The following is a 288,358-nucleotide window of genomic DNA, read 5'->3' on the forward strand; positions in this document are numbered from 1 at the left end:
AAACTAAGTTAGTGAAATACAGTACAAATAGAGGCAAACCATGAAGCATCAATAATGTAGCGTAAGTACTCCACGAGGCCATTAATTGCTATGAAAGTAAACTATTTCCCTGTGATCTGAGCCCAATGTAAAGAGTATATGAGGAATGTTAGCTGACGAATTGATTTCAGTAGAATCAAGGTACTAAATAACCACACAGCAAGCCCCCTGTATCATAAATAAGTCCAAGTAAAGATCTTCAGAAGATTTGTAGTGTAATCTAGCGACCATTCAATACCCTAATTGAAGGCTAATCTAAAGAACAAGCAATGCAGTGATATTTAAAATTAATACTGACTATAACCAGAGTAAGACGTAGAAGTAGCAAAGCATGCTGTAATGAAAGAGGTTGAAATTTATATATGTGCCTATGTTTATTACGATAATTTTATTTACGTGCAGATTTTATTGCAAAAATGTCTCCTAAGACACTCCTCTTATGAAATCCATTTTCCTTGTGCCCGTTCCTTTTGATCCTGGTTCATTAACCCAGACCAAGGGTCGACTTGTAAAAGGCACGTGTGCTTCGAGGCAAAGCAGTGCTTATGAGAAATGAGACACGTAGCGTGATGAACTTCGCTAGCTTTGCTAATGTTTGTTATGGACCGGTTGCGTAAACCAGTGAACTGTCGGTAATTCCATTCATGCGAAAAATAGTAGACGCGCGTTACCCTATTTTTTTTTTAACAGAGAACGATTGCTGAGTACATGAAGCGAAGAGGGAGACCTATTGTTATCCAGTCTGCCCTCAAATATAAAAAAAAAAATTTGGCAAGCACAAAGGAAAGCACAAAAAAAAAATATTCAGCTTTAAATGCGTACTTGTTAAGTAGTAGATATGCTGCGTGGCAGTAGAAAATGATCTTGGGTGCACTAAAGAATAAATGCAACGAGTGTTGCGAAACCTGTAGTTATCATAATGAGGAGATGAGCCCTTAAAAGAAAGTTTGAAAGAGTAATTTTAGGTTCACTAGTGAAAGTAAACCTTGAGATATAAAGAGTCCATTCATAAAGCAGTTGTTCACTGGACTTAATAAAAGGAGTGACCATTAATTGTAAATATTAGCTCGTAAGTGATCTTTTGTAAATAGTAGAATATAAGTCTTTCTGTACCAATGGAGGAAACCTGCAAAAATTGATTGTTTTGTAAATGAACTCTATCGGCGAAGGAACTAAGCACGAATGCTGTGTGAAGATGCACACTAAAGTGCGACGTGCATAATAAAAATAACTGTTCACTGTATATTAGTGGTAGTGTTGTACTGCAAGTGTAAAAAGAAGTCAAGGCTACGACAACAGGTGCAACGCAAAGTTCAGTGTTGTTCTAAGTGCAGCGACAGCTAAAACATTCGTCGTCACTTACCTGTGAGCCTCTTAAACTGCTAACCGCTATGACTTCCATCGTACATACTGGAGGAAAGACATTTGTACACTTGTGTGACTACATTTCCATACGTAAATTAAACAATTTTCTTGAGTTGAAGTTAAGATGAGTGAGAAGTAGATTGTTAGATTTCTGAGGCCTTAAAGCCATTAATACCGGCACTCCTGAACACTGCTAAAATGAATTATAATCCTGTCTCTTGATGGACAAAGAAAATGAATGTGCACTATAGGAAGACCCTAAACTCCAGACCAGTCCCGATCCTTAACAAATGTATCCAATAGGTTGTAAGTTATACTAATAATTTTCCACTTCTTCTGTTTCATATTGTAAATAAAAACCCGGGAAGCCACTTGAATTCCTGGCACCACAGTGGAAAGGACAGATGTACTGCATGATGAACGCCATAGACAGCTAACACAGAAAGTGAAAGCATCACGAAGTGTAGTGCTACGTTATTAAACTGTAATTGAACCACAATGAGTCAACAGATGCTCGAACATTGTCCACTCTAGTTTAGTGAAAATAAGCACTCACTGTACTCATGTATTAGTTGTTAAGCTCAAGAGAAAGTAATTTCTGAATTATATCCCCTGAAGTGCGAAATGAACGTTCACTTATTGTTATAAGCAAATATGGACCAAACTTAAATATGCACATAAATGTTAATCTTGGTATTATGGGATGAAGTGACCGATGAACAAAGAATAAAAAACTTTATTTTGAAAAATGATAAATATCTGATATATGTTTATAAATGTAATTTCAATTTAAGTACATAGTACGCCAGTAACATTATGTAAATGTCACACCAAAAATCACGAATATCTCATGAGGACATGAGGATCGAGGTAATCCTTCGGCATTCCCTCTCTCCTCATGGGAGGCAATGTGATATTCGCTATTTTTGACTTCATTAAAACAGCAAATACGAGTAGTTAATACTTTCAGCCAGAAGGCAAATACTTGTTTGTAAATAATGATTAATGTATAATGAGGCGTCGCATGGCGACGGTGGAATTTTCTAAATAATGTAATTCGTCGTCTTTGGGCGGCAATATAAACAGAAAAATACGGATAGATATACGATCCCTCACTATTTTGTTCGCTGGAGAACAAATGAAGCCTTGAGCGCTAAAAAGACTTGTACTGTTTTTCTCAAATAAGACGGACACAGATTTGTGGCAGTCTGATCTAATTTTTACTAAATGTATAAAAACGTGTTATGTCTAAGTTTGAGTGAAGTGTAAAGAACTGTTATAACTTACCGTGACGACGCGCGAGCGACTCAAAGAAGACAATGGCTATATAAAAGAGCGCTCAATGGACATGATACGGACATAAAAATCTACCGTCATTGTAGTACTAAGCTTAAGGTACGATATATGTTTTAGTTATAATAAATATTTGTTCTGCGAATACTGAATCATTTAGCAGTGCTCATTCCTATTATCTCCTCAGTATTATTTTCAGTTTAATTATGCATTTTGCTAAGATTACAGACACCAAGATCAGCAGTCCAATGTGCGTGTTACATTGATGAAAAGAAAACTGTTTTATCGTCTTCTTGCATCAGCTTTAATATTGAATTTCCCTTTTGTGTGATGTTACAGTTGTTTTTGCGCCCTTAAGAACTTTCTGGTCCCTTAGGAAATTGTTTTGTCATAACAATAACTTCACAACCGGGTATGATGGTATCTACGATCATGAAGTAATTAGAAAGACGATAATGCGATTTCTTAATCCATGGCACGCTAGTTGTGACTGCCTCAAGCCACGCGAAACTGCAAGTAAAAACTAATCACATCTCATAATGCAATATTTTATGACAACGGTCAATCCATGATTCTTACGCCAATTGTGATTGATAAAACAGTAAGCTAAATCTTAATTTCCAACTTTCCATTGAATAACAACATCACTTTTATTTTGTAACATCACAACACACAGTCTACAGACGACTGAACAGACATGGTTTATTCGCCCGGAGACCAGAAAGGTGCATTCCACTGACCCCTGGTCACAGGAAAGCCCGTAAAGCCTGGTGTCAAGAACACAGTACATGGTCATTGGAACAGTGGACCTAGGTTATGTTCACGGACGAGTCCAGGTATAGTCTGAACAGTGATTCTCGCCGGGTTTTGATCTGGTGTGAACCAGGAACCAGATACCAACCCCTTAATGTCTTTGGAAGGGACCTGTATGGAGGTCGTGGATTGATGGTGTGGTGTGGGATTATGATTCGTGCACGTACACCCCTACGCATCTTTGACAGAGGAACTGTAAGAAGTCAGGTGTATCGGGACGTCATTTTGCACCAGTATGTCCGCCTTTTCAGGGGTGCAGTGGGTCCCACCTTCCTCCTGATGGATGATAATGTACGACCCCGCCGAGCTGCCATCATGGAGGAGTACCTTGAAACAGAAGATATCAGGTGAATGGAGTGGCCTGCCTGTTCTCCAGACCTAAACCCCATCGAGCAAGTCTGGGATGTTCTCAATCGACGTATCGCTGCCCGTCTTCAAACCCCTAGGACACTTCAGGAGCTCCGACAGGCACTGGTGCAAGTATGGGAGGCTATATCCCAGCAGCTGCTCGGCCACCTGATCCAGAGCATGCCCACCCGTTGGTGCGGCCTCTGTACGCGTGCATGGTGATCATATCCCATATTGATGTCGTGGTATATGTGCAGGAAACAGTGGCGTTTTGTAGCTGATGTGTTTCGGGACAGTTTTCTCAACTTATCACCAATACGGTGGACTTACAGATCTGTGCCATGTGTGTTCCCTGTATGCATATGCCACTAGCGCCAGTTTTGTGTAGTGCCACGTTGAGTGGCACCACATTCTACAATTATCTTTAATTTACGAGCATGAGTGTACTTCCTCTCCTGTGCCAAACTCTTCATCTCAGAGTAGTTGTTTTACTCAACATCCTCGATTATTAGTGGGCTGTTTTCTAATATCTGTCTTCTCCACATTTTTTACGCAGGTGCCATGGAAGCTACTTTCTAATACCTTGACACGTGTCGCATCACCTTATTTATCCCTTCTTGTCGTCAGTGTTTTCCAAGTGTTCCTTTCCTCAACGATTTCGTGGAGAACCTTAATATTTCTTGTCTTACGTCTACCTAATTTTCAACGTCTTTCTATAGTACCATTTCTCAAACGCTTCGATTCTGTTCTTCGCCTATTTTCCAACACTCCATAATGGATGCTGTTCTCCAAACAGACAATGTTTAAAAAAACTCTTCCTGAAAATAAGAACAGTGTTTGATAATAGTTCACGTCTTTTGGCCAAGAATTCGTTCTTTGCCTGCGCTAGTCGGCTTTTCAGGTACTTGTTTCGTCCTCATGTGCTATTTTGCTTCCAAGGTAACAGAATTCGTTCATTCCGGCTACTTCGCTATCTCCAGTTTTGATGTTAAGTTTATCGGTAATCTCATTTCTGTTGCTCCTCAATAATTTTTTGATTCCATTCAACAGGTTCTATGATTCCTCCAGACTTTCAATGATCCGTTGTGTCCTATTTTATATGTATCACTAATCAATCAAAGCTGACAGTAGGGAAAGAAATCTGATGCTTTGCTATAACAATCATGGCAGGAAGTTCTCAGGCACTTAGCTGTGTGCGGAGGATGTTTGAGACACTATCGTGCCATAACCCAGAGCAGCATTTTTACAGTTGGAATGGTGGGAAATGCTGTTCATATAATTTAACGATGGAAAAATTCTTGAAGAACAGCGCGAATGCTCACATCTGTTCTTCTCTGTGTAAAAACCTACGTGCTTGCTAGCAATCATATTCGAATTAGACCAGCATACCTCATCAGCTGTAAGAAAATATATGATTTTAGGTAGGATTACTACAAACATGAATAACAGAATTTGTCTATAGAGTGGAAAATGTAGTAGTTGCGCTACATTAAGAATTATGTTCACTTAACATATCACTAATACTTTATTTACATGTCAATGGTTGTGTATCAGAATATATACAATAAAAATGTGTTATACACAAAAAAACTTGCAATAAATAAATAGGAAACGAACATTCAACACAAAACACTTACAATGAGGCTATAACCAGGAATGCAATGCAAGATTAATTTATTTATCAAGGGAGTAATCTTAAAACATTCTCATTGAAAGAGTATCTTTTGTCTTTCTTCCAACAATGAAAGTTGACGTTAATTTAGCAGTCTTGTTCACGGATCGGCTGACATCTCCTACGGCCAAAAAATCTTGACTTCGACCTTGTAGCATATGATCTTGTGTTGCACTTCATTATACATCTCCCAAACCAGGCTACCTTCCACCTGAAAATAAATCAAAACTTAGCATCGTACTTACTGCGTTGATACATGTATTTGTAATACTTCCTAACTGCCATACAAATATGCATTGAGTGAACAGCATGCAGAATCAAATGTTCTGTAAGTTAAGCTCTTAAAGTGCTGACAACAGTCACAAAAGAAGGTTTACTTTATGCTGTAGGGATTGCATCTGTCTTGTATTTTCCTTTACATACTAAATTAAAGCTACCAGCTGTTTGTATATTTGGGCTAATGTCAGGAACTACTGTACGGACTCTGATGCAGTTTTCACAAATAGGTTCACAAAGAAGATCTGTGTATACAGTTTATAACTACACTACTGGCCATTAAAAATGGCTAAACCAAGAAGAAATGCGGATGATAAACGGGTATTCACTGGACGAATATATTATACTAGAACTGACATGTGATTACATTTTCACGCAATTTGGGTGCACAGATCCTGAGAAATCAGTGCCCAGAACAACCACCTCTGACCGTAATAACGGCCTTCGTGCGCCTGGGTATTGACTCAAACAGAGCTTGGATGGCGTGTACAGGTACAGCTGCCCATGAAGCTTCAACACGATAACACAGTTCATCAAGAGTAGTGACTGGCGTATTGTGACGAGCCAGTTGCTCGGCCTCCATTGACGAGACGTTTTAAATTGGTGAGAGATCTGGAGAATGTGCTGGCCAGGGCAGCAGTCGAACATTTTCTGTATCCAGAAAGGTTCGTACAGGACCTGCAACATGCGGTCGTGCATTATCCCGCTGAAATGTAGGGTTTCGCAGGGATCGAATGAAGGGTAAAGCCATGGGTCGCAACACATCTGAAATGTAACGTCCACTGTTCAAAGTGCCGTCAATGCGAACAAGAGGTGACCGAGACGTGTAACCAATGGCACCCCATACCATCACGCCGAGTCATACGCCAGTAGGGCGATGACGAATACACGCTTCCAATGTGCGTTCACTGCGATGTCGCCAAACACGGATGCGACCGTCATGATGCTGTAAACAGAACCTGGATTCATCCGAAAAAACGACGTTTTGCCATTTGTGCACCCAGGTTCGTCGTTGAGTACACCATCGCAGGCGCTCCTGTCTGTGATGCAGCGCCAATGGTAACCGCAGCCATGGTCTCCGAGCTGATAGTCCATGCTGCTGCAAACGTCGTCGAACTATTCGTGCAGATGGTTGTTGTCTTGCAAACGACCCCATCTGTTGACTCAGGGATCGAGACGTGGCTGTACGATCCGTTACAGCCATGCGGATAAGATGCCTGTCACCCCAACTGCTAGTGATACGAGGCCGTTGGGATCCAGCACGGCGTTCCGAATTACCCTCCTGAACCCACCGATTCCATATTCTGGTAGCAGTCATTGGGTTTCGACCAACGCGAGCAGCAATGTCGAGATACGATAAACCGCAACTGCGGTAGGCTACAATCCGACCTTTATCAAAGTCGGAAACGTGATGGTACGCGTTTCTCCTCCTTACACGAGGCATCACAACAACGCTTCACCAGGCAACGCCGGTCAACTGCCGTTTGTGTATGAGAAATCGGTTGGAAACTTTCCTCATGTCAACACGTTGTAGGTGCCGCCACCGGCGCCAACCTTGTGTGAATGCTCTGAAAAGCTAATCATTTGCATATCACAGCATCTTCTTCCTGTGGGTTAAATTTCGCGTCTGTAGCACGTCATCTTCGTGGTGTAGCAATTTTAATGGCCAGTAGTGTATCTCTGTTTTTGAATACGCATGCCTATTCCAGTCTGTATGGCGCTTCACTGTATACTGTCATATCGATTAGGTACAGTAAGGTTTTCAGCTACACACATTAGTAAAATGTCTTTATCAGCATCAGTATGTAATAACAAATCTGCACCATCTGCACTTTTCACAGTTAATGTATTCATCACAACATGAACTTCCTGAGTACGAGTAGGTAATTTCAGCAGAATTTTTCTCCTAGCTTTGTAAATGGATTTACTTAAGCTGTTGGCATTTAATGGCTATTTCTTCTCTTTTCGGTTGGTACTAGAGGCTAACGCGAGGGGCGTGGGTTCTGCGTCCAAAGCTACAAGCATCACAGTACCACTGGGGGGTGGCGATTTTGCAGTGCCTCTGGCGTGTTAAAAAAAACTGCCGCGCATCACATTTTTTTTTTTTCAGAGTAACTGCTTTCCTTAAGTTTTACTTAAATGATGCGCAGCAGCAGCAGCAGAACAAAAAAGAAAGATAAATGTGCTGCAGCAACGTAATGCACAAGCGGTAGCTCGACAAAAGCAGCTATCAAGGAGCTTGTTTGATTAGGTTTTTGCATATTCCCTACATTCATCCAAAATTGGTCTCTCAGTTTTCCATCTTTTCCTCTTTGTACGCTATAACTGTACAAAAATTATTTCTATAACGAATTCGTTCTCATTTTACAGGTTCCGTCCCACTAACAGTCTTGCACTTATAGTAGTTTCTTCTTCTTCAACTTTACCATCACCCTTATTCAGTATTTCTACGGGGTCAGCACCTTTGGATCTGGCAATGTCAGTAATACGGGGTGGCCTCTGGCTGTCGCTATCTCTTCCTCCTCTGCCCACCTTTTGTCCCTCATCTGTCTGCGTCCAGTGTTATCACATGTGAAAGTAGAGAACATTTTCGAAGCGTTTTCGAATCCTGTAACAGAGGAGGGATATGGATACCAGCCCGGTATTCACCTACTCGGATGTGGGGAACCACCTAAAAACCACATCCAGCTTAGCCAGCACACCGGCCCTCGTCTGTGCGGGCTATGCGGGCGAGTGGGCTTACCTCAGTTGAAGACAGGGAAATTTGTGTAGAAGGTTGTGATTATGTTTCGTTCATTCTTATTTAATATTGTACATCTCGAATCAAATCAGTGACGCATGTATTCCTTGCACTCCACAAGATAAAAATTTATGATCTACGAAGGCGCGCTGAAAATTAATGCCCCCGAATTTTTAGTGTTAAATTTCTTGAAGCTTATTTTTTTTTAAAAAAAAAAAGACGTTAGTAAGATAATCTTTACTCTCCATTTCAAAATATTTATTTCTCAACGAGGTCACGCTAGTGACGAATCCATTTCTCCAAACTAGAGACCTGTTTGTGGATACCGTCACTGTGGAATGTTTGAGTTCGTTACAGAGCCACAACCTTACCTGTGCTAGTATCGCTTCGTCACTGTCAAAGTAAATTAAGGTTGGTAGATTAGGTCTTTGAACATCCCACACTGTCGCGTCTCGACACAGCCTCACTATACAAAGAATGAAGAAAGTGCGAACTGCGTAACGCAATCGGGACGTTAACGACAATGGGTTAGTTATAAATTGCTGTCAACCTTTATATTGGAGATGAGAGGGAGAGAATCTCCTTGGTTTGAAGCAAATAAGTTCCCTGAAAATAGGTTACAGAATTGCAATAGGCAGAAAATATTGGTTAGTTTCTATCAAGTTTATTCTCACCTATACTTATGCGAGGTGTTGGACCATAAACCCCTTAGTAAGATTCAGTGTATTTATTTGGACTTGCTACTTCAAAGCTAATTGCCAGTACATATAAGAAACAAGTACAAAGCAATCACTTGTTCTTGGTTAGCCCAGAAGTCTCTCTAAGTAATTGAGACAAAGACTGACAGCCTCTGTTCAACTCTATTCCAATGAAACTCTAAAAATCCTACTTGACCTGCAGTTCCTTAGTGTCCACCAGAGTCTATTACCGTCTTCTCGTAGTTGAAGTCTTTATCAGCTGTACTGGCTGCTATGGGCCTACTCGGACCCACTGGCGTCTCGCTGCGGAATCTCCAAACTGCCGGCACTGGCTCTGAATCTGCATCTGAATCTCTGCTTCTAGCTATTCCGCTGCCCGACCTTTTATTTCGTTTCTCATGTACTTGGGTGCACACGAGTTAATTTGTTTCACACGACCCTTTCATTTCTAAGTGATCGGATTGCACAAGAATGCCTATGGTTCCACACGACACTATCGTTTCTAATTGGTCGGCTTGCGCAAGAATGCCTTCGGTTCCACACGACACCTTCGTTTCTAGTTGCACACAAGTTAATTTGGTTGCACACGAGTCTTTTCCACACGTGACTGACACTCTCTCTTGCTGTATTATCGCCCTGGTGATTGCGTCTTCCATTGCGCAAGTTTGATTCAAGCTGCTTCCTCTGACAGGAAGTCAAACACTAAGTTGTTTGATCAACAAGCCATACTTGGCAGCCTCCGCCGCTTATCTTGTTCCTACGTCCTGGTGGACTATTTCTTAATGTCGGCTGGCTGTTTGCCTATGGAGCCTGGACTCTTATTATGGTCTCAAAAGCAAGAATAAAAATTAAAATTTTCTACGGTCACAACAACACATTCTTCCAAAATTGCTCTCTCAGAATTCCAACTTTTCCTTTACATTTTTGGAGAAGGTGAAAATCGGATGGGGCCACATCGAGAATGTACAGAGGATGATCGATAACAGTGAATACAAGGCGTGGGAATGCTGCAGATGTCACAACGCTCCTGTGTGTCCTGGCATTATAATACTGAAGGAAAGGGTGCTCCATGTGTGGACTAAGTCTTTGAATTCGAAACTCGATCACAGCACATTGTTTCTCGTGCACCGACATAGTTAGACGCTACAATTCGGAGCCCTCTAGCAGCAGGAAGGTGCAAATATATAGACACGAATACAGATTTAGAATATTAATAACGTTTGTTTCACTCAAAAGCCTTGAGAGTTATCACATAAAAAAACTGGAGGCATTGCTTTTCTGCACGTCCTCGTAGTAAGGAGCTGTTACTGTTTTTATACTGTTGATGAAGGTGAAGAGCCCATTTCTCTTCAATAAGACCTTTAGGCCGATTGGGTTAACTTTCTGACAGATGGATCATCGTTAACACTACCAAAAGGTTAACGAGAAATCACGCACATGCTACTTGTATAGCGCACAGCTTGAGAATATTAGCGTGTGGTTGCTATAGCTTTCGTAGACACGAAGAGGGGACAAAGTCAACTGTGAGCATCGGTAGGTGAGGACAATGCGTGAATGGCAGCACTTATGCAAACAGTTCTATTGCGTGCGGGACACCTTGTTTACGAATACATGCACACCTGATCAGCAATTTGACGTCACGCAGTTAGCTGCTGCAGGTGTCCGCTGAACAGTCCCGAAAATCATGTTTTGGAACTGATAAAGCTTGATGGCGTGTCTGAGATACAGTCTCGCGAAAGTGACGCAGGCTTTCTCGGTGTTAACAGACGCAAAAGGGCGACAGGTTTCGGGAGTGTTACTTAGAACACACTCTGTTTGCATTACACTGTCTTTCTATCGCCATTGTCACAAACAAAAGCACTACGTCGCCAGTCGTGTTATGCCTTCCTCTTCCACCGCCGGTACCAAAACATAAACATACTGTTGGGAATTATACAGTGCGACATCTGCCGACTGTTTTCTCAGAAATTCAAGTCTGGTTCGTAGCTCATGTTTCTGGAACAACGTCAAGGCAGAAATTCTGCGATACGTTAGTGTTGGTTGGTTGGTTGGTTGTGGGGAAGGAGACCAGACAGCGTGGTCATCGGTCTCATCGGATTAGGGAAGGATGGGGAAGGAAGTCGGCCGTGCCCTTTCAGAGGAACCATCCCGGCATTTGCCTGGAGTGATTTAGGGAAATCACGGAAAACCTAAATCAGGATGGCCGGACGCGGGATTGAACCGTCGTCCTCCCGAATGCGAGTCCAGTGTCTAACCACTGCGCCACCTCGCTCGGTACGTTAGTGTTGATCACGGTCTCTCTCCGTGGCAACTGGGGCTTCAAGTTTGACGACATTTTGGATGTCAAGTACCAAAAGCTTTCGATTAAAGTATAAAAAAAAAATTCTGACTGAAGACCACATGTGTAAAAATAACAGAAAGCGAAAAATTGTCGACAGACAGTATCACGAACAGTATAAGGGGCGTTCAAAAAGAAACGAGCCGGAGTCATAATTACAGAAACCAGTACCTGTATGTTACAAGTATTGACCCTGACTGTTGAGACACTTGTCCCACTGTGACACAAGGCGGTGAACGGCTGTCTCATAAAATTCCCGGGGCTGCGATGTTAGCCAGTTACGCACGTACAGCTGGACGTCATCGTCCACACGAGTGCACGAAAGGTTATGCTGAGGTACTTCTTTGACCAAGATGGTCCCCTTCTGATTCACTTCCTGCAGCACGGGACAACAGTGAATGGTTCAAATGGTTCAAATGGCTCTGAGCACTATGGGACTTAACTTCTAAGGTCATCAGTCCCCTAGAACTTAGAACTACTTAAACCTAACTAACCTAAGGACATCACACACATCCATGCCCGAGGCAGGATTCGAACCTGCGACCGTAGCGGTCGCGCGGTTCCAGACTGTAGCGCCTTTAACCGCTTGGCCACCCCGGCCGGCTCGCAACAACAGTGAATACCCAGCGTTACTCGCAAACGTTGACCACACTTCGCCAAGCGATCAAGTCAAAACGACCAGGCAATCTCACCTCTGGGGTCATTCTGCTCCACGACATTGGAAAGTCTCATAGGGCCAACACAGTCGCGGCACTCCGTAATAATTCAAATGGGAGGTTCTCGGCCACCCCCCCCCCCCCCCCCAATTCAGTCCGGACCTCTCTCCCTATGATTTCGCCGTTTTTGGTCCCATTAAAAAGGCTCTGAGTGGCAAACTATTCACTTCGGACGACAACGTCCAGCTGTACGTGCGGAAATGGTTAACATCGCAGCCCCGGGAATTTTATGAGACAGCCATTCACCGCCTTGTATCACAGTGAGACAAGTGTCTCAACAGCCAGGGTCAATACTTCTAACATACGGGAACTGGTTTCTGTAATTATGCCTCCGGCTCGTTTCTTTTTGAACGCCCCTTATATTTAACAATGATACATTTTATCTTCATTGATTATACAAATTCAGATACAGAAATTTCAGATTGTAAATTTACTTAATACTTTCGGCTCCGTAGCCGAGGTCCCTATGACATACTAATGCGTTGTTCGAGAGTCTGGAAGAATCTTATCGTGTCTTATTGATGGAAGGAAATTTCATCAGAAAGATGTTGCTGGTACGGAGATAAGAAGTTGCAGCATGGAGTTTCTGATCAACAGGTCGTGTGCAGTGACCAAGCTCTCCGTAGTGCAAAAAAAAAGTAATCACATATAATTCCCTCAGTGTTTCACTGATTCAAACTTTCCGACACTTCCCCTCAGATTAGCGAATTTGTTTCCTCTCTGTATCTGACCATCAAAGCGTCTGGGAGTAAGAATCTGTAGTTATCCAAACTGCAAATACGTAGACTGCTGGTTCTTTTCAAGGTCTAGGTTTCGCGTGAAAGAACATATCATCCCATCCAGCTAAGTTATTGTGATTCTGGCCGGCCGAAGTGGCCGTGCGGTTAAAGGCGCTGCAGTCTGGAACCGCAAGATCGCTACGGTCGCAGGTTCGAATCCTGCCTCGGGCATGGATGTTTGTGATGTCCTTAGATTAGTTAGGTTTAACTAGTTCTAAGTTCTAGGGGACTAATGACCTCAGCAGTTGAGTCCCATAGTGCTCAGAGCCATTTGCACCATTTTTTATTGTGATTCTGTCCTCACTGCTTTTAACATTTGTTGTCATTATTATTATTACTACTATTAGTAGTAGTAGTAATATTCTGACACATTGATTAATTCAACAGATGATTATTAGAACTGTGGTAATTTTTCTTACGTCTGTTATCAACACATTTCTTATTACACAGGCAGCGACGGAAAACTGTTTTAATGAAATTGATTTTCTTGGGTTTTGTAGAGTGTTGAACTTTAACACAATAACAAAAAATCAGTATAACTCATCAGTATTCAAAAAATGCATTTTCAGTGATTTTAATGTCATAAATTTCATTTATTAATATAGTAATATGAAGCTGAAATTTCGGTGGTAGTGGTTGCACAATTATAAATTGGTATCTGCTGCGATAAGCCCTTGGTCTCTACTGGTATTTACGATGAGTTTATGATTAATAAACGTGAAATAAAAATTACAGGTTTCGTAAAGAGTATAGTTTTCGCACTTTAGAAACGTTCTGTCCCTACTGAGACAGAGGGAGGTGATGCTAATTAGTTTTAAATCAGTTGCAAAGTGATAAAGCTACAACATATTGAATGTTTTAGACTCCTAAGCACTTCGCCGGCGTCGTAGGGTGAAGTGGTTGTCAGGGAGTGCGTTGTGAGGCCACGTCACACTCTACACGGTATCAGCGACACAGATAATACGTAAACAATTGGAAAACAGGTACCAATGCTGGTAGGTGTTAAAAGGCTTAACTCACTGTGCAGTGGGATACGTTATTTTTTGGTGAAAAATAATGGGGAGGGACAAAGCCCCGCTTACTGAAACGATACTAGATTAGACAACGCGGAGAAGATCAGAAATGTTTGTTCGGGCTGCTGTTTTTAATCCTGTATACTGACAAGCTTCGAGAAGATCATCGGTGATTGTGATAAGAAGAGCAAAATTCGTTAGTGTGTTAACGAGATGTATGAGACTACTTTTAAAGGCAATGTGAAATATTTTAGTATTGTCACAGAAAAGAGGCTTCAGAGTTTTGGTGATAGCTTGTTTGATATGGTGGAGCAAAACCATTTGAATGTCATGTGTGCCATAGTAGACTACATGGTTTGGGACGTTGTTTGGTTTGTGGGGCGCTCGACTGCGCGGTCATCAGCGCCCGTACAAAGTCCCCATTATTACGCAGTCCAATGTTTAACTCAATCCAATCTAGCAACTGTCACGAATGATGATGATGATGAAATGTTGAGGGCAAGACAAACACCCAGTCCCCGGGCAAAGAAAATCCCCAACGCGGCCGGGAATCGAACCCGGGACCCCGTGATCCAGAGGCAGCAACACTAGCCACTTTTTTGTTTTTTTTTCTTTTTTCTTTCTTTTTTAAAAATCTTATTTTGTTCGATATTGTCCGTTGCATTTGTTCCTGGCGGTCAAGTTCGCTGTTGATCCTTTCACTCAGTTTTTTGTATTACAAAGGGCAGCTAACCCTATGACCGGACACGCTGAGCTACCGTGCCGGCACCACTAGACCACGAGCTGCGGACTTCATTGTTTGTGAACCGAGAAAATGACTATGCATCAACGCCGGCAGACTTACTGCTCCGTGAGAAAACGATTTTCGTAAATGCTACAAGTATTTCATTCATTAATGTTCAGACAATGGACAGTGCAGGGGAAATGAATAATGCCGCCACAAATCTGATTCTTTAATAAATCGAACTCTCATGTGTAAAACAGCATGAAACGTCTGATTAATTTCCAAATGCGTTAATGTGTTAAAAGGTAAGGATGTAAAATTTTTGTGGCTGAAGATGCAAAGCCCTAATTATGTTAGTTTTCTTAACGTCGGATTTTATAAGAAGTGTGTCGAATAGGGATGAGACTGGCAACACTGCGAGTGATCTGTTAACTCTGAGTTGTTCTACTTGTGTAGATCAGTGTGTTCATCCCTTACAGATGCTCGGTCCGAGTTTCAGCTCCGTAGAACCGTCACGTGATTTTTGAGAGCGCTGTCAGCGAAGCTGTATTTTTGTTGTGTGTTATGGAAATGGAACAGGGGAATGTAGAGCAACTTCATGCTGCCAGGTTCTGTGTTGAACTTGGTGTCTCTGTGAAAACCTTTGAAAAGTTAAAACAGAGCTCTGGGGAAATTCCTTATCAAGAGCACAAATTTTTCGGTGGCACAAATAACTTTTGAAAGGTCGCGAACACGTTGGAGATGACCTTCAACTTCAAAAACCGACGAAAACGTCGAATGTACGCGTGGTCTTGTGAGATTGTTCCTTCAGGCCAAACTGTCTAACAAGAGTTTTAGAAAGGTGTCCTTGAAAGGCTCAGAAAAAGCGTGCATCGAGTGAAACCGGGAGACCGGACATTGCAGACAAATGCATCACGACAACACCCCATGTCGCACGGTCATTTCCATCAAGGAATTTTTGACCTCAAAAGGCATTCCTGTTGTTGCACAGCCTGATTTAAGTCCATGTGACTTTCTCCTCTTCCCAAAATTGAAAAATGTCTTAAAAGCACATCATTTTGCGTCTCTGGAGGTCATTCAAAACAAATATGACCGGCATGTTGAAGGCACTACTATTGAAACTTCTCACGCTGCTACCACGAGTGGGAACGACGACTCGCCTGTGTATAGCTTCCGAAGGCAATTACTCCGAAGGGAACAATATTGTTATCCGAAAAAAAATAAAAACTTTGGAAGATAAAAAATCAGTCCCATTATTTTTCTCACACACCTCGTAGTGTGTGTAATTTGCAGTCCGTTTGAAGAAAAGCTAGTTTTCCACGCATTTCAATTTTTATGAAGATGTAATTCCTGAACTATGTCTTGTAGAATGATATAATTTTGCAGGTACATTCAGTGGTACAGCTAGATACTGCCTGGAAAATGTGTTGCGAATAAAAATGGTAGTAAAGAAGTAACAAATTAAAACGCCTTGCCTGACGCTAAGTTTTAGTGTATGAACAGCGAAAATGTGACATGCTATAAATTTTTTTCCTGTAATTATTTTGTGGTGAGTGTCAGCGAAAAAATTTAGAAAAGGTTTTAAATTATGTTTAAAGTTTGTTGGAAGCCGTAAGTGCTCTAATTTGCTAATACAATATGAATATAGTTAGTGTGATTTGGGCACTGCGAGCTATGCTCTCTCTAGATAGACACACAGTTTCTAACGTTAATACCTGTCTTATTGTGGCGAACTTTTAACGTAACATTATGTCTCATAATGAAAAGCTCATGTTAGCATTCTAAATTAACCGAATAGTTATATGAAATAGAGAAAATCAAATTTTTGTTGCCCCTGGAACCCGTTACATGGGCAACTTTCAAATGGAACTGGGTGACCGGGTCATCGTTTCAGCCGTTTATTGATATATACCATAACAAGGTAAAAGATTTAATGATACTTATTCAGAAATGATTAAAATTTCCACAGCAGGAACACGATGCACCTGCAATTTTTTGAAACCGAAGTTTCTTTATGAACGCTTTAGCTGTTAATGTTTCTAATGCAACTAGTTCAGCGCCCGTTGCCTCGCTCTCATAGACTGTATGACATGTAAATATTTTTTGTTTTTATTTAATCGATTTTTTTATAAAAACCTTCATCCTCCGTTTCACCCCCATAGGGCTTGAATGTCTAAAAACAGTGAAATACTTATTTTTTAAATTTCTAACTGAGAAGCCAAATTTAAATTTTCATAGATTTATCTTTAAAAATGGTTTCATAATAAATTATTGTCATTAAAAAATCTCATCCCCTATTTCATCCCCTTAGGGGCTCAATTTCCAAAAAACACTGAATCTAATACCTTTCTACTTGTAACCAAGAAGTCAAATGCCAATGTTCATAGACGTAGCTTTAAAAGAATTTTAGTAGTTCTTTAACAATGATACTTTCCAAAAAAAGCTTTTACCCAGTATTTCATCCCCTGTAGGGTGAAATTTCAAAAATGCTGAAATATCTATGTCTTTATTTCTGGTGGAGAAACCAAATATTCATTTTCGTAGGTCTAGCTTCAAAATTGACTTAATAGCGACATTTTTTTTAAAAAAAAACCTTTACTCCCTATTTTATACCGTTAGGTTCGGAATTTCGAAAAGTCCCTTTCTAAATGACGCCTATATGGGTTCCACATCCACACCTTCTGTAAAGGCAGTGCCGGCCGGTGTGGCCGTGCGGTTAAAGGCGCTTCAGTCTGGAACCGCGTGACCGCTACGGTCGCAGGTTCGAATCCTGCCTCGGGCATGGATGTGTGTGATGTCCTTAGGTTTAATTAGTTCTAAGTTCTAGGCGACTGATGACCTCAGAAGTTAAGTCGCATAGTGCTCAGAGCCATTTGAACCATTTTTGTAGAGGCAGTGGAAGATCTGCTGGCAGTAGTATTGGCCGCTGCACTAGAAACTGAAGAGACCCCAGATGGAATAGAGAGTATGTACCAGAACATACTTCGTAGGTGCTATGTCGGCAATAACCTTGGTAGTCGCCACATCAAGCCGATGTTATAGGCATCAGTACTGTTCTGTAAGTACAGTATACTGGGTTCTTTTTTGTTTCGGGATAATGTAAACTCGTAGTGTTTAAGTGCTAAATGGTTCAAATGGCTCTGAGAACCATGGGACTTAACATCTGAGGTCATCAGTCCCCTAGATTTAGAACTACTTAAACCTGACTAACCTAAGGACATCACACACATCCATGCCCGAGGCAGGATTCGAACCTGCGACCGTCGCAGCAGCGCGGTTCCGGACTGAAGCGCCTAGAACCTCTCGGCCACAACGGCGGGCTTTAAGTGTTAACACTAAAAAAAAATGTGATAAGGTGCTAAAGCAGGGTCGGCCAGAAATTCTGCACGCGTGCGGTGCTCCTGCACATGTGCAACTTCCGGGTCACAGCGTGCACGCCGCAGCCGTCAGCGTTCATGTAGTGCACGTTTCTACCCACAGATGTCGCTTTATCCACTTGCTGGGATACTCTGAACCGGCGCCTTCTAGTGCTCTTTCCACAGCTTGCAAGCCAACCATGGGAGAGTATTTCGCGTATTAAACATTTAAAATACTGTCACAGTCTTCTCATTGAGACGTCTACTTTTATGTTAACAGTTTAACCCAGTGAGACAAGTAATACGGTTAACAACCGTAGGTTTTTATTAAGGAAGCTTGACTGACAGCACGTAAATACGAGTAATGTTTTTGAATTAGTATTTAAGAAAGAGAGCACTTAGCGACTTCCAACGAACCTTATTCATGATTTCAAATAACATTAAACTAATGCAAGGTTTCCTATAACTAATTCTTGGTGCCCTCAGTTACACCCACATAATTTCTTTCTCACTGACCTCTGAAGAGAATGATAACTGCAGACCTCTCGATGATCACCTGTTATTTCAATACCATTATTGCTATATCTTTCATCAGTTACGTCTGAAATCTGCTAATAACCGACAATTAGATGAATCTTATGTTTTATCGACTTCAGCTGAGCGTAGCCCTTCACACATTAAAAAAAAAAAACCTAAATGTAAGTATACATTGGAACAATCGGTTTAATGACTAACTTTCCTGATAATAATGTAACATGGAGCAGAATGAGGCAATAATGCACAGTTAGTAAACAATAATTTTTAATATGAAAGGAATAAATCCAGACACGTTTATCACTGGTCATGAGAAGTGATAATCGAGTTGGTGCGTCTCATTCATTTTCTGAAGGACATTCAATTTTGCTTGCCGTTCTTCACTGTTGAGTACACTACACTCATCTTTGTGATGTGTATTGTAGTGTCTTTCAATTGAAAACTTACACTGGCCGCCTATAATTCGGCGGCACAGCAAACATAGTGAGTATTCACCAACGGCTACAAAAAAGAATTGTAAATCCCAGGCATGTTTAAACGACTGAGAACATACATCTCCCGTCCTTTGCTTTTTCACAGTACCTGTCATTTCTCAGTACTTCTCTGTTAAGGTTACGGTTGCCAGCGGTAACGAGACTGGGTATGTTGCGCTCTTGCTTGTACCACATACACAGGGAAGTGGAGCCGCCGCCGTTCATTTAGGACACACGTCTAATAACAGATGTCACTGTCGCTCGCTGTCGCACACTTGCGCACATGTGCAGCACTTTCGCACGTCTGCACACTGTGCAGCGTTTGGCCGGCCCTGTACTGAAGGGATGTTTCGTTATATTTCCTTTCAAATTGTTACCTAATAATTGTACTGCGTCACACCTAATTCATTTCCTCAAGCAGAAGGGGATGAGTCAAACCTCTGTCGTAGAACGGAAACAGTACATTTCCGAACTTGGGTTCCTGTTCAGAATATTGTGTACTCACTCCAGTCTACAAGTTCTAGAAGCTTGTAACGGGAATTTCCGAATACCCTGTATACCCCCCCCCCCCTCCAGTACACCTCTTGCAATATGCTGATGACACCGCATTCCTCGCCCTCGCTCCTACCCTCCAATGGTCCCAACGCCTTCTCCAGAATCACCTTGACCTTTTTGCTGCATGGTGTAACCAATGGCTCCTGAAACTCAATCCTTCCAAGACCCAGGCAATCATCGTAGGTCGTACCACTCGCTCCTTCCGGCTCCTGGATTTCTCCCTTACTGTCTGTGCACATCCTGTCCGCCTCACCCCCACCCTCACCTACCTTGGCCTCACCATTGACCGTCACCTCACCTGGATACCTCATCTCCGCTCCATCCAATCCAAAGCCCACAACCGCCTCCGACTCCTCAAACTCCTCTCTGGCCGGACATGGGGGTTGCACCCCTCTACCATCCTCCACACCTACAAATCCTTCATCCGTCCCATCCTCTGTTATGCCAGTCCTGCCTGGATATCTGCCTCCCCCAAATTCTATCAGTCCCTCCAGATCCTTGAGCGTCATGCACTCCGCCTCGCCTTCCGTATCCGCCTCCCGTCCCCCACGCGGATCCCCTATGATCTCATTCCTTTCCCCCATCTGCTCCTATTCCTCGAACATATCCACATCCTCTACACCTCCCGCCGTCTTGAACCCCCTCACCCCCTGGTTGCTCCTCCTCTCCCGTCCCCGCCCCCTGCCACGTCTTCACCGTTGTGTCCCCCCTACCCTCCATCTCTACACCCTCCATCTCCTTTCCCTAGGTGGCTTCCGTCAACTCCCCCTCCCGGATGATGCCCTCTCTCCCTCCATTTATCCTTCCTATCAACTCTGATGCTCAATCCCCCTCCTTTCCTCTGTCCTTTCCCTGGGCTCCCTCTCCCCCCCCCCCCCTTCCGTCCTGTTTTTCTCCCCACTAAACCTATCCCCACCTCCCTTCTCCCCCCAGTCCTTTTGTATTCCCCTCCTCTGCCTACCCCACTCCCTGTCGTGTCTGCCCCCCACCCCTCTTATGGGTCCTCATCCTCCTTCAGCTCCTTTCCCGGCTCCCCCCTTTGCTTTTACTCTCCTTTCCCCCCCTTTTTTTCCCATCTTCTGTCCAGTTTCCCCCCACCTGCTCTCGACTGTGGTGTCACATTTGCCAACTTTTTAGTGCAGTGTTCCAGTGACTATTCAGTGTTGTTTGTCTTTCTCGTGTTGCGAACAGAAACCATGCTGTCGCTCGGTGTGAATTTTATGTCCTTTGCGAACAGAATCCAGACTGTCGCCGTGTTTTTTTTAATTGTCTATTGTTTTCCCTGTCTGCTTCGTATGTATTTTTATTAGCGTCATCATCCCTGTGTTGTTGTTTTAAGTTCCACGATTTCTTTTCGCCTTGTTACTCTCTAAGTCTCCGATTTTATCGCCTGTTTTTTATTATTTGTTCTCTTGATCTTTGTCACAAAATCTGTCGGCTGAAGAGCGGCGTACTAAGCTGCTGCCAGCCCGCCCCCTTCGGGGGCAATTGAAATTCAATAAATGAAAAAAAAAGGTACCCTGTATATATTCAACTAAACTGCTTTCGTTGTAGTGTATTCCCTTATTACGGAAATGCACATTCACTGTGCTCATAGTGAACGACCTTATACTTATCTACTTAGTCTTACTAAACAACCAGTTCTAGAACGAAGGTTACATTTCGAAAGTAGGTGCGTAATGCGTTTATCCTAAAGCGCCAAGTTATCTGTATATCTCGATAACAAGTGTCTTCAAGAGGTCGATTCTGTGTGATCCTTCTTATCACTTTGTCTCACAAAGCGATTAAAGTGCCTGAGATTTCTGTGACCACCGCCTTGCAATGGACTATTTCTCAACTTATTGATAAAACTTCCTTCAAAGATGTCAGTTCCGGGAAGTATTCGTTGATATCCGATCATCCTTGCAGGCAATCATAAGGCCTGGTTGCAGTGAGACCTCAATATTGTGATCCTTCGCGTTGGTCAGCATCATTCAAACATTGACTGATGAGTGCAGTCATGAAAACTGCACTCGGGAGCTTGGGGTGCCACATTTTTGCCCACATATGCCTTTGGTTCCAGCACTTCGTCACATTTACGCAGTTCCATAATTTGTTACTGAATCATTGCATGTACTTAAACAAATGTTTTTAATCATCAGATGTACCATTTATCTAAAAAGATGCTGGGTGTGCAGTACGCACACCAAACGACAAATGAAGATTCGGGACTGATTGTATCAACAAGTGGGGAGAAATTACTCTGACGTTCAGAGGGTCCAGTTCTCGGATCACTACTATTATTCCTTATTACGCTGACAAGAGCAGAAATATTGCTATTTTCTGATCACGAGTAACGTACAGTACAGGAAATAAGGATATATGTAAAACTGGTTCTTCACAGTTTTTAAGTGTATGCATTGATCACGAATTGCATCAAAATCACATGTTACAGATCTTTTCCAATGCTTGAGCGCAGCAATATTTGCTCTAAACTTATTTCCTGATTTTAGTGCTTAGACCACTAGAAACGTAGCTTAGCTTGATGTTGAAAGGTCTCTGTTGGATTCCTTTCATGTTAATTTCTTAAATGTGTTGTCATTTACGGCATAAATTCCTCTTCTAAATTTACTGTGGTGTTTCTGACTATCTGGGAGGAGACTGAGCAATGGAACGTGTTACTTTTACACATAAACAAGAACGATGTGTCACACTACTACACTTTAAAACACAGTTTATATGTAATTCATGTCACACAGTCTCATACGGAACCTACATCCGCTTTCTTTTATATACTGTATATGATAAGATACTGTCATCCCCCTTCCCTTCTGTGTGAGAGGATGAATGAGCAAATGTATTTCTAGTTGCATGCTGGATGGTAGCAGACAAGCCTGTCTGCTAGAGAACAGTAGGACCAACGTCGGAACAGGTAGCTACGCTTTCTAAAAGCGAAGAGGTTTCTATTCTTAGTATGGTCCTGTCCGTTCCTTGTCATGTTGGTATAGGAAGCTGCCTCTCTGGCCACTTCTGTTTGTATCTGTTAAGCACGCTCGGTAGGGGCCCAGGTCACTCTGTCGGTGGCGAGCGTCTGAAGTGGTAAGATCTACGGCTAAGCGCGTGTCTGCTAAGTCCGTAGGACAATGGATTTCTCAGGTTCAGCCTAACTGAAAATTTAATCTTTATTTCAGGTTTAGCTCTAAAATATCTAATGTTATCTTAAATTGCAACGCAGTGTATTTCTAGTGTGAAGTTCAGAATATCTTCCAGCAGTTGCTTTGTCACTACTTTGTGAGTAAAGTGAAACCACGTGTTGATCAGTAACTCTAACTAAGATCATCAATCTTAAATGGGTATGTGCGTGAGATTATAACGTCTCGTCTTGACAATATTTTTCAATATAGCAACTTTTCTTTATGTTCAATCCACGTGGGGTGTACTTTGTGAGACCAGTACCACGTGCTTATACAATTGTTTGACCCATCAGGTTAATAGTAAGACGATAGTAACCAGTTCGAGGTTTTTCTTTTGTAAATTGTTTTTCGATCTAATTTATTTTAATTATCAAAATGACTGTGGAGTTACACTCTTTGTGTAAACCAAGTTGACCACAGGAAGAATGTGGTGTAATCATCAAAGTAGCCCTCAGCTATTCTTTTCGGGAAGATTTCACAGAGAGTTAGTATGAATTTAGTATACAAGTGTGTGGTAATTACATGACGGACAGGATTGCGCTACGAAAGTAACTTCTTTAACTTCTTTGGGTGAGAATTGAATCGGTTGGTTGTGGTTAATTTCCTCTTGCATATGTTTCAACGTTCTTCGTGTGTTATTTTATGAATGTAGTGTTGTATGCAGTCTCCCAGTCTTGGCTCCATATTTGATGTGTCCTGTAAGATTACAAACTCACATTTTCACAATCCTAAATAAGGCACCAGTTCAGTTATGAATCAAGTTTAATATGCTGAAATTTCAATGATCAATGTTAAAATAAATTTCCAAATATAAATTGATTTATTTCTTTTTATTTAAATTCTCTTATATATATATATATATATATATATATATATATATATATATATATATATCACCGGTTGTCGTATGACGATTAAAAGATTATAATTAATGTTAGTCTGGTTGGGAATTTGGTAAGCTAGACCGGATACCTGGTGAAACAGTTGCGCAGTAATGCAAGGTTAACTTCCCCAGACAGCTCACAGCATTTAAACAGCTTTTATTGTCTATCAATACCGCCTTCATAACAAATTAAAGCAACAGCATTACAATGTCTTATGTAATAATTTCCTGTAGCAGTTCCATACGTAGACACAAAGTACCCATTTCACAGAAAAGTGCTGTAAGGATACTACATCCTTTATCTAAACAATTGCTTAAGAAACTGGCCACATGATAAGCAGTCTCACAATACATTTACTCTTATATGAAGTTTGATATGAGGAATGGGACACTATTTTAAAATAGTTGTATTCATAAATATATCGATTGGATCAAAAAGAGTCTCCAATATCCACAAATTAACATTACATTTGCACCGAAAGGAGCACAGTATGCACCCATAAAAAGATTTGTCCACCTTTCTAGTGATTAAAAGTATGTCTGACTGATGATTTAATATGAATTTCTGAACAAAATGCGTGTATGTAATTGGGCTATACTTACAAATTTTGTCCTTTATTAAGGTAAAAAAAGATAAAAATCGAGTTATTTGAATGACCAGCACGTAGCTATACTTTCAGAGAAGTAATTTATCTTACTTATGAATCCACTGACACGATCAAAATACGAAAAGAATGAAAAATACAAAGAGTATGATCCGAAAAGAAGAAATGAGTGAATGTTTTAATAGCATTAGAGTCTGAGACACAAAGTAGCTATTGAGGATGTTAAATGCCAGCTTGTCTGATTAGTGCTAAGTAGCACTTACCTATAAGGCTTAATAAAATTAATAATTGTCACACAAATTTGTTATGAATTGGAATGATAATCAGATTTCTACAGCGAATGGCTTCACTTTTACGGGGAAAAAACAACAGTCTTTGTGAAATGTGAACTTAATGAGGCGCGGATTAATACTATCATGCTGAGCTCAAACTTTGGCAAGCTGCACAACAGTTTTCCAATCACATTTTACAACGAGGTCGCCAAGAAAAGTTGAAACATTGATTTCTTGTGTGATTCTGCTCCGTTCGCATTTAGGGTTTATTAGTGGGTTATCAAATTGCGAGAGGAAGGGAAAAGTGAAGGGGAGACAAAAACATTTTAATAGTGGCTGAGTCGACGTTTTTAGAATTAAACAAGTAGGTCGGAAATCCTTATGTATACGAGTTTTTTCATGTCGCGTTCTTTATTTCGAAGTGAGGTGGTGGTAGTAGAGGAAAGCTAATTACGTACATACACTCATTCATTCATTTCCATATCCAGTCAGCATTTCCAGAAGGTAACAGCTCCCATGGCCTTGTTGTTTCCCTCGATCAGGCCCTGTGTTATGCAGGGTTGTTGATGTTGAAGACAAATTAGCAGGTGGGCCGGGTCTTGTGTTGTTCCGCACTCGCAGCATGTATCTCCAGCAGCTGGAAGAGGGTCCCATTTTCGTATGTTGATCTTGCAAAGAAGAACGCCCACCCTACGACGATTGAGCGATCTCCGAATAGGGTATGACAAGTCATTTCCTGGAGCTAGCTCTTCCTTTACAGAGATATCAGGTGGTAGTTTGCTCTTCCACCTGGTGATGAGGTTAGACTCTGGTGTTCCCTCTAGTGGTTGAGTCCTGGCGATGAAGCTCTTTCTCGACTTCAGTCGACGGACTGCAGCCTGATGGTCATGCAATGGATGTCGGGGATCACAAGTTTGCTTAGCCCTCTCTGCATCAGCAGCAACAGCCCTTCTAATAGTGGGGGGAGCTATTCTAACAATCGGTTAGATTTTATCGACTGGAGCTGGCTTCACACATCCCGACAAGATACGGACGGACTCATTCATTGTAATATCAACCTGTTTGGTGTGAGTTAATGCACTCCACACAGGTGAAGCATACTCTGCAGCAGACACACACAAAGCAAGAGCCTAAATTCTCAGGACGGGAGGACTTGCTCCCCAGGCGGTGGATGTATGCTTCCTCAAGATGTTATTCCGTGAACTAACTTTCAGCCTGGTGCTATGGCGATGTTTCTTGAAGGACAGAGTTCGGTCAAGGGTAACACCCAGATGTACTGGTGTTGCCATGTAACGTCCAGTTCCCGTCGAGCTTCTCTATTCTTCAAGTGAAATGCGCACACCTGAGTCTTGTTGGAATTTGGCTTTCGATGATTAGCTTTGTAGTAGGAGCCAAGCGTATCTAGCGCAGAAGTCAACTTTTCCTCTGCTTCTTCAAACGTCTTTCCTTGAGCAGCCACTGCAGTACCGTTAGTATAGATGAAAAGCCTGGAATTTTCCATTATGGGCTGGTCATTAGTGTAAACATTGAAGAGCAGAGGGGGGAGTACACTGCCTTGAGGTAAGCCATTCTTTTGTATGTGTAATCTGCTCTTCTTACCATGGAGAGAGACTGTTCTGCAAAGAGAGTACCAATAAGGGATGTTGGTAATCTTTGGTGAGTTGGTAAATTTTCCTCAGCAACATACACTGATAAGCCAAACCGTTATGACCGCTGTCCACCGCGACGTTGGGTGCCGCCTGGTGGCGTTGAGGCGGTAACGAAAGTATGTAAGAGGAGCAGACAAGGACCGGGGATCACCCTAGCGAAGACATGGGCTGCAAATGTGGAGATACATTGAGATAAGCTACTTTGACAAAAGGCAGATTATTATTACGCAGAACCTGTGAGCTAGTATCTCGAAAACGGCGAAACTGGTCGAATGTTCACATGCTACTGCCATGAGCATCTACGGAAAGAGGCAGAATGAGAGTGAAACTACTACTAAGCGCTAAATGGTTGGACGTCCACGACTCTTCACCGAATGTGGTGTTTTGAGGCTTGTCTGCTTTGTAAAGTAGGATGGTGATCTGTGGCATTTCTGGCAAAAGAGCACAATGCTGGTGCACGCAGAAGTGTTTCGGAGCACACCGTTCATCGTACATTGTTGAACGTGGAGCTCCACAGCAGACCATCCCTACGTATTCACATGTTGATCAAACTACATCGTCAATTACGATTACAGTGGGCACAGGCCGTCGGGATTCGACCGTCGATTAATGGAAACGTGTCTGCTCTTAGTGGTGAATCACATTTTTGCTATACTAGGTCGATGGTCGTCTCTATAGACGCCGTCACTGAGGTGAACGGCAACTCGAAACGTGCTGCGCGACATGGGCATAGACTGGTAGCAGCAGTATTAGACTTTGGAGACATTCTCCTGCGCTTGCAAGGCACCTGTGATGGTAATCGGAGACACCCTGACAGCTGCGAACCACCTGCATCCCTTCATGCTTGGTGTCTTTCCCGACAGCGATTTCTTTCACCAGAATAAACGTTCGTGTCTCGGAGCCAGAACCATGCTACAGTGGTTTGAGGAGCACTGTAACGAACTCACGTTGATGTTTCGGCCACCAAATTCGTCTGATGTAAATCCTGTGGACACCATCTGGGTCGCTATCGGGCAGCATCATCCCATTCGCAAATAAGTGTCCCGTTATTTACGCGAATTACATGACGAGTGCGTAGACTAGCTACACTTGGTCCACGACACAATGTTCCTGTAACATCTCCCTCTGAAGATGACCCTGCAGTGGCTCGTAAACATGTTTATGGTTGAATAAATCGTAAAAAAGCGACTGGTTGCATATTTATTACCAGATAAATATCTTGGCTCGGACCAAGTACGGGTGATTTCATCCCTTCTCGCAATGGAATTCCACCGCACTTTTAATTTTACACCCACAAACAGAATCGTAGAATAGTTTCGATACGCTTGCGATACAGAGAAACGATTCTGCCTGGCGATAGCAGTCAGCGTAGAGCGGGGCGGTGTTATCGGCGCAGGGGTGCTGGTTATTCTTCGTATTTTGTGTAGTATTGTATTGTATGTTAACCGGGGACCTAGAAACGACGGAGAGGCTCCATCCCCGCCGCAGCCGCAGTGGTCCACAACCCCACGACGACTACCGCAGTCCACTTCACCCCTCCGCCGCCCCACACCGAACCACTCTTTCAGGGTTATTGTGCGGTTCGGGCCTCAGTGGACCCCCCACCCCCAGGGAATGTCTCACACCAGACGAGTATAGCCCCTACGTTTGCGTGGTAATGGTGGTGTACGCGTACGTGTACCTGAGGCGGAATAAGGGGAACCAGCCCGCATTCGCCGAGGCAGATGGAAAACCGCCAAAAACCATCCACAAACTGGCCGGTTCACCGGACCTCGACACAAGTCCGCCAGGCGGATTCGTGCGGTGACCAGGCGCTCCTTCCCAGTCCGGAAAGACGTGCGTTAGACCGCACGGCTAACCGGATGGGTTTCTTCGTATTTTACTGTCCGTGTTAATACAAATCGATACAACAAATACCGCACATGACTAATTTTGGACCGCTCTATCGAATGGGCACTTAAACTTCCCCTTTTAAAAATAATTTTGTTTGTAACGGGAAACAAACCGACGCTTTCCGTCGACAATGGACTTCGCGTGAAAGATCTGATGAGCCGTAATTGTTTGAGCTGACCCTGGCTACACAACTGCAGATATCTGCCGAAACACCAGAGCCTGACGACTGTTAGGAAGGACACGCTGTGTGTGTGTGTGTATGTCCATGTGTGTGTGTGTGTGTGTGTGTGCGTGTGTGTGTGTGTGTGCACGCGCGCGCATGTTTTTTCTCTGGAATAAATAATATATGAAAAGAAAAATTATTCGGATAGGTAAACATAAGAAACGTCACTGTTTCTGCGGAGTTACGAACACACGCTAGTAAGTAATTTTCAAGAGCAATGATTTATAATTTTTTAAGTAGAACATAATATTTTATCATGTTGCTGAAGTATTCAAATCAGCTGTGTACAGATCACTTTGTACAAAATTTCTTTAGGGAGCTAGAAACCATCGAAGTTTTAGAGCTGCTTCGATGTGGTGTTTGAAGTCATCTAGAGTTGTCGGTTCTGTGACACAAACACGAATCTACTGGTGTCAAACCGGGCGACTGGGCGGGCAGTTCCTGAGGACCAAGGCTTCCTAAACATCCGTTTTGTTGTACAGCATCATGCGCACAAAGCACTTGGCAACCATGTGCTAAATCCACATTCGGCCTGTATGCGTGATCTTTTTGAGTAAGATTAACTGTCGATGATAGAAAATAGACATATCTCACCCGTCGGAGAACTGGTAAGCAGTGTGGGATTGCCAATTTCATGTTCAAGGATTCCACACCACACATTAATGCACCGACGATCGATACAATCTACTCACCTAGACTTTCTGTGACGCAGTAATCTGTATTGCGACGGTTCAGTGTAGCGTAACTTGTGATAGTGGAGTCACCACAGAACATAATAGACTGTAAGGCGTACAGAGTACAAGTGTTCACGGCGCACTCGCAGAAAGTAGCTCCCTGTACCCATGTAGCTCCTTTGCCAGTGACAGGTGGTAGTGTGAAACCTGAGACCGCGTAATGGAAAGTGTTGTACCTAGTAACACTTTCAAATTTTCGCGTCCACCCAGCCCTTTAATAGAAGTTAAATATATTTTCTTAGAAACTGACAAACGCAGCTATTCATTTTGCCAATTATCTATTAGAAACGAGAACCAAAATTGAATGTGTTTGTCGTGTAATATCAAGAAAAAGTTTCATTTCCATGTATTCGTGAAAACATTTTCGAAATTATGAAACAGGCGAACAAAGAAATACGCGTAATGCACAAATGTATAAGTACAGCTACCGAGAGATATGGGGCAGTGGTTAGCACACTGGACTCGCATTTGGGAGGACGACGGTTCAGACCCGCGTCCAGCCATCTTGATTCACGTTTTCCCTAAATCTCTTCAGGCAAATGCCGGTATGGTTCCTTTGAAAGGGCACGACCGATTTCCTGAGCGATATGGGGCAGTGGTTACCACACTGGACTCGCATTTGGGAGGCCGACGGTTCAGACCCGCGTCCGGCCATCTTGATTCACGTTTTCCCTAAATCTCTTCAGGCAAATGCCGGTATGGTTCCTTTGAAAGGGCGCGACCGATTTCCTTCCCCATTCTTTCCTAATCTCAGCTTATGCTCCGTCTCTAATGAACTCTTTGTCTACGGTACGTTAAACACTAAACTCCTCCTACAAGTACAGCTACTTCGCGTGTCTACACGCGATTATGCAAACGCCTCTGCGGCAACGCCTCTTTATACCTCTATTGTTTTCGCATACAGTCGTTTGGGCTTCAAGGCTGAAAGCTGTCAAAAGCTTTGCCAGGTGTCAGGGATTTCCTGAAGTTGACTCGACTGCGGGAGTGTCATGTTTTAATGCTTCATGCATGATGCGGCGCTTTTTCAAGCATCTCAGTGCTTATGAAGCCATATGTCTTGAATTATGAGTCGTGTCTAGGTGCATTCTGCGGCACATGTGGATACCGTCTGCGAAACAAGTTGCGAATAGAGTTTGTAGCAAAGAAGTAATAAATATAAACATCGTGCATGATGCAACAGTTTTTCACACATCTCAGTTATTACGTCGTATCTTATGATGTATGTATCATACAATAGTGTAGGTGCATTCAGCGGCATATGTGAATACCGTCTGCCAAATTTCTTGCGACTACAATTAGTAACAACGAAGTAATAAATGTAAACGTCATACACTATGTGCCAACGGGCTTGCCGCAGTGGTAACACCGGTTCCCGTCAGATCACCGACGTTAAGCGCTGTCGGGATGGGCTAGCACTTGGATGGGTGACCATACGGTCTGCCGAGCGCCGTTGGCAGGCGGGGTGCACTCAGCCCTTGTGAGTCAAACTGAGGAGCTACTTGATTGAGAAGTAGCCTCCGGTCTCGGAAACTGACATAAGGCCGGGAGAGCGGTATGCTGACATGCCCCTCTATATCTGCAACCAGTGACGCCTATGGTCCTAGGATGACACGGCGGCCGGTCGGTACCATTGGGCCACTAAATAGCTGCTTTTTCATGCATCTCAGTATTTATGACGTCATATTTCCCTGAAGTATGTGTGGTATCCATATATAACTTCGTAGTTACATTTAGTGGCGTATGTGGATACAGTTTGCGAAATATGTTACGAATAGAGTCAGTAGCGAAGAAGTAGCAATATTAAACGTCATGCATGATGTGACAGTTATTCAAGCATGTCATTGTTTATGACGTCATATCCCCTGAACTGTGATAGGTAGGCGGTTCTTACCGCCACAGCATTTTTGCCTGACATTAAGAGATAGGTGTACCAAGTTTGGCTGAAATCAGTCTAGTGGTTTAGGAGGAGATGACACACACACACACACACACACACACACACACACACACACATATATATATATATATATATATATATATATATATATAATGTATGGATTCCATTTTGTAGTGACAGCATTCACTTCATGTGTGCTGCAGTGTTTTATGAAGTTACAACCATTACTCTGGAAAAGTGACATTTTTACAAATGTGAAAAACTGTTCCAAGGTACAAAACAGTCTTGTACCTAGGAACAAATACTGTCTGTGAAAAACTTTTAAAGATGCAACATAATCTTGTATCAAGGAACAAATACTATTTTCTACTCAAATTTAAAAGTTTTGCAGTCGAGGACATCTTGTCAGTACTACATTTAATAATTTGTGTTACATTATTACTCTATTACGTACAAACAATCAGTAAGTGAAAGTAAGTTAAACGGAAGTATAATCAAAAACCAATTACAGGTTTAAAATGTTATGAAATAGAAGCTATTGACTAACCAGCTCAAATTTTCATTTTCAAGACAGGAAAAATTGTTAAGAAGATACAGAAATTCAGTTCATTTGCAAATACCACGTCTTCCATGATAGGAGACCCCCTCCGTTTCAAGCTGCAAGTCGGTGCACAACTGATGACACGTTATCTAACTAGTTTTGTAAGTATACAGAATTTTGTTCACCATAAAACTTTGTAGCTAAAGAGTTAATAATATCCTCAAGATAATTCTATTGTATTATACTGCACTTAAATATGTAAAACTTGTAATACTTACTAACAAAACGCTGCACCAAACACAACCTCATGTCTAAGAACGAAAGTAGTAGAAAATGCTAATCGCTTACGAGATAGCGTGTTGTGCAGAGATTCCACTCCCACATTTCCTTGTGCCATTCAACCTGCGTAGTTACTCGATACGATGTTGTTATGTTTGCTCACAATGTGCTTGTGTGTACCTTGAAAGAACTGCGATTTGCTAGTCAGTTAGCGTGTGACAGTCCAAACAGTCCAAAAAGTAGTAGAAAATGTCGGAAAACTGTTTATGGTGGTTTCTAGTGCATAATTCTTTATACAATTTAGAAATCTGTAACTAGACTAAAATTGTGACTGGATGCACTATAATCCAGGTAGTATGAGCTGAAATTACGTATATCAGCCTAACTTGGTAGATATGCTAATGTGTTGATTCGGAATCGATTCACGGAGGAAAAAAGTTCTTTTCAGTTTTGACCACTAGGTGTAACTCTGGTGCTGTAAGCATATCGTCGACGTCTCCGGTGCTTATATTGTTCACATTGTGTAAGCGGTGGTTGAGAATAAAATCAACAGTTGGGTCTCTCCCTTGTTTCACTTTATCTACCCATCTCCTATTCCTAATCCATTATATATGGAAACATTTCTGTATGTCTTTCTGGGATTCACAGCGCCAATTTGTACCTGGTGGCCAAAATTGGAACAAATGTTTTCCTGCGTAAATCGGTTCCGCATTAACGCATTAGAATATCTACCAAGTTTCGCTGCCATACGATAATTGCAGCCCACACTGGACCTTTGTGAGTAGATGCACTTTAATTGTAACAACACAGTACAACTCTCTCGCCTACTATTTGCCACACAGAGATAAAGCTGATATTATTGACTGGACATGAGGATCGTCTTGTATTGTCATATGCTCACTTCTTTCTGGTCTTCGACTATTACGACCCAGCCTTCAGAAACTATTATTGACTGGACATGAGGATCGTCTTGTATAGCAACACTTCCATATGCTCACTTCTTTCTGGTCTTCAACTATTACGACCCAGCCTTCAGAAACTACTAATTTCTTGAAGTCGTTATTTAGCAAGTAAGCTGATGGAACACTTCGACTAAGATACACTATGTGATCAAAAGTATCCGGACACCCCCAAAAACATACGTTTTTCCCAGTAGCTGCATTGTGTTGCCACCTATTGCCAGGTACTCCATATCAGCGACCTCAGTAGTCATTAGACATCGTGAGAGAGCAGAATGGGGCGTTCCGCGGAACTCACGGACTTGGTTCAAATGGCTCTGAGCACTATGGGACTTAACATCTTAGGTCATCAGTCCCCTAGAACTTAGAACTACTTAAACCTAACTAACCTAAGGACATCACACACATCCATGCACCAGGCAGGATTCGAACCTGCGATCGTAGCAGCCCCCCAGTTCCGGACTGCAGCGCCTAGAACCGCACGACCACCGCGGCCGGCAACTCACGGACTTCGAACCTGGTCAGGTGATTGGCTCTCACTTGTATATACGTCTGTACGCGAGATTTCCACACAAAATCCCTAGGTCTACTGTTTCCGATGAGATAGTGAAGTGGGAACGTGAAGGGACACACACAGTCCAAAAGCGTACAGGCCGGCCTCGTCTGTTGACTGACATAGACCGCCAACAATAGAAGAGTGTCGTAATGTGTAATAGGCAGACATCTATCCAGACCATCACACAGGAGTTTCAAACTGCATCAGGATCCACGGCAAGAACTATGAAAGGTGGGAGGTGAGAAAACTTGGATTTCATGGTCGTGCGGTCGCTCACAAGCCACACACCACGCCGGTAAATGCCAAACGACGCCTCGCTTGGCGTAAGGAGCGTAAACATGGGACGATTGAACATTGGAAAAACGTTTTGTGGAGTGACGAATCACGGTACAGAATCTGGTGATCCGATGGCGGGGTGTGGGTATGACGAATGCCCTGTGAATGTCATCTGCGAGCGTTTGTAGTGCCAACAGTAAAATTCGGAGGCGGTGGTGTGATGGTGTGGTCGTGTTTTTCATGAAGGGGGCTTGCGTCCCTTGTTGTTTTGCGTGGCACTATCACAGCACGATGGTTTAAGCACCTTTTTGCTTCCCACTGTTGAAGAGCAATTCGGGGATGGCGATTGCATCTTTCAAAACGATCGAGCACCTGTTCTAATGAACGGCCTGTGGCGGAGTGGTTACACGACAATAATGTCCCTGCAATTGACTGGCCTATACGGAGTCCTGACCTGCATCCTATAGAACACCTTTGGGATGTTTTGGAACGCCGAGTTCGTGCCAGGCCTGACATCGATACCTCTCCTCAGTGCAGCACTCAGTGAAGAATGGACCGCCTTTCCACAAGAAACTTTCCAGCACCTGAATGATACCTGCGAGAGTGGAAGCTGTCATCAAGGCTAAGGGTGGGCCAATACCATATTGAATTCCAGCGTTACCGATAGAGGGAGCCAAGAACTTGTAAGTCATTTCAGCCAGGTGTCCGGATACTTTTGATCACATAGTGTATCTCACGGCATTAGTCACGCCTGCTTCCTGGCATGTTGGCATTACTCGTGCATTAGTAACATCCCAACGTACACACTGGATGTGTGCTGCACATTTATTCCACGTCAATATCTGTGGTATATCGAATCTCGTTTGTTTGTGTATTCAGACTTACTTCGTCTGCGCCAGTGTAAGAACACACTTTACAATCTAAAAGAACATAACTTCAAAAAGGGCATCGAGAAAGATTATCGCTACGTGACACCAGCAAGTTCTATGTAGCACAGTGTCGTGCATCCATACCTATAACTTTGAAAGCTTCTGGCTCCATTACGAAGGCTGATAGAAAGTTAATTTAAATAGATTTCTACTTAGTAGGTTTAAATATATCAGCTAAATGATAGAAAAAACTATGTTCTATTAAAAAAATTACAACTCATTGCTGTAACTCTTCTGAAGAAAACTTGATAATCTAAGTTCACAGCTCCACAGAAACAGTGACGTTTCTTACGTCTACTTATCAAATAAATTTTCCTTTCACATATTATTTTGCAAGTTTCAGAGAGAAAAACGTTACCTGAAACACCTGGCACGTATAAAGCACGTTCGACAACGGATGCAGAGATATTTTGTACCAACTTCCTGTTTTATTTTGCTTATCATCGCCTCAGCTGTAAACAGTACAACTACCTTTACCAAAAAGAGTAAATAATCTTTTGAATTGTCGATCAGTGTGATTTGTTAGTGTAGCATCTGTATTATCACCAAATACTATCAGTCATTCAGTGCCCACTGTGATTGTAATCATATCGTAGTGATTAACAGTCATAATTTTTTCTATTGAGGTAAGAGGTACTCGTCCCCTGTGTAATTTGCTTGTCAGTTCTTTGTGTGTTGATACGTTTCCGACGCATCTTTAATTTATCGGCTTTATCTGTCATCGCTAATTGAGTTGGCGCCATTTGTGACGTGACCGGAAAGCATAGCCCTGATAAACACCACTTGCGCAACGTCGGTATAAAAACTTCATCAAAGAAATCAAACCTGAAACTGGGTGATGAACCAGTGGAAAATGAACACAGCTCAGAAGTTTTATATTTGCATGGGACACTGATAGAGATCAGTAAGCACTGCATTGGAAATTTGCCACTTGAGACAATGATGTATATAAGAGTCAATTGTGCTGACCTCCGTCAATCCTGTGTGGTAAGGATCCCACAGCAGAGCGACACTCTAGCAGAGGACGGACAAACGTGGTGTAGGCCCTATTATTATTACTATTATTATTATTGTTATTGCAGTGCCTAAACCAGCGAAAAGAACGAATGACATTTTAGAAACACGCAAAAATTCATTACAAATAGCCAGTAGACTAGAATCAGATTGCAAATTTTTCGGTTGCCCTGTACTGTTGTCTCTGAATTAGAAGGCCCTCTCGGAAAGGTCCGATCAGGGGAAGAGGATTTGAAAGAAGAATGTCCATTTCTACCATAAATAGTTAGCGCTCACACACATTTACATGATTGTTCTGCAATTCTCACTTAAATGTTTGGTAGAAGCTACAAAGAACACTTTCAGACTATTTCTCCACCGTTGTAGCCCAGAACAGCACGTGGGAAAAAAAATAAACACATAAATCTTTTCGTACGATCTCTGATTTCTCCCTATGTTGATGTAAGTCACAAAAATACTTTGGCAAAGTTGGTGATTAAAGGTTCATGAAAAACGACTTTGTTTTCATGATTGCCATCCCTTATTGTATCCTTGACACTCTCTCCACTATTTCCAGATAATACAAACCGAGCTGCCCTTCTCTGAACTTTTTCGAAGTCTTCTGTCAATCCCATCTGATAAGGATTCCGTACCGAGCAGCACAGCTACTACCAGTAATAATAATAACAAAATTAATACTAATAATAACAATAAGATGCAAAACTTATCCGACAAATAATTGTATTTTTAGAATTTTGTTGCTTTGTACATAATAAAGTACAGTTTAGGGCAATAACGAAATAAAGTGTAAGCCTTTGAAACTCTCCATTTTGCATTTTTGGGTAAGTGGGAGTTTTTCGTGCTTTTTCATTTTTTAGTACAAATGTACAAGATCCCTAACAGATGTATTAATTCACGAATTTATTTCCAGTCTGAAAATCAGATATTCTTACGCTGCACCCACACAACAACTTGTGCTAACTATCACAATCAAAGGATTTGTTCTAGGATGCCCTATTTCCTTTGCGGCTAACCTTTTTTGGTAATTTCTTTTCTGTTCCCAGAACGAGATTTTCACTCTGCAGCGGAGTCTTCGCTGATATGAAACATCCTGCCGCACCGAGATTCGAGCTCGGGACCTTTGCTTTTCGCGTGCAAGTAATCTACCGACTGAGCTACCCAAGCGCGGCTCACGACCTATCTTCACAGCTTTACGTTCCTGTCACAATTTAAAATAGATTCAGCATAGTTCATTTTCACATTGACGCGATAGCCCATTCCCACATAGTAAGCAACCACCTTCAAACACAAAGTGCCGTTTGTGGAAATGATGAAACTCAGGTAGTAATGTCTACCAACATGGTCGCTTGACTAGAATACAATTGAGGCGCGGAGATCCATAAGTGCCTAAAGCACACCGCCGTTGATCCCACACTTAAGTGAATGACAGCATAACCAGTGATACAGCTTTTCGTGAATTTTCATAATTATATACGATGTGGGCCTACAGCACGGGAAACCTGATTCACCATAAGATCAACAGATTTCAGAAGCTTGAATAAATGCTACTATCTCACAATCTACACTGACGTGCTTGTGATTCTCACAAGCAGCACCCACCCCTCCCCCACCTCAGATTTAGTGGCAACAGCGCCGAATCAAAAACTGACTACAACCAAGAATAAAAACAGGAAGAAGATGCACTGAACTGCGAAAACAAGCGAATGAGAAACAGTGAACGGTACAAGCTCAAGAATTACAACATCGGGCACAGACCAGGAGCCTTGGCGTCGTGATTAAGCAGTGACAGTGTTGGACTTCAAAGCGAACGGGCCTGTTCTCAAAGCTCCACCGTGTAAATTTTATTTTCACAAAAATTATGAACTGTCCATCTGGTCACTGACGTGTCTATTCGTTATATTGAAATTTATGTCTGTGTTGTGGTGTAACGTCCGTCTGCAGCAGCTAGTTGTAAGGAAGAGACTTATAATGAAAGTTGATTCTGGACAACTATCATATTAGCAGCTGAAAGGAAGTGGCTTTCGAATGGGAACCGCATGCCTTTCATGACAAAGTGACAAGTCAACTGAATTCTCCACCAGACAATACGTCAGGTGTGTCACACACGGCATTGGTGACAGTACGTGAGTCTTATGAATCTCTCATCGATGCACCTAACTTCTACGCCTGCAACACATCTGGTGAATCACACACGGCATTGGTGACAGTATGTGAGTCTTATGATATGAATCTCTTATCGATGCACCTAACTTCTACGCCTGATGAGTGAGTGTGATATGCCGCCTTGCCCAATTTAGGTTTTAGTGTAAATGTGATCACTCCCAAAGAAATCTTGAAAACAGTTGTCACACATGCTGCAATAAATGGACGCAACACTTTCACAAACACACAGTTTTCCCTGTGTTCTATCAAAACATATGTTTTAACGTTTTTGAAGTTGCGTAACGTTTTGGAAGTTTTGACTCTTGAATTGCTTTGTTCTAACATTGTTAATGCCGTTTATTTATTATTTTCATTTCTGTAAGATGTCTGTGTAGTACCTCGCCTGCTCTCATTGTTCATTACATTTATATGCGACGGTAACGTATTATTACCACATGACTCATACACTATAACCATTGTATAGTGTGACAGCTGCCAAGGCTACAGAAAGAGAACAAACATTTCATTGACCGGAAAAATAGTTCATAATGCTGCGGAAAAAAAATTGGCACTAGGGAGTTTTGAACACGGCTCGCCTGCTTGCAGTCCATTCACTGTTTATATATTGCTTTTCTTTCCACAGTTCAGTACACCTTCTTCCTGTTTTCATGCTTGATCTGTGTTCAGTTTTTGACGGTCTATCCACTAGCCCGTTTTACCACTAAATCAGAGGGGGTGCCATGGGGAGTTCCCGTTGTCAGCGCCTCAAATGGATTGTTGTTGTTGTTGTTGTGGTCTTCAGGCCTGAGACTGGTTTGATGCAGCTCTCCATGCTACTCTATCCTGTGCAAGCTTCTTCATCTCCCAGTACTCACTGCAACCTACATCCTTCTGAATCTGTTTAGTGTATTCATCTCTTAGTCTCCCTCTACGATTTTTACCCTTCACGCTGCCCTCCAATACTAAATTTGTGATCCCTTGATGCCTCAGAACATGTCCTACCAACCGATCCCTTCTTCTTGTCAAGGTGTGCCACAAACTCCTCTTCTCCCCAATCCTATTCAATACCTCCTCATTAGTTATGTGATCTACCCATCTAATCTCCAGCATTATTCTGTAGCACCACATTTCGAAAGCTTCTATTCTCTTCTTGTCCAAACTATTTATCGTCCATGTTTCACTTCCATACATGGTTACACTCCACATAAATACTTTCAGAAACGACTTCCTGAGACTTAAATCTATACTCGGTGTTAAAGAATTTCTCTTCTTCAGAAACGCTTTCCTTGCCAGTGCCAGTTTACATTTTATATCCTCTCCACTTCGACCATCATCAGTTAATTTGCTCCCCAAATAGCAAAACTCCTTTACTACTTTAAGTGTCTCATTTCCTAATCTAATTCCCTCAGCATCACCCGACTTAATTAGACTTAATTTCATTATCCTCGTTTTGCTTTTGTTGATGTTCATCTTATATCCTCCCTTCAAGACACTGTCCATTCCGTTCAACTGCTCTTCTAAGTCCTGTGCTGTCTCTGACAGAATTACAATGTCATCGGCGAACCACGAAGTTTTTATTTCTTCTCCATGGATTTTAATACCTACTCCGAATTTTTCTTTTGGTTCCTTTACTGCTTGCTCAATATACAGATTGAATAACATCGGGGAGAGGCTACAACCCTGTCTCACTCCCTTCCCGACCACTGCTTCCCTTTCATGCCCCTCGACTCTTATAACTGCCATCTGGTTTCTCTACAAATTGTAAATAGTCTTTCGCTCCCTGTAGTTTACCCCTGCCACCTTCAGAATTTGAAAGAGATTATTGCAGTCAACAATATCAAAAGCTTTCTCCAAGTCTACAAATGCTAGAAATGTAGGTTTGCCTTTTCTTAATCTAGCTTCTAAGATAAGTCGTAGGGTCAGTATTACCTCACGTGTTCCAATATTTCTACGGAATCCAAACTGATCTTCCCCGAGGTCGGCTTCTACCAGTTTTTGCATTCATCTGTAAAGAATTCGCATTAGTATTTTGCAGCCGTGACTTATTAAAACTGATAGTTCGGTAATTTTCACATCTGTCAACACCTGCTTTCTTTGGGATTGGAATTATTATATTCTTCTTGAAGTCTGAGGGTATTTCGCCTGTCTCATACATTTTGATCACCAGTTGGTAGAGTTTTGTCACGACTGGCTCTCCCAAGGCTGTCAATAGTTCTAATGGAATGTTGTCTACTCCTGGGGCCTTGTTTCGACTTAGGTCTTTCAGTGCTCTATCAAATTATTCACACAGTATCATATCTCCCATTTCATCTTCATCTACCTCCTCTTCCCTTTCTATAACATTGCCCTCAAGTACATCGCCCTTGTATAGACCTTCTATACACTCCTTCCACCTTTCTGTTTTCCCTTCTTTGCTTAGAACTGGGTTTCCATCTGAGCTCTTGATATTCATACAAGTGGCTCTCTTTTCTCCAAAGTTCTCTTTAATTTTCCTGTAGGCAGTATCTATCTTACCCCTAGTGAGATAAGCCTCTACATCCTTACATTTGTCCTCTAGCCATGCCTGCTTAGCCATTTTGCACTTCCTGTCGATCTCATTTTTGAGACGTTTGTATTACTTTTTGCCTGCTTCGTTTACTGCATTTTTATATTTTCTCCTTTCATCAATTAAATTCAGGATTTCTACTAGCCCTCGTCTTTTTACCTACTTGATCCTCTGCTGCCTTCACTACTTCATCCCTCAAAGCTACCCATTCTTCTTCTACTGTATTTCTTTCCCCCATTCTTGTCAATTGTTCCCTTATGCTCTTCCTGAAACTCTGTAGAACCTCTGGTTTAGTCAGTTTATCCAGGTCCCATCTCCTTAAATTCCCATCTTTTTGCAGTTTCTTCAGTTTTAATCTACAGTTCATAACCATAAATTGTGGCCAGAGTCCACATCTGCCCCTGGAAATGTCTTACAATTTAAAAGCTGGTTCCTAAATCTCTGTCTTACCATTATATAATCTATCTGAAACCTGTCAGTATCTCCAGGCTTCTTCCATGTATATAACCTCCTTTTATGATTCTTGAACCAAGTGTTAGCTATGATTAAGTTGTGCTCTGTGTAAAATTCTACCAGGCGGCTTCCTCTTTCATTTCTTCCCCCAAATCCATATTCACCTACTACGTTTCCTTCCCTTGCTTTTCCTACTATCGAATTCCAGTCACCAATGACTATTAAATTTTCGTCTCCTTTCACCATCTGAATAACTTCTTTTATCGCATCATACATTTCTTCAATTTCTTCGTCATCTGCGGAGCTAGTTGGCATTTAGACTTGTACTACTGTCGTAGGCGTGGGCTTCGTGTCTATGTTGGCCACAATAATGCGTTCACTATGCTGTTTGTAGTAGCTTAACCGAACTCCTATTTTTTTATTCATTATTAAACCTACTCCTGCATTACCCCTATTTGATTTTGTATCTATAACCTTGTATTCACCTGACAAAAAGTCTTGTTCCTCCTGCCACCGAACTTCACTAATTCCCACTATATCTAACTTTAACCTATCCATTTCCCTTTTTAAATTTTCTGATCTGCCTGCCCGATTAATGGATCTGACATTCCACGCTCCGATCCGTAGAACGCCAGTTTTCTTTCTCCTGATAACGCCCGAAGATCCGAATAGGGGACTATTTTACCTCCGGAATATTTTACCCAAGAGGACGCCATCATCATTACCCGGGAAAAATTACGGCTGTAGTTTCCCCTTGCTTTCAGCCGTTCGCAGTACCTGCACAGTAAGGCCGTTTTGGTTATTGTTACAAGGCCAGATCAGTCAATCATCCAGACTGTTGGCCCTGCAACTACTGAAAAGGCTGCTGCCCCTCTTCAGGAACCACACGTTTGTCTGGCCTCTCAACAGATACCCCTCCGTTGTGGTTGCATCTACGGTACGGCTATCTGTATCGCTGAGGCACACGAGCCTCCCCACCAACGGCAAGGCCTATGGTTCATGGGGGGGGGGGGGGGCTCAAATGGATTACTGTATGATAAAATCCATAATATACTATAACTCACTCACAAAATAGGTTTAGTGAGAGTACATCTTTAATATATACTGACATCTGATCTAATTTTACTCCAGTAATAGTGAGTCAATCAGCATACCTGAGGAGTGTGCTATCATCTAGCGGGATTTGTACCGAGCAAATGAGGGTAAAAGTCTGCAACAGTGTGCTACTAACTCGTGACCCTGACGTAAACTTCTTGTTGAAAGGCAAGGGCTAGCTGTGCACATGTTGAACCATGCACATTATTTATCAATGCTTGTGCATTTGGCCCATAAGGCAATTACGTCACGCACGTTGCGCATGCGCAAAAGCAGGTGCAGTTCTGTGACCCAGTGCCAACCACCACGGATGAACTTTGGATCCATGTGAATGCAGCATGGATGGGTATACTACAGGCCGCCAATCACGCCTTATAAGCGTCGATGCCATCATGCATGGATCAACTTCTCATGGCCCATGGAGATTCTGTGACTACTAGGCAACAGGACAAATGCTGAACCGAGGTGACTGAAATGCTAATTATTTCTCCAGAGCACACTAATGTACATATCCTGTGAATATCAACGTTCTGTCTCTAGTCGTTCAGGGTGTCCTGTTTTTTTCTTTTCTCAACATGAGTGTATATTTCCAGACCAGAGATGAATGGAGAATCAGTCTAGCGACGATGCTAACCACAAATCATGAAATCCACAGATATAAGTGATTTTGTGAAAGGTGAGGTTGCTATGGTCCGCCACCTGAGAAAGAGAATCTCAGAAACGGAAAAGCTGGTCGGCTTTTCGCAAGCTACTGTCGTGAGTGTCTATGGCAAGTCGTTGAAGTATACTGAAATCATGAGTAGGTGACAAGCTGTTTTATGTCTACGCTTCATCGTAGAACATTGATGTCGGAGGCTTGCCCGCTCTCTAAAGCTCTCTCTGAGGAGGATATAACGACAGAGTGCAATACTGGTGCTGTGTTTCTCAACATTTTGCTCAGTACATTATGTCAAACTAGGGGCTTCTCAGCAGCCGATCCCTGTGTGTTCCCATGTTGACCCAGTAACAATGTCAGATACAACTGTAGTGGGCGCTGGATCATCGAAACTGGAGCATGGATCTATGGAAACGTGTCGCGTGGTGAGATGAATCACATTTCTTGATACACCAGGTCAGTGACCGTATCAGGATAAGCCGTCATTGCCCGCATCTCGTGGTCGTGCGGTAGCGTTCTCGCTTCCCACGCCCGGGTTCCCGGGTTCGATTCCCGGCGGGGTCAGGGATTTTCTCTGCCTCGTGATGGCTGGGTGTTGTGTGCTGTCCTTAGGTTAGTTCGGTTTAAGTAGTTCTAAGTTCTAGGGGACTGATGACCAAAGATGTTAAGTCCCATAGTGCTCAGAGCCATAAGCCGTCATCTGGACAAACGGCTGTTCGAAAGATGCATCACGCCACGGATGCAAACTGATGAGGGCAGTATTACGTGGACTTTCATCGCACCTGTGGTACTAATAAAAAAGAAGCAGCATGACAAGCCCTGAGCTATGTGAATGTTATTGCAGACCATGTCACCCCTTCACGCTCGATGTCTTCCCTGATGGCGATGGGATCTTCCATCTGGTTAACTGTCTATGTCACAAGGCCTGATTCTTGCTACAGTGTTTTGAGGAGCATTCCAGTTAATTCACGTTGACGTCATGGCCACAAAATACGTCTGATCTAAAGCCGATGAAACACATATGCGTTACTGTAGGGAGCCAGCTGCGCTCCTCAAACCTCCGATCCGTAATTTGGGAAATTGCCTGGTCTGTGCGTAGATATTTGGTGCTACGCCGAGCGGTCTGAGGCGCTGCAGTCATGGACTGTGCGGCTAGTCTCGGCGGAGGTTAGAGTCCTCCCTCGGGCGTGGGTGTGTGTGTTTGTCCTTAGGATAATTTAGGTTGAGTAGTGTGTAAGCTTAGGGACTGATGACCTTAGCAGTTAAGTCCCATAAGATTTCACACACATTTGAACATTTTTTTGATGCTACTTGTCTCGAGAAACCGACCGAGTCCTTGTCTTATCCATGTCACGTAGAATCTCTGACGTATTGTGTTCCAAATGTGGTCCACCATGCTAAAAGTTCATAATGTTGTGGCTCATCAGTGTATACAGGGGGTCCGAAACAGTCAGAAAAAATTATGAGGGGGTTGAAGGGTAGATTGTGCTGGGAAATAATTGTTGAGAAATAACTTCGAAGCCTTGCGCCGTTTCCGAACTAATTGGCATTGATGTTAGCCAACCAAGCCGTTGCGCGCACAAATTCAAGCGGCCCGCCAGATACAGTGACAATTGTTGTCATAGCGTAGATGATAGCGTACGAGACTGCTCAGTATTTGACTCGTGCTCAGTTCTTACTGTCGTTCCATCTCTAAGTTTTGTTTAGCTCTCTTGTTCAGTTTTAGAAAAACAAACGAAGTCCTCGTTTGGCGACGCCGTTCGTGGTGCTGTAGTTGAATTTGCTCACTGGCTAACTTCAGTGTTAATTGAATAGGAAACGTAGCAGCGTTGCTACGGAATATCATTGCCATGGACGGAGCTAGCGTAGTACGTATTTCTGCCGCTAGGCGTGTATAGAGCAACTCATTGCCGGTTCAGTGCCATCTGTATTCTCGACCTGGCTTGTTCTGCTCATCTACAGTGATTGTTTTTGCTAGCACTGTTTTGTTCTTGTTTCCTTTTTCATGATGGCAAGTTTAAGTGAACAACATGGAGCTGTAAAAATGGTACTGAAACTGTTTTAAAGTTGAAAACAGCCTGCCAAGATGACGCTATGGGAAAAACTTAAGTATACGACTGGTTTGCTCGATTAAAAAATGGCGACATGTCGATTGATGACAAACCTCTTTCTGGATGTCCATCAACTGCCCGAATCTACGAAAATAATGAAAAAATTCGAGAGCTTGTGCTCACAGACTGTCGACAGACAACTGATCAACTGTTAATTGGTCATCTTGGAGCTCGTCTTAGCGAATTTTAATGGAAGATTTGGGTATGAAAAGGGTTGCTGCCGAGTTTCTTCCTCGGGTTCTGACTGACAGTCAAAAGGAACGTCGAGGTGAAATATGTCGTGCTTTGAAACAACAGACTGAAACTGGTCTAGATTTTCTGTCTAAGGTCATTACTGGAGATGAGTCAGCCGGCCGATGTGGCCGTGCGGATCTAGGAGCTTCAGTCTGGAACCGCGTGACCGCTACGGTCGCATGTTCGAATCCTGCCTCAGGCATGGATGTGTGTGATGTCCTTAGGTTAGTTACGTTTAAGTAGTTCTAGGGGACTGATGACCGTAGATGTTAAGTCCTATAGTGCTCAGAGCCATTTTATTTGGTGATGAGTCATGGTGCTATGGTTACGACCCTGAAACAAATCAACAGTCAAGACAATGGAAGATGTCATCGTCACCCCATCCAAAAAATGTCAAGTCAAACCAAACATCAAAACAATGCTGATTTGCTTTTTTGATGGCAATGGCATAGTTCATTCAGAGTTTTTGCCCCCAGGTCAGACCGTCAATCAAATCTTTTATTTGGAAGTATTAAGAAGATTGCACAGCAGTGTTTGTAAAAGAAGACCCAATTTTTGCCAGACAGGAGACTGGTTCTTCGATCCCGGCAATGCATCTGCACACACAGCCATCTCTTGTTAGTTTTTGGCTAAAAATGGCTTGATCCTGGTGCCCCACGTACTTAGCTCGCCTGACCTGGCACCGTGCGACTTTTTCTTATTTCCATACATGAAAAAGGGCATGGAAGAACACCAATTTCACAGCACTGAAGAACAAAAAAACGTGGGAGGAGCTGTCAGCTATTTCTAAAGATTACTAAGAGGGTCACTCCAAAAGAAATGCACATTATTTTTTTAAAATCCATCTTTTATTCTACATGTTTGAAAGTTTTACAGTGTGTAGATACATCCTTTAGGAACAATATTTTCATTTCTCCACATAATTTTCATCCCTCACAACTGCATTACGCCATCTTGGAACCTGCGCATGTGTACCCGCACGGTAAAATTCTGAACCAACCTATTGGAGCCACTGTTTGGCAGTGTGCACAAGGGAGTCATCATCTTCAAACCTCGTTCCACGAAGAGAGTCTTTCAGTTTCCCAAAGAGACGATAGTCACATGGAGCCAGGTCAGGCCTGTAAGGCGGGTGTTTCAGTGTAGTCCATCCAAGTTTTGTGATCGCTTCCACGGTTTTTTGACTGACATATGGCCGTGCATTGTCGTGCAACAGCAAAACATACTGATTTTGCCTATGTGGTCGAACACGACTCAGTCGAGCTTGAATTTTCTTCAGTGTTGTCACATACGCATCAGAATTTATGGTGGTTCCACTTGGCATGATGTCCACAAGCGAGAGTCATTGTTTCTTTGTGAGTCACTGTCAACATCCTGGGAACCCACCTGGCACAAACCTTTTTTAACGCCAACAGTTTCAGTATTCTGCAAACACTTCCTTCCCCTATCCCAACGTAGCGTGACAATTTGTTCACTGTGATGTGTCTGTCAGCAGTCACGAGTTCGTTAACTCTCTGCACATTGTCTGGAGTGTGTGCAGTACGAGGCCTGCCGCTGAGCGGACAATCCTCAATATTGCCATGCCCACTTTCATCACGTAACCTGCTCGCCCACCGACTAACTGTACTGCAATCGACAGCAGCATCTCCGTACAACTTTTTCAACCTCTTGTGGATGTTTTCCACTGTCTCGTTTTCACAGCACAGGAATTCTATGCCAGCACGTTGCTTCTGTCGAACGTCAAGTGTAGCAGCCATGTTGTGACGGCGCCACTCACGGAAACAGGTTGAACTAAGTTTGAAAACAAACGGGAAGGATGTATCTACACACTGTAAAACTTTCACACATGCAGAATGAAAACTGTATTTTTCCTTTGGAGTGACCCTCGTACAAAAAATGCTTCGAGCAGTGGAAGCATTGGTGGGACAAATGGAGAGTATTTTGAAGCGGATAAGGTTGTTTTGTAAACAATTTGAAAATATATAGGTTTAAAAAATAATTTCGATTTTTTTTTTTTTTTTGGGTACCACCTCGTACAGGCGCCGTCTGTGGTCAGATAAACGAGCGCATCTATAGGCTTCGTCTGCATTTATGTTCAAGCACGCGTTTCTCGCGGTGTTTCCATATTTTTGTCCAACCCCTAGTTGAAAATAAACACTTCCCGGCGTGTCTGCGGACTGCGTCGCCACTCGTTCAGAAGGAACGCTACAGAAGGGTGTAATAAGCTCGTGAAAGATCGTTTGGGTGCTCCCTTATGACGTACAATGGCACCAGAAAATATTGGCACACGTGAGTATTTATCGTTGCTGGTTACAAACACCGCACCTTCCGGTACACAGCACATGTACGTGCTACCTCACATACCACACATTACAATTCTGCCCACAGTGCCTACCATTAACAAAGAAATGCAGTGTCAAGGGCAAACCTCTGCATACAAAAAGTATTGGCACAGAGCGTGGCTTCTGGGTATATTGCTGTGTTTTCAGGTACCAGAATGCCGTCTGCTGACACAATAGACACTGCGGGTTGTTGGCGGCCCAGTCGCTAGTATTTTGCTGTATTGCGCGATAGTGGTCAGCATGGGGCCGAAGAAGAAGGAACATTCAGTGGCGTTGCGTGAGAGAGTAGTATTGCTCCATTCACAAGGGAGAAGCTACCTACAAATTGGAGCAAAGGTGTCTGTTAGCTACACCACGGTAGGAGCCATCATTCATAAATATAAAGAGACTGTAACAACAGTGAATAAGTGTCGTCCTGGAATTCCAAAAGTGTTTACAACCTGAGAGCGTCGCCGTATCATCGCACTTGCTCGGAAGGAAGCTGCTACAAATGCAGCAACTATTGCTGAGGTTGTTCAGACAACGACGTCAAGACGGTTAGTGTTGAAACTATACGAAAGGTGTTGAATGAGACTGACATGCATGGATGTTCTCCCAGGAAAAAGCCATACATATCGGACATTAACCGGCAGAAACGCCTGCAATTTGCCAAGCACTACATCAGCAAGCCGATGGAGTTTTGGAACACTGTGATATTTGGCGACGAATCGAAGTTCAATGTGTTCGGAATTGATGCAAGAAAGACAGTTTGGCGCAAGCTGAATACGCACCTCGACATCAAACACATGCATCCCACAGTCAAACAGGGTGGGGGCGGTATCATGGTCTGGAGCTTATGGCGGCGTCCGGCGTTGGAAATCTAGCTGTAATCCACGGTACAATGGATCATATGAGATACATCGACGTTTTGCGAGGTAATTTACGCGCTAGTGCACAGACATTGGGTCTTACTGGGGTGTTTCATTTCCAGCAAGACAAAGACCCAAAACATACCACCATGAAAACCCGGGAGTGGTTACTGTACAATGCCCCCAGAAGGGTTCTAACACCACCTCAGAACCCTGATTTGTACCCCACTGCGAACCTTTGGGCTCATCTTGACACACAAAGCAGAAAAAGGCGTCCGTCCGGTAAAAACGACTTAGAGAAAGTGCTCCTGGAAGAATGGTCGAAAATTACCCCTGATATCACCTCTGCTATTCCTGATCTATATAAATGACCTGGGTGACAATCTGAGCAGTTATCTTAGGTTGTTCGCAGATGATGCTGTAATTTACCGTCTAGTAAGGTCATCCCAAGACCAGTATCAGTTGCAAAGCGATTTAGAAAAGATTGCTGTATGGTGTGGCAAGTGGCAGTTGACGCTAAATAACGAAAAGTATGAGGTGATCCACATGAGTTCCAAAAGAAATCCGTTGGAATTCGATTACTCGATAAATAGTACAATTCTCAAGGCTGTCAATTCAACTAAGTACCTGGGTGTTAAAATTACGAACAACTTCAGTAGGAAAGACCACATAGATAATATCGTGGGGAAGGCGAGCGAAAGGTTGCGTTTCATTGGCAGGACACTTAGAAGATGCAACAAGTCCACTAAAGAGACAGCTTACACTACACTCGTTCGTCCTCTGTTAGAATATTGCTGCGCTGTGTGGGATCCTTACCAGGTGGGATTGACGGAGGACATCGAAAGGGTGCAAAAAAGGGCAGCTCGTTTTGTATTATCACGTAATAGGGGAGAGAAGTCCGCCCCGGTAGCTGAGTGGTCAGCGTGACAGTCTGTCAATCCTAAGGGCCCGGGTTCGATTCCCGGCTGGGACGGAGATTTTATCCGCTCAGGGACTGGGTGTTGTGTTGTCCTAATCATCATCATTTCATCCCCATCGACGCGCAGGTCGCCGAAGTGGCGTCAAATCGAAAGACCTGCACCAGGCGAACGGTCTACCCGACGGGAGGCCCTAGCCACACGACATTTCCATTATAGGGGAGAGAGTGTGGCAGATATGATACGCGAGTTGGGATGGAAGTCATTAAAGCAAAGACGCTTTTCGCCTCGGCGAGATCTATTTACGAAATTTCAGTCACCAACTTTCTCTTCCGAATGCGAAAATATTTTGTTGAGCCCAACCTACATAGGTAGGAATGATCATCAAAATAAAATAAGAGAAATCAGAGCTCGAACATAAAGGTTTAGGTGCTCGTTTTACCCGCGCGCTGTTCGGGAGTGGAATGGTAGGGAGATAGTATGATTGTGGTTGGGTGAACTCTCTGCCAAGCACTTAAATATGAATTGCAGAATAATCATGTAGATGTAGATGAATTTGATACAAAGCATTGCTAGGCATTTACTTGCTGTTATAGATGCTAAGGGGATGCACACTAGCTATTAGAAGGTGAACATCAATGAAGAAAGCGAACACACTGTCCGATTGATACGCGTGCGCCAATACTTTTTTGGATGCAGAAGAGCGATGTTTATTTTCATAAAACTGTATGTTACTTTACGGACAGGTGATTTGGACATATTTGTAACCTATGTAATATAAGGTGGCACGTGTCTGGGATCTGTTCTGAAATATATGTTTCGTTTAACCTACAACCACTAAAATGTAACTGTGGCAATACATTTTTGGTGTGATTGTAGCTGGGTATACAGCGGACTGACTGCAGCGTGCTACACTCACCGGCGGCAAGCCCCTGCCGACGAGCACCTGCGCGTGGTAATCCATTGTCGCGCCCTGGGCGATGGCGCAGCCTTCTTGTCCCACGCATGTGCCATCCACGCCCGAACAGGTGCACGAAGTCACAGTGGCCGGCAGCTGCACTGTGTTCATCACGAAGTACACGTCATTCTGCACGCTGTTTGAGGCAGACTCTGAAAAGAGAATAGATCTGCTCTATTTGACTCATTAGACGACAGACGTATCTTGGGATATGGATACCTTTGCAAGCCATACAGGTAATGATCATCTTTTGGCTGTAAGAATTTTAGAACCAGGTATACAGAAGCATCAGAGCATTAAAAATCAATGGCCCCCACTCAACAATTGCTGGTTACCTACACTACTGGCCATTAAAATTGCTACACCATGAAGAAACGCAAATGATAAACGGGTATTCATTGGACAAATATATTATACTAGAACTGACATGTGATTACATTTTCACGCAATTTGGGTGCATCGATCCTGAGAAATCAGTTCCCAAAACAACCACCTCTGGCCGTAATAACGGCCTTGATACGCCTGGGCATTGAGTCAGAGCTTAGATGGCGTGTACAGGTACAGCTGCCCATGCAGCTTCAACACGATACCACAGTTCATCAAGAGTAGTGACTGGCGTATTATGACAAGCCAGTTGCTCGGCCACCATTGACCAGACATTTTCAATTGGTGAGAGATCTGGAGAATGTTCTGGCCAGGACAGCAGTCGAACATTTTGTGTATCCAGAAATGCCCCTACAGGACCTGCAACATGCGGTCGTGCATTATCCTACTGAAATGTAGGGTTTCGCAGGGATCGAATGAAGGGTAGAGCCACGGGTCGTAACACATCTGAAATGTAACGTCCATTGTTCAAAGTGCCGTCAATGCGAACAAGAGGTGACCGAGACGTGTAACCAATGGCACCCCATACCTTCCCGCCGGGTGATACGCCAGTATGGCGATGACGAATACACGCTTCCAATGTGCGTTCACCGCGATGTCGCCAAATACGGATGCGACCATCATGATGCTGTAAACAGAACCTGGATTCATCCGAAAAAGTGACGTGCACCCAGGTTTGTCGTTGAGTACACCATTGCAGGCGCTCCTGTCTCTGATGCAGCGTCAACGGTAACCGCAGCCATGGTCTCCGAGCTGATAGTCCATGCTGCTGCAAACGTCGTCAAACTGTTCGTGCAGATGGTTGTTGTCTTGAAAACGTCCCCATCTGCTGATTCAGGGATCGAGACGAGGCTGCACGATCCGTTACAGCCATGCGGATAAGATGCCTGTCATCTCGACTGTTAGTGATACGAGGCCGTTGGGATCCAGCACGGCGTTCCCTATTACCCTCCTGAACCCACCGATTCCATATTCTGCTAACAGTCATTAGATCTCGACCAATGCGAGCAGCAATGTCGCGATACGATAAACCGCGATCGCGATAAGCTGCAATTCGACCTTTATCAAAGTCGGAAACGTGATGGTACGCATTTCTCCTCCTTACACGAGGCATCACAACAACGTTTCACCAGGCAACGTCGGTCAACTGCTGTTTGTGTATTAGAAATCGGTTGGAAACTTTCCTCATGTCAGCACGTTGTAGGTGTCGCCACCGGCGCCAACCTTGTGTGAATGCTCTGAAAAGCTAATCATTTTCATATCACAGCATTCTCTTCCTGTCGGTTAAATTTCGCGTCTATAGCAGGTCATCTTCGTGGTGTAGCAACAATTGGCCAGTCGTGTAATAGTTCTCAGTCACCACCCAACGAAACTAACGTAAAAAACTAGCAACACCCTGTATCAAAAGCTCACAATAGAAGAGAATTATCACATCCAAAAATCAATGCTCCAGGCAGAAAAGTGCTAAAAGAATATACATATCCATGCAATACAACGCTATTTTCCAGAGTAGAACTGTGTAAATGCACCCTCCGCCCCCCCCCCCCAAAAAAACAGCATATGGTTACCATCGATATCAAATTCGACTCCCTCTCCTCCTAACTGCCTCTCCACCGCTCTCTCTCTCTCTCTCTCTCTCTCTCTCTCTCTCTCTCTCACACACACACACACACACACACACACACACACACACACACACATACAAGTTAAACATCTGACATTGTCAACATGTAAGCATAGAATTGTATCGTTGACAATCGATAGTCGCCTCTCTGCCGAGCGCAGAGCAACAGTGGGGAGTCGTGGCGTAACTTTCGTGGAGCACGGTCAGAGTGTTGTGTTGATGCCGGGGTAGCAGTACGTGTCTTACAAATTATGGTGAAGTAATCGATAAAGTTTGCCACGCAAGTTTTGCCTTTAATTTCAGTGTTCATGACGCAGTATCAATGTTTATCGAAAAGGTGATGTTTCTCGGTTTCGTGTGTCGTGTCAGGAGAACAACAATCAACCGCGTCGCGACGGTTACGGAAAAATAATTTGGACTGGTATGATCCTAATTGCAAGTTCTAAGTGAAAGAAACACGTCGTTTTGAATGGCTGAATATCACGAGCGCAGGTACTTTCACGTTCGTATATCGTACCCGAAATTTTATGGAGCATCTGCGTCGCGATTCGATCACGCGCACGATCGTGTTATAAACTATTGAATTGTTCGGTACTGTTGTAAGAACTGTGCCAATCGTCGACTGATAGAACATCCGTTGAGCAATGATTATTTTGTGGTCTATGCACCGCGTTTTGCATTGGATGCCAACATTTAGACAGCAACCTTATACGTCACAACGGACGCGTACTTGGAGTACAAATATTGATCACGTCCATTGTGGAATAATGTTAATTGTAAACAGTGCAGCCCAACCCTGTGCGAGTGTTTAACAGTGAATTCTACAAGATCAACTTGGTATTGTTGATGTGAGTGGCTCCTCTCCGTGCTAGACAATAGTGTTTACAGAACACATAATACCAGGCAGTGCACAGAGCAACAGATCAACTGCCGCAGGAAGGATCAGGTACGTTGGTTTAGGCACACGGTCGTTAAGTATCCAGCCCCGTTCCTGTGTCAAGGGAGTGTTGTACAGTCTCGAGTGCTAAAGGCTAGCCTTTATTAGTTCTGCATATTAACCCACTTTCCTCCCGGGCGTGTTACAAACGACACTTTGAAGTCGCGCACCACTTTCGAAACGAACGCGAAACGAAGCAAATGAACAAACTGCTTATTGGCTCCTGTCTCGGGTTCTTCGGCCGATGTTCATCTAATGATTTTACTGACGTTTCGCCAGCACGAGTGGCTGGCATTGTCAAAGATTCACCTTCATTGCCGGTGGTGAACTGGAGCCGAGCTTTTTTTTATTCTTATTTTTTTTTTTTATACTATTCATTTCCGCTCCTAAAGGGAGGCGGATGGGCCTTATTGCTCTAATGGGGCCAGAGATGAGGGTATTTCTTTTGCTTTTTTTTACTTAGGTTGAACTTATTGCTAACTTACATACTAATTACAGTTTTTCTTAAGTAGCTTTTGTGTAGCTTTTAATAATACATAATTGTTTTGTTAACTTAGAGACTAATTACAATTTTTCAAAAAATAAATAAATAACTAGTTACTGTTTTTCGTTAGTAATTTCGTTTTTGTTTGTCTTTACATTATCTTATAAACTAGTAACATTTTACTTAATATGGAAATTTAGAATTTTGATAGTATCTTATTGAGTTACTTTGTACCAATGGCCTGAGTGAGGATGGGAATGGGTTAACAATTGTGTGATTGTGTGGACTGCTTTGATGTGGCTTTACAACGACTTAATTTATATTTTTATTTGGGCTCAAGCCACTGTACGCGATGCGTAATGGGTCTTGTTGCGTTGTTGCTAGGGCGCCAGTGGTAGCGGAGTTGTTTTGCTGTTTTGGTTACAGTCGACTTGGGCGGGTTTATGGTGGTGGGCGGTCGGGGTTCAGCGCCTGGAGGTGGGGAGGGGTGGGAGTGTCGTTGGTCTGTATGTGTAGTTGTCTTGCATGCTCGTGTTGGTGTATTGTGTCAGGGAAGGTGTGGAGGGTGTTGTTTATGATTGTTCTGGGTGGGTAGGTGTATTTGTGTTTGGGTTTGTTTCTGTGTCGGGTTCTGTGGGTGTATATTGTGTGTAGGTCCGGTTGGGAGGTGAGGGTGGTTTTCCCATAGCGGGCTCTCAGGTTGGCTAGTCTTGATTGAATAGGTGTTAGTTTTGCTTCCTCAAAGACCTCTTGTCTGGGGGTGGAGGGGGGGGGGGGAGTCGAAGGATGCTGCGTAAGATACGTCTCTCAGTGCGGTTGATTCTTTCGGCTTGGATTCTGGAGACGCAGGCGAGGGGCGCTGCCACATATTCGAATAGTGGGCGGATGAACGTTTTGTAAGTATTTATAGCAGTCTTGTCGTTACAGCCTATGAATTTGCCTTGTATTCGCCTTATGAGGGATTGGCGTTGTCGGACTGTGTTCAAGGTCTCCCTTACATGGTTGCTCAGGTTCAGGTATTTGTCTAGATGGACGCCTAGGTATTTGGCATGGGCCGACACCATCACCCAGTATTCAGTAGGTGACACCCTCACCAGCCCCCATCTACCCATCCTCTTCAGCACCACTGCCATTAATCCCCCTCCCCCAGCTCCCACTTCCCGAACGATAAAACTCTACAGCAAAGCTGACTGGTCAAAGGAGACCATCAATAATAACCTGCTAGCCCCACTAGCCATCACCGGCACTGACGACCTTAATCACATCAATGACAAAATAATAGATACCATCAACACAGCCATCGACGCAGCCATCCCCACCAAAACTATCCCCTTCTTCAAACCGCACTTACCCCCGAAATTCTCAGACAGACCCGAGAAAAAAGAAAGCTCTACCGCGAAATCAACAAAGACAGAAACCCCGACCTTAAAACAATTTGGAACAGACTGAACAACGAAATTAAGCGCCTCACCTCTGAACACCGACAAAAACAATGGGACGAAACCTGCTCCAAACTTGACTACAGACAAAGACGCAAATTTTGGAACAATTACAAGACACTCACAGGACAAAACACTGACAGGACCTTCAAACTAAACATAGACAACTCCCCCACCACTGACGCCACCCAAATAGCAGAAGCCTTCAAAACCGTCTTAGAAGATATCCGCAAATTTCCACAGGACCCCCTCTTCAACGAACCATTCCACCACACAGTCGCCACAGAACTCGATCTACTACTCGTCTCCCCTACAGCCCCTTCAGAAGAAGACACTAAACTTCAGAATGCAATCACTGAGAGAGAAGTAAAAAAGGCCATCTTCTCAGGCAGGAATTCAGCCCCTGGCGAAAACAGAATACAGCGACTACACCTCCGCAACTGCCCCCTCAACACCTCAACACCATCATCCCCCTCCTCACCCTCCTTTTCAACTTCTGCCTTTCCCACAACACCATCCCCACAGCTTAGAAGTCCGCTAAAGTCATCATGATCCCCAAACCAGGAAACCCAAATCCTACCGCCCCATATTCTTCCTTGATGTCCTCCATAAGACCTTTGAGAGAATAATTACAGACATACTCACACACTATACTGACAAACTCCAACTCATCCCTCACCTCCAGTCTGGCTTCCGCAAACTCCACTCCACCAATGATCCTCTTCTCCGACTCACTTCAGACATCACAAGACACCAGAACCTTGGACAGTGCACGCCCACTGTCTTCCTGGATATCGAGCGGGCATTCGACAAAATCTGGCATGATGGAATTTTATACAAACTGCTAAAGATAAGCTTCCCACCCCAGACAGTACGACTAATCCAAACTCTCCTACACGACAGACGCTGCCAAATCCACATCAACCAAACCACTTCATCCTCCTTTGCCCCCGAAGCAGGAGTAGCTCAGGGCGGGATTATCTCACCCCTGCTCTACTCCCTTTACAGCATCGACATCCCCACCCAGACAAGAACAACACAACAACTATACGCAGACGACACAGCCTATTGGAAATCAGGACCCTCGACAAACACTATCAACAACCAGACAGCGACCTACCTTACCAAACTACAAGACTGGATGCGACAGTGGCGCATTAAACCCAACCCCACCAACACCCAACTCATCCTTTTCAAACACCGAAACATCCACAACAAGACCAACCGAAACCCTGACCACATCTCCCTCACGCTGTGGGGCACCCAGCTCATCCCCGAGCTCGCGGCCGCAGACTATATGTACCTGGCGTGCCAACGTCCGAGGGCTTCTCCGCAGTCATTTCCGGTGCGGTTCTCCTCTTGCTACCTGCGACGGTCGTTCGCTGCAGTACTGGAACCAGGATCTGTTTACCTCAAGATTTTCCTCTTTCTTGTTTAAACTATTCGCGTATCGATAACCGACACACACACACCGATACCTGCAAAAAATATCACACCACCACCCGAGCCAGAAAAGAGGCATGATTAATACGCTCGTAACGAGAGCAGGGCGAATATGTGAGCCGCAGCACCTCAGACGAGAAATGCAACACCTGGAAAGTGTTCTGAGGAGCACTCCACAAATTATATTAGAAGTGTAACAGAGCCAGACACTCGGCGAAGTAAGGAATCAGAAAAAGAAATGTCGGGTACGGCCTTTCTGCCATACATTCCCAGAGCGACGGACAGAATCGGCCGTATATTGCGCAGACATGGCGTAAAGACGATTTTCAAACAGAAAAAAAAAGATCAAAGAGTGTTTTAGATCGGCGAAGGAGAAAAGGGACCCACTTGCAGTGTCGGGAATATACCGTATACCATGCACATGCAAAAACGTTTATGTCGGAATGACTGGACGATCAATTAACACAAGGATCAAAGAGCATAAGCGACATTGCAGATTGGGGCAGGTGGAGAAATCGGCCGTCGCAGAGTACGCACTGATTGAGACCGACCTCGTAATAAAATTCGCCGACACGGAAAATCTGGCTGCAGAGAAGCACTATCACACGCGCTTGTTCAGATAAGCTGTAGAAATAGAAAAACACGCGATCAGTTTCAACAAGAAAGAAGAAAGCCTTAAAGTAAACGGATCCTGGCTTCCTGTACTGCAGCGAACGACCGTCGCAGGTAGCAAGACGAGAACCGCACCGGAAATGACCGCGGAGAAGCCATCGGACGTTGGCGCGCCAGGTACATATACAGCGTGTTACAAAAAGGTAGGGCCAAACTTTCAGGAAACATTCCTCACACACAAAGAAAGAAAATATGTTATGTGGACATGTGTCCGGAAACGCTTACTTTCCATGTTAGAGCTCATTTTATTACTTCTCTTCAAATCACATTAATCATGGAATGGAAACACACAGCAACAGAACGTACCAGCGTGACTTCAAACACTTTGTTACAGGAAATGTTCAAAATGTCCTACGTTAGCGAGGATACATGCATCCACCCTCCGTCGCATGGAATCCCTGATGCGCTGATGCAGCCCTGGAGAATGGCGTATTGTATCACAGCCGTCCATAATACGAGCACGAAGAGTCTCTACATTTGGTACCAGGGTTGCGTAGACAAGAGCTTTCAAATGCCCCCATAAATGAAAGTCAAGAGGGTTGAGGTCAGGAGAGCGTGGAGGCCATGGAATTGGTCCGCCTCTACTAATCCATCGGTCACCGAATCTGTTGTTGAGAAGCGTACGAACACTTCGACTGAAATGTGCAGGAGCTCCATCGTGCATGAACCACATGTTGTGTCGTACTTGTAAAGGCACATGTTCTAGCATCACAGGTAGAGTATCCCGTATGAAATCATGATAACGTGCTCCATTGAGCGTAGGTGGAAGAACATGGGACCTAATCAAGGCATCACCAACAACGCCTGCCCAAACGTTCACAGAAAATCTGTGTTAATGACGTGATTGCACAATTGCGTGCGGATTCTCGTCAGCCCACACATGTTGCTTGCGAAAATTTACAATTTGATCACGTTGGAATGAAGCCTCAACCGTAAAGAGAACACTTGCACTGAAATGAGGATTGACACATTGTTGGATGAACCATTCACAGAAGTGTACCCGTGGAGGCCAATCAGCTGCTGATAGTGCCTGCACACGCTGTACATGGTACGGAAACAACTGGTTCTCCCGTAGCACTCTCCAACGTTACCTTGTATAGCAGCAACTTCTCTGACGCTGACATTAGGGTTATCGTCAACTGCACGAAGAATTGCCTCGTCCATTGCAGGTGTCCTCGTCGTTCTAGGTCTTCCCCAGTCGCGAGTCATAGGCTGGAATGTTCCGTGCTCCCTAAGACGCCGATCAATTGCTTCGAACGTCTTCCTATCAGGACACCTTCGTTCTGGAAATCTGTCTCGATACAAACGTACCGCGCCACGGCTATTGCCCCGTGATGATCCATACATCAAATGGGCATCTGCCAACTCCGCATTTGTAAACATTGCACTGACTGCAAAACCACGTTCGTGATGAACACTAACCTATTGATGCTACGCACTGATGTGCTTGATGCTAGTACTGTAGAGCAATGAGTCGCATGTCAACACAAGCACCAAAGTCAACATTACCTTCCCTCAATTGGGCCAACTGGCGGTGAATCGAGGAAGTACAGTACATACTGACGAAACTAAAATGAGCTCTAACATGGAAATTAAGCGTTACCGGACACATGTCCACATAACATCTTTTCTTTATTTGTGTGTGAGGAATATTTCCCGAAAGTTTGGCCGTACCTTTTTGTAACACCCTGTAGTCTGCGGCCGAGAGCTCGGCTTCAGTTCACCACCGGCAATGGAGGGAGGGTGAAGCTTTGACAATGTCAGCCACTCGTGCTGGCGAAACGTCAGTAAAATCATTAGATGGATGTCGGCCGAAGAACCCGAGGCAGGAGCCAATAGGCAGTTTGTCAAGAAGTGGCCACGAAAGCCTTAACAATTTTGAAGCAAATGAACATCACACATATGTAACAACACGTGAAATTAAGGCGAAACTTCGTGCTTTGCTGATTAAATTATATCAAATCATTGTGTAACTGTAAGAAATGATGACAGCAAAAGAAATAAGCGCATTAACACGTCATAAACAAGAGAAGCAAGAACTCAATATCAAAAGACCCGTAAGTAACGTGCTAAACATTGCTATATAAAGCGATTCTCTGTCTGAAATGGACAAAAACAGTAAAATTGGAAACATCTTATTGCTTTACAGATGAAAATCTGTAAAATGTGTAACAGACGTAAAACTGCCATAATACACAACTGACAGTCCCATGTGACGCATGCGAACAAATATATAACTGTATTATTCCCAAATTTAGTATCCTAGACCTAAATCTTCCAACATAGCGTGACTGAATAACATATAAAACCTGAACGTGACTGCGTTCTATACGTAATCTAATGCAAAACATTTGACACTTTTGTTCATAGAAATACCTTACAGCCAAAAATTCATAAAACCCACATAGGAGGTTAACATGTAATAAGATTTTTTCAGAAAGAAAATAAAGAATAATCCCACTCAAGATAGCACATAAAAAATGCTGAAACATGTTTAGGTAATAACAAAACTATAAAACAGCATCTTGCAGAAAGAAGAATTTGTCTCCAAATAATGATCGTGTGGCAAACAATTACATTCACTCTTATTGGCTGTTATACCCGGGTAGCATTCGGCCCTTGGAAAAATATCGTCCATAGAATTCCAAAGATATCTAAGGCAAATGAATGCGGGAACTATCGTGCAATGAGCTTAACAGCTCATGCTTCGAAGTTGCTGACAAGAGTAATTTACAGAAAAATGCAAAAGGAAGTTGAGGGTCTGTTAAATGAAGACAAATTTGACTTTAAGAACGGTAAAGGCACAAGAGAGATTGTCCTAACTTTCCGATGGATAATCGACTCAAGATTTAAGAAATATCAAGACACGTGCTTTGGAATAGTTCAGTTAGAAAAAAATTATGACGTAAAACTGTTCTCAGAAAACTAGATATAAGGTATACATGAAGACGTATAACACACCATATAGAGGGTGTCACAGAAGGAATGGTCAATGTCTACGGATACGACAGGAACAATCTTTCGCGTGAAACGTGTAGTAAACATGGGCTCTGAAAAGCATACTTTACGAGCTATAAATACTTTTTCATCTTCGATACTCCGAAATATATCTCTTCCACTGCTGGCTCTTTGCTTCCAATATTTTGAGAAGTGCTAGTATGAGCCAAAACAAGACAAAAAGACCGGTAAACATGGGGTCTAAAGTGTGTACCGTAAGAACTAAGAGCACTACTTTATCTTCGCTGCTGTGAAACATATCTTCTACTCAACAAGTGTTCATAGCTCTCAAGACATGCATTTTAGAGCCTAAGATTACTAAACTATTTTTTTGTTTTGGGCCATACTGTCTCATCCAAAAACATGGAAAGCACAGGGCTTGGAGTAGGAGATGTTTGTTTGAAAGTATGGAAGATGAATTAGTGATGGTAACTCTTAAGCTATGCGTTTTAGAGATCGTGTGTACTTGACTTTTTTGCTTCGAATGATCGTTCCCGTCATATCATTGAATATTGAAAATTCTTCACGGGACACGCTGTATACAAGAACCAAGAGGGACCAATAAAAAGGCCGGCCGAGATGGCCGAGCGGTTCTAGGCGCTATAATCTGAAACCGCGCGACCGCTACGGTCGCAGGTTCGAATCCTGCCTCGGGCATGGATGTGTGTGATGTCCTTAGGTTCGTTAGTTTAAGTAGTTCTAAGTTCTAGGGGACTGATGACCTCAGAAGTTAAGTCCCATAGTGCTCAGAGCCATTTTTTTTTTTTTTTTTTTTTTTGGCAGTAAGAAGGGAAGACTAAGACCGAAGCGCTCGGATTGAAAACAAAATAAGGAATGAATACAAGCTATCTTCCCTACTGTTCATTCTGTGTACCGAAGAAGCAATGGAGGAGAAAAAGGTTGAATCACGGGTGATTACGCTACTGGCCATTACAATTGCTACACCGCGAAGATGACCTGCTATAGACGCGAAATTTAACCGACAGGAAGAGAATGCTGTGATATGAAAATGATTAGCTTTTCAGAGCATTCACACAGCGTTGGTGCCGTTCGCGACACCTACAACGTGATGACATGAGGAAAGTTTCCAACCAAATGGTCCAAATGGCTCTGAGCACTATGGGACTCAACTGCTGTGGTCATCAGTCCCCTAGAACTTAGAACTACTTAAACCTAACTAACCTAAGGACATCACACACATCCATGCCCGAGGCAGGATTCGAACCTGCGACCGTAGCAAAAGTTTCCAACCGATTTCTCATACACAAACAGCAGTTGACCGACGTTGCCTGGTGAAACGTTGTTGTGATGCCTCGTGTAAGGAGGAGAAATGCGTACCATCACGTTTCCGACTTAAAGGTCGGATTGCAGCCTATCGCGATCGCGGTTTATCGTATCGCGACATTGCTACTCGCATTGGTCGAGATCTAATGACTGTTAGCAGAATATGGAATCGGTGGGTTCAGGAGGGTAATAGGGAACGCCGTGCTGGATCCCAACGGCCTCGTATCACTAACAGTCGAGATGACAGGCATCTTATCCGCATGGCTGTAACGGATCGTGCAGCCTCGTCTCGATCCCTGAGTCAGCAGATGGGGACGTTTTCAAGACGACAACCATCTGCACGAACAGTTCGACGACGTTTGCAGCAGCATGGACTATCAGCTCGGAGACCATGGCTGCGGTTACCGTTGACGCTGCATCAGAGACTGGAGCGCCTGCGATGGTGTACTCAACGACGAACCTGGGTGCACGTCACTTTTCGGATGAATCCAGGTTCTGTTTACAGCGTCATGATGGTCGCATCCGTGTTTGGCGACATCGCAGTAAACGCACATTGGAAGCGTGTATTCGTCATCGCCATACTGGCGTATCACGCGCCGTGATGGTATGGGGTGCCATTGGTTACACGTCTCGGTCACCTCTAGTTCGCAATGTCGGCATTTTGAACAGTGGACGTTACATTTCAGATGTGTTACGACCCGTGGCTCTGCCCTTCATTCGATCCCTGCGATACCATACATTTCAGCAGGATAATGCACGACCGCATGTTGCAGGTCCTGTAGGGGCATTTCTGGATACAGAAAATGTTCGACTGCTGTCCTGGCCAGCACATTCTCCAGATCTCTCACCAATTGAAAACGTCTGGTCAATGGTGGCCGAGCAACTGGCTTGTCACAATACGCCAATCACTACTCTTGATGAACTGTGGTATCGTGTTGAAGCTGCATGGGCACCTGTACCTGTACACGCCATCCAAGCTCTGTTTGACTCAATGCCCAGGCGTATCAAGGTCGTTATTACAGCCAGAGGTGGTTGTTCTGGGTACTGGTTCCTCAGGACCTATGCACCCAAATTGCATGAAAATGTAATCACATGTCAGTTCTAGTATAATATATTTGTCCAATGAATACCCGTTTATCATCTGCATTTCTTCTTGGTGTAGCAGTTTTTATGGCCAGTTCTGTAAAAATCAAGCTGAAAGGATATCAACCCGACAAGATCCGATAATCCTCAAGGAATCTGAGGAAGAATTACTGGACATGTTGAACGGAATGAACAGGCTAATAGAAGACAAAATTTGCACCGAAGTTACACCATAGGAAGATGAACGTCAGTAGGTACATTGCTCTGTACGGTTCTTTCACACTGAAAGCCCCAAGAATCGAACAATAATACAGATTTTTCTCCGGGAAGGATAACATCTTTGAAATATATTTTGATCTGGTCAGACGTTTGTTCACTAGATTTCGATGCTGTCACAAAGACATTTGGGGATTCAAAAAGAGAGTCTCGAGCTCTCGATCCAAACTCAGCATTAGTTTCCTTTAAAACCATGAAAGGCGGGTGGTCAGTGTGAAAAAACCGGTTTGATCATCATACCGCAAGACAAGGCACTTGTTCACCCGGTGATCCCAAAGGCTCGACGGCACAGCTACAGTCATAAGACGTACACGGCTTTCGATGATGGAACTATTTTGTGAGAAGAATTTCAGAGCTTGTTCTGTTGAATCGTTATGATGTCAATCTCCACTTGAGAAACAAGATAACCAAACGGCAGTCACTAGTTCATAATCAGTTATCTTCGCCAAGGCATAGTAATGTACCTTCTTGATACAAATCAGAATATTTAGAGGGTCACCCACAATCCCCCCCATGAACCATGGACCTTGCCGTTGGTGGGGAGGCTTGCGTGCCTCAACGATACAGATAGCCGTACTGTAGGCGCAACCACAACGGAGGGGTATCTGTTGAGAGGCCAGACAAACGTGTGGTTCCTGAAGAGGGGCAGCAGCCTTTGACTGATCTGGTCCTGTAAGATTAACCAAAACGACGTTGCTGTTGTGGTACTGCGAACGGCTGAAAGCAAGAGGAAACTACAGCCGTAATTTTTCCCGAGAGCATGCAGCTTTACTGTATGGTTAAATGGTGATGGCATCCTCTTGGGTAAAATATTCCGGAGGTAAAATAGTCCCCCATTCGGATCTCCGGGCGGGGACTACTCAAGAGGACATCGTTATCAGGAGAAAGAAAACTGGCGTTCTACGGATCGGAGCGTGGAATGTCAGATCTCTTAATCGGGCAAGTAGGTTAGAAACTTTAAAAAGGGAAATGGATAGGTTAAAGTTAGATATAGTGGGAATTAGTGAAGTTCGGTGGCAGGAGGAACAAGACTTTTGGTCAGGTGAATACAGGGTTATAAATACAAAATCAAATAGGGGTAATGCAGGAGTAAGTTTAATAATGAATAAAAAAAAAAGGAGTGCGGGTAAGCTACTACAAACAGCATAGTGAACGCATTATTGCGGCCAAGGTAGACACGAAGCCCACGCCTACTACAATAGTACAAGTTTATAAGCCAACTAGCTCTGCAGATGATGAAGAAATTGATGAAATGTATGATGAGATAAAAGAAATAATTCAGACAGTGAAGGGAGACGAAAATTTAATAGTCATGGGTGACTGGAATTCGACAGTAGGAAAAGGAAGAGAAGGAAACGTAGTAGGTGAATATGGATTGGGGCTAAGAAATGAAAGAGGAAGCCGCCTGGTAGAATTTTGCACAGAGCATAACTTAATCACAGGATATAGTAGCATGGAGAGCTGCATCAAACCAGTCTCAGGACTGAAGACCACAACAACAGCAACACCCACAATAATTTAAAATAATGCTGAATTTGTTTTATATTGTGTTCTCTGTCGTGTATATTATATGGAGAAATTTCGTACATTTTAATGTGCATGGTGTAAGAAAACCTTACGTTTAAAGCATTTATTTACAGATTATCATCATTGTAATGAGTTATTTATTATTTTCAGTTAGCAAAATACACGTATGTGAAAAGGCAAACTAAAAATGAATGTAAAACGTAAAATAACAATTTAGAACATAAAACAATGTAAGTTAAATAAATAGCTAGACTAATAATGAACGTTTAGATATTTCAATTAGGTATCTTGAAAACTCTCTGGCAGCACAATGTGTACGGCTCATTTTCCAAAAATAGTATTTTAGAAACCAGCTGAATTACACATGGATGTATGTAGCGTGAAAGCGTCTTTAACTTATGTTGCGACAAAAGTTTTCATTTTTCAAAATTCGTTAATGGTGGCGGGACATTCTGTAAAATTTCAGATTATTACAAATTCGATTGTACAATTTTTTTACAAATCAACATTTACGTGAGAAACACTTTTTATATATCACCGTTTCGAAAATATTCCCTCCAAACCTCGTAATATGTCAAATTATCTTTCGGGGTGTGTTTAACCCCCTAAAAGTGAAAAAAATGAAAAAAAATATTGCATTTTGTCCCCTCTACACACTGCAAGTAGCCTGTTTGTATGTTGGCAGCGTTGTAGACTGTGTTAATATCGTACACAGCGCTCTGCGCCCTCGGTAAGAGATTCTGTGGTTGGACGGACTAGAAGTTAGAGAGTGGATAACGTATTTACGGACATGATATTCTTAGTGGAGGGACTGTGTTGGTAAGGCATGCACTTTAAAGTGAGATGAAATGATGTGTTTATAAGAAAATACACAAGGAAATTTACGATGGTGGTTGTTTGGTTGATAATGTTTGGGCAGTGGAATTATTAACACCTACATAATTTTTGGAACTTGATGTCATATTAAAAAGGTAAAATTTTCTAAATACATTGTTTGCTTTTCAACAAAATGTTTCTTTCGCTAACCATATGCCTCCTAGTAGTTAGAGTCTATAGTATTAGAATCTTTTTATTTAGTTGGCTGTAGTTGCTACTTGCAGTGATTTCTGTAGTTAGTGTTCTGAAGAGTTTCTGCGAGGTAAGTAACTTATGAAAAGGAATGGGATTTGCACCGTAGGAATTCGTGATCGAAATGAGTTCAGGCAATTAACGGAGTTGGAGGTAGTTTCATATATTTTTTTTTAATTTCATGTTTTTTGCATTTGTATTATTATTAGGATTTCTAGCAATTCAGAGCGATTTTTTGTGTTGATTATTGGAAGTCTTGTTGTCAATGTATAGCAGTCAGACTGCGTTGGGCTTATATGTTGTGCGTAATCAATGAATAGGTTAAGTTTGAGTCATCCGAAGACCAGTATCAGTTGCAAAGCGATTTAGAAACGATTGCTGTATGGTGTGGCAGGTGGCAGTTGACGCTAAATAACGAAAACTGTGAGGTGATCCACATGAGTTCCAAAAGAAATCCGTTGGAATTCGATTACTCGATAAATAGTACAATTCTCAAGGCTGTCAATTCAACTAAGTATCTGGGTGTTAAAATTACGAACAACTTCAGTTGGAAAGACCACATAGATAATATCTTGGGGAAGGCGAGCCAAAGGTTGCGTTTCATTGGCAGGACACTTAGAACATGCAACAATTCCACTAAAGAGACAGCTTACACTACACTCGTTCGTCCTCTGTTAGAATATTGCTGTGCGGCGTGGGATCCTTACCAGATGGGATTGACGGAGGACATCGAAAGGGTGCAAAAAAGGGCAGCTCGTTTTATATTATCACGTAATAGGGGAGAGAGTGTGGCAGATATGATACGCGAGTTGGGATGGAAGTCATTAAAGCAAAGACGTTTTTCGTCGTGGCAAGATCTATTTACGAAATTTCAGTCACCAACTTTCTCTTCCGAATGCTAAAATATTTTGTTGAGCCCAACCTACATAGGTAGGAATGATCATCAAAATAAAATAAGAGAAATCAGAGCTCGAACAGAAAGGTTTAGGTGTTCGTTTTTCCCGCGCGCTGTTTGGGAGTGGAATGGTAGGGAGATAGTATGATTGTGGTTCGGTGAACCCTCTGCCAAGCACTTAAATGTGAATTGCAGAGTAATCATGTAGATGTAGATGTAGATGTCTTTGTCAGAGAAAATTCTGTAGATCAGTTTTAGTAAAAATAATTAGAGAGGCAGTTTCAAGACCGGCCAAGTTTCAACAAGATCGTTTATTGACACTTGGGAATGTTCCCTCGTCAGTCATTTCTCTGCATTATCCTTTCTTCCAGGAGTCGTAGCTCCGTAGGATACACAGGAGACGTTCTCTGAAATTTGAAGAGGGATTCTGTCAGAAGTGAAGCTTTAAGGACGGATTGTGCGTCGTGCCTGGACAGTTCAGCTGGTAAGAACATAACCCACGAAGCGGAAGGTTCCGATTGGAGTCCCAGTCCAGCGTACCTTTTTATTCGGCCTGGAAATTTCAGTGCATTTTTACTTACAGGACCAAAAGTTTTGGCCAAGACTGTCGTGATAGGCCTTCAAAATTTCGCCGAAGATAGTATTAGCAACGTCACTACCAATCCACACTCCTCCCACCGCCGGCCGCGGTGGCCGTGCGGTTCTAGGCGCTCCAGTCCGGAGCCGCGCTGCTGCTACTGTCGCAGGTTCGAATCCTGCCTCGGGCATGGGTGTGTGTGATGTCCTTAGGTTAGTTAGGTTTAAGTAGTTCTAAGTTCTAGGGGACTAATGACCATGGCAGTTGAGTCCCATAGTGCTCAGAGCCATTTGAACCATTTGAACTCCCACCATCTTTCGACAAGATAACTCCAGTTCCTCGGCTGTGATGTCTGTCACTAGGATAGCAATATTCAACCAGGTGATATTCATATCAAATCTCCAGCCGGAACATATCGTCATCTTGACACAATAGTTTGGCTGTCTACCTGGCCGCCATCTTCAGTTGAGTGAACCATCGCACTAAATCGCCGGAACTGAAATCAGGCTCGCAGTGGCGGCTCGTTTATACACTGCCTGTAGGCTCAACGCGCGTGCGCGAACGTAACTGCCCTCTAGCGCACCGGTGCTGAAAACTCGTGGAAACGATAAATAGATAGCAGACGCTGTTGACACCTTTTGATAATCGAAACAAAAACCGTTGCTTTTTAAATGTCAAACAAAACTGGGTTTCAATTCTTATTTAAAGGATACCGCTTTTCTCTGTTTATAATATTGTCGGACAGCCGAATTTCAGTAGTTTCTTTCACTACACATTCCCAACAACGCGACGCAGGGTGAAAGACTGGAGGTAATGAATGCTCAAAAAGTAGTAAGACTCCTTCACACAGTGGTTGCTCCTTTCCTCTCCCATCCCCGCCCACTGCCACGTCATCACTGTTGTGTCCCCCCCTATCCTTCATCTCCTTTCCCAAGGTGGCTTCCATCAACTCCCCCTCCCGGATGATGCCCTCTCTCCCTCCATTTATCCCTCCTATCAACTCTGATCCTCAGTCCCCCTCCTTTCATCTGTCCTTTTCCCGGGCTCCCTCTCCCCATCCTCTTTTTTCCCCACCTCCCCTCTCTCTGCCCCCCTTTTCTACCCCGAGTCCTTTTGGATTTCCCTCCTCTGCCATTTCCCATTCCCTCTCGCGTCTGCCCTGCCCCTCTCCCCCCCTTATGAGTCCTCTCCGTCCTTTGGTTCCCCCCCCCTTTTCGTTTTTTCCTCTCCTCCCTCCTTGTTTTCCCCCTCCTCCAGGTCCCCCCCCCCCCCCATCTGCCCTTGGCTAGGGAGTGTCATCTTTGTGTCGACATTTTCGTGCAGTGTTTTACAATGAGTGTTTTCCAGTGTGTGTTCCATGTTGTGTGTCTTTTGGGAAGTGTTGCGAACGGCCATCATACTGTCGCTGGGTGTGATTTTTTATCTCTTGCAAACAGAAACCAGACTGCCGCCATGTTTTTTTAATTGTGCGTCTACTATGTTACGTGGCTGATTCCTGTGTATTTTATTAACATTGCCAACCCCTTTGCTTTCTGTTTTAACTTTCCACAATTTTCCGCCATTTTACACTTTAAGTCACCGTTTTATCGCCTGTTTTTTTTCTTCTTCCGTTTTTAAAAAAGTCTGTAGGCTGTAGAGCAGTGTATTAAGCTGCTGCCAGCCCGCCCCCTTCGGGGGGAATTGAAATTCAATAAAGGAAAAAAAAATTCACACAGTGAGGGTAAATTATGTTCTAGTACAATTTCAAAAGAACATCTTCATTTTTTTGTCGAAAATTATGAAAAAGGTATAATATGAAACAAAAATATCGATATTGACATTTTGGTATCGATATTTTCGGGAATAAATATGCCCGATAATTATCGATATTCAGTGGAAATATATCGATGTATCGGTGTTTTACCATCAGCCCTAATTCGGTTGTGTCACCGATCCGATTTTGGACAACTTTTGAACGTGAGAGGAGGCGTACTCGCCAAGGTTCAAGTTGGTTATGGCTGACCACCCCGTGGAGGATCACCATATTGTGCACGATGCACATCGTAACTATTTTTGCCCGTGCCGTCCGAGAACAAGTAATGGAGTCACTGCAATATTCTGTGTCTTCCCGCACCGTTGGTCAGAGGCTGAACTAAGGAATTATAGTCACCTACGTAGGTTGCCGTAACACCGAAGGACAAACGACTGCGTTTCGAATGGAGCGTCCTCATGTGTTATTGTCCACAAATGGCACGTGCCTTCGTTATGATCTAATGTCCTGGCCATCAAGATCCCCAGATATGACTCGATAGGTCAAGTGTGGGACCAGCTTGGACGTCAGGTCCATCCAAGAGCCAGTATCCAGTATGTCAAGGACCAGTTACAGCAGTTGTGGGCCAGCTAGTCCTGCTAGAGGATATAACGGCTGTAAAACACACTTCGGCACACTTCTCAAGCGAATCGGTATCTACATCCAGGAGGTACAACGCCATGTTGGTATGTGGACTCATGTTGCCAAGCTCTTGGGTCATTTTACTCGATTTTGTAATCACTGAAATAACACCATAAATTCCATTTCCTCCTCCCCTTCTGGGTCTTCGCTTTTTCGTCAGGCAAAGTATTATTACAATTTTTTACCATTCGAAGAGTTATTTCTGTACACTAGCTGAGAAATTCTTTTTCGCCCACTGTAGTGTCCACGTTTTTGTTGAGATTAAATTAATAATATAAAGCGAAGACATACGACTCACTGGCGTAGAACGTGGAGGTGACGTTGATCGTTGCACCAGCCACCAGAGGACACGGCGGTTTTTCACAACCTGCGAAGTCAACACCCAAGAGGTCGTACGTGGAACCTGCGAACAAAAGAGAAGCAGTCACTCGTCGGCATAGAGGGCGGGAGCTTTCGTTACAGTACCCCCAACTGTGCTGAGACTCTGTAACTACTTTCCATATTCTTTTTTATAACTTAGAAAAAATACAATTCATTCAATTCTGTGTAAGGCAAGATACACTAACATCAATAACAATACAGCATGAGAGAAATGTAATTTAAAAAAATTCTGGATGTCCATATTGATCTTAATTAAAATTGGAAATCACACATTATAGATTTTCTCCAACGCAGCATTTCCGTTTTACCTGTTTTTGGTGATAACATCCTTAGAAAATTAGTTTATTTTACGTACTATCTATCCCTGATGGCATGTGGAATAATTTTCTGTAGCAGTTCCACACATAGAAACAGTATTTATTGCCCAGAAATCTACTACACTACACGACAATTGCTAAGGAACAACTGACACTTGCTAAGGAAAAACTATCAATTTTTACAGAACGACCGGTCATTGCTACGGAACACCCGACCAGTTGTAGTGACAAGAAATGGAGAGGGCGGGACGTGTTGACTGTAGCGATGCCTGTTATAAATACTCTTTTAATTAAGAACCATGTTATCAGACTTATAGGGGAGAGGTGATCGATAACATCGGGAATAATTAATAGCATTGACAAAGTTTTAATTAAAATTATCGATGTATAAACTCTCATCGAATGTCGAAGGCAGCAAAGTAGCGCTCCAGAGAAATCAAAGACGGTTTAACGCGACTACTTTTGTTTCTAAATCCTACTATATAAACCATGCACGGGTATTGTTAGTTCTCTTGTCTTGTTTCCTGCGCTCTGAATAAGTCTACGTACACTATGTGATGAAAAGAATCCGGACACCTGACTGAAAATGACTCACAAGTTCGTGGGGCCCTCTGTCGATAATGCTGGAATTCAATTTGGTGTTGGCCCACCCTTAGCCTTGATGACAGCTTCCACTCTCGCAGACGTACACTATATGATCAAAAGTACCCGGACACCCCCAAAACATACTTTTTTCATATTGGGTGCATTGTGCTGCCACCTACTGCCAGGTACTACATATCAGCGACCTCAGTAGTCATTAGACATCGTGAAAGAGCATAAGGGGACGCTCCGCGGAACTCATGGACTTCGAACGTGGTCAGGTGATTGGGAGTCACTTGTGTCATATATCTGTACGCGAGATTTCCACACTCCAAAAATCCCTAGGCCCAATGTTCCCGATCTGATAGTGAAGTGGAAACGTGAAGAGACACGCACAGCACAAAAGCGTGCAGGCCGACCTCGTCTGACAGAGATGGCCGACAGTTGAAGGAGGTTGTAATGTGTAATAGGCAGACATCTCTCTAGACCATCACACAGGCATTCTAAACTGCATCAGGATCCACTGCGAGTACTAAGACAGAGGGGGGGGGGGGGGGGGGGTGAGAAAACTTAGATTTCATGGTCGAGCGACTGTTCATAAACTACACATCACACCGGTAAATGCCAAACGATACCTCGCTGGGTGTAAGGAACGTAAACATTGGACGATTAAACAGTGGAAAAACGTTGTGTGGAGTGACGAATCACGGTATACAATGTGGCGATCCGATGCCAGGGTGTGGGTATGGCGAATGCCCGGTGTACGTCATATGCCAACGTGTGAAGTGCCAACAGTAAAATCGGAGGCGGTGATGTTATGGTGTGGTCGTGATTTTCATGGTGTTTTGTTGTTTTGCGTGCCACTATCGCAGCACAGGCCTACATTGATTTTTTAAACACCTTCTTCCTTTTTGAAGAGCAATTCGCGGATGGCGATTGCATGTTATAACGCGATCGAGCACCTGTTCATAATGCACGGCCTGTGGCGGAGTGGTTACACGAGAATAACATCTCTGTAGTGGACTGGCCTGCACAGAGTCCTGACCTGAATCCTATAGAATACCTTTGGGATCTTCTGGAACGCCGACTTCATGCCAGGCCTCACCAACCGACATCGATATCTCTGTTCAGCGCAGCACTCCGTGAAGAATGGGCTGCCATTCCCCAAGGAATCTTGCAGCAACTAAATGAACATATGGCTGCGAGAGTAGAAGCTGTCATCAAGGCAAAGGGTGGGCCAACACCGTATTGAATTCCAGCATTAGCGATGGAGGGCGCCACGAACTTGTAAGTCATTTTCAGCCAGGTGTCCGGATACTTTTGATAACCCAGTCTTCCTGGTTGTTGTTTTTGAACTGCGTCTCCAAGACGCCTCAGTTGTTGCTAGTAAAACTCGGCGAAGTAATCTGTAGCACCACACCGTAGTTGTACCAGATGCAAGACAATATCTTTTGTGCATACGCACAGGTTTTTGTACGGTCAGTTACTGCTTTGTGTGGGCTCAACCATTCCTTTCTTTTCCTTGTATTAGCATAAAGATACGATTTCTCGTCACTAGTAACGTTACAAGATAGGAACGGTGGGTGTTGTTCACGAACCAGTCGATGACGAGCAAGCAGAAATGCACATATGACACCCACTGGTTTTTTTTTTATTTTGGCTTACAGCATGTGGTAACCATACACCCTATATTTGAACCTTCCCTATTGCATGCTAATGTCGCACGATGGTGGAATGATCACATTTGTCATTTCTGGAGTACACTGGCGTGGAACAGTGTGTATTAAAGTGGAGAGTCACTAACGTAAAAACGAGAAAACAATTTTCTTACCGTATACTGTCCAGTGCCCCATACACCGCGCAAATGTTTCTGGCTGCTTCCGCTGCTGTCACGCCACTTTTGAACTCAAACAAAAGACTATGTCTGAAATGTTCCGATTTATCCGCTTGGCACTCCATTTTCTAGCGTCCACACCTCCACTCAAAGGACAATATATAAACTCAAATAGCAATAGTGAACTACAACTAAAAACTGACAATTGATAAATAAACTCACAGCAACGTGCAAAACAAAAACGCTACGAATTTATGCACCATGCCAATAGTTATGGGGTCCTGGGGTGTAATACCTTGTCCCACATACTTTACCGGTGTTGTTCTAATCAGCTTGATATCTCGTACTCTTTAGATGCATTTCTGAGCAGATAATATGTATATGATTGGGTTACGTTTACGACATTTTTGTTGTAGATTAAGTTTAAAAAAATACAGTTATGTAAATGGCCAGCGTACAGCTATGCTTTCAGAGAAAACGTGTCCCATTTGTCACCCTAATGACAAATCTCACATCACGACGAGTTGTCGCGAATATGACCCATGCGACATATAAGGAACTAAACTAAATGGGGCACACTAATTCACTCTGACGTCCGATGAGGGACACTGAAATGGAATTACTTTCTCGTGTCATTAAAAACAGCCGAAAACATTGTGTAACATAATGTTTATGGTGGCGTTCAAAATTTAAACTGATGAGCAAAGGTAGTTAACATTATAATGTATCTAGTTTTAGTTTGTAAGTACTGCAAATAGGAAAACTACCATATTATCACTTTTAGATCTGGCATCTGATACAGCAGTTTCACTAATCTAGCTGGAAATTCAATAACACAGTGACAAGTATCGTAACCTCCACATACTGCCAAATTATTATTAACGTTATTTTTATAATTAATTTTTATTTCGGACGTTTACTTTTTGATTCGATAAGGGCTAATTGAGCGCATTCAATCATTTCATGGAAGAGCTGAGAGGTTTCATTAGAGTATAAACATGTGAACGGTGAGTAGTCACGGGTTTTGTAAGAAATGTTACGGAACTAGAAACTAGATAACCAAGTGTTGCGTAAGTCCGTTTGTTGCGCTTGAGATGTACGTGCTCATAATACACAAAAATATGGGTAAAACCGTGGAAATTGCATACAACACGGATCTGCGTAGAATGCTAGATATAATCTAGTAAGAATTATAATATACAAACCGAGAAGTGCGAGTAGGAGTCGAGCTCTGAGGGTTACGTACAAACTTAATTTCGCGTATAGACAACAATAATAATTTCGTGAGGCTGGTGCGTATTTCTATTGGACGCCGCTTCGGCGAGTTGCAGGTCTCTAACCTACCCCAATTATCCAACCGCGGAAAGGAGAGTCACAGTTTACGTGGACTTCGAGCCACGTTTTGTTTCTGTCGACTCCTCACATCGTTGAAGGGTGAAGGCTAGGTTAACACCGACACTGAAAAATCCGTTGTCCGACCGTGATTCGATCGCGTGACCTCTCCATTGCCCGGCACGTAATTTACCGCTAGTCCTCCAGCCTCCACATGTACGGGGTGACAGTTATTGAACTATATGAAATAAAATCGTCATAACTTCCGAACGGTTTACGTTAGAACGTTCAAACTGCACGGTTGGCAGTGGGGCATGATAGGAATTGTATGGTTTGGTTTAGCGACGAAGCCACATTTCATTTGGATGGATTCGTCAATGAGCAACACTGGCGCACTTGGGGGATTGAGAATCTACATTTCGCGATCAAGAAGTCTTTTCACCCTCAACGGGTGACTGTGTGGCGTGCAATGTCCAGTCAGGGAATAATCGGTGCGATATTCCTTGATGGCACGGTGACTACCGAACGATACGTTGGGGTTTTGGAAGACGATTTCATCCCCATTATCCAAAGTGACCCTGATTTCGAAAAGATGTGGTTCATGCGAGGCGGAGAGTGTTTGTCCAGAAGAACCACTTTGGGGACCGCATCCTGGCTCTGGGGTACCAATACGCCACTGGAATGGGCCTCGATTGGCCGCCATATTCTCCGGATCTGAAACAGGCGTATACTTTTTGTGGGGCTGTATTAAAGACTTATCTCAGAAAATAGATAATAGAAAATAGATTATAGAAAATATCTTAGAAAATAGATTAAGTAAAGGCAAACCTACGTTTCTAGCATTTGTAGACTTAGAGAAAGCTTCTGACAATGTTGACTGGAATACTCTCTTTCAAATTCTGAAGGTGGTAGGGGTAAAATACAGGGAGCGAAAGGCTATTTACAATTTGTACAGAAACCAGATGGCAGTTATAAAGAGTCGAGGGGCATGAAAGGGAAGCACCGGTTGGGAAGGGAGTGAGACAGGGTTGAAACCTCTCCCCGATGTTATTCAATCTGTATATTGAGCAAATCAAAAGAAAAATTCGGAGTAGGTATTAAAATCCATGGAGAAGAAAGAAATAAAAACTTCGAGGTTCGCCGATGACATTGTAATTCTGTCAGAGACAGCAAAGGACTTGGAAGAGCAGTTGAACGGAATGGATAGTGTCTTGAAAGGAGGATATAAGATGAACATCAACAAAAGCAAAATGAGGATAATGGAATGTAGTCGAATTAAGTCGATGATGCTGAGGGAATTAGATTAGGAAATGATACGCTTAAAGTAGTAAAGGAATTTTGCTATTTGGGGATCAAAATAACTGATGATGGTCGAAGTAGAGAGGATATAAAATGTAGACTGGCAATGGCAAGGAAAGCGTTTCTGAAGACGAGAAATTTGTTAACATCGAGTATAGATTTAAGTGTCAGAAAGTCGTTTCTGAAATTATTTGTATGGAAGTGATACGTGGATGATAAATAGTTTGGACAAGAAGAGAATAGAAGCTTTCGAAGCGTGGTGCTACAGAAGAATGCGGAATATTAGAGGGGTAGATCACATAACTAATGAGGAGGTATTGAATAGAATTGGGGAGAAGAAGAGTTTGTGGCACAACTTGACTAGAAGAAGGGATCGGTTGGTACAACATGTTCTGAGGCATCGAGGGATCACCAATTTAGTATCGGAGGGCAGCGTGGAGGGTAAAAATCGTAGAGGGAGACCAAGAGATGAATACACTAAGCAGTTTCAGAAGAATGTGGGTTGCAGTAGGTGCTAGGAGATGAAGAATCTTGCACAGGATACAGTAGCATGGAGAGCTGTATCAAACCAGTCTCTGAACTGAAGAGCACAACAACATATTACTGACAATGTGTACAGCAATAATCCCAAGCTGAATACGGCCATTCAGGAGGTCATTGACAGCATCGATGTTCCGACACTTCGGCGGGTCATGTAGAATTTCACTATTCGTCTGCGCCACATCATCACCAATGATGGCATGCGTATCCAACATGTCATAACCTAAATCCGAATATCCGTAATGACGTTTACATGTTGTGTGCACGCCGTAGTTTGTAACTAATTTACGTTTGTTTCATATAGTTCAATAATTGTCTCACTTTATGTAGGTAGTTCATCTGCAGGTATTGATGACTGAGTTTGTATCAAAATATGTGACGTATATTCCTTTATCTTTTGATTGCATTCAGTTAGAAGCTTTACTTGTCACTGGGGCATGGAATCTCATTGACTGAGTAGAATTGTCCTCGGTGATGAGTCCCGCTTCGGAGTGAACCCAGATGACAGAGAAGACGTGTCTGGAGACGCCCTGAACAGCTGTGTGATACTAGCGTGACTGATGCCCTCCTTACAGCCGGACAATTAGGAATGATGGTGTGGTGTCTCAATTCATTTCATAGCAAGACCTATTTTATTGCCATCCTCGGCACCCTTGCACAACACCGGTATGTAGAAGATATTCTATGCCCCGATTTGTTGCCCTTCATGGCAAGTCGTCCTAGACTTACATTTCAGCAAAATAATGCCCTTCCGCACACGGTGAGAGTTTCTACTGATTGTCTTTGCGCTTGCCAAACCCTACTTTGGCCAACAAGGTCGCCGGACCTCTCCCCAAAAGAGAAAGTTTGGAGCATTATGAGCAGGGCCTCGAACCAATTCGTGATTTGGACAATCTGACGCACCAATTGGAAAGAATTTGGCACGATATCCCCTAGTTTGAAGTTCTCTAACGCTATAGATACAGCAATAAGGAATAGCGCAGTAGGCAGTACAGTTGAAGAGGAATGGACATCTCTAAAATGAGCCATCACAGAAGTTGGGAAGGAAAACATAGGTACAAAGAAGGTAGTGGCGAAGAAACCATAGGTAACAGAAGAAATACTTCAGTTGATTGATGAAAGGAGGAAGTACAAACATGTTCCGGGAAAATCAGGAATACAGAAGTACAAGTCGCTGAGGAATGAAATAAATAGTAAGTGCAGGGAAGCTAAGAAGAAGTGGCTGCAGGAAAAATGTGAAGACATCGAAAAAGATATGATTGTCGGAAGGACAGACTTAGCATACAGGAAAGTCAAAACAACCTTTGGTGACATTAAAAGCAACGGTGGTAACATTAAGAGTGCAACGAGAATTCCACTGTTAAATGCAGAGGAGAGAGCAGATAGGTGGAAAGAATACATTGAAAGCCTCTATTAGGGTGAAGATTTGTCTGAGGTGATAGAAGAAGAAACAGGAGTCGATTTAGAAGAGATAGGGGATCCAGTATTAGAATCGGAATTTAAAAGAGCTTTGGAGGACTTACGGTCAAATAAGGCAGAAGGGATAGATAACATTCCATCAGAATTTCTAAAATCATTGGGGGAAGTGGCAACAAAACGACTATTCACGTTAGTGTGTAGAATCTATGAGTCTGGCGACATAGCATCTGACTTTCGGAAAAGCATCATCCACACAATTCCGAAGACAGCAAGAGCTGACAAGTGCGAGAATTATTGCACAATCAGCTTAACAGCTCATGCATCAAAGCTGCTTACAAGAATAATATACAGAAGAATGGAAAAGAAAATTGAGAATGCGCTAGGTGACGATCAGTTTGGCTTTAGGAAAAGTAAAGGGACGAGAGAGGCAATTCTGACGTTACGGCTAATAATGGAAGCAAGGCTAAAGAAAAATCAAGACACTTTCATCGGATTTGTCGACCTGGAAAAAGCGTTCGACAATATAAAGTGGTGCAAGCTGTTCGAGATTCTGAAAAAAGTAGGGGTAAGCTATAGGGAGAGACGGGTCATATACAATATGTACAACAACCAAGAGGGAATAATAAGAGTGGACGATGAAGAAAGAAGTGCTCGTATTAAGAAGGGTGTAAGACAAGGCTGTAGCCTTTCGCCCCTACTCTTCAATCTGTACATCGAGGAAGCAATGATGGAAATAAAAGAAAGGTTCAGGAGTGGAATTAAAATACAAGGTGAAAGGATATCAATGATACGATTCGCTGATGACATTGCTATCCTGAGTGAAAGTGGAGAAGAATTAAATGATATGCTGAACGGAATGAACAGTCTAATGAGTACACAATATGTACAACAACCAAGAAGGAATAATAAGAGTGGACGATCAAGAACGAAGTGCTCGTATTAAGAAGGGTGTAAGACAAGGCTGTAGCCTTTCGCCCCTACTCTTCAATCTGTACATCGAGGAAGCAATGATGGAAATAAAAGAAAGGTTCAGGAGTGGAATTAAAATACAAGGTGAAAGGATATCAATGATACGATTCGCTGATGACATTGCTATCCTGAGTGAAAGTGGAGAAGAATTAAATGATATGCTGAACGGAATGAACAGTCTAATGAGTACACAGTATGGTTTGAGAGTAAATCGGAGAAAGACGAAGGTAATGAGAAGTAGTAGAAATGAGAACAGCGAGAAACTTAACATCAGGATTGATGGTCACGAAGTCAATGAAGTTAAGGAATTCTGCTACCTAGGCAGTAAAATAACCAATGACGGACGGAGCAAGGAGGACATCAAAAGCAGACTCGCTATGGCAAAAAAGGCATTTCTGGCCAAGAGAAGTCTACTAATATCAAATACCGGCCTTAATTTGAGGAAGAAATTTCTGAGGTTGTACGTCTGGAGAACAGCATTGTATTCTAGTGAAACATGGACTGTGGGAAAACCGGAACAGAAGAGAATCGAAGCATTTGAGATGTGGTGCTATAGACGAATGTTGAAAATAAGGTGGACTGATAAGGTAAGGAATGAGGAGGTTCTACGCAGAATCGGAGAGGAAAGGAATATGTGGAAAACACTGATAAGGAGAAGGGACAGGATGATAGGACATCTGCTAAGACATGAGGGAATGACTTCCATGGTAGTAGAGGGAGCTGGTGAGGGCAAAAACTGTAGAGGAAGACAGAGACTGGAATACGTCAAGAAAATAACTGAGGACGTAGGCTGCAAGTGCTACTCTGAGATGAAGAGGTTAGCAGAGGAAAGGAATTCGTGGCGGGCCGCATCAAACCAGTCAGTAGACAAAAAAAAAAAAAAAAAAAAAAAAAAAAAAAAAAAAAAAAAAAAAAAAAAAACTACGAGGACACCCAACAATTCTATCATTAGATTAAATTAGATTAGATTAAATTTACTTTCATTCCAATTGATCCGTAGTGAGGAGGTCCTCCAGGATGTGGAACATCAATCAATGCCAAGCTGAATAACTGCTTGCGTAAGGGCCAGAGGTGAACTAACGTGTTATTTGTGAAGCTTTCTCTTGAAAAAGTCATTCAGTTTTTATGACATTGTAGTCATTTGTTTGTCGGCACATGTACATCACACCTACGGATTTTCGCTCTGTTCGGATAATTCCTTCGTGGTGTGTTCGTTCGACTTAAAAATTAAAAAAAAATGCGACGGAATGGAGATTAGTGGATCTTAAGACCAACAGAAAACAACAAAATCAGCAAAGTAAATCAGCTTTGTGCATAATACTTTGCAGCGCCTTTCCAGTCTGCACCTCTGAATGTTGGCCGCTGTAAATTCGTGCAGGCGCTGGTAGAGAAAAGGCAAAAATTGAGGTTTATCCCCGCCGCCAAAGAGAATACTAGCGCCACTCACCCGTCAAGGAAGTTACTACAATCGAGCGGTCAGTGTCATTGATAGGCACGTAGTTTGGGCAGGAGGGAGCCGTTCAACACATAGATGCTGTGAAGATGTTCGACTTCATGAAAAAATGCGAAAAATGCACTAGACTTATACCAAGTGCCACAGGTCAGTATTGATTAATTACGTCTCAGCTAGAATGGACCACTCTCGTATTCCCACAAATACATGTCAGCTAACAGGATTCGGACTATCGGAAACACCGGTGAAATGACTACAGAACTAACACTGACAGTAAGATTTAGAAGATTTCATATGTGACAAACGAAGCTTATTTTACTCTCTGTAAGTCCATCTTCATAAAAACTAAACTAAACTCCTCCCGCACAGGCCATGAAGGCCCAAAGGTACCGACTGGCCGCTGTGTAATCCTGGATGCGAGTATGGAGGGTCATGTGGTCAGCACACCGCTCTCCCGGCCGTAGATCAGTTTCCGAAACCGGAGCCGCTACTTCCCACTCAAGTAGCTCCTCAGTTAGTCTCACAAGGGCTGAGTGTACCCCGCTTGCCAACAGCGCTCGGCAGAACCGATGGTCACCCATCCAAGTGCTAGCCACGCCCGACAGCGCTTAATTTCGGTGATCTGACGGGCACCAGTGTTACCACTGCGGCAAGGCCGTTGGCAGTCCATCTTTATACAGATATTTTATTTTTATTATTTTATTCTTCATGTCAGTGTGGGACCATGTGGCATGCTCAAATGACATAATTGGGAGCACACTGTCCACAGAAGGATTGAGGTACAAATACCAGTGCGACACACCGTTTTAATCTGTCGTATACGATCATCGATGCAAAAATTCTGATTGAAGAAAAAAATTCTCATGTGTATTTTAGTTTTGTTGCGATTTTGACAAACTCTATTACTACGGTATAATAAAATGACTTTCGTCGTTATTGGTACTGCTACGCGAGTGCCTCTAGCCTAGCTTTGCAATACGTATTTCGTTTGACTGTTTACTTAACACATCCCTTCCAAACGCGCGAACTATGCGTTAAAACTGCGCCACATCGTTGCGTCTGTAGTTTTACACTTACTGAGCCCATTTCTTGTGTGATAATACTATTAGTAGACTATACAGTGACTGCCACTGCCTGAATACAATGCATAACGATACAAAAATTATGATTCAATGAATCTTAAGTCAACATCCAGTACGTACGATGTTTTTACCAGAATTTCTACTTAAAGCTTGTCTGAAATGTTTTCCGTAGTTTATGTAGCTCTATTTAATGCTAGAAGTGTGAGTGAAAAAAAAATCATCCAATAAAAATCATTTTCATTAAGTAGTGTATGTATGTTCCACAAAGAAATTATTTATGTACCTAAAAGCTATATAAAGTATTTTCGATTCTAGAATTGGTCGTAACAACGTCTTGTTTATGAGAAGATGAATGCAATGTTAGGATTTAATGTCCCGTTGAGGACGGGATCATTAGAGACGCAGAGAAGCTCGAATTGTAGCAAGATGTGGAAGGAAATCATACGTGAGGTTGAAAGTTGGCTGTTACGTTGCAACTTTTAATATTTAATTTGTTATTTTTACAATTCAGTTATTTCTTGTTCTAGTTACCGCAGGATTAGTGCAAAGATGCAGTTCTATACCTAGTATCGATTCCAAACAACTTAAAATGTGAGGTATTCAGAAAGTGTTCTTTGAGTTCCGGCTATGTCGGCTAAACAACTCACAGCCCGCCTCGCTGAGAATGCGGGGAAGTGAGTTTGAAGAGGGCACTCTATTGCTTTCACTTGTTGGAGGTCGTGAGTTAGAGGCGGATGCCACTGGTTGCCTTTCTGATGTACTGCACACTGGACTCGCATTTGGGAGGACGCCGGTTCAATCCCGCATCCGGCCATCCTGATTTAGGTTTTCCGTGATTTCCCTAAATCGCTTCAGGCAAATGCCGGGATGGTTCCTTTGAAATGGCACGGCCGACTTCCTTCCCTGTCCTTTCCTAATCCGATGAGACCGATGACCTCGCTGTTTGGTCTCTTCCCCCAAACAACCCAACCCCTCTGCCGTACTGTGAGGTTATGATGCGTGGCTTGTCTGTCTGTGTTCAAACTGAGCGCACTTGCAATAGGACCTTGTTAATCATGCACAGCGAACGCGAGCTTCATGTGCTTCATGCGCCACCTCGCTCGGCAAGAGTAGTAATCACTACGATTATTGCTCAAGATGGTCATAAAGATTCGATCCATTTCCAAAAAATAATGGATACATTTACATAATAAGCATGTATGTTCACTGTCAATACTTATGTTCATCGCACTTTAACATTGCCTCCGACCGTTTTGAGATATTACTCGCTTCGCTCGCTTCGTTGAAGAGCAGACCTGAGTACATTTTCAAGCATACCTTGTGAAATAGACGATGCTGCATTCTAGATTGGAGCATTTAGATTCTGGCAATCCCTGACCTTAGCTTTGTACGCCCTTGACTTCATGTCCAACAAAAAAATAGCAAGGGTGTCAAATCAAGTGACCGCGATAGCCACAGTGTTGCAGGATCTCTGCTACCCACCCGTCGGCGAATCTTCAATTTAGGTGTTCTTTTACTATGAGGGCAAAAAGAGGGGGTGCGCCGCCCTGACGGAACACAACAGTGTCAGCTGTGTCTTCTTGCTGAAGCTGCGATTCCAGTAATTTCTCTTTGACATTCAATGGTAATGTGAGGTGGTTCGTTTCCCCATATGTGGCAGTTCTGTTTCTCAACTTCTCCACAGATGTGGAATTTGGCTTCATCAGTAAACAAAATGCGATGCATAAGGTGTTCGTTGCGTGCAGCTCCTATCACATCGTAACGTGCAGCGTGCCGAGTTGCGGAATCTTTGTGGTCTAATTTGAGAGCCAGCTGATGGTCATTGATTTTGGCACATCTAACTTGTTGTTTAAACGACGAGTTGACTCACTCAGACCCCTTTCGATTGCTTCTCTGAGTCGCTGAACAGCATCTTGTGATATAGAACGGCTCCAAGCACGAGATTCATCGGCAACTTTTCAAGTTCTTTGGAACTTATTGACAATTAACACGATGTTTGTTCTTGTTCGCGCTGGTTTTTCAAATTTACTTTTGTGAAATAAATAAATAAGTGAATAAGGCCACGTTACCACACAAATGGATTATGTTGCTGTTGTTGTTGTTGTTGTGTCCGCAGCTCGTGGTCGTGCGGTAGCGTTCTCGCTTCTCGCGCCCGGGTTCCCGGTTTCGATTCCCGGCGGGGTCAGGGATTTTCTCTGCCTCGTGATGACTGGGTGTTGTGTGATGTCCTTAGGTTCGTTAGGTTTAAGTAGTTCTAAGTTCTAGGGGACTGATGACCATTGATGTTAAGTCCTATAGTGCTCAGAGCCGTTGTTGTTGTTGTTGTGGTCTTCAGTCCTGAGACTGGTTTGATGCAGCTCTCCATGCTACTCTATCCTGTGCAAGCTTCTTCATCTCCCAGTATCTACTGCAACCTACATCCTTCTGTATCTGTTTAGTGTATTCATCTCCTGGTCTCCCTCTACGATTTTTATCCTCCACGCTGTCCGCCAATACTAAATTGGTGATCCCTTGATGCCTCAGAACATGTCCTACCAACCGATCCCTTCTTCTAGTCAAGTTGTGCCACAAACTTCTCCTCAATCCTATTCAATACCTCCTCATTAGTTATATGATCGACCCATCTTATCTTCAGCATTCTTCTGTAGCACCATATTTCGAAAGCTTCTATTCTCTTCTTGTCCAGACTAGTTATCGTCCATGTTTCACTTCCATACATGGCTACACTCCATACAAATACTTTCAGAAACGACTTCCTGACTCTTAAATCTATACTCGATGTAAAAAATTTCTCTTCTTCAGAAACGCTTTCCTTGCCATTGCCAGTCTACATTTTATATCCTCTCTACTTCGACAATCATCAGTTATTTTGCTCCCCAAATAGCAAAACTCCTTTACTATTTTAAGTGTCTCATTTCCTAATCTAATTCCCTCAGCATCACCCGACTTAATTCGACTACATTCCATTATCCTCATTTTGCTTTTGTTGATGTTCATCTTATATCCTCCTTTCAAGACACTATCCATTCCGTTCAACTGCTCTTCTAAGTCCTTTGCTGACCGAATTACAATGTCATCGGCAAACCTCAAAGTTTTTATTTCTTCTCCATGGATTTTAATACCTACTCCGAATTTTTCTCTTGTTTCCTTCACTGCTTGCTCGATATACAGATTGAATAACATCGGGGAGAGGCTACAACCCTGTCTTACTCCCTTCCCAACCACTGCTTCCCTTTCATGTCCCTCGACTCTTGTACCTGCCATCTGGTTTCTGTGCAAATTGCAAATAGCCTTTCGCTCCCTGTATTTTACCCCTGCCACCTTCAGAATTTGAAAGACATTATTCCAGTCAACATTGTCAAAAGCTTTCTCTAAGTCTACAAATGCTAGAAACGTAGGTTTGCCTTTCCTTAATCTAGCTTCTAAGATAAGTCGTAGGGTCAGTATTGCCTCACGTGTTCCAATATTTCTACGGAATCCAAACCGATCTTCCCCGAGATCGGGTTCTACCAGTTTTATGTTGATATATTATGTACCAGGGCTGGAACTTAAACAGTGGCAACTATTTATTCACATCCGATATAAAAGAGTTACATGTTTGCACCTGTTACTGTCCAAAGTAGTCACCAGCGTTGTGTAGAACCCGTTGCCAGCGATGTGGAAGGAGTAGTATACCGTTAGCACAGCCTGTTCTGTTGATGGTGCGAATGGAGCGGTCTAAAGTTATGGTGATTCTCGTGTACGACTGTGATGGTGTTATCCTAACGCATTACGTTGCTCCACGGGAGACCGTCAATGCCCAGTATTACTGTTCGTTTTTGGAGCATCACCTGTGACCAGCTTTGCGAAAGAAGCGGCGACACTTTCCGCGCAACCCACCCATCATTTTTCACGACAATGCGCAGGCGCTTACAGCGCAAGCTGTGCCTGCTCTGTTTGGTTGATGGGACTGGGAAGTACTGTACCATCCACCGTACTCCACGGACTTAAGTGCTTGTGACTTTGATTTGACTCCGAAGATGAAGGAACCACTTCGTGGCATTCGCTTCAGAATCAATTATTCAAAAACAGTCTTAATCGCATTTATTATTATTATACCGCCAACTGGTTTCAACCCGACGAAGGGGTCATCTTCTGGGCGTTTACACTGTGAAATTATAGATATCCGTCAGAAAAATTCCATTATACAACAGCTAAAATTACGTAAATTTAAAATATGTTACCCATTGGTCAACTGTTGGTGGTGTCGCTCCTGTCTACATAACGGCAGGAAACTATGCGAGACTAACCCTTCCTATGGTCTTAAATAGCGTGCTGAGATCACGTGAATATACGGTCCTTCTATTATTTACTGTCACTTAAATTTATGTTAAACCAAGGTGACTAGTAATTACGTATTATAAACTGTATTAAATGCCGTCTATTCACGTGAATTCAGAACACTATTTAAGCCCATACGAAGGGTTAGTCTCGCATAGTTTCCTGCCGTTATGTAGACAGGAGTGACACCACCAGCAGTCGACCAATGGGTAACATATTTTAAATTTACGTAATTTTAGCTGTTGTATAATGGAATCTTCCTGACGGATATCCATAATTTCACAGTGTAAACGCCCAGAAGATGACCCCTGCGTCGGATTGAAACCGGAACGTAGAACTACTTAAACCTAACTAACCTAAGTACATCACACACATCCATGCCCGAGGCAGGATTCGAACCTGCGACCGTAGTGGTCGCGCGGTTCCAGATTGAAGCGCCTAGAACCGCTCGGCCACCTCGGCGAGCGAGTGTAATATTGTTTTGAGTAAAACAAGAAGTAAGTTAGCGCAGAGGTTAAGAAAATGGGATTGGGCTGGGAAGGAATGGCCTTCCGTTTTCATTCGGTGACGCCAGAAGAATGTAGGGATGGCTGTTTTGATGCGGCCACTGTAGATCCCTTCCTCTTTCAGTTAATCTCCTGGCAGTGTCCTACAACTTCGATGCCGGTGATGCGATAAGCTCTAATTCTTCTTTTTCTTTTCAGTCGTCTTTATCTCGGTGAGGTTTATCAGTGAGATTTGATAGTGCTGCAACAGGTGTATTATACTAAACGTAAAAATGATAAACCCTGTCATTTCCTTTACGTGAGGGAAAAACGGATGAGTAAATAATTCACAATTGTAGATGCAAACTAAAATAAATGCACAGGAATACCTTTGACTGCAACTTAAGCAGTTAATCTAAGCAACGAAGCAAAATTAGGGGAAAAAATTCGTGTAGTCGCTAATTTTTGTACAGCGCTAGTGGAGAGTGTCATGAACAAGGTACTGAAAATCTTTCCTTGTGAGGAGTGAGGATGGGGTTTGGGTTGCGGTCATATAAACGTCACTTATGTATATCTTTCTTGACTATCTCAAAAACTGCGGTTCCGACGGAAAATGTTCTCCAGTACAAAAGTAAACTATATTAAATTTCCTACAAAATGATGCTATTCCTTTCTCTCTAGGACTAATAGTTTCCGCGTTAAGGGGATGAAAAAATTATTGAAAATATTGGTTTAATGGTATGAAATTCATGTATATGGCTGACTAATGTGGGTGAAGAACAAATGTGATTACTTTGTGCCCATATGAGCTCAGTAGATCGCTATTAAGGGGTATATTGTGTTCTGGGAGCGTAACGGAGTGAAAAGGTGGGGGTGGAGGTTAGAAGCGTGAGAGAAGGTAGGTCGCCGGGTTGTGGTCATGCGCTTCCTTCCTCCATAATGCTCGGTTTAGACCAGCAAGTTATTGCAGCAATTTATTGCGGAAGTAGCTTGCTGCACGTTTTCCGCTTCCGGTGTGAACACCACGCAAGAAGTGTCTGCAAGTAAATTGCAGCTTTTAGGATTTATTTCTATTTCCTGCAGGTAGGAAGCGCAAGTTATATTAAGTGTGCCGTCTGCATAACACTCATGTTTAACATTTTACTTAATGTGGTGACTTAATTTTATACAGCCATCTCACCTATTATATGAAAACAAATTTCGGAAATGGAGTAGAAATGGGAATGGATGAAGCAGGATACAGAACATTTTATTGAAGCCGTGGAGAGCTACCCCGAAATATGGGACGTGCATAACCGGGACTTTAAGGATGGAGTGAAGAAGATGAGCGTATTAAATGAAATCTCGTCGATATTCGACACATCTGTGAAAGAAGTACACGGAAAAAGTAGCATAACTTGAAGACACAACCCCTTTGCCACCTGCATCCACTCCTAGTTTTAGGAGTCTGGAAAAAGACGATGTGTAATTATTACATGTTCTAGTTACTTAGCTTCTCACTTTCCATTTTATGAGCATCAGAAGAAAAAAACATTTTTATAAGCATATCATTCGGTAAAATGCTGTTTATTTCAATAAAAAATTAATTTCATTGTTGTATTTTCACATACCTTCAAATAATTTTCCGTTTTCAAGACGTCAAAAATGGCTGACGGGAATATGAAACAAGTACATTAGGGACTTGTATGAGTCTCCTATGTTTCACATAAATAATTGAAAAGGCCTATTTTATTCGTAGCTCACCTGTAGCTGTAAATTGTAAGAGTGACTAGCAAACGTTCCTTTGCTGAAATAGCAGTACGGAAGTTTGTGTCTCGTTTTGATATGACGGGCACTATTAACGTCAACAAACACTCCAGATGATTTGAGAATATTCTGCAGAAGTTTTCAAAAGTATCCATGCTCCCGATACTAAGTTCTTGCAAAAGGTTATTATAGGCATCATTCTCCGATCTTCTCATTATCCACTCTCTAACCCAAATACTTCTGTTTTTCTTTTTCACGTTTTTCATTACAATTACAAGAGCTGCAGCATATCCCACCCGCCTACTTGTCATTTTATACTTCGGCTGACACTCGTGGTGGTACTGAAAAAACATGTAAACAGTATAAGCAAGTTGTTGACGCAAGTTTCTTGCCAAAGAACTTGCGGAAAAGGATCAAGCTTAATTCTTGCGCTGCTGTGTAAACAAAGCTGCAAGCGACTCGCAGTAACATGCAGCAATAACTTCTGCAAGCGACTTGCTAGTGTAAACCCAGTTAAGTCTGCAACGTGAAGAGCGTGCAGGCAATACCAAATCCTCTCTACTGCACTTCTCCACAATGTTAGAGGGAAATTGATTCTTAGTCACTCTGTACGTCAGCCGTAGCGCTCCTTTCGTGTAAGGCAACTTCCCAATCACGAGTGCTGCTCGCTTTTCAGTTGCCGCGCAGTGTACCCGAGTGGTCGTGGGCGCCTTGCTACGGTTCGCGCGGCTCCTCCCGTCAGAGGTTCGAATCCTCCATCGGGCTTGGACATGTGTGTTGTCCTTAGCGTAAGTTAGTTTAAGTTAGATTAAGTAGTTTGTAAGCCTAGGGACCGATGACCTCAGCAGTTTGGTCCCATAGGAACTTAACAAAAATTTGAAAAAAAAAATCGCTTTTCAGTTTGCAAACAGGCAATAGCTTCGCAGCATTTTCTGTCCAGCTCTCCTATGTGAGTAGACAAAATAACTTCATTGAGCACGTGTCCGTATATTGCAGTTATTTTCAGTTTATTAAGTGAATACTTATTTGCGGCTGTGACTGAGCTATCATATAAAAAAGCTCAACCGTTGGAGCTATCAACTGTCTACCACACTGAAAAGCCTGTAGCAAGTGTAACATGCTATCAATATGTATTTGACAGTGTCGATTTCATTGTCTCCACTATCAATGGCTGCGTTACTTTTCGCAGCTTAGGGGTATTAAGTATCTCCCAACGCCTGAAGAGGCCCAGTGGCTTAAATTGGCTCCCGCTGTAACAGAAATCACCTATATGTTATGGAACTTCAGATATTTTAACGCAAATCAAGCAGTGCATTACGACAGATTACTGTTCTAGATTTAAACATGATCAGTCTTATTTGATGAGACGTATTGACACCACATTGCGAGATAAGTGGTAAGTGGCTCCACTCAGAGCAGCTCACTCTACAAGTATCAGTAATTTCTGATTGGAAGAGATTTATGCAGTCTTCCGCTAACATAATTAATGGCGAGAAAAGTGCTGTAGTTTCTGGTCATTCAGTAACTCATCACCAAGGGACTACAGCACAGTTACATGGTTTTACAATTTGCAATCAACGACAGGCAGCAGCATGATGCAACATTTACCAATTCAACCCCATTCCCATCAACATTACATAGCCGAACGACAACGTCGCACTTGCAAATTAAGCACTTCTCAGTCATTGTTTATAGGAGCGCACTTCACATAATAACTTTATTAAAACCTACCGAGCGAAGTGGTGCAGCGGTTAGCACACTGGAGTCTCATTCGGAAGGACGACGGTTCAAACCCGTTCCGGCCATCCTGATTAAAATTTTCCGTGATTTCCCTAAATCGCTTCAGGCGAATTCCGGGATGGTTGCTTTGAAAGAAGACGGCCGATTTTTTCCACATATTTTCCTAATCTAAGTCTGCGCTCCATCTCTAATGACCTCGATGTCTACCGAGCTCTGTGAAATTATTTTGAGCACTTACACGAGACAAGAGATTCTTGGGCTATATACACTGTGACATTCCCCAAATCGAAGCCATCAGTGGTCAGGTTAAATGAGATCTGATCCTCGACTGAAAAAGAAACTGGTACAGGCATGCGTATTCAAACACAGAGATAAGTAAACAGGCAGAATATGGCGCTGCGATCGGCAATGCCTGTGTAAGACAGTAAGCATCTGGCGCAGTTGTTAGATCGGTTACTGCTGCTACAATGGCAAGTTATCAAGATTTAAGTGAGTTTGATTGCGGTGTTCTAGATGGCGCACGGGCGATGGGACACAGCATCTCCGAGGTAGCGATGAAGTGGGGATTTTCCTGTACGACCATTTCACGAGTGTACCGTGAATATAAGGAATCCGGTAAAACGTCAAATCTCCGGCATCGCCGCGGCAGGAAAAAGATCCTGCAAGAGCGGGGCCAACGATGACTGAAGACAATCGTTCAACGTCAGATAAGTGCAACCCTTCCACAAATTGCTGCCGATGTCAATGCTGGGCCATCAAAAAGTGTCAGCGTGCGAACCATTCTACGAAACGTCATCGATATGGGCTTTCGGAGCCGAAGGGCCACTCGTGTACCCCTGATAACTGCGCGACACAAAGATTTACGCCTCGCCTGGGCCCGTCAACACCGACATTGGACTCTTGATGACTGGAAACATGTTGCCTGGTCTGACGAGTCTCGTCTCAAATTGTATCGAGCGGATAGACATACACGGGTATGGAGACGACTTCATGAATTCCAGCAGGGGACTTTTCAAGCTTGTGAAGGGTCTGTAATTGTGTGGGGCGTGTTTAGTTGGAGTGATATGGGACACCTGATATGTCTAGATACAACTCTGAGAATTGACACGTACGTAACCATCCTGTGTGATCACCTGCACCCATTCATGTCCATTGTGAATTCCGACGGACTTGGGTAGTTCCAGCAGAACAATGCGACTCCCCCTTCATCCAGAATTGCTACAGAGTGGCTTCAGGAACACTCTTCTGAGTTTTAACACTTCCGCTGGCCAGCAAACTCCCCAGATATGAACGCTATTGAGCGTATCTGGGATGCCTTGCAATGTGCCGTTCAGAAGAGATCTACATCTACATCTACATGTACATACATACTCCGCAATCCACCATACGGTGCGTGGCGGAGGATACCTCGTACCACAACTAGCATCTTCTCTCCCTGTTCCACTCGCAAACAGAACGAGGGAAAACCCCCTCGCACTCTTAAGGATTTGTGGACAGTCCTGCTGGATTCATAGTATCAGTTCCGTCCAGCACTACTTCAAACATTAGTCGAGTCCATGCCACGCCGTGCTGCCTCGCTTCTGCGCGCTCGCGGGGGCCCTACACGATATTAGGCAGCTGTACCAGTTTCTTTGGCTCTTCAGTGTAGTCCGTCTGTAAACCGAAAGGCGAGCAGCGTTTGTGGTGGACTAATTCGCCTTTCTCGAAAGAAGAGTGTAAGTACGTTAAAGGACGACTAAGAAACAATTTCCACTGTAGCAGTGTATAATAGTCTGCCGACATATATGTAGAATCTGTTCATATCCTTTTCTTGTGGCAGTGTTGTCAGTAACTCACACCTGCAACCGTTGTAGTGTAACACACTTAGTGTAAGGTAAACATCCCGTGGGAGTGTCTGCGCACAGCATCGCCAGTGATTCTTAACGTGAAGTACCCTGCTTGCTCTTCGGTTCGCAAACTTACAAAGGACGGAAGTGCATGAGCACAATCTGGCGAGGAGCCTTCCCTTACGCATCTAACCTCCACCCGCCCTCCAGAGCGCACATCCACGGAACACAGTCTATCCCTTAATACGGTTCTACTGCACGGAGACGTGGTACATGCATCTAATATTTGCTCTTAACACACTTCATTTGACAATAAACGTTAATTTTACACCATTAAAACACTAAACTGCGTGTTACGGTGCTCGCTGATTTCCAAGTCCGTATCGATCTTAGTGCTGAGTTTTCACACAGATGGCGCTTTGCCGTTAGGCGCTTGTTTCCGTGTGTGATCGCTGGCCGGGGCTTACCTGGAGGCGTGTGAGGAGGTAAGAGGTGGCTGCCTTGGCGTGGTGTTGTTTGCTGGGGTTGTTTTCGTCTGTACGCCGAGTGGGGCCCGATGGGAAGACCGGACCGCGATTTTACGGTTAATAGAATGTCAGATCCCTTAATCGGGCAGGTAGGTTAGAAAATTTAAAAAGGGAAATGGATAGGTTGAAGTTAGATATAGTGGGAATTAGTGAAGTTCGGTGGCAGGAGGAACAAGACTTCTGGTCAGGTGACTACAGGGTTATAAACACAAAATCAAATAGGGGTAATGCAGGAGTAGGTTTAATAATGAATAGGAAAATAGGAATGCGGGTAAGCTACTACAAACAGCATAGTGAACGCATTATTGTGGCCAAGATAGATACGAAGCCCACGCCTACTACAGTAGTACAAGTTTATATGCCAACTAGCTCTGCACATGACGAAGAAATTGAAGAAATGTATGATGAAATAAAAGAAATTATTCAGATTGTGAAGGGAGACGAAAATTTAATAGTCATGGGTGACTGGAATTCGAGTGTAGGAAAAGGGAGAGAAGGAAACATAGTAGGTGAATATGGATTGGGGGACAGAAATGAAAGAGGAAGCCGCCTTGTCGAATTTTGCACAGAGCACAACATAATCATAACTAACACTTGGTTTAAGAATCATGAAAGAAGGTTGTATACATGGGAGAACCCTGGAGATACTAAAAGGTATCAGATAGATTATATAATGGTAAGACAGAGATTTAGGAACCAGGTTTTAAATTGTAAGACATTTCCAGGGGCAGATGTGGACTCTGACCACAATCTATTGGTTATGACCTGTAGATTAAAACTGAAGAAACTGCAAAAAGGTGGGAATTTAAGGAGATGGGACCTGGATAAACTAAAAGAACCAGAGGTTGTACAGAGATTCAGGGAGAGCATAAGGGAGCAATAGACAGGAATGGGGGAAATAAATACAGTAAAAGAAGAATGGGTAGCTTTGAGGGATGAAGTAGTGAAGGCAGCAGAGGATCAAGTAGGTAAAAAGACGAGGGCTAGTAGAAATCCTTGGGTAACAGAAGAAATATTGAATTTAATTGATGAAAGGAGAAAATATAAAAATGCAGTAAGTGAAACAGGCAAAAAGGAATACAAACGCCTCAAAAATGAGATCGACAGGAAGTGCAAAATGGCTAAGCAGGGATGGCTAGAGGACAAATGTAAGGATGTAGAGGCCTATCTCACTAGGGGTAAGATAGATACCGCCTACAGGAAAATTAAAGAGACCTTTGGAGAAGAGAACGACTTGTATGAATATCAAGAGCTCAGATGGAAACCCAGTTCTAAGCAAAGAAGGGAAAGCAGAAAGGTGGAAGGAGTATATAGAGGGTCTATACAAGGGCGATGTACTTGAGGACAATATTATGGAAATGGAAGAGGATGTAGATGAAGATGAAATGGGAGATATGATACTGCGTGAGACCTGAGTCGAAACAAGGCCCCTGGAGTAGACAATATTCCATTGGAACTACTGACGGCCGTGGGAGAGCCAGTCCTGACAAAACTCTACCATCTGGTGAGCAAGATGTATGAAACAGGCGAAATACCCTCAGACTTCAAGAAGAATATAATAATTCCAATCCCAAAGAAAGCAGGTGTTGACAGATGTGAAAATTACCGAACTATCAGCTTAATAAGTCACAGCTGCAAAATACTAACACGAATTCTTTACAGACGAATGGAAAAACTAGTAGAAGCCAACCTCGGGGAAGATCAGTTTGGATTCCGTAGAAACACTGGAACACGTGAGGCAATACTGACCTTACGACTTATCTTAGAAGAAAGATTAAGGAAAGGCAAACCTACATTTCTAGCATTTGTAGACTTAGAGAAAGCTTTTGACAATGTTGACTGGAATACTCTCTTTCAAATTCTAAAGGTGGCAGGGGTAAAATACAGGGAGCGAAAGGCTATTTACAATTTGTACAGAAACCAGACGGCAGTTATAAGAGTCGAGGGACATGAAAGGGAAGCAGTGTTTGGGAAGGGAGTAAGACAGGGTTGTAGCCTCTCCCCGATGTTGTTCAATCTCTATATTGAGCAAGCAGTAAAGGAAACAAAAGAAAAATTCGGAGTAGGTATTAAAATTCATGGAGAAGAAATAAAAACTTTGAGGTTCGCCGATGACATTGTAATTTTGTCAGAGACAGCAAAGGACTTGGAAGAGCAGTTGAATGGAATGGACAGTGTCTTGAAAGGAGGATATAAGATGAACATCAACAAAAGCAAAACAAGGATAATGGAATGTAGTCTAATTAAGTCGGGTGATGCTGAGGGAATTAGATTAGGAAATGAGGCACTTAAAGTAGTAAAGGAGTTTTGCTATTTGGGGAGCAAAATAACTGATGATGGTCGAAGTAGAGAGGATATAAAATGTAGGATGGCAATGGCAAGGAAAGCGTTTCTGAAGAAGAGAAATTTGTTAACATCCAGTATTGATTTAAGTGTCAGGAAGTCATTTCTGAAAGTATTCGTATGGAGTGTAGCCATGTATGGAAGTGAAACATGGACGATAAATAGTTTGGACAAGAAGAGAATAGAAGCTTTCGAAATGTGGTGCTACAGAAGAATGCTGAAGATTAGATGGGTAGATCACATAACTAATGAGGAAGTATTGAATAGGATTGGGGAGAAGAGAAGTTTGTGGCACAACTTGTCCAGAAGAAGGGATCGGTTGGTAGGACATGTTCTGAGGCATCAAGGGATCACCAATTTAGTATTGGAGGGCAGCGTGGAGGGTAAAAATCGTAGATGGAGACCAAGAGATGAATACACTAAGCAGATTCAGAAGGATGTAGTTTGCAGTAGGTACTGGGAGATGAAAAAGCTTGCACAGGATAGAGTAGCATGGAGAGCTGCATCAAACCAGTCTCAGGACTGAAGACCACAACAACAACAACAGTGGGGACAGCGGCGTGGTGTGCCGTCTAACTTGATTCGCAAGGGAGCAAAATCTCGCCTGTTGTAGCTTGTCGAGCCTGAGTTTGAAATCTATGTGCGGCGGGATGTCATTTTGTCCTCCTGTCTCTCCGTCGCTGGGATTGCTATCATCGTTTACCGTCCCATGGATGTATATCGATGGGCTACGCTGCTCTCCGTACTCTACTAGACGCTGGTGATGGAAGTGCGTCGTTCAGCGGCACGTTAGTCTGGGTGCTTTATGTTTGATCTTCAAGTGCGCAGTCTTCGAGTGGCACTCCTTAGAGTTTGCCTTGCGCAGTTATATTGGAGTTTATTTTGTCTTGTGGTGCTTCCGCTTTCCGTTAACGAAGGTTAAGCTTGATTCGGCAATCCGTAGGCGGGTCGGAGCCACCTTCGCGACTAAACGGAAGCCTTTGGACTGAGAGGTCTTGTGTTTGGCATATTGTTCATAAATTGTTGTTTTGGCTGAGGTTTCTTATGGATTTCCCGGCATTTGGTCTGTTGTCCGGCCCGGGCTAGGTCTCGTTATTTTAAAAGTCGGTCCTTGTTTTGGGCTAGTACGATTTTGGTTTACTGCGTGGTGGTTCTGGTAGTACGCGGGGTCGCTGTGGTTGTGTTGCATTCTGTATGGGGCTGTGTGCACGGAGCCGTGGAGTACCTTGTGTGTGAACTGCTTCACTGTGGAGTACTGATCGGGCCATTCTTGGTCCTCTGCTGTATGAAATGATTTTATTATTATTTTAAAGCAACATTATCACTTAAATGAGTTAATTCTTGTTGCGTTAATTGCAACTTGGGTACTGAGAAATTTAGTAGTGTAATTACGCAAGATTTAATAGTGGTACATGTCCCTTTACCTTTCGTAATCTGTTCATTACTGAAAGACCTTAAGCTCATACTCATGTGATGTGATTTTCTTAAATTATTGTATTTTTATGTCATGTTATTGTTTTTTTTTAATTTGCTGATCACTGGTGTACTGTTTCAAGTATTAAAAAGTTTCAAGTACTTCGGCGGAACTCGCGGAACCGCAGCTGAGAGAGTAGTTGCCTGCCTTACGTGTCCGTTGTTGGCGCGGCCTGGTGTCCGTTGTTTGTTTTGGTATAGCTGAGTTAAGTATCGTGTTGCCTCCTCCCTTGCGGCCCCGCCGTGTTCTTCTCATAAACATTTCCTTTAAGGCTCTTTAGTTAATTTTATGCTAGTATTATTTTAATTTCTTACATTGGTAAAATTGTGCGGCCTTCATTATGCACACTGTTTGTCATAATGTCTCATATATCATGATGTGCGTGTGTAACGGTTCAATAAATGGATGGTTGTTATTTCTATTTTGGCGCCCTTCATGCCTCCTTTCTTGTCCCTACTGGTACGCTACCAACAGTGTTGGTAACCCCACATCATTGCGGTTAATCCATCCACTGCACCGCGTGTGGTAGCGCAGTGGTTAAGACAATGGACTCGCATTCGGAAGAACGACGGTTCAAACCCGTGTCCGGCCATCCTGATTCAGGTTTTCCGTGATTTCCCGAAATCGTTTCAGGTAAATGCCGGGATGGTACCTGTGAAAGGTCACGGCCGACTTCCTTCACCATTCTTCGCTGTTCCGATGGGACCTCGCTGTTTGACCCCCTCCCCCGAATCAACCAATCAACCAGCCAACCATCCGCTGCAACGCGGAAACTATCAGTGCCACGGAAAAAAATGAATAGTAAATTTAATGTAGTGTAATTTCGTACTGCGAACCGTTTTCGCTAGGAGGTGTGGTTTTTGAGATAGTCAAGAAAAACCTAAAAAGTGACCTTTACACGTCACCTCCAACCCCCCTCCCGCCCCAACCCCCACGATCACACCCTATTGGCCAGAATTTCTAGTATGCTGTTCATAGCACTCCCCTCTACCACTGTACAAAAATATGCGACTACACGAATTTTTTCCTCCAGTAGATTGGGCTAAGTTACGGTGTGAACGTGATGGATCTTTAAAAAAAGTCTGGATGCGGTTCTGGAGCTATATTCAGCAGAATCTGGCTTCAGATTCGTGTCTGGCTCGTCTGGTTTTTATTTTCCATGCTTTTCATAAGCAATTACCGAATAATATTTTTCACAGAAGTTCACGGCAAATTTCTTATCGCAGTTCTTATCTAATTTTGTTCTCTAAAGTTTATGTAGCCAGTTTTGATGAAAGTACAGTAAGTGGAACTAGTCATCTAATATGGATCATACTCATTAAGGAACGTATGATGGTTACCCCCAAAAAAATTTCCTGTATCATGAAACTGTGCGGCACAGCTTGTGACAAATATTTTCCTTTCTATAAGTGCTTCGTTTTAAAGGCGGCGATAAAGTCCACGGGACGTAAAACTTTGAACTTTCTTCCTTGGAAAAGTTAAATTATGACTATTGTTTTCCTGTAGGGAAATGAAAGTGAATTCAAAATATTAATACTCTCTGATATTTCAAGAGCTCCTCGTATTTCATTGTTACCATTAGCCCAAAGCTTGGACTTACGAGATGACAGACGCTTTATTGATGAAAATAGCAGAGTCCCTTTTTTTAGCAGTATTTTATTCGAGGAGCTATGTGGAGAAGATGTCTTTAAGCTTTTCGCAAGCCGACTTCTACATCCCATAGAATACCTATTGAGATGTGATGTTGTGAGGTCATCTCCATATTGAAACTAGCGATATGGCTCTTCAGAAACATCTGTCGCTTAAATATTGCTTTGCAGGGACAAACTCCTGCCACAACCAAGGTTTAAAAATCGGTCATCAGTAGATTCTTTGATGCTAAGTGTACTTGAAGCCAGCAGTTGTACAGTACGCCGTTAAAGTGGTCAAATGGATTTCAAGGGTCAACTTTAAGGAATGCTGGATTCCCACGTGGGCAGTGGATGACAATTATCTTTGAACACATCGATTCGTTTACAGGATAGTAACTGATTGTTGTTCCCTGAAGAACGAATGTGATCTCGTTAGTACATTGACTCTCAGGGGACCGGATATCGTGTCATCTCGTGCTTTGTGGCATCACGCAGATGCCTACGGTGGGGGTGGGGAGGGGGTGCGGGGGGGGGGGGGGGGGACAACTTGGGTCAGCATACCGCTCTCCCGGGCGTTGTCGGCTTTGCAGAGCTTGGAGCCGCTACCTCTCAATCAAGTAGTTCCTCATTTGGCATCACGAGTCTGAGTGCACTTCGTTCCAGTCTACTCATCGAAGAAAAAGCAGTGGCAGCTGCGTCTGAGAATCAGACACACTCATCACTCGTATACAGAGGCGGATTTTCAAATAATGCTCATTATAATATCAGTGAATCTGCTAACGTTTCACTTACATGCGAGCTCACCGGATAAAAAAGTAGTCGCCCCTGGAGAAATCATTACAAACATCATTTAATATCGTGTAATTCCACCACTGGACGTAATGCCCGCTTGGATTCGGTTAGCAAGTGAGTCACACAAGGTCCAGCAATTACGTCGTATGCAGGATAAGCCACCCGCTGAAGATGTGATCACGCAGTTCAGCCAAAATGTAGGGATGCTGACGACACAGTTTTATCCACTGTTCCAACATGCCCCATAGATTTCCTATGAGGGACAGGTGATTTTGCAGGCCAGTCGAGAAGTAGTACGACTGGGGAGTGTCCAGAAAACCAGTCACATAGTCTTCTAGCCCAATGAATTTTACTATTGTCGTCATTACGTTTCTGTGCGAGCAATGGTCTCTTGCCAGGTGGCCAAGTCTAAATGTTCATCGTATGCAGTTTCCGTCGCAATGTTCTTTCGCTAACAGGTTGGTATCGACCTTCATCCACTGACTGCAGGAATCTCTGTCGCGTTTGAAAGCGATTTTTATTTGCAAGCCGTGAAACGCGTCTCCAGCCCCTCTCAGTTTTTTCCGACCACATTTAAGACGTCGTATTTCGCGGCCACTTGTGTTGCACTATTACTTGTACGCACGTTGAATATTCCGCCGCGAAACACAAAAAATGCAGCAATGTCACACACTGTAAGGCCATAGGAACGGCCTAATGCGATTGCTCCTTTCTGCTACTCCGCCACGTTCTTACATTTATCCATACTTACATATAACGTCCGCTTGCAAAATAAACGTGTCATTGATAGCCTCAATGCCTATGTAGAGGCAGTGCGCGCGCAGTTGAGCGCGTGACTCGATTACTGCGCCATCTACAGAGTGGTCCATTAATCGTGACCGGGCCAAATACCTCACGAAATTAAAAACTGCGTTTTTTTAAACAGGGACCCCCATTTTTATTACATATTCGTGTAGTACGTAAAGAAATATCAATGTTTTAGTTGGACCACTTTTTCGCTTTGTGATAGATGGCGCTGTAATAGTCACAAACATATGGCTCACAATTTTAGACGAACAGTTGGTAACAGGTAAGTTTTTTAAATTAAAATACAGAACGTAGGTACGTTCTAACATTTTGTTTCGGTTGTTCCAATGTGATACATATACCTTTGTGAACCTATCATTTCTGAGAACGCATGCTGTTACAGCGTGATTACCTGTAAATACCGCATTAATGCAATAAATGCTCAAAATGTTGTCCGTCAACCTCAATGCATTTGGCCTTCCGTAATTTTCGCACATGCATTGGCAATGCGCTGACGCATGTTGTCAGGCGCTGTCGGTGGATCACGATAGCAAATATCCTTCAACTTTCCCCGCAGAAAGAAATCCGGGGACGTCAGATCCGGTGAACGTGCGGGCCATGGTATGGTGCTTCGACGACCAATCCCCCTGTCATGAAAAATGCTTTTCAAAAGCGCTTCAACCGCACGCGAGCTATGTGCCGGACATCCATCATGTTGGAAGTACAACGCCATTCTGTCATGCAGTGAAACATCTTGTAGTAACATCAGCAGAACATTATGTAGGAAATCAGCATACATTGCACCATTTAGATTTCATCGATAAAATGGGGGCCAATTATCCTTCCTCCCATAATGCCGCACCATACATGAACCCGCCAAGATCGCTGATGTTCCACTTGTCGCAGCCATCATGGATTTTCCGTTGTCCAACAGTGCATATTATGCCGGTTTACGTTACCGTTGTTGGTGAATGACGCTTCGTCGCTAAATAGAACGCGTGCAAAAAATCTGTCATCGTCCCGTAATTTCTCTTGTGCCCAGTGGCAGAACTGTACACGACGTTCAAAGTCGTCGCCATGCAATTCCTGGTGCATAGAAATGTGGTACGGGTGCAATCGCTGTTGATGTAGCATTCTCAACACCGACGTTTTTGAGGTTCCCGATTCTCGCGCAATTTGTCTGCTACTGATGTGCGGATTAGCCGCGACATCAGGTAAAACACCTGCTTGGGCATCATCATTTGTTGCAGGTCGTGGTTGACCGCATGTGGCTGAACACTTCCTGTTTCCTTAAATAACGTAACTATCCGGCGAACGTCCGGACACTTGGATGATGTCGTCCAGGATACCGAGCAGCATACATAGCACCCGCCCGATGGGCATTTTGATCACAATAGCCATACATCAACACGATGTCGACCTTTTCCGCAATTGGTAAACGCTCCATTTAAACACGGGTAATGTATCACGAAGCAAATACCAACCGCACTGGCGGAATGTTTCGTGATACCACGCACTTATACGTTTGTGACTATTACAACGCCATCTATCACAAAGCGAAAAAAATGGTCCAACTAAAACATTTATATTTCTTTACGTACTAAACGAATATGTAATAAAAATGGGGGTTCCTATTTTCAAAAACGCAGTTGATATCCGTTTGACCTATGGCAGCGCCGTCTAGCTGGCCAACCATAGCGCCATCTGGTTTCCCCCTTCAAGCTAAACGAGTTTCGTTCTTTGTAGTTTTTTCGTTTGATGCTTATTTCGTGAGATATTTGGCCTGGTCACTATCAATGGACCACCCTGTATAAAGGCTTAACGAATCATCTGTGCGTGCACGCTGGGGTTACTAATTTTTGTTTTGGTGAATCTGTTAACAAGTACACAGTGCAATGCTAGTTACAGTGACAAGTCTACACGTTAACGTGATTTAACATTGTGGTGAATTGATGTATATTTAAAAAATGAAATATACGACTAACTTCGAACATTATACAGCATGTGAAGACAACTACTGTCACGGCATCGTTTGACTTCCGAATGTTATGCAATTATTCTCCAGAAAATTTCAAACAGCTGTTCATTAATTGCGACAGAAAGGTGTTATTCACAGAACTTGCCATGGATATGACGGTTATTTTGTGTTATTCGAAATTAATTCGCTGAATTCAGCTGTACTAGGCGTAGACCTAATACCTAGCAGTGATTCATGAAAATTTGCTCTGGACCGGGATCCGTAACCGGATTTTTCGCTTATCGCTAGTGGTCGCCTATCCGTGCACGATCCCCGGACAGATGCACATTTCCGTATGTCACACCGTGTGCAGTCTTTTATCGTAGTCCACACAACAGAGCCGATATCAAGAAATTCGCACTCAGCGAATTGATTTAGAGTTTTTTGTACAACTGTGGATCGTCAACAGTGTCTTCTTCCAGACATACATGTAAATATTTTGTACTACCTTAACGCCCACTGCTTCGCTCGCGTACGGTCTATGGTCTATACAGTTTTTTTGTTTTTATTTAATGGGATTCATATTTTGTTTACAAATTGCAACAGCTAAATTTTTCACCCCAAATAAGCTCATAGAAGCATGGTCTTTCCAGCAAAAAGCAATTCTGGAGCTGGAGTTGAAGGCTTTTGTTAATCACGCCTTTTGCGTTCTTATGTAGGTATTTCCACTTCATCCCCTAACACAAATTTCTTTATATGTAACCGAGAAGTGAAATACTAATTTTCAAAGATTTACCTTTAACAATTTTTTAATCTAATGAAATATTTTTAGAAAAATTTTAATCAGCTATTTTACCCCTTCGGTGGTTGAATTTCTAAAAGTGCTGGAACACGTATTTTTTTATTTCTGGCTGAGAGTCTAAATGCCAATTTTGGCAGTGCTAGCTCCAAGTTGCCTTAATAGCGACGAATTTTCAAAAAGCCGTTTATTTCCTGTTTCACCCCCTTATGAGTTGTAACGTCCCCTTTGAAAAAAATTATAAATGACAGTGCTGGAAAACCTCTTACGTTATTTGATTTTCAAACAGCTGAGCAAAACTGAACGTACTCAAGACATTTCACACTTTACTTATTCTGACCATCACTAAACTGACACAAAATATTTTTAGCGCAACGCAATCTGACTTTCAATAATCCCCACAAAAGAATGGCCCTGACTAACAATAACCTATACCTTTCATGAATCTCTTACGTCACAAAAAACTTCGTTACTCGAACTACTGCAATACAGCGAGCACCAATACTGTCATATAAATAAAAGATTCCAACTACGGAAGGCACTAATTACTGATAGGCATAGCTAGCAAATGAAAGAGTTTGATAGAGAACAAACAATGTATTTACCTTACTAATGTTCAAAAGTCATAATATATATCAGTTCATGACATCCAGTCTTACAAATTTCCCTTTTCTGACGGACACACGTCCAGATAGTCCGCTCTCAAAATTCTGCCATCTCTCTCCCCACATCCACCACTGCTGGCGGCTCACCTCCAACTGCACAACGCTACGCCCTGTTCGTATCCAACTGCCCAACACAACAATAGCAAATATTCCAACAATTCCATCCAGCCACAGACTGCACCGAGCACAGTCAGTGATTTTTCATACAGAGCGCTATGTGGCGCTACCAACATAAAAACCTAAACAGCCTACTTACAGAGTGTAATTTCGACCAATCGCTTCTTGAGCGATGCCTACAGTATAATATCGACACCCTCTCCATATGTCAAGCTTCACCTATTTTACCCCCTTAGGGGTGGAATTTCGAAAATATCCTCTGCAAATATTAAATTTCTTTCGTTAGTGGTTTGGACTGGACGAGGGTCAGTCAGTAACTGAGTCAGTCAGTCAGGATATTCTTTTTTATATATAGAGATTAAAATAGGTCACCATCGGCTTCTATGTTCTTAGTCGATGGAATGTCGATTACAACGTCAACTGCCGGCCGCGGTGGCCGAGCGGTTGTAGGCGCTTCAGTCCGGAACCGCGCGACTGCTACAGTCGCAGGTTCGAATCCTGCCTCGGGCATGGATGTGTGTGATGTGCTTAGGTTAGTTAGGTTTAAGCAGTTCTAGGGGACTGTTGACTTCAAATGTTAAGTCCCATAGTGCTCAGAGCCATTTGAAGCATTTTTGAACAACGTCAACTTAATAAGTTTCCTTTAATTTACGTCTGTGGTCACAAACTTTTTTTTAACAGATTACCGGTTTCGGTGTTTAATGACCATCATCAAATCTGCAGCAAAAATGGGAAAAACATAAATACACTCGCAAACTGTATACAGCTTAAGAACAATACATAGACTATAATGAAAAGTAGTACTGACAAAATTTACATTTGTACGCTTTAAATATGAAGAGGCATACCTGTTCCATAAAAACCAAGTCCTAATGTACTGCAGCCATAGTGGCATCGTCAAATGCGGAATCAGCACCAGCATCGTCAAATACATATAAATAACATCATACGCACGAGTCATATTGTCAGTAGTACTACTGTTTAAAACAAGCTGCCATCAGATGTCGCTAATGTCGGCATACACTAGTTTTCAATAATTAATTCAAACAGCGAAAATAAAGGGGGATACAATAGTTGAAGTCTGTAATAAGCTTATAACGTATAAAATGCATTACAGTAATGAAAAGCAATAAAACGAAGAACACGACAAAAGTAATATTGTTGAAAAGAGGAAGAGTTAAAAAACAGTGGTTGACATGTGCTCTAGTGCCAATATTCTAGATAATGACATAAATATTAAACACCGTTGATAGTGCACCGGGTAATATTAAACAAATCGCTAAGGGAGCCACAAATGAAAGAAAACATAGTGCTGCACATAATCAGCGCCCTCTGTTTGTATGTCTTCCGTGTGTAACTGGTCTGTAAGGTGCTTAAGTTTTCCCACTTTGAGAAGGGAGTTTATGTTGAGAGTTGCTATGTTGAAGATTTTTCTGGTTTTAATCTTGTTGGATTTGCATGGTGTTGCAGACTCCCCAGAATCCATAGGTCTGCTTGCGTCGTTGCCCGACGGTGGATTGGCCACCTGGGGTAATTTCGTTATTGAAAGACATTCCCATCATGCGTTAAGATTGTAACTGTTGAAATTCTTCAAAGTTGGGGAGATTACTTGCGTAACCTACCAGGAATACGACTAACGTTGTTAGCGTTAGAAGGTTTTCTCGAAACAGCCGCCTCTAACATGAGGAACAGACGCTGCCCACAAGCGGCCCAATCTGGGTACAGACGCTTGCAGTTATAGATTTTTGGTTTCTCCGCTCTCTCAGCCGTTGGGAGTTAAAAATTCCTCATCCGCCTATGAGACCGTTGACAGGTTTTTACCCGCAACCCTAGGCAGGGGCCCTCACAGGGTGCTACCATCCGGAGCCAGATGGACCCAGGTTTTTTTACGAGGTTGTTACTCCTCCCCCTCCTCCTCCCTCATCACTTGTAAGATGAGGATCCGGGTCACTGTTTTTTTTGTAAGAAGCGTCGAAGTCTCCAAAATCACAAAATGAGATAATACCACCATCTTAAAGATAACGAAGAGACAATCTAACACATACCTATAAAGATATACTTTAAATTAAAAATAAAGTACTTAAAGTCATAAACAAATTATAAATAATGTACTTAAAGTGATAAACAAAACATAACTAAAGGTCCCACTTGATTTTAGTGCGGCGGGACTCTAGTTAAAACTAGGTACATTGGTAGTACCGTTAAAGGTGTTTCTGGATTGGAGGCTTTCAATAGCAGAGATGGTATGGCTTTTCGTACATTTCAAGTTTGCGAGGTCTTTAATCGGGACATCGGAACATCTTATTTTACTAGTAACATGGCTTTTGTTTTGAGGATTCGGAATCATCGGAAAATAAATGAACAAGAAGGTGTTTGTCTTTGGGTGAAAGGATCCGGAACTTGTTATGAAATAAAACTTGTTGGTTTTTGTTTCGCAGCTTCTGAAACGTCAACTTGGGCTGTCAAAGATTTAGGCTAGGGGAAATTCAGCTAAAGGAATTGCGCACACCGAATAGGTTATGTTGTTGTTGTTGTGGTCTTCAGTCCTGAGACTGGTTGGATGCAGCTCTCCATGCTACTCTATCCTGTGCAAGCTTCTTCATCTCCCAGTACCTACTGCAGCCTACATCCTTCTGAATCTGCTTAGTGTATTCATCTCTTGGTCTCCCTCTACGATTTTTACCCTCCACGCTGCCCACCAATACTAAATTGGTGATCCCTTCATGCCTCAGAACATATCCTACCAACTGATCCCTTCTTCTAGTCAAGTTGTGCCACAAACTTCTCTTCTCCCCAATCCTATTCAATACCTCCTCATTAGTTATATGATCTACCCATCTAACCTTCAGCATTCTTCTGTAGCACCACATTTCGAAAACTTCTATTCTCTTCTTTTCCAAACTAGTTATCGTCCATGTTTCACTTCCATACATGGCTACACTCCATACAAATACTTTCAGAAACGACTTCCTGACTCTTAAATCTATACTTGATGTTAACAAATTTCTATTTTTCAGAAACGCTTTCCTTGCCATTGCCAGTCTACATTTTATATCCTCTCTAATTCGACCATCATCAGTTATTTTGCTCCCCAAATAACAAAACTCCTTTACTATTTTAAGTGTCTCATTTCCTTATCTGATTCCCTCAGCATCACCCGACTTAATTCGCTACATTCCATTTTCCTCGTTTTGCTTTTGTTGATGTTCATCTTATATCCTCCTTTCAAGACACTGTCCATTCCGTTCAGCTGCTCTTTCAAGTCCTTTACTGTCTCTGACAGAATTACAATGTCATCGGTGAACCTCAAAGTTTTTATTTCTTCTCCATGGATTTTAATATGTAGTCCGAATTTTTCTTTTGTTTCCTTTACTGCTTGCTCAATATACAGATTGAGTAACATCGTGGAGAGGCTACAACCCTGCCTCACTCCCTTACCAACCACTGCTTCCCTTTCATGTCCCTCAACTCTTATAACTGCCATCTAGTTTCTGTACAAATTGTAAATAGCCTTTCGCTCACTGTATTTTACGCCTGCCATCTTCAGAATTTGAAAGAGAGTATTCCAGCCAACATTGTCAAAGCTTTCTCTAAGTCTATAGGTTATATGGTTCGCAAAATTTTAACATCGGCGGATGTGGGTAAAGACGGGATGGATGCGTAAATGGTTCTTGCGTAGGCCTCTCGTTTCTCTTACCCGCGCAGAGTTCCACCTAATTCCGCACGCTCCGATTTGGCAGTGTTAACAGTGCGTGCCAGGCTACTCACCACAGTCGAGGTAAGCCACGGCTGAGACGGCGGCGCTCAGCAGGCAGGCGACGAACGCGAAGAGAAACACTTTGGCGGCAGCAGGCGCCATGGCGGGCGACGAACACAGACCTCGTCTATGCACGCAGCCCCGCTGCCGCCGCCTTAAATACCGACGCCGCAGATATCACGCCGGAGACACAGAGTCTGCGTCACGGCGCCTGCGTGCCGAGTCGCCCGCTTCCCCAGTGGAGCAGGTGTTTTCTGTCGCATCAGTTGCGTGCAGCACTCCACTGTCTCAATGCCGTCGCCCACAGCACGAGACGCAATAACAGCCAACCGTGTGCGGTGATCACCGGCGGCGCGACACAACAGTTGTCTCCGTCACGCTCCGATATACCGTATTTACTTGCGATATCTTCGGTAATCTGTAGGTAGACGTAGAGACAGACTTCCTGTATTTCTCGATGACATACGATATCAATCCCTACTGACGGCTGATACCGTGGTGCTAAGTTTGGTGACGCTGAGGGAATTAGATAAGGAAATGAGACACTTAAAGTAGTAAAGGAGTTTTGCTATTTGGGGAGCAAAATAACTGATGATGGTCGAAGTACGGAGGATATAAAATGTAGACTGTCAATGGCAAGGAAAGTGTTTCTGAAGAAGAGGAATTTAACATCGAGTATAGATTTAAGTGTCAGGAAGTCGTTTCTGAAAGTATTTGTATGGAGTGTAGCCATGTATGGAAGTGAAACATAGACGATAAATAGTTTGGACAAGAAGAGATTAGAAGCTTTCGAAATGTGGTGCTACAGAAGAATGCTGAAGATTAGATGGGCAGATCACGTAACTAATGAGGAGGTATTGAACAGAATTTGGGAGAAGAGGAGTTTGCGGCACAACTTGATAAGAAGAAGGGACCGTTTGGTAGGACATGTTCTGAGGCATCAAGGGATCACAAATTTAGCATTGGAGGGCAGCGTGGAGGGTAAAAATCGTAGAGGGAGACCAAGAGATGAATACACTAAGCAGATTCAGAAGGATGTAAGTTGCAGTAAGTACTGGGACATGAAGAAGCTTGCATAGGATAGAGTAGTATGGAGAGCTGCATCAAACCAGTCTCAGGACTGAAGACAACAACAACAAGTCCCTATGGGACCAAACTGCTGAGGTCATCGCGGTCCCTAGGCTTAAACACTACTTAAGGGGGGTAGGACGTCAAACGAGCTGACTTCGAGAAGGAGAGGCACGACAGGACCTTTTAGATTTGCACTGTCTATACTTTTACAGATAAATTCATAAAACTTTGTCAGCATGACCAGGAAAGATTCAGGATTCACACTCATAGCAGTGGAAGTTCAACAACACGAAAAAATAATATTTTTTAAATGTGAAATTTCATAATTTTTTTCACTTAATGTTGGCTGCATTTGTTGCTATTGGTACACTTTTCTTCGTAAGTAAGAGATTCGTCGATGAATTTTGCACAGCTTACAAACCATACTTACAGGTGTATGAAACTCTAGAATTTATTTAATCTATGGAAAAATGAATTGGCTGTTACGTTTTAACTTTGTGTTTAGAAAAACTCGAATTTTATAGTTAATTATCTCAATTTTTACCACAGTTTCTAACAGATTTGGGAAATTCTAGACTTTCATACAACTGTAAGTATGGTTTGTATGCTGTGCAAAATTCATCGAAGAATCTCTCTTACTTATGAAGAAAAGTGTACCTACAGCAACAAATGCAGCCAATACCAAGTGAAAAAATGTTGAAATTTCACATGTAAAAAAAATTTGTTTTGTTATGTTTTTGAACTTCCTCTGCTATGAGTGTGAATCCTGAATCCTTCCTGGTCATGCTAACAAAGTTTTATGAATTTATTTGTAAAAGTGTAGACAGTGTAAATTAAAATGTCCTGTGGTGCCTCTCCTGCTCCAAGTCGGCCCGTTTCACATCCTACCCCCCTAAATCTAATTTAAACTAACTTACTCTAAGGACAATAAACACACCTGTGCCCGAGGGTGGACTCGAACTTCCGAATGGGGGAGCCGCGCGAACCGTGGCAAAGAGCCTAGACCAGGTGGATACCCCGCTTGGCTACGGCTGATACGGTCTACCTCTCCAAGTAAGTGGTTTTTCACTATATAATCCAATATTGCTATTTTGCCTAAAACTCACATAGCGAGACCGTGGCTGTGTACAATTAATGTAGGTTGATTCTTACAAAGAAGAAGATAGCAACCAGCCACTATTAATACTGCTATTTATTTAGGTAAAAGCGCCGTAACCGGTTTCTAACTGACATCAGACGGCTGTTCACTTGATTTGCAAGATACACACACACACACACACACACATACACACGAAGAATGCAGATTTACTTTTTTTGTTTTTTTTTTTGTAAATCTGCGATCTTTGTGTCAGCTTAACGGGTGGCAAATAATTTTTGGTGTGTGTGTGTGTGTGTGTGTGTGTGTGTGTGTGTGTGTGTGTGTGTGTGTGTGTGTGTGGTGCTTTGCAAAATATGGTGACGTGCAAATTACATAAGTACTGCATATGTTTTGGAATATTTGAAAAACACAATGCTGCAACTTCTCCTCAAAATCGCGCGGGATTTTCGATGGCACCAACACATCAAGAATATTTCGCCACAGTGGAGGAATAAAAAAATGTAAAGTGCATGTTGCAAATCATGTGAACAGCTGTCTGATGATGAACTTGTCAGTTCGAAACCGGTTACGGTTCTTTTACCTAAATAAATAGCAGTATTAATAGTGGCTGGTTGCTGTCTTCTTCTTTGTAAAAAGCAACCTACATTAATCCAATATTTCTTGCTTATTTGTTGGTTTATCATTCCTAGCTATGGCCTGCACTCTCCTACTGACGTCGGACCAGACATCTTACACTTAACATGTTGTACATGAACAATTAACATAACCGCCTCTCCGCTCTCACCCCTTCCACCCATTCTGTAACTAATCCGAACACTCGTGTGTAAAACAGTTTGAAACGTCTGATTACTTTAGAGTTCGCGTGTTAAATATTTGCCAATAAGCGTTTAAAATTCTATGGTTCAAGATGCAAAACACTAGCTATGTTGGTTTTATTAGTTTCGGAGTTTTCATCCATAGACTAATGAAGAAGTCAAAACGAAAACTTAATGTTTATGACATCACATCTCCTGAACTGTGTGGCATACAATGACATAATTCTTCAGGTACACTGAGTGGTATATGTGGATGCAGAATGCAAACAGTTTTGTTAACGCAGTTAGTAGTAAAGAATTAATATATTAAAATGCCGGGCCATATGCTGAAGATTTACTACACAAAGAGCGAAAGTGTATTATTTTATGGGACTGGAACTATTCTCTGCGTTCCCCCACAAGTACAGCTCTTACGTCGCTTTGGTAATCGGTCTCCCGACTATAAAATACGATTGTAAAGTTACCTTCTCTACTAACAATAGTTTGAAGAAAAATTTTGTACATACATTAAAAACTGAACAAGATTCTTTCACGAAATCACGCGTCTCTGAAAATGTCTGTATACAATACCCTAGCTATTATGTAGGGCAAACTGGTAGAGCTATTAAGGGGACCACACCGTGGTTCAGGTCGAAAAAAATCGATTTTCGGTTTTCATCATATTTCTGTAGATTAAGGTTTTATTTAAGTACTCTGAAAAGGATTTTACTGAAAATTTTTTTTTCGAGCGTTTAAAGAGCATTTTCCTATCACGTGTGCCACGCCCACTTTTCTGTCACCCACTGTCAACTCTAAGCCATATGGAGATGCCATTATTAGCAAAATAGAATGTGTAGGCCACGTTCAAAAACATTTGGGAACAAGGCTGAGAAAACTAGCTGTTGATATGAGAGGAAAAAAATTAGGAGATGGAAAATTGTTGACCGGACATGGTCGGTTAACTAAAACTGAAATAGAAAACTTGCAGGTATACTATGGGCAGGCAATTAGGAGAAATAAAGAAAATCTGGAGGCAATGAAGAGAGATTTTTGGGCCATATTCTTCCATAAGTTCTCTACTGATGATTAGCCATGTCATGGATTGTGTCCATCAGGAGAAAAATGGTTCAAATGGCTCTGAGCACTATGGGACTTAACTGCTGTGGTCATCAGTACCCTAAAACTTAGAACTACTTAAACTCAACTAACCTAAGGACATCACACACATCCAAGCCCGAGGCAGGATTCGAACCTGCGACCGTAGCGGTCATGCGGTTCCAGGCTGTAGCGCCTAGAACCGCTCTGCCACTACGGTTGGCCATCAGGAGAAAATTCGTGGTGCAAATACAATAGCGGTCAGGCAACTGGAGTATCTTATTCTCACCAGCATTCTCTTCCTGCTGGTGTCATTACAGCAATTAAACCTATTTTCAGAGACTTGGCTCATCCCGACCTTCTAAGGAAATGTCTGCATGGGCAGACACAGAACCCAAATGAATGTTTCAACAGCATAATTTGGAACCGCCTTCCTAAAAATGCATTTGTAGGCATGCATACAATGAAACTAGGAAATCATGATGCTGTTATTAAATTCAATTGTGGTAATATTGGAAAGTGTTGGGTACTGAAAAAGCTGAGAATTAATCCTGGTGGACTGCAACATTGCGATAAAATGAGGATAGCCGATGCAGACAGGTCTGCATCTAATATGGCCAAGAAAGCAAGACAAGCATCCAGGAAGGTGAAAAGGAAGCTGGGAGACCTGCTAGAGGACAAAGAAGGACCATCATTTGTAGCAGGACAGTTTTAATTAACTGTTAGTAACAAATTTCAAAAGCTTTTTCTTTAAAGTCAGTTTCCCGCAAACTAAAATTTTCAGTACATATGCCCCATTATATCAGAAACTATCATAGATAAATGAATGAAATTTTCAGAATCTCTGCATAACATAAAACGCCACATCTGGTACTACATTCATTAATATTCCCCCGTTAGGAAGCTCACAAAAAAAATATTTTCTGCAGAAAAAAACTTAATATTTTTTGTTGATAAATTTAGAAAAGTATTTCTCCAAAACTGTAAAATGGATAAAGTAGATTTTAGTACAGTTGACTATTAGCATCATGTAACATACAGTAAAAATGTTAAGGTCCTGCATCAAATAGGTTTTTTCAGAAATGGGTTACATACTTGCCTAAATTAACATGGGTTAGATAGGCAGGGTGTGGTCCCCTTAAAGCGAGATATAAGGAGCACCTGTTGGATAAGAAAGGGGGAAATGGTCATAATTCTTCTTTTGCTGAACAGTTTCTTATTTCAGACCATTCTCCGAGGGAATTAGCAGAAACCGTAATCCTACATAAGGAAATAAAAGGCTAACCACTTTCACGATGGCTTTAAACCGCTGCTCACAGTCACATAATACTTGTTTGTCGATCTCCGCTAACTGTGGCGAATGTGCCGTTTTCCTCAAAATGCTTCCTCTCTACTGTTGAGCTACTGACATTTCCTATCACTGGGTTTCATATCTCGTGGCCTTTTCAGCACGTTTTCCGCATAAGTCTCCGTACAGTTAAGCAGAAGGTTCTCATTTTTTATGTTGTGATGTTACCTTTATCCAATTTAGTCTTTCCTCCACCTTGTTGTAACAGAAGTAACTGAGAGCTGGTTTGTCAGGATGGGGCAGGATAAGGTTACAATTGTGGATGGTGCCGTAATCAGTTACCCTCTGTTGCACAACAAATACGTGAACTTTATTTAAAGAAATTAAAATTTAAAACAATGTCATGGAAAAAAAAACGCAACTGACTGTATGACGGCTGAAGGCCTTATTACAGAAAAAAAATTCTACAATTTTATGGCCGAAGGCCATAAAATTCTACAATTTTATGGCCGAAGGCCACCAACAATAACCTCCAACAACAAACGGCTGAAGGCCTGAATTAGAAGTCAGAAGAACAATTCCAAATAGCGCATATTAAGATAAATACTTCGTTTTAAAGCAAACTGTAACACGGCTGAAGGCCTTATTATAAAAGAAATGAAATTATTACTCGGCTGAGGGCCACACACAACTTCAAATCACAAACGGCTGAAGGCCTGAATTAGAAGTCAGGAAAACAATTCCAAATAGCACATATTAAGATAAATACCTTGCTTTTAAAACAAGTTTGCTTAAAAAAACTTATTGTAACACGCCTGAAGCCCTTATTATGAAAGAAGTGAAATTATTGCTAGCCTGAAGGTCACACACAACTTCAAATCCCAAACGGCTGAAGGCCTGAATTAGAAGAACAATTCCAAATAGTACATATTAAGATAAACACTTCGTTTTAAAACAAACTGTAACACAGCTGAAGGCCTTATTATAAAAGAAGTGAAATTATCACTCAGCTGAAGGCCACAAACAATTTCAAATAACAAAAAGCTGAAGGTCTGAATTAGAAGTCAGGAAAACCATTACAAATAGCACGTAGTAAGGTAAATACTTTGTTATAAAACAAACTGTAACACGGCTGAAGGCCTTATTATAAAAGAAGTTAAATTATTACTCGGCTGAAGGCCACAACAACAACAATAATTAGAAAATTACAAATATCCTTAAAACAAACATCACAATCTAAGGAATCAGGACAACTGGTTTTCAGCAAGTGTACCAAGAGTAGGTCTGGGAAGGTAACTCAAACATAAGGTAAGGTGAGACAGGCAGCCAAGAGTTGTACTCACGTAACAGGATGGCAACTGAAACTAGGGGTAACCTAAGTGCTGACCCACCGACTAACCAATCCACCTAACGTCCGATCACTGGTACAATGATGGAATATTAGGGCGAAGAGACAGGCAGCACTACGTCCTCAGAGAACACTAGAAGCAAGGTAGACTTCCCCAAAAACATGCACAGTACAATACAAGAGGCTGTCGAACTACACGCCGTGTCAGGCAGCATCAACACAATGTAGAAAGGTACACTGCCGGTAAAGTACGCTAACCCCCAGGGCAGGTAACTGGGGCGTTAGCGACCACAAGGTAGAAAATACCGCTGGTTGCACTTTACTAATAAGAATAATACTAAATTCAATGAACAAACAGAGACAGACGGCTTGAATATTTCACCGCCTCGAAGCACTTCAGTCGTTGCTGCCTGGCTCAGCGGCCCTGGGGGCAACAACCCGCCGACCAAAGGCGAGACCTGAAAATAGTCGAGGTTGCATTAGCAGTTAACTTTTCACTCAAACATCCAGGGTTCGGTGTGCAACGAAGTCGTCTCTCTCGCAGCTACCCCTCCTCGATCCGGCAGTGGCAGCACGCCGCCAGCGGCCCCGGTTTGCGCTCGCGCTGCACGGACCTGCTCGCTGCTGCGCCCCAACCGAACTGATGTCCGTTCGCAACTCTCACCAAGTCCAGTACACAGACAGCATTAAAATAACTGCTCATTCAAAACCTCAAGATACACATGGATCCGGGAAAACAATTCCACCAATAACTCACAATGTGAGCATGAGGTTGATCTGCTATTTTGTTATTCTGCCCTACAGATTAATCTGAGATGTACCCTTTACCATGTGGCTCCTGCAAGATGCAATTTCCACCTCCATACTACTACAGAAGTCAGACAGACGCTCCTAACGTTCTAAAGAGAAATGCCTGAAAAACTTTCGGCAATAAATATCTTCTGGAGTCATCCGCTGTAAGGAAATGACACAAAAATTCACAAAATTTCTTAGTAACTAGTGGGTACTGGAGTAGTGCTAGTTAGTGTAAGAAAACATGAAACTAACGAAAGTTATTATTTATTTTTCAAAAATTCTGAGAAATCAAAATGTCACTTTTAGTTATGATTTGAACAAGTTATATCCTGGTTCTTTTCGGAATGTGAAGTTACCTCTCAAGGATAGAATTCGCTAATGAAATTTCTATACAAAGTGTAAGATTGTTGTTGACTTGGCAGAATGGATGAAAGGCGCGCCTACTCAACTTGAATAATTATCCTTCAGAATGTTGCTAGGTACGGTGGAGGCTGTCGCTAGTGAAATGCAGTGAAGTGTACTGTTGTGGAGGAAATATGGGGATCGCAATAGCTGTAGCGCACAGTACTGTAAGCTGCGATGACTGCTGTCTGCGCCGCTCGCTGCTGACAAATAAGATAACTCTCGTTCTATCTGGATTGACCTTCGCCAATCAAACTCTCCCTATGCCTTGATGAAATCAAGGATTCCTATTCGCCCCTAGTCTAACTACTGGCGTGGCACACCCGTCAGATAACCAGTCCACCACGATGCCACTCAAAAATTCGCTCGCAGGCGTTTAACTATAACTCTGTCCGTTCGCACAATAAGTGTGTTGGCCAACACAGTGAACAACGCTTAATCGCAATGACTCAATATAGAGTCGCCCTTTGATTCGCTCTCGACAGAGGTGCTCTCCCAGTGAAGTACTGATAGAGACTTGTTCCTCGCTCCAAGAGCGACAATGGAACGGCGCCTCTCCATGCCAGAAGTGAAGGGGTATATCTTTCGGTCTCTTCCATCACTCCTTCAGCTCAAGGCGTCAGAAATATCGTCTGCCAATCAGCATTGCTCTTCTAAACCGAGAGAATGCCGTTTCGTTTAAGGCGACCAATCCGGAAACCTGTAGTATCGGCGTTTGGCGTTTGCTGTCTCCCTTTGAAAATCTCTGAAACTCTGTGCTATGTGTAAAGAATGCTTAGGCTGGCCGCTCCCACACAATGTAGCGGAATTTGCTTTTAAGCCGAACACGGGGTCGTTCCTCCTTTGCCTCGGGTGAACGCTGTCCGCTCCATGGGCGGCCACCGACCAACATAGATGGGTTGGGACTGGCTGCCTGGCATGCGGTTGCCTCTCTCGAACTAAAAGCTCCTGTGACGGTCGTGTCTGCAATGTATGTGTATTCGCCAGCCACGGTGCGCACTTGCGATTTATTAGTTATTTGCATATCGTTTACATGAATTCATACAACACTCACTTTATCTTACAGAGTTTGGGTTCGAATGAAGCGTCTTGATGTATGGAGTATGACTGTGAGGGCGGAATATGTAAGCAATGAAGGTCAGGAGACCACGACGTCTTACAGCAATACTAAAACCAATCACTGTGAAACACGGACGAATTATAAGTCGGCACAAACACAGTGGTCGGGCGAGTACTGGCTGTCTGGACCTCACTCCTGCTCCGTCCCAACTCACCTCTCGACACGCGACGACCCGGAAATACTAGAGACCGCTCCAAAGACGGTACCACAGTACGCGCTATCGATAAACGCTGCTGCTGCCATTCACGGACAGACAAGGCGAGCAAACGTAATGGTGCTAGTGAACACACTAAGAAAACGAGACGCCACTATCGCTATTACAAGATGCCAAGCTATGAACGGCATCAACGCGAGCCACACACGGCTCAGTAAGTTGTTGTAGTAGAATTGTTATCTTTTGCATACTAATTTTACATGCAGTATCACATAACTGTTTTACATATTTATATTCAGTGTATACTTTTAAAATTGTTGCATTTGTTACTGACCTTTTATAAGAAGATTGTCATTTTGCTTTAATGTAAAATTCCGTTACTTAACATCAGTCAGATGCAGAGCTTACGCGCATGTGCGAGGGTCTCCCAGAGAGTAATGTACCGATTTTTTTTTCTCAGCCGAAAACAATGCTACGAAAGCAAAACGTTACTTGTGTATTATATGAAGTCTCCTGAGTGAGCGCGCCAAGTTTCCGTCACTTTCGATTGATACAGTAGCTGCAGGACAGTTTTAAAATGGCGTCTGTAGGTGATGTACGTCACTGCAGAGAAAAAAACGGCTGGGAATATTCACAAACGCTTGCCAAAAGTCTATGAAGCATCTGCTGTCGACAGAAGTAGAGTTAATCGCTGGTTACGGAGGGTGAGGTCATCAGATGGCGGTTCGGCGGAGCTCCGCGATTTGCAACAGTGAGGGAGACCATCCACGGCTGTCACACCTGACATGTTGCAGCGAGATGATGATGTCATTCGCGAGGACAGGGGCATTAAAAGATGCCATTCCTGAGAGACATTTTGAGGATGATGAGCAGGTGATTCACACAGTGAAGCACTAGCTCCGCCACCAGGACAAGGATTCGTACCGACAGGGCATTCATGCCCTTATTTCGCGCTGGAGGAAGGCCATAGAATGGGATGGAAATTACGTGGAAAAATAGGGTATGTAGATAAAACACCATTCTTACGTGTGTGTAATTCTCTTATCTTCAGTAAAAAAATGTTGAAGAAAAAAATGCGGTGCATTACTTTCTGGGCAACTCTCGTATTATAGCGGCCACAGCATTCCAATTTTTCCTCAGCGCTCTACCTCCCGTAGTATTAAGCGGTAGTTTCTCTTTTTAATGACGTTGTTTCGCTTTATATTTGCTCTTCCTTCCCCATGCATTTGTAACAGTGGTCCTTTATAAATAGAACAGTGGTTTCTGCACGTTGAATTTACGAACAGTATTATCCAGTTAGCAAATATATTAGACATTTTATACGCAATGTATACCTGTAAATTTATTGCATTATTAGCAGCCGTGTAGAAGAAATTTTCATTCTTACTTTAATGTAAAATGCTGTTACTTAACACAAGGAAGGCGTAGTTCTTACACGCACGTATTGAACACCCTCTGGATCCCAATTTTTCCTTATCACTTGAGCCTGTACCTCTGAAGAGTTGGCCTTTGTCTCTGGCACGGTGAATACCTATGTTATGCAAATATTTTATTCTTTGGCCCCTTGTTATAATTTTTTATAGACAAGAGCCTTTGCAGTGAGCGAATCCATTTGTGCATTTATTCCAACATATGCTGCGTGTTTGACAAAGGAAGTTAGTTTTTAAGTCGGAAAGTCCATCCTAGAAACGAGTGGTGTGAGGTTAGGAGGCACCCTGCAAAACAGTGAGAAATACAGATGTGTAAGTCTTCACGTGGAACAAGCTGGTCAGATTATTGAAAATTTAGAACAATTTACGGGTTAAGAGTAATAACTTAGCACAGGGCACCTGTTGAGTGCTACCTTTCAGTGAATCCAAAACGTAGAGCCAACAGTTTGGCTACAGGGTAAACTTGACAGCAGATTTGGGACCTCAGGAAGAAATGTTCAGGACTCAGTCATTCCATAGGTTAACTTTGTAAACTCAGAAACTGTTGATACTTACGACCATCCCATTGGGTTGAGTCTGTCAGTAAGTCATACTGAAGCGGAAGCGAGAGTTAGTCTGGAGAAAGAACGGAAGGAAATTTTTCTCTGGCCACTGAATAGAACTAACTTTGCCTCCTGCAAGCATTGCTCCCTAAACAACGCGAACTTCTGTGCCAACAACCCATGACAGCAGATCGTGACTTCTCAACATCGTGTAGAATTTGGTAAAATGAAGCGAGCTTAGGCAAACGAGTGATGTTAGAACTGAGCGATAGTTTAGAATCTTGTTAATTCATGGAGAATTTGAGGGCACGTTCAGTTTATTCCTTGGTGTAGCCCTGTTATATCCTGGTCTTTTCCCAGACTTTTTTATCATTCATGTTCAGTAATCATTTAATTTGTGAACTTATCATTTCTGATTCTCATTCAGATCATATGATTAAATTCATGCTAATGTCTTTTAACAGCGATTTGTAATAAATTGATTTAATTTAGAATAGTGTTTCATTTGGTAATTGGGTGACCTCATTGATACTAATTAATTATATTACAAGATGACCAACCCAATTATCATGTTGCATAACAGCCAGCCTTTTAAATTAATTTGCCCATTGTGTATAGTTCACTTAACCCACATGAGCCTATGGAAGTTTAGAGTAATTAAATCAATACAATCGGCCTTTGCTAAACGCATGGTGCATTTAAAAATATCCATTACGAACCCTTGCATATGTGGAAAACATAATACGTAGAGGTGCATGATCTAATATACAATGAACAAACATTCTACTTTAGCGCTAAGAGAAAGAATATATGAGATATGACCCTTTATCACTATGCCACATGCGACATGTAGGTTTTTAGCCGATAGCTTCGACATTTAGATTATTAACTCATCTATAAAATGATAAATTGTTATGTCCTTGATTGGAGGCCCTCTAGAGTGTAGGTGCTGTTGTCTCAAGTACTATAATTATGTTTCGAATAGCAGATAAAAAGCACGCTTTTTACATTGAAGTGTCGTGTCCCGTATCGGGGTTAATCTTAACGCTTAAGTTAAAAGTACATACTGAACGTGTTGAATCATATGTATTTAGGTGCTGTGGTTTTCACGATGGATGATTTACTTTTGAAAAGTGCCGTTCGCACTGTCTTCTGGACTAAATGACGTGAAAGTAACAAAATAACATCGCTGTCTTCTATTTATTTATACCTATGATTCGACAGAATCTCTGTAAATCCTGCTGTTTTCAAGAGTGGTACCGAGCGAGGTGGCGCAGTGGTTAGCAGACTGGACTCGCATTCGGGAGGACGACGGTTCAATCCCGTCTCCGGCCATCCTGATTTAGGTTTTCCGTGATTTCCCTAAATCGTTTCAGGCAAATGCCGGGATGGTTCCTTTGAAAGGGCACGGCCGATTTCCTTCCCAATCCTTCCCTAACCCGAGCTTGCGCTCCGTCTCTAATGACCTCGTTGTCGACGGGACGTTAAACACTAACCACCACCACCACTTCAAGAGTGGCACAATCCCTGCGAGTAGCTGCACTTGGTAATCAATATAATGTTTCTGTATACATCCGCCGTCTGTTGATGAGTTTGTAGCGGTTCGAAAGCCGCCATGGGAAAACAAAAAGCTAAAAAATGGTAGTTAATGACCACTTGCACTTTCCATGCCAATCTGTTATTCAACTATTGTAGTAGTAGTCACCGTCCCCAGTGGGTAAGATAAGTAGATATTCTTACTTCACTTAAAGACAATGCGTGAGAGTGTATAAATGATTTATTGTTATTATTCACTATGGCTCCAACTGGACCACACATAGTACGACAATGGGCGTTTTCGGAGGTTTATTTTTTGTCTTCTTTTTGCCCATATTACTTTTATTCACTTAGAATTGGATCATTTCCCCGCGTCAGATCAAGTTCTTTCGATCTCCTGGGGTTTTTCTGGCGGTCAAACTGTCCAGTTGTCAATTTTCTGTTTAAAATGTTTTGCGCCTGGTATATTAAATTGAATTTTACCTGTTTCCTTTATGACTTCTTTTACTACACCTATCCATTTTATCCTTTCTATTTAAACTTTACTGCGCTCTTCGTTAATGATTTACATCATAATAAATACCTTAAACACAGTATCTGTCTTACTTACGGTAACTACAGTACAATTAATACTGAAAAATAGTAAAAAATAGAAACAGAGGAAGAGTGAGGAAAAGGGGAGAAGTAGTTAAAACCTAAGACCTTAGGTAACAAAACTGAGACTATATATTATTGTGTGCATGATCTCAGCGAGAAGCTATGGGTGAGTTACAATTAATTTAAGAGAAAATGAAACAATTTTATCTCCTTACACGTTCTAGGACTAATTACTCCTCTGTGGAATAACATAAACTCATTTAACATGTGGAGGACTGAAAGTAATGCATAACTCGAGGATCTGGTGTCTCGTGAATATTGTTGCTGTGGGAGTGTTGTATTTTGGATACATATTCGTTGTTACGTTTCTTTACCAAGGTATCGACAAAGCTAACAAAGTTTGTGTTAATCGCGCCCTTGGTCCGTAGGCAACGAGAAAAGTTCTTTGTGCAGTAGAAAGCGGTAATGTTGCCGTACAATGGCGTGTCAGCTAATGTACCCTACAAAGCACTTGAAGGCGAGGTCAGGTGTTAACTGTTTGTTGTAGAATATCACAATAATCGAAGATGGACAAAACTAACCCATGTACAATTGTTCTTCCTGTTTATCAAGGAAGAACAGCTTTTTATCCTTTTATAAAACTTGAAGTAGGGTATACAATTTCCAGTTCACATATAGTGTAAATTCACTTCAATTAAGTTCTCGTCCAGTATCACCTCAATATCTCAAACCGAGAAATTTAAAGGGATTTTAGTAGCAGTTATAACGACATGAGGAAGAGGTTCAATGAGATGTGAACTGAAATTTATGATTTACGGCACCGGAAATTAATCCTGATTTCTCCTCATGGTGGAGAGCCATGCTGATGGATCACTTACTTATGCGGTCTTACACAAGTCCGTTATGGATGGCAAATCTAATGTTCGTCTGTTTTTTCAGTGCTAACCAAAATGTCTTTGCACCCTGGATCACTGCAGCTTAAAATATAACACTTTGCAGGAAGGGATGTGGACCACATAAAATCTTGGCTCTCTTTGGCTGGGACGCTAACCAAGTATGAGCGATTTCCCGCAACAGGCGAGTCTCATAACAGTTAACAGTTCAGTCATATGACCAGAGACAAAACTTACGCTATTAACCCATAGATGGTGTTGTATTCCCTTATCGTCTTTGAGTAAATTACAAATTGGTCACACGAAAGGCATTCGAGAAAGGGCCAACAGTTATTGCGTATGTACGCCGAACACAAAATAGCACCAGAGAGGCAATTTCGAGGTGTGAAACTATTATGTGGTAGTTTATACCCAAACTGTCATCCTATTTTTATAATGTAATATGTAGATCCCAAGTGTCAGTACAGTCAGTTCTTTAAGGCTGCAGCCTTGGGGGCTTTCTCCAACTGGCACACGACAGGGAAGTTAGCTTAGAAGAACCCCAGTGTTGTCAAGTTCTTCGCTACTGAAAGCTGTCACCGCGCAGGTATATAACAGGGAAATGGCAGTCTCCTGTGTTCGTAGAGCAGGAGTGTAGGAGAGGCCAGACTGCATTCCATAACACTTGTGATGTGCGAGATGCTAAAAGAAATGGTTTTTAGGTAGATAAGAACTGAAGGCCAGCTTCAGGCCGTGGGACCAGCTATTGTACGTTGCCGAGCCATTCAGAAATGTTCGTTAAAATTCTAGTAAGGGGTTCTGTGACTGGCTCCCAGTGATTACTGGGGTAGAAGGGACATGCCTACCTCCAAGGTCATGGATGTAAGTCTGTTATGTGGTGGGAAATATTTTCTGCCTTGTTTTCCATGCCATACCATTATTGCTCAACCATGGCAAAATCCGAGTGAGCAGGAAATTGTTACACTTGTTTGTTAAATTGTTGTTGGTCAGAACTCGAGCCGGCCGAAGTGGCCGCGCGGTTCTGGCGTTGCAGTCTGGAACCGCGAGACCGCTACGGTCGCAGGTTCGAATCCTGCCGCGGGCATGGATGTATGTGATGTCCTTAGGTTAGTGAGGTTTAACTAGTTCTAAGTTCTAGGGGACTAATGACCTCAGCAGTTGAGTCCCATAGTGCTCAGAGCCATTTGAACCATTCAGAACTCGCAAAGCGTGCTGCAATTGGCTGCCGAGATTCTGACGCTGACAGAACCAGCGAAGTTCGGTGGAGTTATATCAGCTGCACTTGATTCAAGGTCGCTGTCGAAAATGCAGTTCACCTAAGGCAGCTACTGAAGATATTTGCAGATCGAGATGTCCTGACTTATAGCGAAGTAAAAAGGACAGGCTGGAATCAAAATTCCTAGACCCTACTGCAGCCATCTTCCACACTTGCACTGTTCAAGAGTGGTAAGTACTTGCTGTTGAAACGTCGCCTTGGAAAAATTATGAAATGACTGTGCTGATAAACCTCTTACGTTGTTTGATTTTCAAACAGCTGAGCAAAACTGAACGTACTCAGACATTTCTCTCTTTACTTATTCTGATCATCACTAAACTGACACACAATATTTATTTTTAACGCAACGCAGTCTGACTTTCAATAATCCCTACAAAAGAATGGCCGTGACTAACAATAACCTATATCTTTCATGAATCACTTACCTCACAAAAATCTTCGTTACTCTAACTACTGCAGTACAGCGAGGGCCAATACTGCCAGCTAAATGAAAGATTCTAACTACTGAAGGCACTAAATACTGAAAGGCATAGTTAGCAAATGAAAGATTTTTATAGAGAACAAACTACTGCACTACAGCGAGGGCCAATACTGCCAGCTAAATGAAAGATTCTAAGTACTGAAGGCACTAAATACTGAAAGGCATAGTTAGCAAATGAAAGATTTTTATAGAGAACAAACAATGTTCCAATCTTATATATATCAGTTCATGACATCCAGTCTTACAAATTTCCCTTTTCTGACGGACACACGTCCAGATCGTCCGCTCTCAAAACTCTACCATCTCTTTCCCCACATCCACCACTACTGGCGGCTCACCTCCAACTGCACAACGCTACGCGCTGTTCACATCCAACTGCCCAACACTACAATAGCGAATATTCCGACAATGAGTCCAACCAGCCACAGACTGCATAGCACAGTGATTTTCATACAGAGCGTTACGTGGCGTTTGTTGTTGTTGTTGTTGTGGTCTTCAGTCCTGAGACTGGTTTGATGCAGCTCTCCATGCTCCTCTATCCTGTGCAAGCTTTTTCATCTCCCAGTACCCACCGCAACCCACATCCCTCTGAATCTGCTTAGTGTATTCATCTCTTGGTCTCCCTCTACGATTTTTACCCTCCACGCTGCCCTCCAATACTAAATTGGTGATCCCTTGATGCCTCAGAACATGTCCTACCAACCGATCCCTTCTTCTGGTCAAGTTGTGCCACAAACTTCTCTTCTCCCCAATCCTATTCAATACTTCCTCATTAGTTATGTGATCTACCCATCTAATCTTCAGCATTCTTCTGTAGCACCACATTTCGAAAGCGTCATCTGCAGAGCTAGTTGGCATATAAACTTGTACTACTGTAGTAGGTGTGGGCTTCGTATCTATCTTGGCCACAATAATGCGTTCACTATGCTGTTTGTAGTAGCTTACCCGCATTCCTATTTTCCTATTCATTATTAAACCTACTCCTGCATTACCCCTATTTGATTTTGTGTTTATAACCCTGTAGTCACCTGACCAGAAGTCTTGTTCCTCCTGCCACCGAACTTCACTAATTCCCACTATATCTAACTTCAACCTATCCATTTCCCTTTTTAAATTTTCTAACCTACCTGCCCGATTAAGGGATCTGACATTCCACGCTCCGATCCGTAGAGCGCCAGTTTTCTTTCTCCTGATAATGACATCCTCTTGAGTAGTCCCCGCCCGGAGATCCGAATGGGGGACTATTTTACCTCCGGAATATTTTACCCAAGAGGACGCCATCATCATGTAATCATACAGTAAAGCTGCATGCCCTCGGGAAAAATTACGGCTGTAGTTTCCCCTTGCTTTCAGCCGTTCGCAGTACCAGCACAGCAAGGCCGTTTTGGTTATTGTTACAAGGCCAGATCGGTCAATCATCCAGACTGTTGCCCTTGCAACTACTGAAAAGGCTGCTGCCCCTCTTCAGGAACCACACGTTTGTCTGGCCTCTCAACAGATACCCCTCCGTTGTGGTTGCACCTACGGTACGGCTATCTGTATCGCTGAGGCACGCAAGCCTCCCCACCAACGGCAAGGTCCATGGTTCATGGGGGGGTACGTGGCGTTACCAACATAAAAACCAAAACAGCCTAGTTACACTGATAATGCAGCAGCCACTTAGAGGGAGATATTAAGCTGGTTAATTTGGAAGAGGATTTCATTGTGCTTATTTAACACGCAGAGCCAACTAGTTGCACCCGTCATGCACTCTGGTGAAAATATTGATGTTCGTGCTTGCTTTTCTGGGGATCTTCCTTTAAATCACTAACTACTTTCGAAGTCATTAATGATATGTAGTTTCATTTGGTGCTTTCATGTGTCCATCCACCTGCGTTAAGGCTATAGTTCCTATTTTCAGCCGGCCGCTGCGACCGAGCGGTTCAAGGCGGTTCAGTCCGGAACCGCGCGACTGCTAAGGTCGCAGGTTCAAATCCTGCCTCGGGCATGGATGTGTGTGATGTCCTTAGGCTAGTTCGGTCTAAGTAGTTCTAAGTTGTAGGGAACGGATGACCTCAGATGTTAAGTCCCATTGTGCTCAGAGCCATTTGAACCATTTTCGTATTTTCAGTATCTTGTTCGGTTATTAAATGTTTTCATACTTGATTCAGTTGATAAATCATTTTGTTCGATATCTTGTGGCAATAAACGAAACTGTTGTCGTGACCACTAGTTTCATTTTGTAGTTTGACGAATCCTTTATTAATATATTCGTGTGAGGTGTGGTACCCACATTTTCATGCTTAATTGAGCCACCGATGGCAATTTTCAGTTAATACGACATTATCCTTTGCATGACACTGTTTCTCTTAGATTTTCACGGTATTACAGAGGGCTTTCCTTCCCTGTAACTTATCGGGGATTGGATCTGTGGTATCTCACGGATATGCTTAAATGCGTCCGGCCGAGGTGGCCGAGCGGTTCTAGGTGCTACAGTCTGGAACCGCGTGACCGCTACGGTCGCAGGTTCGAATCCTGCCTCGGGCATGGTTGTGTGTGTTGTCCTTAGGTTAGTTAGGTTTAAGTAATTCTAAGTTCTAGGGGACTGATGACCTCAGAAGTTAAGTCCCATAGTGCTCAGAGCCATTTGAACCATTTTGCTAAACTGCTTAAGTGATACCTCACAAAACCGTGGTTTGATGAATCCATCAGTCATAATTTTGCTTCTGTAGGAAGGCCTCTGCCGTGTACCTCCGAATCCAAGACAAGGTTTTTCCCCTGAAATTTCGTGCACATCAACTCTCTGTCGCGTCTACAGCTTTAACCTTGAATTATGCATGGGCTTTGAGCATTGTTGTAGGATAGCAGGAAGTGCCTGTTGCGGCTAATTCTTTTTTATGAGTTGGTGTTTGAATTTGGAGAGCCCACTTATAAACTCTGTAGTAAAGAGTGTAATGGATTGTCGTGTGGAACACCTTGGTTCTGCATCGATTTTTTCAGCAGAATGCAGCCGTTGCAATGACGAAGATTACAAAATCATGGTTGTTCGGCATGCAGAACCAACAAACAATTATGCGGCTTCGAGAAAGTATGGAATCACAGAAGCCAATGTTCAGTGGAGACGAAAGAACGAAGAACGTCTGAAAAATGCGGAGTGGACTAGGAAAGTTTTCAGTAGCCCACAAACTGGACGTTTCGAAAAGACTGAAAGGAAGTAGTGGCATTTGTGCACTAGAAACGTAAAGAAGGAATGGCAGTTTCCCGCGACGTCTACGAAATATAGCAAGTGTATTGGCACAGGAACACGGTGTCCATTTTGGTGTTCAAGGATGATGCGCAATGGACTTGTGGTGCTGCGACGTCGAACATCCGTTGCTCAGCGTCTTCCAGCATCATATGTGGGGAAGTTGGTTGAGTATCAAGAACATGGTACAGAACTGAGAAAGGAATATGCTTACCACTTAGGGAAAATCGGAAACACTGGCTCCTGTTTACTTCGACATGTCATCCAAGACAATATTGGAAGAGAAAGATGCCAAAAGTGTATTGATTCGCACCACCGGTAATGACAAATCGTGAATCAGCGTGACGTTGTGTATGCTTCCCGATGGAACAAAGACGCGACCCGATGTCGTCCTCAATCGTAAAACTATGCTAGAGGAAAAGCTCCCGTTTCGTGTCATATTTCGTTGCAACGGAGAAGGATGGATGACCAGTGAGTTGGTTATAGGATGGCTCAGTACAGTCTGCAGAAGGAGGCCGGGTGCTCTTTTAAAAAATCGAAGTATGTTGATCCCTGATACTTTCAGAGGCACCTGACAGCAGCAGTGAAGGTAGAAATCCTGAAATTAAATTCTATTCTTCTTGTAATTCCAGAAGGCATAACCTCACAACTACAACTCTTAGATTTGGTGGCGAATAAGCCACTTAAGACCGTCTGAAGCAGCTGTACAGCAACTGGTTACTCCAAGATGGTCAAGCGCTGACCCCTACCGGGAAGCTGATGAAGCATTCAGTATCTCTTATTGCGGGATGGATCCACACTGCCTTGCACACGCATATCAAGTGCATCAGTTGTGAACGACTTGAAGAGATGCTGTAAGCAAATTCATTAGATGGGAATGAAGTCATTCTACTATGGGAATAAATGCAAGATAGCCATTACAGTGACAGTAAAACTACAGATTCTATGGACCATTCCAGCGAACAGGACTAAGTGGCATCTGTATCTGAGGAAGATCTTTGTTTGATTTTACACTACTGACCATTAAAATTGCTACACCAAGAGGAATACACGCTTCCAATGTGCGTTCACCGCGATGACGCCAAATACGGATGCGTCCATCATGATGCTGTAAACAGAACCTGAATTCATCCGAAAAAATGACGTTTTGTCATTCGTGCACCCAGGTTCGTCGTTGAGTACACCATCGCAGGCGCTCCTGTGTGTCATGCAGCGTCAAGGGTAACCGTAGCCATGGTCTCTGAGCTGATAGTCCATGCTGCTGCAAACGTCGTCGAACTGTTCGTGCAGATGGTTGTTGTCCTGCAAACGTCCCCATCTGTTGACCCAGGGATCCGTTACAGCCATGTGGATAAGATGCCTGTCATCTCGACTGGTGATACGAGGCCGTTGGGATCCACCACAACGTTCCGTATTACCCTTCTGAACCCACCGATTCCATATTCTGCTAACAGTCACTGGATCTCGACAAACGCGAGCAGCAATGTCGTGATACGATAAACCGCAATCGCGATAGGCTACAATTCGACCTTTATCAAACTCAGAAACGTGATGGTACGCATTTCTCCTCCTTACACGAGGCATCACAACAACGTTTCACCAGGCAACGCCGGTCAACTGCTGTTTGCGTATGAGAAATCGGTTGGAAACTTTCCTCATGTCAGCACGTTGTAGGTGCCGCCACCGGCGCCAACCTTCTGGGGAATGGTCTGAAAAGCTAATAATTTGCATATCACAGCATCTTCTTCCTGTCGATTAAATTTCGCGTCTGTAGCACGTCATCCTCGTGGTGTAGCAAATTAAATGGCCAGTAGTGTATTTTCTGTGCACAGGTACTTTTATTGACTCCTTTAGTTACCTGTAGTAAGGTAATCATTTGTAAGTTTTCAAAATAGAACTATCATGTCTTACATTTTTTCTGTAATCACTTGTTGAACAGTTGGGACGAGGGGGCCGTCTTGCGTTTGTGAGTCGTCTTGGATTCGGAGACGTACAGTACTTTGAATTTTACAAGCATTTTTGATGAATTTTTAGTTTAAATGATGCACATGCACAAAGGCGTCCATCGGCCCTCCCTAATATTCTCTGTTCGGTGGCAAAAGAAATGGTGTCTAAATTCTTCTAATGTTTTGTTTTAAGTTAGTCAGTCTCATGCGTCTTCTATGACGGGGTCGGTATCAGTATTAGTAGAGGAGATAGGCTGAAGACTTGATATCTGCCCTTGTTTACACGTGACTGAAATATTATCAGTCCAAAGCCAAACAGTTAAATTAGAATGTACGTGATATGCTTCACCTTTGCTCTTATGCTTTGATTGACGTAATTCCTTGCGAATTTGATTACAGGAACACTTCGTTGGGTGTGGTCTACTTGTGGTATAAATTCTCTAAGACAAATTTTCTACTGAGAGAGTGTCGCAGATATGCTCACCAAATTACAACACGAGAAATGCTAAGAAAAGAGAGCCTTAGAAAAGTCCGAAAGCCGACGTTCCAAAACGAATGTGAAATGTACCTTTTCTACAGTATACAGCTCGTACAGTGATCACGACCCTAAAAATAGAAAAATTCAGGTTCATACAGAAAAAAGCACAAACAGTCTTTCTTCCTGTATTCCATCTATGTATGGAACAGGAAGAGAAGAAAATGACAGTGTTCCATTATGCACCCTCCACCACTCACTGTACAGTGGATAGCAGACAACAGAGGTACATGTAGAGCCCATATAAGATTTTATTAGAAATATAGTGTGATAGTGTGGGTTTTATTTTGTCAAGTTGCGCAATGGACTGATCCTACAAGTACCTTTTGGCTCATGCAAGAAATAATTTCCACCTCACACTACTACAGAAGTCAGACAGACGCTCCTAATGTACCAACAAGAACCGCTTGAAAAACATTCAGCAACAAATTCTTCTGGAGTCGTCCACTGTAAGGAAAAGACACAAAAATATTCTATATTCTTACATAACTAGTGGATTACTTGGGTACTGGAGTATTGCTAGTTAGTGTAAGAAAAACATTAAATGAATGAAAAATATTATTTACTGCAAAAAAATTCTGAGAAATCAAGTGAAACTTTTTCTAATAAATTAATAAATTACTGGGCTCTTTTCGGAACAGTAGATTGCCTCTTAAGGATAGGAATGCTGTTAATTTACAAAGTATGGAAAGGTTCATTTCTCCCTTTTCTTTATGTCATTTACTCGGCAGAATAGCTAAGAGCCGCGCCTACACAACTTGAATAACTTTTCTAGGTACGGTCAAGGCTGTCACGTGAGAAATGTATTGGAGTGTATTGTTATGGAGGACAAATGGTGCTCGCACACGCTGTAGCAGACAGTACCGTGAGCTGCGACGACTGCTGCCTGTGTCGCTCGCTGCTGACAAATAACACAGCTATCTCTTTCTATCTGGATTGACCTTTGCCAATCAAACTCTCCCTACGCCTTGGTGAAGTCAAGGACTCCTATCCACCCCTAGGCTAACTATTGGCGTGGGACATCGGTCAGATAACCAGTCCACTGCGATGCCACTCAATATTCGCTCGCAGACGTTTAACTAGTACTCTGTCCATGTTCACACCGCACAATAAGTGTGGCGGCCAACACAGTGAACAATGCTTAATTGTGAGTGACTCAATATAGAGTATCACTCCGATTTGCTAATGACAGAGGTGCTCTCCCAGAGAAGTACTGGGGAGAGACTTTGTTCCTCGCTCCTTGCGTTCACGTACGAGCGCACTCGCTCTCGTTACGTGTCCCCGCTCCCAGAGCGACGACGGAACGGCCCCTTTTTCTGGTAAAGTTGCAAGGGTATATTATTCGCTGTCTTCCCTCACTCATCTGGCTCTTTGTGTCAGAAATATTCCACCAATCGCCGTTGCTCTTTTAAACGGGAGAATGATGTTTCGATTAAGTCGACCAATGTGGAAAGATGTAGCATCTCCGTTAGGCGTATGCTGTTCTCCTGGGAGAACTCCATAACTACGCAGTCGGTCCGTGAAAAAATGCGTCTTCTGGGCGCTCCCACACAATGTAGCGGAATTTGCTTTTAAGTCGAACACAGGGGTTGTTTTCCTTTCGCCCTGGCAAAAGTTGTCCTCTCTCTGGGCGGTCGTTCCGGCCGAAGTAGGTGTGCACCGGCCCACCCCTCTGAAGGGATGGGTCTCCCAGCGGACCGGCCGCCTCCCTAGAACGAAAATTCCTGTGGCTGTGGCCATTATGTTGTGTACGCCAGCCTCGACTTTTTCAACCTCGGTGCGCACTTGCGATTTACTTATTAGATTTGCATATCATACAAAATTGACTCTACCTTATCGAGTTTGGGTTCGAATGAAGCGTCTTGATGTGCAGGATACGATTGTGAGGACAGAATATGTAAGAAATAGAATAGATAAACGGGAGTGTGGAGGAGATCCCAAAGAAGTATATGTGGAGAAGATGCAAGTTTAGAAACGATAAAAGTTATTCAGCTGTTATTATGCACGAAAAATATAGCAATTATTATGTTAGTGAACTGAATTATTTGATTTAAACGTTTTCATGGTTATTAGGGGGATGTTTAATAAGTAATGCAACACTTTTTTGCAGCCAATTTCGGTTGAAAAAATGGGGAATCTGTTGTTGGACATCGTGGAATATTCCCACTTGAGACCCCATAGTTTCATGACATTCCGATTGGTGGCATCGCTATATGTAACCTTCAGAATGGTGTCAGTAACGGATGTCATTTCATGCAGAGTGCTGTCGTTGAGTTTCTTCTGGCAGAAAATCAGAGAATCACAATTATTCATAGGCGCTTGCAGAATGGCTATGGAGACTGGCATTTGTCAACATTGCAACAAGATCTCACAAACTTGTCCGATCTCCAACATGCCGGCCGTCCACACACAGCTGTGACTCCTATAATGTTGGAATGTACAGATACATCCAAGGTGATCGACGGATCACAATCGAACACCTCACTGCTCAACTGGACGTCTGTGTTGGTAGTGCTGAAGACTCATCCACCAGACACAGTACTCAAAGGTGATTGCCTGCTGGGTTTCTTGCCGCCTGGCAGAAGGCCATAAAGAGCAACGAAGGACCATCAGCGCGATATTGCTTGCGAGTTACAAGGCTGATCTTGACAATTTTTTGTCGTACATCGTCGCAGGCCATGAAACATGGGTTCATCACTTAGAACTGTAAACAAAACGGCAATCCATGAAGTGGCGACACACCACCTCTCATCCAAAGAAAAAGTTGAAAGACACACTATCAGCCGGTAAAGTCATGGCGAAGATCTTCTGTGACTCTGACGAGATTAGTCCTCCCTCATGGTGCAACGATCAACTTTGAAGTGTACCGTGCTATCTTCAGGAAATTGAAGAAATTACTTCAGCGTGTTCGTCGCCACAAAAACACAAACAAACTTCTCCTTCTCCATGATGTAGTGAGGCTTAACACAAGTCTGCGCACCCGATAGGAGCTCTAAGAACAGGACTGGTCTTCCTCATACTCCCTACAACTCGGATCTCGCACCTTCTGACTTCCATCTGTTTAGCCCAATGACGGATGCACTCCTCGGGAAGGAGTGGTTGCGTAATGGGAAGGTTATTGATGCAGAAAGACGATAGCTCTGACGTCGACCAGTAGAGTGGTATCATGTGACCCTCTCAGTAAGGTGGCGTAAGGCAGTCGTATTGAACGAAGGTTATGTAGTAAAATAGGGACTGGTAGCCAAAAGACTGGGGAATAATATATTGTGTTGGAATCCTGTATGAAACTGATTTCAGGAAAGAAAGTATGTTTCGCTATTTACTGAACGCCCCTTGTATGTACACTACCGACCATTAAAATTGCTATACCAAGAAGAAATGCAGATGATAAACAGGTATTCCTTGGACAAATATACTAGAACTGACCTGTGATTACATTTTCACGCAATTTGGGTGCACAGATCCTGAGAAATCAGTGCTCAGAACAACCACCTCTGGCCGTAATAAAGGCCTTGATACGCCTGGGCATTGAGTCAAACAGAGCTTGGATGGCGTGTACAGGTACAGCTGCTCATCCAGCTTCAACACGATACCAAAGCTCATTAAGAGTAGTGACTGGCGCATTGTGACGAGCCAGTTGCTCAGCCACCATTGACCATACGTTTTCAATTGGTGAGAGATCTGGAGAATGTGCTGGCCAGGGCAGTAGTCGAACATTTTCTGTATCCAGAAAGGCTCGTACAGGACCTGCAACATGAGGTCGTGCATTTTCCTGCTGAAATGTAGGGTTTCGCAGGGATCGAATGAAGGATAGAGCCACGGGTCATAACACATCTGAAGTGTAAAGTCCACTTTTCAAACTGCCGTCAATGCAAACAAGAGGTAACCGAGACGTGTAACCAATGGCACCCCATACCATCACGCCAGGTGGTACGCCAGTATGGCGATGACGCTTACACGCTTCCAATGTGCGTTCACCGCGATGTCGCCAAACACGGATGTGGCCATCATGATGCTGTAAACAGAACCTGGATTCATCCGAAATATGACGTTTTGCCATTCGTGCACCCAGGTTCGTCGTTGAGTACACCATCGCAGGTGCTCCTGTCTGTTGTTGCAGCGTCAAGGGTAACTGCAGCCATGGTCTCCGAGCTGATAGTCCATGCTGCTGCAAACGTCGTCGAACTGTTCGTGCAGATGGTTGTTGTCCTCCAAACGTCCCCATCTGTTGACCCAGGGATCCGTTACAGCCATGCGGATAAGATGCCTGTCATCTCGACTGGTGATACGAGGCCGTTGGGATCCACCACAACGTTCCGTATTACCCTCCTGAACCCACCGATTCCATATTCTGCTAACAGTCACTGGATCTCGACCAACGTGAGCAGCAATGTCGCGATACGATAAACTGCAATCGCGATAGGCTACAATCCGATCTTTATCAAAGTCGAAAACGTGATGGTAGGCGTTTCTCCTCCTTACACGAGGCATCACAACAATTTCACCACGCAACGCCGGTCAACTGCTGTTTGTGTATGAGAAATCGGTTGGGAACTTTCCTCATGTCAGCACGTTGTAGGTGTCGCCACCGGCGCCAACCTTCTGTGAATGCTCTGAAAAGCTAATAAATTGCATATCACAGCATCTGCTTCCTGTCGGTTAAATTTCGCGTCTGTAGCACGTTATCTTCGTGGTGTAGCAATTTTAATGGCCAGTAGTGTATATATATCGAGGGGTAGTTGATGGCTAAGTACGACTCATTCGGTCTTGGCATTCCCATCTCTTACAGCAGCAGTGTTAGTGCATAATTATACATTGTGCTTGGTGTTGCTACATTAAAATAAACAGCCCGAGAGTCACTGCAGATCATATTCCTAATGTCATGCAGACACACGGTCTGCAGGAAGTATTACGTGTGGCAGCGTAGCAAGAGTAGATCTGTGGTATTGTTTTGCTTAAGATAGTGGGCGCATTGAAATGGAGATGCGCTGTTTGTGATCATTCTACTATCAGTGAAAGTTCGTCGCAAGATGGTATACGTGCTGCAACAGATTTTGCATGCAATAAATGTGGAATTCAATCCATACAAAGAACAAAAGTATTGTCGCATAGTGCCCAGACATCAATGAGTGCTATTTAAGTATACCGATGCTGTGTGTGGTTCTCCATCCTACCATTAACAAATGTCCCATTAAAACTTCGAATGCGTGCAGACTCGGTAGACACGGAAGCACATTTCCAAAATCAATATGGGCTGTTTATGGTGTGGAATAATGCAGTTTTAGTGGAACATTTGTTAATTATGGAAGGGAGTACCCTACCCTGCATCACTGTACTTAAATAGCCCAGTAAGTTCTTTGAGACCTATGTTACATGCTTTTGATTCCAGTGCACTGCAGGATTATTTGTTCTTTTTTCCTTCGTAAACAAATTACGTATCGAAATTAGAAGGGTGTCTATACAAACGCATATAACATGACAGACTCCATGTTTAATGGAACATTTGTTAATTGTGAAAGAAGCACCACACTGACATCACTGTACTTAAATAGGACTGACAGACATTTCGAGGTTAAGTTACATGCATTACATTCCATTGCACTGCTTGATTACTGCATATTTTTTACTTTCTAAGCAAATTACATTTCTACATCAAATGGTTCAAATGGCTCTGAGCACTATGGGACTTAACAGCTATGGTCATCAGTCCCCTAGAACTTAGAACTACTTAAACCTAACTAACCTAAGGACAGCACACAACACCCAGCCATCACGAGGCAGAGAAAATCCCTGACCCCGCCGGGAATCGAACCCGGGAACCCGGGCGTGGGAAGCGAGAACGCTACCGCACGACCACGAGATGCGGGCATTTCTACATCAGGAGGGGCTCTATATGCACCCACCTGTCACGAAAAACTGTAGTTTTAATAGTACATTTTTTAATGGTGGGAGGGAGTACCACATACAGCATCACTTTTCTTAAGTGATTTTCTGGCAAAAGGGGAGTTGAGAGGTGAGCTCTATACCACTTCTTCTAAGTGCTGTGGGCAAACGTATTACAGCCTATCACATACTTGTTTCGTGACTGCAGTGAGAAAATTAGAGGCTAATACAAAAGGATTTAGTTGAAAGACAATCAGCAGCAGAAGTTTTGTCTTTTGTTTTCCATGGTGGCGATGGAGCTGATGTAGATAAATGTAACTATTCTACGGTCGCAGGTTCGAATCCTGCCTCGGGCTTGTATGTGTGTGATGTCCTTAGGTTAGTTAGGTTTAACTAGTTCTAAGTTGTAGGGGACTGATGACCTCAGAAGTTAAGTCCCATAGTGCTCAGAGCCATTTGTAACTATTGAACCCAATGTAGCTGAAGAAATCTACTACTATTCTTTTGCATCATTGAATACAAATCACTACAAGCAGAACAACACATCAGGACGCAAGCATCCGCATGGTTGTTGAATTTGTCCCTGAACGTTAGTGTGCTATTTTTTCTCATTGTGATAGATCTCTACATAGCCAGTGACGGGTGGGGGACTAAAAAACCCTCTAACTTCTGGAGCAGTGCTGTCGGACCGTGATGGGATTTTGTAAGAATTAGTAGGGGTCTGTGACTTAGCGAGGGACACCTCTTAATCGTCAAAATCGGGTGGAATATTTTTTTTTTGTCATTAGTCTTCTGTCTTGTTTGATGTGGCCCGCCATTCTTCTCCTGTGAAAGCATCTTCATCGCAGGGTACCACTTACAGTCTATGTCCTCAATTGTTTGCTGCCTGTATTCCAATCTCTGTCTTCCTCTATAGATGTTGCCCTCTACAGTTCCCTCTAGTACCATGGAAGTCATTCTCCGATGTCTCAACAGATGCCCTATCATCCAGCCCCTTCTCCTTGTCAGTGTTTTCCACATATCCCTTTCCTCTCTGATTCTGAGGAGAATCTCCTCATTCCTTACCTCTTCAGTACACCTAATTGTCAACATTCGTCTGTAGCACCACATCTCACTTCGATTCTCTTCTGTTCCGGTTTTCCCACAGTTCATGTCTCATTACCACACAATCTTGTTCTCCAAACGTACATTCTCAGAAATTTCTTCCTCAAATTAAGGTCTATGTTTGATTCTGGTAGACTTCTCTTGGCCAGGAATGCCATTTTTTCCGGTGCAGGTCTGCTTTTGATGTTCTACTTGCTCCATCCGTCACTGATTATTTTGCTGCCTAGGCAGCAGAATTCCTAAATTTCATCTACTTCGTGACCATCAATCCTGATGTTAAGTTTCTCGCTGTTATCATTTATGCTACTTCTCATTACTTTCGTCTTTCTTCGATTTACTCTCAGTCCATATTCTATACTCATTAAACTGTTCATTCCATTCAGTACATCACGTAATTCTTCTAATCATGTAATCACACGTCACTTCTAGTATAATATATTTGTCTAATGAATACCCGTTTATCATCTGCATTTTTTCTTGGTATATATATATATATATATATATATATATATATATATATATATATATATCTACAAGGTGAGTCACCTAACATTACCGCTGGATATATTTCGTAAACCACATCAAATACTGACGAATCGATTCCACAGACCGAACGTGAGGAGAGGGGCTAGTGTAATTGGTTAATACAAACCATAAAAAAATGCACGGAAGTATTTTTTTTAACACAAACCTACGTTTTTTTAAATGGAACCCCGTTAGTTTTGTTAGCACATCTGGACATATAAACAAATATGTAATCAGTGCCGTTTGTTGCATTGTAAAACGTTAATTACATCCGGAGATATTGTAACCTAAAGTTGACGCTTGAGTACCTCTCCTCCGCTGTTCGTTCGTGTGTATCGGAGAGCACCGAATTACGTAGGGATCCAAAGGGAACGGTGATGGACCTTAGGTACAGAAGAAACTGGAACAGCACATTACGTCCACATGCTAATACCTTTTTATTGGTATTTTTCACTGACGCACATGTACATTACCATGAGGGGTGAGGTACACGTACACACGTGGTTTCCGTTTTCAATTACGGAGTGGAATAGAGTGTGTCCCGACATGTCAGGCCAATAGATGTTCAATGTGGTGGCCATCATTTGCTGCACACAATTGCAATCTCTGGCGTAATGAATGTCGTACACGCCGCAGTACATCTGGTGTAATGTCACCGCAGGCTGCCACAATACGTTGTTTCATATCCTCTGGGGTTGTAGGCACATCACGGTACACATTCTCCTTTAACGTACCCCACAGAAAGAAGTACAGAGGTGTAAGATCAGGAGAACGGGCTGGCCAGTTTATGCGTCCTCTACGTGCTATGAAACGCCCGTCGAACATCCTGTCAAGGGTCAGCCTAGTGTTAATTGCGGAATGTGCAGGTGCACCATCATGCTGATACCACATACGTCGACGCGTTTCCAGTGGGACATTTTCGAACAACGTTGGCAGATCATTCTGTAGAAATGCGATGTATGTTGCAGCTGTCTGGGCCCCTGCAATGAAGTGAGGACCAATGAGGTGGTCGCCAATGATTCCGCACCATACATTTACAGTCCACGGTCGCTGTCGCTCTACCTGTCTGAGCCAGCGAGGATTGTCCACGGACCAGTAATGCATGTTCCGTAGATTCACTGTCCCGTGGTTTGTGAAATCCGCTTCATCGGTATACAGATAGAACTGCAACGCATTCTCTGTTAATGCCCTTTGATAGAACTGCACTCGATGCTTAAAGTCATCACCATTGCTGATGTATCGACACTTGAAACGGGTGAAAGCGGTGACGATGCAGTATGCGCATGACACTACTTTGACTCAGTCCACCGGCTCTCGCAATGTCCCGTGTACTCATGTGTGGGTTCATGGCAACAGCAGCTAACACACCAACTGCAAACCGCTTTTCCTGTGACGAGCCTGTTACGGACCCGTTTGCGTGCTACGACCATACCTGTTGCATACAGGTGGCTGTAGATGTTTTGCAATGTGCGGCGCGTTGGATGCTCTCTGTCCGGGTACCGTTCTGCATACACCCTGCAGGCTTCAGCTGCATTTCGTCGACACTCGCCATAGATGAGTATCATCGCCGCCTTTTCAGAGTTCGAATACACCATGGTCACAGTTCCTACAACACTACACTATCACAGACGACTGGTAACACGGTGTACTACAGTTGGTCTGCGTGCGGAGACGAATGCAGAATAACAATAGCAGCAAGCGCTACATGCGGACACTGCGACAGCTAGACCAAACCACAACAGTGCACTACAGCCACACTCGTAAACACGGTCGTCATCGTAAACATGTCCCTGCAGATGCTGCTCGCCGACCGTGGCCCGCGTTTGTTACAACACGTAACTGAACGTCCGAGGTTTCAAGCGTCAACTTTAGGTTACAATATCTCCGGATGTAAATAACATTTTACAATGCAACAAACGGCACTGATTACGTATTTGTTTAGTTAGCTGCATAGCTCCCCCCCCCCCCCCCCTATATTTGAATGAGCCTCACCTTTATAACTCACTATACATTCTTGATATCCACTAATCCACTATAAGTTTGAGGGCATTGTCAGCTGCTGTCCTGACATGAACATGTAGCGAATCGTTTGTGGTTAAATAATATGCACTGGTGAACAATAACATCAATTTGATGGCTCAACACTGCATAGTCGCTCTTTACCTACAATGTGCCCACATCTGTTCGTGTTATGTGACCGATCTGCGAAGCAAAAGCATAATGTAGATGCTGCTATGTTGATGTAGGTTGGCTTACTCCATTCGAGTATGTGATGGAAAAAGAACTCTGGGACGGACGATATACTTCTCCTGGAAACATAGGGGCGGATTAGGGTATGCATGGAAGTACATAGGCAGTTTTTTACTTGAGGTGCATGTGAGATTGGGATGGAAGGATAATCGATAATACGGGTACAATGTACCCTCCGTCATACACTGCACAGCCGCTTGCAGTGTATTTGTTTTAGATATGGGATGTTCATAGGTGGTAGAGTTGTCTGCAAGCAGGCGGGAAGACCTGTGGTGGAGTTGTTAGTTAACCTGAATGTAACTAAATCTATTGCACATTAATAGAACTAGGAATCCTGTACACTGTCACTGGATGATTTTAGCTACAGTACAGTAAAATGCCTAGCAGTAAGCATCTGGAGCGAGCTGAAGAAGAATGCATATGCGAGCTGAAGAAGAATGCATATGTCAGGGTCAGATTCATTTGCTGGAATCTTAAAGAAAGCAATCCAAACACTGTGACTGACAGGTCGGTGAACTAAAGCAGAAGAATATGTCAGGTTTAAATTCATTTACATGGATTTCTAAGGGAGTATAATCCAACCACTAAGTAGTGACAGAGTAGGAGTGAGTGGCCGCATTTCCTGTTGTCGTGCCACCAGAGGATCGTGGCACAACTATTCACATCGACATGTAAGAGGCACTAAAATAACTGCTATTGCTAGGAGAAATGTCGACATTGATTGGGTCTGGCTTGTACTTGTTAGTTAATTGGCTCTCAGTGTACAATAGTTGGATATGTGAGGAGTCCTGGATTTGCTTCTAATTAAATAAATACCACTTCATATGTACGTACTACCCACGTGGATATACTCCGCTCTAGTGGGAATATGGTAGTATGGTAGATCCACTATCGAACAGTGTTTGGGGGTAAAAATGTGCAATGCTGTCATTAAGTCCCAGATCTCCCCCTTCTCTTTCAATAGCTCTGAATTATGCCTGGAAGTGTGAGGCTGTCATACCAATGTAAATGATTCAGTGAATAGCGTGCGTGCTGGGAGCTCTGTGTGGTACTGTTAGAATTGTATGATGGAGGTACATCATAATTGAAATATTGGTGGTGTATTATTTGCAGTGATGTCAACGAAGACTCTGATACCATTATGATGTCGCATGTCTAAAGTAGTGATACATGAAATATGATCAAGGGGATTAGGACATACGGGTATATATTTATATACTATTATTTGATATCGATGAAATGCAGATGTATCAGTTTTTTTTGTGCAGTCTTCATATAGCAAAAGCGCAGCAGTAAGTCTTCCTTGGCTATTAAAAAACTGTGTCTGGCTTAGCCATCACAGAGGAGATTATTCTCATACAATGACATACAGACATTCATTTTTACTCACCGTAGTCCACACCATGTAGTGGTTGTGGAATACACATTTATATGTAGGTTCCAGACTGTAGCAGGGTTGCGACACTGGTAAGCTATTTGGCTACATTATGAGACTTCGTAGGTGATGAGGCATTTGACTACCTTAAAAGAGAAAGTTGGGAGGCATCCGGTGACAGACGTAATACACTCCCAGCACTGCATAAAGAGTCAGAAATAAGTTTACTATTCTAGACCTGTGATGCAGCAAAATGCTTCAAATGGCTCCAAGCACTATGGGACTTAACATCTGAGGTCATCAGTCCGCTAGACTTAGAACTACTTAATCCTAACGAACCTAAGGACATAACACACATCCATGCCCGAGGCATGTTTCCAACCTGCGATCGTTGCAGCAGCGCGGTTCCGGACCGAAGCGCCTAGAACCGCTCGGCCACAGCGGCCGGCGGTCAGTGTTTATTAGGGTTATTTGCTTGTTTCATTGCCCTCATCTCGCCCCTTTCCTTTGCACCTACGATAGTCAAACACCCTGTAAATGTAACTCGGGATGGTCAACAATTATCGACATATACAATATATTCATCCAGGGAGTTCAAAAGTCGATATTTCAGGATGGATAATGAAGTTTTGAAACATCGTAACACCGATGTTAAAGACAAAATATCGACCATCGATTTTGACAAAAAGTTAGTCTAATTGTTACCATAGTGAATAGCTTTTTAGTTGTTTAGAACGATTTGCGAGGGAGGGGAAGCAAAGTTTTGGATCGAGCTAAGGCAGGAAGAGTGGATTTGTTGTAGATAAGCGTCGAGCAATGCCTTTCAGTAAGGAAGCCAAAATGTCTACAAGTACGGTTTTTCAAATGTTCTTGTTGTGTCAGTTCTTGCATGCTTTTACTCCATCCGTTCGTTACTTTGAAAGATAATTATTACGAATAAAATACACTTTAAATGTCTTCCATTTTTACGCGGTATGTGTCAACATTTAGATTGGTTGGTTGATTCGGGGGAGGCGACCGAACGGCGGAGTCATCGGTCCCGTAAGTGGGGAAGGAAATTAGTCGTACCCTTTCACAGGAACCGTCCCGGCACTTACCTGGAACGATGTAGGGAAATCATTAAAAACCTAAATCAGGATGGCCGGACGCGGGTTTGAACCGTCGTCTTTTCGAATGCCAGTGTAGTGTGCTAACCACTGCGCCACCTCGCTCGGTTAACATTTTGTATGCTTAGGAAATAACACGGTAGCGTAAGAACATCCTATTCGCGACGATCGTTGACGGTTGTAGTCCATACTTTCAATTTTTTAATTTTTAACACTTACGCTGTTAAGAAACCCACTACAAATGTGGAAGAGTATTCCTTGTTGCTTTAAATGCGTAGAGAGCAGTAATAAGCAATTTATATGTGGTCATTACTGGAGCAACCAAAATATATGAGATACAGTCGAATGAAAACCGAACACCCGCCACAACGGGACCACGGAATGGCTCCATTCGAAAGTAATCGTCACACGGACGCCCCCACACTGCCAATTGGACTGAGGCTACGCTTCAGCGGTTTGGTAGGGAAACACTGTAAAATCCTCCGTATTGTCTGGATCTTCCACCGCGTGGTTTTCACATCTTTGTCGACCTGAAGAAAGACATGAGTGGACTTCTGTTTCAGTCGGACAAGGAAGTGCAAGAGTGCTTGCGATTGTGGGTCAATCAGGGGCCTACCGCTTTCTACAAAACAGGAATTGATCGAAACTTCCTGGCAGATTAAAACTGTATGCCGGACCGAGACGAGGTACTGGCGGAATTAAAGCCGTGAGGGCGGGGCGTGAGTCATGCACGGGTAGCTCAGTTGGTAGAGCACTTGCCCGCGAAGGGCAAAGGTCCCGAGCTCGAGTCTCGGTCCGGCACACAGTTTTAAACTGCCAGGAAGTTTCATACCGGCGCACACTCCGCTGTAGAGTGAAAATTTCATTCTAGGAATTGATCATCTTGTCTCCCAGTGGAATAAGTGTCTTAAAGCGTGTGGTGATTACTTTTCAATGGAATCATTCCATTGTCCCTTTGTGGCGGATGTTTTCATTTGATTGTCCATTCAGATGTATTTTACTTTTTGCGCCACTGTAGATATGTTAACGTCGATGGTTAAATCGATATCAGAGTTAATGATTTGCCATCGTCGCACCCAAACTACAAGTATTGCTTGAATGTTCACCACAATTTAAAAAAAAAAAATCGTTTTCAACTGAAACTTTTTCTGTATTCATGACATTTCAACAATAGGTATTTGATCACGGTCACCGACCATCACATATTAAAGAATAGCTGAGACAGATCTTAGGGTGTTGCACTACGTCATTTCTAAATGAATCGAGATCAGTCGACTTCGTAATTCCGTTGTACAATGTGGGATTCAAGGCATCAAAAGGCACCGTATCAAGGTAGTAAGCTGAAAAGGGTAAAGTAAATATAATTAATGTCGGAATTGTAGTTCATCATTTCTCTTCAAAATTTATACCTAAATTTCATGTGTGGGAGTCAAGGCATCCATAAACTGGCTGTTCTTCTTAGAACAAGAACTAAAACTATAAAAATAGGCCTACCCGTCATAACACATGTGATGCTTAAGTGAAATATTTCTTGCCGTAATGAAACATGACGAAATAAAAGTTAACTGAGAAGTCGCGATAACGCAAAAAGTGGATTACGAAATAGTCACGTATCAGCAGTGTGACTGTTCTTACCGTAATACGCAATACGTTATATCTGTTTTAAGAGTTGCGCTTTGTTGCAGTATTCCGGCACTACATCAGAATGGCTGTAAGTCATTACGTTGTCTCCTAGAAGTGGGTGTACTGCCCGTGGTCCACATCTTCCAAATACGATATTTCAACGTTGAAATTCGCCGTCGAAATACCGTGTTTGGAAGACGTGGACCACTGACAGTACACGCTAGGATATGACAACGAATTGCTGGGAAAGTCTAAACAGTTATAAGTCAATACGTAATTGCAGGCTTCTGAGCACATATCAGATGTCACGTTACACGCGGCTTCTGAAAATCGTCTCAAGAAAGAAAAACGTTGATGTTGATTAATGATCCAGCTGTTAACCAGACACATATGGAAGAGGGATTTGTGGCTTCACATAGCCTGTACGTTTTGCAGACGATGCTTCTACATGTTTCTATTCCCTTTTTCATTACGGCATTTGGCTAATTATAGACTGCTTAGAACCTAAGACAAAGGTGCAATCTTTTTCTTTATATTCCCAGAACGTCTTCAAGCGTTGGCTTAAGGCTTCCTTCTGTTGTCCACAGCTCGTGGTCTCACGGTCACGTTCTCGCTTCCCGAGCACGGGTTCGATTCCCGGCGGGGTCAGAGATTTTCACCTGCCTCGAGATGACTGGGTGTTTGTGTTGTCCTCATCATTTCATCATCATTCATGAAAGTGGCGAAATTTGACTGAGAAAATGTTAGGAATTTGTACGGGCGCTGATAACTGCGCAGTTGAGCGCCCCACAAACCAAACATCATCATTATCATCAACTGCCTCTGTTCATTTGACATCACCCTCCTAGGTTGTGAATTTCGTTGTTGGACAGGAAATTTTGCTGTATTGATCAGCAGCCTGGAACTTTCCCTGTTGTATATGGTGTTTTCTGCGATGTTAAGTTCTCTCAAGTCCTTTCTTGTCTCTTCCAGCCATCCGGTGGTGTTTTTTAATTTGGAAATGAAGTTAAAAACTTTCTTTTTTAGCTTCTTGTCAATCATTCTGTAGATATGACCGTAAAATTTTTAATCTCCTCTTGCTTATTGTGTCTATGATTGTTTCTATGTAGATCATCATTTCTCTTCTTCGCCTAGTTGTTATCTTTGTTCTTTAGTGGTCCTAAAATATTTCTGAGTATTTTCCTTTCTTTCTTTTCCAGTTCTTCTTGTTCATCTCTTTTTTTCAGTGTTAGGCGTTCGGAACCGTAAAGCGCATCCGGATTAATCACTGATCTTTTATTATACAGGTTTTGGGTGAGTTTGTATGCTAATTCCATTTTCTTCGATCTTTCCTTGTTCAAAATATTCAAATGTGTGTGAATTCCTAAGGGACCAAACTGCTTAGGTCATCGGTCCCTAGACTTACACACTACTTAAACTAACGTATGCTAAGAACAACACACACACACGTATGGCCGAGGGAGGACTCGAATCTCCGCCGGGAGGGGCCGTGCAGTCCGTGACGTGACGCCTTAAACCGCGCGGCCACTCAGCGCTGCGATCTTTCCTTACTTGTGGTGCTATCTAACCCATTGGACTGTATCCATTCTCCTAGATACATGAACTTATCAACTCTTTCGATGTTTCCGTGTTGCGTTTGTGTATACTTTCCTCTCTGTTGTGCTTATGTTCAATGTATTCCGTTTTCTCATACGATGTAAGTAATCCGGTTTTCGCTGCAGCTCTGTGAAGTGTTTCTATTATTATCTTTGCATCAGTTTCGTCCTCAGAAATTGCTGCAATATCGTCAGCAAAAGCGAGACATTTCACCTCAAATCTTCCTCTCCCTTGTCGTAGATGGATTCCTTCGATGTTTTTCTCTTGTAGTTCTCTGTCCCACTCTCTCATAACCTTGTCTAAGACCAGATTGAAGAGAATCGATGAGAGCCCATCATTCTGGCAAACACCTGTGTTGGTTCTGAAGGGTTCAGAAACTTCTCCCAGAAATTTAGATTTGAAGTTGTGTCTGTGAGTGTCTGTTCGATAAATTTTCTGGTGGTTTTGTCGATACCTGCTTCTTCCAGTGGTAGGATTACTGTCTGTCTGTCTACAGATTCGTATGCTTTTTTGAAGTCAATGAATGTAACCACATGTATAAAAGTCATCTGTATATTCTTCAGTATAGCAACACTGGCTGAATCAGTGGTTGCTACTCAAGGGTTGTAGAGCAGATGTTATTGAAATTGCGTGGAAAGCTACTAATATTGAAATTGACTGAAAATCTTTATGAAAATTTATAAATTCCATAGAAGGAGGTGATTCACGTTCACTGCTCTGCTCTAAAATTCTGATAGCGATTTACGAACTACAGTTTTAACTGGTTCCTCCCTTTTTTATATCATGACATATTTACAGGTTGATTCAAAAAAACGTTTACAAAATGACGTGGCACGCCGGACATGCAACAACGATCAGTAATCACATAGGAACAGGAGGTAGCGAAGGCCATCCAGGGTTACTACAAAACTGGCCATTAAAATTGATGCATCGCGAAGATGACGTGCTACAAATGCGAAGTTTAACCGACAGGAAGAAGATGCTGTGATATTCAAATGATTAGCTTTTTAGAGCATTCACACAAGGCTGGCGCCAGTGGCGACACCTACAACGTGCTGACATGAGGAAAGTTTCCAACCGATTTCTCATACACAAACAGCAGTTGACCGGCGTTGCCTGGTGAAACGTTGTTGTGATGCCTCGTGTAAGGAGCAGACGTACCATCACGTTTCCGACTTTGATAAAGGTCGGACTGTAGGCTATCGCGATTGCGGTTTATCGTATCGCGACATTGTTCCTCGCGTTGGTCGAGATCCAATGACAGTCATCCGCATGGCTGTAACGGATCGTGCAGCCACGTCTCGATTCCTGTGAACAGATGGGGACGTTTGCAAGACAATAATCACCTGCACGAACAATTCGACGACGTTTGCAGCAGCATGGACTATCAGCTCGGAGAACATGGCTGCGGTTACCCTTGACACTGCATCACAGACAGGAGCGCCTGCGATGGTGTACTCAACGACGAACCTGGGTGCACAAATGGCAAAACGTCATTTTTTCAGATGAATCCAGGTTCTGTTTACAGCATCATGATGGTCGCATCGCGTTTGGCGACATCGCGCTGAACACACATTGGAAGCGTGTATTCGTGATCGCCATACTGGCGTATCACCCGGCGTGATGGTATGGGGTGCCATTGGTTAAACGTCTCGGTCACCTCTTGTTCGCATCATTGACGGCACTTTGAACAGTGGACTTTACATTTCAGATGTGTTACGACCCGTGGCTCTACCCTTCATTCGTTCCCTGCGAAACCCTACATTTCAGCAGGATAATGCACGACCGCATGTTGCAGGTCCTGTACGGGCCTTTCTGGATACAGAAAATGTTGGACTGCTATGCCAGCCAGTACATTTTCCAGATCTGTCACCAACTGAAAACGTATGGTTAATTGTGGCCGAGCAACTGGCTCATCACAATACGCCAGTCACTACTCTTGATGAACTGTGGTATCGTGTCGAAGCTGCATAGGCAGCTGTACCTGTACATGCCATCCAAGCTCTGTTTGACTCAATGCCCAGGCGTATCAAGGCCATTATTACGGCCAGAGGTGGTTCTTCTGGGTACTGACTTCTCAGGATCTATGCATCCAAATTTCGTGAAAATGTAATCACATGTCAGTTCTAGTATAATATAATATATTTGTCCAATGAATACCTGTTTATCATCTGCATTTCTTCTTGGTATAGCAATTTTAATGGCCAGTAGTGTAAGTAGCGTTGCAGTCACTTAGTCACCTGCTACAAACGGACGCCCGCTACAAGAAAAGCTCAAAGCTTTGTACAGATGCATCGAGACACGCCTGACATCGACGCGGAATTGAAAGGCGCACCCTCTCAAAGATACCTGGTGTATCTCCAAGACATCCTGCTGCCGCAACAATCCTGGCCACTATCTCCTCTGGCGATGTAACAGATCTTTCATACACAAGGCCTTTCAGATACCTCATAGGAATAAATCGATTGGGAACAGATCGGGTTATCGAGGTGGCCATTCGACTGAGCCACCACGTCCAATCCAGCGGCCAGAAAAGGTTGCCTGCACGTATACCCTTACTAGTTTGCTGCCATGCGTGGAGGTTCCATCGTGCTGAAATCGAATGCGGCGACGAATAGTCATGAGAACATCATTCAGCATGTCCGGCAGAATCTCTATGAGGAATACGAGATACGTGGTCCGGGAGAAAGTACGGCCCAATTAAACAGTCTCGGACGATGCCAGCTCACATGTGAGTGTAGCGCCCTCTCGTGGCGTTTGAGACTCGTGGTTCCTATGTGATTACTGATATTTGTTGTATGCCTGATGTGCCATGTCAGTTTGTATGTATTTTTTCGAATCACCCTGTATCGTGGATACAAGTATGCGGATTGCATATGGAATATTGCAGCTATCGTGGTAAAAACAACAATTTCTATTGTCAGCATGATTTTTGGATCTTTTATTGTGTTGCACCACAGCTTCACAAGGCACTGTTCCTGCATCAATCAGTAAAATTATGTCATATAGGTAAAAGCGCCCATAAGTCCGACAACTAGGCACTATGGAGCAACAAGACATATCCAGTGTGCAAGGATATTTATCTAGGACGTTGACGAAGTGGAAAACACCAGCCAACGTTGCGACATCTCACAACTCTGGTGGAGGCTCCGAAAGAGCTGGCGAAACAGGAAAACTGGAGCAAATGAAGTCATGATTGCCCAATAACAACACATGGCCCCTCCAGCTTGCTATGGTTTCTGGATTGGGAGTATTGCTGTTGGAGGAATACTAGCCAAATGGCTCCTATGTATAACGCCCAAATTAGACCCCCTTTCTCATAATCTCAGATTGCGCTCATTGGCATCAAGGGGTGCACAGTACACTTAGCGTTGAACCTAGTTAGGCTAAAATCCTTGGTGAGGTTGTAAACCTTGACTAGTAGCATCTGGTAACTGACAGTGCCCTATGCTGCTCGTAAGTCGACAAATATCATTCCTTTCAATTTTTGAACTTCAAACACATCTTTTGTAATCGTTACTATCAGAATTGTATTCCTGTAAAGTTCACGGTGATTATTTTCAATAAATTTGGCCTTATAGAATCTACACTCCTGGAAATTGAAATAAGAACACCGTGAATTCATTGTCCCAGGAAGGGGAAACTTTATTGACACATTCCTGGGGTCAGATACATCACATGATCACACTGACAGAACCACAGGCACATAGACACAGGCAACAGAGCATGCACAATGTCGGCACTAGTACAGTGTATATCCACCTTTCGCAGCAATGCAGGCTGCTATTCTCCCATGGAGACGATCGTAGAGATGCTGGATGTAGTCCTGTGGAACGGCTTGCCATGCCATTTCCACCTGGCGCCTCAGTTGGACCAGCGTTCGTGCTGGACGTGCAGACCGCGTGAGACGACGCTTCATCCAGTCCCAAACATGCTCAATGGGGGACAGATCCGGAGATCTTGCTGGCCAGGGTAGTTGACTTACACCTTCTAGAGCACGTTGGGTGGCACGGGATACACGCGGACGTGCATTGTCCTGTTGGAACAGCAGGTTCCCTTCCCGGTCTAGGAATGGTAGAACGATGGATTCGATGACGGTTTGGATGTACCGTGCACTATTCAGTGTCCCCTCGACGATCACCAGTGGTGTACGGCCAGTGTAGGAGATCGCTCCCCGCACCATGATGCCGGGTGTTGGCCCTGTGTGCCTCGGTCGTATGCAGTCCTGATTGTGGCGCTCACCTGCACTGCGCCAAATACGCATACGACCATCATTGGCACCAAGGCAGAAGCGGCTCTCATCGCTGAAGACGACACGTCTCCATTCGTCCCTCCATTCACGCCTGTCGCGACACCACAGGAGGCGGGCTGCACGATGTTGGGGCGTGAGCGGAAGACGGCCTAACGGTGTGCGGGACCGTAGCCCAGCTTCATGGAGACGGTTGCGAATGGTCCTCGCCGATACCCCAGGAGCAACAGTGGTCCCTAATTTGCTGGGAAGTGGCGGTGCGGTCCCCTACGGCACTGCGTAGGATCCTACGGTCTTGGCGTGCATCCGTGCGTCGCTGCGGTCCGGTGCCAGGTCGACGGGCACGTGCACCTTCCGCCGACCACTGGCGACAACATCGATGTACTGTGGAGACCTCACGCCCCATGTGTTGAGCAATTCGGCGGTACGTCCACCCGGCCTCCCGCATGCCCACTATACGCCCTCGCTCAAAGTCCGTCAACTGCACATACGGTTCACGTCCACGCTGTCGTGGCATGCTACCAGTGTTAAAGACTGCGATGGAGCTCCGTATGCCACGGCAAACTGGCTGAGACTGACGGCGGCGGTGCACAAATGCTGCGCAGCTAGCGCCATTCGACGGCCAACACCGCGGTTCCTGGTGTGTCCGCTGTGCCGTGCGTGTGATCATTGCTTGTACAGCCCTCTCGCAGTGTCCGGAGCAAGTATGGTGGGTCTGACACACCGGTGTCAATGTGTTCTTTTTTCCATTTCCAGGAGTGTATATATTTCCCTTATTAAAGGTAGCCACGCGTAATATTATTAGAAGGCACAATATCAGTGTACAGCACGACGGCGCTGCCGATGACATTGTCAGAAGAAGCTGGTATGAGAAGTCTAAATGCGTTACTCAGCCGGCCGTTGTGGCCGAGCGGTTCTAGGCGCGTCAGTCCGGAACCGCGCTGCTGCTACGGTCGCAGGTTCGAATCCTGCATCGGGCATGGATGTGTGTGATGTCCTTAGGTTAGTTAGGTTTAAATAATTTTAAGTCTATTATATCCATACCTAAATATCAACCCCCTCGCTACTCCATTGATACTCCAACCTCATAACGCCAGAACCCCCCCCCCCCCCTCTCCACCCTTTCTAGGCGACTCCACTTTTAGTGCAGTGCCGTGCGTGACCAGTTTCAAATTCCGTTTCATCACTGTGTAATCATTTTAGTGATTTTAAAAGCTATATCCATTATAATTATCCGGGCTGTTATGCCGTGGTCGGTTGATGAATTCTGTGTTAATTCCCAACGTTTCGTATCCGACTGTGGGAGACATCTTCAAGGGGGTCCGCAGCTCGATGGAAGGTCCAACACACCCACTGGCTCGCTACTGACTGCCGCTAAATTCCGTGTCCGCGCGCTCCCACGCCGCGGCGTGACGTCACGTGTTTTGAAAACGTCAGTGGAATTGGCCGCTGTCCGTCGCCGTCGATCGCCGTTGCCATCACCCAGTAGTGGACGGGTGGTACACATCTTCTTTAAGACGTTAGCGGACAGAGCTAGAAATATTTGTGAACCTGAGTTGCTCGACCCCCTTGAAGATGTCTCCCGCAGTCGGAGATGAAACGTTGGGAATTGACACAAAATCCATCAACCGACCACGGCATAACAGCCCGGATAATTGTAATGGACATGATATTTTCGGCCTTGAAAGTCTACATTTTAAAAGCTATGTTAATATTTTTTAAAACTACGAGGGCAGTTCAATAAGTAATGCAACACATTTTTTTCTGAAACAGGGGTTGTTTTATTCAGCATTGAAATACACCAGGTTATTCCCCAATCTTTTAGCTACACAACACTTTTTTCAACGTAATCTCCATTCAATGCTACGGCCTTATGCCACCTTGAAATGAGGGCCTGTATGCCTGCACGGTACCATTCCACTGGTTGATGTCGGAGCCAACGTCGTACTGCATCAATAACTTCTTCATCATCCGCGTAGTGCCTCCCACGGATTGCGTCCTTCATTGGGCCAAACATATGGAAATCCGATGGTGCGAGATCGGGGCTGTAGGGTGCATGAGGAAGAACAGTCCACTGAAGTTTTGTGAGCTCCTCTCGGGTGCGAAGACTTGTGTGAGGTCTTGAGTTGTCATGAAGAAGGAGAAGTTCGTTCAGATTTTTGTGCCTACGAACACGCTGAAGTCGTTTCTTCAATTTCTGAAGAGTAGCACAATACACTTCAGAGTTCATCGTTTGACCATGGGGAAGGACATCGAACAGAATAACCTCTTCAGCGTCCCAGAAGACTGTAACCATGACTTTACCGGCTGAGGGTATGGCTTTAAACTTTTTCTTGGTAGGGGAGTGGGTGTGGCGCCACTCCATTGATTTCCGTTTTGTTTCAGGTTCGAAGTGATGAACCCATGTTTCATCGCCTGCAACAATCTTTGACAAGAAATTGTCACCCTCAGCCACATGACGAGCAAGCAATTCCGCACAGATGGTTCTCCTTTGCTCTTTATGGTGTTCGGTTAGACAACGAGGGACCCAGCGGGAGCAAACCTTTGAATATCCCAACTGGTGAACAATTGTGACAGCACTACCAACAGAGATGTCAAGTTGAGCACTGAGTTGTTTGATGGTGATCCGTCGATCATCTCGAACGAGTGTGTTCGCACGCTCCGCCATTGCAGGAGTCACAGCTGTGCACGGCCGGCCCGCACGCGGGAGATCAGACAGTCTTGCTTGACCTTGCGGCGATGATGACACACGCTTTGCCCAACGACTCACCGTGCTTTTGTCCACTGCCAGATCACCGTAGACATTCTGCAAGCGCCTATGAATATCTGAGATGCCCTGGTTTTCCGCCAAAAGAAACTCGATCACTGCCCGTTGTTTGCAACGCACATCCGTTACAGACGCCATTTTAACAGCTCCGTACAGCGCTGCCACCTGTCAGAAGTCAATGAAACTATACGAGACGAAGTGGGAATGTTTGAAAATATTCCACAAGAAATTTCTGGTTTTTTCAACGAAAATTGGCCTAGAAAAAAAATGTGTTGCATTACTTATTGAACTGCCCTCGTACATTCATCATCATAAAAAGAGCACCACCCAAAAGGACCGGACTGATCCACTGCAAACTGGGTGGGTATATCAGCCACGCCAATGATTAATTTTCCAGCGTCGGCTTCGCACTCTAGAAGCACGAGTGGGGCTGTGACATGCTACCCATCGGTTGACATAAGAGGACACAAATTGGCAGTACTGGCCAGTATGACAGCAGGTAGCATCACTGTAGCATTCACCTAAACGTGCGCTATGTCTAGGCTACATATGTCACCAATTTCCCCAGCTAAACAAGTTCGAGAGGGGCAGCAAAGTGAGGTGTGGGGGCTGGATGGTCCAGTTGTCATATGGTGTGCCGTGCCATTCGTATCGACACCACCATTGCCTGTTGTTGGCGACAATGGATATAGGAAGGCATGCATACACACTTAGGATGTAGACATCTGACATACAGCACAAGGATGGAGCACTTATGGATTTCCTCCACGTGGTAACGGATTCAGCGGCAACGATAGGGGCCATTCAGAGGGCCTGACCAGTGGGTGGTTCCATCCCTTTTACCCGAAGGGGAAGCCCCCTGGCCTGCCGATCTTCCTCCTTAGAAAGTTCTCATAACAGTCTCTGTTGTGTCGGCTACTGTGGGAGTCAGCACTGACGCAGACAAGGAGGGAGAGAAGTTGCGATGGCAAGCGGCAGGAATCAAACTTGATCTGTACACAACACTTTCACATTAAGAGCTTTATTTCTAAAAGGGAAAGAAACATAACTTCTCGTTACAAGGTGGCTTGATGTACTTCCTTCGCCTCCTACACGCAATTACTTTTATACACCATTACTACTGACAGAACGCAAGCTACGAGGGGCGTTCAGAAAGTAAGCTCCAATCGGTCGCGAAATGGAAACAACTATGAAAATCTGATAAAGCTTTGCACAGATGTGTTGGGTAGTGTCTCTAGTATAACCCCAGTTAGCATCACGTCGCTCTTCTCATTTCTGAGCTCGCAGTGAGTGCGTAAAGATGTCTAGAAAATAGTGTCTGCCGCCAAGTACGAGGGCCTGGTGAGAAATTTCTCCTGAAGCTATGCAGCTAACATTACATAACTGTCGTGCTGTTTCGTCTTCACAACAATTCTCAGCCGCATTCTGCAGGGGCAATGAAGATGCTCCTGCATCGTTTTCAAATGGAAATGTTAGATTACCCACAATACAGTCCGCAATTGTCTCCCCCTGAGTTTCATCTCTGCTCACATGAACCGCTGTCTTTGAAGACAACATTTTGACACAGACAACGAGGTGTAGGCCAGCGTGGAGAATTGGCGGAAAGCACTGGCGGCTGCCTTCTATGATGAGGCTATTGAAAAGTTGGTACAACGCTATGACAAAAGTCTAAGTCAGAACGGCGACTACGTAGAGAAGTAGCTGAAAGGTGTAGCTAATTGTTACAATTAAAACATTTCTGATGTTCACTGTGGTTTCAATTTGGCAATCAATCGGAGCTTACTTTCTGAACAGGCCTCGTAACTATCGTCTTCCCATAAGTCAGTACTGATGCCCGCATCTCGTGGTCGTGCGGTAGCGTTCTCGCTTCCCACGCCCGGGTTCCCGGGTTCGATTCCCGGCGGGGTCAGGGATTTTCTCTGCCTCGTGATGGCTGGGTGTTGTGTGATGTCCTTAGGATAGTTAGGTTTAAGTAGTTCTAAGTTCTAGGGGACTGATGACCTTAGATGTTAAGTCCCATAGTGCTCAGAGCCATTTGAACCATTCAGTACTGATGCTCTCGAAGTCTGCGAGCGAACTGGGCCGACCAGCGATGGGCGACTGGTTTAATCAGCGTTGACAGGGGGCGATGAACTCTGTCTTCCCGGATGCGTGGTGCTGCCCGCTCTTTCTATTGGCGCGCGGGCCGACGCCTTCTTGATGCCGTTTCGCGGCGATGTTCAGGTCAGCGTCCAGTCGATACTGTAGGACTGCAAAGTCGCTTTATTATACCGTGTAGAGCCGCAGTGGTCTCTCACTGTAGGTGCAGTGAAAGCTGTTGATAATCAAGCACACTCTTATACGCGATGCCATCAAATTTTCTGTCAGGAAAGACAAAGAAGGAAGAAACAAATTTCGTTAAGGACTGTGCTTAAGACGGTTGCAGGAACCCCTAGCTACTGCAGTAGCATAGTAAACAGAATAAAGGAGGGAGGATGTATTACACAAGGCTTCAGAACTCTGGAAAGATATCAAAGAAGGAGACGAAAATTTTATATTTAGATGATATTCTTGAATGGTTTGTCGACTGAATAAGTGACTGACACAAAATTTGCACATGACACGTTCTTTATTTGTCAGTGTCTTAGTAATGTAGTCTACTAAACTACATTTATATCCCTTCTGGCAATGTGTGGTCAGACTTGTGTTGCTTTGCGTACTTACGTGATATTTCTATTTTACATTCTCTAGTGTGAAACTATGGACTCTGAATGTCTATATTTGACGAATTATTGGTCATAAAGACATAATCGTTAATCTGATCGTTTTCAGACTCGCTTGCTACACCAAGAAGAAATGCAGATGATAAACGGGTATTCATAGGACAAATATATTATACTAGAACTGACATGTGATTACAATTTCGCGCAATAAGGGTGCATAGATCCTGAGGAATCAGTACTCAGAACAACCACCTCTGGCCTTAGTAACGGCCTTCATACGCCTGGGCATAGAGTCAAACAGAGCTTGGATGGCGTGTACAAGTACAGCTGCCCATGCAGCTTCAACACGATACCACAGTTCATCAAGAGCCAGTTGCTCGGCCACCATTGACCAGACGTTTTCAATTGGTAAGAGATCTGGAGAATGTGCTGGCCAGGGCAGCAGTCGAACATTTTCTGTATCCAGAAAAGGCCGTACACGACCTGGAACATGCGGTCGTATATTATCCTGCTGAAATGTTGGGTTTCGCAGGGATCGAATGAAGGATAGAGCCATGGGTCGTAACACATCTGAAATGTAACTTCCACTGTTAAAAGTGCCGTCAATGCGAACAAGAGGTGACCGAAACGTGTAACCAATGGCAGCCCATACCATCACGCCGGGTGATAAGCCAGTATTGAGATGACGAATACACGCTTCCAATGCGCGTTCACCGCGATGTTGCCCAACACGGATGCGACCATCATGATGCTGTAAACATAACCTGGATTCATCCGAAAATATGACGTTTTTTCATTCGTGCACCCAGGTTCGTCGTTGAGTACACCATCGCAGGCCCTCCTGTCTGTGATGCAGCGTCAAGGGTAACCGCAGCCATGATATCCGAGCTGATAATCCATGCTGCTGCAAAAGTCGTCGAACTGTTCGTGCAGATGGTTGTTCTCTTGCAAACGTCCCCACCTGTTGACTCAGGGATCGAGACGTGGCTGCACGATCCGTTACAGCCAAGCGGATAAGATGCCTGTCATCTCGACTACTAGTGATATGAGGCCGTTGGGGTCCAGAACGGCGTTCCGTATTACCCTCCTGAACCCACTGATTCCATATTCTGCTAATAGTCATTAGATCTCGACCAACGCGAGCAGCAATGTGGCGATAGGCTACAATCAGACCTTTATAAAGTCGGAAACGTGATGGTACGCATTTTTCCTCCTTACACGAGGCATCACAACAACGTTTCACCAGGCAACGCCGGTCAACTGCTGGTTGTGTATGAGAAATCGGTTGGAAACTTTCCTCATGTCAGCACATTGTAGGTGTCGCCACCGGCGTCAGCCTTGTGTGAATGCTCTGAAAAGCTAATCATTTGCATATCACAGCATCTTCTTCCTCTCGGTTAAATTTCGCGTCTGTAGCACGTTATCTTCGTGGTGTAGCAATTTTAATGGACAGTAGTGTACTATTTGGATGTAAACTAAGTTTGTACACCGGGCCACTTTCAAATGTTCCACTTATCTGAATGCACACAGCAGAGACAATGAGCTCGGACCTATGTGCTCTACAGGAGCTGCGTGGTGACCCTGTCGTTCTTTGCACACCGTGTACCTCCGCCACATGCTTTTACACATACAGTTCAAAATACTTGGTGCTCGTCCATGGAGCACCATAGCCAGCCCTTCATGCATACAACACACAGTTTTGTCGCAGCCGTTACTGTAGTCGGACGAAAAGATGGCCAATGTACTGTGACGATCAGGAAAACGTTCTCGGTACACGCTTTGTTCAGCTCTGCCATTACGTACTATACCGTCCTGTATACCACTACGCTTTCAGCTACCTGGTATCGACTACTTGTGAAGATGATTCATCAAGGCATCCTCCCCCCCCCCCCGCCCCCCCTCCCTCTGCGCCCCCAGCTCCCTTCCAAAACGGCGCTTAGGTCAATGTAAATAGGAGGCTTCTTAGGATTTTTGAAAGGGTAGCGAATAAAACTTAAATGTTTTGTACAAAAACTTTCATTAATTTTTTCCATATATGTTCTCTATGTGTAAATGAATGTTCAACTGAGCGTGCATTCGACAACTGTGAGGGCACCAATCGGTTTCGTCGTATTTCGTTGTTTTATATTATAACTTTCATGTTATGGCTGTATGCCGTTTTGAGTCAATGACGCATTGTAGAATGAGAAAATTATTTGAAATTGTTTTCGGTGAAATTTCCGTACTGGGTCTTAATTCATAATCAATTGCAAGCGCCACTTTTCGAAAAGTGATCCGTTATGCTTAGTCTGCCGCGAAATTATTGCCTAACAACGACACCTTCACCAACGTTAACAACTTTTGTTTCCCGGGTGAGAGTCATACAAAGAATTGTAACCGTGGCAAACCTGCCTTCGTGCGACGCTCATGGTGTTCGGAATATCTGTGTTTCGAACGAATGCTTCTACGATCGGTATCGTTCAAGGTAATGCACCAAATCTTCCTGAAGGTCATATGAATAAGTTATAGGAATTAATATACGAATTGATATGAGAATGAAATATCAGTGTACGAGAATTTAACTTAGTACGCAGACATATATTGTATAACAAATGTGTGACACCTATTGTGTAATCTAATTATATTTACAATTACTGTAAGCCCTAATTAGATAAGAAACATTCATGTACTAGCCTTCTAAGGACATAATAAATGATAACTATAAAAATTAAATTAAATAGAAACAGTAGTCGGGTTTCGAACACGGAGCGCAAAATTAAGATGGCGCGGCGCTAACGGCGGAGCCAACATTCCGTCTAACGACATTGCTCGGTAAAAAACACAATTAAAATACATCGAAAATCGTCGAAAAATTTGACCGTCGTTTTTTCAGAAAAGGTCGAGTATCTACTGATAAGCTGCAGCTCATGTTAGCTTATGTGAGACCTGAGTTTCTCCTGACGTATACTACTTTCAAATAACTTCCGGGAATGCAGCCAGATAACACTCCCAGCGACCGCCGATATTTCGGCGGGAGAACACCCCGCCATTTTCAAAGCAAACTGCAACGGACAGGCGGCGTACATGCAATTTTAAAACCTCGGTTCTCGGACTGATGCAGGAAAGATAACACACACACACTGAACACTAGTGCACCAAAGATGACCGAACTCAGAGCTATCGATAGTGAGACTATGAATTCGCAGGTGAGGTAGCATTGACTCTGTCCCTCTGTTTTTTGACAAGGGAGAGAGCCGGATTCCAAACAGAGTTTAAGCAGAAACATCCATCCCTGTTAACGAGGTTGCTCGCTAATTTAATATCAACTGCCTCCTTAATAACACAGTCGTGCATGCCAATATCTCGGTGTTATTATATAACGTGGGGTGACCAGTATCCAAGCAATGTTCGAAAATAGCAGATCTACTTGGCTGCTGTAATCGTGTGTGCCGTTTATGCTCAATACATCGGTCCTCCACGGTCCTGATAGTTTGACCAATATATGCCATGCCGCAGCTACAAGGAATACGATATACACCCGCCTTACGCAGACCAAGATCATCCTTAACAGAACTCAAGAGCGCTCAAATTTTTAGATGGAGGTCGGAAAACACATTTCACATCGTATTTCCGCAAAATGCGACCGATCTTGTTGGAAGTGTTTTCTACGTAAGGCAAAAAGGCAGTAGACTTAGGTGTCGACTCAGAATTATCATCAATCACCCGATGTACAGTTGGTCGATAGCGCAACGCACGTTCAATCTATTACTATAACCATTTTGACGAAATGTACAAGATGAGACAGCTCAGCTGGCAAAGTCTCGGCGTCAGAAACGACATGACCCTGTGTACTAAGGTACGAAGTACCCCTTCACGCTGAGCCGGCTGGTGACCACTATTAGCCTGTAAGTACAAGTCCGTGTGAGTACATTTCCTGTAGACTGCATGTCCCAACGATCCATCATCCTCCTAACCAACACGTCAAGAAAGGGAAGGCAACCACCCTCTTCCACCTCCATCGTAAAACGAATGTTCGGGTGGATCGAGTTCAGATGTTCTAGAAAGGCATTCAAATTCTTCCTACCATGAGGCCAAACAACAAAGGTATCGTCAACATAGATAAAGCAACAGGCGGGTTTCAAAGGCGCCGACTCCAATGCGCGTTCCTCGAAGTCTTCCTTAAACAAATTTGCGATCACAGGAGACAACGGACTACCCATCGCAACTCCATCTGTCTGTTCGTAACACTGGTCACTGAATAAAAAGTAAGTGGATGTCAACACATGCTGAAAGAGATTAGTTAATTCAGCACCAAACCTATACGCAATCAATCGCAACGAATCAGACAGAGGAACACAAGTGAAGAGAGACCACATTGAAACTCACTAAAATATCAGAGTCTTTCAACCACAGTCCCTCCAAACGACGTAAAAAATCAGGTGAGTTCCTGATATGATGTTCACACCGACCTACTTATGGGCTCAACAGAGAAGCAAGATGTTACTCACTATAGGACGGAAAGGATCCCCCTCCTTGTGAACCTTCGGAAGGCCATTTAACCTCAGGGGAACAGCACTATAGCTGATCAAACTCTTGATAGTGTCCTGCGACAAACCGCTTTTCTTCAGGAGGCTGTTGGTCTTTCTCTCAACACTTTTTGTGGGGTCATCATCGATTCTGCGATACGCTGAATCAGATAGTGAACGTTGCATCTTTTGTACATAATCCTGTTTATTTAAAACAACGGTGGCATTGCCCTTGTCCGCAGGTAAAATAACAATATCAGGATCAACTTTGAGAGAGCGTAAAGCAGCCCTCTCTGCTGCTGTTACATTACTCTTAGGTGGACGAGCCCTAGTCAACACACGGCATACCTCCCTCCTAACCTCCTCTGCAGCGTTAGGAAGTAGTTTGCAAACTGCCTGTTCAATTGAACCAATAAATTCAACTACCGGCAAACTCTTGGGAGTGGGTGCAAAATTTAAACCCTTCCCATGCACGGATAAGGTTGCGTCGTCAAAAGATTTCTCTATGAGATTTATAACAGAACATCGAGATATAACATCAGACTCCGCGCGCGATGGAAACCTTCATACTTTGCCAAATGCCAGATAGTAACGGAATTGTATTCCCAGTCAGCTTGAGTCCACAAGGCACCATCCAACCAATCCCAAGTGAAATCAGACAATTCCCATGCAACCATTAAATGAAAAAGATACAATTCTTTGGAAACAGAATCAAAAGGTCGACGAGTAAAACGAATCCTTTCACGAACAAGAGCCAAGCCAGCACCTTGCTTGATGCTATTGGCGGCAAGAGAATTAATATGGTGCACAACCTTGACAAATGTTGGGACATGATTTTCATCACGATATCTCAATAAAAACGACAAAGCACATTGCAGTCTAACTCGACAGCTACGAAGTTTATCCAACTTACGTAAACACCGATACATTTCCTCCCCGTAGAGGTAAACAATGTGAGACCTGAGTTTCTCCTGGCGTATACAACTTTCAAATAACTCCCGGGAATTCAGCCAGGTAACATTTCCAGCGACCGCCGACATTTCGGCGGGAGAACACCCCGCCATTTTCAAGGCAAACTGCAACGGACAGGCGACGTACATGCAATTTTAAAACCTCGGTTCTCGGACTGAAGCAGGAAAGATGACACACACACTGAACACTAGTGCCACCAAAGTCAGAGCTATCGACAGTGAGACTACGAATTCGCAGGTGAGGTAGCATTGACTCTGTCCCTCTGTTTTTTGACAAGGGAGAGAGCCGGATTCCAAACAGAGTTTAAACGAAAACCTCCGCCGAAATATCGGCGGCCGCTGAAAGTGTTACCTGGCTGTATTCCCAGAAGTTATTTGCTTGTTATCTTATTTTATCCCCTCTTCCACTGAGAGAAGTTTCTGGGAAATAGATTTATGGCACTTGCCGTGTTCTCCTCGTCAATAATGTGATAGTACTCGGTTTTATTCTATTGAGCGGCCAGTTCTATGCCGTCGCGAGGAGCGCGAACTGTAGCGTTGAGGTCGGAAGACACAGCTTTCAGGTGCAGTGCGCAGCACCCGCTGTTGTTGCTGTTCTGAGAACGACGCAGAACTGTGTGCTGGCATTTACGTCTACATGCAGTATACAGCATCCTGGGTTGGGGGGGGGGGGGGGGGGGGGAGGGCAGGCTGTTGTGTGGCGAGCACCGCTGCGCTGTGCCGAAATGCGTGGCGCGAGTCACACAACGTTGCGACATACATGGAACGGTTTTCCTGTTCCACATATCTGTAAGGGCGATTGCAACATTTACGAGCAAATGACTGAGTAATCGTAAGATTAAGATATTTACGCAGATGCTAAAGGCTTCGAAAAGGAGGCAGATTAGTGTTTAACGTACTATTGAATCAGAGGTCATTAGAGATGAACCACAAGCTCGGGCTCGACATAATGGAGAAGCATTTACTGGTTTTTTCAAACCGCCCACCCAACATAATTCATCCTCCTCAGTCAGCCTATAATACACTGAAGAGCCAAAGAAACTGGTAGACCTACCAAATACCGTGTAGGGCCCCCGCAAGCACGAAGAAGTGCTGCAACACGATGTGGCATGGACCAACACCGACTCAAAGGAAGGCCTCGGCGCTTGTTGGTGACGTCACGTCAGCTAGGCACGGCGGACGCCAGGTCTGTTGCAGGCATACTCATAATGGTGGTGTCTCCGTCTCTTAACACAGGAGAAAGTGAAACTATTGGCGGTAGTTGACCAACACACATTGGTCTGAGAGATTTCTGCAAGCAATCAATTAATTGTACAATTCATTACACTTCTTAACAAATAGTGTACTCCTGAACTTAAATTTCCACCTGTTTTAAGGATTGACATACAAAAACAACTTCATGGTCCAGCACCAACAGAATTCGTGCTTCTTTACCTTATTTGTAAATCTGAGGAAGTTACGTTTGTACTGGGTTGCTTTTACAAGAAACTGTGAACATATTACTGCTCTTCTTTAGGTATCTTGGTTGACTATGGGGTGAGGAGCACTGAATGCTAATGAAATATCTTGCGATTGTACACGTTGGGGGAGGGGGTGGGGGCAGAAGAAGAGGCAAAAGAGAGATACTTGTTTTATGAAATAAATTTTTTTTGTCTTATTAAGTTTCTCCTTTGAGTTGCAAGAGGGTAATATTTATCTTTTCTAATGTGCTCGTTTAAAAAAGTTTAAGCTCAGCAGTATTTTCGATGTATGAAGATATTTTGTTTCCTGTTTAGAATTCCTTTCGTTGTAAACGACTGTAATCTAATGACTGGCAACAGTTGGACATTTACACATGTAAATTAGTTCACATTTCCAGTGACGATGTCAAACGAAAATAAATAAATAAATGAAAGAAACGAGTTAATTGTAAGGGGGTAGGGGTTTGTTGTTGTTGTTGTGGTCTTCAGTCCTGAGACTGGATTGATGCAGCTCTCCATGCTACTCTATCCTGTGCAAGCTTTTTCATCTCCCAGTACCTACTGCAACCTACATCCTTCTGAATCTGCTTAGTGTATTCATCTCTTGGTCTCCCTCTACGATTTTTACCCTCCACGCTGCCCTCCAATACTAAATTGGTGATCCCTTGATGCCTCAGAACATGTCCTACCAACCGATCCCTTCTTCTGATCAAGTTGTGCCACAAACTTCTCTTCTCCCCAATCCTATTCAATACTTCCTCATTAGTTATGTGATCTACCCATCTAATCTTCAGCATTCTTCTGTAGCACCACATTTCGAAAGCTTCTATTCTCTTCTTGTCCAAACTATTTATCGTCCATGTTTCACTTCCATACATGGCTACACTCCATACAAATACTTTCAGAAATGACTTCCTGACACTTAAATCAATACTGGATGTTAACAAATTTCTCTTCTTCAGAAACGCTTTCCTTGCCATTGCCAGCCTACATTTTATATCCTCTCTACTTCGACCATCATCAGTTATTTTGCTCCCCAAATAGCAAAACTCCTTTACTACTTTAAGTGCCTCATTTCCTAATCTAATTCCCTCAGCATCACCCGACTTAATTAGACTACATTCCATTATCCTTGTTTTGCTTTTGTTGATGTTCATCTTATATCCTCCTTTCAAGACACTGTCCATTCCATTCAACTGCTCTTCCAAGTCCTTAACTGTCTCTGACAGAATTACAATGTCATCGGCGAACCTCAAAGTTTTTATTTCTTCTCCATGAATTTTAATACCTACTCCGAATTTTTCTTTTGTTTCCTTTACTGCTTGCTCAATATACAGATTGAACAACATCGGGGAGAGGCTACAACCCTGTCTTACTCCCTTCCCAACCACTGCTTCCCTTTCATGTCCCTCGACTCTTATAACTGCCATCTGGTTTCTGTACAAATTGTAAATAGCCTTTCGCTCCCTGTATTTTACCCCTGCCACCTTTAGAATTTGAAAGAGAGTATTCCAGTCAACATTGTCAAAAGCTTTCTCTAAGTCTACAAATGCTAGAAACGTAGGTTTGCCATTCGTTAATCTTTCTTCTAAGATAAGTCGTAAGGTCAGTATTGCCTCACGTGTTCCAGTGTTTCTACGGAATCCAAACTGATCTTCCCCGAGGTTGGCTTCTACTAGTTTTTCCATTCGTCTGTAAAGAATTCGTGTTAGTATTTTGCAGCTGTGACTTATTAAGCTGATAGTTCGGTAATTTTCACATCTGTCAACACCTGCTTTCTTTGGGATTGGAATTATTATATTCTTCTTGAAGTCTGAGGGTATTTCACCTGTTTCATACATCTTGCTCACCAGATGGTAGAGTTTTGTCAGGACTGGCTCTCCCACGGCCGTCAGTAGTTCCAATGGAATATTGTCTACTCCGGGGGCCTTGTTTCGACTCAGGTCTTTCAGTGCTCTGTCAAACTCTTCACGCAGTATCGTATCTCCCATTTCATCTTCATCTACATCCTCTTCCATTTCCATCATATTGTCCTCAAGTACATCGCCCTTGTATAGACCCTCTATATACTCCTTCCACCTTTCTGCTTTCCCTTCTTTGCTTAGAACTGGGTTTCCATCTGAGCTCTTGATATTCATACAAGTCGTTCTCTTATCTCCAAAGGTCTCTTTAATTTTCCTGTAGGCGGTATCTATCTTACCCCTAGTGAGATAGGCCTCTACATCCTTACATTTGTCCTCTAGCCATCCCTGCTTAGCCATTTTGCACTTCCTGTCGATCTCATTTTTGAGACGTTTGTATTCCTTTTTGCCTGTTTCACTTACTGCATTTTTATATTTTCTCCTTTCATCAATTAAATTCAATATTTCTTCTGTTACCCAAGGATTTCTACTAGCCCTCGTCTTTTTACCTACTTGATACTCTGCTGCCTTCACTACTTCATCCCTCAAAGCTACCCATTCTTCTTCTACTGTATTTATTTCCCCCATTCCTGTCAATTGCTCCCTTATGCTCTCCCTGAATCTCTGTACAACCTCTGGTTCTTTTAGTTTATCCAGGTCCCATCTCCTTAAATTCCCACCTTTTTGCAGTTTCTTCAGTTTTAATCTACAGGTCATAACCAATAGATTGTGGTCAGAGTCCACATCTGCCCCTGGAAATGTCTTACAATTTAAAACCTGGTTCCTAAATCTCTGTCTTACCATTATATAATCTATCTGATACCTTTTAGTATCTCCAGGGTTCTTCCATGTATACAACCTTCTTTCATGATTCTTAAACCAAGTGTTAGTTATGATTATGTTGTGCTCTGTGCAAAATTCGACCAGGCGGCTTCCTCTTTCATTTCTGTCCCCCAATCCATATTCACCTACTATGTTTCCTTCTCTCCCTTTTCCTACACTCGAATTCCAGTCACCCATGACTATTAAATTTTCGTCTCCCTTCACAATCTGAATAATTTCTTTTATTTCATCATACATTTCTTCAATTTCTTCGTCATCTGCAGAGCTAGTTGGCATATAAACTTGTACTACTGTAGTAGGTGTGGGCTTCGTATCTATCTTGGCCACAATAATGCGTTCACTATGCTGTTTGTAGTAGCTTACCCGCATTCCTATTTTCCTATTCATTATTAAACCTACTCCTGCATTACCCCTATTTGATTTTGTGTTTATAACCCTGTAGTCACCTGACCAGAAGTCTTGTTCCTCCTGCCACCGAACTTCACTAATTCCCACTATATCTAACTTCAACTTATCCATTTCCCTTTTTAAATTTTCTAACCTACCTGCCCGATTAAGGGATCTGACATTCCACGCTCTGATCCGTAGAACGCCAGTTTTCTTTCTCCTGATAACGACGTCCTCTTGAGTAGTCCCCGCCCGGAGATCCGAATGGGGGACTATTTTACCTCCGGAATATTTTACCCAAGAGGACGCCATCATCATGTAATCATACAGTAAAGCTGCATGCCCTCGGGAAAAATTACGGCTGTAGTTTCCCCTTGCTTTCAGCCGTTCGCAGTACCAGCACAGCAAGGCCGTTTTGGTTATTGTTACAAGGCCAGATCAGTCAATCATCCAGACTGTTGCCCTTGCAACTACTGAAAAGGCTGCTGCCCCTCTTCAGGAACCACACGTTTGTCTGGCCTCTCAACAGATACCCCTCCGTTGTGGTTGCACCTACGGTACGGCTATCTGTATCGCTGAGGCACGCAAGCCTCCCCACCAACGGCAAGGTCCATGGTTCATGGGGGGGGGGGGGGGGGGGGGGTAGGGGTAAGTTTCGATAACAAAATGGATCAAGTAAATATAGTTACTGGAATGTAAAATTTCCGAAGTTTGCAACGGGGAAAGCATCTTCTCATACGGATCTACGTTTGTTTCGACAGGATACAGTAATACAGAACTATGATCTTCATTTGTAGCTTTACGATAGTAAGGAAATCTTTCATCTAAATAAAACTGTAGAATCCAAAACAATACCAAACATTTTGTCCAAAAATAAGAGATTTATAGTGATACGCACGTCCAGGCGTTTCTGCCTGCAACAGACCTGGCGTTCGCCGTGCCTAGCTGACGTGACGTCACCAACAAGCGCCGAGGCCTTCCTTTGAGTCGGTGTTGCATGGACTCGCCTAATGTCTGAAGTAGCGCTAGCGGGAATGACACCATGAATTCTGCAAGGTTGTCCATAAATCCGAAGAGTATAGGGGGTGGGGCCCTCTTCTGAACATCACGTTGCAAGGCATACCAGATATTCTCAATAATATTTATGTCTGGGGAGTTTGGTCGTCAGTGGAAGTGTTTAAACTCAGAAGAGCGCTGCTGTAGCCACTCTGTAGCGATTCTGGACATGTGGGGTGTCGCATTGTCCTGTTGGAATTGCCCAAGTCCGTCTAAATGCAAAGTGGACATGGATGGATGCAGGTGATGAGACAGGATGCTTACGTACGTGTCACCTGTCACAGTCGTATCTAGACGTATCAGGGGTCCCATATCACTCCAACTGCAGACGGCCCACACCATTACAGCGCCTCTACTATTCAGAAAGATTTCGGGCTTTGTGCAATGAAGTTTACGACGACCGGCTGCAAGCCCGAAATCTTTTTGAACAGTTGATTCGCCGGGAAAATTTCAAATTTTACATTGCCTCTACTAGCTTGAACAGCCCCTACTGACATGCAGGGTCCATGGATTCACGAGGTTGTCTCCATACCCGTGTACGTCCATCCACTCGATATAATTTGAAATGAGACTCGTCCGACCAGGCAACATGTTTCCAGTCATCAACAGTCCAGTGTCGGTGCTGACGAGCTCAGGCGAGGCGTAAAGCTTTGTATCGTGCAGTCATCAAGGGTACACGAGTTGGCCTTCGGCTCCGAAAGCCCGTATCGATGATGTTTCGTTGAATGGTTCGCACGCTGATACTTGTCTATGGCCCAGCATTGAAATTTGCAGCAGTTTGCGGAAGGGTTGCACTTCTGTCACGTTGAACGATTCTCTTCAGTCGTCGTTGGCCCCGTTTTTGCAGGAGCTGCAGCGATGTCGGAGATCTGATGTTTTACCAGATTCCTGATATTCACGGTACACTCGTGAAATGGTCGAACGGGAAAAATCCCCACTTCATCGCTATCTCGGACAAGCTGTGTCCCATCGCTCGCGCACCGACCATAACACCACGTTCATACTCACGTAAATCTTGATAACCTATCATTTTACGAGTAGCAGCAGTAACCGATCTAACAACTGAGACAAACGTTTGCTGTCTGATGCAGGCGTTGCCGACCGCAGCGCCATATTCTGCCTGTTTACATGCCTCTGTATTTGCATACACATGTCGATACCAGTTTCTTTGACGCTTCAGTGTATAAGAGACTTTTACGATTTTTTTTTTTTTTTAAACTAATGAGGCAGTAAACCTAAACTATTTTTCACATTATTTATTTATTATTGGACAGAGTTTTATGATTTTTTCAAAGAAATTCAATTCTCATTAAGACCTCCTGTCCGAGGAGTTAAAGTAGCTCTGTCCAAAATGAGGTGTGTCGATGGCAGAACCCCGCAGTCTCCAAATCTGACCTGAAATCAAAAAGAAACAATTTTGTTATCTATAGCCTGTTGTTCACGGAGTAATAGCACGCGTTTTCTGAAATTTGACAAAATAATAGGACAGACGTTTGCAACAAAGATACATTTGTGTTTTGATAACGTTTCGTGCAAGAACTAAGGAATAAATCAAAAAATACAATGTTTCTCAAGCTGACGGAACGGATTGCGGGTACACTAATGAAGATATGTTTCTGATAATTGGCTGAATTACTCTTCAGGCATTGCCGCAAGGAGTAAGACACTAATTTTTTATTCTAGTAATTTATTCAATGGTTACTGCACAAAACCTTACCAAAACGCAGGTGCATCTTTGTTGCAAGCGTCCATCATTTTATTATTTTGTCAAACTTTAAAAACCTGTGTTATTATTTCATGCGCAGTAACCTAAGATTTAGAAAAAATATTTGTCTTTTGAGTTCAAATAAGATCGGCATATAGCAGGACTTCCATCATACACAAACCTCATTTTGGACAGACTGACTTGAAGTGATCGGATGAAGGCTTAATGAGGACTGAATTTCTTTTAAAAAATCTGAAAATATGTCCAAGAATCAATACATAAGTTCTCCCGAAAAAAACCCGTATATGTCACTTATATTATAGGCAGACTGAGGAGAGAGGATTCTTATGTGATTTAGAGAATCTGTACTGTTTGGTTTTTGTCTTCATTTTTCATGCACTTAACAATAAATTAAACAATTTATCAGTCCGATGTGTTATTCAGATTTGGCCTTGTGTAATAAGCCGACACGTACTTGATCGTGAACCATCAGACACTGATCACGTGCGCAAAGTATGTAGATGACGCATTTATCTGCGTTTTTTGGAGCAAGATAAGTAAATTAATCAAAACTGTCCTGACAGCTTCACAACCCGAGTACAATATTCTGGACTTCCCCTGCCCCGCTCTTCAGGCAGCACTTAACCTTTTGCAGCACATTTTGCCTCATCGACATTATGTCTCAGATTTCAACAGTTACGGTAAATGTCATCACAGAACGAGTCTAGTAATTGCAGTGCACGGCTGCAGAGAGATTCTGTTGTGCAAATTATTATTGACTAATCCTGTTAATTCACTTCACGGTTTTTTCCTGTAAGATGTATTACTAAGGGACGTTAGCCATGGGCATCTCCATTTGGCAGAGGTATAACGCATGGTTACATAGTTGATTCCCAGTAAGTTAAGAAAAAGGTAAAAGAACACATCTTTTACAGGGGGATTCGAAATTCTCCTCTCAAAGATTTGAATCTATTGTCGTAACCATTACGCTACTCCAAATAACTGGCGCTTTGAATTTTCTTCGTAAGAAGCTCGTGATTCACAAGTTATCAGTACTACCTGGAAATTAGCCTCTCTGCTGAATTTATATTTTTCAGTCGCTTCATGAGTGACCTTGTGACTGCCAAGGAAACGACTTGACGCCTGCTGACCCGACAACTGTTCATTTAGAGAAACTAAAGGTGTACTGATCACTCGTAAAGACATACGAGTAAAAAGCTGTTATGACAGGTTCCTCGGATCATTTTACTCATAATGGCTAGGTTCATCTGTTGGCGTTCTACTCCGACGTTGCAACTGGCGCTTTGGCTTGAAATCACGTATGTCTTTTCGCTAGGTGTTCAGTCGTTTCCTTATATTTCTCCGCTTACCTGCGAATAATGAGCACTGTAAATCATAAACCTAAAATCTATGTAAATTTTCCAGAATGAGATTTTCCACTCTGCCACTTCCTGGCAGATTAAAACTGTGTGCTTGACCGAGACTCGAACTGTGGACCTTCGCCTTTCGCGGGCAAATCTTCTACCAACTGAGCTACGCAAGCACGACTCACGACTCCTCCGCACAGCTTCAATTCTGTCAGTGCCTCGTCTCTTACCTTCCAAACGTCACAGAAGCTCTTCTGTGAAGATACTGTTAGAATTGAAGATGTGAGGACGTGTCGTGAGTCGTGCTTGGGTAGCTCAGATGATAGAACACTTCCACGCGAAAGACAGAAGTCCCGAGTTCGAGTCTCAGTCCTGCACACTGTTTTAAACTGCTACGAAGTTTCTATGTAAATTAAATGTATTTTAAAAACTTCATCTGTGAGAACGATAACGTGGTGTAGAATCTATAAACTAATATGAATTTGACTTTTTCCGGATGTTAATCTATAGACCTACAATCTTTAGCCAACCTTTTTCCACTTCTTCACTCGCACATTTATTAAAACACAAAATAACGGCAGCACAATAAGAAAACCATTGACAAAGAGTGGAACTGAACATGCAATTATCTATTAATGACATACGTAAATAATTTTTGACACTAGTAGGAAAAATTCTCTGCCAAAAACCAACATTTCATGAGACTATTCATTCGCTCAAGAACGTGGTATACGCCACACCGAGTCGAACTTTTTTTCGATTTGTGGCTTTCTAACCTATGCAAGGAGTTCCAAAAGATCGGGATCAAAATTAAGCAGATCGCAGAGATAGGTTCAAAAAAAATGGTTCAAATGGCTCTAAGCACTATGGGACTTAACATCTGAGGTCACCAGTCCCCTAGAATCAGAACTACCTAAACCTAACTAACCTAAGGACATCATACACATCCATGCCCGAGGCAGGATTCGAACCCGCAACCGTAGCAGCAGCGCGATTCCGGACTGAAGCGCCTAGAACCGCTCGGTCACAGTGGCCGTCTCGCAGAGATAGCTTAACTTTGAAATAAGCGACATGAATAGTTAGTAATCAATGGACTAGAACGTAAGTGTAAAAAAAAAAAGATTTTTTAAATTTTTGCCTTACATAAATTTTGTACTTTACTAAAGAAGAAAAAGTTTACTTGGAGGAAACTGTACCGAAGAAAGCCCAAAATTAAAGGAATTTAAAAGTGTCTGCACACATGACGACACCTTCATGTCACTTATTCATTTCTGTTAAAAACAGAATTTTGTTCTCACTTGTTTCTTTTCAGGACTTTTTAGTGTCTGACGTCATAGTGACCTAAGACTATTAGAAAAGCAATTACACAATTTGAGTCAAAACCCAAATGAAAGTTCTAACAACTATATATGGGAACGGATACCAAAAACTGTTCTGGTAGAGCCGGCCGCAGTGACCGACCGGTTCTAGGCGCTACAGTCTGGAACCGCGCGACCGCTACGGTTGTAGGTTCGCTTCCTGCCTTGGGCCTTTATGTGTGATGTCCTTAGGTTAGTTAGGTTTAAGTAGTTCTAAGTTCTAGGGGACTGATGACCTTAGATGTTAAGTCCCATAGTGCTCAGAGCCATTTGAACCATTTTTGTTCTGGTAGAGCCAAATACATTGAAAACATGTGTGCAGGATGCCATGCTATGTTTCAGTGAGGTAAAAAGTGTGTGACCAAAATCTGCGGTTCATACATCAAGTTGTTCCCAAAATATCTCTCAAAAGATGGTAAGCATTACATGGGCTCATAACTCTTATTGTTTGAGCTACACTATTTAGAAATTCGGCAAATTTTTCAAGTTTTCCCCCTGTGTTCACGAGCCAGTCGCCTTAACAACTTGCATCTTTTAGCAAACACCTGAAGCTTATTACAGCTGATTAAAATCTCGGACGTCCATCCGCGTCAAGTTGTTTGGAATCGACGTGCTTTCGGACACGGTGTTCCCCGGCAAATGTCGAGTGGTGTCTGTCGCACCACTTGATGACAATGGCCGTCGAGCACTCGGCCACAAGCTCGTGCATACGTAACCAACTGACGTGGGTCGAAGCCAGAGATATATCGCCGTAGCACCTTAATTTCACTTACAGTACTGTTTAAGGTGAGGGCTGCCAGTCTCAACGCATGCAATACATGGGCGCATAACATTTTGACACACACAAATGTCGATGTTTTTGTTGTACAATGAGAAGGCAGTTAGAGCTCTACTAAGCAATTCCTCTTCAATTTCTCATGAAGTTTCATGTTACCCAGCAAGGAAATAATCCATATGAGTGAGCTTTCTGGCCATGGGACAGCGTCACCTTATCTGTTGTTCAGCTGCTAACGGACAGTAGTATCGAAGTAGGCTGGTGTTCCGTAGCTATGAAACCATATAAGTTGGTGAACAAGAAGAAGTACAGTACTCCAACAACTGCGGCGAAATGGGGTGGCACCAGACAAGGTCCTTCTAGTTGACCCTATACAGTTCCAGACCACAAGTAAATAGAGAATCGGTGGCGCTGATCTACAGGGTGATTGTAATTAAACTTCCGCTACTTGAGCCGGTGTCGACGGAAAAATATTTACCGTCTGGGTAAGCAGCTTCATAGGAATGATGTTCAGACTGTGCGTTTCGGGAATTGCGTTGTTAGTACTGTTAATGTCACGACTTGCCGTACTGGCACGGCGACGTAAGAGCAACTCAGACCCAAGGACACGGAGAGTGATGGCATATGTTACCGTGCTCTGCTTCGCCAACATTTGATCCTGCGCTACAGGAGAGAGATGCTTTTGACTCAGCGGTTTTGATGCACGTTGGAGCTCCACCTCACATTGTTCGTGATCTCACTCGGTTACCGAATCACTGGCCGATCGTTCCAAACTGCGTGGCCACCAAGGTCACCAGTTATGAATGCTTGTGATTTCTGGCTGTAGGATTACCAGAACGACAGGGTTTGTCAACCGGACCAGCAAACGTTGGAGGCTGGAAATCACTAACATCTCACCTGAGATGTTTCGGCCGACAGTACAACATTCTTTAGTGTGAATCCAGGTTGTCGATGTAGATAGTCATCATACTGAGCAGCGTTTGTAACCTGGAACGTAGACATGGTAGGCAATAGACAAATGTTACGCTTCAATGTGGAGATTAAATGTGTTTCTTTCTATGGTTTATTTGTTATTCCCGTTCCGCGTGTTTCATTGCCCTACGATCACTAGTTTTTCAGGGGAGCTCTGTCAAGTAGCGAACGTTTAATTGTAACCACACTGCATAATATGCTCCTCGTACACGCCGTGAAGACCCAAGCGAGGTTCACCAGCCGCCGTGTCATCCTCTGTCTTGCGAATGCGGTATGGAGGGTCATGTGTTTAGCACACCGCTCTCCCGGCCGTTTTGCAGTTTTTCCAGACTGTTGAGCCGCTATTGCTCTGTCAGGTAGCTCCTCAGTTGGCGTCATGAGGCTGAGCGTACCCTGTACCAGTCCTCTCATGAGGGTAAAATCTTTGGAAGTATCGGGAATCGAACCTGGGAGTAGCAATAAGTGCTTCACCCCAGGGTGGGCGTCACCCCAGCGGCGACGACACCCCAAATCCAAGATGGCGGCCATGACGCAAGTACGCGACGTCACGTGACGTCAGCTGATGACGCGGGTACCGTTATCCAAGATGGTGGCCATTACGTCAGCTGATGACGTGAGTACCGCTATCCAAAATGGTCACTGTGATGTCAGCTGATGATGCGAGTACCGTTTTCCAAAATGGCGGCTTTTGGCGGATTTTTTTTTTTCCTCCTCACTCACTTGACCAGAATTGGTGGCACACATTCAGTCCTTGCTGAACTGTCGTTGTGGAACCACTGTCATGCATTTGATCATCAAGGTGAATGTGAAGGATATAGCAGCTTTCAATAGCTGCATTACATGCACACATTCGAAGGACTGCAGCCACAGTTCACTACATGAGGTATGGAAGAGTATGATAAAGGACGAGTGTAGGAGAAATAAGAATAAGAACTCAGTTCAGCAAATTGCTACAGTGCTGAGGGGTGGAGCCAAGATGCATGTCATAACCAGTACTTGCTCAGGCGCATGTGCAAACTGCCGAGATACTGAACATGAAGCATTCTCTCTCCCAAAACGGAAGGGGCGGGCAGTTGACGTCTATTCGCATTGGTGTAACCATATTCGTATATGTGAAATATACCATTGAAGAGTAGCTGCTCATTCTCCATCCTTGTGGTCATGCAGAATGTGTTATATCGATGAGTTATTGGTGTTTGACTGGGACGAGTTTAACAGCCAAGTTGCTTGTAAGCATACAGCTGAGGACTACCCCCGTAGCATCCTACATGTAGGATTGAAGCGAGCATTAATGTTTGAACATATGAAGAGGAAGAATACGGTCCTGCAAATAAATGCCTTGCTTTGAGATGCATTAAAGATGCATTACACAACACATGCAAACATCTGCCTCTGCTGGAACTATCTATCATTTCTAAAACCTACATATAAGCTAACGTGTCATGGCGGCTGCAGTGTAACACGTGTTAAGTTCGGCTCGCGAAATTTAGTTGAATTCGAAGGTGTTCTCGCAGGTGGTGTTGTCTAGTACAAGTGGAAATCGTGAAAACAACAGTGTTCTGTGCAGTAGTGCTATTTTTTTTTCTGTGCTCCGCCAATATCTTCGAGAAAATGGTAAACAGAAGAGTGAACAGCAGCGCGTCCAGCAGCGGGGAAGCAGCAAGTGCGGCGGGCCCGCTCTTGGCGGAAGGTGCGGCCGCGGCTCCCGGTATAGCGGAGCTGGTCCGCTCTGAGGTAAACGCTGCGCTTCGCGATAAAAACAATCTCGATCTGAGAGGAGGAGGAGATTAGTGTTTTAACGTCCCGTCGACAACGAGGTCATTAGAGACGGAGCGCAAGCTCGGGTGAGGGAAGGATGGGGAAGGAAATCGGCCGTGCCCTTTCAAAGGAACCATCCCGGCATTTGCCTGAAGCGATTTAGGAAAATCACGGAAAACCTAAATCAGGATGGCCGGAGACGGGATTGAACCGTCGTCCTCCCGAATGCGAGTCCAGTGTGCTAACCACTGCGCCACCTCGCTCGGTTCTCGATCTGATAGCAGGCACTATATCAGATACTGTAACGGCAGCAGTATTGGCCAAAATGCGTGAAACTGTTGAGGCCAATACTGCCGAAATTACAGCACTAAAAAAGTCTGTGTCTGAATACGAGAAAAAGGCACGAGAGTTGGAAGTCAAACTATCTGCCGCAACTGACGAACTAGAACAGTACCAAAGGCGAAATAGTCTACGACTGTTTGAAGTAGTAGAAAATAAGGAAGAAGACACGGACAACCTGCTTATACAGGTTGCGAGTGAAAAATTAGGCGTTGAAGTGACCAAGGCAGACATTGACAGGAGCCATCGGGTGGGACGAAAATTACCAGGTGCCACCAAACCTCGTCCAATAATAATTAAATTTGTCTCGTACCGAAAAAGGGCAGAGATCTTTACCCAGAAGAAGAAGTTAGCAAGGACAGGGCTTACAATAAGGGAAGATCTGACACACGAACGGCTAAAGATTTTAAACAGTGCCATATCCCATTTCGGTCTTCAGAATGTGTGGACTCAGGATGGCAGAGTAATCATTAAGACAGCAGCTGGAAAGAAGACAGTCACAAACATGACAGAACTGAATAGTATTAAGTGAAGCTACTTGAGCCAAAAGTGCAAACTTATCACCATTTGCAATTGTAACAGCCCCAATACTCAGATATAGTCTTGTAATTTTATTAATTTTTTAATTATACCCATATTTGTACCTTCAACTAATTGTTTTTGTAACTGTATTAACTTTTCACTATTTTTTTGTGTCTGTAGCTCTAACCATTACTTAATTTTAGTTACTGCTAATTCTTTTTTCATTTTCTCAGTTTATTCTCTTCCATTCTGAAATAGTTCTATTGCAATTATTAGTCTCTCCTTTAGTTCATTAATCACCCATCTCTTCAGTTTAAATTGTTCATAACAAAAATCACTATCAGTATCACTTTAGCAAATTTCAATCTAATTGTAGCTTCCTACGATAATCACTACCAGTATCACTTTAGTAAATTTCAATTTAATTCTAGCTTCCTACGATAATCTATTAATTACTAAGCTTACTTCTCTCTGCTGGCAGCATCGGCCTCTTAAATCACTCCCTTCTCCCTTATTTCCACCCTAAGCTGTTTCAAATACGCTAATTACATTTCTCCTCGTACGACAGAGGATACACAGTGACACACAGCCGTCACTATTTTGGTCATATTCTCCTTGCACAGAATACCACTAATCCATTTTCTATACTCCCGCAACCTCAGGAAATCTCTAGCAGGCGCCTTTCTTTCGGCACTCGCGGTGTCACAAACAGGGCGTGCAAAATCTCGGACACCCCTGTGTTATGTCACTTGGCGGAAGCAGCGGCCAGTGCCCCTCGCGGCAGGTAGTGCCTAACGAAGGGACAAACCAGTCTGCCACCCTACTCCAGGCTGCTCGGCGGAACGCGTCAGAGCTTTTAGCAGCTCACTGCAACATCCAGTCTTTACCTGCGCATTACGAAGAACTTAGCCTCCTCTTCAACCAACTAAACTACCACGTAATCCTGTTATCCGAAACGTGGTTGAAACCATACATATCCTCTGCATCTTTTCATCTCCCAGGGTACACATTTCTTAGGGCAGACGGATCAAAAAAGCGAGGTGGCGGGGTCGGCGCGTATATACGAACAGATCTCAAAGCGAAAGTCTTATGTACGTCAAATCCTGCTGAAGAAAAAGAGGCTGAATTCATGTTCATTGAAATAAATATACAAAGTCGGAAATTCTTGACTGGCGTCGTGTACAAGCCGCCAAAAATAAGCTCAATGAGTTCCTTCCAGTCGGAATTACATTCACTTCAGTGTCAATACGAACATGTCATCGTAATGGGTGACTTGAACATAGACCTGCTAAGAGACACTCCCTCCGCAATAAACCTAAGAAGACTGTTTAGTTGCAATAGCATGACCATTCTTCCATTACAACCTACACACCATACGGCGCACAGTCATACTCTTATAGACGTAATCGCAACGAAACAGACTGACAAATTAAGAGATGTTGGTCAAACATCGGCCCCTGGCCTCTCAGCACATGATGTAATATTCCTGGCCTACTCTGTGCAGCCCCCAAGGATCAAATCGCGTTACATAACTTGTAGGAACATGAAACGTATTGACCTTGACGCTCTAACAACCGATTGCTCAGAAATCTCATGGCATCAAATAATCAGAAAACCCACAATCGACGGCAAAATTAATGAACTTGGTGATAAACTCACTGCCCTCTATGACAAACATGCACCTGTCCGCACAATCCGTGTAAGAAAATCTCCTGCTCCATGGCTGACAGCTGAATTACGTCAAATGATGACTAATAGGGATGCTGCCCACAGGCGTTTCAAGGCAGATCCGAAACCCGAGCGTTTCGAAGAATATAGAAAGCTATGGAACAGAGTGAAACAATGCATTCGCAATGCTAAAATCAGGCACGCTCGCTCCCTTGTATGCAGCGATCTGACGCCCACGACTCTATGGAAGAATCTCCGTAGCTTGGGGGTCGGAAAGGCAAAATCGGAAACTACTTTTCATGTGTCAGCTAACGAATTAAATGAATTTTTCTCTGCACCTCTGAATACCAGCACAGCTGATAATTACCGTTCACAAGAATCCCCAAACAGGATAACTAACAACGATACCTTCCATCTAAAACATGTAACAACAAATACGGCAGGAAAAGCAATAATGAGAATCTCTTCTGATGCAATAGGCAACGACAGTATCGGTATAACCATGATTAAGAATGTTGTCGATATCTTAGTACCTGTCTTAACTGACATATTTAATTTTTTCCTCTTGAACGGAATATATCCCACTGCATGGAAAAGAAGCCTAATTCGACCCATCCCTAAGATCGAAAACCCGCAACTGCCTAGTGATTACCGACCAATTAGCATACTGCCTGCTGTTTCCAAAGCACTTGAATATATTGTTCATGACCAAATCACTGAACACTTGCATGAATTCAGCCTATATGACAAATTTCAATCCGGTTTCCGTAAACATCACAGCACAAACACTGCTCTAATTAAAGTAACTGATGGCCTGAAATATGCCATCGACAATCGAAAGGCAACAATATTGACGCTAGTGGACTTCAGCAAAGCTTTTGACACTGTTAACTTTGACATATTGCTCAGAAAAATGCAACAGCTTAATTTCTCTGATAGTGCAATGAGATGGTTTGAAAGCTACTTAAAAGACAGACAGCAATGTGTTGTCTGCGTAAATGAAAAATCTTCCTGGAAACATGTTTCCTCGGGAGTGCCACAAGGATCAGTCTTAGGACCACTTTTGTTTTCTTTATATGTCAACGATATTTCGTCGGTTCTGTCCTCCTGTAAATATCATTTCTATGCCGACGACCTCCAGCTCTATCTAAGCGTCAGACCTGAAGATGTAAACACTGCAATCGCTCAGATGAATGATGATCTGTCTTCAGTAGTGAGATGGGCGAAAAACCTGGGGCTTAAACTAAATGCAAAAAAGACGCAAGTAATCTTAATAGCCCATCAGAAATTAATAAGTTCAGATTTCCGCGAACGGCTACCTCCTATTCTGCTCGACGGTACTCTCCAATACCATATTAGAAAACAGTGAAGAACTTGGGTGTAACTTTGGATAAGCATCTCAACTGGGCGGAGAATACAGTCGCAGTGTGCCGAAAGACGTCTGCTTGTCTCTATGCTCTCAAAAAGTTTCGGAACATATTTCCACAGGACTTGAAACGCCAGCTCGTGCAAGCACTCGTTCTACCGTACCTCCACTATTGTGATGTGATTCAACAAGGCATGAGTAGTGAAAACAAAAGACGGCTAGAGCTAACCATGAATGCCTGTGTGCGTTACACCTGCAACATTCGCCGATATGATCATGTTAGTGCTTCATACTCCGAGCTAGGGTGGCTGCGGCCGGACAAATTGCGTGACTACCACACTCGATGTCTACTCCACCGACTCCTCATCGCGCAAGCACCCCAGTACCTTGCTTCAGAGATTAAAAACCTGTCATGTCATCATAATCGAAACACGAGGTCACTCTTATTTGGTATCCTAACTGTGCCCACTCACAAAACAAAAACTTTTGGAAACTCCTTCTCAGTTGCCTCTGTCCGCCTCTGGAACAAACTGCCCCTTACCTTGCGCAAAATTCGATCTCCTGCTGCTTTTAAGAAGAAGTTGAAGCATTTCCTACTATCATCCTCACAAAGTTCTCCACAAAATTAATGTACAAGGACAATCCCCTCATCTGTCAAATAGCAAAGCTAGCGTCTCCTATCTTGCTCCTGAGATGCCTTCCTCTTCATCTTTCTCTATTAGCCACTCAGTCTTCTTTTCCTTTATATTTCCTTAATTATGTTTCATCATGTCTCTATTCTTCTCCTCCCTTCACCATGAGTCTCCCTCATACTCCCTGCTGCTGGCACTCCTATCTAAAATCTGTCTCTTCAATAATGTCTAATTATAACAGTACTTGTGACCTAAGAATATAAACTCTATATGTATGTATTTTTCCAGGTGTACCTTTCAAATTGTTTATTTCACTTTTTGTACTAGATGTAGTTTAACATGCCTACTAAAACATATGAGTGTAAAATAAGTAGAATGCCTGGTTAGATGTAAGAGAGGGCCTGATGGCCCTAATCTTGCCAGGTTAAATAAATCAATAAATAAAATAAATAAATAAATATAAGCTCCCAATCCATAAGAGACAACTGCCTCTGATCCAGCTGACCAAAGAACTGACCTAGTTCACGAGTTCGCCACTAGAGAGCACTGTGACAGGTCACGTGATCATACAGTTCAACCAATAGGATCACAGTATCATGATGACGCAGACGTGGTGTATATAAGGAGGCCCAGCAGCTGCTCAAAATCTATCTTTGTCACTCAGATAGGATAATGAAGCACCAGCAGAACAGGAGAAGGAAGCAGCAGAATAGTAAGTATCTATCGTGCTATATTATTATTATTATTAATATTTGTTTAACAGTGACATATAATGCTGATATTTATTCTTTACTCTCTATCCGCCAGATGTATCCATAGAGCCCCCCTCCAACTTGGTGGTGGCGGCAGGTTCCACCCCACAGGGATGTACACCTGTGCCATCAGCGGATCCTCTAACACAGCTTATCAGCGTGTTGGCTCATGATAATGAGACTCTATTGTCTGTGCCGCTCGGTACTGTTGAGGTGCAACGTCGTACTGGGCCCCACTGTATGCACTGTCCATTGGACCAGTATCAGTGCAGGAACAGATGGCCAACAGCACTGGTGTGGATGTTGTGGATGAGAAGATACCGACCTCCAGTTCACTGCCACCTTTACTATTCGCCTCATGCTATAACGGTTAGTGGTTCAAAAGTCTTCATCTGGGAATTGAAGTTTCACAAGATGGTAGATTGTCATCTGTGTTAGTGCTCAAAAATGTGCTGAAAAATTTTGACGTGCTGTTTTCAGACTATGAGTGGAATGAACTCTGCCATGCAAAACTATACATTAAGAAGCATATGACTACAGAATATGTTCTGTCCCAGTCCTACCAGGACATCCACTGTGGAGGCCTAACAGTGAGTATATTATCAATGTATGATGATGCTACACAACGAGTTAAAAGTGCTGAGGGTCAGACTATCTACATGCATACATGCAGCACTCGACTGTTGATAACTTTTTCAATCTAGACCCTGCTATAACTATTACAATGGATAGACTAAATAGATGGTTCCCATATGTTCAAGCTGTATACATTGATATCATTAACTGGCTTCACACATGCAGCATTCACATAGAAGATAGAGATCATTGTTTTAGTACCTGTATAAATGTAATGCCAAAATCTTGTGCTATTCGCCGAAGAGGTGTGGAAAATGTTGAAATAAAGCTTACTGATGGAATACCAGCCTATTGCAATGCACCGATAACTTTGCGAGATATACGTGCAGAATTTGAGGGATATAAGAAGCAGCTATTTTCCAAATACTGTACTGCTGCTGCACCAATTAAAAAAGAAGCAATTGATTTTTGATAATGCTGTGTATAACTGTAGATTGTGAATAAAGAAATATGTTTATCATCTAAAATTTGTGTTATTTCTCTAGACAAAATGACCCTGCCTATAATGTCACATGTGATTACGCACATTTTCTTTTTCTTTCATATAAAAGCCTATTGCATGTCAGGACCTAACACATTAGGTATCATGGCAGGGTGGGTGAAGCACCCTCCCCCCAAGGACTTTGTTGTGGGTGACTGGTCCTGCGACGATGAAGATACGGAGAAGACTAAGAAGAATGGAGTGCTCCTCCCAGACAGCATATGAGCTATAATTGTAGGTCCACTGAACTGTGGCAAAACAAGTCTTCTCATCGCTCTACTAACAGACATTGATGGAGTTCGCTTCGAGCATGTATACATATTCTCCAAAGTGGGTGGCGTGGCCCAGACGATCTAACGCCATCTCTTAAAAGTCTGGTGTTTAGATATGTCTTTGGTGAGAATCTTGGCCGGCTCTCTGTGGCGTGAATGACCCCTTCTCTCGTAACTTGGTATCCACTGAGATAAACTTCTTCCAATTAGGATGACACCTGTTGGGAATGTATTTTCTGTACATTCGGGCTGCTTTCCGAACAATACATCCTGCTGCAGCGTACGTTAAACGCATGTCTGCCAACTTTCGAGACGAGTAACGTTCCATCTTTGACTATGCGTCATGCACTGTACACTATAATACACTTCATCATGGATACATCACAAGCTGTCTGATGCAGTGGACAACTGATGTCTGGGATAGTGGTGTGTGTGAGGCATAGGTTAATGCGCCGGTGGGACGAATGCGGTCATCACATGACAAACGTGCTATGAGCTACGTCGCGTACAATATGTCTCTTTGATGATAGAGGATGTACACTGTTTAATACCTGCTACCTGTTCCAGTACACAAAAGGCACATGGGATATTTCCGAGAGTGTGGTAGAACTGCATGCACTGTTGCAAATACATTGAGGCTGGCTGTCGGCGCTTTGAACAATTACTGTGAGCTACAATGTTGTTAGGCGGTGTACTCTGTGTATGTCCAAAGCAGAAGTAAATATCCATTTTTTACGATTGGTTCCCTATCTCAGTATAACCGGTTGTGGATCTGCTATTACCTGTTTCAATTTGACCCAAAAGCATTGACGAGAAGGAGGAGGAAACAACGAGATCATTAGAGACAGAACACAAGCTCGGATTAGGGAACAATGGAGAAGGAAAGTGGCCATGCCCTTGCGAAGGAACCATCCCTGCAGTTGCCTTAAGCGCTGTAGGGAGATCAGGATGGCCAGACGCGACAAAAGGTTTGAGGCACCTTGTATAGACATACAGACCAATTCCGATGTCAAGTTACAAACTGTCAGAGATGACGGAGGAGGGTTACTGTAGCAATTTGAGGTAAGCGACGCCGGTCCGGATACTGAGTCCAAAGTTGTAATCGAAAATCGTTCTGAGACCTCTGACAATGGAATACATCTACTGGCACTGTTTGTGGTTAAGACTGCACATTAGGCAACTTTCAGAGGTGGAAGTATGGATAAAAGCAAGAACGAAACATCTAGTAAACATCAAATCTTCTATCTGCGAAACACTTCTCTTCTACCGGCAGCTCGCTGGTTTCCATGTTTTTTGAGGATGTAAATGAATCAAAACAAGAAAAAAGTCCAGTGAATATGGGCTCTAAAATACATACCTTAAGAGCTGTGAACATCTGTTCATCTTCGATGAGGTGAAATACATCTTTTATTGCAAGTTCTTGGGTTTATATATTTTTGGAACAGGTAGTATGGACTAAAACAAAAAACAAATGTCCATAAATATGGGCTGAAAAATGTATACCTTTAGAGCTATGGGCACTCGTCCAATGGAAGCAATGTGTTACACAGTACCGAAGATGAACAAGTGCTCATTGCTCCTATGGTATGTATTTTAGAGTAAAATACCACATGTTATTGATGAAGGAATAAACAACTGCGCAAATAATAGTGTTTTCAGTGAGCTACAATTTAGCAAATCACCATTAAATATAGATAAAACAGAAAACGTTTTAAAAAGAACTACAAATAGCACCAACGCTAGCCGCAGCACGGCTCAACCTCCCCCTCTCAAGGACAAACCCAGGGATAAACTCAACTAGCGGCCTAATCAAACTTAATTTGATTAATGTGGACCCGGTATTGCTTACTGGTATGGTTGTCCTTAGCCAGAAAATTAGCTGGGCCTAAAATCCGCATAATCGTACACTGACCCAGAAAATGAGGAGTAAACTTACCAAGGTTGTCAACACGCACCTCCCTCCCAGGAAAATTACAGACATACACCTGATCTCCCGGCTTACCCCTGAACGCTCGTCGATAGCGATCAGCTTGTCTGATGTTGGCACTGAGCATATTGCGCCTCACACGATTCTAGTTTTCTCTGACGACCTGACGGGTGATCTCCGCAGGAATTAGATGTTGAATCCCCCATAAGTTCGAAAGGGGAGAATTAAAAGGATAATCAAACATCAAGGAAACCGGAGAAGCCTTCAAAGCCTGAAGGTATTGAAGGCAAAGTTAAGCCAATGCAGACTGGAATCCCAGTTACTGGGAGACATCTGATGAAAGATAATCAGTGCGGATTTAAGGTTACGATTGACCCTTTCCACAAATGACCCCAGCGGATAATACGGAGTGGTAGTTACATCCTTAACAACGCTTTGAAACCAGAAGGCCTTGAAGGGAGCCGAAAGAAAGGACAGCGCATTATCACTAACGATTTGCTTAGGAGGTCCAAAAACACTAAATACGTTAGTTAAATGCGCAATGGTGGTGACAGCAGTCACATTTCGACTCGGAAGAAGCCAGGTAAACCTCGAAAACGCGTCGATAATAATTAATACACATCGATGGCCTCTTTTGGTGCGAGGTAAGGGCCCCACATAATCGATATAGAGTTTGTCCATGGGACAAGATTCACGCTCAGAACTAAGGAACCCCTGTTGAAGAGCGTTATTCGGTTTGGCCACGCGACACAACTGACACCGAGAAACCATTTCTCTAACATCTCGGTCAATAGACGGCCAAGTCAGATGCTCCTTAATCTTCGGCAAGGTCTTACAGGTTCCTAAATGCCCGCCAATCAACGAGTTATGAAAATAATGGAAAACGGGGCGTACTAGGGTGAATGGTAGAAGATCTTAATCTCCTTGGTACGTCCCAACCTTTTACACAAAACGTCCTTCGTGATTATGTATTCATCCAAACGCTCCCCCGCCGAAAGCCGTTTCTTAATGGGTCCCCAAGTGGGGTCCTGATCCTGATGGTCGACAGTGTCACTAAACAAATGAGGAATATCGCCTAACACGACACAACTAAGATTGCCTTCCGAAGCTTCTTTCGCGCCCTCACTATATGGTTGTTCAGTCAACATACGGATGAGGACGTCAGCGAGCACATTCTCAGTGCCTCTAATGTGCTTAACTTGAAACGCCGAAATGCGTACCGCCCACCTGGCAATACGGCCAGATATACGCTGCCTGGCTAGTACCCAACTTAAGGCTTGATTGTCAGTCCCTAGCTGAAATTATGTTTGAGATAAAACCGATACTTATCCAGCGCGAACAAGACGGACAATGCCTCACATCCGTAAACAGAATATTGAAGCTCGGCGCTGGTGAACCGACGAATCGCGTATGCTAATGGCTGCCTTTGACCCTGGAACTCCTGGAGGAGGACTGCCGAAATTCCAGCATTATATGAGTTGTTTTGGACAATAAATTTCTTACTAAAATCAGGCACTCCGAGAACCGCAGGATTGGCTATAGCCGTCTTAATATGATCAAACACGGCCTCTTGAACAGGTCCCCACTCAAAACGCCCACCTTTCTTTTCCGCGCAATTCATTTAAAGGAGGCGCCAAATGAGCAAAATTAGGGACAAAACGCCTAAAATAATTCGCCATCCCTATGAACTTGGCAATTCCTCGCTTATCAGTGGGCGGCAGAAGGGCTCTCAAGGCCTTAGTCCGCTCCTGATCAATGCGAATACTCTCGCCTGATACTAGGTGACCTAAGGAAGATACCTGCTGCCTGGATAATGTCACCTTATTGGGTTTAACAGTCAAACCGGCTCCCTGCAACCTAGCAAAAACTTACTGGATGTGTTCCAAATGCGCTTGAAACGAACGACTATAAATTACCAAACCGTCCAGGTAGTTGTAAACACAAATTTCAAGTCTCCAAGAATATTATCCAGCAAACGGGTAAGAACGGTTGCGCCAGTAACCAAACCAAAGGGGGCTCTATTAAACTCAGATTCCAATCAGTACAAAATGCTGTAAAGTGTTTATATTCTTTGGCTAAGGGAATCTGATAATAGGCTTGATTCAGGTCGAGCACAGTAAACCACTTAGCCCTGGCAAACCAAGTAAAAGAGATATGACGTTCAGATAAGGAACCGATTCGAGGACAACCTTCTTATTCAGGCGACGGTAGTCAACAACAGGCCGAAAGTCCCGCCTCTGATCCTTAGGGACGAGGAATATAGGGGAGGCATAAGTGGATGTAGAAGGCCTAATAACTCCCTGCTCAAGCAATTTGGAGATCTTTCCCCTTAGTATCTTCATCTTAGGCGGTGAGTGACGATTTGGGGACTGCCTGACGGGAATTTGGTCAGGCAGAAGAATATGGTAGTCAAGAACATTAATAACCCCCAGTCTATAACAGAGAACCTCTGGGAACCTCTCCAACAAACCGCTAGTTCAGAGGCGTGCTGGGAAGAGAGAGGGGTGAGATCAAACTCACAAGCGTTAGCATCAACAGCCAGCATTCCCACATCTCGATGCACCTTACGCTTAATACACTCACAGAACCCAAATTTCTGACCAGAAGCGAACTTCTGTACCCCAAATAATCCAAGACAAGACCAGTTTCACCGCCGGTCGGTGTGGCCGAGCGGTTCTAGGCGCTTTAGTCTGGAACCGCGCGACCCCTATGGTCGCAGATTCGAATCCTGCCTCGGGCGTAGAGGTGTGTGATGTCCTTAGGTTAGTTAATGTAGTTCTAAGTTCTAGGGGACTGACGGCCTCAGATGTTAAGTCCCATAGTGCTCAGAGCCATTTGAATCAGTTTTACCGATAAAATCACATCCCAAAATCAAATCGACCGGCAGCTCCTTAACCAAGGCCAAAGACAAGGGCCACGAGAAATCCCCAAACGAGACACTCCCCTGGACCCAACCATGCAGAGGCAACACCTGCCCATTGGCAATCCGACATCTCTGCACCATTCCAAGCTCAACAATTAAAAGAAGCTACCAGAATCCAAAAGGGCACAAATAGGTTCGCCACCTACTCGAGAACAAATGTAAGGTAGTGGGGGTGATGACCGAGCAGCGACACGGGCACATTAGGGTTTAAAGGCTCAATCCCGGGCTCGCTGTCCAGCTGGGCGTCGTTTATTGACTCTCGGTGTCAACGGCTGAACGCAAGTACGGACTAAATGCCCTCTTCGACTGCACCTGAAACAACGCTGCGATTCCCCTTTGTCAGACCCAGCTGATGCTGGTAATCCAGAGTTCCCCTCGGTGACGGCCACGGGATGAACTTTAACTTCAAGGTGTCTATCGTCCGACAGCGGCAACGCGGATATCGCTACAACGGCGGCACAAACTTCTTCCCATGTGGGGGGACGACCACGAAAAACAAAATGTGACTTATCCGCCGCTCGCATTACCCCCAGGACAACTGAAACTAACTCCCGTTCTGGCAAGTCGACTAACAAGGCCAACCAGGCTGTCTTAACTCTTTCCACGTATTGATGCAACTCCTCCCTATCTTTCTGCATCTGCCAAATATAGCGACACTCGAGCTCTTTACGAACTCCCGTGGTCAATCTTTCGCTGATCACAAGCTCCCTCAACTGCTGCAATGAAAACCCTTCTGCCATGGCCCTGGATACCAGGGTCGTCAACTCGCCTCTAACTAAAGGATATAGTAGAGATAAAATTACCTGATGCGAAACACCAAACGCGTCAGCGTGTTGCTCAAAGCGAACCAACGACCAAAAATGGTTCAAATGGCTCTGAGCGCTATGGGACTTAACATCTTAGATCATCAGTCCCCTAGAACTTAGAACTACTTAAACCTAACTAACCTAAGGACATCACACACATCCATGCCCGAGGCAGGATTCGAACCTGCGACCGTAGCAGTCCCGCGGTTCCGGACTGCAGCGCCTAGAACCGCACGGCCACCGCGGCCGGCGAACCAACAACCGCAACAACCTTTTAATTTGCTCTAGTCGGTCTATAGCTAATTCTGTGGCGTCACGAAACAGATGTACCGGGGGATTAGGCAATTTAGCAAACGCCCCGACTAACCCCTCGGAGGACATAAGGGCATTATTCTCGGGCTCGCTAGCGCACCGGCCGGATGATTACAAATCCTGCTCTCCCGTCCTCTTCCCATCAAGCTCTAAACATGTGACCTTAAACTGCAGTTTATTAACCAAGGACCCCAATTCAGCGACTGATTCCTTATCACGATCCTCTAACTTTAATGCCCTTAAATCAGATATCCGATTGGTTAAATGTATCAACTGTGCCCGCACCCTGTCTAATTGACTGCCATTAGGATGAGTGCCCTCTAAAAAGCCGATGTTGTCCTCAAGACTCCTAACTGCTCTAAACGAAAACTCAATGGCGGCCTTTGTCTCACCCACAACATCCGGTGTGACGTCAACCGGCTGAAGAACGGTAGCACGCAAGCGGGTTGCTAAGTCTAGAACACTACCCTCAATAGGCTGGCGCCTTATCGCCAGCTCGTAAGTGAGGTGGTCCTTCCTCAATAGGCCGATCCCGGGGCACTGCCTGACCGCCATTACAGAGTTGATCACCTAAAACAGAACACAATACCATAGGCAGAAATCGTACAACACTAACAGACTTTAACAAATCAAACCAACAGTAACTGAAATGGCGATATTACAATCGTAACCATGCTCTGCTACCAGTTGAGACATGATAGTCAAGGGAAGGCAGGATTTGGTTACGATTGTGGACAGGGCCGTAATGAGTTACTATTGGTTGCCTTTTACAGTTATACACAGTTTATTTTAAACTAGTAATTCCAGACTCAACAATAAATGAAATACCACACGTTATTAACGAAGGAATAAACAACTGTGCAAATAATAGTGTTTTCAGTGAGCTGCAATTTAGCAAATCACCATTAAATACAGATAGAACAGATAATGTTTTATAAACAAGCCACTGTGATCTGGGCAGAAGACCTTACACGCCATGAATGATAATAAATTAAGAATTATTTAAAACTCGCTGCAACTTACAAATTACAGGTATTGAAATGTTAAAGGCAAGTCGCCACAAACACAGCAGAAGGCATCAGACGCCAGCAATGGCAGTAACTAAGATTTTAAAGGCTTACTGCGTAAATACAAATTCCAAATTAGAATTTTAAGACAAATGGCCACAATCACGGCTGAAAGCCTTACACGCCAGGGATGGCAATAATATAAAAAAATTAGCAAATACAATAGCAAAGTTTAATTAAAAAAACAAGCAACTGATCGCCAAACGGGTGAAATAAGATGATGGTAAACTTTGTAACACAAGGGGCCAAAGACAGTGCTCCAGGAATCGACCTCTGAGAAGAACCGGCAACAAACACATTCGCGAGCGACGAGATAGGCAGCCAAGAATTGCATTCACTTCACAAGAGGGTAACTCAGACTAGTGGCAGTCTAACGAATGACTAATGATAATCTTGCTGAAGCTATCTGACGTCCGATAAACCAAATGCAACGATGGAACAATACGTCAAAGCCGGAACCGGCGGTCTTCAAAAATGGCTCTGTGCATTATATGACTTGACATCTGAGGTCATCAGTCCCATAGAACTTAGAACTACTTAAACCTAACTAACCTAACGACACCACACACATCCATGCCCGAGGCAGGATTCGAACTTGAGACCGTAGCGGCGCCCGGTTCCAGACTGAAGCGCCTAGAATCGGCGGTCTGCACTACGTCCAGAATACTGTGATTAGAGCCCCCGGAACGAGAAAGGAACCATTACCAGCAGAGTAGAGGAACCACCAACCGGCCTACAATCAAGGAAACTGTCAAAACTACACGCCTTACCGGACAGCAGCGGCAAGGCGAGGAAATGTACACTGCCGTTACATACGATAACCCCCAGGGCAGGTAACTGGGGGGTTAGCGGCCACCAGGCAAGAAAAATTACCGCTGGTTCAACTTAACAAATTGTAACAAGTTGCAGTAAATAGTAATAAGAAGTCGAGGAAAGCTAATCAGATCCACCTTCTCCAAGCACTCCACTCGCTGTTCTTTGCCTCGGCAACACTACGAGCAACAACACGAACCCAAGTCACTGGAGAATCGCGAGATATCACAGTGGTGGACGTTTCTCTACTTGCGCTGAAATGCACTCATCTTAAGGATTGCTAGATTCGGTTTACGACGAGGTCGAGCACCCTCGTGTCCACAGCCCTTCCATCCGGCAGTCCATGCGTGCCGCCAGCAGTACTGACGTGTTCCCGCATTGCGCGGACCTGGCTCCTCCTGAGTCCCCAACCGAACTGACCCACTCACACAACCCGGAAAAACAACGACGTCGCCCCAAAGATAGGGCAACAATTACTACATATAGATAACCGCCGCTGCTGCCACTAGCGGACAGGCAACGCTTGCGAAACCCAGTGGCGCCAGTCAACACGAGAAGAAGACAAACAACCGCAACCATGCCAACGATACCGTTTGGCCTTGAGCAGAGGGCGGAAACCTACAAACAGCAACAATGCGAGCTGCAGCACGGCTCAATTCTATTGTCAGAGGTATCAGAACGATTTTCGCTTATAACTTTCGACTCGGTCGTTTCCGGACCATGGTCCCTTGCTTCGAATTGATATATTTAACAGTACGGAACAGCGCGACTGCTACGGTCGCAAGTTCGAATCCTGCCTGGGGCATAGATGTGTGTGATGTCCTTAGGTTTAAGTTGTTCTGAGTTCTAGGGGACTGATGACCTCAGATGTTAAGTCCCATAGGGCTCAGAGCTATTTGAACCATTTTGGTATATTTAACCTTCTCCATCATCCCTGAAAGCCAACGGCCTTACTTCAGCGGTGACACCGGTTACCGTCAGATAATCGAAGTTAAGCGCTGTCGGGCTGGACTAGAACTTGGATGGGTGACTGTAAGATCTCCCGAGCTCTGTTGTTAGTCGGAGTGCACTAAGCCCTTGTGAGGCAAACTGAGGAGCTACTTGATTGAGACGTAGCGGCTCCGGTCTGGTAAACTGACATTCGGCCGGGAGTGTGGTGTGCTGATCCCATAACCCTCCATATCCGCATCCAGGACGCCTGTGGGCTGAGCATGACACGGCGGCCCGTCGGTACTGTTGGGCCTTCATAGCCTGTTCGGGTGGAGTTTAATTTAGTTTTAGCATCCTTAAAAGTTTGCAATATCATAATGGAATCGCCCTGTATATTCAGGGCTACTGTCTCATATGATTACATAATTTGCGTTGCAGTCTATTGCACTATCTGATAGAGAGTAGGCAACATTAGCGATTCTGTCATGGTGATCGACTGACGGCGAACGGAAGCGACTGTTGGGCTTGTAGCTCGTGCCGTTATCTAAGTGATGCTGGAGTGGGAGCACGCACTCGTTCCATGCTGTTGTGAAACGCAAGTGAGTGCCGCTTGTCGTACTTTCACCCGCAGCGAAGATTACACTAGAGCACGCAACTGCGTAGCGCATAAGCAGCGAAAGTTCCAGACAACTCCAGCGAACTGTGAAAAGCGTCTGCAACATTTGCCGGAACGGAAACGTCCGTCACTGGCTGGTTAAACAATTTTATATTCACGAATGAGGAACGGCAACTGCCAATGTTCAACGGTGTAAAATATTCGCTGTTTGTGGAGGTATGTTCAGTCTCTGCAACTAAATAAAAGGACGTATTTTTTTAGCTGTATGCATTTCGCTTCTTTTATTTATGATGCAACTTCATTGGCCTGAAATACACGTTTGTTTTTACATATATATACAATCCCCCCCATGAACAATGGACCTTGCCGTTGGTGGGGAGGCTTGCGTGCCTCAACGATACAGATAGCCGTACTGTAGGTGCAACCACAACGGAGGGGCATCTGCTGAGATGCCAGACAAACGTGTGGTTCCTGAAGAGGGGCAGCAGCCTTTTCAGTAGTTGCAGGGGCAACAGTCTGGATGATTGACTGATCTGGCCTTGTAACATTAACCAAAACGCTCTTGCTGTTGTGGTACTGCGAACGGCTGAAAGCAAGGGGAAACTACAGCCGTAATTTTTCCCGAGGGCATGCAGCTTTACTGTATGATTAAATGATGATGGCGTCCCCTTGGGTAAAATATTCCGGAGGTAAAATAGTCCCCCATTCGGATCTCCGAGCGGGGACTACTCAGGAGAACTTAGTTATCAGAAGAAAGAAAACTGGCGTTCTATGGATCCCCCTCAATCGGGCAGGTAGGTTAGAAAATTTAAAAAGGGAAATGGATAGGTTCAAGTTAGATATAGTGGGAATTAGTGAAGTTCGGTGGCAGGAGGAACAAGACTTTTGATCAGGTGAATACAGAGTTATAAATACAAAATCAAATAGGGGTAATGAAGGAGTATGTTTAATAATGATTAAAAAAGTAGGAGCACGGGTAAGTTACTACAAACAGCGTACTGAACGCATTATTGTGGCCTAAATAGACACGAAGCTCACGCCTACTACAGTAGTACAAGTTTATATGCCAACTAGCCCTGCAGATGATGAAGATATTGATGATATGTATGATGAGATAAAAGAAATTATTCTGGTAGTGGAGGGGGACGAAAATTGAATAGTCATGGGTGACTGGAACTCGACAGTAGGAAAAAGAAGAGAAGGAAACGTAGTAGGTGAATATGGATTGGGGCTAAGAAATGAAAGAGGAAGCCGCCTGGTAGAATTTTGCACAGAGCAGAACTTAATCATAGCTAACACTTGGTTCAAGAATCATGAAAGAAGTTTGTATAGGTGGAAAAACCTGGCGATACTAGAAGGTTTGACTCTGAGCACTATGCGACTTAACTTCTGAGGTCATCAGTCGCCTAGAACTTAGAACTAATTAAACCTAACTAACCTAAGGACATCACACACATCCATGCCCGAGGCAGGATTCGAACCTGCGACCGTAGCGGTCGCTCGGTTCCAGACTGTAGCGCCTAGAACCGCACGGGCACTCCGGCCGGCGAGAAGGTTTCAGATAGATTATGTAATGGTAAGACAGAGATTTAGGAACCAGGTTTTAAATTGTAAGACATTTCCAGGGGCAGATGTGTACTCTGACCACAATCTATTGGTTATGAACTGTAGATTAAAACTGAAGAAACTGCAAAAAGGTAGGAATTTAAGGAGATGGGACCTGGATAAACTGAAAGAACCAGAGGTTGTACAGAGTTTCAGAGAGAGCATAAGGGAACAATTGACAGGAATGGGGGAAAGAAATACAGTGGAAGAAGAATGGGTAGCTTAGAGGAATGAAATAGTGAAGGCAGCAGAGGATGAAGTAGGTAAAAAATCGAGGGCTAGTAGAAATCCTTGGGTAACAGATGAGATACTGAATTTAATTGATGAAAGGAGAAAATATAAAAACGCAATAAGTGAAGCAGGCAAAAAGGAATACAAACGTCTCAAAAATGAGATCGACAGGAAGTGCAAAATGGCGAACCAGGGATGGCTAGAGGACAAATGTAAGGATATAGAGGCTTATCTCACGAATGGTAAGATAGATACCGCCTACAAGAAAATTAAAGAGACCTTTGGAGAAAAGAGAACCACTTGCATGAACATCAAGAGCTCAGATGGAAACCCAGTTCTAAGCAAAGAAGGGAAAGCAGAAAGGTGGAAGGTGTATATAGAGGGTCTATACAGGGGTGATGTTCTTAAGGACAATATTATGGAAATGGAAGAGGATGTAGATGAAGATGAAATGGGAGATATGATACTGCGTGAAGAGTTTGACAGAGCACTGAAAGACCTGAGTCGAAACAAGGCCCCGGGAGTGGACAACTTTCCATTAGAACTACTGATAGTCTTGGGACAGCCATTCCTGACAAAACTCTACCATCTGGTGAGTCAGATGGGTGAGACAGGAGAAATACTTCAAGAAGAATATAAGAATTCCAATCCCAAAGAAAGCAGGTGCTGACAGATGTGAAAATTACCGAAATATCGGTTTAAAAAGCCACGGCTGCAAAATACTTACACGAATTCTTTACAGACGAATGGAAAAACTAGTAGAAGAAGATCTCGGGAAAGATCAGTTTGGATTCCGTAGAAATAGTGGAACACGTGAGGCAATACTGACCTTACGACTTATCTTAGAAGAAAGATTAAGGAATGGCAAACCTTCGTTTCTAGCATTTGTAGACTTAGAGAAAGCTTTTGACATTGTTGACTGGAATACTCTCTTTCAAATTCTAAAGGTGGTGGGGTTAAAATACAGAGAGCGAAAGGCTATTTACAATTTGTACAGAAACCAGATGGCAGTTATAAGAGTCGAGGGGCATGAAAGGGAAGCAGTGGTTGGGAAGGGAGTGAGACAGGGTTGTAGCCTCTCCCCGATGTTATTCAATCTGTGTATTGAGCAAGCAGTAAAGGAAACAAAAGAAAAAAATTCGGAGTAGGTATTAAAATACACGGAGAAGAAATAAAAACTTTGAGGTTCGCCGATGACATTGTAATTCTATCAGAGACAGCAAAGGACTTGGAAGAGCAGTTGAACGGAATGGACAGTGTCTTGAAAGGAGGATATAAGATGAACATCAACAAAAGCAAAACGAGGATAATGGAATGTAGTCGAATTAAGTCGGGTGATGCTGAGGGAATTACATTAGGAAATGACACACTTAAAGTAGTAAACGAGTTTTGCTATTTGGGGAGCAAAATAACTGATGATGGTCAAAGTAGAGAAGATATAAAATGTAGACTGGCAATGGTAAGGAAAGCGTTTCTGAAGAAGAGATATTTGTTAACATCGAGTATAGATTTAAGTGTCAGGAAGTCGTTTCTGAAAATATTTGTATCGAGTGTAGCCATGTATGGAAGTGAAACATGGACGATAAATAGTTTAGACAAGAAGAGAATAGAAGCTTTCGAAATGTGGTGCTACAGAAGAATGCTGAAGATTAGATGGGTAGATCACATAACTAATGATGGAGTATTGAATAGAATTGGGGAGAGGAGGAGTATGTGGCACAACTTGACAAGAAGAAGGGACCGGTTGGTAGGACATGTTCTGAGGCATCAAGGGATCACAAATTTAGCATTGGAGGGCAGCGTGGAGGGTAAAAATCGTAGAGGGAGACCATGAGATGAATACACTAAGCAGATTCAGAAGGATGTAGGTTGCAGTAGGTACTGAGAGATGAAGAAGCTTGCACAGGATAGGGTAGCATGGAGAGCTGCATCAAACCAGTCTCAGGACTGAAGGCCACAACAACAACATCTAGTACTTACATATTATGTTACATTTTCTCATGTTTTTTCTTGTTTTCGATATTAGAAACAACTTTTGCAGCACGAGTTTCGTGAGGTTCAATTATCATTTGGTATTACGATTTCCAGTGTTGCTAGTCCATGTGTGTGGTCCCGGAGATGTGTTTACTCCGTCTCCATACCCCAGATGGTCGATTTCCTCACGAAACTTGTCGTGCAGAAGTTATTTCTAACCTGAAAAACAGAAGAAAAACATAAGAAAATTTAACATAAAGACATACTTTTAACTACTGTATAATATATATATGGAAACCAACGAGCTTGCAGTAGAAGAGAAGTGTTTCACAGAACGGAAGATCCCATGTTTACTAGATATTTCAATAAATGGTTACGGATATATAAAAAATACTTATTCAATTCGTAAATTTTGATTCACTAAATCTCTCCCCATAGGGTGGGGTTTGAGAGAAAGGAATTAGAGTTTTACAAATGTTGATCCAAATATTAATTTTTTCCGCAGATTCGTGGTCATGAGACCACACAACTTTTAATTATCAATCATATCACCTGACTAGCTAACTAATTAACCAAACATCCTACTTACTAACGAGTGAATTCATTAACCATTTCCCACGCAAAAATGAAATCATGGGTTTTCTTGCATTACAGCGCCAACTGCCAAGAATCAAAACAAATATTTGAGGCAAAATGTACGTTGTTTTTTATGTATAATCTGATTCTGCAATAAAAAATGGGGGTTCTCATTTGAAATTTTAAAGTTGCCTCCCGCCCCACCCCCAGGGGGCTGGGGTTGCGGGCTAATTTTAGCACCAGCGGATGTCCCCCTCGAAAATAATCAACTTTGGATTCTACACATTTTTTCGTGTGAAGCTTATTTTTCGAGTTATTCTGGTTTGTCAACTTAAAATTTACACCCTGTATATTAGCCACTGAAGATCTTTCAAAAAGAAAAGAATCGAACCACGTATGACAAGAAACAAACTGCCTTTCATTTAGTTGCAAAGACGGAACATATCTCCATGAATTTTGAAGCAACTAAAGAATGACGTAAAACGGAAAAAATGACGATTCGCTGTTTCATTTGCACTGTAGGTCCCTCAGTCAAATAGTTGTAAATAGCAAGTTTGTTTGTGTGGCCATCCTCCGCAGCAAGCACAGAAACGTTTTGTAAATACAAACCGCTTTTTCTTGCTGCACTGTAATTTATTTCTCCCAGGCGCGTTTCGCCTTTTTCTACTCTAAGACACCTTCAGTGATATCTAGAACGATACACTTTTGTTTTAGTATGTTTTATTTTCAGATTATAAAGCAGTTCGCATCGCGCTTTTATGTAAATAAGTAATTACTTACAGTTCGTGTTTTTGGTTGGCATCTGCGTTTCCTCTTATCTGGTCAGGGCAGGAAACGGAGATGCCAACCAAAAACTGTAGGCAATGACTTATTTACATAAAAAACGCTACGTGAACTGTTTTATAATCTACAAATAACACGTACCAAAACAAAAATGTATCGTTCTAATTCCAATGAAGATGCCGTAGAGTAAAAAAAGGCGAAAAGCGTCTGGGAGAAATAAAGCACACTACAACAAGAAAAGGCGGTTCATATTTACAAACAAATAGTTATAAATAGACCTATTCATTTTGCACTTCGCCTGTGTTTATTGCCAAACAAATATTTATTTAATACGTTTGTTTGCATGGCCATCTTCCGCAGCAGTTATTAAAATCAGTTACTATTGGTTATCCATCTTGAGCTTATTGTAATTTAATTAAAGAGAATTACCCAGACACGATTCTCTTTTATTTATAAAGCATTTTCCGTCGTTATTCTGCAAACTGGATACACAAGTTTGTACATTTTGGTTGTTTTAGGTTAAAAACAGCGTAAGGTTGGTGTGCAAGTTTACTTACTGTGTTTCTTTAAAAAAAAAAGGAAAATAAAAAAATTTGCAATCAAACTCTCCAACATCTCTTCTCACATCTCTACAGTTTCATTAAATTACATTGAAACGCGCACACACACCACACAAAAAGGTAGCTTCACAGGTTGCCAGCACTCACAACGTGAACCGAAACAAACGAACAGACACTGTTACTGTGCAGACTGAGATACACAATTTTCAGGCTACAGAAGTGAAGAATAAATAATGCAGCGCAAGAAATATTGCAGAATGGCAAAAACTGGCAAGTGCATAGGTGAATCGAAGTCTTTCGACGTCAGCCGCTGCTAGCAAGGAGGCAAGAGGCAGACTATGAAAAGAAACACCGTAACTAACTTGCACATCAACAATATAAACTCTGTTTTTAACGTAAAACAACCAAAAATGTACAAACGTATGTATCCAATTTGCAGAATAACAGTGGAAGATGCTTTATAAATAAAAGCGAAACGCGTCTGGTGAAATTTTCTGTAATTAAATTGCAGCAAGGTCATCACGGACAACTAATAATAACTGACACATTTATTTATCCACTACTGGGCGATTTCTCGTTTAAATTATTATACAGCAACGGCTATTAGTATGGGCCGGCGGGGAGTGTGGGGCACTTGGTAATTCTCGGATTTGTCGTCAGACATCGGACGGATGCAGAGCTTGGAACAAAGAGCAGACATCACTCTGCCATTTGCTTAGAGCTTGAGCGATGTAGCTATTGAATTGGCGTCACAAACAAATTGTATTTCAGAATGAGATTTTCACTCTGCAGCGGAGTGTGCGCTGATATGAAACTTCCTGGCAGATTAAAACTGTGTGCCCGACCGAGACTCGAAATCGAAACCTTTGCCAGGAAGTTTCATATCAGCGCACACTCCGCTGCAGAGTGAAAATCTCATTCTGGAAACATCCCCCAGGCTATGGCTAAGCCATGTCTCCGCAATATCCTTTCTTTCAGGAGGGCTAGTTCTGAGCCGGCCGAAGTGGCCGTGCGGTTCTAGGCGCTGCAGTCTAGAACCGCGAGACCGCTACGGTCGCAGGTTCGAATCCTGCCTCGGGCATGGATGTGTGTGATGTCCTTAGGTTAGTTAGGTTTACCTAGTTCTAAGTTCTAGGGGACTAATGACCTCAGAAGTTGAGTCCCATAGTGCTCACAGCCATTTGAACCATTTTTTTGCTAGTTCTGCAAGGTTCGCAAGAGAGCTTCTGTAAAGTTTGAAAGGTAGGAGACGAGATACTGGCAGAAGTAAAGCTATGAGTACCGGGCGTGAGTCGTGCTTCGGTAGCTCAGTTGGTAGAGCACTTGCCCGCGAAAGGCAAAGGTCCCGAGTTCGAGTCTCGGTCAGGCACACAGTTTTAATCTGCCAGGAAGTTTCAAATTGCATTTGTTTTTGTGTCTCGAAGATGGCGAATGGTGTTATTTTCAGCATTGGTTTGTGCCGTTAAAAGATAAGGTTCAAATGGCTCTGAGCACTATGGGACTCAACTGCTGAGGTCATTACTCCCCTAGAACTTAGAACTAGTTAAACCTAACTAACCTAAGGACATCGCAAACATCCATGCCCGAGGCAGGATTCGAACCTGCGACCATAGCGGTCCTGCGGTTCCAGACTGCAGCGCCTTTAACCGCACGGCCACTTCGGCCGGCAAAAGATAAGGTTTAGTATTATCACAGAAGTACTCAACTGGCCATTAAAACTTCTACACCACAAAGATGACGTGCTACAGACGCGTATTTTAACCGACAAGAAGAAGATGCTGTGATATGCAAGTGATTAACTTTTCAGAGCATTCACACAAGGTTGGCGCTGGTGGCGACACCTACAATGTGCTAACATGAGGAAAGTTTCCAACCGATTTCTCATACACAAACGGCAGTTGACTGGCGTTGCCTGGTGAAGCGTTGTTGTGATGCCTCGTGTAAGGAGGAGAAATGCGTACCATCACGTTTTCGACTTTGATAAAGGTCGGATTGTAGCCTATCGCGATTGCGGGTTATCGTAATGCGACAATGCTGCTCGCGTTGGTCGAGATCCAATGACTGTTAGCAGAATATGGAATCGGTGGGTTCAGAAGCGTAATACGGAACGCCGTGCTGGATCCCAACGGCCTCTTATCACTAGCAGTCGAGATGACAGGCATCTTATCCGCGTAGCTGTAACGGATCGTGCAGTCACGTCTCGATCCCTGAGTCAACAGATCGGGACGTTTGCAAGACAACAACCATCTGCACGAACAGTTCGACGACGTTTGCAGCAGCATGGACTATCAGCTCGGAGAACATGGCTGCGGTTACTCATGACGCTGCATTACAGACAGGAACGCCTGCGATGGTGTACTCAACGACGAACCTGGGTGCACGAATGGCAAAACGTCATTTTTTTCGAATGAATCCAGGTTCTGTTTACAGCATCATGATGGTCGCACCCGTGTTTGGCGACATCGCGGTGAACGCACATTGGAAGCGTGTATTCGTCATCGCCATACAGGCGTATCACCCGGCGTGATGGTATGGGGTGCCATTGGATACACGTCTCGGTCACCTCTTGTTCGCATTGACGGTACTTTGAACAGTGGACGCTACATTTCAGATGTGTTACCTCCCGTGGCTCTGCCCTTCATTCGATCCCTGCGAAAGCCTACATTTCAGCAGGATAATGCACGACCGCATGTTGCAGGTCCTGTACGGGCCTTTCTGGATACAGATAATTTTCGACTGCTGCCCTGGCCAGCACTTTCTCCAGATCTCTCACCAATTGACAACGTCTGGTCAATGGTGGTCGAGCAACTGGCTCGTCACAATATGCCATTCACTACTCTTGATGAACTGCGGTATCGTGTTGAAGCTGCATGGTCTGCTGCACCTGTACACGCCATCCAAGCTCCGTTTGACTCAATGTCCAGGCGTATGAAGGCCGTTATTACGGCCAGAGGTGGTTGTTCTGGGTATTGATTTCTCAGAATCTATGCACCTACATTGCGTGAAAATGTAACCACATGTCAGTTCTAGTATAATATATTTGTCCAATGAATACCCGTTTATCATCTGCATTTCTTCTTGGTGTAGCGATTTTAATGGCCAGTAGTGTAAATAGAAGCGAAACGCGTCTGGAGTAATTTGCTCTAATTAAACTGCAGCAAGCTCATGACGGACAACCAATAGTAACTGACACATTTATTTATCCACTACTGGGCGATTTCTCATTTAAATTATTATACAGCAACGGCGATTAGTATGGGCCGGCGGGAAGTGTGGGGCACTTGGTGTTTCTCGGATTTGTCGTCAGATACGGAGCCATGTAGTGCTTGGAACAAAGCGCAGACATGACTTCGTCATTTGCTTAGAGCTTGAGTGATGTAGCTATTGAATTTGCGTCAGAAACAAATTGTATTTGTTTTTGTGTCTCGAAGATGGCGAACGGTGTAATTTTCAGCATTGGTTTGTGCCATTAAAAGATAAGGTGTAGTATTATCATACAAGTATTAATATTTATGTAATCCAGTGTAGTTTATATGGTAGTAATCAGATCCGGCTCACTCGAGCCGGTTTCTGTTTCTGCCATGTTTTAGCGTGCACTGTCAGTCGGGTATGAGCCATCTAAGTAAATTTCTTTTGTTCCTAGGGGACGATGCCAAAGTTCAAGAAGAATACTGCCAGTGAGGGTCGAGGGGCTTGAGAGTGCGGTGAAGGCAAACGGTTTCAAGTGTTTTGTAAGACGAAATTATCGAAATGCTGCCGATTGTTATTATCTTTCTAGAACTACACTACAAAGAAGATTAAAATCAGCTGTACGGAATCTGCACACTTCTACGCCGCATCTCAGGTGGACTCTTCAGACCAACATTGTTTGTGGGGAAGTTTCGAAGAAAAGGTATGCGGCCTGGGCTAATGAGGTTCGTGCGGACATTGACGATTCCTTGTATTGCAATGAAAACACATTTTTTCAGTGCCAACTTTGGAAATTATGAAATGTTGTATAGCCAAGTTGCATCGCGAAAGAACCAAACTACTATTTGCTATAGTAAAATTTACTTTTCTGTTGTTGTTACTTTAATTTTTTTTATATTGGACTTTTGATGTATAGGGTGTTTATTTGAACTGAAGACATTAAAACATCTCGAAAACTACACATCGGATCAAAAAATGTTATAATTCCAATTTTTTGTCTTGGAGGGGGACACCCAACGATACCCCACTCGACCCGCTACCTCAGACCACACGTAGTGTTGAATGGCGAGATGGGAGGAGGGGGTGGAACAAAAAAATGGCTCCAAACACTATGGAACTTAACATCTGAGGTCATAAGTCCCCTAGAACTTAGAACTACTTAAACCTAACTAACCTAAGGACATCACACACATCCATGCCCGAGGCAGGATACGAAGCTGCGACCGTAGCAGCAGTACGGTTCCGGACTGAAGCGCCTAGAACCGCTCTGTCACAGCGGCCGGCTAGAATGGGGAGGGGGGACAAGTTTGAAATTATCAACAGGAACCCCCGTTTTTTATTGCAGTTTACAATTCTACGGCAAAATCCATATACGTGTTGTCTGAAGCATTTTCTTCGTTTCGCCACAGATGGCGCTGTAATCGGAGGAATAGAGATGGGTACACAATCATAGTTTACGACATGCAGGTCAATGGCCTTTGATTGTCCAATGCCACGTGGGACCCCATATCCATGCTGCGAGGGTAGTACAGGCTAGTATTTCATAACTTGTAATTGGAAACCCCGTTCGCAACGTTGCATTCCTGCGACATATCGAACACGGCACTACTGGATATGCCTCCGTGGCCGTGTAGCGAACTATGACGCATCATAACAGACAGTACACTGCGGCCGGAGTTCACATATCGCGCAAACGTAAATAGATATCGGCTCTAAGCATTACAATACTTCCACAGTGTTTGTTGCCTGCACACCTACCTGTCATTTGGAGAACAGACGTGCAAATGGACGATGAACGTTGCAGCCACAGAAGGAAAAATTGAAATGATCCTGATTTACGTAGAATGTAAGAGAAATGTTAAGGCTGCTGTTGCCTTGTATGCCGAGCGTTTTATGAAGAAGCTCGCTCTCGTTCGTTCATTTACAAGGTTGTGAACATTGCATGGAGGCTTAATTAAATAAAATGCAAATATTTTTAGTTAAGCCGTATGTCCGATTACGCTGTGTCGTAAACGGTTGGCCCTGACTAGTATTATTACGCAATCTGACTGCATGGAACAACAACAAAGAATGAAATGAAATTTTCCGTTAACACAATTAATTAATTAAGTCCCCAGCAACTATAAAACCTACGAACCCAACAAAGCACAAGTGTAGCTGTTCTGTGTGTGGAAGTGTGATTCAACGTACACATCTGGCACGGTTCTTCTTCACTAAGACAAGAAATTTTAAATATCATTTATACTGAAGTAATTAAAAAATAGAAATACTATAAATGCGTAAGGAAAGCAGAATTACACTCTAATACAATAACACAAGCCAGATGCTTTGTTGACTGAACCTGTAATGCTGCATTATTTAAGACATTGAGATAATAAAAAGAAAAGGAAAAATTATTTTCTTTTACCTTCATATATTGACGAAAATCACTCTAATCATTACAATATATCTCCACACCGACTCGCTACTACCACATCTCAACAAGAACTTTTCAGTATCACATCTCAGCAAGCACTTTTCACTAGCACATCTCAACAAGCACTAACTACTACAAGTTCTCCCCAAGCACTGCCAGTGGAGGCGGCTGAATAATACTCTTTGGCGCAATCTCTGGCGCAGTGGCTCAGTGTAGCCACCTTTCAACATCCTTAAGTCTGAGGACAGCGACAAAAGAAAACGAAGCAAGCGCGTTTCAAAAGAAGCTAATGAAATAGCCTGAAGAGCAAAGAAATTGATATAAGCATGCGTGTTCAAATACGGAGCATGTAAGCAGGCAGAAGACGTCACTGCGGTCGGCAACACTATATAAGACAACAAGTGTCTGGCGCAGTTGTTAGCTCATTTACTGCTGCTGCAATGGCAGATTTAAGTGAGTTTGAACGTTGTGTTATAGTCGGCGCTCGAGCGAAGGGACACAGCTTCTCCGAGGTAACGGTGAAGTGGGGATTTTCCCGTACGACCATTTCACGAGTACATCGTGAATATCAGGAATCCGGTAAAACAGGGAATGAAGATACTTGCGACCGCTGTTGTTGAATACTGTGTCCCAGCGTGGCTCAATAGCACACACGTGAGAAAGATTGACGTGGAGCTAAATGCAGCAATGAGGACAATAACAGGCTGCATCAAATCTACTCCTCAATACTGGTTACCACCTGTAAGCAACATTGCGCCGCCACACCTCCGAAGTCAGAACGCCCTCCTCAAGGAATACCAAAAATTACTTAAGATCCCCGAGCTTACAATGCCTTCTGACGTTCCTGCACTCCGAATGAACCGACTAAAATCCAGGCAGCCATCTGTCCTACTGGCAGAATCGCTACAGGCAGCTACTTTCAGTATCAACAAAAAGTTTACAGAAATGTGGAACACTCTTTCCCATGAGGAACATCAGACCCTCCAACGGCCTGACACAAGACTAGCCGGTATGGAACTAACGCGACGTGCCTGGAAAACAAATTAATCGAATCCGCACATGCGACAGCATCTGCGCTGAAAATCTCTACCGATGGGAAAGGGCTTCATCTTCTCAGTGTGGCTGTGGAAATGAACACCAGACGATCCATCACATTGTAACAAGCTTTAGCAGAAGCGCCTGTGATGGGAACTTCGAAGATTTCTTTGAAGTGACAGAGGCAGCCCTTGAATGGATCGACAAATTAGATATTAATTTATAGACTTATTTTTTAAATTATGAAATTAATATATTTTTTGTAAAATTTTGTAAAACTACGTAATCCACAATTGCTAGTCGCTGTTCATATGTAATGCCATACGCTGAATAAATAAATAAATCCGGTAAAACATCAAATCTCCGACACTGCTACGGCCTGAAGAAGATCCTGCAAGAACGGGACCAACGACGACTGAAGAGAATCGTTCAACGTGAAAGAAGTGCAACCCTTCCGCAAATCACTGTAGACTTCAATGCTGTGCCATCAAGAAGTGTCATCGTGAGAACTATTCAACGAAACATCACCGATATAGGCTTTCGGAGCCGAAGGCTCACTCATGTACTGTTGATGACTGCACGACAGAGGCTTTACGCCTCGCCTGGGCACGTTAACACCGACATTGGACTGTTGATGACTGGAAACGCCTTGCCTGTTCGGACGAGTCTCGTTTCAAATTGTATCGCGAATGGACGTGTACGAGTATGGAGATAAACTCATGAGTCCATGGACCCTGGATGTCAGCAAGGGACTGTTCAAGCGGGTGGAGGTTCTGTAATGGTGTGGGGCGTGTGCAGTTGGAGTGATTTGCGACACCTGATACGTCTAGATAGCACTCTGCCAAGTGACACGTACATAAGCACCCTGCCTGATCGCCTGCATCCGTGCCGGCCGCGGTGGTCTAGCGGTTCTAGGCGCTCAGTCCGGAACCGCGCGACTGCTACGGTCGCAGGTTCGAATCCTGCCTCGGGCATGGATGTGTGTGATGTCCTTAGGTTAGTTAGGTTTAAGGAGTTCTAAGTTCTAGGGGACTGATGACCACAGATGTTAAGTCCCATAGAGCTCAGAGCCATTTGAACCATTTTAGAGCCTGCATCCGTTCATGTCCATTGTGTATTCCGACGGACTTTAGCAACTCCAGCGGGAAATTGCAACACTCCACACGTGCAGAATTGCTACAGAGTGGCGCCAGGAACACTCTTCTGAGTTTGAACACTTCCACGGCCACCAATTTCCCCAGACGTGAACATTATTGAGCATATCAGGGATGCCTTGCAACGCGCTGTTCAGTAGAGGTCTTCACCCCCTCGTACTCTTACGGATTTATGGATAGCCCTGCAGTATCCATGATGTCCATTCCCTCCAGCATTACTTTCTAACATTCTGCGTGGTGTCTGTTTGTTCTATATCGTGTCTCCCTACCACTTTCGCGCAACGACGCTCTGAGCGTGTTTTTTTAGGGAATTGACTAGTTTGAAAAAAAAAAAATGGATCTGAGCACTATGGGACTTAACTTCTCAGGTCATCAGTCCCCTAGAACTTAGAACTACTTAAACCTAACTAACCTAAGGACATCACACACATCCATGCCTGAGGCAGGATTCGAACCTGCGACCGTAGCGGTCACGCGGTTCCAGACTGTAGCGCCTAGAACCGCTCGGTCACTACGGCCGGCTGACTAGTTTGAACCTGGGACCTGTTGCTGGTAGGAGACTCCAGGCCACACATGACATGTAGAATTCAGAAGAGTTCAGTGAGACTAGCGATGATATAACCAAATACTTAATGATTTCAGCGTCAGCTCCACTGCACTCCCTGTAAAAGAATCTTAATACTAACTAAATTTAGTGGAAGGGGTTCAAGGCTTTCCTATTTTTAGTTAGCTGGGAAAATAATGTCGAAAAAGCAGTTAAGTTTACGATTGGAAATTTTATTCTACTCACAAAACATTGTTTATAAATTGCACTATTGATAAAAGGAAATGTTTTAATACAGGATGGTAAAAACCAACTGCGTTCAACAAAAATGTGAACGAATATTCCCTGAATGGGTTTCCAAGTTCTACAGTGGATCGAAGGATGACCTATGCCATATCACATCTATAATCTAGGTTTAACTTAAGTTTCACAAAAGAGAAAACTATCAAAATGGTCTACAGTGGCCCTCAATTATCTTTAATTACTTATCTAACTTACAGTGGCTGATGTGGCTTCTCAATAACTATATAACAGAAAAATCATCGCGTTTCAGATTTTTACTTCAAGTGGCGAATGTGAACACCATGAGCTTTAATTGACGATCGACACTAGTATTACGCAAAAAGGGGGTGTAACAGATGAGACTTCTGCAGTTCTGAGTGTAGCTTTATGCGCTGTTATTCGGCATCGCGTACGTTCATTACCTTGTCGGTGTTCGTCAGGGGGCGGTGTGCAGCACAGCTCCGCTCACCTCGCCGTCTCGGAAGCAACTCTCTCCTAACTTCTCCTTACTACAATTTACCGAAGTTGGTTTAAAAAAACTATCTGGCTGTGTTTTCATCTGACCAATCAGGGTCTCAATGTTAACCTTTTAAGCTCCGCCTACAAAAATTCGGTCTATCCAATGAGGAACGTTATACTTTTCGTGGTGGGGCAATGTTTTTAAAGTTTGCAACGTAACAGAGACGCGAAAAAGTCTCACGCTAAAACTTGCGGTTGGGGTGGCCCTTTTTGTGTTATCGTAAAATCTATGCTGTTCTTCTGGAGGGCTCTAGCTTTTAACATGGGCTGGAGGGGGGTCCTGACGTAACAGAGACGCGAAAAAGCCTCACGTTAAAACTTGCGGCTGGGGGGTGGTCCTTTTAGTGTTATCGTAAGATCTATGCTGTTCTTCTTGAGGGCTCTAGCTTTTAACATGGGCTGGGGAGTGCTCCTGACGTAACAGAGACACGAAAAAGTCTCACGCTAAAACTTGCAGCTGGGGTGGTCCTAGTGGTTAGCTGGCGACGTGGGTGTCCGGTCCATCCCTTATCGTAGGGCCTTCTAGCTTAACACGGTTCTGCTCTCGGCTTCTGTTCTCGTTTCTCCCCTCGGAACTGCGTCTGTCTCATGGTGGGAAGGTATGACATGCATTTAGGCACTCTTATGTTAGTCTGTGGTATTCCATTTGCTCACTCGTTTACTCGTATTACTTTGGTTAATTTAATGTCACGATTTATTCGGAGCTATGTGACATACTACTGGATTTGCTTATCATGTCAGGGTTTTCATGGAAGGTGTTGGATTTGCCTGACACCTTACAATTTCAGATATTAGTCGAGTCCATGCGACGTCGTGTTGCGGCACTTCTGCTTGCTCGGGGGAGCTCTACACAATATTAGGCAGGTGTACCAATTTCTTTGGCTCTTCACTGTAACTGTACTAGCGGCACTGCACCACAACCTACGGATAAGTTACCGGTCACTACACCACGATTCCGCTATGTCCATATCACAATACTGCATTGTCACGAATATCATCCATACCAAGTGTCACTGCATCAAGAACTTCATGCCGCCGATTTCCATAACCGAGAAGTGCTATGTGAATGGGCACGTTGACAAATACAAACGATCCCCACGTCCTTTGCCGAGGTACTGTTTTCCGATGAGTCTAAATTCACAAACTATGGTAGCGTTAACAGGCATTCTATGCATTACTGGAATGTAGACAATTCCCACTGATTACAGCAAGTTGACCGTCAACATTCTTCATCGGTTAACCTATGGTGTGGCATCTTCGGAAACAAACTCATTGGTCCGTATTTTGTCGACGACATGTTGAATGGACGTGTCTGGAATAGGAACTACCGATACTGCTGCAGGATGTTGCCCCAGACATTCGACAACATATGTGGTTTCAGCATGATGATGGCCCAGCGTATTACGCAAGTTGAAGCACAGGATGGATTGACAGACGTGGTCCAACTAATTGGCCCGCTAGGTTGTCTGATTTCTTTCTGTGGTTATATTTAAAAGATAAAGTGTACCAGTAAATGCCAACGGGCCGTGAACACATGGTCAGACGCATCAAAAACGCCTTTCCTGGCATTCCCGCACATATGATTCTGTCCCGTGTACGCTCATTTGAAGAGTGGATCACTAGGTGTATCGAACCCGGCAGTGCTACGTTTGAACATTTACTCTAATTGGAAAAGTAGAGTGGCGTCCGCCTCGATCCACGACCACAGTGGCGTGTCGAATAGTCTCCTGTTCGAGATGTCGGAGGAATACAACGTTGCGGATGGGATTTCCAATTAAAAATACTGGGCTCTCCTTCTCTCGCAGCATAGAAGAGTGATCCCACGTGCCACTGGATATTCAAGAGCCACTGAGTAGCAAGTCGTAAATTACAATTGTGTACTCATTTCTACTCCGCCGATTACAAAAAATGGTTCAAATGGCTCAGAGCACTATGGGACTCAACATCTGTGGTCATCAGTCCCCTAGAACTTAGAACTACTTAAACCTAACTAACCTAAGGATATCACACACATCCATGCCCGAGGCAGGATTCGAACCTGCGACCGTAGCAGTCGCGCGGTTCCGGACTGAGCGCCTAGAACCGCTCGGCCACCACGGCCGGCCCGCCGATTACACTTCCATCTGTGGCGAAACGAAGAAAATGCTTTAGACAAAACGGATGTGGATTTTGCCGTGGAATAGTAATCTGCAATAAAACGAGGGTTTCCATTGAAGATTTCAAGGTTGTCCCCCGCCACCCACACATGGGACTGGGTAGGTGGTCCATTGTGGTATCATTGGATTTCCCCCTCAGAAACAACAAATTGGAATTATAGCTCGTTTTATTCCGATGTGTTGTTTTCGATGTCTTCAGTTAAAATGGACTACCTATACATGGGGTTCGTTAGTGTATAATATACTGTGATCGATAATATAAGAATTCTTAAGTTTTTGTTTACTGATGGGGCCAAATAGGTTTACACTGTTGGCCGTGTCTTTATATGTATGGCTTACCCGCTTATGATTAGAATACTACTACGGAATCTGAATTTTCAATAACAACAAAGACCAAGGAGAGGAGGGCAAGTGAGATGAACAGGGGAGAAGAAGGAAATGGACATAGAGAGGGGCAAGGAGGAGATGGTGAGGGATCTGGGAGAGGAGATGAACAAAGAGAGTGGGGAGGAGGGATGGACAGAGAGAGAGAGTGGAGGAGGAGATGGACAAAGAGAGAAGGGAAAGCAGATGGAGAGAAAGGACATAGAGAAGGGGATTAGAACATACATCCAATTGCCATACATACGTAGCATTGCCAAGTTCGCTAGTGTACAACATAATCTGCTGCATAATACAAGAAATCTTAAGCTTTTGGATACCGATGGGGTCGAATACGTTGATACTGTTGGCTGTGCCTATACAGACTCTAAAAAATAAAAAGCGGACAATTCCTGTTACTGAAAGAGTCGTTAGATCACGCAGCAGAGAGCTAAGCGATTGAAAAACCACTACATCTACATCTACATCTACATCTATACTCCGCGAGCCACCTTACGGTGTGTGGCGGAGGGTACTTATTGTACCACTATCTGATCCCCCCTTCCCTGTTCCATTCACGAATTGTGCGTGGGAAGAACGACTGCTTGTAAGTCTCCGTATTTGCTCTAATTTCTCGGATCTTTTCGTTGTGATCATTACGCGAGATATATGTGGGCGGTAGTAATATGTTGCCCATCTCTTCCCGGAATGTGCTCTCTCGTAATTTCGATAATAAACCTCTCCGTATTGCGTAACGCCTTTCTTGAAGTGTCCGCCACTGGAGCTTGTTCAGCATCTCCGTAACGCTCTCGCGCTGACTAAATGTCCCCATGACGAATCGCGCTGCTTTTCGCTGGATCATGTCTATCTCTTCTATTAATCCAACCTGGTAAGGGTCCCATACTGATGAGCAATACTCAAGAATCGGACGAACAAGCGTTTTGTAAGCTACTTCTTTCGTCGATGAGTCACATTTTCTTAGAATTCTTCCTATGAATCTCAACCTGGCGCCTGCTTTTCCCACTATTTGTTTTATGTGATCATTCCACTTCAGATCGCTCCGGATAGTAACTCCTAAGTATTTTACGGTCGTTACCGCTTCCAATGATTTACCACCTATGGCATAATCGTACTGGAATGGATTTCTGCCCCTATGTATGCGCATTATATTACATTTATCTACGTTTAGGGAAAGCTGCCAGCTGTCGCACCATGCATTAATCCTCTGCAGGTCCTCCTGGAGTACGTACGAGTCTTCTGATGTTGCTACTTTCTTGTAGACAACCGTGTCATCTGCAAATAGCCTCACGGAGCTACCGATGTTGTCAACTAAGTCATTTATGTATATTGTAAACAATAAAGGTCCTATCACGCTTCCCTGCGGTACTCCCGAAATTACCTCTACATCTGCAGATTTTGAACCGTTAAGAATGACATGTTGTGTTCTTTCTTCTAGGAAATCCTGAATCCAATCACAAACCTGGTCCGATATTCCGTAAGCTCGTATTTTTTTCACTAAACGTAAATGCGGAACCGTATCAAATGCCTTCCTGAAGTCCAGGAATACGGCATCAATCTGCTCGCCAGTGTCTACGGCACTGTGAATTTCTTGGGCAAATAGGGCGAGCTGAGTTTCACATGATCTCTGTTTGCGGAATCCATGTTGGTTATGATGAAGGAGATTTGTATTATCTAAGAACGTCATAATACGAGAACACAAAACATGTTCCATTATTCTACAACAGATTGACGTAAGCGAAATAGGCCTATAATTATTCGAATCTGATTTATGACCCTTCTTGAAAATGGGAACGACCTGCGCTTTCTTCCAGTCGCTAGGTACTTTACGTTCTTCCAGCGATCTACGATAAATTGCTGATAGAAAGGGGGCAAGTTCTTTAGCATAATCACTGTAGAATCTTAAGGGTATCTCGTCTGGTCCGGATGCTTTTCCGCTACTAAGTGATAGCAGTTGTTTTTCAATTCCGATATCGTTTATTTCAATATTTTCCATTTTGGCGTCCGTGCGACGGCTGAAGTCAGGGACCGTGTTACGATTTTCCGCAGTGAAACAGTTTCGGAACACTGAATTCAGTATTTCTGCCTTTCTTCGGTCGTCCTCTGTTTCGGTTCCATCGTGGTCAACGAGTGACTGAATAGGGGATTTAGATCCGCTTACCGATTTTACATATGACCAAAACTTTTTAGGGTTCTTGTTTAGATTGTTTGCCAATGTTTTATGTTCGAATTCGTTGAATGCTTCTCTCATTGCTCTCTTTACGCTCTTTTTCGCTTCGTTCAGCTTTTCCTTATCAGCTATGATTCGACTACTCTTAAACCTATGATGAAGCTTTCTTTGTTTCCGTAGTACCTTTCGTACATGATGGTTATACCACGGTGGATCTTTCCCCTCGCTTTGGACCTTAGTCGGTACGAACTTATCTAAGGCGTACTGGACGATGTTTCTGAATTTTTTCCATTTTTGTTCCACATCCTCTTCCTCAGAAATGAACGTTTGATGGTGGTCACTCAGATATTCTGCGATTTGTGCCCTATCACTCTTGTTAAGCAAATATATTTTCCTTCCTTTCTTGGCATTTCTTATTACACTTGTAGTCATTGATGCAACCACTGACTTATGATCACTGATACCCTCTTCTACATTCACGGAGTCGAAAAGTTCCGGTCTATTTGTTGCTATGAGGTCTAAAACGTTAGCTTCACGAGTTGGTTCTCTAACTATCTGCTCGAAGTAATTCTCGGACAAGGCAGTCAGGATAATGTCACAAGAGTCTCTGTCCCTGGCTCCAGTTCTGATTGTGTGACTATCCCATTCTATACCTGGTAGATTGAAGTCTCCCCCTATTACAATAGTATGATCACGAAACTTCTTCACGACGTTCTGCAGGTTCTCTCTGAGGCGCTCAACTACTACGGTTGCTGATGCAGGTGGTCTATAGAAGCATCCGACTATCATATCTGACCCACCTTTGATACTTAACTTAACCCAGATTATTTCACATTCGCATTCGCTAATAACTTCACTGGATATTATTGAATTCTTTACTGCTATAAATACTCCTCCACCATTGGCGTTTATCCTATCCTTGCGGTATATATTCCATTCTGTGTCTAGGATTTCGTTACTGTTCACTTCCGGTTTTAACCAACTTTCCGTTCCTAATACTAAGATACACTATGATGGTACAAACTGACATTGCGTGATAACAACGGACTTATTCTCCGCGTTGCAAACACGCCCATCTTCTTGTGAAAACAAAGGTAGCTGCTATTTGGCGTATCAAATAGCTACTGCTCCAACAGAATTACGATATAACGGCATAGAAGTATCGTTTCTATGGAGTAAGGGGCTTATCAGAGTTGTTTGTATGAGTAGGCTGACTAACTCGCAAAGAATGCGGCGAAGAACACAAATATGATGCATTCCAGCTGAAGATCTAATTGGTGTAGTCAGAGATGTGCCCAGAAGCAAAAGGAACAAGGAGTGGGAGACTGGAGATATGCACAGGGCACCTGGTACCGACGTGTACTAAAGGCACAATAAACTAACTAAACGCCTCCCGAACAGGCCATGAAGGTCCAACGGTACCGACCGGCCGCCGTGTCATCCTCAGGCGTCAATGGATGCGGATAAGGAATGGCATGTGGTCAGCAAACCGCTCTCCCGGCCGTACGTCAGTTTCCCAGTCCGGACCAAAGGCACAATGGTACTCTGGAATGTGGGATATGAAACACCACTCCACTGGCGTGGTGGACAAGAGGCGTTTCCTAATGACTGAAAGCCAACTGCGGCTACTACCGACAATGCCTCCGCAGACTAATACTCGTCATACCATCACCAGAACGCGATTTCCGGAAAGATCCCGGACGTCCAGCACATATATTTTGGTTACCTTAGACACAGGAAGGAATCAGACTGGCTATTTTTGGAGTTGGTTAAAATGAAACGAGAACTTCCTTGGAATGTACTGATGCTCTTACAGTTGTGAATATATACATTTATAGATTCCTCGTGCAACTCTTGTTAAAAGTCAAATTGATGCGTTTGGTGGAAAAGCCGTCTTTTAAGTTTGTACTGTCTGTACCGGTGAATCCAGAGACAATTAAAAATAAACCTACCGCTACAGCAGAGAGCAGGATTACATTGAAATATATTGCAAACGGAAAGTGAACAGAAATTTGAACTAAAATATAATAATGTACTTAGCTATTATTATCCTAAAACTTTATGACAAACTCGAAACTGCTGGTTAGAAAATATTGAATATTACTTACTACATTGCTACAGCATTTTGCTTTGTTGACAATACAATACCTGATACGTTTAGCATCGCGGTTGTTCCTCTGCATAACACTAAATCTTTCTCCATATCCTTCCCATTTCAAGCATACGACTGAAGAACAAACTACACAATAACTTATTTCTTATCCAAGCGCACTCTGCGTCCAAGAGGAGATTTAGTATTTACCGGTAATAGGTGTGGCTACCTTCTCGGCATGTCCCAGTCATCTTCCTTCTCTGCAACAACGAACCAGATTCTCTATCATATTGTCAACGCTGTCCATGCTTTCCTCGCCGTTATCTGTTTCTCCATTCTTCTTTCCATTTCGTCTGCTAACCTTACCATATCAATTCTCTCTCTCGCCCTGGGGAGTCAACTTCGTCTAGCAAATTTGATCCTTCTCCACTGATGCCATTTATTCGTTCTGTTAGTACGTCATTACTCACAGCCAACAGGGATGTAATGGGGAAATTATTTAACACAATGTTAATAAGACTAACGTTGCTAAATACCAAAAATTTGTTACTACACAGTGTATACCAGTTCCGTTAGGACAGCTCGTGTGAAAATCCAAAGTGTTATGGTATCTCATGGCGAGTTGTGGCGTTACGATCATCCAAGTTTGAACAACAGCCGTGTATAAGGTCAAAGTGCAGCAGGCGCCCTGACGCAAATGCAACAGAAAGTATCTGACACTTGCCGGAACATGACGGTGGAGCATTGAGGCAACACTAGTTTCTTGAGACCTCCGTCGTTTGTTGGCGAATTCGACTCGAACACTGACAGACAGTTTCCTGGTCGCTCCTATACGACAATAACATAGCCCTCAAAGCGGAGATCGTAGGCGAGTTTCTGGCCAGCAGACAGATCATCAGAGTTGGCCCCAGCCGACTTCTGGTTGTTTCCCAAACTGGAGCTGGCAAAGAGAAGACACATTTATGACGCAGTTGAAGACATCCAAAAAAATTGTACTGCAGTACTAAGCACAACTCCAGAAAAGGCATATAGTGACTGTTCCAAACCACTTTTCAAACGATTTTAGCTGTGTTTTGGTTCAGGGGGGAGACTATTTTCAGTAAATACCGAGAGTTTGTGAACATAATCCATGACAAAGAACACACACATGTGTGTGTCCATTGTCATGGATTATGTTCATAAATTGATGTGATTATTATTATTATTATTATTATTATTATTATTATTATCATCATCGTTATTACCGCTATTATTATTGTTATTGTTATGGTTACTATCATTATTACGATTGTTATTATTACTATCATTTTTATGATTACTATTATTATTTACTGACCATGTGCTATGCATAGAGCAATCTCAACTCATTAACGATGTCCAATCAAATGTAACAGAGTGCCCGAAGGCCCTAACCTTGCCAGCTCCATAGGTAAATAAATAACGGCGCTCCTATGCACTTTTCTATTATTCCATTTCATCACTGAATACTCACACGCAGCGTAACAACAAACGACACATTCACACTGTAGTTTTCACAATGATACCGATCTCATATTTCCGTTTATGTAAATAAGTTCATAAATGTTGGTTCTACTCACTAGTGCGGCTGCATCAAAGTCCGCCTCTATTATTTTCTGTACATTCACTCTTTTTAGTCCTCTCTGACTGCTGCATAAATTTATACTTGCTAGCAGCGACACTTGCAATGCATTGTCTTCATCTGCTACCAGCTGCTTCGTTGTCGGATATCAATAATTTTTCTCGTGCTCCTCTTGATAGCTGTCTCTGTTCCACAACGCGTGTTGTCAGCTGGTTACAACTCCTCCACTCAAGACGTTTTCTTGTAATAAGTGCCTAGCTCTATAGAAACAGTTCCTGTAACTAATTATTGTAAAGTGACAGATTCTTCAAATGAGAACACATTAACTAGACTAGTGTGCAAAACTTAAGGACGAAAGTAACTTTCACTTTATGTGTCTCTGGCAAGTAACATAGCTCACTAAAACTTGGATAATATATAGGAAGAACGGCAACAGTGTAAGACTAAAGGTAATACGAATGAGACTAACAGAAATCACATTTTTATTGTAAGAGAGTAAGACGACTGAACAACCATTTTGCATTTGGCAGGTGATCTGTCAGTTAGCATGAACATTAGTGTGTAGAATCCAAATCTATTTTTCAACTTGTTCTAACAAGTAAGATTTTTGAGATTTTAAGATTTTGTTTTTTACTGTCGGGCCTTCAATCATTTGAAAGAAAAGTTTCCTAAACTGAGTGAAGTAAAGCTGAAATAAGGTGTAGTTGTTGCACAAATAAGAAAGTTAATGAAAATACCAAACTCACAGATATCGAATTATCTGGTGGTCTCCTTTCAAAGTGATTGTGAAGGACATTTTGGGCAACAGAAGAGACGATAACTATGTTTGCAATATGAATGATGCGTTCGACAGCTAAATCAACATAAGGGGTCGAATGTCGCTTAAAATGAACTTTTTACATTCCTAACTTGATTTACTTCCGGAAAATTTGGGAACCCTAAGCGATGAGTAGAGTGAACGCTTTCACCAAGACATCCATACGAATGCCGTTATCAAGAGCATTGGCACCCATCGATGACAGTGACAACTGCTGGCGTTCCGTTAGGAACAGTGACGAAACGTGAAACAAAAGAAGAGCGCCGTTGTCGCATTTTTTCGAATACCAAAGAAACTTAAAGATCAAAATATGTCGTGAACTAATTTAGACCTTCTATGGGCGTCATGTCCATATACACACATTAAAAAATATTGAGTTCCGAATTCTGAATGAGTATTCCTTGTCTGTTTTAATTCAGTCAGTGTTCGCCAGTACTGTTTCGATTCTGCTGTGTGTGTCTAGGAAATGTGACGTGATAGGGTAAACTGATTTTACCGATGAATTCAGCACCCCAAAATTAGGTGAATCCACCCATTTTCAAACAAATTGCATAAAAACGTTAAAATTTGTTCTCTAATGCAATTACACAAAAGACAACCGCGATTTATAACGGTCCCCTGGAGATATACAAGATATGCAAGTCCACCTGCTTAGCTGAGTTGTAACATGCTTGCCTCGTATGCAGCGTGACCGGGTCCGAATCCCGGCCGGGTTGGAGATTTTTCCCGCTTGTGGACAGGGCGTTGTGTTGTGCTCATCATCATTTCATCTTCATCACCGGCACGGAAGTCGCCTAATGTGGCGTCGACTGAAATCAGCGTTGCCAACACAGAAAAATTTATTCCGCTAAACTGAACTTAAAATTCCGCGAAAATCCGCTAAATGCTTATTATTATTAACCCTCTTAAAAACGAAATTTCAATGCACTGATACCTTACAAAGAAGTTTTTGGTCATCGTCATGGCATATTATTATTATTATTGCTATTACTAAAAGAAAGTTTACTAATTTCAGATTCCACTCACCACATTAATATAGTTCAAGCCACAGTATTTCATTTTCCTCCTCATCCTTCAGTAGATTGTCTGCTGAAGTACTGGGACCGAGTGATGGGTACCACTGGGGCATAGGCTGCCATGGTGCCGATTTCTTGGAGATCATTCTACGGTGGCTCGTAATCGTGACAGCACTTACCAGCACGATTAAGATCAGCTCTTATTGTAATTATGGCGTCCACCATAGTAGTAGTTAATCTGTTCCGGAGAGACGTTTCCATCAAATTTAGTTGGCTAAAGGCCCTTTCCACCTCTGCATTGGACCATGGTAAAACCAAAAGCATAATAGCCAGATCTGAGAGTTCATGGAAAGGATTTAAGCCGCTGGCACCTCTGTATGACCTAATTTCATTCCAAAACGCCGCAGTATTGTTGATTTGTTTCCATTTGGACAGTAGTGAGCTTGGACCACTGAAAATCAACTTTTGTTACTGTACTGTCTGACAAGCCCATTTCCTTAGCAAGCGATACCATTGGTTCTTTTATCACTCTCAAACATTCTCTTGGGACAATTAAGGATACTTTTTGCAACACTTTTACATTTTAGGGCAAGCGGCGTTGCAGCTCTAAAGCAAGACAAACAAAAAAATGTTCACATCTTTTCCTTATGGCATTCTCACAACCTCAGATGAAATTTTGTTGGAAGTATCGATATCCTGCAGTAAGACTTCGACTTCATGACCTAAGTATATTCTTGGCGACTTATATTTGCGAACATTTGCTGTTAAAAGATCGCCTCTATACCTTGGTACAACAATTCTCCTTACGAGCCCACTGATTAGTAAAACAACATCTTTTAGGAGCCGTGATTGGTGTTTAGAATTTGACTGAAATTCCTTATTTACCAGCTGATGCTTCTAAGTAAGGTTAAAGAAAAGTAAGATAAGTTTTGTTTACGTCATCACTGTACATATTATGGAGGACTTGGGCAATATAGCACTTCTCATGAAGCACTGCTATCTCAAAGTGGGTTTTTAGTTCAAGCCACTGAGACAAAGCACGAGAAACAGCCTGTAAAATAGACATCCAACGTGTGTTGCACTTCTGAAATATTTTCAATGGGTTAGCTCCGTCATTTATTGCACTGAGAAGCTTTATATAAGCAATTTGACGAGATGAAGACTTGGAAAACCAAGTTTGCGTCTCTGACAACAAAAATCCCAAATTCCGGAGCAAAATTTCAGCCGCGGCAGAAGATACCGCCAGCTGCACGGAATTGCAGACACAAGGAATTAAGACAAGGACAAGGTTAGGAACTTCCCTTTTCAAATTCTGATACACACCATTATTGATGTCAACCATAACTGCTGCATTGTCAGTACCCAAACCGCGGATTAAATGAATGTCCAAACCATACTCGTTAAGCAAAGATTTCAAACCGTTGGTTACTACCACTGCGTTGCCTTCCTCTAACTCTACCATTCCCAAGAATGTTTAAACAATGCGACCTTGGGTCTCAGAAAAGTATATCAAACACGCAGCTAACAATTTACTGGCACTAATGTCTGTAGATTCATCCAAAAGTACACTGCAATATCCGCCTCCTATGTCCTTTCTCAGAAATGTGGGTAAAGAATGTTTTTAATCACACCAATACACTTGTATGAGATCGACAGGAAGTGCAAAATGGCTAAGCAGGGATGGCTAGAGGACAAATGTAAGGATGTAGAGGCCTATCTCACTAGGGGTAAGATAGATACCGCCTACAGGAAAATTAAAGAGACCTTTGGAGATAAGAGAACGGCTTGTATGAATATCAAGAGCTCAGATGGAAACCCAGTTCTAAGCAAAGAAGGGAAAGCAGAAAGGTGGAAGGAGTATATAGAGGGTCTATACAAGGGCGATGTACTTGAGGACAATATTATGGAAATGGAAGATGATGTAGATGAAGATGAAATGGGAGATATGATACTGCGTGAAGAGTTTGACAGAGCACTGAAAGACCTGAGTCGAAACAAGGCCCCCGGAGTAGACAATATTCCATTGGAACTACTGGCGGCTGTGGGAGAGCCAGTCCTGACAAAACTCTACCATCTGGTGAGCAAGATGTATGAAACAGGCGAAATACCCTCAGACTTCAAGAAGAATATAATAATTCCAATCCCAAAGAAAGCAGGTGTTGACAGATGTGAAAATTACCGAACTATCAGCTTAATAAGTCACAGCTGCAAAATACTAACACGAATTCTTTACAGACGAATGGAAAAACTAGTAGAAGCCAACCTCGGGGAAGATCAGTTTGGATTCCGTAGAAACACTGGAACACGTGAGGCAATACTGACCTTACGACTTATCTTAGAAGAAAGATTAAGGAAAGGCAAACCTACGTTTCTAGCATTTGTAGACTTAGAGAAAGCTTTTGACAATGTTGACTGGAATACTCTCTTTCAAATTCTAAAGGTAGCATGGGTAAAATACAGGGAGCGAAAGGCTATTTACAATTTGTACAGAAACCAGATGGCAGTTATAAGAGTCGAGGGACATGAAAGGGAAGCAGTGGTTGGGAAGGGAGTAAGACAGGGTTGTAGCCTCTCCCCGATGTTGTTCAATCTGTATATTGAGCAAGCAGTAAAGGAAACAAAAGAAAAATTCGGAGTAGGTATTAAAATTCATGGAGAAGAAATAAAAACTTTGAGGTTCGCCGATGACATTGTAATTTTGTCAGAGACAGCAAAGGACTTGGAAGAGCAGTTGAATGGAATGGACAGTGTCTTGAAAGGAGGATAGAAGATGAACATCAACAAAAACAAAACAAGGATAATGGAATGTAGTCTAATTAAGTCGGGTGATGCTGAGGGAATTAGATTAGGGAATGAGACGCTTGAAGTAGTAAAGGAGTTTTGCTATTTGGGGAGCAAAATAACTGATGATGGTCGAAGTAGAGAGGATATAAAATGTAGGCTGGCAATGGCAAGGAAAGCGTTTCTGAAGAAGAGAAATTTGTTAACATCCAGTATAGATTTAAGTGTCAGGATGTCATTTCTGAAAGTATTCGTATGGAGTGTAGCCATGTATGGAAGTGAAACATGGACGATAAATAGTTTGGACAAGAAGAGAATAGAAGCTTTCGAAATGTGGTGCTACAGAAGAATGCTGAAGATTAGATGGGTAGATCACATAACTAATGAGGAAGTATTGAATAGGATTGGGGAGAAGAGAAGTTTGTGGCACAACTTGACCAGAAGAAGGGATCGGTTGGTAGGACATGTTTTGAGGCATCAAGGGATCACAAATTTAGTATTGGAGGGCAGCGTGGAGGGTAGAAATCGTAGAGGGAGACCAAGAGGTGAATACACCAAGCAGATTCAGAAGGATGTAGGTTGCAGTAGGTACTGGGAGATGAAAAAGCTTGCACAGGATAGAGTAGCATGGAGAGCTGCATCAAACCAGTCTCAGGACTGAAGACCACAACAACAACAACACTTGTTCTATGAAAACGCGTCTGAGAGACATGGTCTGCACCTATAAAACACCTTTTTGAAAGGCTGCAGGGGTGATCCACAGATCTTATTGCTAGGGTCACCAGACGTCCGGATTAATCCGGATATGTCCTCCTTTTTAGCTCTTTGTTCGGGGTCCGGGCGGATTTTTACAGTGTCCAACTTTTCACAAAGTTGAGCGTAATACAGTTAAATTTACAATTCGTCCCGTTGTATTGCTCTTTTCTTAAATACCTTAACTATTGGCACAGCCTTCGTGATAAACAAGCACGAAGGCGGTGTTAGTAGGTGGCACCAGGATCGTCGATTTTATCGTTGATCGACCTATAAGCGAATGCAAATATCGATTATTTAAAATTTTCGTTTCGTATCTTCGCTCTGTATTGGCTTGGCTTCCTGCAGTGCACGTGTGATTTTTGAGTGTAATTTTTAACTGAGTGAGTTACGTAAAACATTAATTTGAAGCGGAATGTAAGATACGTGGAGCTGGAACGTACGTCTCAGTGGCCAATATAGGTAAGAAATATCTCGACAGATTAACTGTCACGGTTTTATTTCATTGTTTCATAGTCATTCAATTTATTTGTATTCGGAAGGTTAAAGTGCAGTTTACATGTCGTCAGCTGTTGCTTGAATTGTAGATGTTGGTAGCGGTGTGTCGAATGAAGGGAGGTGAATGGTCTTATGTTTTTCGCTTTGTAAACAATACCGTGTTGTTGACATAACAAAACAATTGTCGCCACACTGTCACCACAATCAACGTTTTTAATTTAAAATAAAAAAAAAATATTGCTCTGGGAATCACCACCTGACCACCAGTAACAATTAACTACTAGTTTTACCGGTAATGCCCGCAGTCACGTGACTTGTCCAAAGCTGACGGGTGGTATCCTCATGTGCAGTTGACCCGTTTCATGTGTCCTCTTTTTTCTTCCTTTGTCCTCCTTTTTGAAGCTGTTTGTCCTTTTTAAACAACTGCATCTGGTCACCCTACTTATTGCGGAATGGTTAACCACAAATAAACATAATGCAGCTTCTGCAACAGAAACTTCTTTGGACTGCCTAACTACATGTGCATCTAGTTTCAACTGCCCCTGTGGAGAAAAAAGTGCCGCAGCTCTTACATGCTGTTGACAGTGTGTAAAATCCGTCAAATTTAGCGGAAATTCCGCTAACTTGGCAACCCTGACTGAAATAAAACTTAACACTCGGCGGCCGAACTTTCTCAGTTGGGGTCTCCCGGCCAACAACGCTACCCGCTCATTTCATTTTACCATCCAGCAGTTGCTGGTGGAGGACGAACGTCCTACTACAAGAACCACTTACCGATCTTGTGGTCAACATGGAAGCACGTTGCAGAGCATACACTGCCGTCAGTTGTGATCGCACACCGTATTAAGAACCACGTCGCGCCTTTTGTAATGTTCAGGGGACCAGCATGAATCGCTGTGACCTCAGTGTGATTATTGGCTTTGAATATAACTTCATTTCGCCGGCCGCGGTGGTCTCGCGGTTCTAGGCGCTCAGTCCGGAGCCGTGCGACCGCTACGGTCGCAGGTTCGAATCCTGCCTCGGGCATGGATGTGTGTGATGTCCTTAGGTTAGTTAGGTTTAAGTAGTTCTAAGTTCTAGGGGACTGATGACCAAAGATGTTAAGTCCCATAGTGCTCAGAGCCATTTGACCCATTTTTGAAAACATCATTTCTGTTCGTCTCATAGCGCATTTCTTTCAGTTGCCTTTTGTACCATACTGCAGCACTTCTCTCTGTGAAGTCCAAGTTTCATCGAGCTATGTTACTTGCCAGTGACGTATCATGCGACGTAGTTTTCGTCCATAAGTTTTGCACTCCAGTGTATGACTGTACACATTCTATCAGTCTTCGTTTGTAGAAAGGTTCAGAAGCAGGGTCAGAATTCAGAAAGAAAGGATGTTAATGATAAGATTCGCTGACGACATTACTTCCTCTGAGAAAATCTGGAAGAATTGCAGGATCTGTTGAAGGAATGAATACTGAGTAGACTGAACACAGAACACGGACTGAGGATAAACAAAGAGAGATATAAGAAATGAGGTGCAGCAGAACTGAGATTACAGACGAACTTAAAATTGATGACTGCGTAGTAAATGAAATGAAGGAACTTCGAAGCTATTCTGCCATCTTTGGAGTTTGCTAGTATCGAACATAACGTTAATTTGAAAAAGAAATTTCTGAGAATTTATGACTGGAGTACAGGTGAACGTATGTGAACCACGTATCTGTGGGAATACAGGAAAAGAATAGAGTAGAAGAGTTTGAGATGTGGTATTACGGAAGTATGCTGAAAATTGAAGGGACCGATGAGATACGAACGGACGAAGAGAAAAAACAAAACTTGTAGGGAAGACAGAGACTGGAGTAAATACAAAAAATAAGAGCTTCTCTGAGATGAAAAGAATTTCATAGGAACGCAACAATACAGCCGATAACTTTTACAAAATAAAATTTTTTGCAGGAGATAATTTCTCCTAAGGTTAATATTATAATTTAAGTTCGTACAGGTAACCAGTGTTTTCTTGCACATTTCGATTCTGACCGTGATACCACCTGATATAGTTTAACAGTTACTCACACGCACATGCATTCGTAGCGATGGCCAACACTGGACTGACTTCAGCAACCCATTGTTGGGTATAATAGTCGAGAATGGCTACAAGATATACAACATTGAAATAAAACGAATAAAAGTGAAATTATCAGTGTGCACATAGCGTGCAAAACCTACGAAATGTAGCATTCCCTTGATAGCCCTTATCTCAATGGATTCCCTCGGCTTGGGTGATAACATAGATATATCTTGGTGATTAAAAAGATATAGCATGCTTTTAGACGGAAGGAAGGCTACTGATCAACGTCCAGTTAATGTAGAGTTGGCTAGGAAGAGATGCGGAAGGAATACGAGTCTACTCTATTAAAAATATTCCACCATATATGAGCTATACTACCGAGATCCATTCATATTACTGCATTGGAGCTACTCACTGTAGCTGAGTGGTTAGCGAGACAGAATGTTAATTCTAAGGACCCGGGTTCGAGCCCCGGTTGGGGCAGAGATTTTCTCCGCTCAGGGAGTGGATGTTATGTTGTCCTAATCATCATCATTTCATCCCCATCGACGCGCAAGTCACCGAAGTGCCGTCAAATCGAAAGACTTGCAGCCAGCGAACGGTCTACCCGAAGGAAAGCCCTAGTCACACGACATTTCCATTGGAGCTACTCGTATTTAATGCTTGTTTTAGCAGCTCGGTGTGAAAGTGCCGGTGTACAACTTTACAGGCCTGGCGTTCGATCTTCCGTCGTTCCTGGAATTTTCCTGTGCGGTTTATCGTTTCTCTCACCTCTGTCAACTGTTGATTAATGTGAAAAATCTCTCAGATCGTTGGAAAGATGGTAGCTTTCCAGTGATATGTCACGGAGCTGGAATTAGGGAGGTGACATTGCCGACTGGGACTATTTAGTAGGGAATTACCAGATCCAGCGAGAGAAACATCCAAAGCTGTGTCTAACATTTTGTTCTGGAGGATACGTCGGAGAAAAAAATGAAAGCTCATGTATGTATGAGTGAGAGTATGAAGTCACTAACTTGCACGATGTGAGCAGCGTACCTACCGTACAATACAAGGATCTTTTTTTAAAAAAAACTTTTCATTCACTACCCCTAAATGTAGATTTCGATGCTCGAGTTCCTACCCGTTCTTTCGTCAGTGTCGTTTCAATACAATATCTGGCCGTATCGTAGCACGGTAAAGGGAGTTTCAGTTGGAAATATTTGGAGAGTGGGGGGATTTACAGCTCCGGCATTCGCCTTCCAACTAAGGGAAACATCACGCGAATCTTGAGCAGAACCTGTGGAAAAGCAAAACAGAAATTATGAAAGCTTGGTGTACATGTCTTCCCCCGTCAGTCCAAAAAGTTTTTAGATTCAGGCGCTCTACATGACTGTCTGCACTTGACTACATCGCACGGAACATTTATATAACTACGTGAAATTGTCAGAGAAGTTCTTCGGATTGTTGTTCAACTCGTGCGTCACGTTGGCTCGAATGTCGGTTATGTCGCCAAGCGTTGACCCTTCATGTGAATTTCCACATTTTGAGGTTCATATTGATAACACAAGTCTCGTCCCCCGTGATGATGTTTTCAGAAAAGGAGTGTCTGCGTTTTGCAGTTAGATTATGCCGCAGCCAGTGAGAACGTGACGTTGTTATTGCTCGGGATTCAAGGTGTGCGGGACAAACCTCGTACACATTTTTCTCTTCGTCAAAACAACCGAGCAAGGTGGTGCCCATTTAAATTTCGCAAGAAATATACCGTCGTTTGACGTACAGATTCTCTTCATGGAAGTCAAAGAAATTGTCATCCGTGGCGTAGAGAAGCAAATGAAAGAACTGGAAACACTTAGGGCTAAATCTGTTGAATAGAGAGGATGAGAAACGAATTCTAACTCCAGTTTATGAACTACCGCCATTGTTAACGCTGATGTGTTAATTATCCTTGTGAAAGACCACTCTCTGCGTGCCAACCTCGGTCCTTTTCCAGCCAATGCAAGTTTCAAACGATCCAGCTATGAACCATAATACGGCCCACTTATGGTACTACCTTTTTCCAAGTAATCTGTGAGGATTATTGCTTGGGAATTTAAGAAACAGAGGCAGTGGCCATCACCTTATCAGGTGGCAAAATGGTCTTTGCCTTCTTCAGTGCACTTCCACCAGCCTCTGTCCATTGTTTTGACTGCCGTTTTGACTCTGGTGTGTAATGATAGAGCCAGTTGTCGTCAACAGTCACAAATCGACGCACAAGGTCTTCCAGATTAAATATCGCCAGACATTGTGTTGGAACGTTGTGCCGGATGCGCTTTTGGTGATGGTCAGAGCGTGCTTCATCTTTTGGGCTTGTCTGACAACGATTAAACGGATCAATCCAAAAGTAAATGGTCTTCAATGCTGATGAAAAGTCCACATGAACTTCATACATTTTTTTTTTAATTTTTGCAGCAGTTCAATCGTTTAAATGAAAATGTTTAACAACAGCACAAAAATCGGTTTTCTTCATTTTCAGTCAGGGTCGACACACTGACCAATTCGGACAGCTGTCAACAATGAACTGTATGCTGTACATTGTTGAAAAATCTTTATATGATCCTTGGAATAATCAAGCTTACCAATCAAGAAGCACAACAAAAATGTTCCGTTCCTTCAAGGAAATTTACCAGATATATCAAACCACCCTTGTATTGACGTCATGTTAGTGACTTCACAGAGAATTCTATAAGCACTACTTATTTCTAACCGACAATACTGTATGTCAAAGAAACGCCACATCGTGATGGATGAACTAGCTGCTACATTGTGTGATGTCATAGTAATATTCTGTTGCCTCAAACTAAAGGTACTGTATGCCTGCAGCACAGCACCACAAAATACGCCTCGACAAAGGCGAGCAGTGTCTACAACAACCCCACAAAAAATCATGTTGCCTGCAGGGTAGACCTCCTGCCGCACTCCGACGTGAGGTTGTGTAACTGCGAAAACTGATGCTTGGAGCATTACGGTCCACAGTGTCTATTGTATATTCGACACCTCAACCCTGTAAAGTCGCATTGCCAATTGGCAATGTTGACAGTATTGTTGATGTTCTGAAGTTTGTTTCTAAATATTGATTGATAGTTTTACAAACTAATATTATTGTCAATAAGTATTGAATTTGTCTAGGATGCTTAAATGTATCCGTCCAGACGGAGATTTGAAGTGTCGTACTCCTGCTTTCGAGTCCAGCACATTATCACAGTGCGACCTCACTGATTCCATCTCTCGTGAATGTGCTGAAATTACGCACGGGAATCCGGTGCCTACTCGCCCCGGCGTGGCTATATCGGCACAAGAAGGAACAGATAAACTGGTCATACTCGTTAAGGGCAGTGTTTCATTCGTATTGATATTTTTATGTACAATTAAAATTGTGCAGCAGCCACAAGCTGCACATAACTTTTTTCTTTTTTTTTTTAAATGTTTCACTCGACCCTCGACCAATGCGAGCATCTTCAGAAATTGCTTAGCCGAGGGCCACACGTTACAAATATAACACCTGTGCCCTTACTGGCAAATGCCTGCGCTCGCCTGGAAGACGATCTTTAATCTGTGACTCAAAATATCTCTCACTGTGTTCTAGTGTCTGCTCATGTTATCTGATTTGATTCAACACTCAGAATCCATCTATAAACGCGCAAAGAAATTGGAATGTCCCATACCACTTACAGTCACCGATAACGCGGGAAATTTCATGCTGTCTGAAAGTGTCTCATCATTTCCATCCCGCTGTCTGAAAGTGCCTCATCATTTCCATCCTGCGATGCGCCGATAATCTGTCATACGTTGTAACCTCCCTGCACGAAAATGTTAATGAAAAATGGACCAAGTGTAACCTCTCCACACGAAAAATGTTAAATAATAATGTGCCAAGCGTAGCCTCGCCACAAAAAATAATAATTAAATGAATTTTTCTAATATTGTGACCTCTGAACAAAATTGTCTCCCATTTATTGTCTGTGTGCAGAAATGCATTCACACTTAATATTCCCACAAAATTCTTTTCTCATTTAATGTCAAGTTCGAAACAGAAAAATTCCTAAACACCAAAATAATAAAAAAAGTTTTATAACCTGACGAATTTATAAGGACAGCGCCGCTGACCTTCGCCCTGTATTCTGAATAAAAAAAGCAAAAATTCTTACCTCAATAAAACTGCAATTATATCTGCTCTTAATTAGTCATTTTTCGACACAGCTTCGTGCAATGCTGGCCTATATATATATATATATATATATATATATATATATATATATATATATATATATATATTTCATTCTTGGATGCAGTGATAATGCATTGGAAATTCTTTAAATTAAAATGAATGCTTTCCTTTAAAAGAGTTGCTTTATATTATAAAATTATTATTGGGGCATTTTTGAACAAATTAAATTACAATTAACATACATTATTAAATATGCGCAAGGCTGCTTCTTTACCTTCTACAACAATACTCATCCTCCAGAGTCCTGACCAGAGTCGCGAGCAGAGCACCGCCGACGCATGCCGACTCCCGCCGACTCACTCAGACTACTACCGACGACTACCGACTCGCTACTACTACTGTCCACTCGCTACTGTCGACTCGCGCAGTCAAGCGCAGACTAGTACAAGCAACAACTAACGACAAACTACTGTCTGGTCAGAGATTCTGTCATGCCTCGCCCATCGCCGGCAAAGCATACGTCTTACATAACCCTCCACTGGGGGGGCAAAAATTTGGCAGCGATGGTGAGTCAATTGGACTTGCCATGAGCAACAAATTTTTCTTAATTAACTAAGTTTACGATCACAGAATATTTACATATATATAGATGCAGAACATGAAATTAAATATAGTGCACATGCACTGAGTACAGAACATATCAGGCAATGACAAAATATATATACAATGAGTACAAAACATATTAACAAATGGTAAAAATGACAAAAGTGCACACGCACTGAAGTTCAGAACATATCAGTAAATCACAAAAATGTATATGCAATGAATACAAATCATGTTAACAAAATGACAAAAGTGCACACGCACTGTAGTAGTCTTTATAATTTTACAAGAATTTAAACGCATTGTATTAGTGTTTACCATTTTACAAGAACTAGGAAAGGAATGGGAAGGATTGCGTCATGGTTGTAGCACTTTAGTTTGCACGCAGCTGCACTGAAAGTCCATATCTTTCTACAGAAGCACAACACCAAGTGAGACAATCTGAAGTTCTTTTCCTTGAAGTATTAATCAGTGTAGGCAAGACACTGAAATGTCGTAATAATATTCCATGCTATCATTTTAGTAGTACACTAGGTACACCAAACAGTGGGACCATAATAACATCTCCATCGCTCAAGGTGGTGGACAGCATGTCGTGTCAACACCATGTTCTTGTAAAGTACACCAACGTAGAATTAGTGCAAAAACCAAATATAGTGCTCCATGATCATGAGGATAGACAGGACAAACGGATATTGCAGTAATTTCTGGTAATTAGGTCAGAAGGTGAAGGACATTAAGTCACATACTAGTCATCATTGAGAATTACACTTGTCTAACAACTGATTTGAGTAATTGGTGGCACTCATCGGCCAGTTACTGAACATTTCTGTACCATGTATGTAGTATTACAGAATAATGTTCATAAATTATCTGAATATAGTAATTATTGGCACTCATTGGCCAGATACAAAGCATTGTTTTATACATTATTCAGAAGTCATCATTCAAAATGAGTTAATTATTGGCATAGCATTTATACATAATTAATCTAATTATAGTAATCATTGGCATCATAGGTCATCTTACTACAGTAATCAGCGGCATTCATTGGCCAGTTACAAAGCATTTTTTTTGTATTATTCAGAAGTGATCATTCAAAATGAGTTAATTACTGGCATAGCATTTATACATAATTAATCTAATTATAGTAATCATTGGCATCATAGGTCATCTTATTACAGTAATCAGTGGCATTTATTGGCCACCTACAAAGCATTTTTTTTTTGTGCTAGCAATGCATTGCGTTGGGATTCATAATTAATTACTGGGGGATAACAATATTTGCTTTTGAGTTATTGCTGCAAATGAAGATGTGTGACGTCATTCGTCATGAGTCAGCTGTAGCAAGGTTATGAAACAAGTAGAGTATATGTGATCACATTCATAAATGACATAGGTTTAATGAACAACTGCTTATAGCACATTAATTTCATGAATAATTTCTCCTGCAAAATATACAAAATGGATTATTAAACTGAAAGAAGAAACACATATTATGCTGAAAAGTAGTGACCTTCGAATTAACAGATAGTGAAATGTGTATAAAAAATATATATGTTATCTAGCTGTCCTTTCCAAAACCTTCAGTCATCATACCATGCGATATAACACATACTGTCAAAACGAACTGCAATAAATACTTAAATAACAACATAGCATCTCTTAACTAATAGTAAATATATAAACTTCATCATTATCCTCATCTGTAAAGAAAAACTTCGTTATTCATATCACCATAACTCCATTATTATCATCACCTGTAAAGAAAAACTTCATTATTCATAGTAGCATATCTTCATCATTATTCGTCACCATTCATTATCATCTGCAAAAAAGTCACTTCATTATTCATTATACAACTATTCCTTATTTCTAGCATATTTCATCACTAAAACTAAGATGTGTAGTTCTGTCTGACAGCCTGCATCAATCGCCTCGTATTCTGAAAGAAAAAGTTAGTTAAGACTGCTATTCTACGATGTGTATAGTATATTCTTGTTAATGCTTGTTAATTCTGATCCATTTACTCTTCGTCACGAAGTATTGCATCTTCTTTCGTTCATTCCGAAGGTGAAATTCCCATCTCTGTTTAATTTATTTCATTTACACGTTATTTCTTTCTGAAAATGATGAACAAAGATTAATGTCTTGCATTTAATTCATATACCCATTAAATAAAATTGGTTTATAGTAACATAATTGAGCATACAGCACAGCATGACAGAAAACGTAATATGTCAAAAACATCGACAGTGTTCAGAAGCAAAAATGTACAGAGTGTAACACAATGTAGCAGCACGATGTTGAGATATCATATGGAAAAAATGTTAAAGTCAACTGGTGTTTGTTATATCTTAAATATTTCATAGTGCATACAAACAAAACAAAATAATGGAAAATATACACGGTCTGATGTGTAACGACAAGAAGAGCGACCTGCTAACCTTACCTTGTCGGGCACTTGCCAAGAAAAAATACGACAATCATCAGTAAGTAGTCACATAAACATAATTGCATAAGTGGTCATAAAATGTGTAAGTTCATCTGGAAAAATATGCACGGTCTGATGTGTAACGACAAGAAGAGCGACCTGCTAACCTTACCTTGCCGGGCACTTGCCAAGAAAAAATACGATAATCATCAGTAAGTGTTCACATAAATATAATTGCATAAGTGGTCAAAAAAAATTAGGAAATGGGATTACAGTGTGATAAATCATAAAGTATCTTCATTCAATAAAATGTTTAATGTTGGATATGTGGTGGTTCCCTTTGGTTTTTCTGGTTCTCAAAGTTTCGACGTGTACTACATTGGGGTGAGGAATGCTGCGAATTCGATATGGACCTGCGTATAGAAGCTCAAATTTACTGCACCTACCTTTTCCTCTATTGGATAAATAGTGTGTACGTACTAATATCTTCTGTCCAATGTGAAAGTCACGGCGTGTACAAACCTGTTTTTGTTGTCTTCTCCGGCGCTCTGCGGCACGTTTGATGTTGTTCAGCGCAATGTCAATTATTTCGTGGTGTCGTAATCGACGAGATGTAGGAAAGGTTACTAATTCTTTAATTTTGTTAGGTGGTTCAACATTTTTCAGTATAACAGTCGGAGATAGAATAGTAGATTCATTTGGTATGGAATTAATTACATCTTGGAATGAGAGTGTGGGTGTGTCCCAATCAATATGTTTTTTATGGCAGTATATTCTACACAGTTTACCAATTTCTTTCATTAATCGTTCACAAGGGTTCGAAGAAGCATGGTACCGGGATATATAGATCGGAGAAATGTTTCTAGCTCGTAACATACGTGTCCATATAGCAGATCGAAACTGTGGTCCATTGTCGGAAATTACTTTCAACACATGCCCTACATGAAATAGAAAATGTTTTACAAATGCTTTCGAAACAGTTTTAGCAGTAGCTTCGCGTAATGGAGTGAAGGGAACAAATTTTGAAGTGAGTTTGACAGCGACAAAGATGTAGCAAAAACCTCTATTAGTTCTGGGAATCGGACCAAAAATGTCTACAGCGGCCCATATGTCTCAATTTAACAGGTACAATGGGATGTAATGGAGGAATATGTGAAGTCGTGTCTGATTTAGCTTTCTGGCAGATTTTACATGACGCTAAAACTCGTCGAATACGTTTCTCCATGTTGGTAAAATAACAGTTGTGTCTCAGTATAAGAAAACATTTTCTGGCTCCGTAATGTGCGTAACTTAAATGAGTATACCAGATTAATTTGTTAACAAGTTCGTCAGGAATGCATAATAACCAATTGTTGCTGTCAGGATGAGAGCGGCGAAACAGAATGTCATTGCGTACAGTGTAATTGTTTCTAATGGTAACATTATTCCTATCTTGCCAAAGGTGTTTGATTTCTTTCCATACGTTGTCTTTACTCTGCTCTTGTGCTATGTCTTGTAATGACGACGAAATGAAATTTTCAAATGCAACTTGTTGAATGTACATGACGCTGAAATTTGCTTTGCAGAAGTTGGTTGCGATGTCTTGCTGATTGTTGTTAAGAGAACGGGATAGTGCGTCTGCTACAATATTTTGCGTGCCGGGAATGTGAACAATTGTAAAATTAAATTCCTGTAAATAAAGTTTCCATCTACTTAATCCGTCGTGTGTAAATTTAGCCGAAAGTAAAAATTGTATCGCTCTATGATCTCTATGATCTGTGTAAACGGTAGTGTGTCTTCCATAAAGAAAATGCCTAAATCTGGTAAAAGCCCATACAACACATAATGCTTCAAGTTCTGTAACAGAATAATTTCGTTCAACAGGTGACAGAATGCGACTTGCAAAAGCGATGTTTTTAATTACTGTACAACCATCTTCTTCAATTTCCTGAAAAATATGTACGCCTAAAGCGGTGTTAGAACTGTCGGTGGCAATGGAAAAATTTCTGGTAAGATCTGGGTGCGATAAAAGTGGTGCATTCAACAAAGCATGTTTCAAATAACATTCTCGTGAACAAGATTCTGCGTGTCAAAAGTACTGCTTGCGTTACTGGAATATGCACCCTGTATTATATCTAGTCAAATTCCATCTGACGTGTTATTATTTTCAGGAGGATGCTGTGGCATTTCGACTATTTGAACTGTTCTGTTATTTCTTCCTGACGTATTACGTTCTAGATGATACCTACTGTCTGGCTCATTCATGATAATATGTTGTTGCCGATGTTCTTGCTGCTGATAAGATAGACTGTTATTAAATGTACGCTGAAAATTGTGCTCATTATTTTTACGTCTGTCGTGACAATCACTTCTATGCGGTGCATTGCGATAGGAATTGAAATACTGTGTTTTCTTTACGTACTGATTTCCTTGTTGCTGTGTGTTACTATTTGTTGGAGCTGAGACTATACGTGCACGTGGCGAAACATTAAAGCTTGGTTGACCTTGTAGACTGCATTGTTGGTTAGGTATGCTAACCGGCTGGTTTTGATGCTGTTGTGGAGAAAGACCTGTATTGTTACTAAAATGCGTTTGCTGTTGCTGATAATTTTACACATACTGATGATTACAATTTTATCTGTTATTAAAATTACGGCGATAGTTGTCATTTCGGGAGTGTCTAAAGGGAACTGTCACTTTCAGTAAAATTTGTCTTATCGGGTTTTCTTTACACATTCTTAAACCTAGATAGAGCGATAGTTGAAGAGCCGTTTTGATAGATGTAAAGGATAGTAGAAGAGAAGGCAGCAGTGCAGAAAACTAAAGATGAAACAGCACTACTAGGGCTCGGGGCCCTGTGCACACTACGGCACATATTCATTAAAGCGTAATGAATCCCCTGAGGTCAATTACGCGCTACAAATAAATTTTAGCTTTTGCGTTACGGGCAATGGCGGTAAAAATTCAGAAGCAAATTGCTATATCCATGCTAATTCTAATTTCTGCATTACAGGCAATGCTGATGAAAGTACAAAAATAAATTGTCGTATACGGTTCAAAGCGTGTACCTCTGCTCTGTCATTATCAAATACCTTAGATTTTCTTACCGATAAAAATTTCTTGTAATCGTTATCGTCTCTGAATGTGTGAACAGGTTCACGATTGCATAAGAATCTATTTGTCTGTGTCTTTTCGGATTTTAAGTCGCGTACTCTCTGTAAATTACCTAAGTTATACTGGCTGTGTGAGTGTGACAAATGTTCGGAATGTGCCGTATGTTGTGACGTGTTAGTGACTGAAACATTTTTCATTTCTGTCACTTTAATACGTTCGTCAATTTGGCTGATCTGTTGTTCAAATTTCTTATCGACTTCCGTATCCAGAGTGTGTGAAAGTTCTGGTTACTTTAAATTAAACTCGTCGTGTATCTGTGTTGCGTTTTCTGAGCATTGTTCAGTGACTGCATTACTTTCATCTCTAAGTGAGTCCGTTGTCGCTGCATCTGTATTATTTAATTCTTGTGCAACAGGTCTAATTTCTTCACTACTGTTACTAGCACAAGCCTCAATTTCCTCACGTAATTGTTCTTTAGTATCATGACGTTGCGCGGCAACGGCTGTAATCTGCTCACTTAAGTTGTTTGTTCTGTTCATTAAGGTTGTCGTGTTTTTCGTTCGACTGTTTGAAACTTCCATTAATTAGTTCATTAAGTTGTTTGAAATAGTCGTTTTGTTCTTCCTTGATTTGTAGTAATCATGCCATAACTTGATCCAAGCCAATATTACCTACTGTATTCTCTGTGCTGTTTGATGGCGTACCTGCAATTATCACGTTTTGAGTAACCATTTGGTCATTCTGTGATTCTCGAAAAGGTTTTCCAATCGGAAGTGCACTGTTAGTCACTACCTCGGAATCAAATAAATCTGTCGTATTTTGAGTACACTGTTCATTTTCGTTAGAAAAATTCATCTGTTCACTATGCAAATTTTGCAAACCGGGTGTGTTAAACTGGGCAGCGTTCATTGTAACAGAACGTGCCGCGTCATCCATTGTCGTTAAATTAACAGAGGACACAATTGAATTTGTTTGCTCATCATTAGGATCAAAATTATTACTAGTGGTCGGTATGCACTGATTGTCTGTAAATGGAGGATTGTCATCATTACACTGAGTGTCGCAAATATTATCGGTCAAATTATTCGAATCGGCTATTTCACTCATTACACATCGCGATGTACTGTTAACAGTCTTTCGCGGCATTTTCACTAATCAAAATTATTCACAAATGAAACAAAGACAATGCAAAATGCAACAAACACAAATACAACAAAGAGCAACAAATTGCAGATGATCTGTGAAAGAACGAGCGACAAATTAGTAAATGCGTTGCGCCAGATGCAAACTACGTTTAAGTAAATAAGAGCAGATATATGACTACTTCTCAGAAGATTCACAAAGAAATACGATCCTGGCCGGATGTCGCCAAGTGTAATCTCCCCGCACGAAAATGTTAATGAAAAATGGACCAAGTGTAACCTCTCCACACGAAAAATGTTAAATAATAATGTGCCAAGCGTAGCCTCGCCACAAAAAATAATAATTAAATGAATTTTTCTAATATTGTGACCTCTGAACAAAATTGTCTCCCATTTATTGTCTGTGTGCAGAAATGCATTCACACTTAATATTCCCACAAAATTCTTTTCTCATTTAATGTCAAGTTCGAAACAGAAAAATTCCTAAACACCAAAATAATAAAAAAAGTTTTATAACCTGACGAATTTATAAGGACAGCGCCGCTGACCTTCGGCCCTGTATTCTGAATAAAAAAAGCAAAAATTCTTACCTCAATAAAACTGCAATTATATCTGCTCTTAATTAGTCATTTTTCGACACAGCTTCGTGCAATGCTGGCCTATATATATATATATATATATATATATATATATATATATATATATATATATATATATTTCATTCTTGGATGCAGTGATAATGCATTGGAAATTCTTTAAATTAAAATGAATGCTTTCCTTTAAAAGAGTTGCTTTATATTATAAAATTATTATTGGGGCATTTTTGAACAAATTAAATTACAATTAACATACATTATTAAATTTGCGCAAGGCTGCTTCTTTACCTCCTACAACAATACTCATCCTCCAGAGTCCTGACCAGAGTCGCGAGCAGCGCACCGTCGACGCATGCCGACTCCCGCCGACTCACTCAGACTACTACCGACGACTACCGACTCGCTACTACTACTGTCCACTCGCTACTGTCGACTCGCGCAGTCAAGCGCAGACTAGTACAAGCAACAACTAACGACAAACTACTGTCTGGTCAGAGATTCTGTCATGCCTCGCCCATCGCCGGCAAAGCATACGTCTTAACGTATTAAGGTATATGCATGACTCTGAGTCACAGCGTATAAGCCGACCAAGTGAAGGGCGAGCTTGGCTGTGAGAGTACACGTGTGCCATATTGTGCTTGAGAGCGATACAGATGGGCTCATTCATGGATCAAGCAAAATAACAACTACAACTTGTAAGAGGAACGTGAGCTACGTTTCGCTCCAGAGAAGAGAAATAAATGAATGAGAAACGAAGACGCCTAGGCGGGTAGCTACATGTAGATATATATGCATATTCCGTAAATCATTGCGAAGTGCGTAGCAGAGGGTACTTTTCTTTGTACCACATCTCACGGATCCTTATCGTTCCATTCGCCGAAAGTATTAGCAGAGGAGGGAATTAATGTAGCTGTGAATGCTGAAATTAGTCTATTTTTGTCGGCGGGGTCACAACGGAGCTGTGTGTAGCGAGGCTGGTTCTTGAAACTTCGTAAGCAAGCTTCCGCAGGATAATATGTGCATCTCTTCTAGCATCTGAAAATTCTTGTTTTTCGGTATTTCCGGTACGCTCTCCTGTGAGTCAAAGAAACCAGAGACCACTCGTGCTGAGCTCCTTTGCATAAGTCATCCCTGCTAGCCCTACTTCGCACGGGACCCACACAGTGGGACAATACGCGAGGGTGAGTCGCAAGAGTAGAAACGCAATTTGTCACCTGCTTTGTTTAGAACTGAACCTACGCGACCGTCCCATTTCACGTCCCCAGAAGATGTATACCGGTATTTGTATGATCTGACTCAAAGGCAGATGGCTTCAGAAGTACGCTGCTGTCACACGCACACTGTACGCTTGGTCTGACTGTACAGGGAAGTCTCTGTTCTTTTGAATGAATACGGAATGCTGGGAAACGACTGTGTGAATCGGCCGAAAGTGCTGGCGCAATGGCTATTGTCCATTTGGAGGGCGGCTACAATTAAACTTTCGCTAATGAGGCCGATGTAGAAGCAACAATATTCACTGTATGGGTACCGGACTTAATAGGAATGAAGTTCAGACTCTCTGCAGCAGGATTTGCGACGTTAGTAGTGTCACGACAAGATCGAGGAAGTGTGATAGGACCGTTACTGTTTATAATATACGGGGTGAGTCACTAACTATTGCCACCTAGAATAACTCCGAAAGTATGATAGTACCTGAAAAGTTTGTGGGACAAATTTTGCATGGGACAACGGGGGCCATAATATGAAGTTGGTTTTTTGTTGCTAGGTGGGGTCGCGTCAGAGGTATAAAGGCCAACTTTGTTTTTTTAAATGGGATGCTATAGTTTGGTACTTATTTTTTGATAGTGGCTATCGAGACGAATCCAATGATGTGTAACAGAAAGTCTTTGATGGTCAACGAAGGTCAAAAAGGTGGCATGAGCGTCCATTTATAGAAGGTGTTTGAAGTGATGACCATTGGTATCAATGCAGTGCTGCAGTATTCTTATCATAGATTGAGTGGTATTCCTTATCACTTCGGCACTTGTCGAAGCACATGAAAATCCATGTTGGCCGCTGCAAGTTGCACACCAAAAACCGTGTTTGGTGACTGTATGGAGTGGGATTCTGAAGGACAGAATTATAGGCCCCTATTTCGTCGATGTGAATCTTAATGGTAGGAAGTCACCACATTCCTGCAAGAAACATTAGGTCTGTTATTGGAAGAAATACCATTAGGAACAAGGAACAGAATGTGGTATCAACACGATGGCTGTCCGGGACATTTTTCGCTATGACTAGAAATGCGTTGCAGAGACAATTCCCAAATTGTTGGACGCGAAGGAGATGTGTCGTGGCCGGCTCGTTCGCCAGACTTGATGCCTCTGGATTTTTTTATTGTGGGGATTCATAAAAGACATTGTTTATAAAGACCTTCCAGCTACACCTGAAGGTACGCGAAAGAGAATCGTCAGAGCATATGCTTCGATAAGTGCCAATGTGATAAGGAATACCACTCAATCCATGATAGGATTGCAGCACATAATTGATACCAATGGTCATCACTTCGAACACCTTCTGTAAAGGGCGTTCACGCCACCTTTGTGACCTTCGTTGACCTTCAAAGACCTTGCTGTTAAACGTCATTGGATTCGTTTCGATAGCCGCTATTAGAATCCCACTTAAGAAAAAAAAAAAAAACAAAGTTGACCTTCATATCTCAGAAGCGACCCCACCTAGCTACAAAAAACCAACGTCATATTGTAGACCCCGTTGTCCCAAGCAACTTTTGTCCCACAAACTTTTCAGCCTCCGTCATACTTTTGGAGTTATTCTTGGTGGCAACAGTTAGTGACTCACCCTGTAGTTAAATGGTCTAGTAGAAACCGTCGGAAGCTCCTTAAGACTGTTCGAAGATGATGCGGTTGTATATAGGAAAATATCAACGCCAGAAAATAGAAGTGATCTGCAGATTGACCTGTAGAAGACTGAACCTAAGCAAATTTAGCACACTGCGCATACGTAGAGGAAGAAATTTACTACTTAGCAACAGCACTATTGACGACAAATTGCTGGAAACAATATCTACTGTAAAACATCTAGGAGTAACTAGCCAGAGCAACTTTCAGTGGATTGACCACATAAAACAAATAGTATGAAAAGCAGATGCCAGACTACGATTCAAAGGCAGAATCTTAAGGAAATGTACTCATTCACGAAGGAAATGACTTACAAGGTGGTTGCTCGATAGATTCTTCAGTACTGTCCTTCAATCTGGAATCATTATTAATTAGGTCTGATAGAAGAGAGAGAGAGAAGATGCAATGAAGAGCGGCACCTTCTGCCACGGGATCGTTTACCTCACGCGATAGCGTTACGGAGGTACTCGACAAAGTCGTTTAGCAGACGTTAAAAGAGAGGCGTTGTACGTCACGGAGAGCTTTACTATTGAAATTTCGAGAGAGCACGTGCAGGGAAGATCGGACAACATATTACGTCCTCCTACATATACCTCGCGAAATCACCATGACGAGAAAATTCGAGATATCAGAGATAATTCGGAGGCTTACAGACAATCATTCTTCCCACGCGGCAATCGCGAGTGAAACAGGGAAGAGGGGATCAGTTAGTGGTACCAGCCAGAAGTTCCCTCCGCCATACACGGTTAGGTGGCTTGCGGAGTATGATGTGACTTGCCGTTAGGCACCGGTTTTAGTACGATGACGCGGGGTTGAAACACAAGCATCAGTGTACTTTGCAGTTGGAGACAGTAAACAAGACTCTGGACAAGATAAGAAAAAATAAAAAAAATGGTTCAAATGGCTCTGCGCACTATGGGACTTAACATCTGAGGCCATCAGTCCCATAGAACTTAGAACTATTTAAACCTAACTAACCGAAGGACAACACACACATCCATGCCCGAGGCAGAATTCGAATCTGCGACCGTAGCGGTCGCCCGGTTCCAGACTGAAGCGCCTACAACCGCTCGGCCACACTGGCCGGCTCTAGAAAAGCTGACAGGACTTTATTCCTATAGCTGTTTTATCAAAACAGCAGCACTAGTGCTGTAGCGAGTATCGACGCACTAAAGGAACATGGAGAAGACGTCTCTCCGCACCGGGGTTGAGGAACTTGACTGTGAATTTGGAATTCACTGGCGATTTGGGAACAGCTCTTTGAAGACGCTTACTGCCAATGGCACAAGAAATTGTACTATTGCCATGGCTGAGAATGCAGGACGCAATCTGCGATCTTCAGGCAGTGCACGAGCTGTGTCACGACATCTGTACATTCCACGGTCCACCGATGTTTCTGGCTGCAGTATAGGCTGTCGTGGATGCAGGTGGTCGTCAAACTGAACAACGTTTGTAACCTGGAAAGTAAATATACACTGAAGCGGCAAAGAAACTGGTAAAGGCATGCTTATTCAAATACAGAGATATGTAAACAGGTAGATTATGGCGCTGTGGTAGGCGACGTGTATATAAGAAAACAAGTGTCTGACGCAGTTGTTAGATCGATTACTGCTGCTGCAGTGGCAGGTTATCAAGATTTAAGGGAGTTTGAAGGTGGTCCTATAGTCGGCGCACGAGAGATGTGACACAGCGTGTCCGAAGTAGCAACGAAGTGGGGATTTTCCCATAAGACTATTTCACGAGCGTACCGTGAATATCAGGAACCCGGTAAAACATCAAATCTCCGACATCGCTGTGACCGGAAAAAGATCCTGCAGGATAGGAAACAACAACGACTGAAGAGATTCGTTCAACTGACAGAAATGCAACCCTTCCGCAAATTGCTGAAGATTTCACTGCCGGGCCATCAACAAGTGTCAGCATGCGAACCATTCAGCGAAACACCAGCGACGTCGGCTTTCGGAGCCGAAGGCCCACTCGTGTACACGACACATTCCTCGTCTGGGCCCGTCAATGCCGACGTGTTGCATGGCCGGACGAGTCTCGTTTCAAATTCTATAGAGCGGATGGACGTGTACGGGTATGGAGAGAACCTCACGAATCCACGGACACTGTATGTCAGCAGGGAACTGTTCAAGCTGCTGGAGGCTCTGTAATGGTGTGAGGCGTGTGATGTTGTAGTGATATGGGACGCCTGATACGTCTAGATACGACTCTGACAGGTGACATGTACGTAAGCACCCTGTCTGATCACCTGCATCCATTCATGCCAACTGTACATTCCCACGGACTTGGGCAATTCCAGCAGGACAATGCGACACCTCACCCGTCCAGAATTGCTACAGAGTGGCTCCAGGAATACTCTTCTGAGTTTAAACACTTCCGCTTGCCACCAAACTCCCCAGATTATTGAGCATATTTGGCATGCCTTGCAACGTGCTGTTCAGAAGAGATCTCCACCCCCTCGTACTCTTACTGATTTATAGGCAGCCCTGCAGGAGTCATGGTGACAGTTCCCTCCAGCACTACTTCAGACGTTAGTCGAGTCCACGCCACGTCGTGTTGCGCGGCACTTCTACGCGCTCGGGGGGACCGTACACAATATTCGGCAGATGTACCAGTTTCTTTGGCTCTTCAGTGAAGTGCGCAATTCATAAATGTTACCCTCTCATTTGGAAATTAAAATGTATTTCTTTCAGTCGTTTACTCGTTATTCGTTCTGGATGTCCTTACAAATGTTTCCGCCAAGTTTTATTGTACTACTATCACTCGTTTTTCAAAATGGTTCAAATGGCTCTGAGCACTATGGGACTTAACATCTGAGGTCATCAGTCCCCTAGAACTTAGAACTATTTAAACCTAACTAACCTAAGGACATCACACACATCCATGCCCGAGGCAGGATTCGAACCTGGGACCGTAGCGGTCGCGCGGTTCCAGACTGAAGCGCCTAGAACCGCTCGGCCACACCGGCCGGCACTCGTTTTTCGTGGGTAAATTATAACCACGCTGTACATCTACACCTATAAGTACGATTATAGTCCATAAGGCGTTTTAAAGCGCATAGTGGGGAGTACACCATACCCAGATTTTCCTTCGAATTCCAGTCGTATTCTGAGCGAGTGAAATATGGCTGTCTGTACCGTATGTTACACTTGTGCACTTACCGTAATCTCTCTTATTCTCAGGATCCTCACACCAGATGTACGATGACGACAATACAACACAGCCTTTATCGAATATATGCTTTCTAAATTTACAATAACGTACATGTTTCAACCACACTCAGAAACGGAGAAACCTTAAGCTCTTTCTAAAGATATTGCATAAGAGAACATAATTTGTAAGTCACAGGAATTGAAGATACACACCTCTATGCATACGCGTTAGAATCACGTTATTGCATGTATAATACAAGGTGTGTTCAAAAGAAAAGTTGCGAAACAACACTTTTAGTATAGTTGAAGTCTTTATTCAAAAGTAATCACCAAAGGCCTGAGCACAACTCTCCCATTGTTTCAGGAGGCGGAGAATTCCTTGTTCCCAGCATTCCTTGTGACAGCAGCCATTACTCTACTGTGTCTGTCCTCCGAGTTGAAGCGCTTCCCACTGAGAGGTTTCTTTAGTGGACCAAACAGATGGAAATCGCAGGGCGACATGTCCAGGCTGTAGGGAGGATGCTCAAGCTGGTTCCACTTGAACTTCGCCACTACACTTTGTGTGACCTTCGAGACGTGCGGATGTGCGTTATCGTGGAGCTGGACAGCCCAGGCTGTTTCCTCTTGACGGAGCTGCGTAGACTACGATGTATCTGACAGTACTCGTCACTGTTAATGGGTTTTCCGTGTTCGAGGACTTCGATTAGTAATGAACCTCAGACAACGGAAAAAAACGGGAGCGTCATCTTGCCTGTTGGAGGCACAGCTTTGAATTTTTTAGGGGCGGGGGGTGACGACGCATTTATTCTATTCCTTGTATGTCTCTCTGCGTTATCCCAATACGGTGTACACAAATCTCTACCAGTTTGGTTGGTGACGACGTTTTGTACTTTTCATTCAAACACTCCTCGTATAAGAAAACGGAGATTAGCTATATAAACAAAAGGAGTCATCACTGCTGTAGTAGAAGCGCTAGCGTTATATGATCGTCTTAATAGTTAGTGGATATTTTAAGATAATTTATAGGCAAATGATGTCTCGAATTTCTGCAATGAAATTATGAAAATTTATGCTCCTTGTATTGACTGGCAGCAGATTAGTTGTAAGGAAATTGAAAGTAATCCAGATAAGTATCTGAGAAGCCACTGGATCTTTCAGAATTAGCAGAGGCATAAATCACTAGATTTACCGTCTGACTCACCCTGATACGAGACCTTCTACCTGGGATCGGTATCAAGGTGGAAAGATTCCAAAATTTTATCAAGATGAGAGAAGGGTGGTATGTGGTGTGATGTTTTCTTCCATGTGTGTGTGTGTGTCAATGCTTACCACAGTCCTTTGGCAGATTACAAAAAGGGTGCCAATCATACTATACGGGGTTTCCTTGAAATTAGACGAATGTAGTGCACAGAGAGACTTACGGTTATGTTATTGTCATTTGAATGTAAAACAAGTTACACACTTCAGCATAAATAGAAGCCCACAGGCTTTTCTGTGCATTGCGGAGTGTAAAAATAGCAATGACTATGTAGAGGATTAAACTGCATCTCTTTTCCTCCAGCTTGACGCACTTCCTTAAATGAGCGCATTAAAATCAGTTAGTGTGGTGATAGTATGAAGAGGATGCCTGTTACTGTTCACTGGCTATCCTTCCATGTTTCTCAGTTGCCCCACCACAACAATCTTAATAACATCAACTCCTGGTGTACTCTCTTGTACATCAAAATCTGTCATGTCACAGGCCGCGAAATAATCCATCACTACCCATAACTGTTCCATTTGAGTTACTAAGTACTACATTATCCTGGATTAAACCTCAACTGCAAAATTTACTTCACATCCTCATCTATTAACCATCCAACAAAAGTTCCACAATAGACTACATGTTATCATCATCTTCTCCACATACGGGAGCCTCGACTGATGTGTCATCTCCTACATCAACGTCGTTTGGATCTGTTCAACTACAAGATTTTACCACTCCTTACAAGTCTTAAGACGCCAGACACTTTGCCTTGCCCTCCGTATCTATCTTTCCTCTTGCTTATCATCTCATTAAATTCTCCCTCCTCAAATTCCTAGAAGATCTTTGCAAATTTTAACAGCCAGTAAACCTGACACCTAAATCACGTTCTTTCCCCAATCCTCCTTAATCTCGTGTAGCTGCAATGCCTGTATTACCATGTCACCCTCCCCTCCCCAATGTGGCCACCTCCACATTCGATCTCAAAGGAACTTCAACATCATCCCATTTCCTGACCCATAACTATTGTTGGAAGTAGCCATTTTACCATTTCTCAAAGCTCCTCCTTATATCAAGGGTCCAATATCTTTCCCAGGCACCTGACCACCATACTTGCATCCTCGCTCTTGCCTTTTGCAGCCGCCACTTATCGATCAAACTCGTCTCAGTCCAACATCATGACCCAGCCCCTCCCTCCTTACAGATGTAGAAATCCATTTACGTTGTCTGTTATACGTCCGTTTCCTGTACTCACTGCACTTGCTGGGAAATGGCTTTAAATAACTTGCCAGAAGCAGTATCGTCATCTACAGCTAGCATCAGCCAAAGCACAGCATTTTTATGCTAATGTCATCAAATGATTTTTCTTCTTAAGGACCAGTAGCGTAATACGTATCTGATAACAACATGATTATTAGAGTACATGCACCAAATAGCTGCTTATAATAAGCAATCTTTATTTACTGCAAACTATTTTGGCTTATCCGCCATTTTCCAGTATCTGCAATTACAATTTTGGCGAGAAAAGGTACGGATGCCAATGTCATTCATGTTAAAGTAGCTGTCTCCTACTCACTTCTAGATTGATGTGACGTCCATATTGCATCGTTAGTGGACTGTTTTGTAGCTGTCACTGCTTTAATTAGATCATAAATGATATCAAGATGTTGAAAATAAAATGTTAATTACGACGTGACAGCAGTTTGCCAGTTCCACTTGTATGTGGGAATAAAGGAATTGCTTTCTCCAACACCCACATTTGGTGACACCCGACGAACTAGGTTAACATCCGCGTCGGCTTCAGCGTTTAACGAAGTCCCGCGACGTTCACGTTTGTAACTTCCGCGCCAGCCGCGTCGCGCTCGTTTCAGCACGATAATGACCGATTCGCCAGTCTCAATTCAACCCGAAGCCAGCAGTGCAATTAACAGGATGACGATAAAACCTCCACCATTCTGGTTACATAATCCTCTATTGTGGTTTGCCCAATTAGAGAGCCAGTTCGTCCTCGCACAAATATCGGCGGACGAAACTAACAAGGGAACCTCCCCATCGCACCCCCCTCAGATTTAGTTATAAGTTGGCACAGTGGATAGGCCTGGAAAGACTCAACACAGATCAATTGAGAAAACAGGAAGAAGTTCTGCGGAACTATGAAAAAAACAAGCAAAATATACAAACTGAATAGTCCATGCGTAAGATAGGCAACATCAAGGATAACGTAAGCCCAGAAGCGCTGTGGTCCCGTGGTTAGCGTGAGCAGATGCGGAACGAGAGGTCCTTGGTTCAAATCTTCCCTCAAGTGAAAAGTTTAATTTTTTTTATTTTCGGACAATTATTATCTGTCCGTCCGTCCGTCCGATGCGAGGTAACTGCGCCGTAGTATGGGGACGCTACACCTAAACAAACATCGAAACACAAGACGTCAGTCGACTACAGCGCACGGAAGAGAGAGTATTCCTGGTAACGAGGCTCCCTGGCTGGCAATTGACTGTTCGCTACTTTGGACGAGAGTGCATTAAGTACGTGAGATGTATTCCGTGGACAATATGAATCCAGAAAATATAGCTCGCGACTTCAATAACAATCGCACGGTTTTGCGGTGCGATCGCAAAACACAGACACTAAACATATTACAGTGAACAGAGACGTCAATGAACGAACGGCCAGATCATAACTTTGCAAAAATAAAAAGTAAACTTTTCACTCGAGGGAAGAATTGAACCAAGGACCTCTCGTGCCGCAGCTGCTCACGCTAACCAACAGGACCACGGCGCTCCTGAGGTCATACAATCCTTGATGTTGCCTATCTTGCGCATGGACTACTCAGTTTGTATATTTTGCTTATTTTTTTCATAGTTCCACACAACTTCTTCCTGTTTTCTCGATTGATCTGCGTTCAGTTTGTCAAGTCCTATCTACTGCACCAACTTACAACTAAATCTGAGGGGGGTGCGATGGGGAGGTTCCCTTGTAAGTACAGCTATGTGGTTGCAGCACTTACAGAAGATCTAGCAGCAGAAGTACAAGATATCCTAGCCGCACCACCGGATACCGATCGTTATGCATCCATTAAAAACGCATTAATAACGCGTTTGTCACAATCAGAGGCAAAACGACTAGAGAAGCTACTGCGCACTGAAGAACTCGGAGATCGCACTCCATCACAACGCTTAAGACGTTTGCGCACACTGGCAAGTAACACTGTAACTGATGATGTGCTACGAAATATATGGTTGTCTCGGTTGCCGCCAGATACTCAAAAAATTCTCACGGTATGTGCAGGCGATTTAAACGCACTGGCACAAACGGCCGACAGGTTAATTGAAATGTATCCCACATCAAGTGTCTCAACATTAACGCCACAACAAGAAAATTCGCCCACGGTGACGCTAGTCTCCCTACAATCACAACTGGCAGAGTTGACCGCACAGGTAGCTGCATTACAAACAACGCACAAACGCCAACGGCCACGCCGCCGACGGTCACGAAGTCGCAGTCGATCAACATCACTGCAGAACTTATGCTGGTACCACAAGACATTTGGTAATGATGCACGAAAGTGTACGCTACCTTGCAAGTGGAAACACGAAGCGGACACCGTAGCAGCGATAACTTCCAGTGCAAACACTCGCCGACTTTTTGTGACAGACCGCGAAACAAAACTACAGTTTCTCGTCAATACAGGCGCAGAAGTGTCCGTATATCCAGCAAACCGCCTATCACGCCGGTGGGTGTTGTGTGATGTCCTTAGGTTAGTTAGGTTTGAGTAGTTCTAAGTTCTAGGGGACTGATGACCATAGATGTTAAGTCCCATAGTGCTCAGAGCCATTTGAAGTATCACGCCGGAGCTGCGACGACTGTTATCTACACGCCGCCAATGACTCCAAAATTAGAACATACGGTCGAGTAACATTATTCCTTAACTTGGGGCTACGCCGTGTGTTTGAATGGCAATTTAGTGGCAGATATATCACAGCCTATTATCGGAGCAGATTTTTTGTCCTTCTACGACTTACTGCCAGATCTGCGACGCCAGCGACTGATAGATTTGACTACTAGTCTGCATACAACAGGAAAAGTCCGTCGTATCACACCAATAGAGGTACGCACAGTCACAGGCGACACACCGTATACACGTTTACTGAAAGGATACCCCGAGATCACACAGCAATCGCCTTCTCTCCCACCAGTAAAGCATGCAACCGTCCACCACATTTTGACCACGCCAGGGCCGCCAACTCACGCTCGGCCTAGACGTTTAACAGCCGAAAAGCTAAATGTGGTAAAGCAGGAATTTCGCAGCATGCTGTCACAAGGTAACTGCAAAGTTTCTAGTAGCAGTTGGGCATCCCCAGTTCACATCATGCCTAAAAAGAAGAACGGATGGCGCACCTGCGGTGACTATCGCCAACTCAATGCAAGGACCATTCCAGACCGGTACCCAGTTCCACATGTAGAAGACTTTTCTGCAAATGTTCACGGAAAGACTATATTTTCTACCATTGATCTAGTTCGAGCTTACTGTCAGATCCCTATAGCTGCAGAAGACATTCCTAAAACAGCGGTGACAACACCATTCGGTCTATTTGAATTCACCCGAATGCCATTCGGACTATGTAATGCCGCTCAGACCTTCCAACGTTTTATGGATGAGGTTACAAGAGATTTAGATTTTTGTTACGTGTATATAGATGATTTATTGGTGATGTCTGCATCGGAAGAGGAGCACTTACAGCATTTGGCACAAGTGTTTGACCGCCTACGCACGCACGGATTAGTAATTAATCCTGCCAAGTGTGTTTTTGGTGAGAAAGAGGTCCACTTTCTAGGATATTTGGTGAATGCACAGGATATTCGACCGCCACACAGTAAAGTAGAGGCCATAAACAAATACCCCCGCCCTGTTACAGTCAGAGAATTACGACGATTCATTGGAGTAGTGAATTTCTACCAACGCTTCATTCGCAATCAGGCACTGATAACTGCACCATTGAATGAACTACTTAAAGGCGCACCTAAACCTAACCACATTGTGTATTGGACTATCGAGGCGGACACCGCGTTTCATGCTATAAAAAAAGCTATAGCAGAGGCCGCACAATTAGCACACCCGGTCGCGCATGCTCCACTCGTTCTCATGGTTGATGCTTCGTCCACTGCCATTGGTGCCGTACTTCAGCAACAAATTGATCAGTTATGGCAGCCCATTGCATTTTATAGTCATAAGTTGTCACCATCTCAGCAACGTTGGGCAACATATGACCGTGAGCTGTACGCAGCTTATGCGGCAGTAAAAAAATTCAGACACGCATTAGAAGGGCGACAGTTCACGATTTACACAGATCATAAACCGCTTACCTATGCCTTTAAGGTAAAGCCAGAGAAAGCATCGCCCAGGCAGCTGCGACACTTAGATTATATCAGCCAGTTCACGACCAGCATTGTGTATGTGGAAAGGAAGCTAAATGTTCCAGCTGATGCACTTTCTCGCATAGAAGCAGTGTCTACAGTAGCAGATGACATCGCACAGGTGGAAGCAGTGACAAATGCCATTGATTACGACGCCCTCGCGCATGCGCAACAATGTGATAGTGAGTTGCGTGATCTATTGCAACAAGAGAAAGGATTGAAGCTACAGCTCGTGACATTTCCTGAAGCAAGCATTGAGTTGTATTGTGACGTAGCAAGAGGAAAGATACGCCCATTTGTGCCACAGCAATTCAGAACACAGGCAATTGCATCAATGCACAATCTGTCACACCCAGGAGTAAGAGCCACACTCAGATTGGTCAAAGAAAAATTTGTGTGGCCATGTATGCACACAGACTGTAAAACATTTGTGAAGCAATGCTTGGCGTGCCAGAGGAATAAAGTCACACAGCACGTCAGGGCACCATTAGGCACATTTCTTCCACCAAATCAGCGTTTTGACCATGTGCATGTTGACATCATCGGCCCACTCTCGACATCGGAAGGCTACAGTTATTGCCTCACGGTGATTGACAGATTTACTAGGTGGCCTGAGGCATTTCCAATGAAGGACATCACTGCAGAAACTATAGCTCAAACATTTTTTCGTGGTTGGATTGCCCGCTTTGGAGATCCACTGAGAATTACAACTGATCAAGGACGACAATTTGAAGCCTACGTTTTCAAAGCACTGGCTACGTTATTAGGTATGAAACGCATACGCACCACGGCATACTACCCCGCATCGAATGGCATGGTTGAGCGTCTTCATCGACAGTTAAAGGCAGCACTGAGATGTCACGCAACACCGAATTGGGCAGAGACACTACCTATCGTACTTTTGGGTCTACGAACGCCATTCAAAAGTGATCTGAAAGCAACAGTAGCAGAACTGGTGTATGGATAAACGTTACGCCTACCTGGAGAATTTCTGCACAGCATGGCAGATGATACAATCACAGCCTCAGAATTCGCCACAAAATTAAGAGAGGATATACGCCAATTGAGACCAACAATGCCCAGAAACCAGCTTGGAAGACACTCGTTCGTTTTTGCGGAGCTAGACAAGTGCACGCATGTATTCTTACGCAATGATACTGCGCGTAAACCACTGCAGCCACCATATGACGGACCATATCTGGTAGTCAGTAGGGATACCAATACTTTCCGCATAATGATTAACGGTACACCCACCACAGTTGCAGTGAATCGTATCAAGCCTGCATTTCTGGACGCAACAGACACCACAACTACCACTGAACACAAACCAGAGAAGACAGGAGAAGCTACAAGATGTGTTCCTATACCCCATGAACACCACAACACTCAGCGAACACCAGTCACTGCAACACCAAGACCGACGTCGAGGACTACTACACCACTCCCTGACACAACCACTGACACACGTGACGCACCGCCCGGTTTCAAGAAAGAAGTAGTTACAAGAGCTGGACGGCGTGTGAAATTCAACCTGCGGTATCGTTAGCATTAAAGGGGGGAGTCATGTAGTGACCTATTTCTGACAATCGATCCCTACAAGTGTACAGTGCTTTATAAACATTCCGTGAAGTGTTAATTTATGTGCAGTGATATAGTTATTCTTTGACTTAGCTTTTGTTAGTTATTCCGTGCTGTTCATGTCTACACAATTCATTCATGTGTGTAGTGTTAAGTTATTGCTAAATGTATGTGGGAATAAAGGAATTGCTTTCTCCAACACCCACACACTCTTACAAGGCTATATGTTTACAAAGATTGTGCAGATGAACAGCGATATTATTTTATTAATTAAAATTCGTTACGATTGTCTTTGGTTGTTGCATACGTTACTTCCGATTTATCCATTTCCGTCTTCCAAAAGATCAGTCCAGTTTTTAAGGTAGTACTTGTGTTTAAATTCTGTACGTTCGTTTAACATATTTTGTGGATATTTTCTCTAGTACATATAAATTTCTAATTTCTCAAGAATGTTTATTGCAATACCTTTTGGTATTCTGTGCAGAATCTGTAGCACATTTTGGATCGTATCAGCAGTGTGATTTTTGAGTTCTCAAGTGTAAAAAGAAGCTCGTCCGATTACATTCACTCTCTCTCTAAAGTGTTCTTTATATCTTTATGTCACACGAGAAAATACCCACAAAATATATTAAACTAATTTACAGAATTTAGACACAAGTACTACCTTAAGAACTTTATTGAGCTTTTAGTACACGAAAATAGATAAATCGGAAGTAACATACATAGAGTAAATATCTCTGGAGTGAGCATTGCGTTCTGCGCATGTTGTCAACATTAAACCAGGATTGTCACGTGATCTAGGGACTTCGCTGTGCGTGTGTGCTTTCCTCAGAGTTTGAAGTTTATAATGTCAAGAGTTTTTGTTGTGTTTTCACCGTTTGTTGACAGTGTAATAGCGATGGTGAATTACTGTTGTTGCTACGGATGCAAAGAAAAATATGTGAAAGGAGGGATAGTAACTTTTCACGGGTACTACGTTTAAAAATTTCGAGACATTATAATTAAGGCTTGATTCTGTAGACCTATATTTCTACGATTTTATGACTATATAATAGATATTACGGCTCGTACAAAAGCTTACAAACAATCGCTTCCTCTGGTAAATTTGCTAGTGGAACAGGAAAGGGAATAGTTAGTTGTTTCAGCAAATACTATCCTCCATGCATTTATCAGTGACTTGTCGATTATGTATATAGATTTGAAAGACGGGAGACAGATAAATTCAATAGAGTGGGAGTCTGTAATTGTCTTCGTATAATATGTGTGTCCAAACCATTTTGTTTACTATTAAGTTACAGTAGGAGACCATGTTAAGTGTGTCTAGGACATGGAGAATGATTATGTGTGATTTATATTTTAGTTTCCCGAAGGATGAATAACGAGAAAAGATGTGCCTCCAGATAATAAGGAGGAGTAATTTTGTCCCCAAAAAATATTCCAAAGTATGTTCAAAACACTTTGAAGAGGAATGTTTAGACAGAAAAATTTGGACGTGTGTGGCTGAAGGTAGATGCTATACCAACTATTTTTAATTTTCCACAACACCTATTACCAATTTCTGCATTCAGCTTAAATACATTCTCTGCACAAATCAAATAAAAAAAACCACAATAGTATAGCTAATCAAAGTACACATTCATCTTCTTTGGTGTATTTTGCCTTCAATTTATTTTCTTCACCATTTGATTAAGAAGCGCAAAATATTAGTAAACATGTCCCCAAACTCTTTCATTTGTGTCACTTTCCGCTTACCTTAATGGTGATATGGGTTGACTGTTACATGACCAACTGTATTTGCTTTACAGTACATTTATTCTCCGATCGCCTTTTTTCCCTCTTCTTACTCAGTCTACTATTTACTTAATAAACTGGGAAAAGTACGTAAAATGCGTTAAATAAACACTTCAAAGTGTCACCAGTAAGAAAAATTGTGCTTTAGGTCGCAAAAACGAGAAAATAAATACGCAGAAATAGCAGAAAAAGAGGACGAATTAGCAGGGATATAATCGCTAATGTGTGGCAAATTCAGTGTTTTTCGGACACTTGCAAAAGTACTAGCGTACTGTCAAGTCGTTTTGCAAGACTATCACTGCAAAAATGTACATCAGGCTCTGTAATACTATAAAGTGCCGTATCATACCGAAAACTACCAAAAATCAAGTGCATCTGAACTGTGACACCTATTGCAAAGAAGCAGAATGCAATATCACTTGCCCTTAAAAGTTACGTAGCTGGTTTATTCCCGGTATCAAATGGATACTGTTAAAATGTCTGCGCAACATATATAAATAATCCACGACACGTACGAAAAGAATCCGTCTGTACTAGGGATGTTGTGACATTCAAAACATACAGGGCGTTATACGGACAAACACACGTCGTTCAGAGAACACGTGACCAGGTCGGCAATGTATGTTGACAACACAAAATTTGTTCTGTGCATGTGAATACTCACTCCAGAGATATTTACTCTATGATAACATATGCAATAACCAAAGATAATCGTAACGAATTTTAGTTAATAAAATAATGTCGCTGTTCATCCGCACAGTCTTTGTAAACATATAACGTCGTAAGAGTGGAACTGTCAAACTGCTGTCACGTCGTAATTAAAATTTTATTTTCAACATCTTGACATCATTTACGATCTTATTAAAGCAGTGACAGTTACAAAACAATCCACTAACAACGTAATATGGATGTCACATAAATCTAGACGTAAGTAGAAGACAGCTACATTAATAGGAATTACATTGGCATCCATACCTGTTCTCGCCAAAATTGTGATTGCAGGTACCTGAAAATGGCGATTAAGCCGAAACATTCTGTCGTAAATAAAGATTACTTATCATAAGCAGCGATTTGGTGCATAAACTCTAAAAGTCATCAAATGAAATTACACTCTAAGACAAAACAAACGACGCACCACGAAGGAATTATCAGAATGGGATGGAAGTCGGTAGATGTGATGTACATGTACAGGCAAATAAATGCTTACAATTTCAGAACAATTGGATGATTTACTCAATAGAAAGAGCTTCACAAATTAAACAAGTCAATAGAACGTTGATCCACCTTTGACCCTTCTACAAGCAGTTATTCGGCTTGACAGTGATTGACAGAGTTCTTGGATGTCATTCTGAGGGATATCGTGCCATATTTAGTCCAATTGGCGCCTTACGTAGTTAAAATCCCATGCTGTTATAGGGCGCTCCCCATAATGCTCCAAACCTCAGAGTTTGGCAGGCATGAAGAAAATCAGTTGAAACTCTTGTCATGTGTGCACGGGTATTATTTTGTTGAAATGTAAGCCCAGGACGTGTGTCGTGAAGGGTAAGAAAACGGGGAGTAGAATACCGTCAGTGTACCGCTATGCTATAAGAGTGATGCGGATGAGAAGCAGGGGGTCCTACTATGAAATCAAATGGCACCCCAGACCATCACCCTTGATTGTCGAGCCATATGGAGGGCGGTAGTCAGTTTGGTATCTCACCGTTTCCATGCACGTCTTCGCTGCTCATAGAAGTTCAATTCTAGGCGAGACTCATCACTGGAGATAACTGTATTCCAGTCAATGAGATTCCAAGCCGAATGTCCTCAACACTACTGTAATCGGGCATGTTGGTGTACAGAGGCCAATGGTAGCCGGCGGAAGGGGCGCCGTTTGCTCAGCCCCATTTCAAAATGGTTCAAATGGCTCTGAGCACTATGGGACTTAACATCTTCGGTCATCCGTCCCCTAGACTTAGAACTACTTAAACCTAACTAACCTAAGGACATCACACACATCCATGCCCGAGGCAGGATTCGAACATGCGACCGTAGCAGCAGCGCGGTTCCAGACTGAAGCGCCTAGAACCGCTCGGGCACAATGGCCGGCAGCACCGGCTTTGTGAGCCACCTATTAATGGTCCTTGGTAACTGAAGTATCAGTTGCACATTGGATCAATGATAATGATGAATCCAAGGCTCTGTGTGTCTCTCTGACGATTGCTCCGACCTCATGTTTGTGTCTGTCCAAATCGACCGCTTGCTTCTTGACTGTATGATTGACCGTGGTTCATCCATTCTTGCCAAAATCGTCGAATGGTGCCATCGCTTCTGTTCTTTGAGCCCAACTACACGTCCTCTCTCAAATGCTGACCTCTACGTATATTGTTCATGCGCCTGTCTGCGAGGCATATATACTGTCCAAATGAATACATGGAATGAAATTCGCAAACTTTACGCTCTGGTATCGACATGTCCCCTATTTACTGTCCTTGCCAGCTGAACACTGGAATTGCGCTGCAGCATCACACATTGTAAGACGTGGTCTCCTGACCTTCATTGCGTACATATTTCGCCCTCACAATCATATTCCGCACATCAAGACGCTTCAATCGAACCCAAACTCGATAGGATAAAGTCAACGTTGTATGAATTCATGTAAACGATATGCAGATAACAAGTAAATCGCAAGTGCGTACCGAGATTGAAATACTTGAGGCTGGCGTACACACACACATTCAAGACACGACGGTCACAAAAGCTTTTAGTTTAGGAGAGGCAAACTGCACGCCAGGAGGCCGGTCCCTTCAGAGGACGAGTCAACCTATCCACATCGGCCGGCGACCGCCCGTAGAGCAGACAGCGTTTGCCTGAGTGAAAGCGAGAACGACCCCGTGTTCGGCTTAAAAGCAAATTCCGCTACATTGTGTGGGAGCGCCCAGCCTACACATTCTTTACAAACATAGCATGCAGTTTCAGAGGTTTTCACAGGGAGACAGCAAACGCCAAACGCTGATGCTACAGATTTCCGGATTAGTCGCCTTAAACGAAACGTCGTTCTCCCGTTTAAGAAGAGCAATGCTGATTGGCAGACGATATTCCTGACTCCTTGAGCTGAAGGAGTAATGGAAGAGACCAAAAGATATACCCCTTCACGTCTGGTATGGAGAGGTGCCATTCCATTGTCGCTCTTGGAGCAAGAACACGTAACGAGAGCGTGTGCGCTCATACATGTACTCAAAGAGCGAGGAACAAGTCTCTCCTCAGTACTTCACTGGGAGAGCACCTCTGTCGAGAGTGAATCGGAGTGCGACTCTGTATTGAGTCCTTGCGATTAAGCGTTGTTCACTGTGCTGGCTGCCAAACTTATTGTGCGGTGTGAAAGGCCAGAGTTATAGTTAAACGCCTGCGAGCGAATTTTTGAGTGGCATTGCGGTGGACTGGTTATCTGACCGGTGTGCCACGCCAGTAGTTAGACTAGGGGCGAATAGGAATCCTTGACTTCATCAAGGCGTAGGGAGAGTTTGACTGGCGAAGGTCAATCCAGATAGAACGAGAGTTATCTTATTTGTCAGCAGTGAGCGCCGCAGACAGCAGTCATCACAGCTTACGGTATTGTGCACTACAGCTCTTGCAAGCCCCATATTTCCTCCACAACAGTACACTTCACTGCATTTCACACGCGACAGCCTCGACCGTACCTAGCAACATTCTAATGGATAATTATTCAAGTTGATTTGGCGTGGCTCTAAGCCATTCTGCCAAGTCAATAACAATCTTAAACTTTGTATAGAAATTTCATTAGCGAATCCTATCCTTAAGAGGTAACTTCACATTCCGAAAAGAACCCAGAAATAACTTGTTCAGTTCATAACTAAAAGTGCCATTGTGATTTCTCAGAATTTTTACAGAAAAAAAAATAATTTTCGTTAGTTTCATGTTTTTCTCACACTAACTAGCACTACTCCAGTACCCAAGTATCCCACTAGTTACGTAAGAAGTTTTGTGAATTTTTGTGTCATTTCCGTACAGCAGACGACTCCAGAAGATGTTTATTGCAGAAAGTTTCTCAGGCACTTCTCTTTAGAACGTCAGGAGCGTCTGTCTGACTTCTGTAGTAGTGTGGGGGTGGAAATTGCATCTTGCAGGAGCCACAGGGTAAAGGGTACATCTCAGATTAATCCGTTGCGCAGAATGACAGAATAGCACCCACACGTCGCTCACAACATTAGTCCATCATCCCACAAAGTTTACAGTTACGGTTTATCAGTCGATACTTGTATTAATACAAATGTGTGTCCCAGTTTGCATAAGTCCTTCGTGGCGCCGCATTTCCTTTCTTTGGCAGTGTATTGTTATTGTATTTTAATAGCATTATATCATTAGTTTGAACCATGTAAAATTCTGTGTTTAGCTATCATCAGACAGCTGTATGGCTATTACCAGTCGCCCCTTCCAAGTGGTGGGAATGAAATTGATATTTAAGAAAAAAGGAGCCTACGTGTACGGGGTGGCCAGGACGTCCCTTTTATCTGAAGTAAATGCATTTAAGATCGTGAGATATTTAAGGGGAGGTTTACTATCTTTGGTCCGCAAATAGCATGTTCTTTGAGAATTTTTTTTTCAGGATGTGTTATAGATATCAATTTCAAATTTGGTCAAAATGTTTATTGATATTTCCTCTGCAAACTCTAATTTTTTCGACCGCAAATGTCGAAGAGCAAAGGGGGAAGTGACGTCGGAACGAAACAAAATTTCGATGTAGACCTCCACGCGCGGTATGTCACAGGTCATCCGGCTCGTCTGAAATCAAAACTGAGTTGACGTTAGCGAAGTATATAAGATTCTTTAGGAGTTGCGCCTCGCCTAAGTTATTTGGACCATAGGAAACAAAATGGCAACCATTTAAAAAAATAGGGTTTTTTCATCGATTTTTCGACTTCGTCGGCCAAGTAAAAATATTTATGGTTGATGGATCGGAGTAAAAGTGGTATAACTCCTATACAATTTAGCTAGCTTCGTCGGCACAAAGAATCATGCCAATCGGTTCAGTAGATTTGAAGTTACCATACCGCGCGATAAAAAAAAGTCATTTCGAGAAAAACGCGTTTGATGTTTTGACTACATATAAATGCAATATTATGAAACTTACGTTAAATCTGCTATTCCGGGTCCATAAACTAGTCCGTCCTCTTCTTCATAGAGGGCGCTCTGCTCGATCTGGACCATCCTGCGCTGCTCCAGAGCCGCTTGTACGGCCGGTGATAAGCCGTTTTCGGCCGTTTGAATCCGGTGGTCATCCGAATGCTTGGCGAAATGCGTCGTATAGAGTCCCAGGGTGACGTCCATCTTTGTCATGGTCTTCAGAATTGCTGAACACCCTTCGTTGAAGCTGCTCACTGCCAGGAAAGTATACTCCACAGTGTTCGCACCAGAATGCATTCAAAATTTCATTTGAATTTTGTGTGTTTCCTCCCAAGAACCGGTACAATAACTCGTCCTCCGAAAGAGCCTCGTAGATCGGATGAATCTCTTTTTTGAACTTCGTTGGGGAGCGGCTGGTCGTGTTGATATTCGTCCAGATGTCCGGTAGCCTCTGCAGTGCGCGCCATTTGCACCGTTTCCCCAGGGTTTTTTGGTGTTGTGGGTGGTCATCCGTCGAATATGTTGCCCAAATTTCCTTCTTCATCCGTTCCATCGAATTGAAATGCCCTCGGATTGCCAAGCCGTAGTCCGTCGTAAGCTCCTTGATCACTTTATCAGTTTTAGTGATGGGCTAGCACATAGAATAATTTTTCGCGAAATTCCCGCAAACTTTTCCTTTCCGTATTCAGAAAAACCGTTTCAGAGGTGGATTCTAAACACTTTTATGGATCCAAAAACGCAATTTTAAAAAAAATCGATTTTTTGAACCAAAAGATAGTAAACCTCCCCTTAAGATTTGGACCTCCTATCCTAACCATTGATATAGCAGCAGTGCTCCTCACGTGAATTGCTACGTGATTGGCACGTAACTGTCTCATTACTGCGACGTTCTTTGCCCGCCTTTCTGTGTTTGGTGCACAACAGTAGTAGATACAACAGTGGTAGATACCTGCGACTTCACTTTGGGGGAACGATAATGACAAGTGTGTGGGTCCATGAACGGCGGAACAACAACGAAGCCGGCAGGGGTGGCCGAGCGATTCTAGGCGCTACAGTCTGGAACAGCGCGACCGCTACGGTCGCAGGTTCGAATCTTGCCTCGGGCATGGATGTGCGTGATGTCCTTAGGTTAGTTAGGTTTAAGTAGTTCTAAGTTCTAGGGGACTGATGACCTCAGCAGTTAAGTTCCATAGTGCTCAGAGCCATTTGAACCATTCTGAACAACAACGAAAATATGAAACGGATGGTGGATAGGTTTCGTGAACGTTTCGATAAGGAGCCACCAAAAAATGTTGAAATTTGTGTGAAATGTTATGGGACTTAACTGCTAAGGTCATCAGTCCCTAGGCTTACACACTATTTAACCTAAATTATCCTAAGGACAAACACACACACCCATGCCCGAGGTAGGACTCGAACCTCCGCCGGGACCAGCCGAAGGAGCCACCAATGCGCAGACTTTGATCACGTGAGAGAAGAAAGCTTTTCGCCTGAGAAGTGTTTTGGAGGGCCCCTGTTCATGTGCTGAAGGGATGCAAGTCGACCAGAAAGCTAGCTGCAGAACTTGGAATTAAAAGGAGCGCAATGCAACTTCACATGATAATGTTCTTGCAAGCATTCCGGCCAATGGCCACCAATGAAGTAACGGACGATGACTTATACCGCCGAAGGCATAGATAATAGTGGGGTGCATAAGGACGTATTGGACTAATAACTGTAAAGGTTAATAAAATTACGATGAAATAATTGCAAGTGTAAAGGGAGTTTCTAGCTACCCTCTACATCTTTCTGTAATAAGAACTACTTTTTCCTGGTGATCTGCGCTGGATATCTACCAAATGCAGTGTGATTGTAATTAATGTTCAAAAGCGCTGTAAAAAAAGCACGACTGCTCAGAATGACGTCAAATTTGAATGAAAATTATCGAAAAAGGGGGAAACGTTATGGAAACAAAAAGATTAACGCAAATTCGCCGCTAGGCAGGGCTGTATCGGCAGAATATGCTAAATTAGAGATGTGGTCTACACATGTGCTTCTCAGTTTGCTTCTGAATCGCTCGGCATGACTGTCTCAATGCAGGACCACCCGCTGCCGGTGAAGCAGCTTTACAGGAACGTAACTGGGCGACAGTAGCTCTACAGAAGTCCAGGACAATCAAGCGTATAAAAAATGGGGTTGGTCTGACATCTGCCAAGAATCTGGAGAAAATGATTACGAAATTCGAAAAGACAGGTTCTTTTGAAGTGCACTGTGGCTGAGAGCGGAAGACAATTAAACCGCAGTCAGCAGAAGATGCGACCACAACACTGGAGGAGGGGTCGAGCGGCGGTGTGCAGACATGCAGTGCCCGGGGAATTGCTTGAATTCTGAGGATAAAATTCTACGAAACATTCTGCGTTGTTATCCATACAAAATTATCCATGTTCAAGAGTTGCTTCATGCTAACCTGCCAGTAAGGCAAAGTTTGCTCTAGAATATCTTGCTCTCATGGAAGTGGACGATTTATTTATTTTATTTAATGGTATGGCTAGGGCCCCCCGTCGGGCAGGCCGTTCGCCGGGTGCGGCTCTTTCAATTTGACGCCACTTCGGCGACCTGCAGTCGATGGGGATGAAAGGATGATGATGAGGACAGCGCAACACCCAGTCCCTGGTCGGAGAAAATTCCCCAACCCAGCCGGGAATCGAACCCGGGCCCAGAGGATTGACAATTTATCGCGCTGACCATTCAGCTACCGGGGGCGGACGAAGTGGACGGTGCATGGTTATGGAACGTTCGTGGGCATATGAAGCTCGAACATGACAACACGCATAACTGCAGAATATGGACATCGGCAAGTCCGCTTGCACATCAACCATTACGGCTTCACTCTACAAAGGTAATTGCGTGATGCAGGTTGGCGGCATTGTTTGGTTCAAATGGCTCTGAGCACTATGGGACTTAACATCTGAGGTCATCAGTCCCCTAGAACTTAGAACTACTTAAACCTAACTAACCTAAGGACATCACACACATCCATGTCCGAGGCAGGATTCCAGCCTGCAACCGTAGCGGTCGCGCGGTTCCACACTGAACCGCCTATAACCGCTCGCCCGCAGCGGCCGGCACGGCATCGTTTACCGTAGAGCCACAGTTTTCAGAGAAGATGGGCCCTGCGGGTCCTGTTACCTTTGTAGAGACATTTTTAAAAAAACAAGATGATAATTTTTGTTAGAGAAACATTTTGACTGACAGAAATTTGAATGTTGCCAATTATGTGGACTGTGTTATTACTAGAATGAAACTTTCCTGGCAGATTAAAACTGTGTGCCGGAGCGAGACTCGAACTCGGGACCTTTGCCTTTGCGAGCAAGTGCTCTACCATCTGAGCTCCCCAAGAACGACTCAGGCCCTCTCCTCACAGGTTTACTTCCGCCAGTATCTCGTCTCCTACTTTCCAAACTTCACAGAAGCTATTCTGCGAACCTAGCAGAACTAGCACTCCTGGAAGAAAGGATATTGCGGAGACATGGCTTAGCCACAGCCTGGGGGATGTTTCCAGAACAGTGTTATTACTGTTCCACTCGTGAAACCACACTACAATAAACGGCTGTAGCTATGCCTATGGTGCGCATCATAAAGGGAAAAAGGGAAGTACAATTTCTTTAACACTACCCATTAAAGTAACAAACGAGATTTATGTTTTTACACCACGATTGATGACGCAGTGGCAGCCTCCAGGGAACTTTATATTATTTGTCGTATTTATACTCCAGACCATTAACGTGACTTATTCTCTGGCGGGTTGTAGTGAATCAGTGTATAAATAAAGTGAACACTATTTGTATTAATTCGTAACGATAGTTTCCCTTAACAAATGCACTTAGCACTCGAGCAAACATGCTACACTGTCGTTAAGAAGAAGAAGAAGAAGAAAAACAGTAGAACTCTGATCTAAATAAAAATTCTGAATCTGTTTTTTAGTATTTTTCTCCGAAGAGAGCCTCAATAGGAATTAGAGGTGCACATTCACTTATACCGTTATCTGTGCCACTGTATTAGAGTTGAAACAAACTTACTGTGACAAAAGACATATAAAGAATTTAAAAAATCAGGTGAGCGTAAACAATAAAATTCTTATCCTTTCTATTCCCTATTTATTTGTTACACTACATCTGTACCATCACTGTAAACACCATGAGACTGTTTTGCGCACCAACGCAATTCCTAGCGTTCAACAGCATGCCTTTGTGGATAGGATTATTTTTACGCGAGATGGCACTTTTTCAGTGAAGCAGCTGCTGCAGAGGCATTTTGGAAATACTAGAATTATCAGTCGTAGTTCTGTACAGCCTGGTCGTCACCTGATGTTAACCATGTGACTTTTGGCTGTGGGGTTATCTGAGAGATACTGTTTTCACTGCTCCGATTACAAGTGCAGCTGAACTGAAGATACGAATTGCACAACAGTTTCTAAACGTGACCTCCGAGACAGTCCGATCTGTTGTGGAACTGCTGTTACTCAAATTCAACTTGTTGCAGAGAACGGCTAACAACATGTTGCACACGTCTTGCGCCAATCTCATGACAGCTGAAAACAGATTTCATTGTTGCTTTTTATGCAATTTTTGGCCTCAGGACAATTAAAGACCGATTTTTCCCGTCCGATGTGGTACGAACTCGCCGTCGTGGATGAGCTTACAACTGTTGACTGCCGAATTTGTGCGGCCACGCATGTTACACAGCACGGGTGCTTTAAATGTGGAACACGCTGCTGCCGTGGCATTGCTGTTCATCTGTCATTGGTAGCCGAACCCATTTACGTTATGATGCTTTCAGTGCCATCTAGTGGGAAAATTTTCCTTTTTTCTGTTTGTTTTTTTCCATAATGTTTCGGTCTTCATCGATAGTATTCAGTTGAAATTTGACGTAATTTTGTGCAGCAGTTTTTTTTTTTTTTTTTGTTACAGCGTTTTGAAAGTGGAACTTTGGTGATATTCACACTATATATTATCTCATCATTTACCAACATCCAGCAAACTGTAATGAGTTATTAATAATGCTGCCATTCCCTACAATAAACATGACATTAACACCAACCATTAGTCAGTTATTTGAGCACAAACACGATGCTATCAGCCACATTTATCAGGGATGACGTAATTATGACCAGAATGAAAACAAAATGTAGGTGAATGGGAAAGGTTGCCAGTCTATTTGTAGGTGGGTGAAGGAACTTCTTTACTCGATTCTAGGAGGTAAGAAAAGATGAAAACGACGACCTAATAGTAGGTGGAAATATGTTAACTACGGACATCAAAAAAAGTTTTGCATCACCCCAGTTCCCAGAACTCCTGAAGATAGACGTTGAATGTGGATATTGTATCACAGACGAAGTCCCTTTGACAGTTCAGAGATGTCACTATGCCCGCCCAAAGATGTGAACAACGATGCATGAGCAGCGTCTTTTAACACGGAGGGGGTCCGACAGCCGATCAGTTCCAGTCTTTCCACCAGGAAGGAGGTGCACAGCTCGTGTTGTCTGTCGTTCAACCATGCCTAGACGGTCAATACCGCGGTTCGAGCACGTCCGCATTGTTACTTTGTGCCAGGAAGGGCTTTCAACAAGGAAAGTGTCCAGGATTCTCGGAGTGAACCAAAGCGATGTTGTTCGGACATGGAGGAGGTACAGAGAGACAGGAACTGTCTATGAGATGCCTCGCTCAGGCCGCCCAAGGGCTACTACTGCAGTGGATGACTGCTGCCTACAGATTATGGCTCGGAGGAAGCCTGACAGCAACGCCACCATGTTGAATAATGCTTTTCGTGCAGCCTCAGGACGTCGTGTTACGACTCAAACTGTGCACAATAGGCTTCACTTCACTTCACTTCCAACGTCCATCTTTGCTGCAACCACGACACCATGCAGCGCGGCGCAGATGGGCCCAACAACATGCGGAATGGACCGCTCAGATTGACATCACGTTCTCTTCACCGATGAATGTCGCATTGCCTTCATCCAGACAATGTTCGAAGACGTGATTGGACGCAAACCGGTGAAGCTGAACGCCTTAGACACACTGTGCAGCAAGGTGGAGGTTCCTTGCTTTGGACGCACTGTCCAGCGAGTGCAGCAAGGTTCCTTGCTTTTTTGGGGTGACATTATGTGGGGCCGATGTACGCCGCTGGTGGTCGTGGAAGGCGCCGTAACGGCTGTACGATACGTGAATGCCATCCTCCGACCGATAGTGCAACCATATCGGCAGGATATTGGTGAGGCATTCGTCTTCATGGACGACAATTCACGCCCTCGTGCCCTTTCAAAGGAATCATCTCGGCATTTGCCTGAAGCGATTTAGGGAAATCACGGAAAACCTAAATCAGGATGGCCGAACGCGGCATTCAACCGTCGTCCTCGCGAATGCGAGCCCAGTTTGTTAACATCTGCTCCATCTCGCTCAGTCAGAACCAGATGTAAAATGTAAATGTCGTGTGACTAGGGCCTCCCATTCGGTACACCGTTCGCCGGGTGCAAGTCTTTCGATTAGACGCCACTTCGGCGACTTGCGCGTCGATGACGATGGCCGAAAACTATGTAAAAAAGACTTCATATTCGCGACCGAGGGCTGCAAATGTTTTAATTTTACCTTGTAACGGTCGCTGACAACGCAGCCATGTTTAAAGCTTTAAGATACAGAAATAACTACAAAAATTACATACATAAAATTTTACGTGTATAATCCTGTCATAATTAATTTAAGTAAAAGACAGAAAATGACAGGCTTGCTGAAATTGCCATTGTGTGCAGACTGCACCCTGTGGGCATTTGTACGCACTCGCTACAGCAGAGACAGCTGAATTTGGTTGCTATAGCAATGGTTTGCCAGTATCGATAGTTGCACTGCATCGAGAACCACCACAGATACCATGGCAGAGGAGGGAATGCTCAGGACGAGCGGATGTCTGGTGGTTTGCAAGTCGATCATCGCGCTTCAGTTTTGCTTGACGGTAGTAGCGAAGACTGACTGCCACAATACGACCTACAGTAAGCGATCACTTTCATGGATTGTACATTACTGGCAAATTTCCTGGTTATAACCTAGGATTACACTGTCTTCAAAATCTCTATGTATTACTTAGTATTAACGAAATATTCCTATAATAAAATACACTCCTGGAAATTGAAATAAGAACACCGTGAATTCATTGTCCCAGGAAGGGGAAACTTTATTGACACATTCCTGGGGTCAGATACATCACATGATCACACTGACAGAACCACAGGCACATAGACACAGGCAACAGAGCATGCACAATGTCGGCACTAGTACAGTGTATATCCACCTTTCGCAGCAATGCAGGCTGCTATTCTCCCATGGAGACGATCGTAGAGATGCTGGATGTAGTCCTGTGGAACGGCTTGCCATGCCATTTCCACCTGGCGCCTCAGTTGGACCAGCGTTCGTGCTGGACGTGCAGACCGCGTGAGACGACGCTTCATCCAGTCCCAAACATGCTCAATGGGGGACAGATCCGGAGATCTTGCTGGCCAGGGTAGTTGACTTACACCTTCTAGAGCACGTTGGGTGGCACGGGATACGTGCGGACGTGCATTGTCCTGTTGGAACAGCAAGTTCTCTTGCCGGTCTAGGAATGGTAGAACGATGGTTTCGATGACGGTTTGGGTGTACCGTGCACTATTCAGTGTCCCCTCGACGATCACCAGTGGTGTACGGCCAGTGTAGGAGATCGCTCCCCACACCATGATGCCGGGTGTTGGCCCTCTGTGCATCGGTCGTATGCAGTCCTGATTGTGGCGCTTACCTGCACGGCGCCAAACACGCATACGACCATCATTGGCACCAAGGCAGAAGCGACTCTCATCGCTGAAGACGACACGTCTCCATTCGTCCCTCCATTCACGCCTGTCGCGACACCACTGGAGGCGGGCTGCACGATGTTGGGGCGTGAGCGGAAGACGGCCTAACGGTGAGCGGGACCGTAGCCCAGCTTCATGGAGACGGTTGCGAATGGTCCTCGCCGATACCCCAGGAGCAACAGTGTCCCTAATTTGCTGGGAAGTGGCGGTGCGGTCCCCTACGGCACTGCGTAGGATCCTACGGTCTTGGCGTGCATCCGTGCGTCGCTGCGGTCCGGTCCCAGGTCGACGTGCACGTGCACCTTCCGCCGACCACTGGCGACAACATCGATGTACTGTGGAGACCTCACGCCCCACGTGTTGAGCAATTCGGCGGTACGTCCACCCGGCCTCCGGCATGCCCACTATACGCCCTCGCTCAAAGTCCGTCAACTGTACATACGGTTCACGTCCACGCTGTCGCGGCATGCTACCAGTGTTAAAGACTGCGATGGAGCTCCGTATGCCACGGCAAACTGGATGACACTGACGGCGGCGGTGCACAAATGCTGCGCAGCTAGCGCCATTCGACGGCCAACACCGCGGTTCCTGGTGTGTCCGCTGTGCCGTGCGTGTGATCATTGCTTGTACAGCCCTCTCGCAGTGTCCGGAGCAAGTATGGTGGGTCTGACACACCGGTGTCAATGTGTTCTTTTTTCCATTTCCAGGAGTGCAGTACAGTTGGTCTTATAAATAAATTTGTGTAAAACGACGTGAAAGTAAAGTTCCCTAAAAATATAAAATAAAAATTGTCACTACAGTAACTGGCGACAGAACTCTATTCGTTCAACAGCGATAGTGGGTTATTTTTAAAATTTGCATAAATTTTCATCTCTTGAACGCTATTTAGTAGTAGCCCCTCAGATGAGTTATGGAGGGTTCTGAAGCTATTGTCTGTGGAACCTCCTGAATGGTTACTCTGCGTCAAATGCTGGACGCATAGTGATTTGCTGCGAGAGGTACGTACTGTGTGTTCTTTAAGCCGCAAGGCAAAATTACTTCCTGTCTGGCCGATATACTGCTTGTCATAGTCTTGGCATGACTATTATTACAGTCGAATGCAGTTGAGTATGGACTATTCCTATGCGTATGGTAATAATTTTAGTGAAATATAATAGGTAGAGGAGCTGCTACGTCCACGGCTTTTTTGTGGCCACATTCTTGTGAAGTAGAAATATTACAGCACTCTTCCAAGTTTATTAGTCATCTTGATCCATAGATTCAGTAACCAATTTTGCAACTTTCTATGTACCTCTAAGTATTAAATACACCTCCCTAAGCTGGCAAGTAAACCTCGCCTATTAGTCATTACAGATGTCAAAAAAATGGTTCAAATGGCTCTGAGCCCTATGGGACTCAACATCTGAGGTCATCAGTCCCCTAGAACTTAGAACTACTTAAACCTAACTAACCTAAGGACATCACACACATCCATACCCGAGGCAGAATTCGAACCTGCGACCGTAATGACATTTGTGCTAGCGTAGTTACCAGGCAGCGGTTGGCGCGGCTTGAAGAGTACAGAGTCACTAGTCACTAGTTACTGCTCGCCATCCATGTGGAACACGTGTTCGTCTCACCGCGGACTTGTAGACTGAGCCACACACAACTGATTTCATCAAAGTGTACGGGCCTGAAGATGCCGTTGACGCAACGTCGAAACTAGTAGCGTAGTAAATATAAAATCTTAAGTACAGCCGGAGGAATTTCATTTTTAATAAAAATCCACAATTATAAGACGAGATTTTTCAAGATGAAGAAGAATTACCATTGTGCAATATAAAAGTGATTCTTCGCAAAAGCAACCCTGCGATGTCGGTTTTTATCATCAAGTGAAGCATTTGATCAAAAAATTCTAAAACTGCTCTTATTTGACAGAGACAGAAAAAGAAACAACATCCCCAGAAGACTACACCAAAATGCATTCCTCTTTTCATCACTAGATACCCGCGCCAATATTTGGCGAAATGGTGCGTTACGCGTGCGTTGCTACCAAACTGTGCAATGAGAAAAAACCTTTCATGAATTTAAACCATATTTGTTCTTCTATGGCAGCTCTAACACAATCATGTAGGTGTGAGAATACAACGTTTATAACTGTGCAAGATGCCGACGTATTCACTGCTTGTCTTACGATGAATATCACCCCAACACGCGTAAGTCATCAACTGCAAAGTAATAAAAGTATCTAATTTTGTATACGAAGTTCTCTTGTATGCCCTACAATCCCTATGTGGAAATTTCCTTTGCCTTTCCTTTTCACGATTTTTATGAAAAACTTTGCGTTCAGCTTTTCGGCAGGTCTTGTCATGAGGGAAGCCTCGTCAGAGAGGTCCACCTTGTGAGCCTCTTGGGAAGTGATTCCAGTGGTGGTTTCTCGTGGCCTTCCACTGATGTTGATGAAATGATAATGAGAACAACACAACATCCAGTCCCAGAACGGAGAAAATCTCCGCTCCCGCCGGGAATCGAACCCGGGACCCTTGGCGTGACAGACCGCCGCGCTGACCACTCACCTATCGGGGGGACATTTTTATGAGAATTTAACAAATACAATATATTAAGCATTACTTGGTTTTATTTTCGGTGTAACGTAAAAACTCAAAATAAAACAAAAGTTCTCAACAGAAGGACCTTCGGATTACCGTTCTGTACTCAACCCGCTGCGCCAGCTGCTCCTGGACTATACGCTAACACAAACGGCTCATGCCTCGCCAGACCCACGCCAAAAATGCTATTTTTTGTAAACACTTGGCCGCCTGTAGCTCCCGCTTCCGCCGTTTCACCTCCTGCCCAAGCACTGTATACGCCATAAATTTTGACGAAATCAATGACGACGAGTAGGGGTGGTCCCATTGAGAGTGACGTACTACAACCTGTGCCTTGATATGTCATCGCTGAAGATTTTGCCATCACGTGCGGCTCTCCCGGAATACGACTACTCCGATGAACTACAGGGGACCACATAAATGCAAAGTAGAATTTGTATGACCGTAACAGTCCACTCTATAACACTCTTCAGAGTGAATGACTTCGCCATAATGTGATAGGACAATCTACGTATCGACTACTACAGCAGGCACCACACAGTGGTAGTTTTATCACATCATGGTGTGGTCACATGACCAGAAGAGTTTTATTGAAACTAAACCAGGACGGTCAGATAGAGCTTCAGCCTGGCTCTTCTCTGATCTGACTCCAGTTTTGGTAGTTGGAACGTAAATTAGTGGACGATAGTGAGGAAGCAGGAGAGATTACATACAAAACAATCACACAACCCACAATAAGATGGTGCTAATGTGTGTGAATCCATATCAGGTCAGGCTAACGGGGGACATCGAACATACACAGAAGGAGAACTTTTAACATTGCAGCGCGTCAGCAATCTTCGGTAATTTAATGATTATAAAGAATCCGCCTCGATTGCAAATAGAAACCGGATGTTGATCTAGGTTTCGGCGCGGATAACCACGCCTTCTTCGGAACACACTAAAACTACAAACTGTCTAAAGAGACATGGTCCAACATTAATACAGAACGCCCAAAAGTGCAAAAGACTCGCATAAAATGTAAAGTAAACGGTACATGTGTACCATGTCGATAGCTGTACTTACTTTTTCCGTCAGTGTATATGTAGATACAGAGAGCACATCTGTACAACAGTGCATGTTCACTCACACGTTTCTGACGTTTGAGCTAAGTACAGCTATTGACATGGTACAGACGTACCGTTTATTTTAAATTTTATGCGAGTCTTTTGCACTTTTGGGCGTTCTGTATTAATGTTGGACCATGCCTCCTTAGGTAGTTTGTAGTTTTAGTGTGTTCCGAAGAAGGGGTAGTTATCTGCGCCAAAACCTAAGTCAACATCCTGTTTCTATTTGCAATCGAGGTGGATTCCTTATAATCATTATACACAGAAGGGTAGCGGAAGTGGTCACAGGCTTCCGTGGCTGAGGAAGGAGTGCATCAAAGAAATGTGGAAAAATGTTGTCTGGTGGACATTCAAACTCGTAGACAACTTCAGAAACAGTCTTTAGGGAAGAAACTACGAGTATCCTCCAGCTCACTACGTATCTATCCCATAGATATCACGTAAGAAAAATCTGATGAAATTCTCATACAGAGGCACACAAGCAGACGTTTTTCACACTCTATCCCTTTGTGGAAAGGGCGTAAGACTTAATGTATACTGTAACATAAAAGTAACCTCTGCTACGCACCTCACAGTGCTACATAGCACGCACTGACGAAAAAAACAAAACAAAAACTCGTAACACCAAGAAGGAGCTGTGCGACATAAATTTGGAAAGATGGAAAAAAGGTCGCAACGCCAAGAAGAAGTTGTGTGACATAAACGAAAGTTAGTAGGTGTCTTTCTACATCGGAACGATAATATCTGTTCAAATTTCGCGCCAGTCGCATAAGAGTGGCGGTAGTAGCGGCACTATGAGATGCAAATCATATTTGCTTTAAGTATACGTTGAAACAGTCGTGAGTGTTAGTTAAATTTGAGATTAGATATGGTGAGTTAGTATTATTCAAGAATAACTTTAAGGCGGCAAGGACGCCGTTATCAACACCTCACTGAATTTGAAAGAGGTTGTGTAATAGGGATACGAGACACTGGTTAGTACTTCTGTGATATTGCAGAAGAATGAAGCTCTAATGTAGTTACTGTTAACCATTGCTGACAGCGGTGCTCACGAGAGTGTACCATCACAAGAAGACTGCGCTGCACATGGTCACATGGTACCACTGAGAGGGAGGATCACCGTGGTTGGCGTATGGCTCTGGCGCACCAGATGGTCACATGATACCACTGAGAGAGAGGATCACCGTGGTTGGCGTATGGCTCTGGCACTCCAGATGGTCACATGGTACCACCGAGAGGGAGGATCACCGTGGTTGGCATATGGCTCAGGTGCCCCAGGTAGGCACATGGTACCACCAAGAGGGAGGATCACCGTGGTTGCTGTATGGCTCCAGCGCCCTGGATGGGCACATGGTACCACGGAGAGGGAGGATCACTGTAGTTGGTGTATGGCTCCGGCGCCCTGGATGGGCACATGGTACCACTGAGAGGGAGGTTCACCGTGGTTGGCATATGGCTCTGGCGCTCCAGATGGTCACATGGTACCACAGAGAGGGAGGATCAATGTGGTTGGCGTATGGCTCTGGCACTCCAGATGTTCACATGGTATCACAGAGAGGGAGGATCACCATGGTTGGCGTATGGCTCTGGCGCTCCAGATGGTCACATGGTACCACCGAGAGGGAGGATCACCATGGTTGGCATATGGCTCTGGTGCTCCGGATGGTCACATGGTACCACCGAGAGGGAGGATCACCGTGGTTGGCATATGGCTCAGGTGCCCCAGATGGGCACATGGTACCACCAAGATGGAGGATCACCGTGGTTGCTGTATGGCTCCGGCGCCCTGGATGGGCACATGGTACCACCGAGAGGGAAGATCACTGTGGTTGGTTTATGGATCTGGCGCTCCGGATGGTCACATGGTACCACCGAGAGGGAGGATCACTGTGGTTGGCGTATGGTTCTGGCGCTCCAGATGGTCACATGGTACCACTGAGAGGGAGGATCATCGTGGTTGGCGTATGGCTCTCTCATTCCAAATGGTCACATGGTACCACTGAGAGGGAGGATCACCATGATTGGCGTATGGTTTGGGTGCTCCAGGTGGTCACATGGTACCACTGAGAGGGAGGATCATCGTGGTTGGCGTATGGCTCTGGCGCTCCAGAAGGTCACATGGTACCACCGAGAGGGAGGATCACTGTGGTTGGCGTATGGCTCTGGCGCTCCAGATGGTCACATGGTACCACTGAGAGGGAGGATCACTGTGGTAGGCGTATGGCTCTGGCGCTCCAGATGGTCACATGGTACCACTGAGAGGGAGGATCATCGTGGTTGGCGTATGGCTCTCTCATTCCAAATGGTCACATGGTACCACTGAGAGGGAGGATCACCGTGATTGGCGTATGGTTTGGGTGTTCCAGGTGGTCACATGGTACCACCGAGAGGGAGGATCACCGTGGTTGGTGTATGACTCTGGCGCTCCAGAAGGTCACATGGTACCACCGAGAGGGAGGATCACCGTGGTTGGCGTATGGCTCTGGCGCTTCAGATGGTCACATGGTACCACCGAGAGGGAGGATCACCGTGGATGGGGTGCGACGGCGCATCGTACTGCATCTGTAACAGGAATCTGAACAGCAGTTGGCACCACAGTGACACAATGAACTGTTAGAAATTCGCACTTAAAGGACAGCTCCCAACCAGACAGCATGTAGCGTGTATACCACTGACCTTAAATCACCGCCATTTACGAAATCAGTTGTGTCAAGCGAGAGCTCATTGGAAGGCTGGATGGAGGTCTGTTGTGTTTTCTGATGAGAGCTGGTTCTGCCTCGGTGTCAGTGATGGCCATGTGTTGGTTAGAAGGAGAACAGGTGAGCGCCTACAACCAACCTGTCTGTGTGATAGACACACTGCAGCTATACCTGGAGTTTTGTTCTGGAATGCAGTTTCATATAACAGTAGGACAACTCTCGTGGTTATCCCATGCACCATGACTGCAAGTTTGTACGTTGTACGTCAGTCTGGTGAGTTGACCTGTTGAGCTGCCGTCAAGAACAGCATTCCATGCACCAGTTCTCAGCTGGATAATGTTAGGCCACATACCGCTGTTGTCGACATGTTGCCTTGGCCTGCTCGATCACCACATCTGTCTCTAATCCAGCACATATGGGACATCATCGAATGACAGCCCTAACTTAATTCGTAACTAGCATTGACCATCTCTGTATTGGCCGACCAAGTGTCTTGTGCATGGAATTCCGTAGCACAAACTGGCATCTGGAGTCTGCACAACACAATGCATGCATATTTGCATGTTTGCATTCAACATTGTGGCGGTTATACCGGTTATTAATGTAACAGCACTTCACATTTGCAATGACGTATGTCGCGCTTACATTAATCTGCGGTCTTGCAATGTTAATCGCTTAAATATGTTACCTAAACAAAAGTATTCCCGAAATTCCATTCCTAAATCATGCTGTATTTTTTCCGTCAGTGTGTATGTACATACAGAGAGCATATTTGTACGACAGTGCATGTTCACTCGCGGGTCTTCTTCAGAATGTCTGTATTTATTTAGACAGTACATTGAGTTATACAGTGTTCTAGAGAATGACTAAGGCTCTTGTGTAGGCTTCCACTGAGTCAGACGAAAGGTCCACGAGTCAGAAGAAAGATCCACTTTCCGAATACGACAGCTCCGAATAGGCAGCTCCGTGAAGGTTAACAAAGCTCTTCCGATTCATATCTTATCAAAACTTGTAGTGAAAACTTCTCCACAGCTGTATCCCGGTTAGGCCCTGGGCAAACAATGTGTGTTCGTGTGATGAGTATCTTCCACAGATGCCGTTATCAGCGACATCACTCGCACTATCGCATTCATAAGCACCTTGTCCATATGTCCAGCTAATCAACCTTCGTGCCGAAAAGTCATAAAGATATTAGCACCTGAAGCGGAATACGAGAGCCGTTCGAAAAGTAAGTTCCGACCGCTCGCTAAATGGAAACCATTGCGAAAATCCGATGAAAGTTTTGCACACATGTGTTGGGCAATGTCTCTAGTACGCCCGTCCATCGCAGAAGGTTGCTCTTTTCATACTGAGCGCACAGTGAACACGCAAAGATGCCTAGAAAATAGTGGCTCCTGCCAAGTATGAAGGCCTGGTGAGAGATTACGTGTGATGTGCAGCCCACAAAACTGTCGTGCGTTTCGTCCTTCATGACAATTCTCTGCCGCACTCTGCAGGGGAAATTAAGATACTCCTGCAGCGTCTTCGATAGGAAACGACACAGCCTGTAATTGGCTCGTCCTGTGTTTCATCTTGATGTGTTGGCAGATGTGCCAACACCTTGTAGATAGAGGAGGCCGAAATGCACGCTATCTAACGCAGACGGGCGTGAATTCTGGAACAGGAATAGCAGTGAATGCTAATAAGAAAAGTATGCAGCTCCTCGAATACTTAACTTTATTCCATCCTTGTGGTACATCGCTCTTGATAATACAAATAAGACTATCTTCAGATACAGTTAATGGCGCCTTGCTAGGTCGTAGCCATGGACTTAGCTGAAGGCTATTCTAACTGTCTCTCGGCAAATGAGAGAAAGGCTTCGTCAGTGTAGTCGCTAGGAAAGTCGTCGTACAACTGGGGCGAGTGCTAATCCATATCTCGAGACCTGCCTTGTGGTGGCGCTCGGTCTGCGATCACACAGTGGCGACACGCGGGTCCGACATGTACTAAATGGACCGCGGCCGATTTAAGCTACCACCTAGCAAGTGTGGTGTCTGGCGGTGACACCACACATCTCTGTTCACATGAAGACAACATTTTGGCACAGACAACGAATTGTAGACGAGCGTGGAGAATTGATGGAAAGTACAGGCAGCTAGCTGCCTTCTATGACGATGGTATTGGAAAGTTGGTACATCGCTACGACAAATATCTAAGTCGGAGCAGCGACTATGTAGAGAAGTATGTGTAAGGCGTAGCTTACAATTACAAATAAAACATATTTGATTTTCACAATGGTTTCCATTTCACGACCTATCGGAAATTACTTTCCGAATAGGCCTCGTTATTTCGTAATGTCGCTGACGCATGGCACCAATCAGTCTTACGGAAAGGCAGGGAAAGAGTAATTTGCGTTTGTTCACTTCAGCCATAAGCATTCTGACATTCCACTCCTTTTCGCATTCGTCAGACATCAACAAAAACACCCTGTGACTGCGTTAGCGTCACTAGAATAAATTACTGGGGTTAGGAGTGGATCCTTATTCGATGACAGGGCACCTCGGTGTTTAGGTGTACAAAATTTGTTTAATTTCTGTATTGTTGTCAAAGAAGCACACTGGTTTACATAGATTGTGACATGACAATTTCACAACAGTTATCAAGATAACGTATTATGTCATGATTAGCAGAAATAACACTGAACACGAAATATCATATTTAGACAGACAGAAGGTTCTCTACAAGATTTTTCTTACTTCTAGACAATGAAGCACTGTCTGAGTTGATCAATATTATGACAAATTATCCGATTCTGGTTCTAAGTCCGGTACTATTTAGGATGACAATCGAATGAGCAAAAGATTACTCAAGCTTGCTCATGTTCACAGTGGACGCAAGCCGGTGATCCAACAATTTTACGCCTCTGCCAGTGGCATTTATCTTTAGCTGCGACGTGCTGTCGACTGCATGGCTGCTCTCGCCCTCTGAAAAGCCTATAAAAAGCTAAACAGAATCTTTACTGCTTTTATGAGCTGAAACTGTCCTATGTTTCTCGTTAGGCGAGAAAACATGCACTCATCCCTAGTCTGGAAAATATTGCGATATACACGAGCATAGAGGGAGCAGAATGTATGCTTCAACGCCCTCTCAGTTCTCGCAAGAACAATTAACTACGTCGGTGTTTCGTTTCTCTGCTATCGGAGCTCAACGACTCTTCAATTTCTAGCTGAATGTCAGGCAAAGTGAACGCAGTGTTCACACAAAAATTCCTCTTTTGGCGTCATACAGAGCGTGATGCGCCCTTCACTACACATGACACTGGCTCAGAGGAGAATCCTCGAAGTTTTCGGTATTGTTTCTTTCGTAGCAAACTAACCCCCACCTGTGTCGTTTCGTGCTTCACGAAACGGCTTTTTCAGACCAATGGCGGCGTTCCTTTGATGATGTGGAAACTACCCCGTCAACCGCAAAGGGTCTACCATTAAACTGCGTCGAAATATCGCCAATTTTACTCCTTCTGAGTTTATTGAGCCAATTGGACATTTTGTGCCCGCTCATGACGCCTAAAAGTTAGATGCATACATCACCAGAGCACCACGGTCCTTCCACGTGATCAACTGCGTCTCTGGCCCGTTTGTATCCATCTGGAAATTCCCCAACGCAGTTTTCTAAAGAATTTCTCCATCGCAGGTAGTACTGGGCCGCTACCTGCTCCCCTCACTGTATCCCCTGGCGCGTTCGTTATCTCTCTCGTCACATGTCACCAACTTCTGTTAGAAGCTTTTCGTTGTATGCGGGCCGTGATGACGCAACTCGTATATACCACAAACTAACACGTTTCTTCCAGCAGCTTATTTCAACCTTTAACTCATTGACATGCAGGATTTGGGTTCGTTTTGTTAATACTGTCGAATTGAGTGTCATCCCTTTTGGCATTACCTCCCGTACGTTTCGATAGGCAAATCTGAACACTACCACTGAAGTATGTCAGGTGACATACTCATCTGCCGAGCGGTTCTAGGCGCTACAGTCTGGAACCGCGCGACCGCTACGGGCGCAGGTTCGAATCCTGCCTCGGGCATGGATGTGTTTGATGTCCTTAGGTTAGTTAGGTTTAAGTAGTTCTAAGTTCTAGGGGACTGATGACCTCAGAAGTTAAGTCCCATAGTGCTCAGAGCCATTTGGACCATTTGACATACTCATCTACTTGTTATGGTGTATAAAATCTCATGTAAGGTGCGAAATTAACATTCATTCAGGCTGCCACCTTACAGCATTTCCCGGCAAGTGTAGTATGTTGTGTGGTTATAGTTGCCACGGAAGTACAGAGAAGAAAAGAAAGCTGTTTAGTTTACTGAAATATTAAGTACCTAGCTTGAGCTCGACTAGCAATAAAATCTGTGGGTCAGTTACTCATACGATTGTTTTCCATGTTCGTTTAGGCAAATGCTGTGCTGGTCCTTGATTTCCGCCTTAGAAAAGATACACAGACACTAGAAATACGATCGAAAACAGAACGAAGTCCACACATTCACAGACATCTGACTCTAACGTCTTCCCTGTCTTAGCAATTGGAAGAGCATCCGGCCGAAAACCTGAGTAAAATTTTGCCAAATTTTGAGAACAGCGGACTCCATATTAAACGGAATTACCGCTAAGGAGAATAAGAAAGAGAAGAGCTACACGTTGGCTTAACACTACAAATGCGAAACGTAAGTGATTCAATTTTAAGGGGTGATTAAAGGCTTTTATTGATGCATAAATGTATTTTTTTTTGTTAATTTTCTCAGAGGAACACTTTAAGCAAAAAATAATTTCAATGGTTAGTTCGAGTAAACCGTCGGCGCAGAGATATTTTACTAATTAGGCTACACATAGCTTTCTCTAGGAATCTGAAGCTTCGTTTCTGAAACCGCCGTCTGTGATCACTGTAGTTAATTTTATTTGACTTGGAAAGGACGAAATGTCAGATTCTAAAAATTAGTAGAGCCGCTTTCTGCCTTGCCTGCTGTCGAGGTCCTAAATTATTTTGAAATATGAAGTACAATACAGACAAAAACTGCCATGTGTAAAGAATAACTGGGCCTGTCTCTTCTCTCGAGAGCGTTCTGTCTTCCTCAGGATGTTGGAAACACAGATTGTCAAAAAATGTGTGCAGTGGGGATAAGAAATGAAGCCGTCTGGTAGAATTTTGCACAGAGCATAACTTAATCATAGCTAACACTTGGTTCAAGAATCATGAAAGAAGGTTGTATACATGGAAGAGGCCTGGAGATACTCGAAGGTTTCAGATAGATTATATAATGATAAGACAGAGATTTAAGAACCAGGTTTTAAATTGTAAGACATTTCCAGGAGCAGATGTGGACTCTGACCACAATTCATTGGTTATGAGCTGTAGATTAAAACTTATGAAACTGAAAAAATGTGGGAATTTAAGGAGATGGGATCTGGATAAACTGACAGAACCAGAGGTTGTAGATAGTTTCGGGGAGAGCATTAGGGAAGGATTGACAGGAATAGGGGAAAGAAATACAGTAGAAGAAGAATGGGTAGCTTTGAGGGATGAAATAGTGAAGGCAGCAGAGGATCAAGTAGGTAAAACGACGAGGGCTAGTAGAAATCCTTCGGTAACAGAAGAAATATTGAATTTAACTGATGAAAGGAGAAAATATAAAAATGCAGTAAATGAAGCAGGCAAAAAGGAATACAAACGTCTCAAAAATGAGATCGACAAGAAGTGCAAAATGGCTAAACAGGGATGAATAGAGGAGAAATGTAAGGATGTAGAGGCGTATTTCACTAGGGGTAAGATAGATATTGCCTACAGGAAAATTAAAGAGACTTCTTGGAGAAAAGAGAACCACTTGTATGAATATCAAGAGCTCAGATGGAAACCCAGTTCTAAGCAAAGAAGGGAAAGCAGAAAGGTGGAAGGAGTATATAGAGAGTCTGTAAGAGGATGATGTACTCGAGGACAATATTATGGAAATGCAAGAGGATGTAGTTGAAGATGAAATGGGAGATATGATACTACGTGAGGAGTTTGACAGAGCACTGAAAGACCTGAGTCGAAACAAGGGCCCGGGAGTGGAGAACATTCCATTAGAACTACTGATAGCCTTGGGAGAGCCAGCCCTGACAAAAATCTACCATCTGGTGAGCAAGATGAATGAGACAGGTGAATTACCCTCAGACTTCAAGAAGAATATAATAATTCCAATCCCAAAGAAAGCAGGTGTTGACAGATATGAAAATTACCGAACTATCAGTTTAATAAGCCACGGCTGCAAAATACTAACGCGAATTCTTTACAGACGCATGGAAAAACTGGTAGATGCCGACCTCGGGGAAGATCAGTTTGGATTCCGTAGAAATACTGGAACACGTGAGGCAATACTGACCCTACGACTTATCTTAGAAAATAGATTAAGGAATGGCAAACCTACGTTTCTATCATTTGTAGACTTAGAGAAAGCTTTTGACAATGTTGACTGGAATACGCTATCAAATTCTGAAGGTGTCAGGGGTAAAATGCAGGGAGTGGAAGGCTATTTACAATTTGTGCAGGAACCAGATGACAGTTATAAGAGTCGAGGGACATGCAAGGGAAGCAGTGGTTGGGAAGGGAGTGAGACAGGGTTGTAGCCTATCCCCGATGTTAATCAATCTGTATATTGAGCAAGCAGTAAAGGAAATAAAAGAAAAATTCGGAGTAGGAATAAAATCCATGGAGAAGAAATAAAAACTTTGCGGTTCGCCGATAACATTGTAATTCTGTCAGAGACAGCAAAGGACCTGGAAGAGCAGCTGAACGGAATGGACAGTGTCTTGAAAGGAGGATATAAGATGAACATCAACAAAAGCAAAACGAGGATAATGGAATGTAGTCGAATTAAGTCGGGTGATGCTGAGGGAATTAGATTAGGAAATGACACACTTAAAGTAGTAAACGAGTTTTGCTATTTGGGGAGCAAAGTAACTGATGATGGTCAAAGTAGAGAAGATATAAAATGTAGACTGGCAATGGCAAGGAAAGCGTTTCTGAAGAAGAGAAATTTGTTAACATCGAGTATAGATTTAAGCGTAAGGAAGTCGTTTCTGAAAGTATTTGTATGAAGTGTAGCCATGTATGGAAGTGAAACGTGGACGATAAATAGTTTAGACAAGAAGAGGATAGAAGCTTTAGAAATGTGGTGCTACAGAAGAATGCTGAAGATTAGATGGGTAGATCACATAACTAATGAGGAGGTATTGAACAGAATTGGAAAGAAGAGAAATTTGTGGCACAACTTGACTAGAAGAAGGGATCGGTTGGTAGCGCATATTCTGAGGCATCAAGGGATCACCAATTTAGTATTGGAGGGCAGCGTGCAGGGTAAAAATCGTAGAGGGAGACCAAGAGATGAATACACTAAACAGATTCAGAAGAATGTAGGTTGTAGTAGGTACTGGGAGATGAAGAAGCTTGCACAGGATAGAGTAGCATGGAGAGCTGCATCAAACCAGTGTCTGGACTGAAGACAACAACAACAACATACCGTCGACTGGCTGCGGCATTGAGAGACCGTTGCCAGATTTAGATGTTTTGCGTTGCCTGTACAATGGGTTTGACATGAAGTACGGTTATCACTCTTTGAAATGGAGATGAAAACACCCATAAAAATTCTTGAGACGCACTTCGTCTAATACAACTAACTAAATCTAGTTGCATTTGACGAACCACATCCCAAGAATACAGAAGCAACTAAGGAACGACGGGAAGCATAAAAAGTGACTGATACAGGCGTTGACTGAATCTGGTTACGGAGCAAGAATAACAGTAATCACAACAAGAGACTTAACCTGCTTCATATGCAAATACCAGAAGGGGACTATATAAACTACTTAGGACAAACACTCCTCAGTAGTCCTGTCTTTCTTTGGCTTACTCCATGTTCTATGCTCAGCAGACTGTTAATCCTATTCAAGCAATCCTGTAATTTTTCCATACCTTTACAGGTGAGAGAAATGTCAGCAGTGAATGTTATCAATGAGATACTACATCACTGAGTTCAACACCACTTTTGAACCTTTCATTTAATTCTTTCATAGCCTCTGCCATATATAGAGGAGAAAGGCTGATTCCTTATCTTATGCCCCTATTTTATCCAAGCCCTTTCCTCTTGGTATTTGTAGCTGTCTCCCTGTTCTTGTACATATTGTATTCTAGCCATCTTGCTGACTTTCCCTGTTTAACGTTTCCTACAATCGGTTCTTTCTCTAACTACTAAACATCTAGCGATAAAAATAGTTTCCGACAATCCGCGTTTTCTCATTATTTGTTTCCTTCCCCAGCGGTATTGCAATATAAATGGTTTAACTACGAATGTCCATTTCAGATATGCCCGTGTATAGGATGAGAGAAAATTAAAAGCTAAGACCATTTTGATATGCGAAAGTGGACGTAGAGTTTGTTTACACATAGGTATTGAAGAATTATAGGACTACTTGAAAAGGATGAACAGTCTGCTGAACATAGAACATGGAAAAGCCAAAGAAAGACAGGAGTACTGAGGACAGTTTGTCCTAACTGGTTTATATAGTCCTCTTCTGGCATTTGCATATGAAGCAGGTTAAATCCCTTGGTGTGACGTTATTCTTGCTCTGTAATCATAGATTCATTACTAGGACTTTTCAAAGCATGCTCTATTAAGTACACAATAGGGAAATAAACTGGCTCACAAAAAAGTGAAGCACATATAAGACATGATGGGATGTCTTCAGTGTTACTTCCTACTGGTACACATCACTGGCGCACACAGCCACAGTCAGAAAAGACCAGACTAAGTCGATTAGGGGCAAAATTAATGCAATCGCATATTTTTGTACAATAGTAAGCAGGAGCACCAGAAACAGTATACTAATAAGTCCTTACCAGTGGGGTGTGAGCGGGCGGGTGGGGAGGGCCGAGGGCAGGGTGATTAAAGCTAATTTTTTGAAATTTCACTCAAATATCTCGAAAACTACGGCTTCTTGAGAAAATGTTTTCCAGCACAAAATCGAAATACATTAAGTTTCTTACAAAAAAGGCGTAATTAACTAACAGCTTCCGCGCTGCAGTCGTTGGAAAAACCATAGATTAAAAAACAGTGTTTTAAGTGTGAAGAATTAATGTTTATTGTTGTATCAAGTGGGGTAATAACAAATATTAAATGTATGTAACACATCTAAGTGCAGTAAAACCGTATTAAGGGATAAATTGTGTCCTTGAGGTGTGACGAGTTGGAATGGGGTGCGTGAATGTGGAGGCTAGTCACCTGAGGGAAGGCAGATCACGCACGTCGCTCCTTCGTAGGTATGCAAACTGAAGAACAGGTCGGTGTGTCCCTACTCTCTCTACTCCACGTCGTCATTAGAAATACAGGGTTTCCCACCAAGCCATACCGACCCTCCCGCATCCTGCCTCGTGAATCACTGGCGACGCAGTGTTTGTTAAATTCTCCCGGCCTCTGTAAACAGTCTGCAAGCGCCTATGAATACCTGCTGTTCTGTGGTTTTCCGCCAAAAGAAACAATGACAGCTTTCTGCTTGGAGCGCACATCCACTACGGACGCCATTTTGAAGGCTAAAGATAGCTGCGGCACATATGGGAACACCATGAAACTATGGGGCTGAAGCGAGAATATTCCACGACGTCCCACAAAAATTCTGCATTTTATTAACCGAAACTGACAGAGAAAAAAAAGTGTTGTATTATATGATGAACGCCACTCGTAGAAAGATGAAGTCCCGATCATTAAAATTTTATAAAAATACTCGGATAAAAACTATTGTATCACTGTGTAAGCAACTGACGCACATATCTGCGAACAGGTGTCGTAACTGCGACATCAAACGTTAATAGTCCTACACAAAAACAGATAATTTCGTTTTTACAATCAAGTGACAAAGTCATGGGATAGCGATCAGCACATATACAGATGGCGGTAGTATCGCGTACACAAGGTATAAGAAGGCAGTGCATTGGCGGAGCTGTGATTTGTTCTCAAGTGAGCCATGTGAGAACGTTCCCGACGTGATTACGGCCCCACGACTGGAATTAACAGACTCTGAACGCGGAATGAAAGTTGAAGCTAGACGCATGGAACATTCTGTTTCGGAAGTCGTTAGGAGATTCAATATTCTGCGAACCACAGCGTCAAGAGTATGCTGAGAATACCAAGTATTAAGCTTTACCTCTCACTACGGACAACATAGTGACCGACTGCCTTCAGTTAATGACCGACAGCAGTAGCATGTGCGTAGCGTTGTCAGAGCTAACAGACAAGCAACACTGCCTGAAATAACCGCAGAAATCAATGTGAGACTTACGACGAACGTATCCATTAGGACAGTGCGCGAGCCCCTATGCTAACAGCACGATATCGCCTGCAGCGGCTCACCTAGTCTCGAGACCGTATCGTTTGGGCACTAGACGACTGAAAAACTGTGGCCTGGTCAGAAGAGTTCCGATTTCAGTTGATAAGAGGTGATCGTAGCGTTAGAGAGTGGTACAGACACCATGAAACCATGGACCCATGTTGTTAACAAGGCAGTGTGCAAGTTGGTGTTTTATGGTGTGGGCTGTGTTTACATGGAGTGGACTGGATCTTCTGGACCAAGTGAACCGATCATTGACTGGAAAGGGTTGCGTTTGGCTACGTGGAGACCATTTGCAACCATTCATGGACTCATGTCTTTCTGGATGATACTGCGCCATGTCACCAGGCCATAATTGTTTGCCACTGGTTTGAAGAACATTCTGGACTGTTCGAGTGAATGGTTTGCACATTCTGATCGCCCGACGTGAATACCATCGACCTTTTGTGGGACATAATTTAGAGGTCAGTTCATGCACAAAATTCTGCACCGGCAACACTTACCCAATTATGGACAGCTGTAGACGCAGCATGGCTCAATATTTCTGCATGGGACTACCAACGACTTGCTGAGACCATTCTACGTCTAGTTTCTGCACTGCACCAGGCAAAAGGAGGTCCGACATGATATTAGCAGCTATTCCATGACTTTTGTCACCTCAGTGTATTACCATAGAGTAAATATCTCTGGAGTGAACATTGCGTTCTGCGCATGTTGTCAACATTAAACCAGGATTGTCACGTGATCTAGGGACTTCGCTGTGCGTGTGTGCTTTCTGCAGCGTTTGAAGTTTATAATACCAAGAGTTTTTGTTGTGTTTCACCGTTTGTTGATAGTGTAATAGCGATGGTGAATTACTGTTGTTCCTACGGATGCAAAGAAAAATATGTGAAAGGAGGGATAGTACCTTTTCATGGGTACATTCCATATAGCTCTAATTATAGTTTTCATTTTAGTAAGAGACACTGTATACGTTTAAAAATTTCGAGACGCATTATAATTAAGACTTGATTCTGTAGACCTATTTTTCTACGATTTTATGACTATACAATAGATATTACGGCTCTTACAAAAGCTTACAAACAATCGCTTCCTCTCGTAAATTTGCTAGTGGAACAGGAAACGGAAAGGTTAGTTGTTTCAGTAAATACTTTCCTCCATGCATTTATCAGTGACTTGTCAATTATGTATATAGATTACTCAGTCTACTATTTATTTAATGAACTGGGAGCAAGTACTTAAAATGCGTCAAATAAATACCTCAAAGTGCCACCAGTAAGAAAAATTGTGCTTTACGTCGCAAAAACAAGAAAATAAATACGCAGAAATACAAGAAAAAAGGACGAATTAGCAGGGATATAATCGCTAATGTGTGGCAACTTCGTGCGAAAGTACTAACGTACTGTCAAGTCGTTTTGCAGGACTATCACTGCAAAAATGTACTTCAGGCTCTGTAATACTATAAAGTGCGGTATCATACCAAAAACTACCAAAAATCGAGTGCATCTGAACTATGACACCTATCGCAAAGAAGCTGAATGTAATATCACTTGCCCTTAAAAGTTACGTAGCTGGTTTATTCCCGGTATCAAATGGATACTGTTAAAATGTCTGCGCAACATATATAAATAATCCACGACACGTACGAAAAGAATCCGTCTGTACTAGGGATGTAGTGACATTCTAAATATACAGGGCGCTATACGAACAAACACACGACGTCCCGAGATCACGTGACCAGGCCGGCAATGTATGTTGACAACACAAAATCTGTTCTACGCATGTGAGTGCTCACTCCAGAGATATTTACTCTATGTGTATTACATTACATTTATCGTTTTCCATGGATCCCTTGGAGACGAGTCTCTGGGATGTGAAAGAGTCAAAGTTTTCTTTTTTTTTATCAGATACATGGATATTGTACAATTCTAATACACTTCCAATGCCTACAGAGTTAAGAGCTATAAGTAGTAGAGCAAGGAGGGTGTCACCCCACACTCCATTGTTGCCAAATTTATACAAGATGGCAGTGATGACGTCATCCTAGATGACGGCATGTAGACTTGGCCAAAGTGCATGACGTCATCCAAGATGGAGGATTTTGGCGGGAAAATAGGCCAATTGTGCTATGTCCACTAACCTATCCTCCAGAAAAGTGGTGGGAATTTTGAATTTTGGTGACAAAATTGACTAACTGGGCTACGTCCACTAACCTAAGCCTCCAGAAGAAAAAATCTCGGGAAGTTTGAATTCCAACATGATCATGCTTGCCAATCCATACTTGTCCTTATTATTATTCATTATTATTGATTATCATTTATTATTATCATTCATTATCATTGATTATCATTTATTATAATTTATTATTATTATTTATTATTATTGGCCTACCTCCACTAACATAGAAAATCCCACCATGTTCAAATTCACACACCATAATCTCTGGAAAACCGTACTTCTATTTATTATTATCATCATTTACTATTATTTATTAGCATTTATTATCTTTTATTATTATTTATTATTATTCAAGATGGTCGATTTTTGTGGCAAGAAAGCCAATTCCCTTACATCCATAACAAAAAATCAGTCACAAATTGAAATTCAAATACGATAATCTGTCACACCTACGAAAAAAAAGAAACTAATTGGGCCATATGCACTAACATAAGTCCACCTCATCCTACAAAGTTTGAATTTTTCGCTGTCACTCCCAAGCTATGTAAATCGCGTCAAATAATAATAAAGTACATTTTTACTAACGTAAGTCACCTCCTGTGAATTCATGGAAAAAGGACTGAAGTCTTTATTTCAAACAATACCGTCATCACTTGTTCTCCAACATCACATATTCGAGATCGCAGCAGCATCCACCATGCTCGCTACGAGGTCTGGAGTCCAACTGTGTGTTAGCTCGTATCTCAGTCACCTGAGGACGCCACCGTGACTCATTTAAGATGGCGGGAAGAAATCCAATTGGGCCACGTCCACCAAGTTTGAATTTTGGCGGTCACTTATGTTTCCGCTGCTAAATTATCAAAATCTCGTCACTTGTAGTACGCTAAGTCACAAGGTGGAAAAATGACTCTTTATTTCAGGCATTACGGTCATGCAGGTGTGTCCCAACTGACTTCTCGCTGCTCACACAGCGAACTCCAGAGCGCAGCTGACGTACGTGGGGCTGGCTGAACCCGCTGCAACGGCCGCTCCCTGGCCGGCTGACGTCAAGCGACCAGCGGCGCTCGCACAGCCCCCGGCCAGCGCGGCAGGTAGGCGGCGAGCGGCGCCTCAGAGTCCAGCCACAAACGGTCAGCCGCGCTCGCCTCAGAGTCCGGCTACTTAAACATCTTTTCGTGCTCGCGAGCACTTAATGCTGGACAGGATGGAACCTGTCGACCACGAGCTGGACAAAGGACACATTCCGCCCCAAATTTATTTTTCTGAACAGGTTCGAACCGGCTATACCTAACTCACACAACCACCCGGGATGTTCGGAAAGTTCTATCACGTGACACGCTAAAAGCTATATCGGTCCTAAAGTTCGCAAATTCACAGCACCAGGAACCGACACGCTTGCTTTGTCCAAACCACCCTCACGCCACATATCGCGCCACCAGCACGTGTAGTGGAGCACAAAGGACGCTCTCATCCCCATAAACCTTGGAATTCCAGACCGATAGACAGGAACCGACACGCTCGAACTGGAATGTTTTTTCTACTGAGTTGGAAACTTCCTTGACCTCACAACGCGCGATCGACCACGTGTCTCCCCCAGCCAGCGAACCCGTCGTCATTCACGCTGCGCTGACAATTTCCACTCAAAAATCTTAAATACTCTCATATATAAAAGCCTATTCACTCCTGTCAAAACTCAATAATAAAAAAGCATTCTCCCTTTCTAAGCATACATGAGTATGCAGTTAGAACAAATAGTCAAACATATCTCCACGCAGAAGTCATACATATGATTGGACAGATTAAGAGTAGTGATGGTGTTTACAGTTATGTATACTGCATTATTTAGGAGCAGTTTTATATTGTACACTGAAATTAGGAGCTGTTTGCGTGTCTGCCGACTGTGCAACATGACACCAGGTACATCAAGACGAGTGTTTTTTGTATGAGAGTGATAGGTATACTCGATGCGTAAATAAAATGTACGTTAAGTATTTGTGGGACGATATAGAACATGAGAGAGTTCGAGTTGGTTGTTATTTTTTCTACTTGGAGGTTTTGTTAGATCGAGTAGCTACGAGAGCGCGAGGGATGTGATTGCTGCATATCTCCATCTCTCAGCGGTTAACTAAAGATGGGGCGAGCAATATTCTCAGCTTAGGTACTGGGGGTGTGCTCTGGCCATGTGCTAGACCGTGTGGATTGAACAACAGTATTAGGGTCATAGTTTAGCTAGAATATTTACAGAGGAGTATGTCCAACGTGTGTATAAAAGTCCAGGCTGTGATGTGGGTGGTCTCGCGCTCGTGGTGTGTGAGAGAGGCAAAGCAGACAATTTTGAGTCATTACAGGTGCCTTAGACTAGTGGCTTCGTTTGCCACAATTTTCTTGTGTTCGTAGCGAAACATGAGCTGATCATAAGAATTGAAGCTTGGCTTGTTTGTATAGACGAAATGTGATATAAGTTAATGTAGTACACGTTAGTAAACGGAATTAAGCATTAGTACATGTTAGCTAACGAACATGGGTCGGTAAAAGGTCGTGGTGGTCAGTAGGGACTTTAGCTATTTCATTTCAAGTCCAGGTGGGTGTGGCAGCTGCTAAAATTGATTCCAAGTCTAGGTGGACGTGGCAGTTTTCCACATCAGAGAGGTTAATTAATTGATCAGATTAATTAAATAGTCATGCTAACTTTGTTACATTCACTTGCAGAGGTACCAAGCTAGGTGCACGCAATGGCTCATGTGTATGGACGTGTGTTTTCACGAAGATCTTGGATTAGATAATCGAAGCATTTGGGCTGAATAATAAGAATCAGGTGGTCAGTTAATTTAGTGAGAGCGTTCTTTGTCCGACAGAGCCACGTGGTCGATCGCGCGTTGTGAGGTCAAGGAAGTTTCCAACTCAGTAGAAAAAACATTCCAGTTCGAGCGTGTCGGTTCCTGTCTATCGGTCTGGAATTCCAAGGTTTATGGGGATGAGAGCGTCCTTTGTGCTCCACTACACGTGCTGGTGGCGCGATATGTGGCGTGAGGGTGGTTTGGACAAAGCAAGCGTGTCGGTTCCTGGTGCTGTGAATTTGCGAACTTTAGGACCGATATAGCTTTTAGCGTGTCACGTGATAGAACTTTCCGAACATCCCGGGTGGTTGTGTGAGTTAGGTATCGGCAGGTTCGAACCTGTTCAGAAAAATAAATTTGGGGCGGAATATGTCCTTTGTCCAGCTCGTGGTCGACAGGATCCATCCTGTCCAGCATTAAGTGCTCGCGAGCACGAAAAGATGTTTAAGTAGCCGGACTCTGAGGCGAGCGCGGCTGACCGTTTGTGGCTGGACTCTGAGGCGCCGCTCGCCGCCTACCTGCCGCGCTGGCCGGGGGCTGTGCGAGCGCCGCTGGTCGCTTGACGTCAGCCGGCCAGGGAGCGGCCGTTGCAGCGGGTTCAGCCAGCCCCGCGTACGTCAGCTGCGCTCTGGAGTTCGCTGTGTGAGTCAGTTGGGACACACCTGCATGACCGTAATGCCTGAAATAAAGAGTCATTTTCCCACCTTGTGACTTAGCGTAGTACAAGTGACGAGATTTTGATAATTTAGCAGCGGAAACATAAGTGACCGCCAAAATTCAAACTTGGTGGACGTGGCCCAATTGGATTTCTTCCCGCCATCTTAAATGAGTCACGGTGACGTCCTCAGGTGACTGAGATACGAACTAACACACAGTTGGACTCCAGACCTTGTAGCGAGCATGGTGGATGCTGCTGCGATCTCGAATATGTGATGTTGGAGAACAAGTGATGACGGTACTGTTTGAAATAAAGACTTCAGTCCTTTTCCCACGAATTCACAGGAGGTGACTTATGTTAGTAAAAGTGCACTTTATTATTATTTGACGCGATTTACATAGCTTGGGAGTGAAACAATAAATGACAGCGAAAAATTCAAACTTCGGAGGATGAGGTGGACTTAGGTTAGTGCATATGGCCCAATTGGTTTCTTTTTTTTTTTTAGGTGTGTCAGATTATCGCATTTGAATTTGTGACTGATTTTTTGTTATGGATGTAAGGGAATTGGCTTTCTTGCCACAAAAATCGACCATCTTGAATAATAACAAATAATAATAAATGCTAATAAATGGAAATGAGCGTTTGGCGTCATTGGCCGGGAGGCCCCTCGCGGGGCAGGTCCGTCCGCCATATCGCAGGTCTTATTACATTCGGCGCCACATTGGGCGACCTGCACGCCGGATGGGGATGAAATGATGATGAACACAACACAACACCCAGTCCCTGAGCGGAGAAAATCTCCGACCCAGCCGGGAATCGAACCCGGGCCCAGAGGACGCAATCCGTCACGCTGACCACTCAGCTACTGGGGCGGACATGCTAATAAATAATAGTAAATGATAATAATAATAAATAGAAGTACGGTTTTCCAGAGATTATGGTGTGTGAATTTGAACATGGTGGGATTTTCTATGTTAGTGGAGGTAGGCCAGTAATAATAAATAATAATAAATGATGAATGATAATTAATAATAATAGAGTAAAGTATGGTTTTGCAGCCATTATCATTTTGGAATTTGAATTTGGAGGGAATTTTCTAGTGGAGGTAGGCCAATAATGCATGACCATGGTGGAATTCAAACTTCCCACGATTTTTTCTTCTGGAGGCTTAGGTTAGTGGACGTAGCCCAATTGGTATATTTTGCCACCAAAATTCAAAATTCCCGCCATTTTTTCTGGAGGTTAGGTTAGTGAAAATAGCACAACTGGCCTATTTTCCCTCCAAAATCCGCCATCTTCGATGTAGTCATGTGCTGTTGCCAAGTCTACATGCCACCATCTGGGATGACGCCTTCGCCGCCATCTTGATTAAATTTGTCAACAATGGAGAATGGGGCGACACCTCCCTTGCTCTACTACTGCTATAATCTTTGTGAAGATATTCATCGATGAAGCAGAAGGAGTTGGCCCACAGGAAGTTCTTTAATTCACTCTGAAACCGATCTTTATCACTTACAAGACCTTTGATATGCTCTCGTAAGTTGTTGAATATATGAGTACCCATGTATTTGACTCCTTTTTGTACTAATTTTAAGCTTTTGTAGTCCTTATACAGATTGTTTTTGCTTCTGGTGTTATAATCATGTTTTGCACCATTTTGCGTAAAAAGAGACATGTTGGAAATGAGAAAGGACATCAGTGAGTATATGTACTGAGAAGTAGTAGTTAGAATACCAAGTTTCTTAAAGAGGTCTCTCCATGATGATCTATGACCGACATTAGATATAATTCTAATGACTCGTTTCTGAATTTTGAAACTGTCCTCTTTGTGAGAGGAGTTTCCCCAAAAAATGATTCCATAACTCATTAGTGAATGGAAGTAGGCCGAATAAACTAACTTCTTCATTTTTAAATCACCTGCGATCAAGCATACTGCAAATTTAGCTGAACTAAGGCGTTTCATTTAGTCTAGAGTGTGAGTTTTCCAATTTACGTTGTGGTCAACTTGTAGCCCTAAAAATTAGACGCTGTCTACAGCTTTAATTTCATTGTTTGAATATATTATACTTATAGGGTCAGGTATTCTTCGTGAGTTACTAAACTGTATGTACTGGGCCTTGTCAAAATTCAGTGACAATCCATTTGCTGTGAAACACCCGTTGATACTTACAAATATTTCATTAGCTGATTGCTCAGTGAGTGGGCCTACAGGCGAGTCTCTAACAACAACAAAACCAATCAAATGTCGGTGAAAATGTACAAATAAAAACACAAGACCACAAATTAATACGCTTCACTGTTCTTGGACAAATACACTGTTCACCACAGGAATGGCTCTGATTAATAGTCCGACACACGAGATAACACACAAGCGGAAGACTTCAAGTGTAAAGTTTTTATAGTTCCCCTCATGAAAGCACGACACAATTAATTAGTTCAAGTTAGGAACTTGTCGCATAAATGGTGACACATTTCGATCATAATCAGCTTGCTGACGAGCATCAATGTTCGTGTCCAAAGTCCGCTCATAATTAATATGTGGATCTCTCTCATACTGCAAACAATGTCGCTCATGATGAAGTTAACAAATTCCTGCTCAAATGTCTATCAAATTTCTATTGACTTTAGTGAGCAACAGTAAAAGTTTATGTACTTGACTCACAAGCAAATCGATACTGAGGTGAATGGCATATAAATGTTCATACTCACACACTAGTATCGAAGAAATACGACGTGGTCAGCAAATTCAATGCACATACATCCGTATCACTTGACTGATGGTTTATGTGTGTGACCATACAAGAGTTCAAATCAAATGTCAGATAAATGTTGTTGATATATGTAGCAAGACCTGATGTGGGAAACACATTAATAAGCTCATAAGCAGTTCCTCATGCAGCCTCCCCATGGAGGCTTGCTAATCCCTCAGGTAGACTTGCAGCCTCACTGAAAATTAATGCAGCGGGTGCTAATTTGATGACCTCTGCACCCTTGTTTCTTGACTGCCTGTTTTCTGTAAGGTTGCCCCAAATTGGATAAGCAAATTAAAATCTCTTGTAGTGACACTCTCAGTATGTGTGAGTAGCCCTGTGGTAAAAATCAGTCCCGTTGTGGTACAGGTGTGACCAGCTCCATTCAATTGTCACGAGCCATGTGCCTAACAGGTAAACGCCCTTGACCATTGGGCCACCCAGCGTGAGGATGGTGGCGCCACCTCTGCAGGTACTACTCAGAGAGGCACATGTCGGCATCCAGCACCAACCCGTCAAGGTCGCCCCACTCTCTCTGGACAGCTGCCTCCACAGTCAGGTATCGCCCCTAACTTTTCATTTGTACAGCATTGGTGGAGTCGATCGTTATGCTCCCAGTGTTACATGGGTTCATCTACATCTACATCCACATTTATACTCCGCAAGCCACCAAACGGTGTGTGGCGGAGGGCACTTTACGAGCCACTGTCATTACCTCCCTTTCCTGTTCCAGTCGCGTATGGTTCGCGGGAAGAACGACTGCCGGAAAGCCTCCGTGCGCGCTCGAATCTCTCTAATTTTACATTCGTGAATCTCCTCGGGAGGTATAAGTAGGGGGAAGCAATATATTCGATACCTCATCCAGAAACGCACCCTCTCGAAACCTGGACAGCAAGCTACACCGCGATGCAGAGCGCCTCTCTTGCAGAGCCTGCCACTTGAGTTTGCTAAACATCTCCGTAACGCTATCACGCTTACCAAATAACCCTGTGACGAAAGGCGCCTCTCTTCTTTGGATCTTCTCTATCTCCTCTGTCAACACAGCCTGGTATGGATCCCACACTGATGAGCAATACTCAAGTATAGGTCGAACGAGTGTTTTGTAAGCCACCTCCTTTGTTGATGGACTATATTTTCTAAGGACTCTCCCAATGAATCTCAACTTGGTACCCGCCTTACCAACAATTAATTTTATATGATCATTCCACTTCAAATCGTTCCGCACGCATACTCCCCGATATTTTACAGAAGTAACTGCTACCAGTGTTTCTTTTGCTATCATATAATCATACAATAAAGAATCCTTCTTTGTACGTATTCGCAATACATCACATTTGTCTATGTTAAGAGTCAGTTGCCACTCCCTGCACCAAGTGCCTATCCGCTGCAGATTTTCCTGAATTTCGCTGCAATTTTCTAATGCTGCAACTTCTCTGTATACTACAGCATCATCCGCGAAAAGCCGCATGGAACTACCGACACTATCTACTAGGTCATATATATATATATATATATATATATATATATATATATATATATATATATATATATATATATATAGTGAAAAGCAATGGTCCCATAACACTCCCCTGTGGCACGCCAGAAGTTACTTTCACGTCTGTAGACGTCTCTCCATTGAGAACAACATGCTGTGTTCTGTTTGCTAAAAACTCTTCAATCCAGCCACACAGCTGGTCTCATTTCCGTAGGCTCTTACTTTGTTTATCATGCGACGGTGCGGAACTATATCGAACGCCTTCCAGAAGTCAAGGAAAATGGCATCTACCTGGGAGCCTGTATCTAATATTTTCTGGGTCTCATGAACAAATAAAGCGAGTTGGGTCTCACATGATTTGAAACACAAAAATAAAAATTACGTAGTCATCAATATCCTTCCCCAACAAAGCTACGAATTGGCAGTAAACAATTATATATTATCAATGCATTATAGGCCTTGATCCCTCAAAACTGAATCATTGGATATTGTGTCACAGTGGACTTTAAAAAGCAATAATTATTAATGACGTCAAATCGCCGTATTACGACTTTATCTTCGTTCCCTGTCCCTTTAAAGTGTACAAATGAACGACGCTCCTTTGCCTTTTCAATATGAATGAGTAAATTAATAATAGATGCTCAAATATGATTCTCACAGATGTACATAGTGATACAAATTATCATTAAAACTTATTTCTATGATCTGACAGTGGAAGACAATGACAAATCATATTTCATATTATTAGTTAGTGTATATACAGTTAATACAAAGTGCATGCAAATGCTATTAGTTCCTGAGGTAACCACACATACTTATAAGAGTCCTCTCTATCTTATTCAGCATGCATATTATGATAACTATTGGCGTGCCACATGACAAACTAGCTACTAAGCTCACAGGATGTACTCCCTTATCAATTCATTACAGCGGATGTACTCCTTTATTTGGTGACAGGTTTTTCTCTTTTCCACAAATATATTTTTAGCACCTGGTTTCCCACAGTTCTGAAAATAAAGCTGGTCTTTTCGTTTCTCAGATCACATATAAGACACATAAGCATAACACATGGTTGGCAGTACACAAAAATATGGAACACACTGTCATGTTACTCATTACAACAGTTACAAAATTTCATAGATTATTTGCTTACCTAAATTTGTGACTTTAACTTCCCTCAATTTTTAAGTTAAATTACCCTTTAGCAGCTCATTACGTCCATGGGTGGTACTTCTCTTTCTTTGAGCTCTTCAGTATGACAACTGATTTCCTCCACGTGGCAGTCCCATCTGCTGTGAACAGTATAAACAAAATGTACAAACAAATCCTGCACCATCAATTGATCAGACCATTATATGCCCTGCTAACAGTATAAACAAAATACACAAACAAATACTGCATCATCATTTAACCAGACCTCTATATAACGTGGCTTTTCAGATTCTGTCCTTCCCAACTTCTTCGCTCATCACCACATGTTACCGGCTTACTTAAACATAATTTTTAAAAAATCATTCAAGGCTCGGCATTCCAACGCATGTAGTAAAACATAGAAGGCTCTGTGCTACAATGCTACAGGAAATTATCGATCTGTGCTGCCCACTACTGGCATCAAATAACAGAACTATTACACGGAAATAATCCTTATAGGGAAAAACTATCCAGTGCTGTGTCTAATGCTATCATCATTGTACATATTGCAATACTCCTTCAATAGTTTTAACCATACTGGGAAGTTGTCCCAGTGCAAACTACAACAAAAATTCCTCCATATCATTTTCCCTGATTCTTCATCGATACTGGTAGTTTGGTCTCTAACTTTGCTTATGCATTAAAGCTTTTTGAGGTGCAAGATAGGTTGCCGTCCCTTTGATTCAAGACTCCTGAGAGTCTTGATCTGAACTTCGTTGTCATGTAATATCTTCCTAGCTTGGTATGGTCCACAGTAGATGTAAAAGAATTTGTGAGTTGCAAACTTGGCCATTCACGATCTCTTCCTTGTCTTCAGAAGAACTTTATCATCTTCTCCAACTTACTTTGTCTCATTTCACTCTTTAGTTTTCATGACGTCTCATTATTCATCACAATACAAACCTTTAACTTGAGCACACACAAGTCCAAATTCCTGTCACCAATTGCCTGGGACCTACGCTATCCTACTTCCAGACTATTGGCTATGAACATGTCTGTGGTCGAATAGCGTGCCCCATAGCTCGTCTTGTTATCGCTGTGCAATATC

The 288,358-nt window shown here is 43.1% G+C and overlaps 1 protein-coding gene across 1 annotated transcript; it reads right to left on the reverse strand.

Annotated features, from left to right (window-relative positions):
* Positions 1-5,515: 5,515 nt before the first annotated feature.
* On the reverse strand, positions 5,516-105,368 carry LOC126457304 (uncharacterized). Its single transcript, XM_050093492.1, has 4 exons — positions 105,218-105,368; positions 69,332-69,436; positions 49,874-50,064; positions 5,516-5,741 (listed from the first exon to the last, which is right to left on the reverse strand). Exons 1-4 carry the CDS (start codon positions 105,306-105,308, stop codon positions 5,652-5,654), a joined length of 477 nt encoding a protein of 158 aa, XP_049949449.1. The 5' UTR covers positions 105,309-105,368; the 3' UTR covers positions 5,516-5,651.
* Positions 105,369-288,358: the final 182,990 nt, after the last annotated feature.

Source organism: Schistocerca serialis, chromosome 1 (assembly GCF_023864345.2).
Source record: "Schistocerca serialis cubense isolate TAMUIC-IGC-003099 chromosome 1, iqSchSeri2.2, whole genome shotgun sequence".
NCBI classification, from domain to species: domain Eukaryota; kingdom Metazoa; phylum Arthropoda; class Insecta; order Orthoptera; family Acrididae; genus Schistocerca; species Schistocerca serialis.

Coding starts and splice junctions, on each gene's coding strand:
- LOC126457304 (XM_050093492.1), bottom strand. CDS start 105,308: ATGGCGCCTGCTGCCGCCAAAGTGTTTCTCTTCGCGTTCGTCGCCTGC. Junction 69,437..105,217: donor CGTGGCTTACCTCGACTGTG/GTGAGTAGCCTG, acceptor TTTTGTTCGCAG/GTTCCACGTACGACCTCTTG. Junction 5,742..49,873: donor TCGGCAGGGGCTTGCCGCCG/GTGAGTGTAGCA, acceptor ATTTATTTTCAG/GTGGAAGGTAGCCTGGTTTG.